This window comes from Mustela erminea, chromosome 3 (genome assembly GCF_009829155.1).
Source record: "Mustela erminea isolate mMusErm1 chromosome 3, mMusErm1.Pri, whole genome shotgun sequence".
Lineage (NCBI taxonomy): Eukaryota > Metazoa > Chordata > Mammalia > Carnivora > Mustelidae > Mustela > Mustela erminea.
In genome coordinates, this window is record NC_045616.1 from 47,801,762 (window position 1) to 48,090,119 (window position 288,358).

The 288,358-nt window shown below is 39.2% G+C and overlaps 1 protein-coding gene, 2 long non-coding RNA genes and 3 pseudogenes across 7 annotated transcripts; 3 read left to right on the plus strand and 3 right to left on the minus strand.

Annotated features, from left to right (window-relative positions):
- Nucleotides 1-16,946: 16,946 nt before the first annotated feature.
- Nucleotides 16,947-26,251, minus strand: NR2F1 (nuclear receptor subfamily 2 group F member 1). Of its 2 annotated transcripts, none has more exons than XM_032335755.1 (3): nucleotides 25,675-26,251; nucleotides 22,728-23,255; nucleotides 16,947-17,639 (listed from the first exon to the last, which is right to left on the minus strand). In XM_032335755.1, exons 1-3 carry the CDS (start codon nucleotides 26,135-26,137, stop codon nucleotides 17,359-17,361), a joined length of 1,272 nt encoding a protein of 423 aa, XP_032191646.1. In that variant the 5' UTR covers nucleotides 26,138-26,251; the 3' UTR covers nucleotides 16,947-17,358. The 2 variants fall into 2 exon arrangements, with proteins under 2 accessions (XP_032191646.1, XP_032191647.1); XM_032335756.1 differs by lacking the exon at nucleotides 25,675-26,251 and adding an exon at nucleotides 23,934-25,434.
- Nucleotides 26,252-40,179: 13,928 nt separating this feature from the next.
- Nucleotides 40,180-197,110, plus strand: LOC116586142. 4 transcript variants are annotated; one of them, XR_004283905.1, is made up of 7 exons: nucleotides 40,180-40,360; nucleotides 41,035-41,146; nucleotides 56,213-56,334; nucleotides 57,331-57,433; nucleotides 126,016-126,145; nucleotides 126,647-126,740; nucleotides 187,619-197,110. It is a non-coding gene; the product is annotated as an uncharacterized LOC116586142 (long non-coding RNA). The 4 variants fall into 4 exon arrangements; XR_004283906.1 differs by lacking the exon at nucleotides 187,619-197,110 and adding an exon at nucleotides 126,872-127,020; XR_004283903.1 differs by lacking the exon at nucleotides 126,647-126,740 and having other exon boundaries at nucleotides 40,185-40,360.
- LOC116586140 lies at nucleotides 65,681-66,402 on the plus strand (annotated as a pseudogene).
- On the minus strand, nucleotides 91,076-91,339 carry LOC116586141 (annotated as a pseudogene).
- A 36,259-nt stretch (nucleotides 197,111-233,369) lies between the features above and the next one.
- Nucleotides 233,370-261,394, plus strand: LOC116586146. Its single transcript, XR_004283911.1, has 3 exons — nucleotides 233,370-233,489; nucleotides 245,062-245,166; nucleotides 259,790-261,394. It is a non-coding gene; the product is annotated as an uncharacterized LOC116586146 (long non-coding RNA).
- Nucleotides 261,395-264,736: 3,342 nt separating this feature from the next.
- Nucleotides 264,737-270,153, minus strand: LOC116587192 (annotated as a pseudogene).
- Nucleotides 270,154-288,358: the final 18,205 nt, after the last annotated feature.

Sequence of the window (288,358 nt, forward strand, 5' to 3'; positions counted from 1 at the left end):
TACAAATATTTTATTAAATATTTCACAGGTTAACAATATAAGACTGTTTTTTCACACAGCGCTGCTTACACAAAGTTTTCCCCTCTTTTTTTAGTGTGCAAAATCACTGCTGGGTTCTGTCCAAAGATAATTTTCCCTCATAGTTTGGTCTTTCTTGCGCTCTCAAGAGTCGTTTTGCCCAGATATTAAGGTAAGTCTGTGTTACTAGAGAAACCCAGCCATGCTGTGAGCTATTTAAACTGCGGGTGCCACCCTCCTACGAAAACTGGGGAGAACTTGGGTTGACAAAGTTTAGCAGCTGAAGTGCGCAGGGTAGCGAAGGGGACCTGTTGAATAATCGCGACCTGGAGACTTGCGGATTCTGGATCTGAACCCTCAAGTGAAATATCTCCATAATGTTTGCATATCTTTGGCTGATATATTTTGGGGGAGTTCATTCCACAAACTGAACTCCCATCTTTGGATAAATGAAATATTTCATTCTCGCCTTCCTAAGGTTCAGGAGCAAGAAAAAGAGAATCTGGTGCAGGGAAGGACGAGGGGCTTTCCTTTGTTGGTGCAGGAAACTTGTGGAGATTTGGGGTGGGATATACAACACTGAACTCCTGGGTGTCTACCATTTGTTCCTTCAGTCTGGGTGTTGGGGAATGTCCCTCCTTCACTGGGTATTTCCCTTTTGACTTGGGGAATGGGATAGCTAAGATCTCTATCAGGTATTTATTACTTTTTAAAAAACATGTATTCTTGACAAAGTTTCAGAATGGCTTTTCTGGGTGATTCTAAGTAAATCAGAAACTCCCAAATTTGGCTGGATATTTCAGTACCACAATGCCAGAGAAAAATATGGAGAAAAGTAGTATAAGAAGTTCATCTCAACAATAAATAAATAAAAACTGCAATGATTAGGTCCCCCTAGAAGGAGCTTCTTCAACGATGTTTGTTTACCACCTGTATGTGTTCGATGACATTTTAAACTTTTACAGCACAGAGAGCATCCCCCTAGTTTTCTCCAAGCTTTTCTCTTAATTCCAGTCCTACTCTTCTGTAGGACTGCTGCTGTCCTGTCCATTTCTCCCCTTTCAAAATCTTTTAAAGTAAGTTTTCTTGTCTCCTATCCATTTGTCAATGTCAAATACACACTGCCTATTTAGTTAAAGAAAAGTGTGTATTTCATATGTTATAAAAGAACAGCCTTCTTTATTTGGTTTCTTGGAAATCAATAATCTCTTAAACACTTGCCAAGACCCCTTGGGGAAGGGAGAAATGTAAACAATAACTACCAAACTTCAACATGACAATATCGGTTAAAATCTGCAGGATGATCATTTGAATGCGGGGAGGTAGTAGGGAACGACTTCGGACTCCGCGATTACACAGGAAGGGAGCCGAGGTGCCTGATGGCTGTCTCCATCCTCTGCAACTTACCCAAGGAGCCAGATACTTTGAAAAGTCGGGAGTTAATTCTAAATTTCCTTACAAGACACCTTAGTAGCCAGAATGGTCTTCAAATAATTTAGCTGGGCAATGGCTGGATAACCACAGGGACAGTTAACCCCAGTAAAAGAAATACCAGGATTCAGTCTTTCCTGATATTATTGAAGGGTCTGATAACACTTCTTTATTTTGTCTCATGCTGTTAAAAAAAAAATAAAACAAAAAACAAAAAACACCTACTCCTCTGGCGAATGAAACTTCCAGGGAATTTGAAAATAAATCGTCAGTTTAATTTCTGCCTTTTAAAGTTAGTATGTATGCGAGGAAATAGAGCATTAAAACAACTGAGTTACACATTAGCTATCTAGCATTTTCACATTAGAAGGAAGAATACACCTCGTTTCCAACTTAGCCAACTTTTAAAACTATATGTGTTCCCGGAAAATAAAACCTGATTGGATTAAATTTCCAGGAGATTCTAAATTAAGCTCTCGAGAAGATAACAAAGTATATGAAATCTCTTGAGTAAACAGTTGGGAGGGATTTATGAGCATTTGAGGATCTGGTGATCCATTGGAAGCACAACTCACTCAAATTTGAATTTTCATGATCAACTTTCAACCCTGAGAAACAAGAGCCATTTGCTTAACTTAATCTGAAACATATGTTTGCAGCAGTAGCAGGTTTTTGGTGTGTGGCTGGGGCTGATCAAGTTGTAAATTTTCCGCTTTAGGTTTTCAGCGCCTGCTAGTTTCAGCCTAACACCTAGAGAGAGACTTTGCGGGGTTCTTCACCAAAGCAGCCAAGGTTTGATAAAAGGTTTCCAAACCACACAGCTCTGAGTGTTATTGATTTTCCCAAAGGTGGAACATTTCCATACAAGTTAGTTCTCTAAATCCTAACAGCAAGTAAGAAGTTAAACTCTCTTTTGTTAAAGTGTTTGCAAGATGTCTATATAGAGGATTGGGGTTTTTCTTTTCTTTTTTTTTTTTTTCCATTTGCCTTCCTCACCTGCATCCTTGTCTTTAAGGGACACACACTAGTGTGAGAGCGGTGCGTGCTGTGAAAGTGACATCTTCATTCGACAAAACAATATGCAATTCTTTGTGGCTCATCTTAATTTTTTCCCATCAGAAACTTAGAACTATTGATTTTTCTGTCTCTTTGTGCTTCAACACAAAGGAGTTTTGAAAAGTGTTTTGAATATCTGAGAAGATTCACTAGTGTTTGAAATAAATACACATTAGAATCCATAAATCACCCTTCCTGTGAAACAAGCTTTGGGTAGGCTTTTATTACCAATATTAAAACACATCTTCTGTGGGTATAAATTTCAGTATTTGGGTTTTAAACAAATTCTGATACTTTTAAAAATCAATTAATGGTATACCACAAAGGATAAATAAAAGTAATAAGTTCCCTAAGATCAGCTTAATTCATCTTGCAATGGCAATGCGGGTAGTAATGGTAAAGTGGGAGGTGGACTCTAGTGGTCAACCTCAAGGATTGTAAATATCCATCCAGACCTGCTGATTTATCTTCTTCCTGAAAACCTCAGTCAGATTACTGGAGGAAAAGTTACTCAAGTGCTTTCTGAAATGCATCACAAAGAGTAATTGAGCCATAAATATGCCCTAAATTCAGGTACAGAGTTTCACTGAATTTTATTATTACACAGATTAAGATGGGTAACTCCCACCTGAACGCTATTTAATCAAAAAGTGAACAAGGGTGTCAAAAAACAAGGGCAATAATAACATTGCTGGCACTGTGCTAATCAAATACCCACAACTAGTTGAGAACAACGGTGCTAAGACGCCGCTTTAATTCTGAAATGGAATGTCCTGAGACACCGAGCGCCATCTAGCAAGCAAAGTTAGAATCAAAGAGCGCCTGAGTCAAGCACAGAGCACAGAGACCAGGGAATTGGGAGGCAAAGAGGGATTTGGAGATGTACTTGCTGCGACTTAACCATGGGCCCAGTGTCACCTGAGCCCAGCTCTACCTGCTGTCTTTGACTCTTCGCCCCACCAGCCAGTTCAAACAAACTAACTACTGAGGTGAGACAGACCCTTTCTGCCTCAAGCTAAGGCTAAAGGACAGCTCCTCACAGGGTTGCTTATTGTCTTTAATTAGAACAAGCGGCCTTTCCGTTCCCACTCCCCCCGCCCCAAAACCAGCCCAGTGTCTAACTAATTCTGCACCTTCCTATCCAGATGGGGACAAAGAGCAGTGCCCGAAGGGCTCACCTTGGGCTGACACGACTCCCAGGGCTTCAACGCAGAGGAAAGCACATCGCTGGGAAAACCTAGCAGGATTTGAGAAGTCATTCTGAGTTTACAAGGCTTGCCCAGACGTCTCCTGACAGGCAATCTGAGCTATCTCTGAGTGGCATAAGACACAGATTTACTTAACATGCCACGGATGGACATGGGAGCTGAATGCTGCCTTCTAAATATAAATAGTATAACTTCAGTCTTCTCCAGGCAACCGGGTCTTTGATAGTTCCTTTGGCTGAAGAAAAGTCAAAGGTAGCTAGGATGCTGCCAAACATGCCTGTTAGTTTGTAGCTTGAGGGGAAAGACAGCACTTTTTCCATTTTTTAAGGGTTAAATGATGTTACCTAATTATATAAAAATTCTCTGTAACTGGGCTAACAAGATGAATCTTCTGAGATTGTGATATGAAGAAAGTAAAGAATAAGGAAGAATCTACTGGGTTCTGTATAGCAAGAACCCAATATTTTTCTTTTAAGTCAGTCGATCTGAATTCAAAAGATCAAGAGGGCTCATCTCAGTAATGCGTCTGCTTTCTAAAGTACTTCTGTTGAGCCTTTCCTGAATTTTACTCGAAGATTGGGAGTGGACGGACAGAAATCCAATGTACATATACACTAATCTTAAACTCTCCTAATTTCCTGCTATTGATGATTGCCTTTGTAATAACTCATTGATTCACACTGTTCTTAGAATATAGAGCAGGAGCTTAGGTTTCCTATTGTTCTGGCCCCTGCCCCAACCCCACACATACAATTTTTTCCCAGTGAAGTGTTTTCTAAAAAACAACCACCAACAACAACAACCAGCCACAAAAGAAAGAAAGATAGATAGAAAGAAATCTTAGAAAATGACTATGACAATATTCCAGTTGAGTTTTAAATGCTAGTCCACTCCCAGGTTTACTTCTCAATTAAAACAGGCATAATAGATATGAAATAACACATCTCTTTATTTTTCTACTATGCTATTTACTGTGCAAAACAGCCATATTGAGAATAAAGGAACCATTTGATAAGAATATGTTCAATGTGTTCATTAAAATATCTCCACAGGTATTTACAGGGGAAAAAAAAAAACAGACGAAAATCATAACCCCTCCTCCAACAAACCTAAGCCAATAAAGAAAGGATCTGGGAGCTTAATCCACAATTTCCAAAACATCTAAAACATTTCCACAAAAACTTCGATGCCTCCTGATGCCTGAAAACATATGTAAGGATCTCAGGATGGCAAGTGGATACAATTCACACTGCCTCTTCTTCCTCTATGAAGTTCAGAGAAGTTCCCAGGCCAGTCTTGCCTCAGCTCACAATAAAAATTTAACTTTTTTGGGGGGGGGGGTGTCTTGTTAAATAGCACATTTCTCCCATCAAGGTCTTCTTAAACACTGAACCTTCTCCTAGACAGGGTACCCAGCTGTTTAATTTAACATTGATTTATTGCTTTTAAAAGTAAATTTACACACATGCCAGCAGCGCTCCGTTTTGTTTCCCCAGACTCTGAGATTTATTTTCTACTTAGCGCTTGTCTGACAAAACAATGTCCTTTAACTTTATTACACATCGATGAGGAAATCTGTCTTATTTTTGCTTGGATTTATTGCTGTGTTGCTTGTGGGGACTTTTGTGATCCAGAAAGGCTGAGGTCCAAAAATAAATAGAAAATTAAACAGAGCTGATCACAAAATAATAGTCAAAACCTAGAATATGGCCCAGCATCTACCAACCTGCTGGGGGTTGCCGGGACCAGGGGGAAGAAGCTCCCTTAGTGAGTACGGTTACTCAGGAAGAAAACAAATCACTTAAATGGGCAGGTAGCATTTGAAAGTGAAGTAGCCAAATCTGAGTCCTGTAAAATATCCAAGTTCTTGGTTCAAATGTATTTGGAATTATAGGGCCGGGAGGTGCCTCTGCATGACTTCCCACCCATGGCCGCCTTACCTCCGTGAAGAACTCCCAATTACCACAAGTTCGTGATGACTGAGCCCAAGGGAATTAAGATGGACTTTGAAGCAGCTTTTACGGTACACTTCATCTACATTTGGGTTTTCTTTAGTTCTCATTAAAAGGGCCACTTTCTTCTTTTCATTGATATACTGTCTTTGTGTCCTTCATTTCACACTCTTTTAAAAAGTTCTCTCATCAGATCAAGTGCAAAAAGGAGGGATGACATAATAACCATCATAAGCATGATAACAACAACAAACAACTGGTACTGTGGGTTTAAAGCTTTTTAAAAAGAAAGTTTTCTCCTCTCTGAGGCATGGCCCTTCAACAATTAAAAAAAAAAAAAGCTAGGGTTGAGAATGGACATAATAAAAGTGTTTCTAAGGTTCAATTATAAATACAGGCAGGCTTCAAAAATTCGTGTGTGTGAGAGATGAGCTGTCCTCTCCCAACCTGATTTTTCACAGAGGCATCTAATAATCACCTTCGAGGTGTTCAAACAAGGACACTATCCCTTTTCTAGGGAGAAGTAAGGATGTGACAGGTTTTGTTACTGGGGCGAGGGAGAACTTTGCAAAGTATTGCCTTTCTTTCCCTCACAAATACACCATCTTTGACTGAAGACCTCTGCCTGAGAGCGTGACTCCTCTGCTGTCTCAGTCAGTCTGGGCAGTGAGTCCACAAAAACCTGTTAAAATGTTTCAGCCATTTTTCCCAACCCCAAAAGATGTTTAAAAGTTAACAGAACATTCTTTCTCCTGAAACGCATCAAGACCCGTTTGCACACTCACTTCCTACCTACAAAGAGAAAGAAAGGAAAGGAAAAGGAAGGAAAAGAGGGGGAAAAAAGAAAGATCTCCGTGTTAAAAAGGGGAGGAGTGGGAGTAACTGCGAAACCTTGAAAATTCTCCTATTCATATTAGGGTTTTTTTTTTCTTTCTTTCTTTCTTTTTTTTTTTTTTCCCCCTCTCCCTTTCCTTGTTTGCCCTTTGAAAAGGAGTCCTGTCACTCAGAAAGGAGCTGTTTCTTCAACCTCCTCCCCATCCACCCACCAGCCGGCCCCCCTCAGCCTCCCAGCCTGGCCCCGGCCCACCCCGCGGCCCTCCCCGCACACACAGTTCCTTCCAAGTGCTTTTCAAGTAAGAGCTGGAGATGAGAGGTGCGGCTTCTCCAACGCAGAGCCAGACAAGTACTTCTCTTCCCGGCAGAGCGCGGCCCGGGCGCAGCCAGCCCGAGGCGGCCGCTGCTTTTTATGTCAAGAAGCCACCAGGCACCCCGGGCTGGCCGCCCCTCCCCGCGGCGGGCCCGCAACGCGGCGCTCGAGCCGTCACGTGCCCGCGCCCCGCGCCCCACGGAGCCCTTTGTTAGCCCCGCGGGCCCACGCGCGGCCGCCGCGGCTGCAGGGTGCCGGCGCGCCGAGGCTCCGAGCTGACCGCGGGGCCGGCCCGGCTTTGCCTCGGCTCGCCGGGACAGCCCCGAAACACCTTGGGCGGACGCCCCGAGCGCTTGGCACATTGAGATTCCCAGCGCTTTGGGGGAAACGGATCCGGGCCACCCCCTATGTTTCAAACCAAAGGCACAAAGGGGGGCGAGAGGCCCAAGGAGGGCGCGCCTCCGCACAGGGGAGTAACCACTGGGCTGACTTCCCTCCTCCTTTCCATTACGCCTCACCAGTTTCTCGTCTTTTTTTCTCTTATCCTCTGCCACGCTCAGAGGCTCGGTGGGTGGGAGTGTGTGTGTGTGTGTGTGTGTGTGTGTGTGTGTGTAAATGTGTGTGTGCGTGTGTGCAGTTAGGTGGAAATTTCACAAGAATATGTTCTACACTTATAAACTTGCCAGGATGGGGGAGTATGCTCTCCAGTAAATGCACTGGTGGGAGAGTTTAAGCGACTTATTTGGGAGGAAATAGGGGGTCAGATTTGGTCTAAGTGGAACATCTGCAAAACATTCAAGCAGCTTATTCAACAAAGAATCTAGCCATTTATTGTAGAAATAATAAAAAGCCACTAATGATTATGGTTCCCACCCCTTCCCCCAAAAGGCCAAATCCTAATGAAATAATTCAAAGGTAGGCCTCATTTCCTAATAGTGGAATTAAACAACAACAAAAAAGAGCCCAACTAAACTTTCCAGCTCTGCTTTCTTAAGGGCCTGGGAACCTTGCTGAGAAATTAGGTAAATAAAAGGCGGGCTGGAATTTCTGTTGAGCTCAGGCTGCAGTGCCCCGACTTGCACATAGTTGTGCTTTGATACACAATTAAATTACAGTAAATTCCTCCTTAAATAATAAAATTTGGAAGACTCTTCAGGATTCGAAGATGTCTGGGGTTAAGTAGCTTTTAAACCGTCAGTTTTCAAATGGTTTGTGCAATGAATAGCTACCTTTAAATCCTAAAACCATTATAAATATGCTATACATCTGGGTGCCAGTTTATCTCTCCATATTTCTTTTTAAAATGAGGGAAGCATTCATAAAAAGCTACTTGGCACACTTTATTTTAGGAAAGCAGATGTTAATTTTTTCACGTATCATTTTATGACCAAGTACATGTGTAACGTTGGAAAGCATCCAGAACGCCTCTATTATTTGCTAAATGACTGTTAGTTGAGGCATATTATTCTCAGCCTAACCATGGTATAGGTTATATCAATAAAGTAAACATCTGTGATTTTTTTTTTTTTAACCAGGGGAAGGGGGTATAAAGAGTTACTATAAACGAGGGGGGAAAAAAGAGTTTGGGCAGGAAGAGCACACCTGCGTTGTAGCAAATAGGATATTTATATTGTTCGGTGCAAAAACAAAGTCCCTCAGTCGGGCACTCGGGGATATTTACATGGCGGGAGATAAAGTTGAAAGCCTTTCCTGGCGTGCCAAATGGGATTCTCCCTGTGGCCTTCTGCGTCGCAAGATAACAGGTACTGAGCGCTCCTGGCGGCGTCGGGCCTTTGCCCGCCGCACTCCCCTCCCCCGCAAGCCAGCCCCAGGCCCAGCCCGGGTTGAGCCAGGCGCTCAGGCTCTAGGAATTCCCAGGCACGGCGGAAATTTCAGCGGGGTTCCCAGCCTAGAAATATGCTCGGGAAGCGTCCTCATTTGCCCTGCGTCGCTCGAGGACGCCGGCGCCCAGGATGAGCCAGTGGCGTGATAATTAATGGAATACAATATTTATGGTCCGATGTATTGACTCTGAGGCAAGCGCGCCGTGTAGACAGTCCGTGGGGGTCTGACAAACAGGAGGTGAGTGAACAAACGTAATGACCAGAGTATTTATGTCTATCCGGTTTACTCACTTAAACCCGAGGTATGGAACATCATGATAAATATTAATATCCACCTAGACAGCTCCACCGTCCTCCTAAGCTCTCCCTTCCTGAATGCTGCCCTTTACAAAAAGGCCAGAGAGGAGGTTTTTAACATAAAATGCTGCAAATATGAAAAATAGGTCACCAATAAAATTGGTCTCAGCATGGAGCGTAATTGCAACAAAGTGCCGCCGAGTAAAACCGAGGAGTGAGCTGGCTGGGGCAGCACAGTCGCGAACCATCTGGTGTGTATTAAAAGTGGTGCTGTAAATATTGCTGAGAGCTAATGCATTATGGGCTTCTATAAGTGCACAGGGCCTGCAAGCTTTCCATATGTTAGAATATGTAGATCGGGCGAGCGTAGAGAAAGGTGTCCTATCAATTATAGGCTTCTAAAGCATGGTTTTGCCCCCTCTTTGTGGGATTTTGGTCCCAGAGTGTAGAATATTCATTCTCAATGTCTCCTTCCCACCCCCTCCCTTTCCCTCTTCTCTCCGCTCGCTCTTTCTCTTTTTCTCCAGCTCTTTCTCCCAGCTCGCTCTTTCCATCTCCTCCTCCTCCCTCCCTTCTCTCCAAGGGGATAGGACGGGCTTTGCTGACGTCACTTCACATCAGTAAAAGAGAGTAACTGTTTCAGAGAGAGGGAGGAAAAAAATTCATCTGTTTTCCATCAGTGCTAAAGTTTTGCCTTTTTAATAGAAAGGAGCTGCCCAGCCTGAGTACTCCTTCTGTTTTGAAGCTTTTGGGGTGGGGTGGGGGGGTCAAAGACATTGGGAGGTGCTCCTCATCCTGTGAGCTGAATCTTCCTATCAGTGGCTCTGATGCCAGAATCAGTTCAAATAGATGAAACTACTTAAAATAAGATGTAAAGATGATGTCTTCTAGAAGCTGCACATCCACACCTACTAGGCAACTTTTGCCAAGGAGGGTGGAGGGCTTCTGGTTCCAAGGCACTTCTGCTCTGAGTCCTGGAACTTCTTCCCTACTCTCCCGTTCCTCTCTTCATAATTCCACCCCCCACATACCGAAACCGCCACACGCAGCACAGCTAATAATTTTCCTGCTGTCACATTACTTTTCTGGGGAAATCAGAGTCCTCCTTTTCCTGACGATACCCCACATTTAAGAGTGTACTCTAATTACCCCCTCCTGTCCTCTGAGGTTCCCCCCCCCTCCCGTGTCCCTTGTGTACAGCTCCAGGTCTGTACGCAAATCCAGCACTCGGAAAGTGCTTCACATTGTCCCACAGAGATCATTTTCTGTCTCCCCAAACGGTCCTCACCTCTTTCATTCTCCCTGTTCCGAGTCATTCTCCCCTTCCCCTTCTTTCCTGCCCACCTCGCCCTCTGGTGCACACACCAGGACAAACCGCCAGCACTTCCAGTGTGGATAAACCTGCTGCGAGTGACAACCCAAGTTCAATCAGCAAATAAATAAAACTCTTACTTTTTTTTTTTGGCTGCCGGCTGCATTCCCCCTCTGGCCGTTGCCTCCTTTAGTTATAGGAGCTATATTTCTTCCCTGGGAGACATTCGAGGGGATTTTTAGTTGGAAACTCGTTTCTGCTGAGTTATTTTGGAGCCAGGACCAGTGAGTGAGTGGCCCATACCCACAGGCTTTGAGTGAAGTGCAGATTGAGACATATCGAGTTCCTCTAAAAGGATCATTTCATGTGGGAGGTTGGACACAAAGTTTGCACTCGTGACTGGCATTCCAGTGAGAGACATGCATATTTTAAAACAACAAAGCAAGCAAGAAAGAAGGCTTAGGGGAGGGGGGGGACTTGGAAAGAAGTTACTAAGTGACAAACATCTGTCAACATGGGATAATTTGTACACTCCGATGTAAAACTATCTGCCTCATTTGATGGAGTTCAAGGCGCAGGATCTAGGAGAGCAGTAGATAAGTATTTATCCCTATGAGAGGTACTTAACTAAGACACTTTTCCCAAAATAGGTGTAAGGTGATTAAAACTGTACGAATGAGGATAACCTTAAATGTTTCTTAGAATAGCGGAGGCCTCTAAAATTGCTCATTTCTGACAGTTCACACAAAATTAGACCCCATTTCATTTTGAAAGATGTACTTTACTTCAACAGCGGACTGATGAAGTAATAAACAGAACACTTATTATAGAAAATCAAATGAATTTTGTCATAACAAAAACAAAACCAAGCAGAAAAAAGAAGAGAAACAAAAATCTCAAACCACCCCTGGTTGCTATGTTCTAGAAATCTTTAAAAGTACCAGCTTTACATGTGTATGTGAGCCAAACACATAAACATCCACCTCTCTGCATGTCAACAAGGAGAAATGGCAAAATATTTTCAGAGAATTTTCTCTCTCATTTAAGCTTGGAGTTTCAACAAACATACTACACTTTAAGAGAAGAAAGCAAAAAAAAAAAAAAAAAAAACCAACTTCCTTCTTTAGGAGGGAAGTTTTTAAAAGCAGAGTGAAAGATCAGGCAAGATCCTGAAACGTCTCTTTATACCCTGAATCTCCATCAACCACATGGAAGTTCAGGCTCTAGCTTCCACCGAGAAATCTTTTTCTCCTCCAGATCTGAAGACAAAAGGAGAGGAGGCCTGGTGGTGAGCGGGATATCTCTGTTAGTTGTCAGCGCAGGTCCATGGGTTAGGAATGCTAATGAGCCTCTTGGCCAGCTGAAGACTTGGTTCTCTCTCGCACACCCTGACGCTCACACACACTCGGGCTCCTGCGTGCCGACTGACAAGCACACAGACAGAGCCTCGTGCTCGATCCTGTCTCTCTCCTTTTTCCTCTGAGCCCAGAGATCGATCGCTGACCCCACTGTTGGGCCAACGCTTTATTTATCTGGCTGCGCAATGATATTATCAGCCTTAAACGTTATATACAGCAAATGTCCTCCTAAATCAACACAATAGGATAGCTTGCAGAGCCCAGCCTGGTCTGTCTTAAAGAAATCCCTGGCTATCTCTCTTCTCCTTCTCCCTCTCCCCTTCCTCACAGACACCCCTTCTCCCTTCCACCTCCACGACTACCGATTTTTATACAATGGACTTGGGGATTTGATCCCTCGCTTTCAGCTTGGTTAGGAGGAGGCCTTAGCAGACTAGGAGATGGATAGACACCATTATCCACCCATCACTGTGATCTCCATCAGGGGTTCCCTTGTCAGCAGGATCCAACTGCCTAGACCCACTCTATTCACATGACCCGGATTTCTCAAAATTGGGGTAGAAGAGAAGGCGAGGGGTGGAGAATCGAGTGTGCAACCTTGCACCGTGTTAATTGTTTTCTTTCCTCTCAATTACATTCATAAACCTATTTTCTGCATTGCATGTTATTTCTTTGTGCTTCAAAATTGAAACCACGTGCAGCCTTCTTCCCTCCGCACACACAATAAATGCCCTGCCCCCCTCCCCCAACCCATCACACAACTATTTACATCTTGGTTACTCACTCCGCGCTCCGGCCCAGCCTGGGAGAAGAAATTGGCCCCATGGGATTAGGTGAGGCTTTGTAAAAGCATCTCTCAAATCCGTATCTCGGGACCCCATCTGGGAGAGAGGCTCCGGGACTCCCCTCCGGGGCCTCCTCCCACCCCTTCCTCGCACAGGTGGTTGCGGCTTACTCTGGGAGAGCTAGCAGGGAGGACATCCAGAGAGAAAGGCAGCTTCGCAGTGTCCCGCCGGGCCCACCCGCTGAGCACCCCTCGCCCTGGCCCTTTCCGCCCGCCCGCGGGGGGTCAGCGGTGGCCGCCAGCGCGCTTCAGCTGCCCCCTGGTCCCTGCTGCCCTGCGCCCCGCAGAAACCCCCCGCAGGGACCGGCCGCTCCCTGGGGAGCATTCTAGACCCAGGTCCTCCCAGGCAAAGAAGTCCCACCAAAAATAAATAAATAAACCCCCAAGGGGGGGAGGGGGAGCTGGAAAATGGATTCGCTGACAAGGAGAGATAATAAATGAGAGGCGCTTTCAGATAGATATCTCAGACGTGAAATTGCGCCCAGCTGGTTGTGTAAGCAAACAAATAGTTTCATGTTAGGAACTCTCAACTTGTGGCCTGATGAATAGAACACGACAGAGGTAAATGGGTCTTTAACTCATTTAGGAATACAACTCTTTGGCTTTCCAAGTGAAAGGCCCGGTGACGCGGCGGATCCCGAGCAGGCCCTCTGACAAGAGTTTTATTAGTTTCCACTTGTGTCTCCCTGCCTACCCTCCTCACTCTCCTTCATGGTTTTCCATTTGAAGAGACATTCAGGTGATTTGTTCTGGAGAATCCAGCAGTTTACGGGAGGGGATTCCCACACCACAGGAGATGTAAGGACTGCCTATAAGCTGGGGAGGAGGATTTTTTTTAAAAAATAAACTTTCTGCACCAAGCAGAGGAGCTCAGGTGGGCTTGGATGGAAGGAGGCTCCATATCCCTAGTGTCGCTGACCTCCAGGCTGGGCGATGGGGCCTCCGGAAGCTCACCCAGGCCCTTGGCGGCTGCCGGAGAGACCGCGAGCCTGAACCAGCGTCAGGGGGTAGAGTCCCGGAAACCCAAGGCTTTTCTGGGGGCCAGGAGGCACGCCCACCCCCAGCCCCCCTCCCCCCGGGCTTCCCCCAGGCCTGGTCGCAGTTTGGGGTGTGCTTGTGGAGGCAGAGGCCACATTTTAACTCCCTCAGGCCACTCTTTGTCCCCAGGCTGCGGATGAGGCACTGTCCTGCCCTAGAAATTCCCAGAGGAGAGTGCGTCCTAAGATGGCTTTTTTGATGTTTTCAGAAAAGCTTGTGGCTAAAGTAGTTTAAACTGACTTCAAAGTCCTCAAAGTTCTCAGTCGCCCAGCAAGTGTTTGGGTTAGAAAGGGGAGCTTTGACTTTCATATGTCTCAGGTAATTTTGAGAGGGAAGTCACCTTGTGTGGGCCGCTCTCCGACAGTTATGGTGTATTTCCTCCGGCCTTGGGGACCTGTCAGTTCTATCCCACCCAGTTAGCCCAATCCTGTTCTCCCAACTCCTTAGGGCTGCTATGCCTCTGCAGGCCAAGGCAGGGCTGCACACCCTAAGGTGACCGTGGAGCCCACATCTGGCGGCAGCCTCACACCCGAGTTCCACGGCTCCCCCTGGTGCTTGGCTCTAAAGCGGGCTCATTGCTCAGGGGCCCCTGGGCGGCCACCAGGCAGAGGAGGCTTCCACCTATTCCGTGTTGCCTTCTGTCCAGTGGCTTCCAGGGTCCGAGGGGAGGCAGGGCACTGAGCGGGGGCAGCCTGGCCACTACTGGGGCTGCCCTTCTGCGCAGCAAGGAGGCCTTGGGACAGCTCCGGCCCTTAGCTCCTGGGCCGAGGACACGGGTCGGGCCAGCCAGGGAGCCTTGAGAATGCTCAGGGAGCAGAGGGGGCTCTTCCGGGCTGATGGAAGGCTTAACCCGTGGCTTTCGTACTGCAGTCTGGGCTTGGAAAGCTGCTGATAGCGTGAGAGCAGATTTGTGGGTCCGACCTCGCGCTCTGAGAGGGAAGAGCCACCGAACTCAGGCAGCCTGTCTCACCCTGTGGGAGCACCCACAGAACCTCTGAGTTCTCTGGGGAGCCTCTGTCCCTCTGCTTGAGACCCACAGAGACCTCCGAAGACGAGTGAATGTAATGCTACCAAGGACACAGCACAGGAAAAACCCAGTGCCTGCAGCCCCCAGCCAGGTCCCCTGAGCATAGGAGCGAAGCCCCTTCTCCCTCTCTGTTCCGCTCAGTTCCAGGGCCTCCTGGTTCTCTCTTGGAGCCTGCAAGGGAGTCCGTGAAGCCATACAGAAGGAAGGCCTGCTCTTCTCCCTATGTTGTGCTGGTCGGCTCCGGGCTTAGGCCCAGGCTTAGAAAGGTCGCAGGGTTCCTCAGGCCATGGGCAATGCCCCCGGCCCAGTCCCGCAAGAGACAAGTAACCATGGTCACCTCCCTCCCGACCCAGGAACAAGTGCCTCATACATCCCAGGTCTTGGCTTCTGGAAGGGTCCCCACACTGGGCACCTTGTGCTTGGGCCTCCATATTGAAATTAATTGAAAAATACGTTTCCGACCTACAAAAATGTTTATCTATTTTCATCAGAGGGATCACACTGTAATGAATAGATTTACATCTCATTTCAAGAAAGACAGCAAAGATCAGTGAGCACTTGGAGGCAGCTCTTCTCCCCTCCCCCTCAGCGCCTGGCTGTAGCCTACCCCACCCCAAACCACACATTCCCTGAACCAGCATACCTAGAGGGCTCTCCAAGACTTTCTGGGAGGTGGTCGGGAGTGAAATATGAACTCTTCCCTTGCCCTTCGGGCCTTGGGCGCTCACTCTACAGGGAAGTCAGCCTAGGCCCAAAGACATTGCCCCTGGGTGTCGTGGAAAGGGTAAGGCCCAGGGTGGGATGGAACCCAGGTGAAGGCAGGAAGTCCCCTCAGTGCCCCACGCACCACGCACTGTACCCACCCTGCCTCCCCAAGGCTCAGGCCGGTGGCAGGTGGATCTGCGGGGGTTTCTCCACAGAGAGCGTGGCATTGCCCCCTCAGTGCACTGCACCTAGAATATTAAAACCTGAGGCGGCTTGGAGCTTGTTAATACGTTTTTAAAGGAGTGGGGGAACCTGGAGATTTCCGGACAGCAAATGAAAGCAAAACTTCGTCAATGACTTCTGAAAGTGAAGCTCTTGCCTCATCCAAGGCCTGTTTGGGGATGAGGGGTGGGAGAAGTGGTAAGAGGTGTTATTTCAAAAGATCTGGCTTTATTAATACATTAGGAAAAAAACTCCCTTGGTAGTATGTGTTCTCACACTGCTGACTAGAATTCTATAAAACATTCATGCTCCAAAAGCTGTAACAGAGAGCAGCCCCCTATGCACACCCAAAGCGAGGCCTCAGCGGCAGGTTTCTGCCCTGGAGGGGCCATGAGAACCCAAACACTGCTCCTGGAAAGAACCTGCTCTAGCCTTGCTCACCTACTCCCAAGTTCCGGGTCCACGCCCATAAGTGCCATGGGGGTGGGGTGGGGTTGGGGGGGTGGGCTCCCTTCACCCAGCTGAGCTCCAGAGCCCTCCAGGGAACCCTGTCACGGGGTCAGGAGGGAAGAGTAAAAACCCTAGCCAACTCTGCAATGGACCGTAAGGGGGAGTAAAAGTAGGTTTGACAGCGTTGAGGTCCTAACTCTCTCGCAGAGCAGGGGAGAGATCTAAGGTCCACTTACAGGCCAAGAGACTTCTGAGCAGCCCTCCCCTGCCCTTGACGCCCACATCAGCTCTCCACACCTCTCTGCAGCCTTGCCAGTCAGGCAAGTTCCCACCTGCAGTCAATGAAGCAGGTGGTCCCCAGACCCAGCCCCACTTGCAACCAAGCCTACCCCAGTCCCAGTTTATGTCCGTCCGTGCAGGGCACCAACCATCCACAAGCTCATAAGAGCTTCTGGGAACGCCCAAGATGCCCTGTCCTCTCCCTGCCCACCCCAGCCCACACAGAGCCTGACCCTCCGCATTTACAAAACCAAGGCAGTGGCTTGGTTTTAGGAAATAAACCTAAACCGCTTAATAATGGACCTTAAAAGTTTCCACCTTCACCTCCCCATTCTAATAATAATTGGAGTGGAAATTAATTGGCGGGTTCTCTTGCACTTAAGACATCTGTCAAGTAACCAGACACGTGGGTTTTGCTAAATTCTTTTATTTTTTGTTTAAATTTTCACTTCAATTTTAATTCTTGAAGAACAGCCTCGACAACATATATCGCACTCATTATAAGAAGCAAAGGGTTATATCAAAAATTATTAGTATAGAATCACAGGAAATCTGGTTTGGAACCAGAAAAAAATACAAAACAGATATAGATACATAGACACAGGACAATTTTTTTATAATTATTTGGAAAATGTTATTTTCCCCTAATTCTTGTTTCCTTTTTTTATGTGCATACGATGTTTAAATTTTACAAAAAAATGAAAATAAAGACTAGTATTTTACAAAATGAATAACAATGTTTGGGGCGTGTGTGTGTGTTTCTACATAGAATTCAGTCCACTTCCATGTGTTGTTTTCTGTACAGAATATATCCACATCCGTCCACAATAAATCCTGGAAGGTCCATTAGTCTCCTTCTGTTTTATTAAAATTTTCATGGTCCTCTCTTCCAATTTTTTTTTTCCTTTTCTCACCAGACACAAGGTCCTTTTTCTTTCCTTTCCAACATGTTCACAGATCTGATCCTAAAGAGAGTCTCTTTTTCTCCTGGTTTGCAGCTCGGGTTGCATTTCTGCAGGGTGGGCTGCTCCTGTCGGCCCGGCCCACCTCCCCCCTGCCTGGCTGCACCCTGCAACAGCCGCCTGATGTCCCCGCAGCTTTGGAGTCCATGGCCCCCGCCGGTCCAGTGAGTCTCTAGGGGGGCGGGGGCAGGTGGGGAGCGCCCAAGGTCTAGGAGCACTGGATGGACATGTAAGGCCAGTTGAAGCTGCTCCCAGACAGTAACATATCCCGGATGAGAGTTTCGATGGGGGTTTTACCTACCAAACGAACGAAGAAGAGCTGCTCGATGACCGAGGAGGACACGGTGCGCAGGGAGGGCAGTCGCAGTAGGAGTTTGCCGAAGCGGCTGGGCTGGTTAGGGTACTGGCTCCGCACGTACTCCTCCAGTGCGCACTGAGACTTCTCCTGCAGGCTCTCGATGTGGGCGGCGTCGGACAGGCCACAGGCATCTGCCCGTGCGGCCACAAGAAGGGCAGAAGAGGGGAGGGGACACACAGGTTAGTGAACAGCAAAGGCACAAACAAACCCTCAGAAATATTTTTAAGTTGATAAGAGGGAAGAAAGGAAATCGAAGGGAAAAGGGAAAAAAATCCTCTTCTCTATACCTCCCCATTCCTTCTTCACCATTCCCTCCTCTCTGCCCCCAACACCAATAAAAATAAATCACACCCCCACCAAGCCTAGGGGAGCAGGAGACGGAAGCACACACGGGCAGAGAGGCAGCAACCTCTCCAGTCCCTTTGTTTTTTCCTCTTTCACCTTTGGATTAAATAATGTACGATGTTGGAGCCATGTTTGCTGTGCGGAGCAACCTGTCCTCCGCCTGGAGGGGAGCATCGTTCCTCTGTGCTCATTAAAGGGAGGACTTTTGCCCCTTTTGCCCCTGATTTTGGGGTGTTCAGAAGCCCTGAAGAAATACGTGGCTTTGGGGCAGTTTTTACAGGCTTCTTGGAGTCCTCCCTCTCAAACCCAAATGACCCCAACCAAAATCTTCAAGGAGAACCTAGACTGTCTAGTGAATAAACACCTGGGAGGGGTAAGGAATCATGGGCTGGCAGTGCGTGGACTCAGATCGAGCCCATGCTTTAGCAATACGGGATTTGAGATCCGCTATCTATGCGACCAAGAACTCTGCAGAAAGCCTCGGTGAGGGTGTACACTTCTATCTGTGCTTTTGATCAAGTAATTGAAAATTGGTCACATCTCTGTAAGCTGTATAATAATCAGAAGGAATATGGCTCAGTTACCCCAGGCTGTGGAAAGGAGACATCTTCAACGATCAGACACAAAGCTGGGGTGGAGGCAGCTGCTGTTGCTGCTTCCAAACTGGGAGGTGGGGAGTTGAGTGGGGGAACTGGGGAGATAGGCTTCCTGTCAGAGGACCAAGGGGGAAAAAGGCACTTACACACAATGACAGCATCTTAAAACCTGTGTGTTTATCTCATATCAACCAAGGCTCTTCATGGTCTCCTAAAAATATTTCAAGACAGTAGTTTATACTATATAAACTAACTAAAGGCAAAGAAACGGAAGAGAAGGTGGAATCAGAAGAATGAAGTGAAAGCTTCCTCTCTTAGTTCAAACACCCATGTTATTTCTTATATTAATAATAAATATTTAAAATACAGAAAGATCACAGAGGAGCCCTTAGCCAGTCAGGAGGTTGACTAGAGATCAAAGGCAGAGTCGCTAATATATAGATCTGGGGAGAAATTCATGCATGGCGATGCCCCCGAAAGGACATTATATAATTGTGAGTGGGCAAGTGTGACCCCAAGAAGTCCTACCAAATGATTCAAAGTGAAACCCGTGTCTGCTGAGTTTCTGAGCTTTATGTCTTTGTATTTCAAGAACTGGGATTTACAAAGCACTCTAACACATTCATCTACAAGGCAATGGCCTTGAGCAAAAATACAAATAAAACTAGTGCTAATTCAAGGACTTCTAAGGGGGGGGGTCTCCTTTGACCCTGGATCCAGAATGCGTTCCTCTCAGATGTCTAATTACTCCCGCCAGCCACCCGGGTGCATCCACACTGGCCTGACCTGGGAAGCCAGTGAGATTTTATGGCTAGCAGGGCGAGGCAGGGGCACTTTAGGGCTCCACTACTCAGGGGAGGGGAAGCTGAGGTCTGCCCTTGGCCTTACTTGCTAACCTGGCCCTGCTGACTGGCCACCACGCACACTCATATTTACATATATCTTGCTTTACATGCATTATCTGCCCATTATGGCACAGGATCCCTTTCAGCCTCAGACAATGTAGTATGAAAAGGACCCACTGATACCCCAGCAGATTTTTTTTAAAGACCCATATGGCATCCCCTCAGGTCTGTAAAATATTTATCTGATATGCACAATTAGGGCCCCCGGAGTGCAACGACACTAGCCTTCTCCCAGCTAGGCCAGTCCAAGGGAGAGAAGCCGGGGAAGGGCTTGCCTGGGCCCTGGGCTGGCTGCTTGGATTTCTTTCCTCCTTTGAAGGCAGAATGCCTGCAGCGGGGGCCTGGCTGCCAGGTGCCAGCCGGACAGCTCTGTGGCCTCCCTCCAGCAGGAGTCCCACTTCAGGTCTGGATTCCCACTCTAGATATCCATCCCCACTCTGGATATTCCTGCAACAGGAGTCCCCCAACTATGGACAGAGAGTATGAGCTCTCAAGTCGATTGGGTGACTGTGGCAGCAAAGCGAGGTGAGCAGGGGGTGTAATGAAGTACATATTTACATTCCATGAGATATACCCGAGATCAGAAAAGGAGGAAGAATATACAGAATTCATGCCCCACTTTTTATGTGGTAGTGTCAATGCAGGAACCTTCAATATTTCTTCTATAGTATATGGAAAAGAAATTATGTAAATAAATAACCATTACTGCTCAGGCCCTCCCGGCTTAGCCTTTGTAGTGCAGAGAATGTATTTCATGGTGTGCATTCAAAAGAGTTTAGTGTTCAGGAAATATAGATGTAATCAGCTGCCATAACTAGAAATCAAAGTTATTATTGTGCTGAAAATGGATTTATTGTATTTATGTTAACTAGATGGCTCCTTTCAGAGGAGGTCCCATTTATTTGAGGGAATATTTAGGTGTATGAATTAATGAATTTTTTAAAAAAGTAAGTTCAGGTCATGACCTAGTCCTTGGATGCTTTCCAGAATATTAAGGATTAAGCATACCATCCGGAGGCCAAATGTGAAAACCACCGCAGGGAACCCCCGTGCCAGCTTCAAATACTTAGCCGGAGCAAACCTCGTTGGACAATATGTCTAAAACTGTCTTTTCCATCATTCAAAGTTTGCTTAAAAGTTGGATGACTTTGAGAAGGCTTCCCATGAATTCCCTTCTGGCTAGCAATCAAAACAAGTTTAGTCAAAAGTGGAAATGTGTTGTATGGAGAAGGGGGGTGAATTACTACTGACAGCTCCATTTCCATTTTCAGATATTCTGTTTGCAATTTTCTAACAAAATAATGTTATTGTTCACTTCTCAGCCTCCCCTGCACCTTGAAGATGTAGTTGGGAAACTTCTCCGGGAAAACTTTTTTAAAAAGGAACACTTTTCACGGGGATGTTTTAGGATGGAAAGTTGAAAGAAAGGCATGAATAATTCCACCATCTTCCCTGCGGCCAGCACAGCCCATGCCTCTCTCTGGGAAAGGGCAGGAGATCAGAAAAGTCAAGGGAGTTCAAAGAACCTAAGTAGGGGACACGGGAAAGGGAGGAAAGACCTTTCCTGAGAAGACCTCTGTCCAGCTCCAAGTCACATTTCTGCTTCAAGACACCTCACTGGATGAGATTTTAAAACCCCAGCTTCCCCGACACTGGCTTGCTTCCTGATTAATTTGGCTAAAGAGCCGGGTAGTCGAGAGCCAGCCAGGCCCCAGGCCTGCCAGAGCGAAAGCAGCCCGGTCGCTGCTTCCCAGGCTCTTTGTCACTTTTGAAAAACACGTTTCCATCAAGAAGACTTATTAAGATAAAATGCATTCAAACACTGAGGAGGCTATTCAATAAATCTTCCATTTGTTTTAAGGTTTGCACTTTATCCTCTTGCAAAGAATAACTCCCTCTCCCACGAGCAGACCTGCATTTGCACTGAAAGTAAAAGGGGGGCAGTCCAAGTCCACGGCTCTGGCCACCCTGCATACAAATGAGATGCTCTTGTCTAAATAAATTATCTGCTGTTCAGATCGATATTAATACTACATTTGCTACATTACAATATTGTGCAAATTTAAGAGTCATTTTAATACAATGTAAATACGATTCTTCACGCATGAAAGCCAGGAAATATTGATAGATTATACCATTGCTTACTGTTCAACAAGGCCTTGGGAAAAGGGTTTTGCCATCTCTGCTCGGGAATGGTTTTAATTTGGCCTTTGGAGGTCCTGGCTCTAGGATAGATTTATTAGGATGGTTTATTTGTTCTCTGAATGGAGGAATTAAAAACAATAGTGCCAATAATGGGACTAAAACTGCAGCTAACCCTACTCACAGTGGGCAAGGCCCCGGGACCCAATCTGAGCAGCTCTGTTCCCCCACCAGCCTCCTTTCTGGCTTTGTTTATATTTCCCCCCATTACCTGCTGTCCCGGGTGTTTATATGTTTCCCTCTTGCAGGTTACAATAATAAAAAGCGGGCACTGTTCTCAGAGGCTCTGACTAGAGCCTTCAAAGGCAACGTTAATGCACTTTCCTGGAAGTTAATTTGAACCATCTATCATAAGAGAAATTGTTAACATGCATGTTACCACCACCTACATTTAATTTGATATTTTTAAGGCACTCTGTTAAATTTCCAATGTTCGTGTGTTTTGCGTGGATAGGAAATTTATCTCTGGGGCGGGAATCCTCCCATACTTGCGGGTTCTACAGTATTCCTTTTGTTTTTTATCTTTCTTGTTTAGATTGAATCCGTTTTTTACGACCCTCAATAACCTCAGCAACTGCAAACATGAATGGTTTCCGATAAGGGAAAATCAGGCAGCAATAAAGCGGGATTATTTATGATTTATTTGCGCGTATTCTTCTCTTTCCACCTCTGTGTGTGTCTCTCTGTGTCGGGAAACACATCCAGGGAGCGTGCCACACAGAGGAGAAAGCCACATTCCCACGTTCTCTTCTTTCCCTCTCCTCCCCCAGAAACACTAAACGCTGGCGCACACCACACGCACACACATGCACACCGCACACACGCGCAGCCAGACCGTCCCCACGCCCCCCCCAACCCCTGCACACACACAAGACGCGCACCCGCCGCAGCCGCCGCCGCCGCCGCCCCGCGTGGGGGTCCGGGCCCCCAGGCCGGGCCGCCCGCCGCCCGCCTCCCAGCCGCCTCGGCTCCCGCACCGCCGCGCTCCCAAGATGGCAGCGGCGCCTCGGGCCGTGTCCGGGCGCTGGGGCCGCAAGTCCCCGCCAGACCGCAGGTCGGGCTCGGGCCGGCGGGGCCCGCGCGGCGACGCGGCGTAGGAGGCCGGGCCGGGCGGAGCGCGGCCTGCAGGCGTCCCCGGCGCGGCCTGCCCTCCCGGCGACCACAGCCTCACCTGACGTGAACAGCACGATGGCTTTGAGGCAGCTGTACTCGGCCGAGTCGACGTGCAGCGCCTTGAGCTTCTCCACCTGCTCCTGGAAGATGCGGATGTGGTCCATGAAGGCCACGACGCGGTCGGCGGACATGGGCGAGGCGTGCAGGCCGGCGGCGGCCAGCAGCGGCGCCACGTGCAGCGGCATGGAGCACTGGGCCGCGTTGAGCACGAACAGCTCGCTCCAGGTGAGGCGCAGCAGGGACACTTGGTCGGTGATCTGCAGATCCGGGAAGAAGGGGATGTTTCGGGCCCACTCGACGGCGCTGAAGAGCAGGCGCGCGGCCAGCTCGCAGATGTTCTCGATGCCCATGATGTTGTTGGGCTGCATGCATTGGCTGCCGTAGCGCGACGTGGGGTAGGGTTCCGCGCGCAGCAGCAGCGAGATGTAGCCGGACAGGTAGCAGTGGCCGTTGAGGGGGTCCCCGTTGGTGAGTGCGTACTGGCCTGGATTGGGTTGGGTTGGAGGCATTCTTCCTCGCTGAACCGCTGACAAAAAGAAAGAGAGAAAAGAGGCAATGTGCATCCAGGGGGCTTGCGAACATCGGCGCGCCGCAGCGCACCCGACACAATGCGGAGCCTCTTCCTACAGCCACACGCGCCCGGCGCATCTTCTCTCGCGCTCGCTCTCACTCACAGCCCACACCGGGAGGAAATCAGGGGTGAGGGCCTCCAGCTCCGCGGCTCAATATGCCCAGCCATCGCCTGCGCCCCTGGCCACCCTAGCCCTGCCAGAACTAGGCCTGATCTCAGGGCCCCCAGCCCGGCATGGCCAAGAAAGTGCCACCCAACCCCTCCACCACCAAGGTGTAACACACCGGTTAATGAAATCCCACTCACCCCTCCAGAAGGAAACAAATCAGAGTAAAACAGAAACAAACAAAAAAGAACAGGCGAAATCAGAGGAAGGTTGTGGTTCTAGGCAAACGCCTAGCGCCTCTTCATTTGCGAGCAAGCAGTGTTTTGCTCAAAATGTTTCCATATTCTCTCAAAATGCTATAGAATTATCCTTAAAATAGATACAAGTTACATAACCATTTACAACTTTTGAATAGAAAACAAGTATCCTGCACCCCTCCCCTGCCCCCTCCTCCCCTTCGCCCCACACAAAGTTCACTGTTAAAAGCAACAGAAAATTGAAAAATTTCAAGAAAAAGTAGAACTTACAGTAGCCAAACATTATTGAAAAAGTGGGAAATATAATTAATGTCTGTCCTGTGAGGTGCCACTGCAACCTGCAGCCAGCTTTTACCCAGTGAATGCACGAGCTTGCAACTGCAAAAACACTGGATTCATTAACCATCTGAATGCAAAACGTAAGCATGCTTTGAGTTCTTAAAGCTGACCAAAGTTTTTTTTTTTTTTTAATGTGTATGTTTTACTTCAACAGTGCCAGCGTTTTAAATTGCCATGTAAACAAAGACAACTTTAGGAAAAGTTAGGGCTACTGAACTCTCCCCCCAACAAATTAATATAGATATGTCCATGTACACATAGCTGTCTTATTTCAGGTTGTGCACTATTTTCTTAAATTTGCTTTGATTCTAATTTTAATGCAAGTCCCAATGCAATTTAAGCTCTTGAAACATAACAGCTAGAATACTTTTTTTTCTAATTATAGTTTTGAACTTGGCAGTTATTTTTCAATTAAATGAGAGCACAATTCAGTTTTTTTTTTTTTTTCAGATGCCTACAAAAATCTCCCTGGAGCTAGAAATGAAGTCGTCATATTTGCCTGCTCCTTGAGATCTGAAGGAATTCAATTTCTTTTCTTGTGGCATATAAAATATAATTTTAAAGTCAATTACAAGAAGGAGTAATCTGCATTCTGCAAAATTGACTGGTTCGCTAATTTGACTATAAGACATCTTTAATGATTGTCAGGAGATAAACTTTAACTATAAACGGCTAAATATATTTATAAGAAAAGTGCTGCATCTCTTGCCACATGAACATGAAGCATATCTAAATACAACATCAAAAGTTGTGTTAAAAGAAACCAAACCCATACAACACAGGGATTAAATGAAGTGGAAGCTCATGCCAGCTGCAGTCTATGCATTATAGCCAAATCAGAAGGATCGGTAAATGCCGTTGTAAATTGTAATTTGTATGCAGTATTTAAGCAGAGGGTGGAGTTTGATGAAGAAATAAAACGAGTATCATGCTTTTAAAAAAATGACACAACTATGAAAGGACGGTTCAGTCACAAACTTTCCTTTCAAAGTAGAGGGGTGAAAACAAGGCCACAGCTCTGGAGGAGGCGGCCCCAGCTCGGTGAAGAGGAGAGGGAACCAGTGAACAGGCCAGAAGCCCCCCTTCCCCCCTAATTAGACCTACAAGTGCAATAAATCTCACTCCTCTTTTTCCAAGCTAAGCTTCCAAAAGGATGATGCAGCAATGAATCTATGGTTCAGGGTACTCCAGTCCCCAGCCCTCCCCAATTTTAAATAAAGGGTATGAAGAGGTGGAGGGGAAAGTGGAATGAAAAACACAGAAGAGTTTTCTGGGGGAAATCAGCACCCCTCCCCAAGTTCATGCCAGCACAGCCCCCAAGCATCCTCACGCACACGCGGGAAAGAGACACACACCGAGCACATCCAAGACAGAGGAAGTAAGGGATTTTAAGCCACAGCTCACGATCCCAGGGACACAATCCTGAGCAGGCAGCAGGAGGGGTGGAGGAGCCAGGGAGAGGAGCGCAGGCCGGGAGGGGGAGGCAGCGGCAGCGAGCTTGGTTGGGGGGGGGTGACGCCGGGGGAGGAAGGCAGCGGGGACAGGGGAAGCTGGGACGGGGCCGGGACCGCAGGAGCTCCAGCCCCATACAGCAGCCACCCCCGCGAGAGAAAGAAAGAGGGTCGGGGAGGCGGGCGAAGCTCAGGGAAAGAAGCAGAGAAGAAATATTCACCTTCCCGCCTCATGCCCACTTTGAGGCACTTCTTGAGGCGGCAGTATTGGCACTGGTTGCGGTGGTGCTGGTCGATGGGACAGTTCCTGTTGGCACGGCATGTGTAAGTTAAGTTCCTGCGGACGCTCCTCTTGAAGAAACTTTTGCAGCCCTCGCAGGTGAATTGGCCGTAGTGCTTGCCGCTCGACTTGTCCCCGCACACCACGCACTCGATGTGCTGCTGGCTCTGGCCCGAGCCGGGCGGGCCCTGGCCCTTGTCCCCTGCCGTGCCGGGGGTGGCGGGCGCTCCGGGCTGGCCCGGGGTCTGCGGCGTGTGCGGCGCACCCGAGCCCGCCTGCTGCTGCTGCTCGCCGCCGCCGCCGCCGCCGCCGCGGGCCGCTTGCGCTGCGGGGTTGGGGCCGCCGGGGTTGCCCCCGGCCACGTCGTCCTGCGGATCTCGCCAGCTGCTAACTACCATTGCCATATCTTTGGGCCCGGGGAGCGCTGGGGGGAGCCGAGCTGCTCGCCGAGGGCCGCGGGGCGCGCGAGCGCGCTGGGAGGGGAAGGGGAAGGGGAAGGGGGGAGGGGGAGGGGGCGGGGGGCCCGCCGGGCGCCCCGGGGTCGCGGGAGCCGAGCCCGAGCCGGGCACCGGCCGCTGCCTCCGCCGCCGCCGCCGCTGCCGCCGCTACTGCCTCGGCCGCCCCGCTGCTGCTGCGCGCCCGCCCGCCCTGCTGGCGTTTTGTTGTGGTTCCTGCTGTTTTCTTTCTCTCTTTTTGCAGCCCCCCCAGGCTCTCTGGCTCCCCCCCCAACACCCCTGCTCCCCTCGCCCGCTCCCCCCGCTCTCCGATCCTGGGGGGGCCACGCTCTCCTTCCCCCCCCTCCCCACCCCCCCCCACCGAGCAAGCTCCCTTCTCTCGCTTTTTTCTTCTTCCCCAAGTTGCAAAATCAGAAATGGCACAGGCGGCAGCCGGGAGCGGCGCGGGGCGCAGCGCCGGGGGCGGCGGGCATGGGCCACGGCGCGCGCACACACTCGCCCTCCGCCTCGCCCGCACCCCCGCGCACACACACACTCTCACACACACTCGCTCACCCGCGCCGGGCGCCCGCCCGCCCGCCGGCCGCTCCGGCTACACGCTGCGCGCCGGCTGAGCCGACATAGAGGAAGCCGGCGAGGGCGGCGGCGGCGGCGGCGGAGGCGGAGGAGGCGGAGGAGGAGGAGGAGGAGGAGGAGGAGGAGGAGGAGGTCGCGGCTGCAGGCGCCGCTGGAGTCGCCGCCTCAGCTGCAGCGGCGAGCGCCGCTGGAGGAGCCGGGGCCCGGGCGGGAGTCCGAGCTGGAGTCGGGGCCGCAGCCGGAGCGCGAGCCCGGGTCGGGGCCGCCCGCGCCGCCGCCGCTGTCCCGGCGGGAGCCCTCGCTGGGCTCGGGATTGAGGGGAGCGCGGTGAGCCGAGCAGGGCGCGGGGCGAGGCTGCCGGCGGTGATCAGGGCGCGTTGGTGTCGGGGGGCCAGGTCCAGGGCTGGACGCAGCCAGCCATTCAGGAAGGCAGCGCTGGAGAGAGGGAGGCAGCCGGCGAGGAGGATCACACACTTTGCTCTTTTTGTTGTGCCGGTGGCGCCGGGCTCTCGCTGCCTTCTTCTTTCGGGAGGTGACGGAGAGGGAGAAAAATACGAGATAATTCACGCCGGCGACGAAATCACAGCGAAATCGAAAAAATAAAAATCAGAAGAAAAAGAATTGCAATAAAAAAAAAAAGCGAGAGACATCCAAAGTAGGTCGAATAAATAATCCTCTTCTTTTCCTCTTTCTTGCTCCTTCTTCTGCTTCTTCTGCTATAACACACAGAGCTAGTTAAAAAAACCCTGGAGATCGCCCAAAAATGTTCTTTTTTTAGTATTTTAAATAAGTGCTCTTCAGCCGGGAACCAACACCCTCCCTCCAAAAAAAATCATATATGTATAAAATAACGATAAGAAGAATACGAAGGGGGTGCCTCCTCCTCCTCCTCCTTTTTTTTTTTTTTTTTTTTAAGTTTAGCCCTCTCTCTTCTGCAGGAATGGAGCAAAAGACAAGGAGGAGGGAGAAAAAGAGAAAGAAGAGGAATACAAGGGAAACAACTAATAGAATATGTAAGAAAAGAAAAGGGAGAGAGGAGAGAAGGGAAGAGAAGAGAGAGAAAGAGATTGAGAGAGACTGAGAGAGAGAGGCGGAGGAGAAGAGAGAGACAGAGAAGAGAGAGAGAGGAGAGAGAGAGAGAGAGAGAGACCCCAAAATTGAATGCGTTTAAACGGGAGGACTCGCAGAGCAATGTTTCCGAAAGGGGGATCTGCGCGAATGTCTGTATATAGTGAACTTTGACACTACTATTGAAACTGACACGTTTCTATGGAGATCGCTGCCTTATATGGAGCTCGTGTCAAGGAGCCAAGAGAAGGGCTGCTGGCAACTGATAATCAAAGGCGACTGACTGGTCAGAGCCCTGAATCGGGGGGGAGAGAAAATGGGAGTCTAAGGTTAGCCAAGCCTCCAGCACGCCATTGGTTGGAGAGCCCCTCCCCCCTCCTCTTTTTCTTTCTTTCTTTTTTTTTCCCCCTCCCTCTTAGCTACCTACTGACGGGGATGGTGAGGGGAGGAGGAGGGAAAGTGAGGGAGGGGGGTGTGCTTCTGACAAGCGCAATTTACATTGAGATCGCCCTGCGCTGCTATTTACTCTGAGACCTGATTAGTATGGGTCGTCTATGGTCACACACACACACACACACACACACGCACCCGAACACTAGAGGGGGAAGGGATGGCGAGGGGGAGAATGCCTAGTAATGGGTGAAAGAGAATTAGAAGGAAATTATTTTGATTTCTTCTGAAAAGTTTTTAAAATTAGGTTTTATGAGCGTGAGGAGAGTGTCGTTGAAAATGTTAGAAAAAATTTTAATGAGAAATAAACTCTTACGATTTTAATGATTCACGAAATATGCTGGGTTGGAATTGTTTTCTTCGTTCACATATAAGCATAATCCAAGTGTGGATTCTGCTCTTTTTATATCCTTTAAGAAACAAGGTAAGGACTCCCCGTTTTGGCCCAAAGTATACATTGCTTTTAAAGGTTTAATTATGACAAAACACACTCCTGAAATATGCAGCTATTGCCACAAAATCAATCTGAATCAACGGCTCCTATTCATCCCATGATGATTTTAAAAATAAACTTTACAATCAATCCGATTTTTCCTTCTTTCTTTTTTCCTCTTTGGTATTCGCAGGCTGTTCCAAACTTCAAACAACGCTTAAATAATTACTGATAAAACAGTAGTAAGTCCTCATATGGGGGGGAACAGTTAGTGCGGTCAAGTCGGAGTCCCAGGAAAAGAGGAAAGGGGCGAGCGACTGACAAGGGAAAATGGGAGATGGGGAGAGGTGGAGAGGGGGGAGTGGGGAGAGGAGGGTGGGGGGAGCGGCAGGGGAGAGGGAGGAGAGCGGGAGAGAGGGAGAGAGGGAGAGAGGGAGGGAGGGAGGCAGAGGGAAAGAGACGGAGAGACAGAAAGAAGAAGAGGGAGAGACTGAGAGAGGGAGAGACGGGGAGAAAGAGGGAGATGGGGAGGGAGGGAGAGAGGAAGGGAGGTTAGGGGAGAGAGAGAGAGAATGAGAGCAAGCAAGAGACCCCCATTCCCGAAGGCGATTGGTCGTGGGAGGAGGGGCGGGCAGGAGGAGCGGTCCTGCCGCGGGGCCTGCAGGAATCGCTGGCTCCGGCTGCCACCTAGCGGACGGGAGCCGCGCCCGGGAGGCGCACAGCCGGGTCTCTCCTCCCCTCCCCGCAGGCAGCCTGCGCCTTTTCTCCAAACGGAGACAGCACTTTGAAAATTCTTTCAATGGATTTTTTTCCTTGAAAGATCGTACTGGGGAAAATGATACTTCTATTAGTTACATATTCTCCAATAGCACACTCGCACCCCCCTCGTTTTGAGATCGCTCCCTAGGCAGGCTCAGGCGGGCGCGGAGCTGTGCGGAGTGACAAAGCTGCCGCGGCAGCCGCTGGGGGTGGGAGCCCCGCTCGCCCGCCCGCCCCTCGACTCGGGAGAGCGTAAAAGTTTGTCTCAGCTCCAGCATCCCGATCCTCAACACGCCCTCAGGTAAAGGTGGGTGTAAATGGCCACGCTGTATTGACAGAGGTAGGGTCTGTTTTTTAATACTCGTTCTCACTTTAAATTTCACCAGGGAGGGGTTTGGGAAGCGCTGCGTGTTTGGGGTGCGTTTTGCGCTTCCCCGGTCTCTCCAGCCTACAAGTCGGGAGTCAGCGACCGCTTAGTGACTAGCGACGATTTTAAAGAGCAGAATAAAGAGCCTTTTCCGTGTCTGCCCCACAGCCCCTCCAGCTCAAATAATGGAGAGACAGTCAATGCACTCTGCAAGCGGCGGCCCATTGTACGCAGCTGACGGAGAGGAGGCGACTGGGGCAGGCAGGGGCTCCTTGCCCTCGGCCCCCTCCCCAAATAAACGCTCTCACGTCTCCTGGTCAATTAAAATGGGGGAAATGAACACGATTAAAAGACCAAAAAAAAAAAAAAGGGGGGGGGAGAAAGAAAGAAAGAGAAGAAAAGATTTAAAAGAGAAAGGAAAAAGAGAACAAGCTTTCTATATATAAATTCTAAATTTTACTCCCCATATAGTACAGAGGCAGGCAGTCGAGGGCAGAGGAAGCAGGCAGAGAGAGGGAGACAAGGAGAAGGAAAGAGAACGTGGAGAGAGACGGAGCGAGTGGAAGAGGAGGCGAAAGCGAGCGCCAGGGAACCGGAGGCCCGCCGGACGCCGGGTCTGCGGGCCCAGCCACCCTCGGACCCTGGACCGTGAGTCGTGGGCACCAGAAGCGAGACTTGGCTAAGTCCTTCCCCACCAGGCAAGTAACGCAATGATTATCGTTTCTTTTGAACTCGGGGCTGGCAGCGCGGACAGGTAGGGAGGTTGGCTCTCTTGGCCTCTGCAGGCCAGGGTCGGAGTCCAGGCAACCAGGGCGGGATGAGGAGAACTTTCCGCGGGGCCTGCACAGGAGCTACCCTCACCCGGCCTCTGTCCCGCCACGGCGCGGAGGCAGGGACCGCGGCCACCGCGCCCTCCTAGAGCTGAGGATCGTGTCAGCCAAGCGTCAGTCCAAATTCAAAACAGGTCTCCCCACCCCCATCCTCTACCCTCTACCCCCGCACCCCCCCTCCAACCAGTGGGCGACGGATGCCGGGCCTCCAGCCCTGTGGCAGAGGAGGGGCGGGCGTTTAACACGCGCGCAGCGGTCCCGCTGGTGCAGAGCCCGAACCGCAGTGGAACCGGATGCTGAGCCTGGCTGGGCTGGCCCTGTTGCCCGCGCCTAGCCTGGCTCGGGCCAGAGCCTTACGAGCTCGGCTCCTGCCGCCCACCTGCGGGCGCCGTGTGTAACGGGATCCCCTAATGTAACGCGATCGATGGCTGCCTCTTTGATGTGGGCGATAATGTCAGCGGATTAAAAGGGACACCAAGCCGCTCTCCCCAGTGGAGAACCCGGGGCGGCGGCGGCGACAGAGCATCAGATCTCCCGCCCCGCAGCCCCGGCATACTTCTCGCGCCGCTGCACGGGGGCTGGGGCAGGGAGGGGTCACCTCCCTGGGGTGGGGACGGGGGGGGTGTGTGTGTGAAAGGAAGAGCCTCAATTAAAACCTACAAGAGCGCTTTCCTCTGAGCTGGGCAGGGGCGCGCGTTTGCGTCAGAGGGCGCGCAGGGCTGGCGCAGGGGGCGGGGGTAATCGACGCCGGGGGCCGCGCCCCGGGGCTAGAAGGTCTAGAGAGTCAGCCAGCCGCGCAAGGCTGGCCTCGGTCCGGCCACGCAGGCAGGAGGGAAGGCAGGGTGCGCGGATGAGCCGAGACTTCCCGGGAAGGGCGGAACCTATTCGCCCTCACTGTGGGCTCTTTCCGCTAGCCCCCACCCTGAGCTTCCAAATTTGAGAGACCCTGGGGGTGGGGACAGTTGGGGCCCTCGAGGCTTCAGGCGAAGCCACCCGCTCCTCCAGAAGGAAGGGAAGAAGGGATGCTGCACCGGCCCTAGTCTAGAAGATGGGGGCTGTTGGCGGTGGCGCCCACAGCAGTGGAAACTCTCGGCTTTTCGGAGCAGGGGACAGATAGCCCCTCCGCCCGTCCTGTGTGCTACATTTCTGTCTCAAGAGGGGGCAGGCAGGAAGAAACTGAGTTTTTTCGAGGAGAAGTGCTGTCCTCCTCTGGGACTCCTCTAGCGCAAGCGGAGCTCAGGTCGCTGTTCTTCTTACGGACCTTGTGTTCCCTACCGCGTTTGCACACTCTGTGGATGTGCCTCCACTTGGGCTTACAGCCTCGGCCCTAGCAAAATGGCTTCCATGGAGCGACGGGGGCGGGGGGGTCAGCTCAGGTCCATGGGCAGTTCTGCTTTCTCTCTGTGAGGCTGTCCTTTGTTACTGGTTCAACTTGGCACACTGATCCTGGGGCCTTATGCACCCCACACTCAACCAGGACATAAGATATCTGTTGTTGGGGTAGAACAGAAAAATGATCGCATTTTGTGGGAACATGTAGGTCCCCCAACTGATAGTCCACCCAAGTGTCTGGGCACACTTAGCTTCAGGAGAAGAAAACACAGTTGCAGGATCCACCGTTATTTCACTCCTCTTCTCCAGATCTCTTTCCCTCCTTTCTCACCTCAGCCCTTCACCTTGGTTGCTAGGTCTAATATGTGCACGTGGCATTCGAACCTAGGCCCACTGTGGCCCTTGCCTCAATACCCTACTTGAGACTGCCATTCCAGTGGCCATATATACTGGGTCCTCTCCAAGGTCTCTTTCTCCTGGTGAGGCCCATCCAGGTATGGGAAAAGGCTCACCAGGTTCTAGGCTCCCCAGCTTCCTTTCGGAAGGCTACCTGTGACAGTCTGGTTCCCACAAGACTATTCAGTGCACACACTCTCCAGTGTCCTTCCCCTAAGAGATGAGAAGTTACCCCTCGGCGTGGGAAGGAGGATTTGGGCTGTAAGCTTACAATTTCCTTTGTGGTTTGCTAGCATTGTGGCTCAGCCTTAATTACTTTTTAAGAGAGCTTCCACACAACACTTGATCTCTCCTAGCTGGATAGCCAGTAAACAGTTATGACCTGGGGGAGAAGGAGAGAAGCAGAGTTTGGTGGCTGCATATACTTCATTGACTTGCATTCCTGGCCCCAGAATCTGGATCCAAGCAGACTTTCTAGGCGATTAACATCCTCCTACCCTAAATCTTTCTTTCCAGGTAGGCCGAATCATTCTTCATTAATCCTATGACCTTTTTGATATTGGTATTTTACTCTTCCAGAACTCACCAGACCATTCATTTTGGCTTTTTGGTAAATCTCACTAAACAAAGGTGGCCTTGTGAGAACATTTTCTACACCTAGTACAAGGGTGATGAGACCCTACAAATGACCAGAAATATGTAGAAAGTTATCTCCTATACCTTTCCCCTACCCCTTAAATTGTTACAAGTGATATTTTCCTGTTTAGAGAGACAAGAGCACAGAAATAACCCTGTTTTATCACACCCATCTGGAGAGATGAACATGCCAGCACTCACTGAGAGAAAGGTCAGTTCTTCGGCTCTTACTGCAGACCTTTCCCAAAGAGCTTGTTTTAAAGGTGCCGAATCAATTAGTCTCCCTTGGCATGAGATTAAGCCCAGGAAGAACACAGTTGAAGAAGATATATTTAAAATGGTCTTTAGAATGGTACTTTGAAGAAGAGGGTGGAGAGAGGCACAGGAATGCCTGCCCAATGTTTCATGATTATTAAGAAGTCAAAATGAAAACCCAAACAAACAAACAAAGGCCCCTGCCTGTGTCAGAAATCCCTCCTCACAAGACTGAACTCAGTCTGTATTGTGGCTGCCCAGTTGTAAAAAGTTCTGCCTTTGTTAAAATGAAAACAAGGATGGAAAGGCCAAATCGGGAGCTGGGCTTCTGCTGGACTGCCTGCTTTTAGCCTGTCCATGAGTTGAACCGTGGATCAGGAGGCTTGGATATTCACTATCCTTCTAGTAGGCATTTTTTCTTTGTCACCTTTGGGTCAAAACACCCAGAGATAAGTGCTTTACCTTAGAAAACGGTTTAGTTTCCATCACAAACCAGCCATTTAAAGTACGTGTTTTGGAAGGAGAGATAAGGGAAGCAGTTTCCCCTTTCCGCTTGGGCCTCTAGTTGGAGGGCCGGGACTCGCCACGGGAGGATGGCAGGAGAGCAATTGCTGACCTTTGGATGCAAATCCAAGCCTTTTATCGGAGGAAAAGTGACAATCATCCCTAGCACACTAGAGAAGCCAAGGCCAAATATTTACTTTTTGTAAAAATCAAGCCTTAGCTATCTAAATGCATTTATGCAAAAGAAGGAAAGAACTGGAGACTTTCATGCTGCAGAGTGTATTTCTTTATTTTAAATGCTGGGCTGGAATGAAGAATAACTGCGCGGTTCTTTTTCCTGGGGGAAAATGGGTTGTGTTTGGATGAAAAGTTGGAATTTTGAAATGACTTAGAAGCTTGTTAAAGTTCCCTGACAATACAATCTGCTAAACCATATAATAATTTCTCTTAATAGTTACCTGTCAGGGCACCTATTTCTTATACTGCAGGATTAGCCCTTCAGAGTAGATCTGAGTTGTAACTGATTCAAGTCAGAATAAACATATTAATGTTTAATTCCTTAATGTCACTTTCTGAATGGCCTATAAAATAAACTAGTGAAAAAGTGTTGACTCACAAAGCCAGCAGATCTGTTGATAACTATGGTCATATTACAATAGTATTTACCTATTAGAAGTTTGGTCTAGATAATAAAGCTAACATTAACTTCTAAATTTTCAGTGGAAAGATATGTTTATTACAGTGTCCTCCATCAGTGAGGGAGGGTTAGGTAAAGTTTAAATGAAAAAGTATGAGCGAGGTACACACCACTGATACAAACCACATGGGGCAGTAAATAATAATGCCCTCTGTTATGCTATGTATATTTTATTTACCTGTTTCAGAGGTGAATAATAAACCCAGCCCAACTATGGGAGGAGTTAATAAAGCATTCGGAAAGCATGATCTAACAAACTTGAGGATAGTTCTGTTTTATTGTTAACCCTTTGCAGGAAATCTTCTGAAGCTGAAAAGAAAAAGGAAAGGGCTTTTGTGTTAGTTGATCCTTGGCTATTCTAGGGCTCAGGTTGGTGTGAAAGGGACGAGGAGGTCACTTGAAATCTCCTTTTATCTGCTCTTATTTTCTCTATGGATCAGCAACTTTGAATAGACACCATCTAATCGCTCTTAATGGAAAGAAGCTATAGGACCAGTGAAATGCCTTTACTCCAGAAGTGAATCTATGTGTGTGGATAGTAAGCTGAGGTTACATAGGACGACATTTCTGCACACTTGTGCTTAAAGATTTTTCAGAGTGCATGGATATATACATAAAAGTTTCTTTGACACTCTGGGGGAAAGGTTTGGGTGGTTATTTTGCCTTCACACACCCACACCCACACCCACATGAGGATTCTCTACCAAGTCCTGGTGATTTTTTCAGCTGACTCTTCCTTCAGCTTTTTCTTGCCCCCGCACTCTGAGATGTCATATTGAAGTCCCCCCAAAGAAAGCAAATAATTGAGAGCTCGATGGACAGCTTTTTAGTGAAAATATCTTATTTCCTTTCTGTTTTTAACTGGAAGTCACACTAATGGGAGGATTTCTTTTCAGAGGGTAGAGACTGTATGACAGGTGAGAGGAGATGGGGTAAAGCAAGACCATTGTTTTCAATTTCTCCCCAGAATTTTTTCTTTTCAGTCTTTCTTGGAATTAAATTGGTTAAAACACAATAAATAAGTGGAAAACAAGAGCCTGACATTAGGCAATTTAAAAGTTTTTCTTGCTATAGATACATACCTCCAAACCTTTGAAACTGAACAACTGATTGCAATTTGCTTTGAAATTAGAATTATTTTAGTTAAGTTTTTTATGCTAACTAAAATACCACTTAATTTGTCTTCCTTAAGGATTACAGTTGCTTTAAAAAGGAGAAACCAGTCCACAGCTGAAGTATAAATGACTACCCAGAAAAGGACATTTGATTTCTAAGACTGAAAACACTGGACTTTACCTCCTAAGAAGCTCTCTGCACTCCCTGCCTCCCCCTATGTTCTTTCCAGTAAAATTCGCATTTCTCCCAGAGCCTGGGTCACTTTGCTGTAAATTCCTGTAAAGGAATACATGGTTACCAGGGCTACAAGTTCCCATCTCAACCTGCCAGTCTCCCTGCCCCCTGTTACACACTGCAGAGACCCTTCGCTGTCAGATCTGGGACCTTGAACCCCTCCTCTCTACCCTAGTCTATAGGAGATCGAAGTTCCAAAGTTTGAGGTTGGGAGGGAGAGGATTAATCCTCTTTAACTCCTCTCCTTTACCGTCCTCAGTTCTGAACCCCAACAGATCCGTTTCCTGGTGTTTCCTGGTGAATAGGAGGGTAGGAGCCGCCCTGTCTAATAAAGATTAAATTAAGTAGAAGAATCCCAGCCGCTGGATATTTGGAAGCTCCGGTGGGGCGTCAAACTGACGTTTAACACATTTTTTCCACTCACTGTGCACAAGTATTGGATTCATTGGGCTTAACTTTAGAAAGGAAAGAAGAAAAAGGATAAGGAAGGAAAAGAAAAGAAAAAAGAAAGAAAGGAAAAAGTCAAGGAGAAAGCCCAGTATCAAGGGTGAAGTGACTTCATGTTCAGAGATGCTGAAGGCAAGAGCAGGGCTTCCTGACTTTTCTAGTCTTTTCTTTCTCTGAATTACTCCAAGAACTGGAAGCTCCCTCTCCTCATTGGGGGCGCTGAATTTTGCTGTTTTGGTGGGTTTGAGTCCATATTTATCTATTGAGGACAGTTTGGTAGCTCAGGGTCAGGACTGGGTGTGCGGGAGGAAAGGTGAGCTCAGGATCTAGTTGCCTCTTCTATGCTTACTTTTAACCAAGGTTTTGGTAACACACACTGAGCACTTTTTACTACCCAGTAGGAGAAACAATGGCTTTTCTGTCTGCCTTGTTCAGCCAACTGGACACTGACCTTGAAGCTGAAGCAGCCAGGCACTTCCTCCTCTGGGAATTATTCTGGCCCCAAAATACTGGCCTCTCACTCCCACCTGCTTCTCTAGTTCCAGGGTGCAGTCTGGAGGGGCAAAAGGCAAGTCCCTTCGTGCCAGTGCCTCGTTCCTGCAAATACAACACTGAATAAATTAACCTCAAACCAGCTAGTTGGGGTGTAGTAGTTTAGCAGGACTAATTGCAGACAATGGAGCTGAAATGACTTTTCCAATTAGCTGCTGGTTGGAGTTTAGTTGGAGGAACTGTCAGCTCCAACGATGGGTAATTGCTTTATTGCTCACAAAACTATCATCTATTTAGAACATATGTGCTAATTACTCTGGATGGGCGTCGAAAAAGAGACCATAAATCTAATAGCACTTAAAAAAGTCTATGGTGCTTGTAAGCAACCCCAGCCCAGGTTGGGGTGATGGATGGCTGTCTTTCAGAAAGGCGAGGGTTTGGACTGGCGGCACCAACGGGATGCTCTGGTCAAATCGCGTGCCTGAGAGCCAGGGACCAGCGCAGCTGTGCCGACGTTATAAATCACTGTCGTCAGAACTAGTCCCCTCTTTCTCCGCGCACTTTTTTTTTTTTTTCATTTTCGCAAAAGATTACTTTAGAAATCTTTTAATGGGATTATGCTCGGAAATTAATCTCCTTTAGCCTTGGCTAAATTTATTGTGGTCACTGTCGGGAGGAAAGCTCTGCAACTGCAGTGAGGGCCACGTCCCCTATTCCCTCCTAACTTCAGCCCTCGGGGCCTCCCAGCTGCGCGCGACAGCCTTGCCCCAAGTCCTGGGGAGTGATTGGGGCTGAGAAAGAGTGGAAAAACACGTCTGTGCGGAAGCCCGCGGCGGTCCCTAGTGAACCCCTTTGTCCTAAATGCGACGTTTCTATACCGGGTTTCCTATTTCCATATCTAGCATCCCTATACAACACTGCGCCTTCCTCCACAAGGGGGTCTGCTACAAGGAGGAAGGAGGCTACAGTGGCGGGAAGAGGAGGTGAGGTTTGCCGGAGGACGGCTGCCAGCCAAACTCATTATTTTGTCCTCTTGTCTTCCACGCCCCTCTTCCGGCGGGGGAGCTCCGGCTTTGCTAACATTCTCCACTTTACTTCTCTGCGCAAAAACGCAAGGCTCGTATTTCGGCGCTTTCCCTGGCACAACTCTGGACACACTTCCCCCTGACGTGCACAACGCTTGAGGTCCGAGAGCTAGGGCCCTCCCGGTTCTTCCAGGCTCCACGCAGTAGCGCAACGTAGGGTGGGGATCCCGCTTCCAGTCCCGCAGCTGCGAGTGCTTAGCGTGGTCCAGCGCCGCTCGGGCAGCTGCTGAACCTGCGGGGCTGGCCCCGCCGGCCCTTTATCTCTGCGGGCGATGACAACATCTGCCTGAAATGGTATACCTACTTCTGCAGCTCAATTTAGTTCTCAAAAGCAGCCCTCGGAGGTGTGGTTAATTGATGGGGATAAAGGCGTAATGTCCTGACAGGGAGACGCCAGTGATCCTTTAACATACTTTTAAAAGAACCACCACCACCCCAAACATCGGCGAGTCATTGCTAGGTGGGAGTTTAAGGCGTGGATCTGGATGCAGGAAAAGCGGCGCTTGTGCTGTTTGTATTTAGAGGCTTCAGTAAGGGGTGGGCCCTGGCTTTCAGGGTGGGGCACCTGGGAGCCACTAGGGCGCGGAGCTCCGGCTGTCAAGGGGTTGTCGCGTGGCCCCAAAGAGCGGGGCGTGACAAGGAGCCGGGAGAGCCCAGGATGACAAATGACCGGACCGAAAGGCGGGTGTGGGAGAGGAGCGCCTCGGCCGCTACTCCCTGGGCTCTGTCACTGTATCAGCCCTTCCTCTGCGCCGGACTGGGTCCCCATAGGGCAAGCAGTTTGTTTTGCCCTCTCTAGAGTTACTCCTCGTTCAGCATGAGCGAAGTGGTCGAGTGGCCGAGTTCGGGGGTTACTCGTGGTTCCGCTGTCAGAACCACCTGAGAGGGACCCCAGGACCAAGAGAAAAAGACAAATGCCGCTGTGTGTGTGTGTGTGTGTGTGTGTGTGTGTGGCTCCAAACCGCAGAGCCAAAGCACGTGGCCATATTTTTGCCGGGTTTGCCCAGAGCCCTGGGGTCGGGCGTCCCGGGATTTAGCCGCGCTGGGTCCCGCCGCCGGGTCGGAGCAGTTCTTGCTTAGCACCTTTACCAGACTTCTGCCCACCACTCTCTTCCCAGCACCTTGCTTTTCTCTTTGCTCAGTTCTAGTTTAATCTCCAGAGGGTCAAAGGATTGTATTACACAGAGCCAGCCAACTTAGGTTCCCTCTAGGCGCTAGAATGAATAAATAAATAAATAAATAAATAAATAAAAAATAAAAAAATCAGATCGCCATTTCCATTTGCGAGGGGGAACGCCCTTCAGGTGCGGGCGGCTGTGCCCCTAGCAGATTTTGCGAGTATCTTGTTTTACTCTTTGGAGAAGGATAACCTTGATGATGCAGGTTTGAGCTCCCTCTGGAATCGGAAGGAGAAACAACTCCAATTATTGTCCAGATTTCATTATATTGAGAGATCGCAGGTGTTTCGGCGACTGCTATTGTCTGCCTTCCTCCCTGAGCCCACATACGAGGGATGAAAGAGTCCCAGGAAAGTTAATTTCCCCAAACCCTCTTGCGGAGAAGGCGTACGTTGTCACCGGCGAAGCTCTGGGGTCAAAGATGTGAAGAAATGTAATTAAGAGTCCCAACTCCCAGAGTGTGCCTGTCTCGTTATGGTTCTGTGCTTCCACCGTGACTGTCCACCCTCATCCGGTGTAGTTCTGCCCTCTGTGAGGTCTAGGAAGCGAAGGCTCACTGTCGCTTGGCTGTGGACCCCCCAACCCTCGCCCTTCCGTCTTCCCGAGCAGGGGAGGACTCCAAGGCCGTGGTGTCCAAGATCCTTGGGCGCCTCAGAGCCAGAGACAGGGTCCCGGGTGCAGGTTCACGCCCCGGCCGGCCACCCTCGCTCAGGAGCTCCCTGCCCAGGATCAGGCGGCAAGTCCCTGAGGCTTTCCTGAAGGCCTGCTGCCTCTGGACTGCCAGGGTCGTGAATTGCCTGTGGCGGCCTCTTGGCGGCCTCTTGTCGGCCCAAGCCCTAGGATCAGCGTGGGCCCTGAGCGGTGTGGGCCCTGAGGGCGGCCAGGAGGCTTACGGCCCAAGGCCGCGCCATGCACGTCTCAGTCAAGGGCCCTTACTCCCGTGTGTCTCCTCACATTTTCTCACCCCACAAGGGCTCTCCCTTGCGAACGAATCCTGCCCTCTGCGAACCTGGCTCCCTAGTGGGGCCCCGGGGCCCCTCCCATTGCCTCCCTCGAAGCCCGGGATCCCTGGCCCTGACTACCGGCCCGGCCGGAGCAGTTCCCGGAAGCGAGGCCCACATCCGGGCACGAAGCCTCGCTCGCAGGATTGGCTTCCGGCCGTTCGACGCAAGCGTGTCGCTCCGCGCCGCGAGGGTCCCGGTTCGTGGGATCTGCGCGCCAGGACCTCGCGGTAGGGCAGGGGTCGCGCTCTCGCCCGTGCTGAAGGGCCTTACCCCCGGAGCTGGCCCGAGTGACAAAGTCCTGGGCCTGCGCGGGGTAAGATTTGAGAAAGGAAACCAGGCTCGACCGGCGAGGCGCACGCAGGCTTCGGAACCCCAGGCCCACGCCCTCGGTCGGCGCTGGCAGTTCGTATCCCGGGGTCGGCGCAGCCCACTTCTTGGGATGGGCCAGAGGGAGTGTGAGCCGGCGTTGGGCCCAACTTTGTGAAGTTCAGAGACTCACCGTCGAAAGAGACCGCCTTGGCAGTCGTCCCCATTACGCCTTTTTTTTTTTGCCCTTCCCTGCCTCGAGCGCCCTGAGCCTTTGCCGTGTTCCGGAGCTCCGCGGCTGTCTGACAGCCGGCCCTGCCTTGGGCACCTAGTCCTCTTCAGGTGTTGGGCTGAGAGGGGTAAGGAGCGATGCTCGGGGCGCGGCCAGGACACCTCAAACCCGGTTTTCTAGTTTAAGGAGGAGCTCGGCCTTAAAAAGCTGAAAAGTCAATGGGAGTTAACTTTGTGGCCTTTGGTATTTTTGAAAACAGCTACTACAAGGCGGGAACTGTACGGAAAAAGCGTTGTGTAGTTCATTTTAAAAAAACAAAACAAAACAAAACACAACAACTTTGGGGAACCGTATCTGGAGAGCTTTCCTAGGGATTGTTTTATAATCTCGCACATTAGAGAGTTGGTATGTATCTTGCCATCAGTACGCTGAATAGTATGTTCCTTCAGACAGGGATTGAGAAACGGAAATACCACCACCGTCCAGCCAAACCTGTGAGGACTGATTGCAGGGGAACTGGTGCTCCAGATGTTGCACTAGAGGCGCTGCGAGTGTGAGCAGGTAATGTGGAGAAGAGTGACATTGTTAACAGAAAGTATCTAATTAACAGTGACTTCATTTGATTGGAAGGATGAAAAAGCCTTTTTAAATCAATCCAGATTCACTGGCCTAAGCTCAGCCAATTTATGAATATGGAGCCTGACTGGGCTCTGCTTTCTTTCAAAGATGTCATCTTAGGGGTAATAGCATAGGTGAAGTCATTTGGTTACACTGTGGAAACTTTTATAGTGCCTTCCTTGGGAATTTAATTCAGTGCTTCTTCATTTTATTAGGAACAGACTGACTCCATCAACTCTGTTCTCCCTGTTTAGAGGCAGGACTGCTTGAAGCAATTAGGTTCACCAATTAGCATAGTTTTACTGACCCCAGCAGCAGCACCACTCCTTAGATTATCCATTTCTTCAAAGTCAGGGAAAAGCTGGAGGACAACATGCTTCCCAGGTGTCTACGTTGGGAAAATAAGCCCACAAGCAGGGTAGCACAGCGGTGCAAAAAGCTTTCTAATAGTCCCCAAGTGTTTCAGCAACTTTGGTGGATTTTTCTCCTCTTTTCTGATTCTGGATCTTGTAATACCTCCTTACTTTCACATAGCCTTTAAAGCCTGTCTCCTTTGGTTGTATTTTGGCAGAGCTGCTTTTGAGAAAGTGAGTTTTCTCCCTTCTTTTATGTACACCTGCCTTCTAATGATGCTGTAGACAGTGTTAGGGTCCAGAGAGAAAAATCACTGAAGGCTCCTTTAAGGTCTGTTAGGTGACAAGGTAAGGGCTCAGGTCTTCGGGTGTGTGTGTGTATATGTGTGTGTGCATGCATGTGTATGTTCTTGCATGTGTACATGCCTCAGAACCTATGAGGAGAGGCCAGAGGGTGAAAACTGGGAGATAAATCATCACTTTCCCTAATTTTGAAGGTGTACCTGCAAGGCTTTGCTGCAGTCTCTTCACAGTAACGACAATCAGTTGGCGGCCAACATCTTTAGTAAAAGCAAATGTCTGGAGCTCCAAGCAGACTGGGAAAGAAGGGGCTTTGCTCTTGCCACTGCCATATGTAGTGCAGGGATTACATTTACATAGCTATTGTCTCTCTTTCCCCTAAAATATATATTCCTTTGTAAGATTTTACTAGATTGAATTGCTGACAGTTCATCAGTAGCAGCAACAATGTAATATCCTAACCTTATTAAATCAATAAATACTAGATCCATGTATTGAATTAAAAATGTATCAGCATGGCCAAGAATTGCAATCATATGGCCTTGGACTGCAGAATCGAAGATGCCACTCAAAAACTGACGAGGTAGCATTTATTTAACCTTTTTCTATTTTGCATCTGTGATTAGGTATTCTGGGTTCTAACATTTCAGGGACCATTGTGACAGGTTTTTTGGTTTTGTTTTGTATATTTCTTGGAAATTCTTTTCTTTCACATCTCACATTTAACCACAAAAATGATACATGTTTAACAATAGTAAAATATTGTGGCTTTATCGTTCTTGTCCTTAGTTTTCATCTAGGGAATATAATTCCACTCAGAATGCATTACTCTAGTAAGACATACTCAGGTGTGTAAGTTTCTACATAGGCATGAGTGAATTTAGATGTTCTTTTGTATGTGTAAATAAATATACTCTGTGTGAATGTATTGCTGTACATTGATATAAGTTTATTTTTTGAAAAGAAACCACTTTTGATTTTATCTTTCAGCATTGTCGATGATATTAAAAGCTAAAGAACTTTATTATTTCAAAACAAGTTATTTATAGTCTGATTTGCTGTTGGTGCTTCTGTGGCTGGAGATGAAATTAAAATTTGCAAGTCTTTAAACTTAACAGAATACTTAGAAAGTTACATATATTGTGAATGGTTCCATGTTATGTGTGAAAAAAATACTTCACATGCGGTTTACCAGGAATTGGTCAATTAAGTTGTAGATTAGTGGCTGAATTTTAGAGTTAGTCCCTACTGAAAACAAGGAATGTGTTTAACACCTGGAATTTTAATGGAAAAAGTAATATTACTCTAGCCAGGTATTTGTTTATACTGATTAATGATGCTAATTATTTAAAAACATTCATCCCCTTTTGATGTCAGCTAGCATATTTGTGGTACTGAATTCTGAAGATAAAGTCATTGGGCCTTGGGTTCACTATGCTGTGAAAGAAAAAAATCTTTATTTGACAAAATAGGCAATCAACTGAAATCTATCCTCTTTAAATAAACTGATTCCTCAGTATTTTCCCAGTGTTGGTGTAAGTTGTTGTCTGTGATGTCCCCCAGGGCTCTTTCCTCTGCTCTCTGATTTGGTATATAAAAGCAGCTCTGAATGATGGATTACTGTGTCATTGCAGCCTGCAAAGGATTAATTTGTTTCATTGATTTCTCTTTAGGCAGATTGCCAGAATTTGCTGCTTCCCACCTTTCCTCAAGACTTCTAGAAGTAATAGACAGTTAGCCTAAGACAAATCAGCTTTTTTTTGTAAAAATAGAATCATGAAACCAGGAATCCTAATAAGAACTTTGGCAAACTTTTTATTGGCATATTGGGAAGAGCAATTAATAGGCTACTTTATCTGGTTTAGAAATAGTTTTAATTGAAAAATTTCTTTGACTTGGTGACTTAAAACACTTCATATTAATAGTTCCTAAGTAAGTATTTATAATATTTTTACCACAAAAATTTTCTCAAATTTGTAAGTATCTTATTTAACTCAGAAAAAAATGTGTTTATGAGATTGACGGACACTTTTCTTTGTATGCCAGATTTTAGGATCAAATAATATGGCAATATAACTTTAAATCAATTTATTAGTAAATATGTATAGGATTATTTGATGCAAAGATTTTTAGAAACCTTGGAGAAGGACATAGAGTATTAGAGCACAGAAAGAGAATTGTTTAACTGTTTGATAAAAATATAGCTTTGTGATTAAAAGACTGGTGTCTGCTCATAATAACTTAAAAAAGTTAAAAATGACATTTTGTACATATTTCTGCTTTTTCCTCCAAGCATTTACATGTTTTGCTTATACATATATAGATAGATACCACTTTGTATCCTGCTTTTTTCAGTTGACATTATACAGTGAAAAATTTCCTGTATAATTAAAATTATTATTGAAGTCATTTATTTTGACTAAGGTTTTAACATGTATATTTTAGTTACTCATTGTTCTACCATTGGAGAGTTAGATTTCTAATTTTCCATTATTGTAAATAAAGTTATGATGAATGACATTTTAAATAAATCTTACTCGTCCCTCTGATTATTTCCTTATAATATATTATTACAAAAGAATTTACTTGGGAGGGTATAGACTTTTTTTAAGGTTCTTGATGCTGATTGCCAGATTGTTTTCCGCAAAGGTTCTTCCAGTTTATACTGGTACTGTTTAAAAAATTTCTGTGTAGAGGCAGCAGCATTCTAATTTATGTTACACGAGCAAAGAAAACAGAACAACACTCTTTCCTTGTCTTCTGAAAGCAGTGGCAGCATTTTGCATGTACTTAGTCTCTCAGAAGTATTTTCTCATCTGCAGATGTGAAATAGGCTGGTTATACAATCTATTTGTTTCCCTTCTGTAGTGCTGAAAATTATATTGATTTAATGATCTCAAGTTATACTTTTTATGCAATTAGTTGTGTAGTAAAAACTAATATTGTCATGTGCTAATGTCTTTTTTCCTCTATTGTGCTATGATAGTAGTCCATGCAATATCAGCAAGTTTATGCTTTTCCTGTGCTTTGCTGAAGAGAAAAAGGAACATCTGTTTCCATTATATATCTGCATCATAATGATAACAATTAAATAGCTTTTATGGTAGTATACAGTAAATATATTTTGCTGAATGACCTATACTTTCTTGTTGGAAAATTTCGGAGATTTCAGAGACACTTAGTTTTTACAGGTAGGTTCTGTGTAGAGGTTTACAAAGGCCTCTGGTTACTTTAGGTAAATCACTGCAGTCTCAGTATAAACAAACAAAGAACCCTGAGGATTATACTCTAGGCTATCAGATGTGACTCTTGAAAGTAGTTTTCTTAGGCAGATGTTTAGAGTACAAATTATTAGGAACCTCAGTATTCTTAAGTGGCTTAATCATGCTGCTAATAATAGTTTTGTTTTTTGTGCTGTTTGTGTACTTTTAATGTTTTACCAAGCTGGAAATTGGAAATAGTTGTGTGTGTGTGTGTATGCTAACACCTATATAAACATTTACAGCCTAGCACTCTTTTTTTTCCCATATATTGGGGGATCACAGTGATATTTACCTTTTAAGCTCATCAGGAGGATGTTTGAAACCCATGCACTATTTCCATTGACCTTTAATGTTCCCAAGAAATGTTTTCATTTATTTCATTCAGTTTTTGGTTAAAGATGTTTTAGTGGTTACTTAAAAAAATGATCAGAAAGTATTTCAGACAAAATGTGCTATATAAAGAAAAACAAACAGTTTTGTACTCAGGACTCAGTTTGAGAAATAAAATGTTACCAGTGCAACTGAACCTCTTCCTGATCATATTCCCTTAGGACGACAACCTCTTCTTTCTCTTCTTCTTCTTCTTTTTCTGTTTTTAAGATTTTACTTATTTATTTGACAGAGAGATAAAGCCGCAGAGGGCAAGTGAGGTGGGGGGATGGCAGAGGCAGAGGGAGAAGCAGGCTCTCCACTAAGCAGGGAGTCCATTGTGGGGCTTGACATGTAGCTCTATCCCAGCAGTCCTCCCAGGATCATGACCTGAGCGGAAGACAGATGCTTGACTGACCCAGCCACATAGGCACCCACCCTTAAGGCTTTTTGAAAAGATAATCAGCATCCTAAATTTGGTGATTATCTTTTTTGCCTTTTATGTATTTTCTCTAACATGTCAAAAAGCTTGACATAGTGATTTGTCCTTTCAGATAAATTTTTAAGTGTTGGACCTGAAGACTGTTGGAAACTTTTTTTTATCTAATCACCTGTCGGTGGTTATGTTTCTCTGCTTTACTGTCCTCATCTGTGAAGTTGTGTATAGATCCACATGTTCTTTGATGTCCTTTAGCCGTAATTAAAGTTTTTTGATAACCTCTTATTTTCCATATGAAATAAAATAGAACAAAAAGAAGACAAAGACTCAGAGAAGTTTAAGTAACTTACCCAAGACCATATAGTAAATCCAGAGCTAAGGATAAAGCTCAGTTCTCCTGACTTTGGTTCAAAGCACTCTTTTCTTCAGTCCACATTGTCATCTTTGAGTACTGGCTGAGTGACCACTGTGGTAGCTTGTAATTAAAGACCATCTACAGGCTTGTATAACTTTGTGATTGTGTATGCCAGAGAGACTTTTCTCTTAGAATATTTTTTTTCTGTAGGGAAAAACACTGTAGGCTTATCAGCCTGAAAGCTACTTATAGAATGAGAAGACTGTATGTGTCCTGCAGAGCCTGTAATTTTCTTCTTTATTTTCTGCACTTTCCTGGAAAAAATGGCAGTTTGGTACAATGACGCTTTCTATAGGTTTCTTACCATGTGATCAGTTTTCTGATCTCTCATGGTAACTGGAACAGGACAATAGGGATGGACACAAATTTGAGGGTCTCTTTACATGTACGTGTATCTATTCAATATATTTTGGCAGTCAAGATTTTGACAAAAAAAATTTTTTTGTAACTTATACTATGGTCAAATCACATGTGACTTTCTATTTGAGAATGAGTTTGTTTCTTGTTTCTATTTAGCAACCAACTTACCAGAGCACTGAAATGAGAATAGCACAAATAGAATAATGTGGAAACATGTTTTTAAAATCTCTTTGGAGAAAAACCCTATTCTAAAAACGGCAACCTAGAATTACATGCATGTAGGTTCTCTTTCAGGTTTTTACTCTAACAAATTTAATTCATTCTTAGTTGAGATGAGTAAGCTTGAGTCATAATATTCACACAGTGCCATGCCTCTCCTATGAAAAAATATCAATATAACTAGAGATGGAGTTAATGTATCCTATTGTAAAACTATCTTTTCCCAAGTTTGTTGCCTCAAAACCAAAAATTTTGTTTAATAAATTATTTGCTTCCTTCTATAAATATATACTAGGAAACTTGTGGTAGTAGTAATCATTCTTTTAAGGAAAGATGAAGCTACTAATAGTAGCTTTGTCAGTGCTATAAATATTCTCAAGATAGTTGTGTTTTAACAAGCAACCCAGGTAACACATTTTTCTCTATTTTAGGTCAATTATCTTACGTATTCAGCAGCTTCTGGTAGGAAATTTTCCCTAGCATATTAGCGTGGGGAGGAGAGACCCAGTGTAATCAGATACCAACATTCAGTACACCTTTTATTTAACATTGCTTTATTTGCTAATACTCACTAGATATGATTTCTTTAATTTCTATAACATTTCTGTCTGGAGACAAAGCTGTGTGTGTTTGTGTCTGTGTGTTTGTCTGCCTGCCTGCCTATGTGTAAATATTTCAAAGGTATTTCTTGTCTAGTTGAAAGTTCTGGTGAACATCTGTAATGTGTAATATGAGGAATTTTAAATTTCCCCTTATTGCTTTAGCAAGTAGATGAAACTCAATAGGAAAGGTGTGGGTAGGGGAAATTAGCCCCTGACTAACTTATTTTCTCTATGTCTGTAATATGAATTTGGACTGTATTGGTGAGAATATGGAATCTTAACCACCAAACCAGCAATGTTAAAAGCAGAGAGACCTCAATGAGAGACAACAATATATAGCCTATATATATTATTTTACTCTCTTAGTTATATATTATCTCTTTTAAGAAAGGTGATGTGTTATTTACAGCAACATCTGAATATGGTTAAAAAAGTGTGTGTGTGTGTTTGTTTGTGTAGTGTATTTTTTTTGCCATATATATTACCAGGATTATAGGTGCTTAAATGTCTGCATTGTTTCTACTCAGTCCCTAATGACTTCACTTCAGACCAAGTGGAGATTATTTCAAAACTAGTGTTGGCTATGTATTTTCTGTTGACACAGCCAATACATAATTTCATGATGTATTTTTCAGTGGGTAAAAGGGTAGAATTTTCTTCTACTGATGTTAGATTTACATGTTGTAAAACTTTGTTCATGGCCTGTTTTGAAATCCCAGCTGTTTAGGATTTTCTTATTATTTGATTCTTATGAGAATTTTGTTACTGTTGTACTTATTGTTCTTGAGGTATAGATAGTTAACATCTATTTATTGAGTTCTTGTCATGCTTACTGCATATGAGGTAGGTAAAACGATAGTCATTGGCCTTCAGGGGAATAATTATTTATATGGTCTTTTGCCCATAATTTAACAGATTATATTTTCCTAATATAATATATTTGTGATTTTTAAAATACTCCTACAAGAAGACTTTAAGAGGAAAAGAAAATATATTTAGTTTTCCATTGCTGTTATTTACCTTTTGAAAAAATTCTTAGAATTGTAATTTGGGATTGGGGTGCCTGGGTGGCTTAGCCAGTTAAGTGTCTGCCTTTGGCTCAGGTCATGATCCTAGGGCTCTGGGATAGAGCCCCATGTCAGGTTCCCTGCTCAGTGGGGAATCTGCTTCTCCCTCTGCCATTCCCTTTGGCTGTGCTTTCTCACTCTTGCTCTCTCAAATAAATAAATAAAATCTTTTAAAAAATTTTAACTTAGGGTCACCAAAATAATATTAATGTAGTATCTTGAATAAATTGGATGTGGCATTTACTAACTTTAAATCAGTTTTTTTTTTTTAAAGATTTTGTTTATTTGAGAGAGAGGGAGTGAGAGAGCATGAGCTTTGGGGGCTGGGGGGGGGGGGGAGAAGTGGGAGAGGGAAAAGCAGACTCCCTTTTGAGCAGGGAGCCTGATGTGGGGCTCCGTCCCAGGATCCTGGAATCATGAGCCAAAGGTAGACGCCTAACGGATCAAGCCACCCAGGTGCCCCTAAATAGTTTGGTTTTTTAAAAGTATAAGATATAAGAATTTTTCCTAGTACTCAATCTTGTTTAAGTATGCCAATCTAATTATCTCTCTCTAAATAAAAAATTAATTGCCTGTTTCTGAAAAGCAGCCTTTGTGCTGCCTTTTTTTTTTTTTTTAAAGATTTTATTTATTTATTAGAATGAGAGATAGAGAGATAGAGAGAGAGAGAGAACATGAGAAGCGGGAGAGTCAGAGGGAGACACAGACTCCCTGCTGAGCAGGGAGCCTCAGGCTGGGATTCCATCCAGGGACTACAGGATTATGACCTGAGCCTTAACCAACTCAGCCACCCACCCAGGTGCCCCTTTGTGCTGCTTTTTAGCAAGAAGCACGTTCATTTTTTAAAAATTTAACTAACAAAGTACATTTAACTTAAAGTTAGGAATTAAACTAAGTGTGAAGACCAACATGTTTTCAAAAATATTTAGAAAAATAGCTGTGTTTGGTCTTGACTCCCCTTTAGCCTTGATGGTAAGATCATTGAATTTTAGCACTGAACCTTTTTTTTTGAACCTTTTTTATAGCATTACACATGAGCATGTTTTTATAGCTCACCAAAGCTTATTAAAAGATGCTGAGAATAATTACTATTTGCCTGTCAAACAAGGAGAAGCGGGTTGTTGATATATTTGCTAACACATTTGACCAAGGTAGATAGCTGTTTTTGAAAAAGGATGAACAAAAATACCCCTCTTCTCCATATAATATTTGTAGTTTTTTTGGACTTAGTTATGTAGCTTCTTTTATCTCACTATATATAGATGCAGATGTAAGTTTCAGTTTATTATTATTGCAATAAAAGTCAAAGTATAATTTATATTTGTGTAGAGTATTCACATGAGGTAACAAGGTCCTTTTGAATTTTGGAGATTGATTGGGTTTTGCATTATTTATACATTATACATTTCTCAAAACAAATACACAAATTCCAAAATTTATTCAGTTATTTTTATTTAGTTACATTTTTGAGATGTGTATTTTATAAGATTTATATTTTAAAAAAGACAAAAACATCAGTAATACCTGGTAGAAGATTACATTGTATTATGCTATACTATTAGATTCAGTCTCATGTCAGTCTAAGTTGTAAAGGTAGTTGTTTTGGACTGGCTGGAACTTAGTGATCTGAAAGAATAAGGGAGTGATATTATAGAGCTTTGAAAGCAACATACCAACTGATATTTGTGACAGAAACAAAAGTCACCAAGATCATATTTATATTATTTATATTTATATTTATATTATTAGTATATTAAGCATATACTAATATGTTTAAATGTGTTTTGGATTTTTAAAATTTTTAAATGATTTTATTTATTTTTTTGCCAGAGAGAGAGAGAGAGAGAGCAAGCGCACAAGCAGGGGGAGTGGAAGGGAGAGGGAGAAACAGGCTGTCCACTGAGCAGGGAGCCGGATGCAGGGCTCAGTCCCGGGACCCAGGGATCATGACCTGAGCTGAAGGCAGATGCTAGGCCAATTGAGCCACCTAGACATCCTGTGTTCTGAATTTTAACAAATAGTTTTAAAATTCTGAAAATCCTGTATTTTAAGGAACTAGTCAAAGACTATATTTTTATATATAGTGTATATGATGGAGAGTTTTGTTCTTACATAAGCTTGCCTAATAGTTATCCTACCCTAGAGAATTGTAAAAAATCCTTAATTTATGAGTTTTACTTTTTATATAGATGATAAAACCTTCTTATTGTATGCTTGGCATATTATATATAGTATTTAATCAGTTTATGTAAGATGTAAAATTCTCATTTTACTGGTGAATTTGAGGCTCAAATGTGGTTAAGTAACTTGCACAGTCAAGTCACATAGAAGATGAGTAACACAGCAAGGATTTGAAGTGAAGTATGTGTCACTTCAGAGCCCATGACTGATCTATGCTGATTTCACTGCTTCTTATCAAGTAACTGATTATATTACCTTTTGATTATAAGGGTCAGATTGTATTCTGACAGGCACATAAAAAAGCGCAGAGCAACTCTTTTACAAAACAAAGGAAATCTATATACATTTCATGGTATTTTTATGTCTCAGTAGCTATAGAATAATATTCTCTCCGTTTGATTATATGCTGTTTTATGTTGAAACTCTGTCCTTAGAATTTTTTGACACTAGGATGGCTTAGGTATAAATACCACCCTTGCAGGCAGATTGAAAAAGGAATAGCAAGAAAGTTTATTATTTCTTTTTTGTAGTCTTTCTTCGGAATGTTTTTGTCTTTAGTGACTTCCAGGGGAAAAAAAATCATGGTTTCCCTTAGTAGGTGTATTATTTTGCTAGGGCTGCTGTACCAAAGTACCACAAAAGGGGTAGTGTAAGCAACAGACATTTATTGTTGTTTAGTTCTGGAGTCTTGAAGTCCAATATCAGGGTGTCATCAGCATTGGTTCCTTCCAGTGGCTGTGAGGAAGATACTCTGTTTCATGCCTCTCTCCTAGCTTGTGGTTTATTGGAATCTTTGGTGTACCTTGTCTTGTAGCAGCATCATCCTGATCCCTGCCTTCATCTTCATGAGGTGACCTCCGTGTGTGTGTTTCTGTCTCCATGTCCAGATTTTCCTTTATAAACACACCAGTCATACTGGATTAGAGCCTACCCTTATGACCTCATCTTAGTTTGAACATCTGCAATGACTGTCTTTCCAAATAAGGTCACATTCAGAGGTACTGAAAGTTAGGACTTCAGTATATTTTTGAAGGGACATAATTCAACTCATTAATGGTAGGCAAATTTTTTCTGAGATGATAGATTTGAAAGCTCTCTAGTAGTGGTTATATACATAAATTTGCAATTGGTCAGTTCATTGGTGTAATTATATGCATGGATACCCATAAATGAGTCATGTCTGAATATTTGTTTTGGAATAGGACTGATTTTGCTCTAATATTCTTGTAAAAAAGCCACATGAAGAACAGACTGGAGAACGATTTAGAAAGGCTTTCAATAAATGATGTGATTGAGTGTCACAGTGTATGGGGCAGATAATGAGCTTTTGATAATTCATTTACAAAATTAGTATAGCTTGTGGTATGAAGTTGGAATTTAGATAGACATTCAGAACAAGAGGGTGTTACAGAAACAGAGAGGATACGGGTTTAGGTTCTAATGTAGGAGAAAGTATTTTATGTATAATGGGCCATGGTGGTGAAGGGAGGCTTTGAGTCACTTATGTGGTGAAGGAATCTCTGGCTTTTTAGGGTTAATGCCGGGTCTAGCTTTTAAGTTTCAAAGAATCGCTCTAGGATTTATTTATTTATTTATTTTAAAGATTTTATTTATTTATTTGACAGAAAGGGAGAGAGAGATCACAAGTAGGCAGAGAAGCAGGCAGAGGGAGAGGGGGAAGCAGGCTCCCTGCTGAGCAGAGAGCCCGATGCGGGGCTCGATCCCAGGACCCTGAGACCATGACCTGAGCCGAAGGCAGAGGCTTAACCCACTGAGCCACCTAGGTGCCCCTCGGATTTATTTTTAATTTTGCCATGTAGAAAATTTGAAATATATGATGAACAAGAAGAAAAACGTGACTTGTATCCCCATTACCCAGAACTACTTGCTATTAATATTTTGACATCTTGATAGAATTCTTATGAATTTTCTGCCATGATTTTTGATTGAGATTGTACTAGATAACAGTTTTCTAAAATAAATCAGCACCTGGAGTCTCTAAATATCTATCTGAATTTGAGACCCATTGGGTAATAGACCTAATGACCATTGATGATGAATCGGGTCACCATAATTCCATAAACCATTAGGTCAAGACAGTTTTGTCTCATGTGATTTGGTCCTGTGCCTCAGTCTTGTCCTTCCTCCTGTCTTTCACAATACTGCCAGGATCTTTTTAAGGATTACATCACTCTCCTGGCTTACCTCCTTCAATCAGACATAGGTCCAGCTATTTAGCATTAGAGGCATCTTTGTGACCTTCTCATGCCTCTTTCTTCTCAATTGCTACTCTCCAAAAAGCTTCCTGAAGTTCCAGAATATTGTGTATTCTTTTGAACCTCTATAATTTTTACTTCCCTCCATTGAGAATATCCTTTTTCTTTTTGTCTATCTATCCAGCAGCTGCTAATTTCCTTAATATTTTACGTGACATTTCTTCTCTAAAGCCTTTGTTCTAAGCCAGTTTTCCCTTTCTTTGATTACCTGTAGCACTTTTTGGAGAACTTGCTATAAACTGATTATAGGGTATCCTAGTGACTGATTTCTGTCTTTATCTTTCTTCCTCCTCTTTCTCTGTTTGCCTCTCTGACTACTTGTGATCTCTCTGTCTCTGTCAAGTAGATAAATAAAATCTTAAAAAAAAAAAGTTTGTACTTAAATTATAGTTGTTAACCTAGAGTGTAATATTACTGTCAGGAGTAGAATTTAGTGATTCATTACTTACCTATAACACCCAGCGCTCATCACAAGTGCCCTCCTTAATACCCATCACCCATTTAACTTATCCTCCCTCCCCCACCTTCCCTCCAGAAACGCTCAATTTATTCCCTGTGGTTGAGAGTCTTACGATTTACCTCTCTTTTTCCCTTATCTTTTTCTTCTTTTATCTTCATCTGTTCTATTTCTTAAGTTCCACACGAGTAAAATCATACTGTATTTGTCTTTCTCTGACTTATTTTACTTAGCATAACACATTCTAGCTCCATCCACATTGTTGCAAATGTAAGATTTCATTCTTTTTAATGGCTGGTAATACTCCATTGTATGCATATGCCACAACTTTTTATCCATTTATTAGTCAGTGGACAGTTGGACTCTATCCCTAATTTAGCTATTGTTGATAATGCTGCTGTAAACATTGGGGTAGATTTGCCCCTTCAAATCAGTATTTTTGTATTCTTTGGGTAAATACATAGTAATGCAATTGCTGGGTCATACGATAGTTATATTTTTAACTTTGAGGAACCTCTACTGTTTTCCGGAGTGGGTGCACCAGTTTCTATTCCCACCGACCATGTAAGATGGTTTCCCTTTCTGCGTCCTCGTGAATGTCTGTTGTTTCCTATGTTTTTCATTTTAGCCATTCAGACATGTGTGAGGTGGTATCTCATCATAGTTTTTTTTTTAAAAAAAAGATTTTATTTATTTATTTGACAGAGAGAGAGATCACAAGTAGGCAGAGAGGCAGGCGGAGAGAGAGAGAGGGAGAAGCAGGCTCCCTGCTGAGCAGAGAGCCCGATGCAGGGCTCGATCCCAGGACCCTGGGATCATGACCTGAGCCGAAGGCAGAGGCTTTAACCCACTGAGCCACCCAGGTGCCCCCTCATCATAGTTTTGATTTGTATTTCTCTGATGATGAGTGATGTTGAATGTCTGTTCAATGTATCTGTTAGTCATCTGTATGTCTTCTTTGGAGAAATGTCTGTTCATGTCTTCTGCCCATTTCTTAACTGGATTATTTTTTCTTTGAGTATTGAGTTTGATAAGTTCTTTTTTTTTCTTTTAGGATATTATTTACTTATTTGACAGAGAGAGAGAGAGAGGTGTGGCAGGCAGAGTGAGAGGCATACTGCTCCCTGAGCAGGGAACCTGATGCGGGGCTTGATCCCAGGACCCTGAGATCATGACCTGAGCAGAAGGCAGATGCTTAACCAACTGAGCCACCTTTTGGTTACTAAGCCTTTATCAGATACGTCATTTGCAAATATCTTCTCCCATTCTACAGGTTGCCTTTTGGTTCTGTTGATTGTTTCCTTCACTGTGCAGAAGTTTTTTTTTTTTTTTTATCTTAATGAAGTCCTAATTCACTTTTGCTTTTGTTTCCCTTGCCTCAGGAGATGTATCTCCTAAGAAGTTGCTAGACCCAATGTCAAAGAGGTTGCTACCTGTGTTTCTATAGGATTTTGATGGTTTCCTGTCTCATATTTAGGTCTTTAATCCATATATGGTATAAGAAAGTGGTCCAGTTTCATTCTTCTGCATGTTGCTGTCTAACCATTTGTTGAAGAGACTGTCTTTTTCCCATTGGATATTCTTTCCAGCTTTGTTGAAGATTAGTTGATTGTAGAGTTGAGGGTCCATTTCTGGGTTCTTTGTTCTGTTCCATTGATCAATCTATCTGCTTTTGTGCTAGTACCAAAGTGTCTTGATTACTGCAGCTTTGTGATATAACTTGAATTGTGATGCCTCCAACTTTGCTTTTCTCTTTCAAGATTTCTTTGGGTATCTGGTGTTTTTTTTGGTTCCTTACAAATTTTAGGAATGTTTGTTCAAGCTCAGTGAAAAATGACGGTGGTGTTTTGATAGGGATTGCATTAAATGTGTAGATTGCTTTGGATAATATGGACATTTTAGCAATATTTATTCTTCCAATCCCTGACCATAGAATATCTTTCTATTTCTTTGTGTCACCTTCAATTACTTTTTAAAAAAATTTTTTTATAAAGATTTTATTTATTTTGACAGACAGAGATCACAAGTAGGCAGAGAGGCAGGCGGGGTGGGGGGAGCAGACTCCCCGCTGAGCAGAGAGCCCGATGTGGGGCTCGATCCCAGGACCCCGAGATCATGACCTGAGCCAAAGGCTTTAACTACAGAGCTTTGACCCACCCAGCCACGCAGGCACCCTGCCTTCAATTACTTTAATCAATGTTTTGTAATTTTCAGAGTACACCACCTTTATCTTTCTTAATAGATTGAGTTACTTAAGGGCAAGGATCATGTGCTATTTATGCTAGTATCTGTAGCACTTAGCATGGTACCTAGATAGATGTTTGAGGAAAATGTTTGCTAAATAAATAGTCTTATCTTTTCATCTATGACTGTTTTGCCAATAATAGTAAATATAGCTATAATAAGGGATAGTTTTTGGAGTGACAGGTAAGGGAGTAAGTTGACTAGTTCATATCAACTTATCAGTTACTAAGTATTTGCAATTTGTAAGTTATTCTGCTGGGCATTGTGGAAATGGGAAACTAAAATGAAGAGGAACTTCACGAGTTTGCAGCCTAGGAGAGGACTTCCAATTTTGGTGAGTTGGTAGGGAATTATGGTAAGAAATAGAGTGAAAAGTTGTTAAGGGGAATAACCCATTGAAACAGAATTGTGACTGGAAACATTTGTATAGTGCCTTTAAATTAACAAAGTTTATTTGTTTACAGGTGACAGTCGGCTTCCATTATGAGTTGTAGCAGATGTTCTCAACATTTCTTTTGAAACTTCCTTATATTTCCTTGAATGAGGAGCCCCAGAGCCTCATCCCTGTGGTAGCTACCATGCTTTGGTATGATGCTGTGCCTTTCTACTTCATCATTCCTGTTTTAGCAGAGGTCTAGGTTAGAATTTAACTGTTTCTTATTGCAAACGATTATGTAGAAATGGAAGTGGAATGTGTTTCAATTATACTGATATGGTGATTTCTTTGAGATTATTGATGATGCCTTGTTATTCTTATACCTGTTCACAGAACCCCCAAATAGTTAGTGCCTTACTCATCATAGATACTTAATTGTGATTTTGTTTGAATTGTATCTAGTTATAAATAGTTCCTTGCTGATTTTTAATAGATATTAATCCAATTTTTATTCCCTTAAATGATAAAGAAGCACATAGCATCAACTTTACTTCTACTTAAAAACTGTGTCTTCACGTAATGTTTAACCAGCTTCTCAACACTTATGGAGGAGATTCAGCTGGCAATTGATAAAATTCTACATCAGGAATATTTAACTACAAACCTCTGTCTGTATTAACATGAATAAACACTGTAGCTAGTAATTATTTTTCTCCATAAAAAATGGAAGTATTTTTCAGAATTCTGGAAAATGTCAAAGTAATTTTGGCTGTAGTCATACTGCGTATAATGTTATTGAGAATGTTGCTAACATTAACAAAAAATATTCCGTAATTTCCTCAGTTATTGCTACTTGTGATGAGGGATGTAAAGTTGGCATGCTTTCGTGTTCTGAGCATTTTCATTATACACTTTTGATTTTACCTTTGTTTTAGGTAAGATAGCTGAGAACATTTTTACTTAGGGATAGAGGTCAGGCTCTATTTGTATTTTTTTTAGGTCAGTGATATATAGAATATAGTGAATGTATTAGAGTAAATACATTCACAGTTTTGTATGTAAGTATTATAGCATTTATATGTTTCTTTGACCTTATTTTTAGTTGACTAAAACATAGTGATTTGGGACCAAGGCGTAGGTTTCATTTATACATTAACAATTTTATTTTATTATTTTCTGTGACCACTGGTATCACTCATCTTGCAGATGTAAGCTGCTGTTCACCAGGGAGGTTTGACAAGAGAATTGGCCACGTGAGCAAGTTCATCTCCATTGTGGAAAAACAACTTGAATCTCATCTCTTTCGAAGGTGAGTTAGTGTCATCTTCACACAGGAAGGATCATGCTAGAGTTCCTTGACGTTTTCAGGGTTATCAAACAATGGTTTGGTTTGAACTTTGTTTTATGGGATGTTGAACCATCAGGCTTTATTACTTGATTGTAAAGATTCACATAGAAATCAACCTGACAATGAAAAGGGATGGAAGTAATAATTTGATGTTTATGAATATACCTGAAAGTAGTTTGGGTACCCTTTCTTCCTCCCTCCCTTGTTCCCTTCCTTTCTTTTAAATGTTTATTTATGGGGCACCTGGGTAGCTCAGTAGTTAAGTGTCTGCCTTCAGCTCAGGTCATGACTCCAAGGTCCTGGGATCTAGTCTTGCATCAGGCTCCCTGCTCCGTGGGTGGCCTGCTTCTCCCTCTCCCACTCCCCCTGCTTGTGTTTCTTCTTTTGCTGGCTCTCTGACAAATAAAAAAATCTTTTAAAAAATAGTTTTTAAAAAATTTTAGGTGATTTTACTGCCTCTTTCTTACAGTATGGGGCTTGAACTCATGATCCTGAGATCGAAAGTCACATGCTCTTCCAAGTGAGCCAGCCATGCACCCCAATTGGGGGATTCTTTCTCATCTCTGTTCTTATTTACATATAATACATTGCTAGCGGGCACCTGGGTGGCTCAGTGGGTTAAGCCTCTGCCTTCAGCTCAAGTCATGATCTCAGGGTCCTGGGTTCTAGCCCCACATTGGGCTCTCTGCTCAGCAGGGAGCCTGCTTCCCCTCTCTCTGCCTGCCTCTCGGTCTACTTGTGATCTCTCTGTCAAATAGATAAGTAAATTAAAAAAAATAATACATTGCTAGCAAGTTACAATTCGTGACTTTTATTTGAATATTGATTACAGCAAAATCACTTATGAAATACATTTATTTTAAAATATATTATGAATTTCAGGAAATTCAAAGACCAAATAATGTATCTAAAAACAGAAAGTATCTTTACATTGATTCTGCAGTTATATAAAATTTCCTGAACTAAACTACAGGTTGCTATTAGATACCCTACTACTTCTTGTAATAATATTAAACATGTGTAGCCATCCACTATATTTCTGGGACAGCAAACCTGTGGCAAGCATTGCTGTTTAGTATATAATAATAATAATAATAATAATAAAAATAATAAATAATATTAATATATAAGTTTGCTAGAGGCTGAGACCCTTGTTCTGGGGGATTATTTACGTATGCTTATAAAACAGGTAGGCTAAAATGCTGGTATTAGCTCTCTAACAGATGTGTAACAAAGTGTGAAATATTACTTTGATCATCATTGAGGAAAGCCAGATCCATAAATTGTGTAGACATTATGGATTTTTGTTGTTGTTGTTACAAACAGAAACCACTGAAGGACTTTAGGATGCAGATTGTGTTGTCTTTAGCATACATGCAAGGTCTTTTGTTAGTTGGCCATTGCATATTGCTTGGGTCTGCTTGAGACTCCCCCCTCCTACTCCTGTGCTCTCATGCTCTCTCTCTCTCTCTCTCTAAAATAAATAAATAAATATTACCCCCTCCCCCACCAAAAAACCCCTGAATAGCTTGTAGTTACACTACCATGATTAGGTATTCAGCACTTTTGCCTGCATTAATATTTTCCTTCTTACCATTATGATTTTTTTTTTCTTGTTCCTATTTAGTACCAACTTTTCATTCAACATTCAGGTTCATTACTGTTTGAAGGCTTTCCTAACTACTGACCTCTATCATTGAATTTTATCTTCTTTGAGCTTTTCTAGTATGTACTTCTATTCTAGAAGCTTATATCTTATATTTATATACCTTTATATTTGTACTTATGTACTTATATGCCTCTTTCTTACTAGACTGAGGTTTCTTTTCTTTTCTTTTTTAGGATTTTATTTATTTGTTTGACAGAGAGAGAGACAGTGAGAGAGGGACACAAGCAGGGGGAGTGGGAGAGGGAGAAGCAGGCTTCCCCCTGAGCAGTGAGCCCGATGTGGGGCCTGCTCCTAGAATTCTGGATTCATGACCTGAGCGGAAGGCAGATGCCTGGGAGCCACCCAGGCATCCCTAGGCTGTAGATTTCTTAATGGCAAGTACAAAGGCTATGTGTCTAATTCATTTTTATGTCCTTAGTTTCTAGCACAATACCTGGTACATATAGATGCTTATACGCATTTGTTAAAGGAATGAATAAACAAATGGTTAAATTATAAAGGAAAGAAGAGATTATCCTCACAGTTGGTGTGATAATGGTAATAAAGTGCATTCCAAGGTGGAGTGCTACTACACTTATCAGGGAATATTCAGTGTTAAAAACAGTATCTTTTCTGAGGTCTCATGGTGATCACACTAGCTTCTTAGAGTCAGTTTTGTGTACATCTGGAGTTTGGTTATCTTGAACAACTAACCATTCATTATTGAAAATTTACCCACAAAATTCCAATAGTTGAATTTCTTAATGAATTATATCTATCTATTTTTAAAGATTTTATGGATTTATTTGAGAGAGAGAGAGAGAGAGAGAGCATGAATGGGGAGAGTTCAGAGGGAGAAGCAACTTCTTGCCCAGTAGGGAGCCTGATGTGGGACTTGATCCCAGAACTCCAGGATCATGAACTGAGCTGAAGGCAGTTGCTTATCCAACTGAGCCACCCAGGCTCCCCCATGAATAATATATTTTAATAATTAGTATTTTAGGTCTTGACTTAAGGATTCTGTCACTTCCTTTAAGAAGATCCACATATGTTTTGCTATTATAATCAGTCTAAAGTTTGAAAAGGACCCTTCTACTTGAAAATGATGAAAAATATGTCAAGGAATGACCCTACTTGTGTGCCTGGGTGGCTCAGTTGGTTAAGCAGCTGCCTTCAGCTCAGATTATGATCCCAGGGTCCTGGCATCGAGCCCCGCATTGGGCTCCTTGCATGGCGGGAGGCCTGCTTCTCCCTCTCCTTCTGCCTGCCGCTCTGCCTACTTGTAGTCTATCTCTCTGTCAAATAAATGAATAAAATGTTTTAAAAAAATGAGTTCCATTTGTTTTGCAACTGTAACTCTTATGTTATGGAATCCTGATTTTAAAAGATTATAATGGCCAGTATTATCAGAATGCCAAATTCTAACATAGGTTAGTAATTTTGCATTTAGGAAAACACTAATGGGTATGCCTGGGTGGCTCAGTCTGTTAAGCATCTGCCTTTGGGTTGGGTCATGATCCCAGGGTCCAGGGATCATGTCCTGCGTTGGGCTCCTTGGTCATCGGGGAGCTGGCTTCTCCCTCTGCCTACTCTGCCTGCCACTACCCCTGCCTGTACTCGCTGTCTGACAAATAAATAAAATCTTAAAAAAAAAAGATGAAGTATCATATTAGTCCTTTAGTAATATGCCAAACTTTAAGTTGGTTTATATTTGTTTATTTATAATTTAATATGATTAGTTAGAGGTCGAATGTTCTTTGGTCATCAGCTTACATTAGTTTTAACTAAGGAAATACTGTACTATGAAGATATTAAATGGAAGCTTAAGGCTTCAGTTATTAACTATATTCTGTTAAGTGAGTTTCTTTGTTTTAGACTATATAAAACAACTTAAGGAAATATACTGAATTAAAATTTGCTATGCTGAAATAGCATATTCACTAAATAATTGAAATAAAATGAGGGGAATTCCAAGGGGTTTGAACAAAATGAAAATTTCTTTGCTCAAGCTCTAAACAGTAAGACTTTCAATTTTGTGGGAAGACATTTAATACTCTGGTCATTCAACTTGTATATCCTTTAGCCTATTTAATAGTCAAAAACTTGTAAGTAAATATGTGTGCTGCTGAGAAGCAGTGATCAAAAATGGCAATAAAAGTCACGTAATGAAATAAGAATACTAAAAAAATCCAGGGATTTTACTGTAGCTCATTATTCACTACCTTTCTGGCAGTCTTCATGATTACAAATCACTTGATTGACTAACTAGACATTCTCAAAGTGAATTATGAATCAGGTTCATTTTTTCTGTTTGATAGTTGGCACATGCTGTAACTCTTAACGCTTTGTGATATATCAAATTCTTATAACAGTTATAAGAGATCTAATCAGTTCTTTATTTTGGGAAAACTATATTGCCTTTTCAAAAAATGAAATGCAGTTGCTAACATTTTAACAACACAATGTAGTAGATTACCCTACTTTTGTATCTCAAGGTATAACTCACAGTGATGACATTATTTTTCAGATTAAGATAAATCTGTAGACTGATTTTCCATCTGACAGAAAACTCCCATTGATATCAGTTCTATAGGCTTCTTGAGCAGTTGCCTGTGCCTAGGTTACAAAAACAGTTGCATATTTTCCCCTTAATATTTAAAAATGTATGATGAAGGAATTATACACTTTTAACATTTTTCTTTGAAGGAAATGCAGTTTTTCCTAAATACCTAATTTGTAATGAGGCTATGATGTTGCATACTTTAAAATGTGGAACATTTTTTAAAAAAGATTTTATTCATTTATTTATTTGTCAAAGAGAGAGAGAGAGAGAGAGAGCGAGCGAGCGCACGCAAGAGCACAAGCAGGCAGAGGCAGAGAAGCAGACTCCCTGCTGAGCAAGGAGTCCAATGCAGGACTTCATCCCAGGACCCTGGAATCATGACCTGAGCCAAAGGCAGATGCTTAACGCACTGAGCCACCCAGGTGTCCCTAAAATGTGGAACATTTTAATGGTTAGTAATAGAAAGGGTCTCTTTTTGAGTTGGGAAAATGGTCCATAGTGAACTGAATCTTGATCTTTCCATTCGTTAAACTTAATCAGGGAGGTAAATTCTGCTTTCAAATGCATTCTCTTCTCTTTTGACTTCATAAAAATTCTTTATGCATTACTTCACTGGCATTTGAGTGGCAGAAAATTCCTGTAGTACAACTGCATTTATTCCAATTCTATCCACTCAAGCAACTGAAAATAAAGTGTGTTCTTTAATGTGATATATTCAAAATTTGAGAATCTTGCACAAAATTCAGTCATTTCCTTAGCAAAAGTGAGGTTCCTTCACTGAAAATTGTTAGGCATGGGAATATAGAGCCCCATTTGTTTAACAGTGTTGTTATGAGGTCCTCTTACCAATAAAAAAATTATATATGTAATTTTTTTACATAGGTAAAAAATAATTCTTTGTTGTGAAGGCAAAGTCATCAAAGTTAGTGGAAGCTTTGCATATGTAACAGTCACAGAATTCTACTGCCATACTTTCTCCCTATGTCAGCTTTCCAGTACCTTTAACTTACATTCTTTGTTTTCTTTTATGAATAAAATTTGTTTATATTATAACTAAAAATTGTTTTGTGGCTATTCAGTTGTAAAAATAGTTTTATTGTCCTTCCATTGTCTTTAAAAATATTTTACAAAATTTTTTTGAATGATACCCATCTACTATATTAATTTATATGAAAAATGTAGAATAGCAATATGTAATCACACATAATTCTAGAAACACAATTATAAGCTTCTATTTTAATGTTTTCTCTTTAAAATTGTCTAAAGTTTTTGAATTTATGATTTGGCTACCTTGAAATTTAATTTTTAATTCCCAAACCATTAATTATGTGCTTAGTAGTTAAAATTGCTATTAAACATCTTTTATGGGATTAAAATTTTATTTCTGATTAGGCAGTGAATTATATATATAATCAATTATTACATCCATTTAAAAATTATGACCAAAAGATTAATCCTCCATAGATGTTTTTAGCAATATTAACCATGCTGGTAGAATTGGAATTAAGGAATAAGAAATGAAGAGACAGAGGATCTATTTATTAATTACAGAAAAATCTTTAAGTCTTTTATAACTTCAGTAGATTTTGTGAAATGAACATAAACTAAACTGGGGTCATAAAATGCTGCCATTTTCCAGGCCAGCTCTATGCTTTTTACTTCTTTGACATAGCTATACATTTGGAATCTAGCAGCATTATTTCTTCACACGGATTGAGGTGGCAATGTATGATAAAATGGGCTTTCGTTGCTGTGACTGGGCAATAGGACTTGGGAATAGAAGATGAGGGTAGAAAGGAGGAGACAAAAAATAGGTTTTCAGAAATGTACTGAATTTAAAATAATTTTTTATGTTTAAATAGAAGAAATTGCTAGGTTGTCTCCATTTTGTGATGTACAACCTGATTGCGTCCCTTAATTGCTTCCTTTGAACAATTTAACTTTAGGACAGTCATTGTGAGAGGGAATGGGAATGTCTGGAGGTTATGGAAAAACTGAAGGAAAATATTCAAGAAGGAATTTCTGGTATATGTCTTTCTCAGTAAGTGCATAAAAGGGCTAAGATGTCCAGTATAAATAAAATCAGCCAAAAGCTTGTGTTCCACGATTTATATTTTAACCCTTGATATTTATTCTCCCTCCCTTACCCCACAAAATATACATGACAATAAAATGAGCACTTTTGTAGCATGGTTCATGTGTCTCAGGTTATATAAATATATTGCATTTCTCAATGTCAACATTACATTGTTGAATCTATGCTAGTTTCTGTGTTAAAAATGACATTTTCTGTTTTGGTGATATAAAGTGAGTTTTTAAATAGGATTGGAGGGGCACCTGGCTGGCTCAGTTGATAGAGCCTGCAACTCTTGATCTCAGTACTGTGATTTTGAGACCCATGTTGGGTGTAGATATTATTTAAAAATAAAATCTTTAAAGATAAAGAAATAACTACTATTGGGTATTTTTGGTGAAATCCTTCATTTGCCTGGATTAGATAAGCTATTTCTCTTAGGCATATGCTAAAGGGTGGAACTATAGATTTCTAGGTATGTAGTACACAATTATCATATCTTAGTTTTTATTGCATGAATGCAATTATAATATCTTAGTTTTCACTACTAGTGTGGTATAAGTACAGTTCTATATGATTTCAGTTGTCTGTGTTATTGATGTTATGGATAATCTTTAAAGAATTCTGTTTTAGAGTCTTTTTAATTGAATTTAATGATACATAGTTTTGATTCTGAGAAATCTTTATATTCTTATACACAAGGCTCAAAGGACATGAATGTTAAATGTGTTAGATGTTGGTTGGGATCTTAATCTAGGAGTGAAATCAAAGAAAAGGAATTTGTTTTAGTTAAAATTAAAGGTTGAAAGCAATAGTATCACTTGGTGTGTTCTACATTTTATGTGTTTTTAGTACTTTAAAGACTCAAAAAACATCATTCACTTTTGTTGGCATATCAGTCAGGGTTCACCAGATAAACAGAACCAATAAGATACATGTCCCATATACATATACACAGGTATATTCATGATTTAAGAAAGTGGTCACCCACTTGTGACTGGCAAGTCTAAATTCTGCAGGGCAGGCTGGAAACCTAGGAGGTAATGCTGTAGGCTGGAGGCCAAATATCTTCTTGTCCATGACCATCTGGTTTTGCTCTTAAAGCCTTCAACTTAAGAGATGAGCCCCACCAATATTTTTGAGGATAATGTCTGTTCTTTAAAGTCAACTGATGGTAGATGGTAGCAACTTCTACAGAATACTTTCATAACTACACATGGATTAGTGTTTCATTAAATGACTGGGTACCATATAAAGTATAACCAAGTTGACATATAAAATTAAACATCACAATTGGCCTTTTAAAAAAATATTTATGTCATAAGTCACAAAAATGCCTGGGGTCACACTATCAAACTATTACCACAGAACACATTAGACAACAACCCTGAAGTGAAAAATTTTAAATTCCAGAGATAGTAGCTGATAGCCATTTGCTTATTAAGAATTATTTATTGAGTGTTCTTTAAGAGCTAGTATTGGAAAAGAACAATATGGACTCTGCTTTCACAAATACTGATTATTGTCAATACTTAAGAAAGAGAAAAAAGGGGCACCTGGGTGGCTCAGTGGGTTAAAGCCTCTGCCTTCGGCTCAGGTCATGATCCCAGGGTCCTGGGATTGAGCCCCACATCGGGCTCTCTGCTCAGCGGGGAGCTTGCTTCCTCCTCTCTCTGACTGCCTCTCTGCCTACTTGTAATCTCTGTCTGTCAAATAAATAAATAAAATCTTTAAAAAAATAAATGGTTGTTAACCCAAAGACAAACCCATTTATTAAAAGCCCATTTTACTGGCTTGCCTTATGTAAACTTTTTTTTTAAACATAATCTTTCTATTTCAAGGTCTAAAATTGTCAACTTTCTCTTTAATTAAATGATTTATATTACTTTGAAACTGTTTTTTAGAGATTTACAAGATCAGTTTTGGAAATTTTTCTTAATTTTAGTTCATTGGTACTGTGGAATTGTCTATTTTTAAGGCACCGTGTCCTGCTGGGCTACCAGGGTTGGTGAAGGATCTCAAGATGGCTGGGCGAAAACTTGCTTTAAAGGCCATTGATTGGGTAGCTTTTGGGGAGATCATACCCCACAACCTAAAGGTCCTTGTTAACTCCCTGAAATCCCATAATGAGACCTTTACCTCCATGTTGGCTGCTGTACCTGAGAATCTACCTGCTACTGACTGGACTTACTGCAAAGCCAGTTTGGTAAAGGCTGCCTTGGTAGATGACTTTGAGAAAAAGGTTTAATGCCTGGAAGGTTCCTGTGCCAGAGGACAAATAGACTGTTCAGGTGGATGCTGAACAAAAAGAAGATGTGAAAAGTTGTGTTGAGTTTTTGTCTCTCTCAAAGGCTAGGACTGAGGTATATGAAAAAAGAGCTGGAGAAGACGAAGAACATAGTTCCATTTGATCATCTAGTTCCATTTGATCAGATGATTGTTGAGGACCTGAATGAAGTCTTCCCAGAAACCAAATTAGACAAGAAGAAATATCCCTATTGGCCTCACAAGCCAATTCAAAATTTATAAACTTGAGTTGGTGAGAAAGCTGTGGCCTTGTATTACAGACACTGGACATTAAAAATAATTATATGGTAATTAAAAAAAAGCACCATGTCCTTTGATCTAGAAGTAGAAACTCTAGTCTGTATCAGTTTTGACTGACCTTATGCTTATTGATTATGTGCCATAGTAATAATAAAAATTCTTTTAAAGTTAACTAATTCAGTCATAGTTGTGTTTTAGAGATCAGGAAACCGATGTGCAGAGAGGTTAAGTGACTTGCCCATGGTATTACAAGCAATAAGTGATGGAACAGGATTCAAACTTTATTCAGACGCTTTTTGAATCTGTAGCCTGTAGTGTTTTCCGACCTTACTCAGCTTGTCTTTGTATGAAACTTAGTAAGGTTACTGGATCTTTTGGGATAACCTGTGTAATTATGTATTCCTTAATATATAAGGGTCCATGTTAGTTTTCATTGTAATTTAGGGCTTATTTAATAAAGTTTTTTGTCTTCCATAGTGTGTATAACTTTTGCCAAATGATTAAAATATGTCATTTCCCCTTTTGTCTTGGTTGCCCATAAATTCGCGGTTAATATTAATACTCACTTGTAGTAGTTTTCTCATTTGTGGTTTCTCATGTAATTATGTCCTGTGTTTCTTCATTTAGTTGCTAAGCTCTTCCCTTAGTTTTAAATTAACCTGCCTTATAACAATATTTTAAATTATAAATCACCACAGTCTTTTAAAGATTCTAGATAGACAAAAATGAATGTAAAATATTTATTATTTTATAATCTGATTGCTTTGTTTTGTTCACTGATGTGTCCAAGTTCCTAAAACAGCAGATAACACAGAGTAAATATTAGTGAATGAGTGGATTGAATTAATCTCTTTCTCTTAGACATCTAGCTGATTCCAAGTAGAATAAATTTATTCATACTTAATGTATTTACAGATGTGGTAGACTTTGCTGTTTTACTTTACATCTTCTATTTGACGTGTTTTTCCATTTTACTGTCCTTTCTTTCTTTGGATTGATATCATGATTAATTTTATGTGTCTGCTTCACTGGGCTGAAAGGGTACCCAGCTACCTGGTCAAAAACTCTTTGGTCAGACATCCGAAGTGTGTCCATAAGGGTGTTTCTGGATGTGAGATTACCGTTTGAATCGGTAGACTGAGTAAAGCAGATTGCTCTCCCAATATGGGTGAGCCTCATCTAATCTGTTGAAGATCTGCATAGAACTGAAACATTTAACTTTTCCTAGGTCTCATTCCAGTTGGCTTTTAGACAAGAAATAGACTTGGCTCTCCTGGTTCTCACGTCTTTGGGTTTGGATTGGAACTACTCCATCAGTTCTCTCTTGAGTCTCCAGTTAACTGACTGCAGCTCTTGGGACTTTCAGCCTCCATAATTTCATGAATCAACATATACATCCATCCTATTGGTTTTAGTTCTGTTTCTCTGGATATCCCCAAGTAATACGATTGATAATTTAACAGTTTTCCATTTTCCCCCTAATTTAAAAGTTCTACAGTCTGTTTCTGTTCATTTAATGGTTCTAGAAATAATAATAAACATAATGATCATAGCCTAAAGTTAATCACTACATTTAACCTCCTTTTGAATAGTATTTTAACCCCATTTCTTTTGGATAGTATTTTAACGCCATTTCTTCTGCTCCTGACACATTGTTATTGTGCTTTGTATAGTTTTAACCTCTGAGATTTTACTGTTACTATTTTTTATATTTTATATTTATATACAAATACATATTTGGCACTGTATTTGCTGTTGTTTCTTGCATGTTGAATCTTGTATCTGGAATACATTCCTGCTCCTACTAGTATTTTTTGAACATTTCTTCTGGAGACTTTCTGCTGATGACCCACTCTGTTTTATTGTTTTAAGGAAGTTGTTTTGTTAATTCTTTAACCACATTTTGCTGGGTATAAAATTCAGGATTAGGAATAATTTTTGTCATTATATTTAAGGTCTCATTCTGCTGTTTTCTGGGTTTCACTGTTTTAGTGATGTTATTTATTGATCTGACCCTCATATGTACACACATGAATATATGTATTTATGTATATATTAGCTTTGGGGCATATTTTGTATATCATGTAATTCACCCATTTCAATTATATAATTCAGTGATTTTTTTTTTTTAAGTAAATTTAGCAGTTTTGTGTAGCCATCACCATTGATTAATTTTAGAACATTTCTATCACTCTGATAAGAAACCTCATGTCAGGGGCACCTGGGGGGCTCAGTGGGTTAAGGCCTCTGCCTTCGGCTCAGGTCATGATCCCAGGGTCCTGTGATTGAACCCTGAATCGGGCTCTCTGCTCAGCAGTGAGCCTGCTTCCTCCCTCTTTCTCTGCCTACTTGTGATCTCTGTCTGTCAAATAAATAAATAAAATCTTAAAAAAAAAAGAAACCATGTCCATTAACTGTTAATCCCCATCCCCCCTTATCCCAGATAGCACTAATCTGTTTTTTTTTCTTTAGATTTTCCTATTCTGGAAATTTCATATAAATCAAGTCATAGAATACGTGATTTTACTACTAGTAGGAATATAAAATGATGCAAAAACTTTGGATAACAATCTAGAAGTCTCTTGTAAAAAGTAAAAAACAAATTTGTTAGGTGACTGGTAGTTCTATTCTTAGGTATCTACACAAAAGAGATAAAACATATGCAAAGATTTACACATGATTTCTTTTAGCAGCATTATTCATATTCATAGTCAAAACCTGAAAAAATCTAAATGTTCAACAGCTGATGAATGGAGAGACAAAATGTGGTATATCCATATAGTAGAATACTACTCATCAATAGAAAGAAGAAATTACTAATACATGCTTTAACATACATGAACCTCAAAAATATTATGCTAAATGAAAGAATGCCGTCTTTGGCTCAGGTCATGATCCCAGGGTCCTGGGACTGAGCCCCATGTTGGACTCCCTGCTCAGCAGGGAGCCTGCTTCTTCTTCTCCCTCTGCCTGCTGCTCTGTCTGCTTGTGCTTTTCCTCTGTCAAGTAAATAAATAAAATCTCAGAAAAAAACAAAAGTTTTAGCTCTAACATTTAGCTCTGATCTATTTTTAAAAATATTTATTCGTTCGAGAGAGAGATGGAGACAGAGCACAAGCAGGGGGAGAGGCAGAAGGAGAGGGAGAAGCAGACTCCTGCTGAGCTGGGAACTCGACATGGGGCTCTATTCCAGGATGTGGAGATCATGACAAGCTGAAGGCAGACACCCAGTCATCTGAGCCATCCAGGTGCTCTGTGCTCTGATCTATTTTCTGTTGATTTATATATATATATAGTATGAGATAAAGGTCTGACTTCATCTTTTGACTTATGGATAACTAGTTTTCCTAGTACCATTCATTAAAAAGACTGTCCCTTCCCTCTGAATTTCCTTTACACCTTTGTTGAAAATCATTTCACCATAAGTATAATTTATTTCTGTACTCACTTCTATTCTAGTGATTTCCAGGTCTGTCTGTTGCTAGTACTATATAGTATTGATAGCAACTAAAGTAGTTTTATATTAAATTTTGAAATTAGAAAGTATAAGTTGTCCAGCTTTGCTTTTCTTTGTCAAAATTATTTTGGTATTCTCTGTGAATTTTTTTTTTAAGGTTTTATTGATTACTTGTCAGAGAGAGAGAGAGAGAGAGAGCACACAAGCAGAGGGAACAGCAGGCAGAGGGAGAAGCAGGGTCCTTGCTGAGCAAGGGATCTGATGCGGGACTCGATCCTGGGACCCTGGATCATGACCTGAGCCGAAGGCAGACGTTAACCGAGTGAGCCACCTGGTGTCCCTCTCTATGAATTCAATACAAATTTTGCAATTTTATATAATTTGCAATTCTATATAAATTTTAGGATTATTTTGCCAATTTCTTCCAAAAGGCTGCTGAAGTTTTGGTAGGGATTGTGTTGAATATATGAATCGACCTGGGGAGTATTGCTGTTGTAACACTCTCGAACTTTCTATTTCACAAACTTGACATGTGACCTTCTTTTGACAGTAACCTTCATTTTTCTTCCTTCCACTGTGGTTGCTTTTATGGTCTTGCTCTTTCCTTTTAGATCTAAGTAATTTCATGTGATGTCTTTAAGTGTGGATTTCTTTTTATTTATACTGTTTGGGAAGTTTTGGCTTCTTGATTATGTGAATTGGTGTCTTTGATCAGTTCCGGACATTTTGTTGATCTCTTCAAGTACTGTTTTTATAAATCTGAAATAGTGTCAATTCAAAGATGCACCATTTATGCACCACCAAAGGAGAAAAAATGTTACTAATACCTTAATAGTAGTATTAAGTGGGAACACCTGGGTGGCTCAGTTGTTTCAGCATCTGACTCTTGGTTTTGGGGGTGGTAAGATGGAGTCCCATGTCAGGTTTTGTGCTCAGCAGGGAGTGTGTTTGAGATCCTCTCCCTCTGCCCCTCCCCCTGATCTCTCGCTCTCTTGCTTGCATGCTCTCTCTCTTGCTCTCTCTCTCTCTCTTTTTAAGGATTTTACTTTTTTATTTGATAGAGAGCGAGCACACAAGCAAAGGAAGTGACAAGGGAGAGAGAGAAGCAGGCTCCCTGCTGAGCAAGGAGCCTGATGCGGGGCTCAAACCTGAGCCACCCATGCACCCCTTTCTCTCTCTTAAATAAATAAATCTTAAAAAAATATTATATGATGTATGAATTGGTCATACTGACCCTCATTGCTTAGAAATTTGTCACTTTCCCAAAGGACTGGCAAACATTTTTTCATTTGCATTACTTTGTGCCTAGTTTTTTTTTTTTTTTTAACTGTATCTTTGTTAGAAAGCATAGCAGTTTCATATATTTGTATCTTACTTCCTGTAAGTAATTAGTTACTGCTTTTTCAAGATGTTCAGGTCAGTTCTGACTTCTGTAACAGAATCCCATAAACTGGGTGACTTAAATGACCAACATTTATTTCACAGTTCTGAAGTCTGGGAAGACCTAGATGAAGGTGCTGACAGACTCAGTGTCTGGTGAGGATTTTGTTGCTGATTTGCAGATGGTTACCTTCTTGTTATATTCTCACATGGTGGGGAGAGAGATCATCTCTCTCATGTCTTTTCTTGAAAGGGCACTAATCCCATTCTTCAGTTTCACTCCCAAGACCTAATTACCTCCCAAAGGCTCTACCTCTAAATACCTTCAATCTGGGATAAGGACTTAAACATATGAACGTTGAAGGGACACAAGTATTTTTTTTTTTTTAAAGATTTTATTTATTTATTTGACAGAGAGAGATCACAGGTAGGAAGAGAGGCAGGCAGAGAGAGAGAGGAGGAAGCAGGCTCCCTGCTGAGCAGAGAGCCCGATGTGGGACTCGATCCCAGGACCCTGAGATCATGACCTGAGCCGAAGGCAGCAGCTTAACCCACTGAGCCACCCAGGCGCCCCGGGACACAAGTATTTAGCCCGTAGTACAAGAATATAATGATTACTCATTTATGGCCAATATTTGAGTTACAAATATTTGCTTCACTAAGGTCAGGTTGTATGTCTGTGTATACACATTAGCTTCTAAATAGTTTTCCTGAAGTATATTATATATTGCAATAATTTTTAAAAAATGTTTATTTATTTATTTGACAGACAGAGATCACAAGTAGGCAGAGAGGCAGCCAGGGGGGTTGGGGTGGGGAAGCAGGTTCCCTGCTGAGCAGAAAACCTGATGCAGTGCTTGATCCCAGGGCCCTGAGATCACAACCTGAACAGAAGGCAGAGGCTTTAACCCACTGAGCTCGGGTCATAATCCCAAGGTCCTGGGACTGAGTCCTGTATCACGCTCGTTGTTCAGTGAGGAGCCTCTTCATCCCTCTGCCCGCAGCTCCTCCTGCTTGTGTGCTCTGTGTCTCTCTGCCAAATAAATAAAATCTTACAAAAATCCACTTGTCTGTTGAACGGCATCTTGGCTCTTTCCACAGTTTGGTGATTGTGGGCATTGCTTTTATGAACATTGAGGCACATATGGCCCTTCTTTTCACTACATCTGTATCTTTGGGTAAATATACCCAGTAGTGCAATTGCAGGGTCATAGGGTAACTCTATTTTCAATTTCTTAAGGAATCTCCATACTGTTTTCCAAAGTGGCTATACCAACTTGCATTCCCACCAATAGTGTAAGAGGGTTCCCCTTTCTCCACATCTTCACCAACACTTGTTGTTTACTGTCTTGTTAATTTTGGCCGTTCTAACTGGTGTCAGGTGATATCTCAATGTGGTTTTGATTTGAATCTCCCTGATGGCTAATAACGATGAACATTTTTTCATGTGTCTGTTAGCCATTTGTATGTCTTCTTTGGAGAAGGTCTGTTCATGTCTTCTGCCCATTTTTTGACATGATTATCTGTTTTTTGAGTGTTGTGTTTAAGGAGTTCTTTATAGATATTGGACATTAGCCCTTTGTCTGTAGTGTCATTTGTGAATATCTTCTCCCATTCCGTGGGTTGCCTCTTTGTTTTGTTGACTATTTCCTTTGCTGTGCAGAAGCTTTTGATCTTGATGAAGTCCCAAAGATTCATTTTTGCTTTTGTTTCTTTGCCTTTGGAGACATGTCTTGAAAGAAGTTGCTGTGGCCGATGTCGAAGAGGTTACTGCCTATATTCTCCTCTAGGATTTTGATAGATTCCTGCCTCATGTTGAGGTCTTTTATCCATTTCGAGTAATATTTGTGTATGGTGTAAAAGAATGGTTGAGTTTCATGCTTCTACACATAGATGTCCAATTTTCACAGCACCATGTATTGAAGAGACTGTCTTTTTTCCACTGGATATTTTTTCTTTCTTTGTTGAAGATTATTTGACCATAGAGTTGCAGGTCCATATCTGGACTCTACTCTGTTCTACTGGTCTATTTGTCTGTTTTTGTGCCAGTACCATGCTGTTTGGTGATCACAGCTTTGTAGTAAAGCTTGAAATCAGGCAACGTGATGCCCCCAGTTTTGTTTTTTTCAAGATTTCCTTAGCAATTCGGGGTCTTTTCTGGTTCCATACAAATTTTAGGATTGTTTGTTCCAGCACTTTGAAAAATGTTGGTGGAATTTTGATCGGGATGGCATTGAAAGTATAGATTGCTCTGGGCAGTATAGACATTTTAACAATGTTTATAATGGAATATTATGCCTCCATCAGAAAGGATGAATACCCAGTTTTTGCATCAACATGGAGAGTACTGGAAGAGATTATGCTGAGTGAAATAAGTCAAGCAGAGAGAGTCAACTATCTTATGGTTTCACTTACTTGTGGAGCATAAGGAATAACATGGAGGACATTAGGAGAAGGAAAAGAAAAGTGAACTGGGGGAAATCAGAGGGGGAGATGAAGCATGAGAGACTGTGGACTCTGAGAAACAAACTGGGGGTTTTGGAGGGGGTGTTGCAGGGATGGGTGAGCCTAGTGGTGGGTATTAAGGAGGGCACATATTGCATGGAGCACTGGGTGTGGTACAAAAACAATGAATCTTGGAACACTAATAAAATAAAATAAAATAAAACCCTCTACTTTCTTAGCATAGCAGATCTCATGTATACAATAGAGTATTATTTTTTATATTTATTTCAGTTCAATTAGCCAACATATAGTACATCATTAGTTTTTGATGTAGTGTTCAGTGATTCATTAGTTGCATATAATACCCAGTACTCAACACATCACATGCACTCCTTAATACCCATTACCCTGTAACCCCATGCCCCCACCCGTCTCCCATTCTGCAGCCCTCAGTTTGTTTCCCAGAGTCAGGAGAGTCTGTCATGGTTTGTCTCCCTCTCTGATTCCTTCCCATTCAGTTTTCCCTCCCTTCCCCTATGATCCTCTGTGCTAATTCTTGTGTTCCACGTATGAGTGAAACCATATGTTAATTTTATTTCTCTGATTGACTTATTTCATTTAGCATAATCCCCTCCAGTTCCATCCATGTCAATGTAAATGGTAGGTATTCATCCTTCCTGATGGCTGAGTAATATTCCATTGAATATATGAACCATATCTTTATCTATAAATTAATCTGCTGAAGGACATCTTGGCTCCTTCCACAGTTTGGCTATTGTGGAAACACAATACAGTATCATTAACTATAATGGTGTACATTAGATTTTCAGAATTTATTAATCTTATAACTGAAAGTTCATACCCTGTGATCAACATCTCCTTATTTCCCCACCCTCACCCTTGGCAACCATAGTTCTACTCTCTAGTCTATGAGTTGGACATTTTAGAGTCCATGTAAAAATGAGATTATATAGTGTTTTCTTTGTCTGACTTATTTTACTTAGCACAGTGTCCTCTAGGTTTATCCATATTTGCAAATGACAGAAGTTCCTTTTTGATGGCTAGATAATATTCCAATGGTATACACATAGCACACTTTAAAAAAAAAAAGATTTTATTTTTTATTTGACAGACAGAGATTACAAGTAGGCAGAGAGGCAGGTAGAGAGAGAGGAAGGGAAGCATGCTTCCTGCTGAGCAGAGAGCCTGATGCAGGGCTTGATCCCAGGACCTTGAGATCATGACCTGAGCCAAAGGCAGCGGCTTAACCCACTGAGCCACCTAGGTGCCTCTGTAGCACACTTTTTTTTTTTTAAGGATTTTATTTATTTATTTGACAGACAGAGATCACAAGTAGGCAGAGAGGCAGGCAGAGAGGGAAGAGGAAGCAGGCTCCCTGCTGAGCAGAGAGCCCGATGCGGGGCTCGATCTCAGGACCCTGAGATCATGACCTGAGCTGAAGGCAACGGCTTAACTCACTGAGCCACCCAGGTGCCCACGTAGCACACTTTTTAATCCATTTATATTTGATGGACTCTTGGATTGTTTCCATATCTTGGCTTTTGTAATTATGCTGTAGTGAAGATGGGGGTGCAGATATCTCTTTGAGATAATGATTTTATTTCCTTTGGGTATATACCCAGATGTAGGATTGCTGGATTGATGGCAGTTTATGTGTGTGTGTGTGTGTGTGTGTTTAAGTAAACCCTACCCCTAATACCAAGAGTTATGTGCTTTACCATCGAAGATAGTCCAGCACCCCACTTGTGGTAGTTCTGTTTTTGATTCTTGAGGAACCTCCATACTTTTCCCATAATACCTCTATCAATTTCTATTTCAATATATATTCTCTTTTCTACATACCCTTGCCAAAACTTGTCATCTTTTTGATAATAACCATCCTGACAGGTATGAGATGCTATTTCCTTATGATTTTGATTTGCTTTTCCCAGTTAGTGATAATGAGTATTTTTATATACTTGTTGGCCATTTCAAAGAATGTGTATTTAAACCCTTTGCTTATGTTTTTAAAATATTTTATTTATTCATTAGAGAGAGAGAGTATGAACAGGGGAGAAAGGCAGAGACAGAGGAGAAAGCAGACTCCCCACCAAGCGGGAAGCCTGATGTGGGACTCAGTCCCAGGACCCTGGGATCATGACCTGAGTCGAAGGCAAATGCCTAACCATCTAAGCTACCTAGATGCCCCCCACCTTTGCCCATTTTTAAACCAGGTTATTTGTTTTTACGCTGTGTGTTATTTACTTATTTTTTTGATACTAATCTCATCAGATACATCATTTGCAAATATTGAATTTTAACACTCATTTTCCTTTTGAAATTCCATTTGATTTTTTCCCTAATCTGCTTTTTCACTTCTTGTCATTTCCTTGACCTGTGGATATTCTTAGGCATGCCATCCATTTACTATTAAATGTAGTAAGCGTACTTTTATAATCTGTATCTGATAATTCTAATATTTAAAGTCTTAATGGTCTCTTGCTGTTGTTTTTCATTTATGTAGGCTTTTGTCCCCTGTTGCTTTGTTTCCTTGTATTCTTGGTTCTTTCTCATTGCCTTTGCAAAATTATTTGGAGAGTCTTGGTGGCTTAGAGTAAAGCTGCCTTTCTATAGAGAGGACGTGCATTTACTTTTACCAAAGAATCTAGGACCATTTCAAGAAAAATCACAGCTTGAGTTGTTCTCGTCATCATTCAAGGTAAGGAGAACCTGGTCAGGAAATCCCCATAAAGTTCAGCCTATGGCCAAAGATTTTCAGTAACGGTAGAGTAGGGGTTTTATGGTTTCAGGCCTTACATTAAATCTTTAATCCATTTCAACCTAATTTTTGTGGGTGATGTAAGATAGTAGTCTAGTTTTATATTTTTGCATGTGGCTGTCCAGTTTTCCTAGCACCATTTACTGAGGGGCCTAGCTTTTCTCCTTTCTATATTCTTGGTTCCTTTGTTACAGATTAATTGACCATGTGTGTGTGGGTTTATTTCTGGATTCTTTATTCTGTTCTGTTCATCTGTGAGTCTTTTTCTTTCTTTTTTTTTTTTAAGATTTTATTTATTTGTCAGATAGAGAGAGAGCACAAGCAGGGGGAGTGACGGGCAGAGGGAGAAGCAGGCTTCATGCTGAGCAAGGAGCCAATGTGGGACTCCATCCCAGAGCCCTGGGATCATGACCAGAGCCAAAGGCAGATGCTTAACCAATTGAGCCACCCAAGTGTCCCTATGTGTCTGTTTTTGTGCTGTAATCATACTGATCTGATTTCTATAATATTGTAATATAATTTGGAATCAGGGATTGTGATGCCTATAGCTCTTTTCTTTCTCACAATTGCTTGGTTATTTGGGATCTTTTATGGTTTTATACAAATTTTAGGATTGTTTGTGGATTGATTATTTACCATTGGGATTTTTATAGGAATAGCATTGAATCTGTTGATTGTTTTGGGGCAATATGGACATTTTAACAGTATTAACTCTTTCAGTCCATAATGATGAATATCTTTCCATTTATTTGTGTCTTCTTTTATTCCTTTCATCAGTGTTTTAAAGTTTTCCGTGTAGAGGGCTTTCACTTCCTTGGTTAAATTTATTCTTTTTAATGCAATTGTAAAGTGATTGTTTTCTTAATTTCTTTTTCTGAGAGTTCGTTATTAGTACCTGCAACAGATATTTGTATATTGATTTTTATATCCCGTAGCTTTACTGAATTTGCTGATTAGTTCCAACAATTTTTTGGTGGAGTCTTTAGGGTTTTCCTGTGTTTAAAATCATGTTTTCTCGGGGCCTGGGTGGCTCAGTTGGTTAAGCATCTGCCTTCAGCTTGGGTCGTGAACCCTGGGTCCTGAGCTTGAGCCCTGCATTGGGCTCCCTTCTTGGAGTGAACCTACTTTTCTGCTTTTTCCTCTCCCTCTGCCTGCTGCTTCCCCTGCTATGCTCTGTCTCTCTCTGTGTCATGTAAAGAAATAAAATCTTAAAAAAAAAATAAAATCTTGTTTTCTATGAATAGTGACAGTTTTACTTCTTCCTTTTCAATTTGGATGCTTCTTATTTGTTTTACTTGCCTCATTGCTGTGGCTAGGTTTTCCAATATTATCTTGACTAAAAGTGGGGAGAGTGGGTATTCTTGTCTTGTTCTTGATCTCAGGATAAAGTATATAATGTCAGCTGTGGACTTTAAGTGTATGACCTTTATTATGTTGAAGTACATTTACTCTATACTCACTTTGTTGAGAATTTTTTATTAATCATAAAAGGATGTTGAATTTGTTAAATTTTTTTTCTGCACCTCTTGAGTTGATCATGTGATTTTTAACTTTCAATTTGTTAATGTGGTGTATCGTGCTGATTGATTTGCAGATGTTGATATATCCTTGCCTCCCTGGAATAAATTCTAGTTGATCGTGGTGTATTATTCTTTTAATGTATTTTTCAACTTGGTTTGTTAATATTTCATTCAAAATTTTTGCATCTGTCTTGATCAGGATATTAGCCTGCAATTTTTTTGTGGTGTCCTTGTGAGGTTTTGTTACCAGGGTAATGCTAGCCTTGTGAAATGAGTTTGGAAATGTTCCCTCCTCTTTAGTTTTTTGGAAGAGTTTGAAAAGTGTAGGTATTAAATCTTTAAGTGTTTCCTAGAATTCACCAGTGAAGCTCTCTGGTCCTGGACTTTTTTTTTTGGGAAGTTATGATTATTCAGTATGCTTAGTAGTAGTGATTGGTCTATTTACATTTTTATTTCTAAATCATTAAATCTTGGAAGATTGTGTTTCTTGAAATTTATGCATTTCAGTTGTACAGTTTGTTGGCATGTAACTATTTATAGTAGGTTTCTTATGATCTTTTGTATTTCTGTGGTATCATTGTAATTTCTTTCATGTCTGATTTTATTTATTTGAGCCATTTCTCTTTTTTTCTTGGTGAATCTGCTAAAGATTTGTCATTTTCTTTATCATTTTGTAGAAACAACTCAATTTCACAGATCTCTTCTATTGTCTTTTCAGTCTCTATTGCTTTTATTTCATTTCTGATGCTCGCTATTTGTTTTCTTCCAACTTTGGGCATCATTCGTCTTTTTTCTAGTTCCTTTAGGTATAAAGTTAGATTGTTTGTATGAGATCATGTGATCTAGCCTGGAGAATATTTATGTGCATTTGAGAAGAATGTGTATTCTGCTGTTTTTAGATGGCATATAATATATATATCAAGTCCCTCTGATCTGATGTGTTGATGTTTCCTTACGAATTTTCTGTTTCAGTGAGCAATCTATTGATGTAAGTGAGGTATTAAAGTCCCTTGCTATTATTGTATTGCTGTCATTATGTCCCTTTGGGTGTGTTAAATTTTGCTTTATATATTTAGGTACTCCTTTTATAGGTGCATAGTTACAAACCTTATATCCTCTTGTGTGATTAACCCCTTTATCATTATATAATGCTCTTCTTTTTCCTTTTATATAGTCTTTGTTTTAAAGACTAGTTTATCTGATATAACTACTCCAGCTTTTTTTTTTTTTTTTGGATTTCTGTTTGTGTGGAACTTTTTTCATCCCTTCACTTTCACTCTGTGTGTGTCCTTATATTGGAAGTGAGTCTATTGTAGGCAGTGTACAGTTTGGTCTTTTTTTATTCGTTCAACCACTCTGTGTCTTTTAAAATTTTATTTATTTATTTATTTAATATTTAAGGTAACGTATACTGTATTATTTGCCCTCGGGTACAGGTCTGTGAATCATCAGGCTTACACATTTCACAGCATTCACCATAGCACATACCCTCCCCAATGCCCATAACCCAGCCACTCTATCCCTACCCTCCCACCCCCAGCAACCCTCAGTTTGTTTTGTGAGATTAAGGATCTCTTATGGTTTGCCTTTTCCCAATCCCATCTTGTTTCATTTTTTCCTTCCTTACCCCCCATGAAACCTCGCCCTGTCTCTCAAATTCCTCATATCAGAGAGATCATATGATAATTGTCTTTCCTGATTAACTTATTTCGCTAAGCACAATACCCTCTAGTTCCCTCCACGTCATTGCAAATGGCAAGATTTCATTTCTTTTGATGGCTGAATAGTATTCCATTATGTATACATACCACATATTCTTTATCCATTCCTCTGTTGATGGACATCTAGGTTATTTCCATAGTTTGGCCATTGTGAATATTGGGGTGCATGTGCCCCTTTGGATCACTACATTTGTATCTTTAGGGTAAATATCAGTAGTGCAATTGCTGGGTCATAATGTAGCTCTATTTTCAGCTTTTTGAGGAACCTCCATGCTGTTTTCCAGAGTGGCTGCATTCCATCAACAATGTAGAAGGGTTCCCTTTCTCCACCTCTAGGCAATGGTTCTATGATGCTGTGGCTGAGGTGGAAGAAGTTGCTGCCAATATTGAGGATTTTGATGGATTCCTGTATCACTTTGAGGTCTTTGATCCATTTTGAGTCTCCTTTTGTGTATGGTGTAAGAAAATGATCCAGTTTCATTCTTCTGCATGTGGCTGTCCAATCTTCCCAACACCATTTGTTGAAGAGACTGTCTTTTTTCCATTGGACATTCTTTCCTGCTTTGTAGAATATTACTTGACCATAGAGTTGAGGGTCTATTTCTGGACTCTCTATTCTGTTCCATTAATCTGTGTGTCTGTTTTTGTGCCAGTACCATGCTGTCTTGATGATTACAACTTTGAAATAGAGCTTGACATCTGGAATTGTGATGCCACCAACTTTGGCTTTCCTCTGGCTATTCAGGGTCTTTTCGGTTCCATATTAATTTTAGGATTATTTTTCCCATTTCTTTGAAAAAATTGATGGTATTTTAAGGGATTGCATTAAATATGTAGATTGTTTTAGGTAGCATAGATATTTTCTCAATATTTGTTCTTCCAATCCATGAGCATGAAATGTTTTTCCATTTCTTTGTGTCTTCTTCTATTTCTTTCATGAGTACTTTATAGTTTTATGAGTACAGATTCTTTGCTTCTTTGGTTAGGTTTATTTCTAGGTATCGTATGGTTTTGGGTGCAGTTGTAAATGGGATCAACTCCTTAATGTCTCTTTCTTCTGTCTGGCTGGGGGTGTATAGAAATGCAACTGATATCTATGCATTGATTTTATATCCTGACACTTTATTGAATTCCTGTACGAGTTTTAGTGGTTCTGGTGCGGAGTCTTTGCAGTTTTCCACATAAAGTATCATTTCCTCTGCAAAGAGTGAGAGTTTGACTTCTTTTTTGCTGATTTGGATGCCTTTAATTTCTTTTTGTGGTTTGATTGCTGAGGCTAGCACTGCTAGTACTATGTTGAATAGCATAGTGGACATCCCTGCCATGTTCCTGACCTTAGGGGTAAAGGTATCAATTTTTCCCCATTAAGAATGATATTCGCTGTGGGTTTTTAATAGGTGGCTTTGATGGTATTGAGGTATGTATCCTCTATCCCTACACTTTGAAAAATTTTGATCAAGAAAGGATGTTGTACTTTGTCAAATGCTTTTACAGCATCTATTGAGAATATCATATGGTTCTTGTTCTTTCTTTTATTAATGTGTTGTATAACATTGATTGATTTGTGGATGTTGAACCAACCTTGCAGCCCAGGAATTAATCCCACTTGGTCGTGGTGAAAAATCTTTTTAATGTACTGTTGGGTCCTATTGGCTAGTATTTTGGTGCGAATTTTCACATCCATGTTCATCAAGAATATTGGTCTGTAATTCTCCTTTATGATGGGGTCTTATCTGGTTTTGGAATTAAGGTAATGCTGGCCTCATAAAATGAGTTTGAAAGTTTTCCTTCCATTTCTACTTTTTGGAACACTTTCAGGAAAATAGGTATTAATTATTCTTTAAATGTTTGGAAAAATTCCCTTGGGAAGCTGTCTGGCCTTGGGCTCTTGTTTGTTGGCAGGTTTTTGATGACTGCTTCAATCTCCTTACTGGTTATGGGTCTGATCAGGTGTTCAGTTTTGGTAGTTAATATGTCTCTAGGAATGCATCCGTTTCTTCCAGATTGTCAAACTTGCTGGCATATAGTTGCTCATAATAATATGTTCTTATAATTGTTTGTATTTCTTTTGTGTTTGTGATCTCTTGTCTTCCATGATTTTATTAATTTGGGCTCTTTCTCTTTTCTTTTTGAAATGTCTGGCCAGGGGTTTATCAATCTTATTAATTCTTTCAAAGAACCAGCTCCTAGTTTCTTTGATTTGTTCTACTGTTCTTTTGGTTTCTATTTCATTGATTTCTGCTCTGATCTGTATGATTTCTCTTTTCCTATTGGGCTTAGGCTTTCTTTGCTATTCTTTCTCTAACTCTTTTAGGTATAGAATTAAGTTGTGTACTTGGGACCTTTCTTGTTACTTGAGAAAGGCTTGTACTGCTATATATTTTCCTCTCAGGACTGCCTTTGTTGTGTCCCACAGATTTTGAATTGTTGTATTTTCATTATCATTTGTTTCCATGATTTTTTTCAATTCTTCTTTAATTTCCCGGTTGACCCATTCATTCTTTAGAAGGATGCTGTTTAGTCTTCATGTATTTGGGTTCTTTCCAAATTTCCTCTTGTGATTGAGTTCTAGCTTCAGAGCATGGTGGTCTGAAAATAAGCAGGGAATGATCCCAATCTTTTGATACCGGTTGAGACCTGACTTAGGACCCAGGATGTGATCTATTCTGGAGAATGTTCCATGTGCACTAGAGAAGAATGTGTATTCTGTTGCTTTGGGATGGAATGTTCTGAATATATCTGTGACAAAGACCCCAGAAAAATATACTCTAATGAAATTAGAAGAGACCTGAAACTGGGGGGAGAAGAAAGTGGGAAAAAAAATTATACATATAATTTTTTTTTTTTTTTAGACTGGTGAATAGAACAGAGCCACCCACTTGATTTTGGTTATATTCTGGTCTCTTAGAAGAAAATACCTCCCAAAATTCTAAGGAAAGAAAAACTATATATATATAAAAACTATATATATATACACAAAAATAAGGGTAAACATGATAAAAGAATGGAATATGACTGTAAAGATGAAAAGTAAAAAAGGTTCTGAAAAAGGAATTGATAAGATAAGTTGTTTGGGAAAAGAGAAAAAAAGAGGAGAGAATGTGACCAGGCTGAAGACTAGAACAAAGCCATGTGCTAGATTTAGGGTATATTTTGATCTTTTAGAAGAAATTGTATCCCAAATTTTTAAAGAGAAAAACCCTACGTGTATACCAAAAATAAGGTTAAATAAAATGAAGCTATACAATATGACTATAACCATGAAAATTTAAAAGATTTTTTTAAAAAGGTATTGATAAGAAAATAGTTAAAAAATGTTAAAATAGGAAAGATGAAAAGTTAAAAAAACAGAATAAGAAAAAAATGAAACTAAAAAAATTTAACTTTGAAAGACTAAAGGATCATGGGGAAAAAGCCATGAATTTTATATGTTGCTGTTTGTATCTCGAGTTCTGCAGTTCTTACTATCAGTGAACTGGTCTTGGCTAGATGTTCTTGCTGTTCTTTGGGGGAGGGGCCTCTTGTGGTGATTCTCAAATGTCTTTGCCTGAGGTGGAATTGCACTGCTATTTCCAGGGGCCAGGCTAAGTAATCCACTTGGGTTTGCTCTTGATATCTTTTGTTCCCTGAACACTTTTGGTACCACTTAGGAGGATAGAAATGAGGATGGCAGCCTTCAAATCTCTGGCCTGGAGGAACTGAGCACTCAGGGCCCCACTTCTCAGTGAGCCCTCAGAGAAAAGCAGTCAGTCCCTCCCATCTCCCTGGTCTTGGACCGCACTGAGCTCACCCAGCCTGTGACTGAACATTTTTATTTCTGCTACACAGCCCTATTTGGGGTTTCCAAACCCAGCAGATTCTGCCACCTGCTCCTGCGCTGCTCCTCCCAGAGTAGGAAGGAGGGTATCTCTCCGCATGTGCCACTTGTGGATTCCCTGCTCAGAGAGCAGTTGCCCAAGTGTGCCTTGGATAACAGTTTAAGGTAACCCTGAGATGAGAGCGCACTCTTCGACTCTGTCTCTGTGGTCGGCTTCCCTGCTCCAAAACCTGGGAGCTCTGCCATACTCAGATACCCCAGTCTTTCTGTGACACCGCAGGTCTTGAGACCACACTGTCCCTGTGATGGCTCCATCTCCCATAGCCTCTGGAGCAACATCCCTCAGTGGAGCAGACTTCTAAAAGTTCATATTTTGTGCTCCACTGCTTTCTTACTTGCTGGTAGCCAGACCTTCCCGCTCAGTCTGCCTTCCTGTTGCTTTGTATTCACTTCTCCACACATCTTATCTTCCGGAATGTGGTCAATTTTCTGTTCCTAGAATTGCTACTCTTTTCTTCTATCTCCTGTGAAGTATGTAGGTATTCAGAATGGTTGATAACTATCTAGCTAAACTCCTGGGACCTGATGATATTTCAGTCTCCTACTCCTCCACCATCTTGCTTCTTTCCCCCACTCTTTGTCTTTTGTCTTTTTTTTTTTTTTTTAAAGATTTTATTTATTTAATTGACAGACAGAGATCACAAGTATGCAGAGAGAAAGGGCGAAGCAGGCTCCCTGCTGAGCAGAGAGCCCAATGTGGGGCTCGATCCCAGGACCCCAGGACCATGACCCTAGCTGAAGGCAGAGGCTTTAACCCACTGAGCCAACCAACATCCCTATACTTTCATATTCTTAATACTGGGTTAATACCCTTTCTTGTAAGGCTGGTTTAGTAGTGATGATGTTTTTAGGTTTTTTTTAAAATCTTGAATATTCTTTATCTCTTTTTTCAATTCTGAATGAAAGCCTTGTTGGGTAATGTATTCTTTTTTTTTTTTTTTTTTTCCTTTTACCACTTTGAATATATCATGTCACTCCCTTCTGGCCTGCAAAATTTCTTTCAAAAATCTGCTGATAGTCTTATGAGGATTCCCTTATATGTGACAGTTGTTTTCTTTTGCTGCCTTTAAGATTCTCTGTCTTTAATTATTGACAGTTTAATTATGATGTCTTGCTGTGGATATTTTTGGTTCCTGTCATTTGGAATTTCTACACTTCCTTGATCTGAATGTTGGTTTCTTTCCCCTGGCTTTGGGAAATTTTCAGCCACTATTTCTTCAAATAAGTTTTCTGCTCTTTTCTCTCTCTCCTTTCTTTCTGGGACTCCTATAAAATGAATGTTATTTTATGCAATATTGTCCTATTGGTCCTTTAAACTACCTTTACTTTTAAAAAATTTTTTATCTTTCTGTGGCTGAGTTTCACTGCTTGTCTTCGAGCTCAGTGATCATTTCTGCTCTGATCTAGTTTACTGTTGTAAATTTTGGTTCAGTTATTATATTCTGCAGCTCTATGACTTATTTTTGGTATTTTCTTATATTTTGTATTTCTTTGTTGATGTTCTTACCATGTTCATCCAGTCTCCCTTTAGTTGAGCATCTTTGTGACTATTACTTTGAATTTTATCATATATATTATCTGTTTAATTAAGGTTTTTTTTTTCAAGGTTTTATCTTGTTCTTTCATTTGCTATATAATCCTGTCACCTCTGGGAAACACTCTGGATTCATTGCTGTGTATTAGGCAAAACATCTACCTCTTCTAGTCTGGAAGGATGGGCCTTGTGTTGGAGATAAACCTTACCTTTTAACCTTGCTATAGCTCTGGTTGTCTTTCAGACCTTTGTGATTATCTAAGCAACTTGATTTATACCTGATAGGTCAAGGTGTGCCAGGAAGCGTCAGTGTTCCAAAGGGAGGGATCTCAGTCAGCACCTATAGTCAGGCTGATTGGAAACCAGACCCTCAGGCAGCAGCTTTTTAAAGTATGCAAATATATAGTGTCATTTGTGGAATTTAAATCTTGCTGGCTTCCAGATAAAGTGATGTGGAGGGAACCTCTGGGTGGCAGTTGCAAAAACTGGGACTTCAGATGAATCTGTAAGCTCCTTTTTGGGAGGTACTTTAGAGCTGTATCAAGGCTGAAGGAGACTATGTGGATGGCATCCCCCTGCTTATGTTCCCTAAACTGCTCTGTAGCCTCCAAATTTGTGGCAAACCTGAAGTCTGCCCCTCAGGCTGAAGCTCCAGGAAAGGTAAATAGGCCTTTTTCACAGGAGGACTGGGGTGTGTGTCTGTGCAGTGCCCTGGGGGGGGCAGTAACCTGCCAATAACTGTCTCTGACCATTTCAGTTCCATGGAGCCCAGAGATGAAACCCATCCTGGCCACCAGAACCAGGTGATCATGGAGTGTCTCCTGTGTGTACTATATAGGCCAGTTGGCTTTAGCAAAGCATTGGGAGAACGTAGGGTCAGCATGTACCCCCTGGCTTTTGCAGGGCAGCAGGAAGCGCTGGATTGAGATGTGCTCACTGACTTTTGCAAGTTAGAATTACCGTTTTTGGGCTTGCAGCCCAAAACTTTGTCCTTCTAACTTGTAGCACCTTTGTCCCTGGATATCCTCAACAGGCCTCTCCTCCTCTGACAGATAATTTAAGATAGGCAAATGAATTTCCTTTACCTAGAGTCTAGATACTTTTCAAATTGCTGCTTTTGTATTGGTCCCCCTTGAGGAGTAAGTCTCTCCATAAGCTCTTTTAGAGCAGAATCTGTAGAGCAGTTCCCTACATCTCTTTGGGTCTCCTGGATGTGAACCCTGTTGGTTTACAAAAGCCAGACCTTATGGAAGCTTATCTCTCTTGTAGGTCTCAAGGTTGGGGTGCCTTATATGGAGAGTGATGATCCCCTAACTCCTTAGGGAGAAGCTCAGGATTTGTGAGATCTCTCCTGATTGTGGGTCACCAACTTGATTGGGGGGTGGCTTGGTGAGATAGTATCTTTACCTTTTAACCATCTTGATGTGGCCTTTTTACCATTTGTTGTGAAGGAGCTGTTAAACTGCTTTTCAGTTCTCTTTCAGAGGGAATTATTCCAAATGTAGCTATAAATCCATCTTGTACTTCCTTTGGAGAAAATTAATTTAATCAAGTGACTTCTTTTTATTTAAAAAAATTATTTATTTATTTAAAGAGAGAACGCACGAGCTGTAGCTGGTGCAGGGGCGAGGTGTGGGGGAGAGGGAGAGGATCTCAACCAGACTCGCTGAGCATGGAGCCCACTGTGAGTCTTGATCTCATGACCCTGAGATCATTACCTGAGCTGAAACCAAGAGTCAGACACTTAAGATAGAGGCACCCAGGTGCCCCTAATCAAGTAATTTTTTTAGGTAAATGCCTAATCTGAAGGTAAAGGCTGACTAGGACTGGAGTTTTGAAAACACATAAATAAATAAAAGATTGAGTGATTCTTGTTGTGTACTTACACATTTTGCAGTGTAATCGTTGAGAATAACTTATAATATTAAGGTTAAAAATTTATGCTTTTTCTTTCTTCTATGTAGGCATGATTTATACCACTTGTAGTTTATGATGATTGCTTTCACGTTTTGTATGTTACTACTTTGAAGTGTACAACATAAAAGTGAATTAAATAATTGATGATTTCTACGCAGCCCACCACTGATTTCAGCCAGTCAAAATGTTGCAGTTTGGCTTAATTAAGTAGTATGAGACCCATGGTTTCTGTGACAGCTCAATGTCAGTTGACCTGGATATGTCCTGCCAAACTGTTCCTGTGGAATAAATAGGCTGTTTGTAAACAGGATGACTAAGCATTCTCTCATTAGATTTTAAATTTACGAAGTACAAGGCACCTGGATAAAAGGTCAAATGTGAAAGGTTATATACACACACAGAGATGAAACCCATCCTGGCCACCAGAACCAGGTGATCATGGAGTGTCTCCTGTGTGTACTATATAGGCCAGTTGGCTTTAGCAAAGCATTGGGAGAACGTAGGGTCAGCATGTACCCCCTGGCTTTTTGCAGGGCAGCAGGAAGCACTGGATTGAGATGTGCTCACTGACTTTTGCAAGTTAGAATTACCGTTTTTGGGTTTGCTTTTCCCTTTCCCTCTGCTCTTCCCCTGATGGTGCATACACTCTTCCTCACATAAACAAACAAACAAACAAATAAATAAAGTATTAAAAAAATAAAATTTAAAATTCTCCAAATCAGACAGATCCTTTGATCTAAATTAAAAGTGTAGGTATTAGTTTGTTTTCATACCTTGGCTATTATGAGTAATGTTGTAAAGAACATGGGAGTTTAGATACTTTGAAATCCTGTTTTCATTTCCTTTGGCTGTGTACCCAGAAGTGTGATTGCTGAATCATGTGTAGTTCTACTTTTAATTTTTTGAGGAACCTTCATATTGTTCTCCATAGTGGCTGCACGAGCTTACTTTTCCACCAACAGTACACAGGGCTTTCCTTTCTCCTTGCCAATATTTTTGTTATCTCTTTTCTTTTTGATGGTAGCCACTTTAACAGGCTGTGGGGTGATATCTCTTTGTGGTTTGATTTGCATTATCTTGATGACTGGAGATATTGAGCATCTTTTCATGTACCTGCTGGTCATTTGCCTGACTCTGGAAAAAGGTCTCTTCAGTTCCTCTGCCAATTTTTAATCAGATAGTTTCTGTTTTTGTTTGCTATTGAGTTGTATGATCTTTTAATATATTTTTAATATTAATCCCTTATAAAATGTATGATTTGCAAATATTATTTCCCATTCTATGGGCTTCCTTTTCATTTTGTTGATGGTTTCCTTTATTGTGCAGAAGGTTTTTAGTTTGATGTAGTTCCACTTGTTGCTTTTCTTGCCTTTGATCTTGGTATCAAAACCAAAGAAATTATTACCAAGACTACTGTCAAGGAGTTTGCTCCCTATGTTATTTTCTAGAACTTCCATTGTTTCAAGTCTTACAATGAAGTCATTAATCTATTTTAAGTTGATTTTTGTGTATGGTGTAAGATGGGGGTCTAGTTTCATTCTTTGTAAGTGACTGTCCACTTTTACCAACACCATTTTTTGAAGAGACTTTCCTTTCCCATTGTATATTTTTGGTTTATTTCTTGTAAATTAGTTGACTATATGTGAGTGGGCTTATTTCTGTGTTCTCTATTTTGTTCCACTGATTCATATTTCTGTTTTTGTGTCAGAACCATACTGTTTTTTATTACTGTAGCTTTGTATTCAGGACTAGAGTTTGACATCAGGAAATGTGATGAGTCCAGCTTTGTTTGTTCTCAGGTTTGTTATGGCTATTCAGGGTTTTTTGTGGTTCTACACAAATTTTAGGATTTTTCATTCTATCTTTGAAAAATGGCTTTGGAATTTTGATAATGACTGAACTGGATCTGTTGATTGCTTTCATAAGTAGTATGGACATTTTAACAATCATAATTCTTCCAATCCATGAACACAGAGTATTTTTCCATTTATTTGTGTCTTCTTAGTTTTTATCAGTAGTGTCTTATGGCTTACAGGGTACAATTCTTTCACTTCCTTGGTTAAATTTATTCCTAGGTATTTTTTTTTTTTGATGCAGTTGTAAAAGTGACTATTTTTTTTTTATCTTTCCAATATAAAAATTTAATGCATAGAAACTCAACTGATTTTTGTAAATTGATTTTGTGTCCTGTGACTTTATGGAATTTATTGATTAATTCTAACAGATTTTTGGTAGAGTTTTTAGGGCTTTCTATATGTAATTTCATGTCATCTACAAATAGAAAGAGTTTTACTTCTTCCTTTCCAATATGAATGCTTTTGCCCCGACTTGATCTTGCCTAATTTCTTTGGCTAGAACTTCCAGTACAATGTGAATAAAAGTTGCAGGAGTGGGCATCCTTATCTTTTTCTTGACCTTAGAGGAAAAGATTTTAGTTTTTTACCATTGAACGTGATAGTATCTCTCTTGTCATATATGACCTTTATTATGTTGAGGTATGTTCTCTCTATATGCAGTTTGTGAAAATTTTTATCGTGAATGGATATTGAATTTTTCAGTGTTTTTTTTTTGCATATATTGAGGTGATCATATGATTTTTATCCTTCATTTTGTTAATGTTGTGTATCACACTGATTGATTTGCACACACTGAATCATTCTTGAATCTCTGGAATAAATTCTAGTTGATCATGGTGTATGATACTTTGAATGTATTGTTAAATTTGATTTACTAGTATTTTCTTGAGGATTTTTGCATTTGTGCTCATCAGAGATGTTGGCTATAATTTTATTTTCTCATAATGTCTTTGTCTAAGTTTTGGTGTCAGGGTAGTGATGGCCTCATAAAATGAATTTGTAAGTGGTAGAGTTTTTAGAAGTTTTCGACTAGGACAGTATTCTTTTTTTTTTTTTTTTTTGGTGGTAAAATTTACCAGTGAAGGTGTCTGCTTCTGGACATTTTTTGTTGTTGTTGTTGTTGTTTTTAAAAGATTTATTTATTTATTTGAGAGAGAGAGAGAGAGAAATCACAAGTAGGCAGAGAGGCAGGCAGAGAGAGAGAGAGGGGAGGAAGCCTGCTTCCTGCGGAGCAGAGAGCCCGATGCAGGCCTCGATCCCAGGACCCTGGGATCATGACCTGAGCCAAAGGCAGAGGCTTTAACCCACTGAGCCACCCAGGCCCCTTTTTGTTGTTGTTTTGATGACTGAATCAATCCATTTACTAGCAATTTGTTTGTTCAGATATTCTGTTTCTTTGTGATTCATTCTTGGTCAGCTGTGCATTTCTAGGAGTTTATTCATCTCTTCTAAGTTTTTTGTTTTTTTGGCATATAATTATATATAATAGTTTCTTAGGATCTTTTGTATTTGTGTGGTATGAGTTGCAGTGTCTCCTCTTTCATTCTGATTTTATTTGTTTGGAGCCCTCTTTTTTCTCGGTAAATCTAGCTAAAGGTCTGTCTGTTTTGTATATCTTTTCAAGAAATTAGCTCATGGTTTCACTGATCTTTTCTATTTTCTTTTTAGCCCCTCTTTCATCTATTTCCTCTCTGATCTTTGTTATTTCCTTTCTCCTACTAACTTTGGACTTAGTTTATTGTTCTTTTCTTGTTTCTTGAGTTGTAAAGTTAATTTGTATATTTGGTCTACTTCATGGTGTCATGTCCCTTAAGCTCTCTTACTCTTTTTCATTCTTTTCCCCTTTTTGTCCTCCAGCTGGATGAATGTGAATACGCCACCCTTAAGTTCACTGATTCTTTCTTCTACTCTATCTAGTTTGATGTTGAACCCCTGAATTGAATTTTTTGGCTTAGTTATTATATTTTTCAGCTTTGTGGTAATCTGTTTAAATACTGTCTTATTTTTATGCCCCAAGTTTTTACTTAAAATTACGTTAGTTAATATATATAGTGTAATAATGGTTTCAGGAGTAGAATTTAGTGATTCATTACTTACATATAACATCCACTGCTCACCACAAGTGTCCTCCTTTATGCCCATCACCTATTTTGCCCATCCCCCCACCCACCTCCCCTCCAGCAACCCTCAGTTTGTTCTCTATAGTTGAGAGTCTTTCATGGTTTGCCGCGCTCTCTCTCTCTCTCTCTTTTGGTTTTACTATTATTTATGACAAATATCCCACATCTGTGATCTCCTCCTGTCAGAAGTTCTTCAAAATGATGCCATCAGCCTTGGCCAGTTGGAGGATGGAGTCATCAGACTCAACCATCCTGCGAATGACCCCACAATAGTGTAGGTTTTGAACTGGCTGTTGAGCCTATCACCTTGTCATCCTTGGGCACATTCATCTGGATGGACATGTGGTCCTTGGTGCCAATGATGCTTTTGCTGGTGTAGCATTTCCACGGCATAGACAGGTCCATGAACTCACTGGCATCATTCTACATGTCAAGGGCGACCTACTGTCACTACTGTTAGTGCAAGCACAGAAAGTCTCTCTCTGTTTTTATCTTATTTTATTTTTCTTTTTTTCCCCCTGTTCATCTGTTTTTTCCTTAAATTCCACACATGAGTGGAATCATATGGTATTTGTCTTTCTCTGACTTATTTTGCCTAGCATAATACTGTCTAGTTCCATTCATGCTCTTGCAAATGGCAAGATTTCATTCTTTTTGATGGCTGAGTAATACTGCATTGTATATATATGCCACATCTTCTTTATCCATTCATCAGTTGAGGGACACTTGGACTCTTTCCATAGTTTGACTCTTGTTGATAATGCTGCTGTAAACATTGGGGTGCATGTACCCCTTCGAATCTGTATTGTTTGTATCCTTTGTATCCTTTGGGTAAATACCTAGTAGTGAATTGTTGGGTCAAGGGTTCCATTTTTAACTTTTTGAAGAAACTCCATACTCTTTTCTATAGTATCTGCACCAGTTTGCATTCCCACCAACAGTGCCGGATGTTTCCCCTTTCTCAGCATCCTCACCAACACCTGTTGTTTTTTGTGTTATTCATTTTAGCCATTCTGACTGGTGTGAGGTGGTATCTCATCATGGTTTTGATTTTTATTTCCCTGATGATGAGTGATGTTGAGCATCTTTTCATCTGTCTGTTGGCCATCTGGACCTTTGGAAAAATGTTCATGTCTTCTGCCCATTTCTCAACTGGATTGTTTGTTTTTTGGGTCTTGAGTTTGCTAAGTTATTTATAGATCTTGGATACTAACTCTTTATCAGATATGTCATTTGCAAATATCTTTTCCCATTCCATAGGCTGCCTTTTAGTTTTTTTTAGTTTTGGTGCAGTTGCAAATGGGATTGATTCCTTGATTTCTTTTTTGGCTGCTTCATTATTGGTGTATAGGAATGCAACAGGTTTGTATATGTTGCTTTTATATCCTATATGCTAAATTCATATATCAGTTCTAGTAGTTTTTTGGTGAAGTCTTTAAGGTTTTCTTCTTTCTTCTTTCTTTCTTTCTTTCTTTCTTTCTTTCTTTCTTTCTTTCTTTCAGGAGAGAGAGAATGGGAGAAGGGTAGAAGGGGAGGGGGAGAGAGAATCCCAAGCAGGCTTCACACCTAGCATGGATCCTGATGCAGGGTTCAGTCTCATGATCCTAAGATAATGACCTGGACCGAAATCCAGAGTTGGATGGTAAACTGACTGAGCCACCCAGGTGTCCCGTCTCTCAAGTTTTCCATATAAAGTATCATATCATCTGCCAAGAGTTAAAGTTTGACTTCTTCCTTGCCAATTTGGATGGCTTTTTTTTTTTTTCTTTTTGTTTTCTGACTGCTGAGGCTAGGACTTCCAGTACTATGTTGAACAAGAGTGGTGAGAGTGGACATCCCTGTTGTGTTCCTGACCTTGTGAATTATTTAACTGTGTGTCTTTTGTATATGGCCTACATATGAAGTATTGTAACATTCTATCCCTACTTTCTTGAAGGTTTTTATCAATAAAGGATTTCTGCATCTATTGGGAGGTTCATATGGTTCTTGCCCTTTCTTTTGTTAATGTGGTGTATTACGTTGATTGAATACTTTCTTATATTTTCTGTCTCTTTGTTGAAATTCTCATTTTGTTTAAGCATTATGCTTGGGAACTCAGTGAGGATCTTTATGACTGTTATTTTTAACTCTTTCTTGAGTAGATAACTCATCTCTGTTTTGTAATCCTCTTTTTTGTGAGGTTTTTTTTTGAACACATTATTTTCTTCAGTTTCCTTGGTTTTCTTTATTGGATTGCAACACTTAATAAAACAGCCCCCTCTCCCAGTCTTGACAGAGTGGTCTTGTGTAAGAAAGGAACCTTACTATTCACCTTGTCTCTCAAATCTTTCTGATTGTTTAATCTACCTTATTTGTTCTTTGTTGTTCCGAATAGTAGAGGGAGTGCCAAGACCTGTTTCCGTGTGGTATTGCTGTGTACTTTTCAGCTAGTTTTTGGATATCTTTCAGAGTAAATTGCCTTATGTATAGTTGGATATTAGTTGAGTCCATTGGAGTTGATGAGTTCAGGGTCCACCTATGTTGCCATTTTAGACCAGAAGCAAGTTTAATACAGAATTTAGAGTAAGGACGTCATCTATATGATACACAGCTGGTATCCTACCTTGCTTTTAGCTCTGTCCAGGCCATTTCTTCTGTAGCAAAGCTTTTTAGTTTTTTAATTATTATTTTTTGGTGTTCATCAGTGGACATACACACAATGGAATATTATTCAATCATGAGAAATAAGGAAATCCTTTGATTTGTGACAACATGGACCTTCAAGGCATTATGTTTTATGAAATAAACCTGACAAAGAAAGACACACAGTGCATGGTATCACTTACATGTAGAATTAAAAATTAAAAAAGAACAAACCCAAACTTTAAACTCCTAGAAACCAAGAGTAGCAGAGGCTTGGAGGTGGGGGAAATAGAAGTTGGTAAAAAGGCCCAAATTTTCAGCTATAAGATGTATAATGCCTAAGATCTAATGCAAAACAATGAGCATAATTGGTAACACTTAAGAAAAGGTAAAGATACTGGAATCTCGATTCCATTCTGTCAGTTATGTGTTCTTTGATTTAGTTTTGGCCGAACTATTTAATGATTTGTGTCACAGTTTTTAATTTGTGAAGTGAATGTAAGGCTAATGTAGGGACATGCTGAGCCAGTTTATGTAAAAGAACTTTGTAAACTTCAAAGCCCACTATAAAGCTTGCCTACTGGTTTTGCTAAGTATGAAAGTTGTGAATATTGGTACAAAATCAAGGAAAATAATTTTCCCCTCTTTCTACAAAATCACAATTTACTATATATATTTGATTTTATTTATTTGAGCGAGAGAGCACACAAGTGGAGGGGGCAGAGGGAGAGGGAGAAGCAGACTCCCCACTGAGCAAGGAACCTGATACAGGGCTTGATTCCAGAACCCTGGGATAATGACCTGAGCAGAAGGGAGACACTTAACCAACTAAACCACCCAGGTGCTCCTATTTTTTATATTTTATATTAACAGATCCACATAAATAAAAATGAAGGTAGAAGTTTTAACAAAGTATTTCTAAATTCAGAGCTAGGATTCCTGTATCCTCAAAATCTCTATAACATGAGTTAATTTCTTGTTGAAAATGAGTCATCATTTTATTAAATAATTCACCTGTGATCACTTTGGCCTTGACCTCCCAGGAAAAGAGAAGTAGACAGTTGTAGGTTCTTTGAAGTGAATAAATTATGAAGGGGGAAAAAGAGGATTTTTCTGGTACAGTCTCTGTTTTTCTGGTACAGTCCTGTCAGTTAAGATAATTGCCAAATTCACTTTTTTTTTATAATCTAAGTGTTACTGAATCAGTTGTGTTAATCTTTTTTTAAACTTCTCGATGTCTTCACCTTTCTTCTAGTATATATATATGTTGGCATTTGGTCCCTTTCAGCATCAGTGTAGTTACCAGTAACTTTTTTTTTTTTTTTTTAAAGATTTTGTTTCTTTATTTGACAGAGAGAGAGATCACAAGTAAGCAGAGAGGCAGGCAGAGAGAGAGGGGAAAGCAGGCTCCCCCCTGAGTAGAGAGCCCGATGTGGGGCTCGATCCCAGGACTCTGAGATCATGACCTGAGCCGAAGGCAGAGGCTTAACCCCCTGAGCCACCCAGGCGCCCCTAGTTACCAGTAACTTTGGTGAGCCTCCTACCTTTAATATAGGATTGCTTTAGGAAATTTTATTTCTTTCTTATTTCTCCAGCAATAATAACAGCACATTTATCAACTGTTATTTGCATTATGTGAGAAATAATTTTTAGCATTAATACTACAGGCTAGCCAGACTATGCTGAAGACCACGCAGTATATATACATATGCCCATACACATGAATACATACATATAATTTTCTTCTTCTTTATCATTCATATTCCATGTTGAATTGTACTACGCCAAAAATAAGAATTGTCCTTCATACTCTTCATTCTTTTAAAGAGATAGAATTAGTTATATCTTCACTATGTAAACTCATAAATAAAGGATAGAACATTGGAAATTCATACTGTTGGATTTTTCCTCTGGGGTATTTAGAGGATACAAATGTAAAAGATTTATAAGTGTTAACATCTCATCTGTTTATTGATGAAGTATTGTGACATTTCCAGATGCTTGATTTTGCAATTTATATTCTTATTTTGGTCAAAGAATTATAAAAGTCATAACTTTTTTCCCCCTTTGGACTGGGAAAATGTAGGAGCTTTTTTTTTTTTTTAAAGATTTTATTTATTTATTTGACAGAGATCACAAGTAGGCAGAGAGGCAGGCAGAGAGAGAGAGAGAGGGAAGCAGGCTCCCCGCTGAGCAGAGAGCCCAATGTGGGGCTCAGTCCCAGAACCCTGAGACCATGACCCGAGCCAAAGGCAGAGGCTTAACCCACTGAGCCACCCAGGTTCCCCTGTAGTAGCTTTATTTTACCACAAAAGTAGAGTACTGTATTAATCTGGTGTTTTGGTTATGACCACCATTTACATTTTGCTCATTTAAACAATTTCCTTTGTTTTTGATGGACTATGAGAACTTACTTGTACTCCTCAGAGTCTCCATAACATCTGGTGCAAATTCACTTAAGAATGGGCTGTGTTACCCTTGAAAATTTTCTTGAAGTTCATGGGTTAAGAATAAGTCCTAGATTAAACAGTTCCTAATTTAGATGAAGGTATTCTTTATTTAGTAGAATTAACCTGCATATCTTCTTGTTGGATGAAAAAGGAGAATATTAATACAATTAAATTATTTTTTGTTTGATCTTATTAAGATTTCACTTATTAGTCTACTTGTTAGGAACTTTCCTTTGGATAACTGAGCATGGTAAGTATGTGAAAATGAGACTATCAATTTGACAACTTTTTCAAGTGTATTTGGCATTCTTTTATTTAGAAAAAGGAAAATATGTACGTGTTCATTAACAAAAAAGTGGAGACTAACCAAAACAAATCTATATCCAGTCTTAAACTATGCAGAAGAAACAACTAACAACTAAAATTTTAAATAATCTGTATATTTGAGCTTGTGTAAACTGTTATAATAATATGTATATATATATGGTTAAGTTTTTAAATAAGGAGACCACATCTTTTCTATGTGTTTCACATGAATTTAATAGGATCTGTGTAGGACTATAAATAATAAATGTGAATTTGCCTCTTGAAAACCTTATGATTCTTAACCTTGAGGCTTTAGGTACAGTAATGCTCAATTTGTCGTTCTATAAATAAGAGTTTTTAAAACCTCATCTGGGAGAAATGTCAACTTGTACATAGTCATCACTCATGAGTAATATTCTAGAAATTGTTAGTTTAGACTTCTTAAATGTTATTTTAAAGATTATATTATTTGAAAGAGAGTGAGTGATTGAGAGAGCACAAGTGTGGGGGAGGGGTAGAGGGAGAGGGAGAAGAAAACTCCCTGCTGAGCAGGGACCCTGATGAGGGTCTTTATCCCAGGACCCTGGAATCATGACCTGAGCTGAAGACAGACGCTTAACTGACTAAGCCATTAGGCATCCTGACTTCTTAAATGTTTTTTAGTCTAATTTTTCAAATAGTATATTGTATTTAAAGTTGTCTGTTGAACAAACTATGTAGTAGCAGTTGTAGAATCCTTTTTTGTAAAAAAGATCACACATTTCTTGTAGTCAAGTTGGATATTTTCCTTTATGTCTGTCATTAAGAATTATTGGTCAATAGCAACAGAAATGGAGTTTTAAGTTGCATGTCTAAACAGAAAGCATTGTTTCAGAGGGTCTTCCTTTGAAAATTTTAATATACATTTATGTATACTTTCATATTCTTTTTTTTTTTAAGATTATTTATTTATTTATTTGTCAGAGAGGGAGAGGGAGAGAGAGCGAGCACAAGCAGACAGAATGGCAGGCAGAGGCAGAGGGAGAAGCAGGATCCCTGCAGAGCAAGGAGCCCAATGTGGGACTCGATCCCAGGGCGTTGGGATCATGACCTGAGCCGAAGGCAGCTGCTTAACCAACTGAGCCACCCAGGCGCCCCTACTTTCATATTCTTTTTAAAAAATTTTTTTATCTATTTCAGAGAGAGAGAGAGCACACAAGCATGAGTATGGGGAGGGCAGGAGGAAGAAACAGACTCCCCACTCAGTAGGGAGCCCAATGTGGGGCCTGATCCCAGGACTCAGGGATCATGACCTGAGCCAAAGGCAGATGCTTAACTGACTGAGCCATTCAGGTGCCCCTACTTTCATATTCTTTAGTGGGTAGACTAACAAGTAATTTATTACCAAAATATACAGTCTCAAAATAGAAATTAAGGGTCCTCTCAGCATCATAAAGTGTGGGCAGTTTTTTAAAAATAATTTTTTATTTTTTTATTGACATATAATATATTATTAGCCCCAGGGTACAGGTCTGTGAATCACCAGGTTTACACACTTCACAGCACTCACCATAGCACATATGTTCCCCAATGTCCATAACCCAGCCACCTTCTCCATACTCCCTCCCCCCAGCAACCATCAGTTTGTTTTGTGAGATTAAGAGTCTCTTATGGTTTGTCTCCCTCCTGATCCCATCTTGTTTCATTTATTCCTTTCCTACCTTTCAACCACCCCATGTTGCCTCTCAACTTCCTCATATCAGGGAGATCATATGATAAATGTCTTTCTCTGATTGGCTTATTTTGCTCAGCATAATACCCTCCGGTTCCATCTATGTTGTCACAAATGGCAAGATTTCATTTCTTTTGATGGCTGCATAGTATTCCATTGTATATATATATCACATCTTCTTGATCCATTCATCTGTTGATGGACATCTAGGTTCTTTCCATTGTTTGGCTATTGTGGACATCGCTGCTATAAACATTCAGGTGCACATGCCCCTTTGGATCATTACATTTGTATCTTTAGGGTAAATACCCAGTAGTGTGGTTGCTAGGTCATAGGGTAGCTCTATTTTCAGCTTTTTATTTTTTTTTAAAGATTTTTATTTATTTATTTGACAGATCACAAGTAGGCAGAGAGAGACAGAGAGAGAGAGAGGAGGAAGCAGGCTCCCAACTGAGCAGAGAGCCCGATGCAGGGCTTGATCCCAGGACCCTGGGATCATGACCTGAGCCAAAGGCAGAGGCTTTAACCCACTGAGCTACCCAGGCACCCCTATTTTCAGCTTTTTGAGGAGCCTCCATGCTGTTTTCCAGAGTGGTTGCACCAGCTTGCATTCAAGTGTGGGCAGTTTTTTGAGTATATCTTTATTTCCATACTTTTGACTGTTAGTGTAGATATATATCTTCAGGTTTTACATTTTAGTGACTTACATAGCGAACTCACATTATACATTCACCTCAAGATTTGGCCAAAGAAAAAAATTAAAATATTCTATTCAATCAATCTGTGCTGGGAGTGAATGTGAAATGTAAATCTTCTGTTCCTGTTGGTTTCAGCTCTTTTACATATGCTAGGCTGAGTGTGTGTGTGTGTATATCTATCTATGTATCTATCTATCTTTATATTATATATACACATGCACATATATGTATACAGGTATATTTAACATATATATGTATTCTAATACAATATGAATGCAAGCCAACTAATTCATCTGGTATTCAACTAAAGAAAAAATGATAATTGGCTGTGAGAGGAAGTATGTTGGTCTTCAATGTGTGTTGTGCAAAAGGATTTTGACTATATGCAGATTTTTCTTATGTGTTGACTTTAGATCTTTATCCCTGAGAAAAAGGTAATTTAACTAGTGTTTTTTGTTTGTTTGTTTGTTTAATTTATAGTTTTGAATAGCCTGGTAAACTGTTTTAACCTACTTTAACTCTACTTTAATAGATTCCTGCACCACTCTGTATCATGATTTCTCAGATATATCTTGTAGGAGACCTGAAGAAGCATAATATTGTGGGTTAAATTGTCAGCTTTGATGTTGATCCTCTTTAGGCACAGACCAGTGTATTTATTGCTAGTAGTACCCTATATTTTTGTGTGGATGTTTTGTTTTCTTTTTTATATAGTGTCCCAAATACTTACAACACACGATCATTTTAACTTTTCCTGTCATGTAATTGATACTAAATATTTGAAGAGTGTATGAAAAACCATGTTATAGATATAATGGTTCCCATTTTAATTATGAAGAAACTGAAGTACAGATGAAGGCAAATGTATTTTCTTGGTTGACAAATTCTAGGTTCATATTCCATTTCTGAGATTACATGATCTTTGGAAAATCCTTTTTAGTCTCTTTTTTCTCAGTTGTAAAATGGGGATTTAGGGTTTTTAGGAGGGTTGAATGAAATCATCTAGGTGAAAATGTTTTGAACTGTAAATTTTCATACAAATACAAAGCCAGTATTATAGTATTCTACTATATTATTAATTGTAAAGGCATTACTTTAGTAATATAATGGAAGAGAACAGCTCAGTGCTCTTCTGTTTCCACACAACCTCAGGTCTAGAGACATTAAGTCTATTTATTACTAGCTTGGCATCACATTACTAATATTTATCATAAATGCAGTTTTGCAGAACTCTTACTACCATGAGCTCAAACTTTAGAGGTCATTTTATGCTTGTAATATATTGTAGAAGTCCTTTGAATGAATGTTTCTTTTCTTTTTTTCTCCCAATTCAAATTTATTCAGGTATGTAAACTATAAAAACAGTTATATAATAGGTTACCCATATGGTTTCATTCTTCCTGCTTTAATCTGGTGTTTCCCAGAATATGGAATAGTCTTGGTTACCAGTTTATTTCATTCATCTCTTCTGAGAAAAAGAATATAAACTCATTTAGTTATGACATGTAAGTTTTATGGCATGAGTATATGAAATTATCTAATTATTGTTGCCCAGTAATATTCTAAATCTGTAAGAAAAATGCCCACTTCATATTTCTTAAGTTTGTTTCCCTTCCTGATGTGATTTTTGAGGATATTCTGGAGTTACTTACCTCTTTTTTTTTTTTTTGTCTTAAATATCTAATTCAGTGTACTTTGAAACAGTGGGGATTACAGTCTGAACCCTGCAGTAAACAAGTCAGCTAACAAAAATTAAACCACCACAGGAGAAAATGTGAAATGGAAGTATGTAATCAAATAAATGGGAAGAAGGTTTGAGAAGGATTGTAGAAGACTAACAGGAGATATTACTAGTGTGTTTCTTACTTGGTGGTTGTTTTCTTTCAGGAAAAATCTTATCAGCTGGAGAGTTGCTCTTTTCTTTGAAGTAAGCTCTGGTTTCTCTGAAATCAGATTTTGTATTCCCCAGGCTCCACTCTGCTATGCCAGCGCAAACATACATTAACAGCTGTACAACACTTTAAAGAGTTAGCAAGAAGGTATCAAGCAATTACTTATTCTGTCTTAGACCTTTAGAAGTTTTTAAAAAAATCCTAGAGTTAGAGGGAGAAGAAAAATAAGACAGTCTAAATAAACGTCATGGAAAAATATAAAATGATAATGTAAATTATTTGAAAAGATTGCATTCTATCAGTGAGAGATTCAGGAAAATACTTCTGTTGTTTTTATAAACAAATGACATGATGGTTTCTTTTTCTAGTTTGGTAGATAGATGCTATTCTAGCGATTCTTTTGTTAACTGGTACATTGTATAGTAAAATAATTCTGAATAAAATGGTGAGATCTCTTTGATGATGTGAAGGGCTCAGATTATTCTTTTCTAGTTTCCAAACTTCAGAGAGGTATACTGCTGGTTTAATATCTAGCATTTCAAGTATCTCTAACTTTTTATTACTGTTTGCAGTCCAGTGAAAGATTGGAGTCAGAACATCTGGGTTACAGTCCTGGCTTTTCTACTTAAAGTTTTCTACTTACTAGTTGTCTGTGACAACTCATTTAACTTCTTTTGCCTTTGGTGTCCTCATTTGTAAAATAGGGCTAATAATACTAGCCCATATAACTTATAAGCTTACTATCTAGCTTAAGTGAGAATTTATGTGAAAATGTCTTTAAGTTGTAAAGTGCTGTTAGGTATACCACTTAAAATACTTTCTTTAGAATGAGAAGAGGTATAAAGGAAAAAGGAAAAATTCAAGTTGTTATTATTTCTGTTTACTAACATTTATTTGAGAGATAATAATTATAATCTTTATTAGGTAGGGTGAGAATACTCCAGAAAGGCATACTACTTTGTCTATTGTCAATAGATGATTAGAGAGAAGTTTAATATAAGCTATAGGTTTTAGATCATGTATATTCTTATATTTGAAATTGATTTCAGCTCTAGAATCTTGTAGTCTTTTTGATTTTTTGTTTACCTCCACACCACGTTTGAGAATAATTTGAGTGTCTGTGTAGTTGTGTGCAGTGTATTTACATGTAATGCATATATATATATTGTGTCTGGTTCAACCAAAATACTGCAACAGGCATGTGAAGAGATAATTCCTTTGAAGGAGAAAACTTCACTTATTCATTAATTTTTGTGTTGTTTTTTGTGCCAGGTACAAGTTAATTGTCCTGGCTGCAATATTTGACTACATTAATTTTGAAAAGTTGGCTGTCACTTTGTTGATTGCATGATTATTGGTCTCTGTTCATATTATGAGCCAATTCAACAGATCCTCAAAATCTATACTGGATGTAGGTATTATTAATGATGCATTCCAGGGGCACCTGGGTGGCTCAGTGGGTTAAAGCCTCTGCCTTCAGCTCAGGTCATGATCCCAGGGTCCTGGGATTGAGCCCTGCATCGGGCTCTCTGTTTAGCAGGGAGGCTGCCTCCTCCACGCACCGCCCCCCCACCCCCAGCCTACTTGTGATCTCTGTCTGTCAAATAAATAAATAAATAAATAAAATCTTTTTTTAAAAAAAGGATGCATTCCATTTTCAGCTTATTACCTTAAATTTATACATTGAAGAGACAAAATTGGTATATAAAAGAGATAAAAATGGTGTATTTCTTAGATGTACAGCTGCAATTTGAGGAATGTCTTCTGGTGTTATGTTCACAGTCAGTCACCAAGTTTTGAGGCCCAATAGCAAACAGAAGAGATTTTCTAAAAGTGAAAGAAGCAATCAGTCTTTTGTTCTTACTATTGTTCATTCATTAACACATACTTATTGATCACTTGCACTAAGACAGTGTGGCAGATGCTGAGAATAAATTAGGAGTAAATTATAATCTAGGGGAGAACATGAACATTAATCAAATAATTTCAGAATTAAATTAAAACACTTATCCATACTAAGGAGAGGAATGTGGTTTTGTGAGAAAAGACAACAGTTGAGAGAAATAGAAAAAGTAATAAGTATATATTTGAATGATAAAAATAAATGGGAAATTACCCTATATAATCAATAACATTATGTTTATCTTATATATTACAGACTTCTAGTGGTGAGAGTTTTTATAAAATTATAGATGGAAGTAATTTTCCACTGGTAAGATATACTTAAACAATTTGAAGTAATAAGGAATTATATAAAATAGTTTATGAAAGTTATGTTAAATATAAAAACTGGACCATCAGAGTAAAACCTCATGGTTTTATTTTATATGCTTGCAATTGGTGGAGTAAATCTGTATACTAAATTATCTCTTTACATGTGTCACTTTCTGTGCATGCTGTTTCTTTGCCTTGAAATGTGGGAAAATACACTTCAGAAAGGTAGCCAAAAATTCTTTTCCTAAGATATTAATGTAGGCATTAAGAATTTATATTATTTTTTCATTGATGTTTTTACTCTTTGAAATTTAACCTTATAAAGGGAACTCACTAGTTTTACTTTAATTTTTCAGTTTTGCTTTGTTACATGAACTAATCATATTGCTGTTTGAATTCAGAACTTAAAAGAAATTTGAAAAACTAAAAATATTTTGTTTTATAAAATATTTCTTTTTGTTTTTTTTGATCACAGCTTAAATTTAAGCTTAAAATTCATTAAAGTTAATTACTTAGCATTTTTGATTGGTATTTATACTGTTATGTAATGTTAATTGATCTGTTTCCATGTTTAATTCAAGATATCAGGCGCAAGAAGCCCCAGCTAAAATATTTCCTGTGCTTAAATGAAATAAAAGAGATATTTTAGTAACATTTAAGTTCTTACTGATTAGTGAATGGCAGGTAATTTACACATAATTTTTATATGCTCTCATATGCTTTATATGCTCTCAGTGTTTCCTAAGTTTGCAGGGAAATTGGCCAGATTTTATGACACTATCTCTCACTTCATTACTCAAATAAATTTCATTTTTTAATGGGTACTGGGAGGTAAAAATTACTTGGTAGGTTGGAAACCGGAAGAAGAAAAATGTGTGTCTTTGAGTTTTATATTATAATTATGAGGATAGTGCCCTTATGTTCATTTTTCTCCTGTCTTGTTTGGCAGTTTTTAATTTAGATTTTTCAAAAAGTAACAAATTTTTGCATGTTTGCTATTTGGAATAGAATACTTAATATTAGATGTTACTAGAAATACCAAGTTGAAATACTTTTTCCTCTCTTCTCTTTCAATCCTTGGCCTTAAAAGAAGTGTTCCTTTAAGTAGCCCTGTATTTAACAACCAGCAATGTTATCCTGGCTTTGACTATATAATAGAATATGAAAGGAAGTTGAATGTTTCAAACTACATTGTAATTTTATATTCAAACACACGGTAATCTTATCTGTTAACTCCTGGTTTATGGTGGTCTCCATGACGGTTAACTATTATAATTAGGATTAATGAACCATAAAGTACTCCCCCCCACTTTGAGTAGTGGGTATTCTGTTCCCTAATTTTCAGTCGTACTCCAAGCTTGAATTTTCCCCTACGCTATTTTTAGGGTATGCATTTCTTGGTTGTAATCATTATCAACTTTACACGATGTGGCCAGATCATTCCCTTAATATTTAGTAAGAATACTGCCTGCCCCGCATCAAGGTTGGGAAGTTAATTTCAGGAGTATTTCAGGAGTATTTATGTTAAGCTCTGTACATATTTTATGAAAGGCAATAGAAATCAGAAGTGTCTTAATAATTTTGCCACAAAATGAATTAGAAAGTAAGAGATGATTATCAACATTTCCTGCCTTTTGTACAAATCCAAAATAACTTCAAAGTCTCACCATTTAATCATAGTCATGCTGCTTACTCAGAACAGATCATAAACAGTTAAACTTCTCTTCTTTGCTCTGGATGTTTCTGTAACACACTTTATGATGTAACTAAAAGTTGTGTGCATGAATAGCAAAGGAGACCCAATTCTTCCACATTCCTTGGGTACATGATGACGTGGGTAGATTATTGAACAAATTGAGATCTCAGGTTAATGTTACACATGTGAGTAGTTGTTTTTGCCTTTCTTAATAGGATCTTCAATATTTTTGTAAAATGAGGCATAAATATTCATTAGAACTATGTATAAATTTTACATTTTTATGAATTAAAAACATTTATGTGAGCAAAGATGCAGTTTGTATAGAGAATCACATTCTGTTGAGGATCTTGTGTTATCCACAAGAAAATTAAGAACCTATTAGAAGAGCTTCCAGCTTTCAAAAATGAGGTTCTTTGAGAGCCATGCATCACTGTCCAGCTGATCATATATTTAATCCTCTGTTTTTCCATCTATTTGGTGGACAATGAGACAGCAGTAAAGGAATTTGGATTTCAGGTGTGCAGGTTTGATACAAAGGAGTAATTATTCTAAACAACTTATTAAGTATGTATGTAAAAGGAGAAATGAAACTCAAAGAAAAGTTCCCATCTTAAAAAAATTGACAGTGAATGCCGAGATTTTCTGGGTCATCCTGTACAAATGAGAAATTTGGTGAAAGAATGCAGAAAGTTAATACAAACCGGTATTAGAAAGTTAATATGAACTGCCTCAACCCCTGGTCCAGTGATATCTTTGCTATTTTATTTAATATACTTTTAATACTTCTAATTAATCTATAAGATAAACACATGGTCATATCCATTTGGTATATTTAGAACCTAAATAAAATAACACATTTTTGAAATTTCATTTTGGACCTTTGAAAATTACTTGTAAAAATCAAGTTAGAAACTAGGCAAGTATGCTGTGTCACTGTTTTTGCTGTGTTGTGTGCTTTTCTCAATATTATATGTATATATTCATTGAGACTGTATGTATGAGAGTTGATCACCTGCGTTTAGATCTATAGGTATGACAAAGATTTAAATACGGTTTACTTTCAAAAAGTTATTTAAAATTTTAAATTAATAAATACTTCAAAGAAATGAAAATGAAACACTTAAAATAGGAAATATTAGAAAAAGTAAATTGGAAAATATTTCAAACATACTGAATAAACAGATTAGTCCATTTTAACAAACAGTATTTTGACATATTTGTTTTATATGTTTTAGTGTTTTAAAGAAATGAAAGATCCCAGAGACTGTCACATTCCATTCCCACCTACATCACTTCTCTAGGAGTAACCACTATCCTGAAGTTGGTGTGTATTCTTCCTCAAAGTTTTTATATTTCCATGCATGTATGTACCCATAAATCATATAGACCCGTTCTGCCAATATGGTAGCTACCAGCCACATTTGGTTCTTTAAATTTAAATCAATTAAAATAAAATACATTTAGTTTCTTGGAATACTAGCTGCATTACAACTGTTTAATATTCATGTGTGGCTTAGCCTACTGTATTGGATGGTGCAGATATAGAACATCTTCATCACTGTGGAAAAGTTCACATATAAAGCATTGTTTGCATGTTTTAAATTTCATACGAATGATACACTATTGATATTCATATTCTAGAGCACATTTTTTCACTTAGTATTGTGTTTTTCACATTTGTCTGTAGTGACACAGGGATTTATGGACATTTAGATCATTTCCAATTTTTAATTGTTGTGCTCGCTTCGGCAGCACATATACCAATTTTTAATTGTTAAAATCATGCTGAGGTGAGCACTTTTATGCACGTTTCTTTACACATATGTGTGAAAATTTTTTTAGGGTATGCATTTCTTGGTTGTAATCATTATCAACTTTACATGATATGGCCAAATCAGTCGCTAAAGTAGCTGTATCAGTTTATTCCTCAACCAGCAGTATGTAAGATTTCCTTTTCTTTACATACTTGGTGATACTTAGACCATAGACTATATATAATGTCAAATGTTATTTTGTTTTAATTTGCATTTACCTAACATTTAGTGAAGATGAGCAACCTTTCATATGTTTATTGGCCATTTAGGATTTCTTTTCTGTGAATTGCCTATTTCTGTTTCCTTTTTGTTATTGTTGTTTTTCTTTTTGATTTAGAAGTTCTTTATAAAAATTCATTTTTGTTTGTATGCATTATAAATTTGTCCCATTTTGTATCTTGTCTTTTTCCTTGTTTATGGTGTCTTGTTATATAGAAGTTTAAAAACTTACTGTGTAAAAAATTTTAGCCTTTTACGTTGATGCTTGTACTTTTTTGGTATCTTGTTTAAACAAGCTTTTCCTTAGTTGATCCCATATGGCTGATTTACTGTTTTTTCCCCTAAAAGTGTTATAATTTTGCTTTCTAGATTTAGGTTTTAAAATCACCTGGGATTTACTTTGTGAGCCAGTGATCTAAATTTTTTCCCATATGTGTAAGTAATTTTCTCAGGATCATTTTTTAAAATAATTTTTCCTTTTCCCAATGATTTGTATTAACAGCTTTTTTATTCATCAAATAGTCATACGTAGATGCATTTGTTTCTGGGTTCTCCATTCTGTGTGGTTGATTTGTTTATCTTTGTGTATCTTATGTCATCTGAATTATAAGTGCTTTATAATGTAATGAAGGCTGTTTAAGGTAAGTCTTGCCACCTTGTCCATGTTCTTGGAAGATTTCCTATTTTTAGTATCTTCTCTCACAAGTGAATTATAAGGTCCTGTTGTCAGGTACTGTTAAAAACCCTCATGGGGTTTTTGGAATTGAATTAATAGAGTTAATTTAGTACGAATAGACATTTTCATGAAACTTAGTATTCCTGTCTACCAACATAGTACATCTTCCCGTTCATTTGTGTTTGCATTTATGCCTCACAATAAAGTTTTATAATTTCCTTTATAGGGGTCTTAATCTGATTTTATTAGACATACTTTTAGGTACATTATGATTTTCTTTCTATTGCTAATGAGATCTTCTATTACATTTCTACTTGGTTATTATTTATACATAGGAATTCTATTAATTATTTTTATAGTGATCTTGTATCCAATAACCCTTTTTGAACTCTCTTACTAGTTTTGGCAATTTGTAGAATCTCTGGGATCTTTTATGTAATGTTATTTGAAAATAATGACTTTTTTTTTCAGTCCTTATGCTTTTAAAACTTTTTTTTTTTTTTTTTTGCTTTTAAAACTTTTAAAGTTGGTTAGCATTTCCTGTACCTAAGAAGGGTTGAATACAAGCAGTATGTAGTAACAAACATTTTCACCTTGTTTCTAACTTTTAAGTAAATGCTTTAAAAATTTTCCCATTAAATATCAGGTTAGGGGAATTTCCTTGTATTCTTAACTTGCTAAGAGATTCTTAATAAAAGGTGACAAATAGATGTTGAATTTTTTTCCTGCATCTTTTTAAAAGATAATATGAGTTTTCTTTTATATGTTGTGGCAAATTAAAATTAATTATTCATTGAGTTCTTGGGATAAGACTTACTTGATCATGTTGTAGTTTATATAGATATATTTATGTATTATGTGTGTATACATATATAGATATGTAAATTAGGTATATAGACATATAGACAAATTGGTTTTTTAAATTGATTAAATTTGGTATATATAAATATATATATATATGTTTTTTAAAGATTTTATTTATTTATTTGACAAACAGAGATCACAAGTAGGCAGAGAGGCAGGCAGAGAGAGAGAGGGGGAAGCAGGCTCCCCGCTAAACAGAGAGCCCAATGCGGGGCTCAATCCCAGGACCCTGAGATCATGACCTGAGCCGAAGGCAGAGGCTTAACTACTGAGCCACCCAGGCGCCCCTAAATTTGCTTATGTTTTGTGTAGTGTTTCTTTTATTGATGTTAGTAAATTTGAATGTCCTATTGTGTTTTCTGACACACTTTTTGTCATTTTGAGCATTAAGATTACACTGGCTTTATAAAATGGGTTGAAGAGCTTTCTCTATTGTTTCTATTCTTTGGAATATCTTATTTAAAATAAGGGTTATCTTTTTTTTCTTTTTTAAGATTTGGTAATACTTGTCTATAAACAACAGACTTGGCCTGATGCTTTCCTGTAGATAGATATTTGGCTGCTGATTTAATTTTTTGATGCTTATGAATATATTCAGGTTTTCAATATTCTTCTTGAGTCAGATTTCAGTTATTTATACAGAATGTCCCAAAAGTCTTAGTGCAGTTTTCAATTTGAATGACTTAAAGGGTATAAATGCCACAGACTTGTGTAATTATTTGGAAGTTTATTTAAATTTCTTTTTAAAAGTTTTATGGTTTTTGAATCATAAATTAAAAAATTTTTAGTTAGTGTTTTCCATCTTTAGTCCCAGGAACTGAAACAAAATACTGTAATTAAACATTTACTGTTAAACTTCTCTATAGATTTTTAGACCTTTTTTTTCTTGTGCAATTTATTGAACAGATCAGTTTATTAATCTCTAAATTTTCCCTTTGTGTTGGAGATTGTGAAGACCACCCCCAGGCTCATTGATTCACTAGGAGGACTCATAGGATTCAGCATATAGTTAAATAGTTAGTTATACTCTAGGCTGTGGTTTATTATAGCAAAAGGATACAAGGTAGTATCAAGAGAGGGGAAAGGAGAATAGGACAAAGTCTGGAGGAATCCAGGCATGAGTCTCTGAGTCTTTTCCTTGTGCAGTTATACAGTTTATACTTAATTCCCTCAGAAATGAGTTGTGACAACTATGTGAAATATTTAAAAGGAAAGCTCATTAGAGATTCAGTGCCCAGGGTTTTTTTGGAGGGTTGTGTAGGCATCTTTTGCCTGGCATGTACCAAAATTCTAGACTTGTAGAAGGAGAGCACATGTCAAGCCTAAACTACAGTGTCCGCTGTACAAACAGGGTAGGCACATTGAGCAGTCTTACCAGTTCTGGGATTGGTGGGAACTCTGGTGAAACACAAATTCCCGGACACCAGCCAAAGGCCAGTCTTGCAAACAGACTTTTCTAAGGATAGCAGTTTCTAAGGATAGCAGTCTTGCTATGTTAACTCCTTTTTGTACATCTACATTCAGGATTTTGTTAATTGTTTCTGAGGTGTCATTAAATGTGTTACTCTGTGTCATTTCCCTGTAAACCAGGTGTACTTAGATCTAGAGGCTTACGCAGGTTTGATTTATTTTGGCAAGAATATTTCATAGGTAATATTGTATACATTCTTTTGTATCACACCAGGAGGCATGTAACATGTGGTTGCTCTTTTTGTGTGTGTGATGTTAAGCTTGATCAGTAGTTTCAGGTATTGTCAGCCTGCGCTGTACATTAAGTTCCTCTCTGCTAATTTTAGTTCCTCTTTGCCTAATGGTTTTAGCATTTGTTGGTGATCACTGCCCAGATTCATCCTGCCATTCAGAGTTGTAAAATTTAACTTTGTTTTTTATATATAATTGCCCTCATCAACAGTTTAGTTTTTCTGAGGTATAGTTAATGAAGAAAAGACAGGAAAAAATGCATGATTTTTTTCCCCTTTTATTTACTAGTTTTCAGAAAATGAAGTTGGGGGCACCTGGGTGGCTCAGTTGGTTGCGCCACTGCTTTCGGCTCAGGTCCTAGAGTCCTGGGATTGAGTCCAATATCGGGCTTCGCCTGCTCTTTAGGGAGCCTGCTTCTTCCTCTGCTGCCTGCCACTCCCCCTGCTTGTGCACTCTCTCACTCTCTCTTTCAAATAAATAAATAAAATCTTAAAAAAAAAAGAATACTAAGTTGTTTCTCTGGCATCCTGCAAAAGCAATTATGAACATTGATTTTTTATTATTGCCATGAACATATGGATTTTTAACACATTTACTATTTTAACCCACTGGTATTATCTTTTTCCCAAGATTGTCCCATCTTTTCCCATCTCTTTAAGTTACCTACTGAGCTCTTTTGATACAATACTATCAGCTTTTGATAACTTTTTTGTTTTCTGGTACAGCAAGATATTTCAGGCTCATATTGTCTGTTTTCTACCTTAGAACTGGGATCAGTTTCTACTCTAGTTCCTTTTAGTGCAAAAATTATTTTTAGAGACCACAGTTTAGATGATGGGGTGCTGAGTGGTCTGGATTTGTTACCGTTTCTAGGCCCTTTTAGTGGAAATATGAACAGCTAGGACATACAACTTTTTTTTTTTTTTTTAAAGAAAATTGCTTCGTAGGTATAGCCTCATATTTCCATTTCAAATTTGGAAATACAAGGGTTTTTAACTTTTCTTCATTTTGTACTTATAGTTTTTTTCTTTTATGTTGAAAATGTTGGTTCCTGGTGGCCTTAATATAATTAATTGCTCTTGCTATATTATTATCAGTATACCAACACCAATGCCATTATCAATAATATGGTTACTGAAATAGTTTACAACTTCATTGTAGTTCTTTTGGTTTTTGTTGTATATCCCACTGATGATTTGTAATCAGATTACTCTGTTTCTAAGTCACTCAAAATAATTGTTTTTGGGGCACCTGGGTGGCTAAGTGGGTTAGAGCCTCTGCCTTCGGCTTAGGTCGTGATCCCAGTGTCCTGGGATCAAGCCCCGCATTGGGCTCTCTGCTTGGCGAGGAGCCTCCTTCCTCCTCCTCTCTCTCTCTCTGCCTGCCTCTCTGCCTACTTGTGGTTTCTGTCTGTCAGGTAAATAAAATCTTTAAAAAAATTGTTTTTATGTGTTTATCTTATTTAAAAAAATTAAAAAAAATTTACTTGACAAAGAGAAAGAGCACAAGTAGGCAGAGAGGCAGACAGAGAGAGAGGGGGAAGCAGGCTCCCTGCCGAGCAGAGATCCTGATGTGGGACTCCATCCCAGGACCCTGAGATCATAACCTGAGCTGAAGACAGAGGCCTAACCCACTGAGCCATCCAGGTGCCCCCTATGTGTTTATTAAAACCATTGACTTGATACATGGATTAGTTTGACTTGATACATGGATTAGTTTCTTTGATTTTACTTTCAAATTTGGGGGAGCACTTTTAAAATTCTTGGTTCAATTTTGTTTTATAATTAATCAGATATTTACAATTTCATATTAAAAATCTAGAAAATAAGATAAATCTGGAAAATGTGGCTTCTGTCCTTCCTTCTGCCCTCTTTTTTCTTTCCCACGATGAATAATTCAGTTAGCTTTTGATTGATATCTTTTTTTTTAATGGAGCTAAATGTATGTGTCTATGTTTTTGTTTCCTTTGTTAGATAAATACATGCATACTATTCACACTGTTCAGCACCCAGCTTTTTTCATTTAATATTTCCTGAATATCATACCATAATAGTATGTAAAATTCCTTATTAGGATCTGATTTTTATCTGCCATGGGATTACTGTACTATGTGTGTAATGTAAATTCAGACCTCAAACCCATCTTCAGGTTTTGTTCTTTCATGGGAAACTTTTTTCCTACATAGAGCTTTTGGCAGAGAGCCAGCTTCCTTGCTTCTCTTCTGGGGTTGTGAGCAGAGATTTTGTTTTTGTTTTTAATACTCTTTTTTATTGAGTAAGCAGTCTTTTGATTATCTGAACTTTTTACTTGGGTATCCCAGTTATTTCATTCTAACCCCTACTTGGGTGGGCCCTATACCATGTATTCTGTCACTACATATGGACCTTAAAACCTTAGCTACTGGCTCTTAAACTGTTTCTACTCTGTACTCCTCTAAGTTGTCATGCTCTCAGCTTTGACTCTTGTTAACTCTGGCTTTGAGTTCTGTTTTTGGAGCCTGGACATTTCTGAGCTATGTATTAATTTTTTTGGTTCTATTTTTTCCACCATTGGGGGTGTGTGTGTGTGTGTGTGTGTGTGTGTGTGTGTGTGTGTTTGGAGCAGGAGAAATTCACTTTGTCATGTTCCCAGAAGTAGATGGACAGCATTTATTTTCTGTCACTAATGTCTGTCATCCCTTTTTTGTAATTAACTGGCTGAAGGAATAACAAGCACAATTCACAAATATGAAATAAGTTTTTACAACGTATCTTATGACTAACATTATGGCATTTCCTACCAAACCGTCCCCCCTTTTTCTTGCCTGAAAAGATTATTGATCTTTATTATAGGTGCTTTTTAGTACATTCTCTTCCTTTTTATCTTTTCTCTTTTACTTGTTTTCCTCTTTCTTCATCTCCCTCTAAATTGAAGAAAAATCTTTGTTGAGAATCCAGGTCAACTAATCTTAGTGCTTTTTTCAAAAAGGCAATAAGTGAGGTCAGAAGCTTTTATGCAATATTATGGTGAATATAAATTATTTTTAGTAAAATAGAAAAAAATGACCTAAGTATAATTTGTGTTCAAGTGCAGATTCTTGATTCAGGGTATTTTTTAAGTCATTGAAGAGGCTTTATCCAATGACATTCATTCCTGTTTGATTTTATGTCTTTGTTTCACTTGTGCTCTAACTTGTGTCCTCCTTGTTGCTTTCTTTTTTTTTTTTTTTTTTAAAAGATTTATTTATTTATTTATTTGACAGAGAGAGATCACAAGTAGACGGAGAGGCAAGCAGAGAGAGAGAGAGAGGGAAGCAGGCTCCCTGCCGAGCAGAGAGCCCGATGCGGGGCTCGATCCCAGGACCCTGAGATCATGACCTGAGCTGAAGGCAGCGGCTTAACCCACTGAGCCACCCAGGCGCCCTCCTTGTTGCTTTCTTTTATATTCCTTTATTTGCAGTGCAGGTGTTTCATTAAAACTGTATCAGATATTGGAATGCCACAGAGAAACTTTTCTATTTCATACATTCACCTAGATATTTTGCTGTACATTTTTGCACATTAAAATATAGAGGCAATATTAATATGCAGTAAACAGCTTAGAAATGTACAAGTCATTCAGATCACTTAAAGAGGTTTGTAGCTTTCAGAGAAATTCTCCTTTGGAGATGACATATTTACTTAGAACTTCGATTAGATGTAGGAATTTTGCAAAAGTATTGGAAAATTGTTTCTACCATTTTTGAGTTTCTTGTGATAAAAATAATAGTAATCTCATTCCTACCTGTTTTTGTTAGCTTTTAACTCCTATTATGTATAATATTTTAACCAGAGTGAAAAATAATGCAAGAAAGACTTAAATCTTTCTTTAGACTACTTTAAGTGGCTCTAAGGAAAGTTAACTTTCAGGGTATCTTAAAAGATATTATCTTTATGGGTTTTTGTTGTTGTTGTTATAAGATTTATTTGTAAAGAAACTTTAAATCATAATACTTCTGCAATTCTTTTTAAAAAGAATGCTTAGAAAATCCAGTAGAAAAATGGCACATGGTATTTAAAAATCTGTGCATTGATCAGCAAATATAAAAGTGCAATGTTTTCTAACTGACCCTTGATTCAAATTATATGAAATCATGCAGTGTATACATTTGCTGACATGTTTAGTGAAAATATGAGGGATATGAGGGAGCTAATAAGAATCTTAACTTTTTTTTTTTTTTTGGTATTTCAGGCTTGGCATTTGTTTTCATTTTCTTCATATAATCATTATGTCATTTGTATCAAGGTTTTATCAACTTAGATTTATAAATATGTATTACATTAAATGTATTTGAGTATAGTATATACATTTGAATATGAATTCATATGTTGGGACAATAAAACACACACCAACTAATAAGTAAAAATGATTCAACAAGATAACAATCCAAAGTCTTGTAGTTGTCACTGTTCCACAGTGATGTGGAATGAAGAAAAAAATTTCCATTTTCCATCTAATTAAATTTACCAAAGCAGTATCTTTCAGTCACATGTTTAAAACAGGAGTATGTCTTTTCTCAGAACCTGTAAACCATGTAGTTGAAAGATTGACAGCTCTGTGAAGAGGACACAACCTTATATTTGGTTTCAGGCAGCCAGAGTTTTAATTACAGCTCTGGTGATGAGAATGGGGTTTCACACAGCAACCTAAACAGATAGCGTCATAACTCCATTGCTATCCATGTTGCTTCCTGCTTCAGCATTTTTCATATATGTCCTACACATTGGATTGATAGAAACTCAACCAAAAAACTTGGTTTTGAGTTACCTGGTATCTGTCAGTCTGTGATAATGACTACTATGAATCACTGAAACATGTGGAAGAATTTTATCTTTCCAAAAAAGTACTCTACTGAATATATTACAAAAATTTAGGAAAGAGCTACATTTTAGAAGTACACTGATTTGGACAGAATATTTCAGAGTCATTGGGTTTCTTCTCATGTAATTTTTTCTGTATGTAAGCTGCCTTACTAAAAATTGGCGCCATTTAATGAAGCTATGTGTATTCACAGTAAAGAGGAAGCTAACTAAAGCAAACACTTAGAAAGTGACCTATGTACATGCATACTGCATATCCTTTTTTTTCTGGCAAGGAAATGACTGTCTCTGTCATGCATCTAGGGATCTTGAATCCTTATAAAAAAGGGATCAAAATCAGGAGAAAAGTTGTTGTGCTTTGAGATATCTAAGATGAATACTCACTTAATACAAAAAGAAGAGTATCACAAAAATCACGGTATGTAACTTAAGAGTGGGAGCAATTATTTATATGACAAAGCCAGAAAGACATTTAAAAAACCCTTCTAGGGGTGCCTCGGTGGCTCAGTGCATTAAGCATCTGCCTTCAGCTCAGGTCATGATCCCCAGGTACTGGGCTCCCTGCTCAGTGTAGAGCCTGCTCCTCCTTCTCTCTTTGCCACTCCCCCTCCTTATGACTGCACTCTTTCTTTCTCTCAAATAAATAAAATCTTAAAAAAAAACCCCAAAACCTTATATTTCCATTTTCAACTCATGAACAAATGAATGTAGCAAATATGTTTATTTTTATTTTATTTAAAGATTTTATTTAGGGGGAGGGGAGAAGGGCAGAGGCCAAGAGAAGAGCAGACTCCCCACTGATCAGAGAGCCTGTTGCTGGGGCTTGATTCTAGGACGCTGGGATCATGACCTAAGCTGAAGGCAAAGGTTTAACCCACTGAGCCACCTGGGTGCTCCAACATGTTTCTTTTAAATATAATGCATATATTAAGAGGATGCTGTACTATTTTTATATAGTCAAGGTAGAGAGACATAGTAGAGAAAGAAGGGAAAGCAGCAGAAGTGCTTGAATAAGAGCAATTTTGACAACAATGGGGCTTTTTCCTATAAAGACCCAAGACATTCCATGTTCCCATTTCTGCTTTTCTGGTTGAATAGACTTTTTGCAAAAATATATTTTCCTGGACTCTAAAATTTATAGGGTGGGCTTAGCTAGCATTGACAACACAGCAATTTCTTATTTTCACAGACAAGCCTGCTTGATCAAAGCAAGACATAAACAGAATGCCTTGCTAATTTTTTATATAAATACAAAATGAAATGTGAGTTTTGTGTTTATTTCATATTACTGTCTATAAATGAATAAAGGAATTCAAAGTTTCTTTTTGTGTGTTTCACTTTGATTTTATTAACTTTTAGGATACCTAATAATGATATTTAGAAAAGAGATACTTAATCTTGGAGAAATAATTCATTTTTTTCAGCATGAGGATATTGAATTTTTTTATAGTCAGATCATAGTCATGTTGTTAGCAATAATACAGTTTATCTTCTATAACAATTTTGAGAAATGTATGCTGTATTTGGTTTATAGTGCCTCAAAACATTTTTTTAACATTTTAATTTAACTTTTAGTTAAATTTAACTTTTAGTTAAATTTTGTCTTTCTCTAACTGACTTATTTCACATATCATAATTCTCTAGCTTCATCCATGTCATTGCAAATGGCAAGATTTCATTCTTTATTATGGCTGAGTAATATTCCTGTGTGTGTTTGTGTGTGTGTGTGTGTGTGTGTGTATACACCATATCTTTTTTATCCATTCATCGATTGATGGACAATGGACTGTTTCCATAATTTGGCTATGTAGATAATGCTGTTATAAACATCAGGGTGCATGTATCCCTTTGAATTAGTATGTTTGTATCCTTTGGGTAAATACCTAGTAGTATTGCTGGATCATAGGGTAGTTCTGTTTTTAATTTTCTGGGGAACCTTCATACTGTTTTCCAGAGTGGCTGCACTGGTCTGCATTCTCACCAACAGTGCAAGAGGGTTCCCCTTTCTCCTCATCTTTGCCAACACATGTTTGTTTCTTGTGTTGTTGATTTTAGCCATTCTGACAGGTGTGAGGTGATATATTATTGTACTTTTTTTACTTGGTTTTAAAGTTGTAAAATAGGGGCGCCTGGGTGGTTCAGTTGTTAAGCATCTGCCTTTAGCTCAGGTCATGATCCCAGGGTCCTGGAACTGAGCCCAACATTGGGCTCTCTGCTCAAGTGGGAAACCTGCTTCTCCCTCTGCCTGCCACTCCTCCTGTTTGTGTTCCTTCTCTCATTGTGTGTCTCTCACTGTCAAATAAATAAATAAAATCTTAAAAAAAAAAGTTGTAAAATTCAGAAAATTTGTTTGAGAGGAGCATTTCTAAAGTAATTTATAACTAGTTGAGTAAGTAGTGTTTTGAAATAAATTTATTTTCTCTTAAAAATTACATGTCCAGTAATAGCCATATTTATATATACAATTATACCTTATTATAAAATTTTACATGGTACAAATATTTATATATTAAAGATTAAAAACCTTAGGAATATATTTTCCCCCTAAATAGAATGAAAAGGTAAGCATTAAGATTCTTAACATCTCTTACCTTACGTGGTCTTGATCAGGCCTAAGTTCTGTCCCTTGGTGAAAAGTCTGTAAACGTTTACATTTCATTACAGAAGCTGTATACTTTAAAGGATTACATCTTAGAATTTTGGAGAGGTCCTCATTCTGTTTGCATTTTCCTTATGTACTTGACTTTATTTTTTCACTTTAAAATAACTGTAGTTTAATGCTAGGTTTGGATGTATAATTGTGTTTTTCCTTTTCTTAATAAGAAAAGACAAAAACGAAGCATTAGAGAAGAGATTAAAATAGAAGAAACTTAAGTACTGAGAAAAGCCTCCTATATGAAACCCCGTGGTGACTGTAGATTAAATCCATGTAAATACAATATCACTACTTAAAAAATGCATGGTGTTTTAAAGTATCAAAGAAAACCATACTGAAACTTATAAGCAGTTATTTAAGAAGACCATACAATATGTGACCTTTTGTGTCTGGTTTCTTTCACTTAGTGTAATGTTTTTGAGATTCATCCAAGTTGTAGAATGTGTCAGTTCTTTATTCCTTTTTATGGCTAAATATACATACACACAATGCATAACATACTCCAGTTTGTTTATGCATTTATGCGCTGATTGGCATGTGGACTCTTTTTATCTTTTTACTGTTGTGAATAATGCTACTATAAACAATCATGTACAAGTTTCTGTTTTCATGTTTTTTAGGTATATACTTAGAAGCAGAATTTCTAAGCCATGTGACTATTGTGTGTTTAATTTTTTGAGGAATAGCCAAATTGTTTTCCATAGCAGTTGAACCATTTTGCATTCCCACCAGTAACATACAAGGGGTCCTATTTCTCTACATCCTTGCCAACACTTGTCATTTTTATTAATTTATTCTTTGATTAAAGCTATCTTCTTAAGTGGATGTGAAATGTTTTTTCATCATGTATTTCTTCAATGACTAGAGATATTGAAAATCTTTTCATGTGCTTATTGGCTATTTTTATATCTTCTTTGGAGAAACTGTGAGGTCCCTTGTCCACTTTTTATTTGGGTTTGTTTGTCTATGTGTTGAATTATAAGGGTTCTTTATATATTTTCATTACTAATCCTTTATCAGATATATGATTTGCAGAATTTTTCTCCATTCTTTAGGTTTTCCCTTGGCATTCTTGATAGTGTTCTTTAATGAACAAAAAAGATTATAATTTTTATGAAGTCCCATTTGTCTTTCACTTTTACTGCTCATGTTTTGGTGTGAAATCTGTGAATCAGTTGCCAAATTTGAGGTTGTGAAGATTACCTCTGGTTTTTTTTTCTTATAATTTTAAAGTTTAAGCTTTTACATTTAGGCCATTTATTTGAGTTAATATTTGTATAAGAAGTGAGGTACGGATCCAACTTCATTATTTGTGTGTGGTTATTTATTTACCATTTGTTAGAAAGTGTTCTTTCCCTATTGAATGGTCTTGTCAAAAATCAATGGGTTATGGATGATTGAGTTTACTTCTAGCTCTCAATTCTGTTCTGTTTGTCTCTATTTCTGTCCTTAGGTCAATACTGCACTGTTTTTGTTAGGGTAGGTTTGTGGTACATTTTGAAATTGGGAAATGTGAGTTTTTCAGCTACATCTTACTTTCTGAATATTGTTTTGGCTACTCAGAGTACCTTGTAGCTCCATATAAATTTGAGGAATTTATTTCTCTTTCTGGATTATTGTTATCTTAACCATATTCAGTTTTCTAGTTCGTGAACATGGGATGTATTTCCATTTATTTAGGGCAGCTTTAATTCCTTTCAGCAATGCTTTATAGTTTTCGATGTAAGTATTTCACTTTGTTGGCTAAATTTATTCCCCAGTATTTTATTCTTTTGAATGCTATAGGAGATGAAATTGTTTTCTTAATTTCCAGGTAGAAACACAACGAACTGTGTTATCTTGTACCCTGCAACTTTACTGAATTCATCTATTAGCTCTAGTAGGTTTTTTTGTGTGTGGATGTGTGTGTGTAGATTCTGTGGGATTTTGTGTATATAGAATCATATCATTTACAAGCAGAAATTAGATACATCTTATTTTTTTTCCTTGACTAATTGCTCTGGCTAGAATATCCAATACAATGTTGAATAGCAGTGGTGAAAGCTTGAATTTTTGTTGTGTTCTTGATCTTTGGGGGAAAGCTTTCATTCTTTCACTAGTTAAGTATAATATTAACTATGGTTTTTTTTTTAAATAAATTCCCTTTACTGTGTTGAGTAAATTCCCCTTTATCCTAGTTTTTGGGAAGTTTTTATCATGAGAATCGTTAAAAATTTGTCAGATGCTTTTTTGGGCCTGTATTGAGGTGATCATGTAGTTTTTTTTTTTTTTTTTTAAATTCTGTTAGTGTGGTATGCATTTCATTGATTTCCATATATTGAACTGCCATTGCATTCCTGATTTATATCCTGCTTGGTGATGGTGTATACGCTTTATTTTTTAAATTTTTAAAATTTATGTAGGCTGCAGGCCCAGCATGGAGCCCAGCATGGGGCTTGAACTCGTGACCCTGTGCTCAAGACCTGAGGTGAGACCAAGAGTTGGATGCTTAACTGACTGAGCCACCCACGTGCTCTGATGGTGTATAATCTTAAAAATGTGCTCTTGGGGGACGCCTGGGTGGCTTAGTTGTTAAGTGTCTGCTTTTGGCTCAGGTCATGATCTCAGGGTCCTGGGATAGAGCCCGGCATTGAGCTCCCTGCTCAGCAGGAAGCCTGCTTCTCCCTTTTCCACTCCCCCCTCTTGTATTCCCTCTCTCACTGTCTCTGTCTCTTTCATATAAATAAATAAATTCTTTAAAGAAAAATGTGCTCTTGGAACTTGTGTGGTAGTATTTTGTTGAGGAATTTTGTATATATTCTTAAGAGATATTGGTCTATAGTTTTCTTATGGTATCTTTGTCTGGGTTTGGTATCAGGTTAATGCAGACCTTATGAAATGTGTTAGAAAGAGGTCCCTCTCTGTTTTTTTGGAAGAGTTTAAGAAAGACTGTTGTTGGGGCGCCTGGGTGGCTCAGTGGGTTAAGCCGCTGCCTTCAGCTCACGTCATGATCTCAGGGTCCTGGGATCGAGTCCCACATCAGGCTCTCTGCTCAGCAGAGGGCCTGCTTCCCTTCCTCTCTCTCTGCCTGCCTCTCTGCCTACTTGTGATCTCTCTCTGTCAAATAAATAAATAAAATCTTAAAAAAAAAAAAAAAGAAAGAAAGACTGTTGTTGGGGCACCTGGGAGGCTCAGTCAGTTAGGTGTCTGTCTTTGGCTCAGGTCATGATCTCTGGGTCCTGGGATGGAGCCCTACTTCGGTCTCCTGCAGGAAAAAAAAGAAGAAGAAGAAGTAGAAGAAGAAGAAGAAGGAATGTTGTTAATTCTTCTTTTAGGGATTGATAGAATTCACTACTAAAACCATATGGTCCTGACTTCTCTTTTGTTAGGCTATTTTTATTAATTGACTCAGTCTATTGTTACTGGTCTGTTAAGATTTTTTACTTTTTGAGTTAGTCTTGGAATTTCCTAGGTATTCATACATTTCATCTAGATTGTCCAATTTCTTGGTATAAAATTGTTCATAGTATTTTCTTATAGTCCTTTTAATTTCTATAAAGTTGAACTACAGTTCCTCAAATGTATATGAAATTGCAGGAGACTTCCAGTAGCCAAAACAATATTGAAAAAATAAATGTATGTCCCTGCCTTCATCTCTTATTTCAGTTATTTGCAGTTTTTTTCTTAGTTTAGCTGAAGGTTTCTCATTTTTGTTTTTGAAAACTGACCTTTGGTTTTATTGATTCCTTCTATTGCTTTTCTCTTCTCTATTTTGTTTCTCTTGAATATAATCTTTATTATTTCTTTCCCTCTCTCAGCTTTGGGTTTTGTTTGTTCTTTTTCTAGTTCCTTAAGGTGTGAAATTGGGTTGTTGACATGATGTATTTTTTAAATGGAGGTGTTTACAACTAAATTTTCCACAGAACACTTCTTTTGCTGCCCCCCTATAGGTTTTGGTATGTCGTGTTTTTTTATTTTTTATTTTTATTTTTAAAAGATTTTTATTTATTTATTGACACAGAGAGAGGGGGAGAGAGATAGGGGGAGAGATGGAGAGAGAGGGAGAAAACAAGCATAGGCAGGGGGAATGGCAGGCAGGGGAGAAGCAGGCTCCTCTCTCAGCAAGAAGCCTGATGTGGGGCTCAGTCCCAGGATCCTGACCTGAGCTGAAGGCAGTGGCTTAACCAACTGAGCCACCCAGTGCTCCAGTATGTTGCGTTTTCATTTTCATTTATCTCAAAGTATTGTTTTGTGTCTCCTAGTGATTCTTATTTGATCTACTGGTTGCTTAAAAGTATGTTGTTTGATGTCCAGGTGTTTGAGTTTTCCAGTTTTTCTTCTGCTATTGATTTCTAGCTTCATTCCATTTTGGTCAGAGAAGATACTTTGAATGACTTTGATTATTTTTTAAATTTTAAAATTGTTTTATTATGTGACATATGGTTTATTCTAGAAAGTGTTCCAATGCATTTGAGAAGAATAGATATTCTGCCATTGGTGGATAGAGTGTTTTATACATGTCTTTTAGGTCTAGTTGGGTTTATAGTATTATTCAAGTCCTTTATTTCCTTACTAATTTTCTCTCTATGTATTCTATCCATTTTTGAAGTGGACTGTTGAAGTTTCCAACTATTACTACATACTGTATTTCTCCTTTCAATTATGTCACTGTGTTTGCCTCATATATTTTGAGACTTTGTTGATTCATGTGTATCTGTTTATAATTAAAAAAATTTATTAAAGTATAATTAACAGTATTATATTAGTTTCAGGTGTACAGTATAATGATTCAACAATTCTATACATTACTCAGTGTTCATCATGATAAATATACTCTTTTTTTTTTAAGATTTTATTTATTTGACAGACAGAGATCACAAGTAGGCAGAGAGGCAGCAGAGAGAGAGGAAGGGAAGCAGGCTCCCTGCTGAGCAGAGAGCCCGATGTGGGGCTTGATCCCAGGACCCTGGGATCATGACCTGAGTTGAAGGCAGAGGCTTTAACCTACTGAGCCACTCAGGTGCCCCAATAAATGTACACTTAATACCCTTTATCCCTCCAGTTCCACCAACCACCTTCCCCCTGGCAACCACAGTTTATGCTCTATATTTAAGAGTCTTTTTTCATCTCTTTTTTTCTTTGTTTTGTTATTGAAATTCCACATATGGGTGAAGTTATATAGTATTTGTTTTTGTCTGTCTGAGTTATTTCACTTAGCATTGTATCCCCTAAGTCCATCCATATTGTTGCAAATGGCAAAAAAAACCAAACCAAAACAAACAAACAAAAAAAAACTCATTCTTTTTCATGGCCAAATAATATTCCATTGTATGTATACACCACATCTTCTTTATCCATTCAACTATCTCTGCATACTTGGGTTGCTTCACTATCTTGTCTATTGTAAACAATACTGTAGTAAACATAGGGGTGCACATATCTTTTTGAATTAATGGTTTTGTATTCTTTGGGTAAATATCAAGTAGTGGAATTACTGGATCATATGGTAATTTTATTTTTATTTTGTTGAGAAACCTCTATACTGTTTTCCATAGTTGCTGCACCAGTTTGCATTCCCATGAACAGTGCATCAGGATTTCTTTTTCTCCATATCCTCACCACAGATATTTATAATTGTTATACCTTTGTGATGAGTTGACCCTTTGTCACTATAAAATGTCTTTCTCTGTCTCTTGCAACAGTTTTTGATGTAAAATCCATTTTTCTCATATTAATATTGTGAACGGGGCTCCCTTTTTGTTACTATTGGCATGTAATACCTTTTTCTTTCTTTTCAGTTTCAACCTGTGTTTATGAGTCTCTTATATACAGTTTATAGTTGTGTCGTATTTTTAAAAAATTCATTCTACTAATAGTTGTCTATTATTTTTTCAATTTTTTATTTAACTTCTAGTTAGTTAATATACGTGCAGTGTTGGTTTCAGGAGTAGAATTCAGTTATTCATCACTTATATACAACACCCAGTTGTATAAGGGCTCATCATATCAAGTGTCCTCCTTAATACCCATCACACATCTAGCCCTTCCCCCCACCTCCCTCTTTTACCTATTTGTTTTCTATTTCTAATACTCTCTTACAGTTTGTCTCCTCTCTTCCCCCCACCATATGTTCATCTGTTATTGTTTCTTAAATTCCACGTATGAGTGAAATCATATGGTATTTGTCTTTCTCTGACTTATTTCACTTAGCATAACATATTCTCGTTCTATCCATGTTGTTTTGAATGGCAAGGTCTCACTCTTTTTGATGGTTGAATAATATTCCATCATGTATATATATCACACTTTTATCCATTCACCAGTTGATGGACATTTGGGCTCTTTACATAGTTTGGCTATTGTTGATAATGCTGAATAGCTGTCTTTTAATTGATGAGTTTAACCCTTAACTTTTTTTTTTTTAAAGATTTTATTTATTTATTTGAGAGAGAAACAGTGAGAGAGAACATGAGCGAGGAGAAGGTCAGAGGGAGAAGCAGACTCCCCATGGAGCTGGGAGCCCGATGTGGGACTCGATCCCGGGACTCCAGGATCATGACCTGAGCTGAAGGCAGTCGTCCAACCAACTGAGCAACCCAGGCGCCCAACCCTTAACTTTTATAGTCATTATTTGTTATAAAGGACTTATTTCTGCCATTGTGCTATTTTTCTATGTGTCATGTCTTTTTTTGTTCCTCACAGTCCTCAAGTGCTGCCTTCTTTTGTGTTTGATGGATTTTTTCTAGTATACCATTTAGAGTCCCTCTTCATTAAAATTTTTTTATTTGAGTATAGCTGATACACAGTGTTACATTGGTTCAAGTATATTTATTTCTTTTTATGTATGGTTTTAGTTATTTTTTTTAGTGGCTACTAGGAATTACAGTTAACATCATAAAAATTTATAAAAATTTTATTTGAATTGATACCTGCTAGCTTCAGTTGAATGCATTAACTCTATTCCTTTCTAGCTTTATCCTCTCCTTTATGTTGTTATTGTCACAAATTACATCTTTATGCATTGTGTGCCCATTAACATAGATTTATAATTATTATTTAGTACAAGTCTTTTAAATGATATAGGAAATAAAAAGAGTTGTATATAAAAAAAGCAGTAATACTATGTTTTATATTACCTAGGTAGTTACCTTTATCAGTGATCTTTATTTCTTTGTATGGCTTTAACTTGCTGTCTATTATCCTTTAATTTCAGCCTGAAGTACTTCCATTAGCATTACTTATAGAGAACATCTTCTACTAGTGAATTCCTTTAGCTTTTGTTTATCTGGGAATGTTGTAATTTCTTTTTCATTTTTGAAGCATTGTTTTGCTGAATACAGAATTCCTGGTTGACATTTTTTTCCCCTTTCAATTCTTTAAATATATGTCTTCTTGTCATTTGGCCTTCATCTTTTCTGATAAGAAAAAGGCCATTAATTTTTCTTGAGAATGCCTTGTATATGATGAATTGCTTATCTCTTGTTGCTTCAAGATTCTTTGTCCTTCCACAAGTTGATAATAATGTGGTGTGGATTTCTTTGTCTCCTTAGAGTTTGTTGAGATTCTTGGATGTGTATAGTCATATCTTTTATCAAACTTGGGAAGCTTTTGGACAATATTTCTTCAAAAAATTTTTTTCTGCTCCTTTTTCCTTCTCTTTTCCTGGGACTCCCATAATGTATATATTGATATGTTGATGGTGTCCCATAGGTCTCTTAGGCCCTGTTCATTTTGCTTTGTTTTTATTTTTCTCCCCAGACTAGGCAATTATAATTGCTCTGTTTTCAGATGTGATGATTCTTTCTTTTGCTTGCTTATATTTGCTGTTGAGTGCCTCTCATGAAATTTTTGTTTTAACTTTTGTACTTTTTAGCTCCATAATTTCTACTTTGATCTTTTTAATAATTTCTCTTTGTTGATATTCCTTATTTGTTTATACCATACTTTTCCTAATTTACTTTGGTTCATTGTCCATGGCTTTCTTCAGCTCATTGAGCATATTTAAAGTAGCAAATTCAAGTATTTGCATACTAAGTTCAGTGTTGGGCTTTTTTAGGATGATATCTGTCAATTTCTTTTTTTTCCTATGAATGAGTAATATTTTTCCATTTGTGTGCTTTATAATTTTCTTGTTGATATTTGGACATTTTGAATATTGTAGTGTAATTCTAGAAATAAAATTCTTCCTTATGCACCAAAGATTGCTATTGTTACTTGATGAAGGCTGCAGTCCTTCGTTCATTTGTTTATTGATTTTTCCACATTGTTTTTGCAGATTGTATTTCTTGTCATGTGTGGTCACAGAAGTCTGTATTCTGTTACCTCTGTGGTCAGCCACTGACCTGATATTTCCTTAAATACCTCGATACAGGGAGGGGAAAAAAATTTGAATTTGGTTATTATGTCTCTGTGACTTCCTTCAGTGATGCAAGCAAAGCAACCTGATAGGTTGACTCAATGACCAGGGCTCTGTGTTGGCCTCCAGTGAACTGCCATGTAGATCAAAACACAGACTTTTAGTTTTTAGAGAAGAAGGTCTTTAGTGTCTGCCCTGATGCCAGAAAGCTGCATCAGGAATTTTGGCTGTTGTCCCCCTGGTTACTTTTGGCAGGGCTTATGGATTGTAGCTGCTATGTGTAATGCCGAAATTTACTAAAACTTAGTTTTTTCTTCATTAGGTACTCCCCTGGATGCTACAAGTGTTAACTAGACTCCAGAGTTATGAAATAGTTGTTTCTAACAAGTTTTTGTTTTTGTTTTTACCAGCTTGTAGTTGTTTTGGTGGAGGGACTGATTCTAGAGCTTCGTACTCAGTCATCGTCCATGATACCACTCCCTGCTGTGTTCATTTTAAAAATGTTCCTGTTTGGACAAAAAGTTTTATGGTCACCTATCGGTAAGTAAATGACAAGAGCAAGAAAAAGAGATGAAAAGAAGTTCTTATGGCAAGTATAAGCCATGAGGCTCATCAGTAAATATTTATTGACTGCTCAAAGAAGATAAGTTGTCAGATGATTGCTCCAGGTTTTTCTTAGTTTTAGTTCTATATAGTTTTTGCCTATTAGGAAGTTTTTATACAAGTCTAGCATGGGTACAGTGAATGCCTTTGTTAGGATTGACCAATAACCTTGATTTTTATCACGAGTTTGGATACCGAGTATTATATCATGTAAATTAAGAGGTGGAATCTTTGGAACAGCTGTATCTCTTGTTCCTGACATGGGTGCCATATTGTCTGTCTTTTTACTTGATCCTCTTCTCAAATCTGTAGGTGGATTGTGAGCAATTGCTTTATGGCTGTGTGCAGTCTCTAGGCTGTATGTTATATAGGCCTACTATAGACAATGCTCTTTAATTGGGCAGAAAAGTTGCCACACTGGCTTCCCTCCAATTTCAGAAAGCTGAGAACATGATGTTACTGCAGCAGTTTGTCAATGCCAGCTAAAGGAGCAATATCCTGGGATTGAAAATCAAACTAGGGGCTCCAAATGGTGAGAAAGACCACTGCATTTTGATTATTGAGTTTGAACATATTTATAATCATATGGAGGTGCTTTTTTGAACATGGATTGATATGTATTTACTCATTCTGGAAATTTACTAGACTTCACCTGATTTTTAGAGTCCCCATTAAAGTTTTTGGTAACTACTTGGAAAAGAAGAATAGAGTACCTTTGGAAAAAATGGTTTCCATGAGAGATCTTACATCGTCTGGCTGGCTGACTGTCTCTCTATCATGCATATGTTCAGAATGCTATAAGTGATAGCAAATTTAATGTTTTTTTTTTTTTTAAGATTTTATTTACTTGACAGAGACAGAGAGATCACAAGTAGTCAGAGAGGCAGCAGAGAAAGGGGGGGAAGCAGGCTCCCCGCTGAGCAGAGAGCCCGATGTGGGGCTCGATCCCAGGACCCTGAGATCATGACCTGAGCCGAAGGCAGAGGCCTAAACCACTGAGCCACCCAGGCGCCCCAAATTTAATATTTTTAAAATAGTGAATAAAAGTGGAAAAGTGAAAATGACTTGTTTACCTTTTTTTGTTTTGTATTTTAACATGCATAAATTAATGTTAGTGAACTTAAGTAAAATAATTTCCTATTTCTCTTAAGTAGCCACATTTTGTAGTTGAATTTTAAACTGTACAAAGGGAGTTGTGATGGAACTACCATTAGAATATCAGCTGTATCTTAATAAAGGACTGCATATAGTATCTTGATAGTATTAAAACTTCTTTAAAATATTTTTAATTATAATTAAAATGTCTGAGTTTTAGTCATCTACAAAACAAAATAGTTTTAATCTTTTCCGTAGTTTTCCATGTGATTTCAGTGCTGTGCATATTAGTATTGGTACTTGAGTTTTATATTACTTTTGCTAGCATTAAAATTGTTAATACCGTAGCTTTGTAATGCATATTTGAATATTTTAATTATGTTTCTATAAACAGCTTTGCTAATGTTATATTTTCCGTGAATATGATGGGCCTTCTGTTAGTGCTGGCATTTAAACAATTTTGCTTTCTATTTTCCTGTTACATATACAATGCAAAATATTCCCACCTGAGATTTCCCCAAAATTTCACTTGGAAAACAGAACAAATTTGAAGGATATTTTCTGTATGTTGCTCAAATCAAGCTTTGCTTTGAATCAAGCCAAATGATGAAAACATAGTCCAGCCTTCTTTCTAGCAAAATGCAATTACCTCTAAGGCCTATAGTAAAAAGACCAACTAATTGAGAACACTTGTCTTTGTTTTCAGTTAGCAAAAATTCTTAATAACAATGTCCATTTTCTAAATTCAAAAAGGTGTTTTTTTTTTAAAATAAATTAAAAGTTGGGAGCTCTAAAAATTAAAGCATATGCAGGTTACTCTCTTTCTCAAGGGGACGTATACTACTGCTGTGCTCGTGTGAAGTAATAATGAGATACCATAAGCAAACAGTAGATGATTCATGTCAGATGGTTCTTCAATAATGTTAGGGGGGAAAAAGCAGCTGATGTATGGGATATTGAAGGCAGATTAAGTTGTTAATGTATATTAGTATATTCTTAATTTCCTTTTAATTGAAAAAGACATATTGACTTTAATTAGAACCATTTCACAGGAACTGTCAATTAGCACATGTCAAACTAGTTAATTCAGAACAGAATTCTTTTAATTAGGGTCTGCTTTCCTTTAACTATGGGGCCAATGAAATCAGCCTTTCCTTATCTAGATTTTAAATGTCTCTAAGACATATAATACAAATGTAGACTCTTATCTATTATTAGAAGCCCATATGGATAACATTAAAATGATGATGCTGGCATTGTTCATGCAGCACAAATCAGAGTCCCTTTATGACTGTTAGAAAAAAAATGACTTTGAACAAAGACTGTTTTAAATACCAGATTTATCCTACTTTAAAGAGACTACAAAATTTATGACATGCATGTTCACATTTAAAGTATTATTTAATACGTCTGCTCAAATAAATGGGCCTATTCAAACGTTTTGTGTGTTCTATCAGCCGAAGACACATAAAACATTGTCAAGCCATACAGCAACATTTTTTCCTTAAATGAACTGTAATCAAAAAGGGAAAACAGACTGAATGATTTTTTTTTGCATGACATAAAAATAGCATTGTTAACTTTCATTGCATCCAAAGATTTAATATGACTAGTTGATACGGTGACTAAACCACTAGTGGTGAGCTAATATGATCTTAGTAATCAGGCAGTGTAAAATCTGAAACTTGGCTTTTTCTTAATGTACTGTTGTGGAATTGGAACATATTAAGTTACATTTGGCATGAGGATGAGCATGTACAGTGAGCTTGGTGGAGCCAGGCTGTATGGTGTTAACCTACAAAATCGGTATACTCAATATTCAAAGATTTTTTAAAAAAAGATTTATGTATTTATTTTAGAGAGAGAGAGAGAGCAGGTGTGGGGCAGGGGCAGAGGGAGAGAATCCTCAAGCAGAGGATGGAGCCCAACACAGGGCTTGACTCACCACCCATGAGATTGTGACTTGAGCCAAAACCAAGGGTTGATGCTTAACCCACTGAGCCACCTAAGCTCCCCAAAAGAAGATTTTAAGTGGTGTATAAAGGAAAATTAATGTGAAATGTAGCTTACTTTATCATGTGAGATTTAACCACTATTTTTCTGAGAGTAAGCAAGGATTACAGGAATTAATAAAGCAGAGTATTTAATAAGCTAATGTTTGGATTCCAAAGAGAATTATCTAGTATGTACACTCATATTTGTTCATTTGTGGTAGGTGCATTTAACTTAATGATAACCATATCTAAAATGTGCTATAGTATAACTATCAGTAGGTGCATTTGTGGCAGTGAATTAAATGGAGAACTGTAGTAATCTGCTTTTGGTTAACAGGCCAGACAACAAGAGCAGTAAACCAAAAGGTGAAAAAAATGCAGCCAAAAAACCCCTTTTCTTCCAGAGTTGATGTCTTTCTTCTGAACGGTTCTTAGAGGTACCTCAGCTCTCTGCTTACTGTGTGTTTGAGAGACACAGCTTACATTTAGCAATTCCATATTTTGTTTCAATCTGTAGCTTTTAACTTTTTTTGGTGCCATATAGTCACTTGAGTCTGTGATTAAAGATAAATGGGCAGAGGCATACATGCACTCAATGTTCAGGGTGGGAAATTTTTTAAAAAAAGATTTTATTTGTTAATTTGACGGAGAAACAGTGACAGAGGGAACACAAGCAGGGGGAGTGGGAGAGGGAGAAGCAGGTGACCCACTGAGCTGGGAGCCCCATGCAGGTCTCAAGGACCCTGGGATCCTGACCTGAGCCGAAGGCAGATGCCTAATGACCAAGCCACCCAGGTGCTCCCAGGGTGGGAAATCTTAATAAAAAATAATTTGGTATAGCCTGTGAAGGATGAAACCTCAGTTGTACTTGACTACTTGTAGTGTCACAGGCACTGTGCTTGGTCTGGGAATGTAACAATGAGTAAGATGAGCTACCTTAACATCTGAGTAACTGTGACAAGTTATTTAAACATTTTCAGAAATTACTATGTGGCTTTTTTTTTTTTTTTTTAAACTTACTTTCTGAACCGGTTAAAAATTGGCCTATATTTACAAATCTTACACAAGTTTTAAATGTGACAAGATTGACAATTTTACATAAAAATTGCCTGGAAAATAAGTTATTAAAACAGTAGATGAGACTAATTTTATAAGTTTAATTCAACAGATTTTATTAATTATTTCCATCTTAATTATAATTTTATCTTGGTTAATAATCTAGGTGATATTAAATAATACTACAATATTGGTCCATATTTTTCTATTTATTCACTTAAATTATATAATTTATTATTATTTATGAAGAAGACATAAGGCATACTGATAAAATTTTTATGAGTTGGTCTTATTTAAACTTTAAACTGTACAAATAATCTTGGGTGTGCTGGTAATTAATTTCTTGATTATCCATGAGTCACTTATCCATTCTGTGCCAGAGTTTAAATTTGAACACACTTTTGAGAAATATCAACACATCCAGAATCTGTTATTTCACTAGATACTCTTAATTCTTTGTATCTTCAGAGGGGTAATCTTTGGGGTATGTGAGCATGCACACATTTAATCTTATTTAAGGGTCTACTGTAGTGTTTGCTGCTGAATATATATGTATAAAGTATACATACTTGGTGTGCTTTAGTCCCACTGTGCTCCTTGATTGTCTATAGCAGTTTAAATTGCTTTGTCTATTTCAGCATATGTGAAGTTGACCTTCGGTGCATTCATCAATGACAAAAATTTTGACTTTGGAAATTTACAGGTGACATGAGCCTTAACTTGGTTTAATGATCTAAATGGTATAGATGGTGTAGATTTTATATATTGGTAAAAATAGGCAAAAATTATTCAGAGCATATGTTTGTGAACCAAAAAAATACCAATTTAACTCTGACTTTGTTAGCAGCATTTTAACAGATTATTTAAATTACTAGGAGCTATTATTTCAAATAGTCTTATGCAAATAGGAAAATTATAGAAATCGCTGGAATGCTTTATGTAAAGGAAAGTAGTTTACAGATTAAAATTTTTAATTGTTGGATTTTGGGGCACCTGGGTGGCTCAGTGGGTTAAAGCCTCTGCTTTCGGCTCACGTCATGATCTCAGGGTCCTGGGATTAAGCCCCACATCGGGTTCTCTGGTCAGCAGGGAGCCTGCTTCCCCCCTCTCTCTCTGCCTGCCTCTCTGCCTACTTGTGATCTCTGTGTGTCAAATAAATAAATAAAATATTTAAAAAGAATTTTTAATTGTTGGATTTTAAGAGTTAAATGGAAATTTTCTTAATTATTTCATCAACTTATAGATCCTTAATCAATATGGCATTGACTAAATGCACCACCCTGATGTGGTATTTCTTTCTCCATATGATAGTAACTATTCCCACCCCTACAACCTCTGGCATACACACATCTTTTCTATCTAATGATCAATAGTTGTTTAACATATTAATTATATATTATATTATAATTTAGTAAATTAAATTTTTTATATCTTGAGTGAAAGCATATTCATGTATCTTTTGCAAATTGACAGGGAAATATTTACATATATATATATATATAGAGAGAGAGAGAGAGAGAGAGAGTGTCACCTATTCTCCATTTGGTTCAGTACCGCCAAATATTTATTAAACACCTCTTGTTTTCAGAAACAATTAATATTAGGCATTATCTTGTTGAATGTTAGTTAAAATGTTTATTTGCCTTTCACTTGACTATGTAGAATTTGGTAAAAACTAGTAATTTTCAATAAACTACAAGTTGCCTTTTTCAAAATTATTTAGTGTTTCATAGCTGAAATATTTTCAAGACTTATGCAGGATGAACAATCCCACCATTATAGTTACTTCCTTTCACTGATATTATTAGGGGTTCTGGCATATGGAAAAGCTGGGTTCAAATTCCAGTATCAGCATTTATTACCTTAGTAAACTTAGATAAATAGCCTAACTTCTGAGGTTCAGTTACCTCCTCTAATAAACAGGGATAATAATACCTACTTTGTAAGGTTGTGTGGATTAAATGGAGTCTATAAGGGGTTTAGTGTCTTGTTTCTTACATACTCAATAAATACTGGATCCTATCCCTTTCTCAGTTTTGTTGTACTATTTGCCTGTACTGAGAAATGCAGTGTTTTATTGTACTAATTGCCTCTACTAAAAGAAATTTGTTAAATAAATTTACCCCTAGATGGAAAAACAAATTGTTAACATGAATGCTCTACTATTTTGATAGTTAATAGGTATTAACAGGGGAAGGGTTATCTCTGTCCTTGGTGCTTCTAGTGAAGCCAACTAATGATGACAGTCATCTAGTTAGGACAAGGAGTCCTTTCTTCACCATTTATGTGAAATATTTTATGACTATCAATGAAATCCCTTTTAACAAAAACAATTTGTTTATAATAGTTCAATATAGAATATTCAGATATTCTTTTTTTTCTTCAGTAAGCTGTGTGCCCAATGTGGGACTTGAAGTCATGACCCCAAGATCAAGAGTTGCATGCTGTACTGACTGAGCCAGCTTGCCACTCCCAAATATTCCTGAATAGCAATATTAGCTTCTAAAAAGGTAAAAAAATAAATAAAATAGCCCATAATTGTACCAGCTAGAGGAAATCACTGTAAATATTTTGGTGCACTTTCTGTGTATGTGCTGAGAATTTTATTAGGTCATTACATTTTATTCATAATTATGATTTAAATGGCTGCACAGTATTCATTTTTTAAACTAAGTTCTTTTTGAAGTTTGCATTTTTTCCTGCCCCAATAAGTAAATTTAATATGTACATCAATCTCTCTCTCTCTCTCTCTCTCTATATATATATATATATATATATGAACTTTATATGCATTTCTTATTTTTTCTTTAGGACAATTCTTAGGAGTAGAATTATTGGTCAAAGAAAATTAACACTAATATTTGATATATATTAACCCAAGTTGTTTTCTAGAGAAGTGTCAATTTATACTCCCACTACCCCCAAATATGACTTTCTGACAAAAGAATGAATTGCTTTTTGAATATACAGTTTGGCTAGATGTAATGTCAGTTGATTAATGTATAGTTTTTGGTTAATTGATTATTGCCTAATTAATTCAGTTTGGCATTAATTTAGGAAGAGGCCGGATAACATTTTAATGACCCATGTGATCTCACCAGAAATTTACTGAAGATAGCATTTAATTTAAAGTAATATTTAAAGTAACATTTGGTGTAAGTGGTAGCTGGTATGCCAATTTGACTTAGTCATATTTTGATTTTTATGTGTTATGAAGTCTCTTTGGGGCTAATTTCTGTAGCAATCTTTGGAGGAAAATGAGATTTTTCTAATGTGCAATTAAAGTATTTGCATTATTGGCGATATATAGAGAGAAACTTAAGGATAAAAGTCAGCTCATTTTGTTTTGTAGTAAAATCAGAAATAGGAGAAATATGCTAACATGATAATATCTAATGAGGGAAATGTTCCATGCAGATGTCTGTTTTTCTATTAATCCCTGAAATGACTCTCTGCTTTTATTTATATGGGTAATATCAGACACAAGCATGTTACTAAGACTATATAGCTACTTACAAGAAAAGATAAGCACAATATGAGTTTAAAATTTTACTAAATTCTGCTTTAAAGGTGATTTAAATCTTAGATAATGTAGGATTTGAGATTTCAACAAAGATATAGTGTCTGTATATGCTACTTCTGAGAGTTACTTAGGTATTTTTCTCTAGTTTAGCTGCATTTACCACGCTTGTTTAACATAGGGAAGTGAGAATGGGTCCTGTATGATGGATCTTCTATGGAAACAGAGAAATATAATTTTACTTAGTTATTTTTTAAGCCTCTATCTAGGCATACTGCAACCAATATTATTATTTTTTGAATAGTATACAGATAAAGTCATAAGATCTCAAGCTAACAAAAAGGGCATGTGGAAGGAAAGAGAAATTAGTTTTTGTTTTCTCTGTTGTCAGTAGGAATTTTCATGTTTTCTTTGTACATTGGACACCTTTTTGTGTTCATTGTACTACACTGATAGCATTGTTGCATTTCATTAACACCAACTTAGTGAAAATGAAAGAAAGAATATTTTTCTGCTCTTACTATTCTAGATTTCTGTTCTGTAAATACTTAACCTTTTATAGTTATGAGTTATTTCAGAATAGAAATGCTTTTAGGACATGTATTTTGTTTTAAGCTAGATTAGGCTGCTAAATAAAGTAACTTTGGACCTTTCCTGTCACAGTTGGTAAATATGTTGTGGTAATACAGACAAATACAGTTGTTATATTCTGCACTTGTCATTTTCTCTATTGAACACATGTCAGTGAAGGCACAGCTTTTGTAAGGACTAGGGAGAGACATATACAGAAATGATCACCCTTTTGTAATAGCATTCAGTATTGGAACTCACAAAAGCAAGTAATAAAGTCACACTGCTAGCTACACATATTTTATACTTACTCTGTCAGATTTGATAATATTTTAGACTTGAATGTGCAATGAGAGAGAGAGGGAGTGTGGGTTTGGGGATTTAGATGACATAGGGAAAGATGTAGAGGAGAATAATGCTCTAGGTATTTGATTTTTAATTTGTAGAATTAACTTTTTTTCCTCTTAAGCCTTGAACTTATGGTTTTAATTGAAGTTAATTTAAGCATAGTTACCAAAATAGTGAAATAAATAATTTATGACTTGATATCTTATTTGTTATTAAATATATTGATTAGCTATAAGTAGGACATCATGTAGTTTATAAATCTTAATGCTTTGTCATTTGTGAATATACTAATATTAAAAAAAATAAACCCATTCTCCCTGCTTGGATTTTTCTTTGCTCTGGAGGATTAATGGGCAAAACATGAACTTCATTATGAATTTCTCCTAAAATCTTGATTTACAGTTTACTTTCTCAAGACTCAGTTTGAATTACAGGGATCATGTTCTAGCTGTAACCTCTTATGGGAGGTTTTCAAATGAGTAAGTTGACTTTCTGGGATAAGAAATTTTGGGAGGTATTTGAAATTAATAGATGCTATTATGTTGGCTGCTGCTAAAGTGTTAGAGTTTATTCTTCAAAAAGTCCAGTTGAATGCCAGTGTCATTTGGTGAGGTGTGGGAATATACAATCATTTATAAGCCTGATGGTACTGTTTTGTCAGTTTTCTCTTCTCTTCTCTTTTCTTCTTTTCTTTCTTTTCTCCTCTTCCTTCTCCCCCTCCACATCCTCCCCACTCCCTCCTCCCTGTCCTCCTCCTCCCCTCCTCCTCCTTTATTTATTTTTATTATAGTTTTATTTATTTTAATAAAATTTTAATGAATAAAATTATTTAACAAAAATTTAATAAAATTAAAATTAATAAATTTTAAAATAAATAAACAAAATTTATAATATTAATTTATAATATAAATAAAAATTATTTTATTATAGTTTATTATGTGAAAAATATGAAGAATAAGCTATATTACTATAGTTTATTCTTCAAAAAGTTCAGTTGAATGCCAGTGTCATTTAGTGAGGTGTGGGAGTCATTTATAAGCCTGATGGTACTCTTTTGTCAGTTTTCTCTTCTCTTTTCCCTTCCCTTCTCTGCTCTTCTTTTCTTTCTTTTCTCCCCCTCCTCCTTCTCTCCTCCCTCCTTCTCTTCCTCCTTCTTCTTCTTCTTCCTCTTCAACATTAATAGGCACCAAGATCAACTTAAAAAAGGTAATTTCAGGCTTAGGATTTTAGCAAATGTCATGAGTTTTTTGATGGAGTGTAAGGATAAAAGTCAAAGATGTTGATTGTTTTTTGTAAAACATGGTGCCTATAGTTAACAATATGATAGTTGAACTTTAAAATATGTTAAGAGGATAGATCTCATGTTAAGTGTTCTTAGAACAAAAACAAAGACACAAGAGAAATACTAGGAAAGTTTTGGAGATAATACATACGTTTATAGTAACTTGACAGTGGCGATGGTAAGGGTGCATGTGTATGTCCAAACCCATCACAATGCATACATTAAATATGTGCAATTTTAATATATCAATTATACCTCAATAAAGATAAGTAATGCATGTTGATTGTATTTTAGAGATATATTCTGGAGAAGGTAGAGAAGAAAATTAAACAGATGAAGTCATAAAGCATTCAGTTCTTGATGTAAGAGTTTGTTAAAGCGAATGGCTTTATGATTCTGTTTTAGTCTGTTGCCTTCATGATGGGTGTGAGACTGCTGATAATGATGTTGGTGTTCTTGGCATTTAAAGGAATATCAAATATATTCTTAATAGTTTCTCATTACAGAACATTTATTCTGCTGAGGCTGATTCATAGGAGGAGAAACTCAGAGTGTAATCTACAAGTGAAAAACACTTTATGACAGAGGAAGCAAAAGAGGAGGAGGTAAAGAGAGTAGACACTGAGAGTAAACTTTAGAGAAAGGAAGATGAGGGAGAATAGGTGGGATTAAAAAAAGAGGTTTTTTTCCTTTCTGTTTAGGCCTCGACCAACTGCAGCCTGGCTTCCTTTTGCATCCATCCTGCCAGTCATCCTCAAACTACTGAAAAACTAATTCTGGTGCTAATCCAGTTCCTCCAGCCTTTAACCTTTTCTAGCCACAGGTATTCTAGGTTCATATGGCTACCATAACTATTACTGTTCTTTGTATTCCTCATTCCATTGTCATTATTTGAAACCTTTTTTGAATATTCAAATATTCCCACGTAGTTAACTAAACAGATTCACTTCCATGATAATTCATTGTTATGCCAGTCATTGTTTATGCCAGGCACATTCTAGGCTCTAGATGTGTAACAGTTAATGAGATGAAGTCTCAGTTCTTATCAAGCTTACATTAAAACAGGTAAGTATATATTTGATTTGCTGTGGGGAGAACAAAAAAGCAAGTAAAGGGGATAGAGAGTAATGGACTATACTACTTCAGAAAGCGTTGTTAGAGAAGTTTTCTCTCTGGAGGTGATATTTAAGCAGAAGTCTGCATGATGTGAGGGAACAAGTTATATGAGTTTTACAGCAGTACGCACCTGGCAGCAGGATGAGACAAGTGCATAGTCGTAGGTTTGAGGTCTTCAAAGGTCAGCAAGGAGCACAGTGGATGAATGGGGAGGGGTAGGAAATGAGGTTAAAGAGTTAGGCAGAGGCAAATAATGAAAAGGCTGATAGACCAAAGAAAAGTTTGTGGATTTTAAGAGTGATGGCAAATCATCACTTGTCTGAATTGCTAGGATTAATTTGCAACAGGATAGATCTCAGTATTAATCATGTTTAATCAGACAATGTGTGCTTAAATTTCTAAGAATATATTGAAGGGATAATTAAAAGCCTTGTCTTTTATTTTAAAACACATACTTTCTAATTATTTTCTGGAAATTAAAGGACTGTGTGTGTGGTCATTTTAGAAAAATTAGAAATGCAATTTTTAAAAATGATTTTATTTATTTGACAGAGAGAGATCACAAGTAGGCAGAGAGGCAGGCAGAGAGAGAGGGGGAAGCAGGCTCCTTGCTGAGCAGAGAGCCCAATGCAGGGCTTGATCCCAGGACCGTGAGACCATGACCTGAGCCAAGGCAGAGGCTTAACCCACTGAGCCACACAGGTGCCCCAGAAATGCAATTTTAAAAAACCCAAACACTCACACACTGTGACAACCTCTCTGCTTCCACCTTGTTAATGTCTCAGATAAACACGTTCCCTAATGTTAAAAATGGTTTCTGGTGGTACTATTATTGTATTTATTTAAATAGTTCCAGAATGAGTAAGTTTTGCTCATTTTGTTTAGTGTTACCAATCATATACACTTGCCCTAAGATAATTTATTACTTGCAAAATGAATTTGGGAAAGTTAATAAATGTGTTTGATAATTCAGTCAGTCTGTCTAGTGAAATTGTTAATAGAGGTCATCTGAAGAGTTTAGTTCTCTAGTCTTTTGAGTAATAGTGATTTGAAGTCTTATGCTCTGATAGTCTAACTTTAGGGCATATTACCAAATACAGTATTTGGTGTAATTTATCCAAAGAAAGAAAATAAAATGCTTCCCCCTTCCCTTGATAACCTCCCTGCTTACAACAGATGGTAGACGTACATCTGTCTACAATGTCAGATATTCAAGGGATATACTTTTTGTATTTTTTTGAAACTCAAGTTTCTATTTTGAACTTCTGTTCTGCCTAGGTGACTGAAATTTTAATCTTAACTAGAGGTCTCTTACTTTTTCCATTTTTTTTTTTACCTCTGTTAATTCTTGGATGGGAGTGGTGGGCCAAACTAGACATCTTCATCTTTTCACAGTGGTGGCATTTGTAGAAATGCCCATCCTTTCATTTTATTTCTGAAGTTATGGGTCATCATAATAGGTTGCTGCTCTTTCCTCATTCTCATCCACAAGGTAATAGCTGGTAAAGCAACTCTTCTTAGAATTTCCATGCAATTGATAACATTGTAATCTTTCTGTGGTCCCCAAACTCCACTAACATATGGAGAATTCTGTGAGACTGCCCCCTGTCTAAGCTTTGCTGGGCTGGAGTGGGGCCCGGGAAATTCTGAGGATAATATCTTGTTTGCCTTTTACAGTATCCCTTTCAGTTCTGTGGGATCTTCCTACCTTCCTGAGTCCATACCTAGGAAGCAGGCCACAAATTGCCTCTGTTCTCTTGTAAGAACAGTTGTCTAAAGCCATTCCTTTGATTCTTTTCCCCATTCAGGGAATCTTCATCAAGTTTAGAGTGAGGAAGTCTTGTTTTTCTTTGTTTTGTTTTTAGAGTGCTTTGAATTTCTTTTCTGTGCCAAATACTGCAAAAACATAGGCTGACTTTGACCCAGAGGAGTGCATATTACTTGGGAAGTATTTCAAAAATTGGGAAAATTCACATAGAAATCTGAATTTCCAGATTTTTGGGTGTGGGTAGAAAGAATGATCTGGCAACACTGGATCCACATTTCTATATGCTAAAAATCAGTTGGAGCTATATAGTGGCTCCTTAACAGGCTTGCTCATTCCAATCCCCACATTCCCTTTTTTGTTTGGGAAGCATATGTTCTGAGTCCTTCCTATTTTTCTCAAAGTCAAGGATTTTGAAATTTATAGGTTAGGAAAAAGACTCCTTTTTTCTCCTTTCCGCTGCCACTGCTTTTCCTGAGGCAAGGTGAGCCTAGCTACTGCTCAAGTGGAGGAAAAAATTAACTAGTATTTAAAAACTGTTAAACCCCACTACAAGGTATTATCAGAATTTTATTTTACTTATTGAAAAATGTCAAGTTGATTTTTAAAATTGAGCTTTATTGAGGTATAAATTATATAAAGTTCACCAATTTTAAAGATGTAATCCAAACTGTTTTCCAAAGGGATTGTATCATTTTACATTCCCACTAGCGATGTATGAAAGTTCACCTGCTCTACAGTCTTTTTATTATTTAATGTTATTAGTGTTTTAATTTTAGCCACATATAGTGGGTATGTTGTATCTAGTTACATGTCATTGTGGTTTTAATTTGCATTTTCCTTATGATTAAGGATGTTGAGCTTCTTTTCATGTGCTTATATTCCATTTGTAGTATTTTTTTGAGAAGTGTCTGTTTAAATCTTTGGTCTATTTTAGGGAATTGAGTTCTTAACCTTACTTTTGAATTATAAGAACTCTTAACTATTATGGATTAAAATCCTTTATCAGATTAATCTTTTGCAAATATTTTCTCCCATTTTTTTAACAGTCTTTTGAAAAGTAAAATTTACTTCTTTAATTTTTACTTCTGATAAAAGCCAGTTTGCTGATTCTCTTTTTTTATAGTTCATGTCTTTTGTGTCCTATCATAAGAATTTGACTGAGGGTCACAAAGATTTTCTCATATATTTTCTTCAAGAAATTTTATAATTTTTGCTCTTATATTTATGTCTGCAGTCCACTTTGGGTTAATTTTTATATAAAGTGTGAGGTGTAAGGATAGAGTTTCATTTTTTTACACGTGAATATGTAGTTGTTCCAGCACTCTTTGTTAAAGAGACCACTCCTTCCTCATTGTGTTAATTTGATGCATTTGTTGAAAATTGGCAGATCATAGATATATATTAATTTATATTCTGTACTATTGATCTATATGTCTTTCTTTTAGTATCAGACCATCTTTGTTATGATAGCTTAAATGTAAGTCTTGAAATAAGATAGTCTAAGTCCTCTGACTTTGTGGGCTTTTTCCCCCCTTTTTTCAAGATTCTTTTTGTATTTTCATATAAATTGCAATCAAAAAATTTTTTAAAAAGTAATCAGCAACAACAACAACAAAGAAAAAAAACAAATAATCTCTATCCCCTCAACCCACAACCCCAAAGATCAAGAGTCGCACGTTCTACTGACTGAGTCAGCCAGGTGTCTCTTTCATATAAATTTTTAAAATAAGCATGCCAATTATTATAAAAAGCCTTACCTAGGGTTTGAGTAGAATTGTATAAAATCTATAGATTTGTTTGGGGAGAATTGGATCGTCTCCATAAACATGGTATACCTCTTCAGATGTGCAGATCTTTAATCTTGATCAGCAGTGTTTTATAGTTTTCATTGTACAGATCTTGCACCCATTTTTTAAAACTTACTCCCAATTACTTCCAGTTTTTTAATTGATTTTTTTAAAAGATTTTATTTGAGAGAGAGAGGGAGAGTCAGTGAGAAAGAGGGAGTGCGTATGCCCATATGGGGGGTGGCAGAGAGAGGGGGAGAAGCAGACTCCCCTCTGAGCAGGGACTACCCTCCCCCCAAGCCCAGGACTGTGGGTTTATGACCTGAGCCCAAGGCCAATGCTTAGCCTTAACCTACTGAGCCACTCAAGCACCTGTTTTGCTGCTATTGTTAAATGGTACTGCTTTTTGAATTTCAGTTTCCAGTTGTTTGAGGTATGTAGAAATAAAGTTGATTTTACATATTGACTTTGAATCCCAGTCTTTTTTTCATATGTATGACTTTAGTAGTAGGTTTTCTTTTTTTTCTGGGTTTTTTTTTTTTTTTTTTTTTTTTTTTTTTGGTGTGTTATCAGGTTGAGGAAGTTCCTTTTTTTTTTTTTTTTTTTTTTGAGGAAGTTCCTTTTTATTTCTGGTTTCCTGAGAATTTATTGTAAATGGGTGTTGTATTTTGTCAAATTTTTTTTCCATCTTTTGAGATGATCACATGTATATTGTCAGTATAGTGAGTTATGTTTTTTCAAAAGTTAAATTTTACGTTTCTGAAACAGATACTTTTTCTGTATTTTTTGAGATTCTGTTTTTTCATCTCTGTGTGTTTTTTTTCAGTTAATATGATTGATGAATTACATTGACTGATTTTGAATGTTAAACCAACGTTGCTTTTGTGGGATAAATTCCATTTGATCATTAGGTATTATCCTTTTTTATATTGTGGGATTCACTTTGCTAAAATTCTGTTAAGGAGTTTTGCATTTCTTATTCATGATGAATACTGGGTTTTGGTTTCCTTGCAATATCATTGCTTGGATTCTTAGAATGAGTTGGGAAGTATTTCCTTTGCTTTCATTTTCTGGAAGAGTTTGTGGAGAGTTAATAACATTTCTACCTTAAATGTTTGATAGAACTCCTCACTGAGGCCATATGGACCCAGGATATTCTTTGCAGCAAGTTTTTTTTTAGAAAAAAATTTTTTTTAAAGATTGTATTTATTTATTTGAGAGAGAATGAGTGAGTGAGAGAGAGCATGAGAGAGGAGAAGGTCAGAGGGAGAAGCAGACTCCCTAAGGAGCTGGGAGCCGGATGCAGGACTCAATCCTGGAAGTTAGGGATCATGACCTGAGCCCAAAGGCAGTTGCTCAACCAACTGAACCACCCAGGCATCCCACTTTGTGGCAAGTTTTTAAAAGGTGTAGGAGTACTAAGTTTTGATAATTTGTATCTTCCATGGAATCTGTTCATTTCATCTGAGTTCTCAAACTTACTGACATAGAGTAATCTATGATTTTTTTCTTAGTATTGTTTTAAAGTCTGTAATATCTATGGTGATTTACCCTTTTCTATTTCTGTTATTGGTAATTTGTATCTTCTCTTTTTTCCTTGACTAGTCTAGCTAGTTTTATCATTTTTATCAATCTTTTGAAGACCTAGCTTTTTATTTTATTGGGTTTTCTTTATCATTAGAACTCCTTCTGTTTTATGGCTTTCTACTCTTTATTGTTTTTTTCCTTCTGCTCTTTTTTTTATTTAATTTGCTCTTTATTTTTCTTTCTCTTAAAGTGGAAGGTATTCCAAATATATTATTGTATTTGATTTATAGTTTTGATTCTGTTGCAGGCAGAGAACTTAACTTTGCATATTAATTCTTTTAAATTTATTGAAACCTTTTTTTGGTCCAGTTTATGGGATGTTTTGGTGAGTATTTCATATGTACTTCAAAAGAATGTATTTTTGAGGGGCATTGAAATCTCTAGCTATAATTGCAAAGTTGTCTAATTTTTTCAAGTTTATTAATTTTGCTTCATGTTTTTAAATGCTGTTATTAGGTGCATACACCTTTAATATTGTTTTGTGTTCTTGCAGTAATCCTTCATCATCACAAAATGTTTATTTTTATCCTTGGTCATAAGCCTTGATCTGAAGTCTGCTGATCTGATATCAATACAGACTTGTCAGCTTTCTTTTGAATAGTGTTTATATGGTATATCTATTCCACTTTTTACTTTTGAACTCTATGTGTCTTTATATTTCAAGTAGATTTTCAATTTTTTTCCTTCCTTAATTTAAACCCAGTCTGGCAACCTCTAATTTAATTATTGATATGGTTGTAAATATATCATCTTTCTATTTTTTTCTGTTTGTCTCATCCTCTCTTTCATTGATTTATTAGTTACCTACCTTTTTGGTTTAAAGTTCTAGTGATTACTGTGAGCTTAAAATATATTTCTTTAAGTCGTCAGAATTCACCTGTAAATAATATTATACCATTTCACATTTATGGTTAGAACTTCACAACAATGCTATTGTCATATATTTAGCTTACTATTATTTTATAAATCCTATAATACATGTAATTGCTTTGATTTAAATAATCAATTATTTTGAAGGAGATTAAAAAATATGAAAAAGTGTCAATTATTTTTACTTACGTATTTACATTTCTGATACTTCCCATTCCTTTTTGTAAAATTACATTTCCCTCTGATATCACTTCTTTAGGATGAAGGGCTTACTTTAGCATTTCTTATACTGCCAGTTTTCTAGCATTGATTATTTACCTGTCTATCAAGGGTCTTTATTTTGCCCTTATTTTTTTTGAAGATATTTCTTCTGGGTACAGAATTCATTTTTGGGTTTGTTTTTATTTTCAGTATTTTAAAGTTGGCAATCCATTGTCTTGTGGTTTGCCTAGTTTTTGATGAGAAGTTCTTCATCATTCTTATCTTTATTCTTCTGCACAAAATGTCTTTTCTCTCTCTTTCTCTGGCTGCTTTTCAGACTTCCTCTTTATTTCTTGTTTCTGACATCTTGATTATGTTGTGGTTTGTAATGATCACTTGGGTTTTTGTTTGTTTGTTTGCTTTTTAGGTTTATTCTGCTCAGGATTTCTTGAGTTTTATCTGTGGATTTGTATTTTTCACCAAATTTAGAAAATTTGTGGTGATTATTTAAAAATATTTTTCATTTTCCTCTGGGATTAAATTACACATATATTAGTCTGCTTATTTTCCTATAGGTAACTGAATCTCCATTCATTTTCTTGAGGTCTTTTTCTGTTTGTGCTTCACTTAGGATAGTTTTGCTGTCTTCAATTTTCCTGGAGTTTTTTTGTTGTTTTGTTTTTGTTTTTTGGTGATATTTATTCAGTGATCTATTACTGATCTATCCTACCCAGCATACTTTCATTTCAGACTTTATAACTTTCATTTCTAGAATTTGAGTTTTTAAAAAAGTATCTTATATCTTTCTTCTATATGTTCATGTTTTCCACTACATTCTTGAACATAATGAATATATGATAGTTGTTTTAATCTACCTTTCTCCATCACTATTATTCTGTTGATTTTTTTTTCCCTCTAGGTTTCTGTGGATTGCTTTTTATCTGGTTATGGGCCATATTTTCCTACTTCTTTAATCTTATTGATCAGATGCCAGACATAATGTATTTTATGTTCCTGGTTGCTGGATTTTGTTATATTCTTTAAAGAATGTTGGATTTTGTGCTGGCATGCAGTTAAATTACTCAGGATCAGTTTCATACTTCTGTGGTTCACTTTTCAACTTAATTACAGTTTCCAGAGAAGCCTTTAGTCTAGTTGTTAGTCTCACTAACTTAAATTTGCTAAGTTACTCTCAGTGCAAAAGCTATTGATACTTCATGTGTTAAGTTGTCTCTCCACACTGGCCTTTATGAGCTATTCTTAGCTTAATGTGACTGTGGGAATTATTTGATGTGTTATTTTTGGTGTTTCTTTTCTTTGCCTTGGGGAATTTGACTTTATGCATATGCAGATAAGTATTCAGCCAAAGATTCGAGGAGATCCTCTGTACATCTTCAGAGCTCTCCTTCTTTCTTTTTTTTTTTAATTTTAAAAAAATAATATATAATGTATTATTTGCTCCAGGGGTATATAGGTCTGTGAATCATCAGGCTTGCACACTTCACAGCACTGAACATAGTATATACCCTCCCCAAAGTCCATAACCCAACCACCTTCTCCATACCGCCCCCTCCCTGGCAACCCTTAGTTTGTTTTGTGAGAATAAGAGTCTCTTATGGTTTGTCTCCCTCCTGATCCCATCTTGTTTCATTTTTTCCTTCCCTACCCCCCAAACCTCCCACTTTGCCTCTCAAATTCCTCATATCAGGGAGATCATATTTTAATTGTCTTTCTCTGATTGACTTATTTTGCTCAGCATACCCTCTAGTTCCATCCATGTTGTTGCAAATGGCAAGATTTCATTTCTTTTGATGATTGCATGGTATTCCATTGTGTGTGTGTGTGTGTGTGTGTGGGTGTGTGTGTGTTTGTGTGTGTACGTATGTGTATATCACATCTTCTTTATCCATTCATCTGTTGATGGACATCTAGGTTCTTTCCATAGTTTGGCTATTGTGGACATTGCTGCTATAAACCTTTGGGTGCACGTGCCCCTTCGGATCACTACATTTGTAACTTTATGGTAAATACCCAGGAGTGCAATTGCTGGGTCATAGGGTAGTTCTATTTTCAACTTTTTGAGGAACCTCCATGCTGTTTTCCAGAGTGACTGCACCAGCTTGCCTTCCCACCCACAGTGTAGGAGGGTTCCCCTTTCTCCGTATTCTCGCCAGCATCTGTTGTTACCTGACTTTTTAATTTTAGCCTTTCTGACTGGTGTGAGGTGGTATCTCATTGTGGTTTTGATTTGTATTTCCCTGATGCTAATGATGTGGAGCACTTTTTCATGTCTGCTGGCCATCTGGATGTCTTCTTTGTAGAAATGTCTGTTTATGTCCTCTGCTTATTTCTTGATTGGGTTATTTGTTCTTTGGGGTTTGAGTTTGATAAGTTCTTTATAGATTTTGGATCTTAGCCCTTTATGTGATATGTTGTTTGCAAATATCTTCTCCCAGAGCTCTCTTTCCTTTTAGCTGCCTCCTGCCCCACAGATTCTAGCTGGGTCAGATTACCCAGATGCCTTTCTATCTCTTAAACTAACTACTGAAGGCCGTGTTTGTATTCCCTCTCTCTGCTTTTATACCTGGAACATGCTTCCAGGCAGTGAGGGCAACTCGAGGGCTCAACAAGTTTGTTTTCCTTCTTTCAGTGATTGTGGCTCTATGCTGTGTGTTACCCACTTTCTGAAAACTTGTTTTATATATTTTATTTAGTTTTCTTCTAATTTATGATTAAAGGGTAATTTCGATAGCAGTAAATTCTTCATGGGTGGAAGTGAAAGTCCTTGTCAAATTGTTCTAGGAGTTTTGATAATGTTCTTCAAAAGTAACTATGTTATCATTTTTTATACTTTTTATAAAAGTATCTATGAATTTTAATAAAGTTTTAATGTATTCCGTACTGTAATATAGTTAATTGCTTGAAAACAGTATATTTTTAAATAAGAACAGTTTTTAGTTATCTTTATAATTGAGCATAAGACATGGTATGGATTATATAAAACATTAGGTAATTTTAAATTAATTTCCAGGAATCTTTGGAATGCATTATATGATTTTTTTTGAAATTCAGAACCAATCTTTATTTTTCATTTTTTTATATATACATATACATATATATAATTATGGTATGTTACCGTACAGTACGTCATTGGTTTTTGATGTAGTGTTCCAAGATTTATTATTTATATATAATACCCAGTGCTCCATGCCATCAGTAAAATTACCTTTCAATTGTGTAAATACATGTTAGTAAAGTCCCTTCAGAAACTTCAGCCATAAGTAGAGGACTCACTGCCCTCAAGTGTGCTTAATCATGTTAAAATTATATATTGATTAAGTTAATATTTAAATTACTTTGTATTGGCTGAGCACACCACATAGGTAGGTAAAAGGGAAGTATGATTCTGAAGTGTGTTCAATGGTAAGGAGAAGCCAATTTAGAAGTAAAATTTGTTGTAGTCAGAATCAAGAAATGATTATATTTCATACTTTTAATTCACCAAGAATACTGTGCTGTCAGTTTTCTTCAGAAACCTTCTAAAAAACTTTTGTAAATTAAATTTACATAGTCTTCTTAATATGGTTGCCAGGTTGTCAACATTATGTTAATCAACTCAGATTTGTTCCTGTTTTGTTAAAATGGAATAATTGGTGATTTTGTCTTAACTAGGAATTTTCTTTTTCTTGTTTGTATTTGTATCTTTTTATATTTTAAGTTTTTATTTTAAGTTACTATTTTAATTACAGGTACTTAATAAATAGTTTTATATTAGTTTCAGGTGTATATAACATAGTGATTCTATACTTTCAGACATCATCCTGTGCTTATCTTCTGTATGGCTGAGAAATATTCCATTGTGTATATGTGTGTACACACACTGTATCTTCTTTATCCATTCATCAATTGGTAGACAGTTGGGCTTCTTTCATATTGTAAATAATGCTTCTATAAATATAAGGGTGCATGTGTCCCTTTGAGTTAGTATTCTTGCATCTTTGGGTAGATACCCAGTAGTGCCATTGCTGGATCATAAGGTAGTTATGTTTTTAACTTTTTGGGGAACTTCCATACAATTTCCCACAATGGCTACCCCAGTTTGCATTCCTACCAACAGTGTATGGGTTTTCCTCTTTGTCCACATCCTTGCTAACACCTGTTGTTTCTTACGTTGTTGAGTTTAGCCATTCTGAGAAGTAGGAGGTGATATCTCATTGTGGTTTTGATGTACATTTATTTCCCTGATAAGAGATGGTAAACATCTTTTCTTGTGTGTTTGGCTAACTAGGAGTATTTTTTTTAAATAACTGGACTATCATCTTCTGAAAATATTTGGTAGATTATTACAGTCACTAGTGACAGATACAGGTAGAAGATCATAAATGCAGTCACTTCCTTAGTGTTAGAAACCACAAGAATCAGCTTTACAAATTGTTTTACAAAACATAGTATTCTACAGTATGTTAAGAGGTTTGTTAAAAGAGTTCCATTGTTAAGTAAGTTTGGGAAACATTGCTTCCTAGATTTCTCTCTAGGTTCTGGGAAATCTTACAGTCAAACCCGTTTGATTTTGTTTGATTCAACATTTCCCACAGTTATTTGACTACCGTTCCTAATCACTTTCTATCCATGAACACCTCTTTACACCTCTTGAGATACTACATCTCTTGAGAACACAATTTTGGAAATGCTGCCATGAGGGTGGTGCTGTATCTTGTTCAGTTACATTGTAGCTGTATCTGGACCTGTGGAGTTATAACAAATGTTAAAGAAAATTGGTTGACAGTTTGGAAATATTTTGCTAGCTGAAGGCTTTGAGCCAAGTTAGTAATTTTGAAGTACAGGTTTTCTGAGCAACTTTCTCTCTTCAAAATAAGAATGTTTCAAATTTATAAAACCAAACCTCATAAGGCATCTTAGAGAAAAACCACCTTTTATAAACTTTTGATGAACAAAGTATAAATGATAAACACATAAAATAAATTGCTTTTGAAGTATACCTAGAGCATATAAATTTTGAGAAATGGATTAAGATAAACTTTGACCAAATGTGTTTTGGGTTTTGCTAAATTCAGACATTAAAAAGTTTAGGATATGTATTTTCCTTACAAAAAGTCATCCATTCCTAAATTAAAATTCCAGAAGAGAGTTATGTAAAATGAACATTTGTATTTAGAATGTGCTTCACAGATCTTTTAAAAAAATTTTTTAAAAAGATTTATTCATTTATTTTAGAGAGAGGCAGGGAACGGACACAAGGAGAGAGAGAGAGAAACTCAAGCAGACTCCCCAATGAGCATGGAGCCTGATATGTGCCTTGATCTCATGACCCTGAGATCATGACCTGACCTGAAACCAAGAGTCAGATACTCAACTAACTGAGCCACCCAGGTGCCCCAGCTTCACAGATCTTGGTATGCTGCAAAGCAAGTTTTTTGAGATTACTAGTCTACTCACAACACTTTTGATGGTCTATCAAAATTATCTGCTGAAATTTCAGCTTGGACCACTAATCTCCAAAAAATATAGACATGATATTTTGTCTTTTATTTATTTTTGTTGATGAACAGGGAAGGGTCTTGAAAAAGTTGTTTCCTTTAGGTGCCTCCCACTCCAGCAATTTCATATTTGGTCTTAGTATACTCCAATAGGTAAACTCCGATAGGTATTTCTTTGTTTCTTTGTTTCTTTATTTCTTTGTTTATGCACAACAATAACCAGTAATGCCAGCAGGCCTCTGGAAGCAGAATTTCTTAGATTGTGTTTACTTTGCTGGATTCAAAGCAATAGAGCAGAAAATACCTAATTCTCTAGAAACACTTGCTCTTGTTTTTTGCTAAGTGTAAGATTTATAATAAAATTATCATAATGTGATGAGATTTATAATAAATTGTAATTGATTAGTTTCAATAATCATAGTACCTTGCTATTATCTCTCAAGTAAAGGTGAAGAAATGTTAGGCTTAATAAACACATTAGGAAGGGCGCCTGGGTGGCTCACTGGGTTAAAGCCTCTGCCTTTGGCTCGGTCATGATCCCGGGGTCCTGGGATCAAGCCCCACTTCGGGCTCTCTGGTCAGCAGGGAGCTTGCTTCCCGTCCCCTCTCTCTCTCTGCCTGCCTCTCTGCCTACTTGTGATCTCTGTCTGTCAAGTAAATAAATAAAATCTTTAAAAAAAAAAAACCACATTAGGAGGTGACCATTAAGAAAATATAGTTAATGAATGGTTTGGTGTTACTATTTTATAAGGTTAGAACACATTTCCTACTGATTTATTATAGTAACAAAGGAGAAAAGTAAGGTAATCTACATTGTGGCTGTATCCAGGTCTTAACAATTATACCAAATATATGGAGGGTTAGTTGAAAGGAAGAGAATATTTTGGTAAATATAGACTCTTCAGATTTAATAAGAGCTTTTGGCATGGCCTACTTTATTATGCTTACACGAAATGAGGGTGATCTAGCTTTACGATAATCCATTATTTTCAAGAAGCCCTGGGTAAATTTTACTATGTTATGAATATACTTGTTTACATATTATAGTTTCAGGAGGTACTAATTCTTATGTTGAATCCTAGTTTTCTAGTATATGGAATTGTTCACTTATATATTTTGTATAAGTAGTTTTTAAAATCCTAATTTTTTTATTCATCTTTGTAGCAGCAATAAAAAAGTTTTTACAGAATATATTTGTGTATATGAGAGTCCTTTCTATACTTTTCTACTTGATAGAACTGTTTGTTGTCAGCTGCCTGCCTGCTGTGTTGGCTAATATTATGTGTCAACTTGACTGGGTCACAAGGTACCCAGATATGTGGTCAAACATTATTCTGGATGTGTCTGTGAAGGTTTCTTTGGATGAGATTAACATTTGAATTGTTAGACTGGGTAAAGAAGATTACTGTGTTGGTTTTTTTTTTTTTTTTAAAGAATAACAAAATTGATAAACTGTTAGCCAGACTCATCAAAAAAAAAAAAAAAAAAGGGAGGACTCAAACTAGACTCATCAAAAAAAGACGAGAGGACTCAACTGAAGAATAACAAAATTGATAAACTGTTAGCCAGACTCAACAAAAAAAAGAAGAGAGGACTCAGAAATGAAGGAGGATGAATAACAACTGACACCACAGATAAATAAAAAGGATTACAAGAGAATGTTAAGAAAAATTATATGCCAACAAATTGGACAACGTAGAAGAAATGGATGAATTCCTAGAAACATTACCTTCCAAAACTGAATCAGGAAAAAAGATAGTTTTATCATTCCATTGCTAATAATCACTGATTATTAGCAATGGAATTGAATCAGTAATCAAAAAACTCCCAGCAAACAAATTCCAAGATTAGATAGCTACATAGGTGAATTTATTCAAGCATTTAAAGGAGATAGTTTAGTAGTTTGTCCTTCTCAAACTATTACCAACAGTTAAAGATGAAGCAAAGCTTCCAAATTTCTTCTGTGAGGCCCTTGTTACCCTAAATAAAGACACTACAAATAAAGACACTACAAAAACACAAAACAAAACTCAGGCTAATACCAATGAACATAGATGCAAAAATCAGAATATGAGCAAACCAAATGCAACAATCCATTAAAAAAATATGCATCACAATCATATGGGATTTTTTCCAGAAGTAAAGTCATATTCAATATTCACAAGTCAATGTGATATATTACATCAATAAGAAAAAGGATAGAAACCATATAATCATATCAGTAGAAGCAGAAAAAACACTTGATAAAGTACAACATCAGTTAATGATTAAAAACTCTCAACAAAGTAAGTTTGGAAGGAATGTATATCAACATAATAAAGACCATATATGAAAAACTCACAACTAACATTATAGTCAGTGGTGAAAAACAAAGAGCTTTTCCTCTAAGGTGAGGAACAAGACAAAGATGTCTACACACACCACTTTTATTCAACATAGTACTAGAAGTCCTAGCCATAGCAATCAGACAAGAAAAAAGTAATAAAAGGCATGAAGATTGGTAAGGAAGAAGTAAAACTGTCACTATTTGTAGATGACATTATACTATTGTAGAAAACCTTAAAGACACCACCAAAAATCTCCTAGAAATGTTAAATGAGTTCAGTCAAGCAGTAGAATACAAATTAGTAGCTGTAAATCTTTTGCACTTCTATAAACTCAAAATGAATTAACAGAAGGAGAAATTAGGAAAACAATCCCAGTTACATTTGCAGCAAAAATATTAAAATATCTAGGAATAAATTTAACCAAGGAGGTGAAACATCTGTACTCTAAAAACTAAAATATCAATGAAAGAAATTGAAGATGGCACAAATAAATGGAAAGATATTCCATTCTCAGGGTTTGGAAGAACCAATATTGTGACAATGTCCATGCTACCAAAAGCAATCTATAGAGCTAATGCAATCCTTATAAAAAATCAACATTTTTCACAGAACTAGAACAAATTATTCTAAAATTTGAATGGAACCACAAAAGACCCTGAATAGCCAAGGCAATCTTGAGAAAGAGGAACAAAGTCAGAGGGACCACAGTTCCAGATTTCAAGATAGTATATAGACAGCTATAGTAACTGAAACAATATGGTGGTGCACCTGGGTGGCTCCATCCATTAAGCATCTGCCTTTGGCTCTGGTTATGATCTTGGGGTCCTGGGGTCAAGCACTGTGTCAGGGTCCATACTCAGTGGGATTCTGCTTCTCCCCACTGCCTTTGTGCGCACGTGCTCTCTCTCTCAAATAAATATATGAAATACTAAAAAAAATCCCAGTATGGTACTGGCATGAAAATAGACACCTAAATCAATGGAACAGAATAGAGAGTCCAGAAACAAACCCAAGATTGTATAGTCAATCTATGACAAAGTAAGCAAGAATATGCAGTGGGAATCAAATAGTCTCTTCGACAAATGGTGTTGAAAAAACTGGACAGCTACACACAAAAGAGTGAAAGTGGACCACTGACTTATACCATACACACACACACACAAAAAACCCTCAAAATGAATTAAATACTTAAATATAAGACCTGATACTGTAAAATCTTAGAAGACAGCACAGGCAGTATTTTCTCTGACATTGGCTGTAGCAAGGTTTTTCTAGTTATGTTTCCTGAGGCAACTATCACATGATCTCCCTGATATGAGGAAGTGGTGATGCAACATGGGGGCTTAAGTGGGTAGGAGAAGAATCAATGAAACAAGATGGGATTTGAGGGAGTCAAACCATAAGTGACTCTTAATCTTACAAAACAAACTGAGGGTTGCTGGGGGGAGGGGCGTTGGGAGAAGGAGGGGTGGGGTTATGGACATTGGGGAGGGTATGTGCTTTGGTGAGTGCTGTGAAGTGTGTAAACCTGGAGATTCACAGACCTGTACCCCTGGGGATAAAAATACATGTATATAAAAAAATAAAAAAATTAAAAAAAAAAAAAGCAAAAATAAACTGTTCAGACTACATCAAAATAATAAGCTTCTGAAGAACAAAGGAAACAATCAACAAAACTAAAAAGAGAACATACTGAATGGGAGAAGATATTTTTAAATGTCATATTCAAAAAAGGGTTAGTATCCAAAATATTTAAAGAACTTATACAACTCAACACCCAAAGAAACCAATTAATCCAATTAAAAATGGTCAGAAGGTGCCTGGGTATATCAGTCAGTTAAGCAACTGACTCTTGATTTGGCTCAGGTCATGATCTCAGGTTCGTGGGATTGAGACTTGAGCTGGGCTTTGCACTCTCAGTGGGGAGTCTGAGACCCTCTCTCTCTCCTCTACCTTCTCTCCCTACTCATGTGCACTCTCTCTCTCAAATAAATAAATGGTTAAAAAAAAATGAGCAGAACACATAAACAAATGTTTCTCCAAAGAAGACATACAGATGGCCAACAGACGTGTGAAAAGACATTCAACATCACTAATCATCATTGCATCATTGACTAACACAAGTCAAAAATGAGATATCACCTCACACCTATCAGAAAGGCTAAAATCAGAGGCGACTGGGTGGCTCAGTTGGTTAAACATCTATCTTTGGCTCAGTTCATGATGCCAGAGTCCTGGGATCTAGCCCTGCATTGGGCTCCCTGCTCAACAGGGAGCTTGCTTCTCCCTGTCCTTCTGTTGCTCCCTTTACTTGCATTCTCTCTCTCTCTCTCTCTCTCTCTCTCTCCCCCCGCCTCTCTCTCTCTTTCTCTCTCTCTCTCTCTCTCTCTCTGTTAAATAAATAAATAAATACAACTGATCTTAAAACAAAAGGCTAAAATCAGAAACACAAGAAAGAACAAGTGTTGGTAAGGTTGTGGAAAAAAAGGAACCCTCATGTACTGTCGGTGGGAATGCAAACTGGAACAAATATTGCAGAAAACAATACAGAGGTTCCTCAAAAAACTGAAAATAATATTACCATATGATCCAGTAATCCCACTAATTGGTGTTTACACAAAGAATATAAAAGCACTAATTTGAAAAGATATATGCACCTCTATGTTCATGGCAGCATTATTTACAATAACCAATATGCAGCAGCAACTCAAGTGTTCATTGACAGATATGAATGTATAAAGGTGTGTGTACATATGTATATACATATATATATATGTATATATAACGATGGAATATTAGCCATAAAGTTAAATTTAGCCATTTGTAGCAACATGAATGGATTTGGAGGATATAATGCTAAATAAAATAAGTCAGAGAGAGACAAAACCAAATGAATTCCTTCATGTGGAATTTAGGAAACAAAAGCCATGAATAAACAAAGGAAAAAAAAGAGAGAAAACAGACTCCTAAGTATAGGGAACAAATATGGTTGTCAGAGGGTAGGTGGGTGGAGGTATGGGTGAAATAGAGAAAGGGGATTAAGAGTACACGTCTCTTGATGAGCACTGAGTAATGTATAGAATTATTGAATCACTATATTGTACTCCTGAAATTAGTATAATACTGTATGGTAATTAGACTTGAATAAGAAAAAGATTGCTCTCCCCAATTTAGGTGGGCCTCATCTAATCAGCTGAAGGTGTGAGTAGAACAAAAAAGTTTGTAAGAAGGATTTCTTCTGCTTGAATACTTAAGCTGGCACATAGATCTTTTGGGTCTCAAACCTGCTGGCTTTCAGACTAGCCTTTCTGGTTCTTAGGCCTTTGGACTTGGATTGTAACTACACTATTGGCTCTCCTGGGTCCAGATCTTGGGACCTTTCAGCTTCTATAATCACATGAGTCAATTCATTATTTTAAGTGTTTTTTTTTTTTTTTTTAAATTTCTCATTTAGTGGTTCTGTTTTTTGGAGAAACTGGACTAAAGTATCTGCTTTCCTGTCTATTTGATTAAGCCTAGAATAGAGCTATGCAAGTAGTATATTTATGCCATCAGGTTGTTATTAGAGTTGAGTTTTGTGAGAGCTGGAGGAAGGTGTAGTAGGAGAAGGAGAGAGAACCTTAAGCAGGCTCCACTGCCAGCATGGAGCCTGACATGGGGCTTAATCTCATGACCTTGAGATCATGACCTGAATCAAAATCAAGAGTTGGGTGTTTAACCACCTGAGCCACCCAAGCGCATATTATTTTGTGTAACCATCCCTATCATTACTTTTAGTCATATGCCATCACTATTGAGGATAGATGAAGAGAAACGGTCATGAGATTAGTCGTTTTCTTTGTGAAACTGAATATACTGCATTTAATAACAGTTTTAGGTATACTGAAAACCATTAAAATACTCTTAAATTTTTTTTCAACTTATGAAAACAATTTTGGTCTGTCTTGTCAGGTGATCTTGGAACTCTATGAACAGAAAGCCAAGGAGGATTATTTGGTTTATTAATGTTCTAAAAGGAGGTGGTGTTTTATCTTAGAGGTTGTAGTGAAATCTCTGTAGTAGGTGGGGGTCAGCAAACTTTTTCTGTAAAGGGCCAGATAGTAAATATTTTAGGTTTTACGGGATATATGGTCTCTGTTTTAACTCTGTCATTAATCTTTCTGGTATTTAACTCTGTCATTATAGCACAGAAGTAGTCATAGGCAACATATAAGCATAGGATTGTGGCTGTGTTCCAATAAAACTTTATTTATAAAAACAGATGGTGAGCAGATTTGTCCTGCAGGTTTTAGTTTGCTAACCCCTGTTATAAAGAACCTTACAAAAATTACCAGTACTATTTATTGAGCACTAATAGCATAGTGGGTAATATTAATGGCATACTGCATTGTTATTTAATCTTCACAACAAAGAGGAAGCTGAGGCTCAGAAAATTTTTAAATTTCTACTCCAAGATCACATAGCAAGTCGCTTAGTCATTACTGGAACACATATTTATCTCTAAATGTGATGCTATTCTTAATACAAAGGAAAAAACTTTGTGAATTTAAGAATTTTGCTTTTTATACTCTACAAGAACCAGGTTGGTTAAAATATAAAGTTCAGCAGCAGTGATCTTACTGGAAATCATTTTATAGCTGATGGTTCAGATATTGGCCAAGAAAACACTGAAAATTTAAATTGGTATAACCAGTTTCCATGTTCCCTGTTTCTCTCTCAGCTATTCATACTGTTGGGATCATAGGCATTCTTGAAATCTGCCATGGTGTACCAATTGCCTTAAAGGTCTCTCCTTTTTTACTTTGTTGGAGGCCACATTGGTTGTTCTGGACAAGGTCTTAGAAGAAAGCTTAACAGCATTCTAAATTTCTCTTCTTAAACTTCAAAACCAGAGGCCAGAAATACCTCAACTCTTTGGAGAGGATAGGGCGCAAGGATGAGGATATTTGATCCTAAAAAGTTGATGAAGAAATTGTCCATTTTGAGCTGTCATCTTACCTTTATTGCCTTAGTGCTTCTAAGATTTGTAAGAGACTATACTAAAAATGCATTTTCTCTTTTCTCATCAAAACTTCTGAAAGCCCTGAAAATGTAAGCCTAAGAGTGGGAGGGCAGTTGAAATTATGCAAAATATCAATGATATGGCATGTCAGTGTATATGAGTATGTGGTAGGAGATAAGAAAAGCTCTACAATCTAAATTCTTCTCCTCCTTTTTTTTTTTTTTTAACAACTACAGTTCTCTTTCTGATTTTTAAAAGCCTAATCCAATTATTTATTTATTTATGCTAAACAAATTATTTACTACTTATATGTGCCAGGCATGAGGCCACCATTGAGGATACAATAATGAGTCTGAAACACCATCTTCAAGGAGAGTACCATCTAGTTGGAGAGATAAATAAGTATATAGATAATTTAAGTACTGTGTATTAAATGCTAAAACATGAGTAGGCACACAGGGAAGACATCTAATCCTACTTTGGGAGTTAAAGAATGCTGCTTGGAAGAGATAAAATCTAAACTAAGTCATAAAGAAGAGGAGTTAAGCCAGGCAAAAAGCCAGGATGAAGCTCATCTGAATTTCCCCCAGCCCAATCAACATAATTTACCTGAATCAAGTGTGAACATCAGGCATTTCAAAAAGGAGGCCTCTTTATTGAGTGCCATGAATCAAAAAGAAAAGATAAATGTGAAACCAATTACCCATCCAAAGCTTAGTCACGGGAAGCCAATATTTGCTTATAGCCTGAACATCCTCTTCATCAGAATAAATGTTCCTGGCAACCAATAAATACTAAAAATAATTATAAGACATAACAAAGGTGAGGAAATTTGTATATAAGCCAGAAAGATCATTGTTTCAAAACTTCCATAGTTTATTAGAAATTATAAGGGATAGCTATGGCATAGAGAGCACATAAAGAATGAAAATAAACTTCATTAAAAGTTTAATAATGGATATATCAAAATGAAGAGCAGTAATGCTTATACAAATGATTTTATGTATAGAACCTGTGGCTTTTGGGCAATTTGGAAAATAATAAAATGAAAAATGACTTTTTATGAAGAAGGGTAATATAATAGGAGTAAAAAGCACAAAATTATTATAAAAATGATCCTTTCTTAGAGATTAGGAAAAATTAAAAAAAGACATTAAATGGAATATGGTCTGTAATTTTAATCTTTGTGGGCATGGTATGAAAGTAGGTACAACTAAAGAAGGAAAGCATGTTGACAAAATGAACTATGTACATAGTGTATAAACAGGGTGCTTCCTAAAGTTGTCACAGAAAAGGAGTGAAACATCAGCCATGGTTGGAGTAAAGGAGGAGAAGAGATAATTTAATGACAACTTATATAGTTATAACTCTCTAAGATATTATAAGAAGAGCAGCCAAATCTAGTGCTCAAGAACAGGAGGTGGTTGGCTGAAACTCAGGAAGAAGTGTTAATCTAATTGGGGTAGACTTGGATAGCTGCACCAGGTACCCTGTGTCCCAGGTATTACCTGTTGCTGTCTACAGAATTCAGACATGGAGGGGCCAATGGTCTGCTGGCCTTTAGGACATTCTGTATGTTAATAATCATTGTCATCCTTTGACAATATGCAACAAATATAGAAATGTTGGTATTTCCATAGAATTAATGACCACATCTGTCTCTTGATTTGTGTTTTCATTTAAATCATCAGGTCTAGTGATGATTTCTCAGCCACATATTTTATTAAAAGGATTGGCTGTCAAGAAATGAGCAGAAGGCTTGAACAGACATTTCTCCAAAGAAGACCTACATATGGTTAACAGATACATGAAAAAATGCTCAATATCACTTGGCATCAGGGAAATACAAGTCAAACCACAATGAAATACCACTTCATACCTGTCAGAAAGGCTAACATGAACAACTCGAAAAAACAGGTGTTGGCAAGGATGCAGAGAAAGGGGAATCCATTTGCACTGTTGGTAGGAATTCGAATTGGTTGGTACAGCCACTCTGGAAAACAGTATGGAGGGTCCTCAAAAAGTTAAAAATAGAACTACCCTACAATTCAGCAACTGCACTAGTAGGTATTTATCCGAAGGACACAAAAATCGTGATTTGAAGGCACACATGCACTCCAATGTTTATAGCAGCAGTGTCCACAATAACTAAAATGCGTAAAAAGCCCAGATATCCATCAGCAGGTGAATGGATAAAGAAGAGGTGGTATGCATATACAATGGAATATTACCCAGTCATCAAAAAGAATGAAATCCTGTCATGTGCAATGACATGGTTGGAACTAGAGGGTATTATGCTAAGTGAAATAAGCCAGAGAAAGACAAATACCATATGATTCCACTCATTTGTGGAATTTAAGAAATGTAACAGATGAACATAGGGGAAGGAAAGGAAAAATAAGATAAAAACAGGGAGGCAAACCATAAGAGACACTTAACTATAGGAAACAAACTGAGGATTGATAGAGGGGAAGTGGATGGGGGGATGGGGTAATTGGGTGATGGACATTCAGGAGGGTACTTGATATAATGAGCACTGGGTGTTATATGCAACTGATGAATCAATAAATTCTATCCCTGAAACTAATGATACACTATATGTTAACTAAATTGAACTTAAATGAAAAATTTAAAAAAAAAAGGTTGTATCTGATGTTTTTGATTCTTGTAATGGACTGGATTTTAAACACTGGACACAGTTCTTCCCAGTGAAAAGCACAGGTATTCTAACAAGTAATAATAACAAATCAGATGTATTTTTATTTTGTAAAATAGTATGCATACATATAGTACCCATGCAAAGACCCAGAATATAAAGCTGATTTAACAACAACCAAATTTTAGTAGAATTTACTTGATCATTATATCTTCCTTTTTGGCTGAAATATGGTATCTTAAAGATCAAATTACTCATTCTGGGAACAAAGACTTTTGAAAGCTGTCAGCTAACTGACAGTTATGAGCATTTATTTCAGATTTATAAAACATATTAATCAAACTTGTTCACAACATGTTGGTCCAAAGAGGTTTATTTTATTTTTGAGAGATACTTTGAATAACTGAAGAGCACTGGTAACATGAATACAAAGCTGCATTTTTTTTTTTTTTACTTCAAAATGAATAAATACTTTTCTCAGCCTTAAAGAATGAAGCATACTGCAGGAATCTGTTTATTACAAGACTATTTGCAAAAGACCTGTGCGCCATTCATTGAACCTTGAAAAACACTTGAAAATATGGGTTGCATTTGCAAACTTCAGTGTATGACATGGAAAGCTGGCAAGCTGCCTGGCTTCTACTTAAAGGATTGTCATTCTGGGAAAAATAAATTTCTCTAACTAGACAAAAGTCAATGTTTTCATGTTTTACTGCAATCAAACTGATAGAGCTGACAATTTAATGTCTCAACACTTAAAATATCTGTGGATAATCAGTTACCTCAATCAATCATAAACACAAATCCTTCTATTTTCGAAGCTTGTGTGTCTGTGCCTGAGATGTAAAACAGTTTGGAGAGCCCCTTCCCCCACAACACCTCATCATCTATCCCCCACCATTTTCCCAATATTCCTGATTTGTCTTTAGCTATGCAGATATTTATACACAGTATGCATCTGGAAATAACTTTTAACAACTCAAGTGTGATCAAATTTAGAAACTTTTCTTTCACTGTCCTGTTTTATTTAATTTTTATGTGTAGTTTATAGACTGTATGCCTGTCAGAAAAATGTGGAAGTGTGCTGGCATTCGGCTGAAGACATCATCATTATGAGTGGAAAAAAAAAATGCTCAAGGCTTTTTCAAAGCGGTGCTGAAACATACATTTCCTTTCTCTGACTCCAGGGGATGCTGGTAGCTACCCCCGAACAGACCTGTGTTCTGGGGTCAAATGGTGGTGTGCTGGCCCCTCAGGAAATCCTGGCAAGCACACTGAATGGCTCACGTCTGGAAACTAATCATAATGATGATGGTGATAAAGCAGGGGAGGCACTGACAACAACTTAAAAAGTTGCCCGAGGAACTGGATTCCAGGTTGCTCTACATTTGGCAGAGCTGACAGGTTCAGTTCACTAAGCTTTGGTATTGATAATGACGGGAAACTTCAGACAGTTTTAGAAATCTGTTTCTATTAAGGTATGCCATGGTGTTTCTGCAACTCAAGAACAAGTTTACTGGGACATACCATTTTTCTTTCAACATGGTAAGCATTGATGGGAGCAGTTTTACATTTCTAACAGATAATTACTCTGAACACTCAATAAGCCAAATTCCTTGTTTGAAGTATTCTTTTATATATTCTTTGTGTATGGTTTATATGTAGGTATTTGTATATATAGACATATACATTCACCACCACTGCTTCCTTTTTGTTTCTTTGATTATTTGGGGGCTTTGCAATCAAACTAAGCAGAATCTTAGGACCCTTGGGGCAGCATCTTTTAGTTCCCCGTCAGGCTACGTTGCAAAACAATCCATCTTGCTCTTGCTCTCACTTGGCGGAAGTGCCACGACACGAATTGTGCAGTGCTTTGCTCTTGCCATGAAGCCTGGGTGACAAAAGTTTTTACAAGAAGCTGACTGTATTTGGGGTTATGAATATGCAATGACTCTCATTAGTATTGAAGCGCCAGAGCAGGGGCTGACATCCCCCGCCACTTTGAGCTGCTGCAGAATCAGCTAATGAATTGTCTTGCTCTTTCACGCGCACAGTCTGCTGTTGTGGCTCCTGAGTTCCAAGGGGAGTTGCCCAGTTTGTGAAGACCATTGACTACAGAAATTAATTGTCAAGAACTACTCTTGATTTTGTGAAATAATGTTTAGACAGTGCTTAGATTGTCAAAACAGAACAGTGCTGAACTTTGCATTAGGTAATATCATGAATAGGAAAATTTAGAAAGAGACACAAAAATGTATATATGTTCTTCTATTCACCACTGTGTATAGATAAGCTTCCATCTGGATCACCATACAGTAAGTGTATCGATGTATAGGTGAGATCAAAGCCATAGAAAGCTGACTTTCTTTTGGTTTGTCTATTATCCTTCTAAATAGAACAAACAGATGATAGAAAATTTCCAAAATGAATAGGTTTGAAACACAAAGCTATTCCATCAACTCTTTACCATATTCTTTTTCGTTTTTATTCCTTGTTCTCTGCCAAACATTTTGCAGCTCATACACATACCATCTTTCATGAATATGTTACTGATAAGGATATGTTTCTAGCCACTGATTAAGATATCTGAGCTGATTTGTAGTGTGTAAGAAGATGCAAAAGTGCGCAGAAACCATTTAGAGCAGTCCCTTTTCAGTAGCATAAATTAAATGTGTTTTTCCACACCCCTCCTCCCTTGAAATTTCCTCTCAACTAACAGAGAACTTCTGTGGGTTGCTGCAGATTGTAAAGGATGGATTGAATTGAGTTGGATAGTATATGCTAAAAGGTAAGGGATATGTTGTAAGCTGTGCAAATAAGGCAGCGAAAAAAGAGTAAGTCTTTACATTAGGTGCTTGCTCTACAGTCACTTATCTGAGATGTAAAAGCATCCCTTGCAAGGAAGCAGACACATTATTTTTGTAGAGCTTTAGAGGGTAGTGTTATTGTAATATTTGTTTGACCCATTGCTGGAAACAAAAAACCAAAACCCAAGAACATATGAACCTAAGAGTACCAAGTATGAGTATAGATTAACATGAATGCAGTCTGACAAAAGTGGCCCAACTATCATATGTCAAACACTTGTTACCTTTTCTGGCCTTAATAACTGCACATGACTAAGAACAAATCAGTGATAAAATCTCAAGAAAGATGAAACCAGTCTGAGCCTTTGCAAAGACCATCAGTCATTCTACAGACCTGTGATATTATTCAAGTAATCCTTGGTTTCCTATTTAATGGATGTAATACAGTTTCTACTCCTACATCAAAATTACCAAGGGACATTTTTAAAAAAAATTGGACATATCTTAGAACCAATGAGATCTGATCACATAACAATGAATTGAATTATTCATTTGCATTCTAAATGTGCATTCTTATACTTCACTATCAGCATAGGTCTTAAAACTCAGTAGTTTTTTTTTTTTTTTAATATTTTATTTATTTATTTGACAGAGAGCGAGCGAGAGAGGGAACACAAGCACAGGGAGTGGGAGAGGGAGAAGCAGGCTTCCCGAAGAGCATGGAGCCCAATGCGGGGGTGAGCCGCAAGGCAGACACTTAACAACTGAGCCACCCAAGCACCCCAAAACTTAGTGTTCTAAAGTACCTGTATGTAAGGACCTTTATAATTACAAGAATTTCCTTATTTCTCTGTGCCATTTTCTTAGGTGTTCAAACATTTTAAATCAAAAGGCAGAAGGTCTACCTGGGTACATTAAAATAATCAAATTCCATATTCAACTCATATAGAATACACGAAGATATTAAAATGTTAAAGTGGAAACAGATTAGTTGAAATAATTATATCCAAGCATAGAGTATTCAGATTTAATGGAAATATTAACCAATATCTGTTACTATGAATATGAGAATCATAAGTGAAAATATTTTAGTTTTAATTGCAACTATGGTAGTTTTGATTTGGCTCTGTAATTAGCATCTGCATTCTAGACTTTGTGACTGCTGTGAAAACATTATTTATGGAAGGTTTATCCAAATATAATTTGGTGCTTGTTGTTTTTATCAAATGTTGAAGTCTAATGAAATAAAATGCAAAAACTTGTGCTTCTGAGAGCAGTGCTGACAATCATTTATCATACCTTCTTTTCTATACACAACCACAATACAGTCAGAACAGCAGGCAAGGCAATATGTTAGGTTGTTTCTGTTCATGTTATGTTAAGCTATCCTGCTACATACCTGCAATAGAATTTGGGCACTTACAAGAGAACAGTAAATATACGTATGAATTTTGGCTATCATTTGATTCCTCTTTCTACATTCTGCAGCATACTCACCATAATTAACATTCTGATACAGTTTTATGAATTGGACCAAGAGTTGGAGTTATTCTACAGGAGACCAAGCACAAGGAAATTAGAGACGCATGCTTGCTCCAGTTTGTTGCCTCCCACCCCCGCCTCGTATCTTCCACCCTCCCTCACATAGATTCACCTTGCAGTGGGGAAGGAAAGGAGAATTAGAGAGCTGTTCAACCTTTGATGAGCTTACCTAAAATATTGCCAGCAGAAGCTATTTAAATTTGAACATACATGTAATTTTCAACATTATATGTAGGTTGTGTGCTTTATGGTTTAGTATTATTTTCATTTTGATTTCCAGGTGGATGGGGGTACCATAATTTTTCAGTCTTTAAGGTCTCTAGAGGTCTTGATCTGAACTTGAGTGACAATGAATTTACCATCACCAAATGCTTACACATTTTCTTGTCAGTCATAAATTAACATTTGTTGTGTATAAGCAGGGTGCTGGGAGTGGGGAGAAGTGGATTAGGAAAATACAGAAAGTAGAATCCCAGGTATCAGGAGGTTTACCGTGTAGCTAGTTTGAAAGATTGCAGGAGAAATGATGGGAGATTCATTTACAGGGCTAGGTGTCAACAAATGTAGATTGTTTTAGTGACTAGTTCTAAGTATGTGTTTCAGAGCTGCCACTGAGATATGAGAATATGCTCAGGAGGGGTAGGTGTAGAGACATCTTTTTTTTTTATTTATTTTTATTTTTTTTATTTTTTTATTTTTTTAATTTCCAGCATAACAGTATTCATTATTTTTGCACAACACCCCGTGCTCCATGCAATCCGTGCCCTCTATAATACCCACCACCTGGTACCCCAACCTCCCACCCCCCGTCCCTTCAAAACCCTCAGATTGTTTTTCAGAGTCCATAGTCTCTCATGGTTCACCTCCCCTTCCAATTTCCCCCAACTCCCTTCTCCACTCTAAGTCCCCATGTCCTCCATGCTATTTGTTATGCTCCACAAATAAGTGAAACCATATGATAATTGACTCTCTCTGCTTGACTTATTTCACTCAGCATAATCTCTTCCAGTCCCGTCCATGTTGCTACAAAAGTTGGGTATTCATCCTTTCTGATGGAGGCATAATACTCTATCCCCAGGGGTACAGGTCTGTGAATCACCAGGTTTACACACTTCACAGCACTCACCAAAGCACATACCCTCCCCAATGTCCATAATCCCACCCCCTTCTCCCAAACCCCCTCCCGGTGTAGAGACATCTTAAAGGAGTAAAGTTCTTGTGTGGATTTTGGAAGTTGAAAGATATTATTAAAATGTATGAAATTTGGCTTTACTTTGAAATAACTTCAGTGTAACTAAAACTCACTTCATATTGGTTTCAGTGGTAACATTTCCTTTGAAAGTGATACAATTTAAAGCTTGGAATTATGTGTTTGTCATGCACTTTATTTTTCTCACAAAAAATTATATCCTTAGGGACGGGGGCGCCTGGGTGGCTCAGTGGGTTAAAGCCTCTGCCTTCGGCTCAGGTCATGATCTCAGGGTCCTGGGATCGAGCCTCACATTGGGGCTCTCTGCTCAGCAAGGAGCCTGCTTCCTCTTCTCTCTCTCTCTCTGCCTGCTCTCTGCCTACTTGTGATCTCTGTCTGTCAAAATAAATAAATAAACCTTAAAAAAATATATATCCTTAGGGAGAAAAAAAAAACTTGTTAACTATAACTACCTATTTATTTATTTATTATTGTGTTGTGTTAGTCACCGTACAGTACATCATTAGTTTTTGATGTAGTGTTCCGTGATTCATTGTTAGCATATAACACCCAGTGCTTCATGCAATCCTTGCCATCCTTAAAACCCATCATCAGGCTGACCCATCCCCCTAGCCCCCACCCTTCCAAAACTCTCCTTTTTAAACTACTTTTAAATGTAATAACTAGAAGAGTGAGGGAATATTAATTAAAAGATTACTATAACGTCATTTTGAACGACCCCTTTTCTTCCTTAGCTTTTCCCCCCAGTAATCTTACTTAAATAGATATGTAAATGTTGATTGCATATTCCTGTTTCACAAGAGATATTCATTATAAACCTTGGGGAGTGGGAAACAGTCCTTGATTGGATCCTTGTAAAGTGATCTAACTGTCTAATACTAGCCACAGTTCTTGCTCTCAGTAACACTGTGGAATTATTGACTATCCCTTACTTGTACACTCCTCTTCCCTCAATCCCACTCTCCTCAGATGTTAATGAAGGAAGTTTGAGGTTCCCCCTCCCAGGTGATTTGCTTTGCTTAGAGGAGACCCTGGGGTTTGATGTGTGTTAGGTATGTGGTAGGCAGTCTGCTAGGTGCTTTACATAATTTTTTGCAACACAGATAACTGGATGTAAAAGAGTGGTGCAGAGAAATGTAATAAATTAATTATCAGGATCACACAAGTGGCCAGGTTTTGAGTCCTAGTGTTTCAAACTCCACAAAGCCTATGTTGTTTGCACTACAGCAAAACATTTTAAGACCTAGAATACTCTATGCTGAAAGTTCAGGCTTTTGTGCCAGTTGCACAAGAAAAATTCTTCTGGCTGGAAGCATTGCCCTTCAAATTAGATGAGATGGATCTAATTAATCCTACTAACTCATAAGATAGTTGCACCTTAAATTGTTTAAATGTAGGCTTATTTGAAGGAGATTTTAATTTTTGTTTTGAATTTATTCAATTAAATTCAATTTAATGAGCACTTACTGAATGCGTGTTCTTTGCCAGTCACTGTGCTAGTGGTACAAAGACTGTCTATATAGGGAGACATTTTAACATCATAACACAATTCACTGGATGCTATAATAGAGGCATATGCTAGGGATCATGGGAGCATAGGAGGGAATAATTAATTTGAGGAAAGATGTTAGTAAATGCTGTATTTGGGGAGAACCTTGAAGGACAAGAAATAAAAATTTGCCAGAAAGACAAAAGGAGGTTGATAGTTCATTTCAGGTAATGGGAACAGCATGAGCATATGTGTGAATATGCCTGCATGTCTGGGATATCGAAAGAGGGGTAGATAGTAACAATGGTCAATGACTTCTTACCTTTTCTGCATCCAGCTCCTGGCAATGTGGTATTGAAGGTTCTTCCATGAAGAACTGGAGTCTGTTTCCCCATCACTGCATTTGCTTGACCATGTGACTTATTTTGGCTGAGGGACATTAGCAAATATGCAGCCAATAAAGACCTGAAAAGTGCTTATGCACTAGGGATTCTGTGCTTGGAAGCCTGAGTCTACACTGTGATTGAGCCCAGGTTATCTTGCTGGAGGATAAAGTGGCCACCTGCAGGAAATGGAGGTTCTGGCTGACATCTCCTAACCACTAGAGATGTGAGTGAGATCATCTTGGACCATGTAGCTGATCCATCATTTGACAATAGACACATGGGAGAATCCACAGGGAATCTGTTGTCAGCCCAGATGGAATGACCCAGCTTAAATGCATAATTATGAACTAAAAATGTTATTTTAGCCACTAGGTTTCGAGTGTTTTGCTGTGCAACAAAGCTGATATACAGAGAGTCTGAATAGCGCAGGGCATGTGGGAAGAGGCAGTGGCTGAAGATGAAGGATGTGTGGCATTTGCAACATCATGTTGAGTAGTTTAGATCTATTTTGTAGGACCAGACCTCCCAAACTTCATTGATGAATATACCACTTTTATCTCTTTAAAAATATTTGCATGCTCCCTGAACTAGATTTTTATTTAAATTGTCTGATTTTTATACCAAAATTTATCTTAAAAGCAAACCTAATATTTAGATCCCAGTTTGATGTGTTACTTCTCCTTTTCTAAAACTTAAAATTTATAAATATTTAAAACATTGTGTGCTATCAAAAATAATCTTGTATATTGTGAGTGCTGCATTCAGATTATCTACTTTAGTAAGTATGAATCAGGAGCATGTGGAAAATAATTTGAAGTAGAGAAGCTGCAGTTGGGAGGAATGAGAAGGCTACTGCAGAAGGCCAAGTAGGGTATGGCATGTGGTAGACAGACTTAAGATGTGTTCTGGAAGAGAAAGGACGTGGTGACAGATTTGATGTATGTGGGGTGGGAATAGGGAGTGTGAAGTATCCACTGAATGGGTACTATTAAGAACGGGAAGAGAAAAAAAGATAATAGGATGTTGTGCTGAGTTTGAGTTAGTAGATCATTTGAAAACAAATCCAAGTATTTGTATATGTGGGTGTGAACTTAAAATGTTATTTTTGAAATCATCAGCATATAGTTGATAAGTAGTTGAAGTCACAGAAGTAGGTAAGATCAAGAGGATGTATTTAGGAAGTGTTTAGTACAGAGATCTTCAGCTTTTCTTTTCATCCCCAAACTCTTAAGACATGTGATTTATTCCAGCTAGAAATAGCGAGTATGTTCATATAGGTGAAGATTCTCAAATGGGGGTAGAAAGCATCATAAAATTTGAAAAAATGAAAAATGTCTTCCAGGTGATTTTTTTTTCAATTGTATTAGTTAGTCACCATACAGTATGCCATTATTTTCTGATGTAGTATTCCATGATTCGTTGTCCTCCATACAATCCTGTCACCAGGCTGACCCATCCCCCCACCCCCCATCCCCTCCAAACCCTTGGTTTGTTTCTCGGAGTTCATAATCTCTCATGGTTCATCTCCCCCTCTGATTCCCCCACCCCTTCATTTTCCCCTTCCTTCTCCTAATGTCCTCCATGCTATTCTCTATGTTCCCCAAATAGGTGAAACCATATAATAATTTCTCTGCTTGACTTATTTCACTTGGGATAATCTCTTCCAGTCCCATCCATGTTGATGCAAAAGTTGGGTATTCATCCTTTCTGATGGCCCAATAATATTCAATTGCATATGGACCACATCTTCTTTATCCATTCTTCTCTTGAAGGGTATCTTGGCTCTTTCCACATTTTGGCTGTTGTGGATATTGCTGCTATGAACATTGGGGTGCATATGGCCCTTCTTTTCACTACATCTGTATCTTTGGGGTAAGTACCCAGTAGTGCAATTGCCGGGTCATATGGTAGTTCTATTTTTAATTTTTTGAGGATCCTCCACACTGTTTTCCAAAGTGGCTGTACCAATTTGCATTCCCACCTATGGTGTAAGAAGGTTCCTCTCCAACATTTGTTGTTTCTTGTCTTGTCAATTTTTACCATTCTAACTGGTATCTCAGTGTGGTTTTAATTTGAATCTTCCTGATGGCTAATCATGATGAATATTTTTTCATGTGTCTGCTAGCCATTTGTGTATCTTCATTGGAGAAGTGTGTGTTCATGTCTTCTGTCCATTTCTTGACTTGATTATCTGTTTTTTGGGTGTTGAGTTTGAAAAGTTCTTTATAGATCTTGGATATCAGTCCATGCTCTGTAGTGTCATTTGTGAATATCTTCTCCCATTCTGTGGGTTGCCTCTTTGATTTGCTGACTATTTCCTTTGTTGTGCAGAAGATTTTCATCTTGATGAAGTCCCAAAAGTTTGTTTTCGCTTTTATTTCTCTTGCCTTTGGAGACATATCTTGAAAGAAGTTGCTGTGGCTGTTGTCGAAGAGGTTCTCCTCTAGGATTTTGATGGATTCCTATCTAGTCTTTTATCCATTTTGAATTTATCTTTGTATATGGTATAAGAGAATGGTTGAGTTTCATTCTTCTATATATAGCTGTCCAATTTTCCCAGCAGCATTTATTGAACAGTCTCTTCAATAAATGCTGCTGGGACAAGGCTGTCCTGCCTTGTTGAATATTATTTGAATTGAGGGTCCATATATGGGCTCTATCCTATTCCATTGTTGTGTCTGTTTTTGTGCCAGTGCCAGTACCATGCTGTCTTGGTGATCACAGTTTTATAATGTAGCTTGAAGTCAGGCAACATGATGCCCCCCAGCTTTTTTTTTTTTTTTTCCTTCAACATTTTCATGGCAATTCAGGGTCTTTTCTGGTTCCATACAAATTTTAGGATTGTTTGTTCCTGCAGTTTGAAAAATGCCATTGGTATTTTGATCAAGATGGTGATGAAAGTGTAGATTGCTCTGGGCAGCATAGACATTTTAACAATGTTTATTCTTCCAATCCATGAGCATGGAATGTTTTTTCCATCTTTTTGTGTCTTCTTCAATTTCTTTCATTAGTGTTCTGTAGTTCCTAGAGTATAGATCTTTTACCTCCTTGAAAGGTTAGGTTTATTCGAAGGTATCTTATGGTGTTTGGTGCTATTGTAAATGAAATTGATTCTCTAATTTCTCTTTCTACAGTTACATTGTTTGTGTAGAAGAAAGCAACTGATTTCTTTGCATTGATTTTGCATCCTGCCATATTGCTGAATTGCTGTATGAGTTCTAGTAATTTGGGGGTGGAGTTTTTGGGTTTTCTACATAAAGTATGTCATCTGCGAAGAGAGAGGGTTTGAATTCTTCTTTGCCAATTTGAACACATTTTATTTTTATTTTTTGTGTGTGTGTCTGATGGCTGTTTCTAGGATTTCTAGTACTATGTTGAACAATATTTGTGAGAGTGGGCATTTTTGTCATGTTCCTGATCTTAAGGGAAAGGCTCTCAGCTTTTTCCCATTGAGACTGATATTCACTGTGAGTTTTTCATAGATGGATTTTATGAAATTGAGGAATGTCCCATTATCCCTATACTATGAAGAGTTTTAATCAGGACAGGATGCTGTATTTTGTCAAAGGCTTTTTTCTGTATCAGTTGAGAGGACCATGTGGTTCTTCTTTCTCCTCTTATTAATGTGTTCTATCACACTGACTGATTTGGGAGTGTTGAACCACCTTACGTCTCAGGGATAAATCCCACCTGGTTGTGATGGATAATCTTTTTAATGTTTTAATGTACTGTTGAATCCTATTAGCTAGAATCTTGTTGAGAATCTTGGCATCCATATTCATCAGGGATATTGGTCTGAAATTCTCCTTTTTGAAGGGGTCTTTGCCTAGATTTGGGATTAGGGTAATGCTGGCCTCATAGAAAGAGTCTGGAAGTTTTCCTTCTGTTTCTTTTCTTTTCTTTCTTTCTTTCTTTCTTTTTTTTTTTTTGAAACTGCTTCAGGAGAATAGGTATTATTTCTTCTTTGAATGTTTGGTAGAATTCCCCCAAGGAATCCATCAGGTCCTGGACTCTTGTTTTTTGGGAGGATTTTGGTCACTGCTTTAATCTTGTTACTGGTTATTGGTCTATTCAGGTTGTTAGTTTCTTCCTGTTTCAGTCTCGGTAATTTTTAGTTTCCAGGAATGCATCCATTTCTTCTAGGTTGCTTAACTTATTGGCATATAATTGTTAATAATAATTTCTGATGATTGTTTCTATTTCTTTGGTGTTAGTCATGACCTCTCCCCTTTCATTCATAATTTTATTTTATTTTATTTTTAATTTTTAATTTTTTATAAACATATATTTTTATCCCCAGGGGTACAGGTCTGTGAATCACCAGGTTTACACACTTCACAGCACTCACCAAAGCACATACCCTCCCCAATGTCCATAATCCCACCCCCTTCTCCCAAAACCCCTCCCCCCAGCAACCCTCAGTTTGTTTTGTGAGATTAAGAGTCACTTATGGTTTGTCATTCATAATTTTATTAATTTGGGTCCTTTCTCATTCTTTTGGATAAGTTTGACCAGTGGTTTATCAATATTATTAATTCTTTCAAAGAACCAGCTTTTAGTTTCATTGATGTGTTCTGGTGTATATTTCCCAGGTGATTTTCATATACTACCTTTTTTACCCCTTGTTGATTTAAAGTGACATGAGGACAAGGCTGAGGAAGAGGAATTAGTAAAAAGGGATAATGGTCTGAGAGATCTGCCTCTTTAAGAGGGAGAGAACTCTTACAGAAGTGAAGGAACTTTAAGATGAAGGGGTGAGCCATGATACTAAATTCTTCAGAGAAATCCAATATAATGAGGATTATTCTTTAATCAAAACTGATTCATCAAAGTGTAGTATTGGCATATAATAGGAGCACAGTAAATGTTTGGGTGAATGATTTATGTAGAAGATTTTTATGTTCAAAACATTCCATGATCCTTGAACATTCAAGTCAGAGAGAATTTGTAATTGCAATGTTTTGGCATTTAAAATCAATGTAGATTTAAGAATACTTTGTTTCTCTGTCTATGGTCATTTTCTGAGAAGAGTTCTCACTTGGGCACCATAGTTGTGATGGTAGGGCAAAGCAATGTTTGAGCTTGTTTCCTTCTTTCCTTTTCTTTTTTCTTTCTTCTTTCTTTCTTTCTTTTTTTTTTTTTTTAAGATTTATTTATTTATTTGACAGAGAGAGATTACAAGTAGGCAGAGAGGCAGGCAGAGAGAGAGAGGAGGAAGCAGGCTCCCTGCTGAGCAGAGAGCCCGATGCGGGACTTGATCCCAGGACCCTGAGATCATGACCTGAGCCGAAGGCAGCGGCTTAACCCACTGAGCCACCCAGGCGCCCCCTTTCTTTCTTTCTTTCTTTCTTTCTTTCTTTCTTTCTTTCTTTCTTTCTTCCTTTCTTCCTTTCATTTTATTTGAGAGAGAGAGTGCAAGTAGGGGGAGGGGCAAAGAGAGAGGGAGAAGCAGGCTTCCCAGTGAGCATGGAGCCTGTTGTGGGGCTTGATCCCAGGACCCTGGGATGATGACCTGAGCTGAAGGCAGATGCTTAACCCACTGAGCCACCCAGACACTCAAGCTTGTTTTCAAGAGATGAGAGTCAACATCCTTGTTATGACCACTTGACATTTGGGCCTCCTCACCTTTGCCACCCATGGTTTCCATTATGATGATTTGGGGTGATGGAATGAATATCTGTGATTAGCAGAACTGGAATGTCATTAGCCTATCTTGTTTTTATTTTATTACTATCTCAGTAATTTTTACAGTCATATCATCTTTTAAAATGATTGTTAGTATTTTTTAAATGACATACAGGCTTTCCCTGCATCTCAGGAAAGGCCCTAGATGGGGGCAGCAGTTTCCTCAGACCATGATTCAGTGCCTGTGCATCCTGCTTAGAGCATGCTCGGCGGCACACACTGGTTTGACATCTGGCAGTCACGATTCCTGTGAGATTGGCTTCCCTGCAAACGTGCCCTGAAAGCATCCCTGCTGTGCCCCTTCTGTCCAAGTGTAAACACATCCAGGAAATGAACAAATAAAGACCCAACTTTTCTGGAAGGAATCAGGATCCCCTTACCCAGCTGGAATCCTGGGGTTTGGTGTCCAGCTTCAAGAAATTTGACTAGCCATTTGGGTAGAGGCTGTTGTCTTGTGGTACCTTTGTCCCTTTCTGCTTCTAAACCCCCATGTGCTGTCCACAGCCTCTGTTCTAAGTCTTCCACCTGAGGAAGTTTGCTTCAGGATCTTTAAAATATGAAATAGAGGTCATCTTTCATTGTGGATTCATTAGTGCAGCTGGATTTAGTTATTTACAGTTGTAAATTTGGCATTGCATTTGCCTGGATAGGGGACTCATTTCAAACTAATTGAAGCAGTCTAAAGCTAAACCTAAAAATAATTAAATATTCATTTCCAGTTCTTTTCCTATGAAGATAAAAATATTAAAATGATCAAAATATGCATATAACAAGGAAGTTAAAATATCAGGATAAAAGAGGGAATCCTTTTTTTCACTTTTCCCTTACTGTCTTCCCAGTTCCATTTTTGCTCCAGCCTAATGGAATGCATTTTAAGTAAAAATACATGCACACTTTGTTTTTATTATCTGCCTGCCACCACCAACATCAGCTTAGCCCCTTTCAGATCCACTTCCAGGAAGCACAGACTTGAAAACTCTTCCCCGTAGTTTCGTCTGGACTGGCTGCCATTCTGCAGCATTCACTGGATCCAGTTGCTGGAGTAGAGGAAGCCGAGAGGTGAGCAAGTGAGCAGTAGTGAACACTTTGCTGAGTGAGTCCATTGGCCCTGTGTGAAAGGATGTAGGTGAGCCAGAAACTAATGGGAAAATAGGGGTCTTCACTAATTTTGATATGGGGACATCTTCTTTTGCATGTCAGGGTATTTGAATATTTGGCCAACAGCTGGCTGGGCTCTGGGAGAGTGCCTCTTGATTCGCCTTGTCAGATGTTCAAAGATAAAACGAGGCAGCCAGCACGCCAGCACATAGCTCATAGCCTTGCCGTCAGTTTTGAATTTAGATTTGAATTGTGATATCAATGTCATGGTAGCACATGCTTTGAGAAAGTACTTATAGAGAATAATTGAAAGATTCAGTGTGAAGCTTCTGCAAGCCATAATTTAAAGTCCCAGAAGCTTCCATATTACTTTCACCATTAAAATTTAAGGTGACAGAAGCCCAATTATGTATGGTTATTTTCTTAAATAAAATCGTATTTCTACCCCAAGTGAAAGATTCATTGCTGCCCACTAATCTCTGTCAGGAGAACCAATCTCAGTTGCATCTAGTGTCAGTAAGGAAAATGGTTCATGTTATCCCGGGGACAGTGAAGCGACACTGCAGAAGCAGAACTGGAAGCCCTCTGTGGAGGAGCTGGACTTGAGGAGGCTGATTTGCATCTGGTGACAGTTTCCTCACTTAACCCAGTGCAGTATGACTTTAATAGCAGTAGAGAAGCCCAAGGAGGGAGCTGTAGCACACACTTGGCAGAACCTGAATGACCTCAAAAACTGTTGACAAGGGGGCAGCTGGTTGTAAAGCCAAATCACATAGAGGAATGGAGACTTGGAACATAGCTTTAAACCCTGATTTAAAAAAAAAAATAACTTTGGGGCCTATTGAAAGATACACAGCCTTTCTTTCTTTTATTAGCTCACAGAAATCAGTTTACCAGAAACCTGTTAACCAGCAGAATCTGTTTGCCAGAATTTCTATGGCCACTGACACCATGGCATGCAAACGGATCAGTGGGAATATAGAAACATTTCCAGTGCAGGGATTTTAGTTTCTTTCAGTCAAAAGCATGGAGCCAGACTTTTAGACTATGAATCCTTCCACTGATTTCGTCTTCTTTTGGTTTGATTTTACTTTATGCTGCACTGTGATTTGGGAAATAGGTTGTAATGGTAGCCAGAATTGCGATGAAAAATTTCACAGGGTCAGTCAAGCTTAAACCCACTGTTCTTTATGAAAAACTTTATTCCTTAGGGTTCCCAGGGACAAGGGAACATGTGAATCAACTAATATTATGATGCACACTGTTGAATGATAAAGAGAGTATCTATCTAACTATATTTATATATTGCTTAGATAGCAATGTCTTATAACCAATAAATCAATTTCTCAGAAGTTTCACAGTATGATAAAACATTTACAAGTGGCTCTTGGTTCTGCTAAGTTTTGTCAGGACTTTAACACAACCAGGCCCTGTGGCACCTTGCAAGTTTAATTTTTGTTGCTTGGCGTTAGCCCTAGATTCTTTTTATCCTTTTACAAAACCGGTACCATGCTGTGCAGTCAACTTCCCTTCCTTCATCTCTGCCTCAAATCACTGTGGTTTTTCCTGTTCCTTTCCTTTTATTCATGTCTCAGTAAGAATTCACTTCACTTGTGTCCATGATTCTGTCACTGTGCTTAGACTCTTGCTATAAATGATTTTGCCTCTTCTGCTTTATATATTTGACATTTTGTTGGCCTCTTCCTCAAAAAGAAGAAAGAAAAATCCTTCCCTGTATTCCCTACTCTATTTTCTTTCTCTTTTCCTGATTTCTTTCTTGCCTTTGCTTCCTTACCATTCACTCTTTAACCTGTTGTAGTCTAGATTTAGCCACCATAGATACTACTTTGTCAAAGACTGGACTCTTCACTCTGCCCGAGAGAGAGAGAGAGGCTTACCTAATTGGTAAATTTGGAGTGAGGAAGTGGTCCAACTTGCCAACTGCCACCCTCCTTCTGTTCGGAGAAGGGCCTCCCTACCAGGAGCCTTCATTCCACCTGAGGCTGGGAGCCCACCCCAGCCCAGCTCTGTGGAGATGGACAAATTCTGTAGTGAAGACAGCTAGGCTTGTTTGGCTTTAACCCCCTCTATTCTGGTCTCAGTCAGTAATAGTGGGTATATTCTAGTTTCTCATCTGTTTATTTTTGTATTACATCTTAATTTGTTTACAACCCAGGAGAAGAAGAGAGTTTTGATTTGGGGGAATTGCTTAGAAACCTAAATAAATAAAAAATAGTGTGTACAAATAGAAAGTTCATCTTCTTTCCCAATCTCATTTGACAGAGGCTTGGTCTCTCTTTCTGTTTCCGTACCTTTGAGGACAGGAAAAAAGTTGCTGTCTGTAAGCAATTGATCTTTGACTCCCAGCTTCTACAACTATGAGAAATACATGTCTGTTGTTCCAGTCACCCAATCTATAACATTTTGTTATAACAGCCCAAGCTGATGAATTCTTCCCATTTTTTCTATGCATATGCAAATGTATGTATTAAGTATATGATAGAAATACTTTTACTTGAGTATCATGTAACAGAAGTATGCATAGCTATATATTTATGCCTATATCTCTCTAAAACAGATAGTTTCATTTTATATAGTCTCCCTCTATATACCTTTATTTGTATACATACACCGTTGTATTTTTTCCAAAAATAGTAACAGATTACACATTTTGCTCTATACCTTCCTTTTTCCACTAACACATTTTTATGTAAGTGGAAACCTGTATTATTATTTTTAATGTCTGCACAGTGTTCTGTAGTTTAAGTGGTCTATAATAAACCATTCCTCAGCTGCTGGCCATTTAGGTCCTTTCACACTTTTGAGATTATACACAGTCTTGTAGTGAACATGGTACTCTTTTTATTTTTGTGAACTTGTGCTAGTATTTCTGTAGAAAAGAGTCCTAGAACTGGAATTTCTGGCTATCTCATAAGATTTAATTGGTTAGTAGTGATCAGAGACTCAGGATGGGAAGGATTCTGAGAGAGCTCAGAGTTTATCCTACACTCCCAGGAAGGATGTTGTTTTCTTGCTTTGACTTTGAAAAGTTTTAGAGAATGAGACTCCATATTCTCTTCATTAATGCCTTCCAGTGACTTGAAATTGAAATAGACTGTAAAAGAAATAGTCATAGTTATAATGCTCTGGCCAAGAGAATTGAAAGTGAAAGTGAAAGACTGAATCCTAAGGTAATACTTTGGTGAGCTTGTTTTGCAAACCAACCAAGCAATATAAGATAGAGGATTATCAGAGTTATGGCATTCACAGATATTTGGATTAATTTCCATTCATGTGGTAGGAAGTTTATACTTTCATATACTTCATGTAGTGTAGCAATGGGAGATTAGTTCACTCTAGGTGTCCAAGAATGCAAACCTACCCTTCAAGATGGCTCTCAGCACACTGACCCCCGTTAGCCTTGACTGTCACCAGGAAGCATGTGACCTATTGAGTCTAACTAAACTACAAATGATCTTAAATCGGATTCCACCACCCACCTCAGTGCATCAGGCCCGGAAGAATAAGTGGTCTGTCTTTCACCGGGATTATTTTGCTTCCATCCCAAGGCTATTTCGTTTGCCTTGGGAGAGGCTTGTAACAGTTTATTTACAAGCTGACCTAAAGAAAAGAAAAGAAAAAACAAAACAAAATATGATGCAACCAGAAAGTGCTATGGGTTACTGCCTGCTTCAAGTAGCTTCCTCCAAAGCAGGTAGGACTTATCTGGAATCTTTGCAACACTGTGATGATCTAGGTGGGAAAATTCCATGTATTAAGGACTTGGCTCTCAGAGCAGACATGTGCTTGACTGTCACAACTTGTACACTTTTCCTATTCATGGTGCACACGGCAGCAGGTCATTAGAAACAAGTGCAGTGTGAGTAGCAAAGATGACCGTATTAAACTTCCAGGAATTTTCACTGAATGTGCACATTTATACAACACTGCAGAAAGGACTAGGGCAGCCTGGCTATGTTAGATCATTTCCCTGCTCACCAAAGAGATTTGAAATGGACTTTTAATTATTATTGCCGATTTGCTATGGCTATATTCCTTAATATGAACATCTGATTAGGATTAATTTTCCTTAATTGATGAATAGGGCACTTAAAATTGAAGAGTTGAATTTGTTGTTACATATCAGCATATGTATGTACTGTATTGTTGTGCTGGCATATGTACTATGACTTTTTGCTGAAGTACAAATTACAGACACTTCTTATCTGTTTTACTTGTAAGGTCACTGTTCTTCCTTCCTTCACCTTTGTGTGGCTTTTTACCTCTGTTAATGGAGATAGAAGAGAGCTAAGTGACTATTAAACTCTTTTCTATATACCGTAAAATCCATTAACGTGGACCTCACAAAATCTGGAGTTTATGATAATGAGAGCAGAGCTGGGTTAAAGTTTATTTTTGCATTGTCTCTGAATTAAAGCTTTGCTGAGATAATAAATAGTATTAAATACAATTAAAGAGGGATGGCACTATTGTTTTTTAAAGCGAAATTTTCAAGCATGCTAGAGAAAGGCCTTGCAAGTGTGGTGATGAGGTCGTGTGGGAAAAGGCATAGTGCAAGGACGGTGCCACTTTCTATCTATGTGACCTTGAGCAAATTACTAGGCTTTTCTGGGTATCTTTTCCCTCACGTGTAAAATGGAGGTGGTTTACCTAATTTATGGGGCTGCTATGAGGGTTAGATTGAATGTACAGAAAGTGTCTCGTGTGAAGTACGTATTTCATAAATGGCAGGTAATAACTATCGACCTAATATAATTGGTGAGCTAATTTCAAACACTTCTCATTTTTTCACTAAAGCAGCATTCTTCCACAATTTAGAGTTTTGTTAACCTAATCTGAAATAGCGCTCTATTATTGTTATTATTGATGGAAGGAAACACCCAGCGTTCTGATGTAGCGGTAAGGAACATGAGCTTAGGAGTCGCGACAAACTCAGGTTTGAACTTATTTCTGTAACTCATTAGCTACATGTACTTAGGCAAATTACTTAATATCTCTCAGGTTTTATTTTCTAATTTGTAAAAATGGAATGATAATACCTGCTCCAGGACTTTTATGAGGACTCAATGAGATAATGCATGTAAAGTGTTCAGCCTCCCGATTTTCATATAGTCAACTCTCAAAACATTAGCTGTTGCTGTTATCATGATCTTTTGGACAACAATCCATACTTTAAACTTTTTATTAATTCAGACTTGTCTTCTTCAATTCACCTAACAAACTTCACTCTTGATATAATCTCCATTCTAGATGAGGATTTTAAATACAGAAGTAAAAAAATTACAGAGAAGCGAAATGGTGATATATAGATAGGGTGAAAGAGGAAAAGAATAATATTTTATAAGTGGAAGCCCAAGCTCTAATCTTGATTATTTCCCTTCTTATGTGTGGAGTTGGTGGTATAAAAAAATGAATCCTGTTATGCTTGAAAATAAATTAAAAAAAAATTTTTAAAAAGAATAAATTAAAAAAAAAAGTGGAAGCCCAAGGTCTTAAGTTAGACTTAAATCACTGAATAGTCAATTTTGTGCATAATCTTTGTGTCCTTTATGAGAAGTCTTTGTATCAGTCAGAAAGAAATAGAACTCTCTCCCTCTCTCTCTTCATATATATATACATATATATATATATATATATACACACACACATATATATGTGTATACACACACATACACACACACCTATATATTTAAAATTAAAAAAAATATATGGTAGAAAATGTGGATTGATCACTAGCTCTCAGAACTCATTGGAGAGAGTAGCAGTTAAGTCCATGTTAAGTTTTATTTTCATCTTGCTTTCTGCTATATGTTTCATAGGCTGTATGGATGAGAAATGTAAGCACTATAATGTCCTGCATAGAGACTGTAATCTCCCCTCCCTTTAATGACAAGCTTACACAGTTCGTCAGAATCCATCACCTTAACAGATCAGACCAAATTACTTTGATGACTGGCAAATGGGTGGCACTTGTGGTGAAGTGAAAGCAGCCAGGTGTGTGTGTTTATTAAGTGCTCTTCAATAGAAAAAATGTATTTTACTGAAAACTCTCTCATCCATGCTATTTTTGCAGAAGCAAGGAGTACCCGTCTTCCTTTGGGAAAACATAAAAATGATTTTTTTTGAGATTCTGAAATACTGCCATTCAAATTCACAACATTAAACCTGTTATAAAAATCAGAGTTTTTTCCCCGCCCCCCATCATATGCATGTGCAGTGGAACCTTGTAATAAAAACTAGAGAGGGCAGAACCATTAATGTTGGGGCTATGTGCCTTTGACTTTCCGGGGATGCCCAATTTAAGCAGATATATATGTATATATATATATTTGCATTATCTGATTTTAATTTTTAAATGTTTAAAAAAACATATAATGTATTTTTATCCTGGGGGTACAGGTCTGTGAATTGCCAGGTTTACACATTTCACAGCACTCATCATAGCACATACCCTCCCCAATGTCCATATCCCACCACCCTCTCCTGTCCCCCCTCCCCCCAGCAACCCTCAGTCTGTTTTTTGAGATTGAGTCTTTTATGGTTTGTCTCCCTCCCGATCCCATCTTCTTTCATTTTTTCTTTTCCTACCCTCCAAACCCCCCACATTGCATCTCCACTTCCTCATATCAGGGAGATCATATGATAGTTGTCTTTCTCCAATTGACTTGTTTCTCTAAGCATAATACCCTCTAGTTCCACCCACATCATCGCAAATGGCAAGATTTCATTTCTTTTGATGGCTGCATAGTATTTCATTGTATATATATACCACATCTTCTTTATCCATTCATCTGTTGATGGACATCTAGGTTCTTTCTGTAGTTTGGCTATTGTGGACATTACTGCTATAAACATTAGGGTGCATGTGCCCCTTCGGAACACCAGGTTTGTATCTTTAGTATATATACCCAGTAGTGCAATCGCTGGGTCATAGGGTATCTCTAGTTTCAGTCTTTTGAGGAACCTCCATACTGTTTTCCAGAGTGGTTGCACCAGCTTGCATTCCCACCAGCAGTGTAGGAGGGTTCCCCTTTCTCTGCATCCTCGCCAACATCTGTCATTTCTTGACTTGTTAATTTTAGCCATTCTGACTGGTGTGAGGTGGTATCTCATTGTAGTTTTGATTTGTATTTCCCTGATGCCAAGTGATGTGGAGCATTTTTCATGTGTCTGTTGGCCATCTGGATGTCTTCTTTTCAGAAATGTCTGTTCATTTCCTCTGCCCATTTCTTGATTGGATTATTTGTTCTTTGGATGTTGAGTTTGCTAAGCTCTTTATAGATTTTCGATACTACTCCTTTATCTGATATGTCGTTTGCAAATATCTTCTCCCATTCTGTCAGTTGTCTTTTGGTTTTGTTAACTGTTTCCTTTGCTGTGCAAAAGCTTTTTGATCTTGATGAAATCCCAATAGTTCATTTTTGCCCTTGCTTCTGTTGCCTTTGGTGATGTTCCTAGGAAGAAGTTGCTGCAGTTGAGGTCAAAGAGGTTGCTGCCTGTGTTCTCCTCAAGGATTTGATGGATTCCTTTCTCACATTGAGGTCCTTCATCCATTTTGAGTCTATTTTCGTGTGTGGTGTAAGGAAATAGTCCAATTTCATTTTTCTGCATGTGGCTGTCCAATTTTCCCAGCACCATTTGTTGAAGAGGCTGTTTTTCTTCCATTGGACATTCCTTCCTAAGCAGATAATTTTTAAAAGTAAAATCAGGGGCACTTGGGTGGCTCAGTGGGTTAAGCCTCTGCTTTTGGCTCAGGTCATGATTTCAGGGTCTTGGGATCCAGCCCCGCATGGGGCTCTGTTCTCGGCAGGGAGCCTGCCTCTCTGCCTACTTGTGCTCTCTCTCTCTCTCCCTCTGTTAAATAATTTTAAAAAATTTTAGAAAAAAAAAAGTAAAATCAGTTTATTAAGTTGACAACCAGTGGTTTAACATGTAAGTATTTTCATATAAATAAATCTTCACGTAAGAAAAACCTTTTGCCAGACCATGATTTCCAAGATTTGGGTCAGAAAATGTGATCACTCTAATACGCACCATGTAGATTAGTTGCATTATTCAGATCTTTATTGAAAGTACCTAATGGTTTAGTTGTTAAGTTATAGCATTTTGTGTCTACATTTGGCATATCAACAGGAACAGCAATAATAATATTTATTGAATTCTTACCATGTGCAAACACTGAGCTAGAAGCTGGGGATATAATGGGAAGCAAAAAAAAAAAAAAAAAAAAAAGACTATCTCATGTTGCTAATAACTTATGAAGTAGGTATAGACAGAAAGAAATTCATAGAGCTTAAATAATTTGTCCAAGTTTTGATAGGAAATAAGGGGCAGAGCTAGAATTACAGTGCTGTATTTGCTAGAGCAGCCTAGCTTACGTTTTCATTAAGACATTACAAAATACTGTGGCTCAAACAAGCTAGAAGGAGCTCCTTAACATCCTGGAGATGCCATTATCAACCCTGGACTACTGATGCTTATACTGTTAAGTAAGGGAAAAATAAACTTTGGTCTTTTATTCTGCTATCATTCATATGTCCAAAGATATACAATCATTCTTGTCTTTTTTTTTAAGATTTCATTTACTTATTTGAGATCGAGAGAGAGCATGCATGCACAAGCTGGAGTGGGTGGGAGGGGCAGAGGAAAAGGCAGACTTCCCACTGAGTGGGGAGCCTGACAAGGGCTTGACCCCAAGACCCTGGGATCATGACCTAAGCCAAAGGCTGAGCCACCCAGTTGCCCTCATAATCATTCTTTGTAAAGGCATTTCCTAGATGTTTGCACTTCAAACTTCTACATACATCCTACCAGCTATACCTATCTGCCAGGAAGTTCTCAAAGTATATTTTTGTGGCCTTGAACTTCTCAAAATCCAGGGGTTCTATTAATAAAGGAAAAAGGGGAGAATGGGGCATTAAGGGACAGCTAGCAATCTCTGCATCACATGCTAATTAAGAACATGGTTTCAAAATGGGTTTGACCGCAGATTTAGACAAGTGATGAATGATGTCATGACTTTGGGATATGCCTACATCCATTATACATTTTTTTCCAAGTAGGATATCAAGGTTATATATGTATACACACACATGAATATAGTATGTGTATGATTACATTATTTAAATATAATGTGTGAGATATCATGAATATTACATGATTCTTCAGTGGACTCTGGTCATCTACAAATGCTAATTCAAAATTTCATAATGCAAGAGGTCTGCTGGCTTTAATCTTTGGCAGAAAGCCTTGCAAAATCCTTGGGATTTGTCTAGCGTACATCCTCACTCAAAAAGATCTCAAACTCAAGAGATCTATTTTGTAAGAGATGCTTTCATAAAAATATGGATTTATAGAAATAAAATTACTCTAAAGTTAGTGGAGCATGTATTCAATACATAAATCGTAAACAATCTTGACCCTGAACTTCAGAGTTTCCTAGAATTCTTGGTCAATTCTTTTTTTAAAAAAATTTTTAATTTTTAAAAACTTATTCTTTTCAGGTAGGCTCTAGGTGGACTCATGCTCATGACCCTGAGATCACGCATGCTCTACTGAGTGAGCCAGTCAGGTGTTCCTTCTTAATCTATACTGATTAAGTTTAGATATTTACTATAGAAAAAGTAATTAACACGTATGGAGAATATTTATTGAGAATCTACTTAGTGGTTATGTTGAGATGGACCCACTCTCAGAAGATCCTTTGGTATCTTCTGGGGCTGCAGGAGGAGATAAGCACAGGAAAGACCTAAAGTACATATACATATACTCTTTTTAAAATTTTATTAACATATAATGTATTATTGCGTCAGGGGTACAGGTCTGTGAATCATTAGTCTTACACAATTCACAGTGCTCACCATAGCACAGACTCTCCCCAATGTCCATCACCCTGCCACCATTTCCCTCCCCCAGCCCCCAGCAACCCTCAGTTTGTTTCCTGAGATTAAGAGTCTCTTACGGTTTGTCTCCCTTCCCGGCCCCATCTTGTTTCATTTTTTTCCCTCCCTGATCCCCATGACCCCCCCACCCTGCCTTTCAAATTCCTCATATCAGAGAGATCATATGATAATTGTCTTCCTCTGATTGACTAATTTTGCTTAGCGTAATACCCTCTAGTTCCATCCATGTCATTGCAAATGGCAAGATCTCCTTTTTGATGGCTGCATAGTATTCCATGGTATGTATATGTGTGAGTGTGTGTGTGTATGTGTGTGTATACCACATCTTCTTCATCCATCCATATATTGATGGACATTTAGGTTCTTTACATAGTTTGGCTACTGGGGACATTATTCCTATAAACATTCACGTGCACATACCCCTTGGGATCACTACATTTGTATCCTTAGGGTAAATGCCCAGTAGCACGATTGCTGGGTTGTAGGGTAGCTCTATTTTCAACATTTTGAGGAACCTCCTTACTGTTTTCTAGAGTGGCTGCACCAGCTTGCATTCCCACCAAGAGTGTAGGAGGGTTCCCCTTTCTCTGCATCCTTGCCAACATCTGTCATTTCCTGACTTGTTAATTTTAGCCATTCTGACTGGTGTGAGATGGTATCTCATTGTGGTTTTGATTTGTATTTCCATGATTCCGAGTGATGTTGAGCACTTTTTCATGTGTCTGTTGGCCATTTGGATATCTTCTTCACAGAAATGTCTGTTTATGTCTTCTGCCCATTTATTGATTGGATTATTTGTTCTTTGGGTGTTGAGTTTGATAAGTTCTATATAGATTTTGGATACTAGTCCTTTATCTGATATGTCGTCATTTGCAAATATCTTCTCCTATTCTGTTGGTTATCTTTTGGTTTTGTTGACTGTTTCCTTTACTGTGCAAAAGCTTTTGATCTTAATGAAGTCCCAATAGTTCATTTTTGCCTTAGCTTCCCTTGCCTTTGGTGATGTTTCTAGGAAGAAGTTACTGCAGCTGAGGTAGAAGAGGTCAAGTACATATATATATACTTTTGTTACCTAGGTGCTGCCCAACCCCAAGCTCCAATCCCAAACCTAATGCAGTCTCTGATGAACTCAGCTGTCCACATGGAGCTGCTTTGGAAATACTGTGTCTTGAACTCAGATGGATGTACTTCATCCTTTTTCCTGGGTCCAGCTTTCTAGATCCTACTTTACCAGTGGCTGATCGAGGCAGGAGAAAAAGAAAGAAAGATAAAAGGTGAAGTCAGAGCTGGTCTAATTAGTTCCCCCTAAGCCTTATCTTGGGGAAAGGTTATTGGGAAGCATCTCCTAAGTGCAAGGCAGTTATAGACCTGTTTTGCCTCACTGGCCACATGGAGGTAGAGAGGAGCAATCTAGAGAGAGTGAGAATCCCAAGAGATGAACTCCAAAGAGGTCACAGCCTACAGAAGTCAAAACTAACATTTCTTCTCCATACACCCAAAGCTCCAGCCCCTATTAAGAGGTTTCATTGATTCCAGTAACTTGATTCAGTCTTCTTTGCTCTTTCTTCATTGGCATAGGTTTGGGGAGTAGAGTAAGGGTGGGGAGAAGCAGAAGTGGAACTTTGTTTTAGAAGGCACTATAACAAATATAGGACATGGCCTTTATCCCAGTTCTCAAATAACTTATTGTCTGGGGAGCTAATGTATAGGAAACATTTAGTGAAAGCAAATGAAATACTTGAACTATGTGTTATTGATTACTCCAGAAGAATCCAGGTAAGGGATAAGTGAATGCGGATTTGTTTCTTGGGGAAGTCTTTCTAGATCATGTCACAAGTGAGGTGCCAAAGGATTAAAGGAACTAATTAAGAAGACAGAAAAGAGGAGATGAATAAAGATTCATAATGAGCTTAGAGGTCAGTGAACCTATGTGCCTGAAGCAGAGATTTCATTTTAGAGACTAGGGAATGAACTGGAAGAGGAAAGTGGGGTACTTCAAAAATCAGGCAGGGGTTAAATTGTAGGCAGTTAGGTAAGTTTTTTGTTTTTTGTTTTTAACCAAGTTAATGTTAACCTCTTTAAGTTTTTATGGAATGAAGAGAGGATAAATTAATAAGTTACTGATTAATTGAATGAATGAATAAATACATTGTATTATAAAGACATTGTAGATATTATAAAAACTAGCCTCTTAAGTAGAATTTGTCTAGTTTGGGAATATGGGGTTCCTATGCAGGATCTCAGCAACACAGTTTGCCAGAGAACAAGAGAAGTCAAGACTAGGTGTATCATGGACTGGGAGCCTGGCTGCACTAGAGTTCGGCGACAGTCTAGTCCTCAGTGAACAAGAGGAAGTGTTGGATCTGAGGAGATCCAATTTATCTGGAGATTTGGTTACCAAAATGTAGATAGCAGGTGAGATTGAGTCGAGAATGGTGGTGTCATGGAAGTTGGGCAATCTAATCATAGCGGGATTCCAGCTGACAGCTGGAGTTCTGGAAGAGAATCTGGGAAAGTGTAGTGTCAGGGCCCTAGTCAAATAGATCGAAGTTCAGGGCAAGGCGCAAGGTCTTGAAGGAAAAAAAGAAAGCGTGTCAGGGCAAAGTCCAGTTGCTGGAGTTTGGGCCAACCTGTGTGGAGTTATTAGGGAAATGGAGGAATGATGATGAAGCTGTCCAGAGTAAACTCAGTTTGTAGAGGAGAAAGGAAGACCATTCCTGCTATCTGGTGTGCTGAGGTTGCTTCTCTTTTGCCTGCATGATGAAGAGGCACTGAAGGTCACAGGTGTGCTGAGCCTCTTTAGATCCTTCAGGGGCCCTCAGATGGATCTCGAAATGAATGGCTGAAGTGGAGGCCTTGTGGGGTTGCGTCACTCGGAAGGAGTGGGGACTACAGCACAGGAGATGTAGGCATAGCTAGGAGCCTGTCATATTCCAGGTTGAGGAGAACAGTGCTTGTCAAAGAGATGGGGAGGGTTTAGTAGAAATTCAGAATAAAAAGGGGCTGCACAAAACATTTCAAATCAGGAAGAGGTTTCAGTGACAAGTTTGATATAATGGATAGAGAAGGAAGAACCTAAAATGATTCTAGGTTGATTTTAAATGCTTGCATAGTACAACAAAAATGTTCATGAGCTGAAGGTTTTTGTTTTTTTTTAAGCCAAAACCAATTGTATTTGACATAGGATAAAAACAAAAGTTTATTTACAGCAGTGTTTTGCTCAAATAACTCGGGGATGACTGTGCTCGCTTCTTCTTATCTCACAACCAAACCAAGCAGAGGCTGCCCCATCCTCAGCCTCCCCATCCAGCACAAGGAGGGAATGCCAACCAGAATCCAGCTGCATGGCTCCCTCACCACCTCAGCTGCTCACTGCACCATGGGAAGGAAAATCCCACCCCAGTTCAGTATACTTCCAGGGTCCCTTGCTATGAGTATCTTCCGACACTCCATACCAGACCTGGACTCACAGACATGGGTGGAGTGGAAGAGATTCAAGATTCAAGATGAGTTGAAGCTGCTTTGTTCTTTCTTGCTGAGTGGGCCTCAGGAGGGTGAGGATCCCTGATCCCCTCGGACACAAGGGGTCAGTGGGGTGGCAAAAGGAAAAGCCTAGGAAACTTGCCCACTCACTGAGAGCGAAGTTCCCTCTCCTTAAATAACCAGTCCTCATTCCTACAGCAATAGATAAGCCAAGTGACTGAGAAATTGGATAGAGCTGAAGGACATTTCAAACACGTATCACTTTTGGCCTGTTTTTTAAAAACCCAAATAAATAAAGTAAATTGGTAAATAAGTGTGTTAAGGCCAAGCTTACTTGTGTGTTTGTTGGCTTTCAGTCTCAAATGCCATGGGTCTGCAGTGAGACATTTCAGAGAGAAAGAGCCCTTGAGCATGTGAATGAATAATGTTTCTTGCAAAGATGCTTTTCTTGCCTGTTCAAAGACAGTGTTATTAGTGTACATGTGCATGAGTATCACTGAAAGCCTCAGGTGGGCCTACCTGTATGTATCTGTCTGTGTTGCTCTCTCTCACGGGGGGCCTTGGTTGCTGAAGGTGACGTTTGAAGTGTTTGTGCGTACCTCTCTTATTGACCTGGTTAGTTCAGAGCCTTTGCTGACTGAGGAGTGCTCCTGCCTGGCCAGATTGCTTCACTAAAGGGTGCTGTCTGCCGCTGTTGGTTCCCAGCCAGCCACTTGGCTGCTCCATGATGAGATAGAGGCATGGACTTGATGGGATAGAGGCAAGAACTTCAGGAGGGCTTTTATACCTGTTTTATGGAGGCGAGGAAAGAAAATACAGATTCCTTCCCTGGATAGGGAAACTTCATTTTCAAAATGTACAGCTACATGGTGTTTCTCATTTTATTGGGCTTGGGTCTGCACCTGGGGTAGCAATGGATTCCAAAGTCATTATTGAAGGTAAGGAAAGAAAACTCGAAGCAGAACTTTTACCATAAAAGATCCTGGTTGTATTTTTGAAAGGTTGAGCTAAATAAAATTTCAGTGATCAGCAGAAGACCAACTGTTGAACTTCTGAAAAGTTGTTCTTAGAAAGGCTTGGATTAATAATTTGTTTCCATTTTGTTCGCAGATGTACTGTCTGTAGGACAGGGGTAGCCTGAATGCCTGCTTCACTGAATACCTGCTTCACAGCTCCTTTCACATTTTCTTGTTGGAAAGACAACCGTTGGAGAATCATCTTGTTACCGTCGCAAAAATGCAAACAAATCAAGACATTAAGAATGCCACAGTGGCCAGCAGTTAATGATGCCAGTGTTACACAAGCTTCAGCAAAGTTTTCAAGACAGTGTGCCTCACTAGCCAGAAATCAGGGAAGATTGAACCTATCCTTTTTGTCTCAGCTGTTCCTTAAATCAATGCATCCCCTCCAAATTAATGTGAATTGAAACACGCATTGCCTTTTTAACTTAATTGAGTACTTACTGTGGGTGAATCACTGCACAAAATAGGGGAGGGAAAATGAGGGAGACAAGTAAGATGTGTTTCCTGCTTTCAATGGATTTACAATTACTTTCAGGGCACTTTTTTTTTTTTTCTTCTGCTCTTAATTAAATGTGTTTCTAAGATAGAAAACAAATGAATGGAAAAGTGTATTCTGCAAGTATTTTAAATCCCTTTAATAAAAAATGAAACAAAACAATCTAATGTGGGCAAGTGAAGGACATCTTAATTCCATTTTTGTGGACTTTTGATAGGTAGGGTTTATTTTATTGATTCTATAAATATTTGGTAGACTTTAGAGATATTAACATATTAGAGTTGGAATTAATTGGATTAATTTTTTTCTTCCTAGGTGTAGATTGTCTATTGAAAAGATACATTGTGTTTGTACATTTCTTGAAGAGTGGATAGGTGAATTACATCTGTTGCCTCTGTAGGCCTCTACCTTCTGTGCCCTAGGAGCCTGACATCCTGTGTGAGTTATTAGCATGTGGAAGGGGAACATTTGGATCAAACTATTGTTCACGGACCCAAGACAGGGCAGGGATAGGAGCAAAACAGACCCAGGCAATGACTCTGTCAGAAAATTTGGCTATTTCAGTATTCATGTGTTGTCCTCTATGTTCCAAAATTACTGTACGTTTTTTTCAAAAACTTATTTCTGATCTGGGAATAAGTCATGATTTTTAGTGTTAAAACACTAATAGGACTGTAGATACTAGACATTTTATATGGTGTTTGTAACACATTTTATTATGTATGAATCAACAATAGAAACGTCTTTGTCTGGAGTAGTGTCCATTTGAATGGAAAATGTGCCAGCTTTTTTTTTTTTTACACATCATCAACAGACTTCTTAATTAAGCTGCCAATAATACTCCTAATAGCACTGTGCATCATTTGAGAAATGAATTGTGAAGTGCTGTTTCCCCCTTATTGAATAAACAATGTTACTCCATATAAAATGGATTTAAACTGTTTTTGAATAGGAGATTATATTGCTCCCTAAAGAATTTGATGAGAATTCTTATACCTTCCCTTTTTACTTAATTTTCAAAAATTAAATATTTTGCTCCCCAGTAAGGAATTGTTCTAATTTGACCAGTGACTAATGATATGATCCATCCTTAATAGGATGAATCTCCCTGCCCCCAAAATCCTGATGGTGATACTGGATGTTTGTTAATCTGAGTTATGAAACTATATTGTACTAAACTGTAGACCTTTATTTCCTATTCTGTGAAATTTTTTGTAGGGAACATCTCTATGTTCCTGGAAACTAGCACAGTGGCTGGCGCATAGTAGGTATGTGTTGAGTAAACATTTGGTGATCCAAAAAATGTGTAAGGTAGCTTTTTCTGGGCTTCTTAAGACAGAGGGGTCTTGCTAATAGAGTAGCACTTTCATTGGTTTCCAGTCAATCTAGTTAGAATAAGTCCAATTTAACCAGTTTCTTCATATTTTAGTCCACTGGGCTTCTTAATGGGTGTCTTCGATTCATAAGTTTGGCCCTGTGATTTGTACTAACATCCACTCTGCTTTCCCTGGCCCTTGGCCAACTCGATCAGGGTAGGCAAACTTTGGAGGGGCTGTTCTGCTTCTCCTCTGGCTTGTCTACCGCTAGAAGAGTAATCACTCCATTCACGGGGTATTCACGACATGCCAGGCGCGGAGCTAAGTGTTTTACACATATTCTCTCACTTAATTATCTCATTTAAACCTTACAGCAACCATTTGAAGTAGGTATTATCTACTGCAGAGATATGTATGTATCTTGCTTAAGTCATGGGGATCTAAATCCAGATCTCTTAGATTCTAAAGCCTGAACTATTAACCTCTCCCCTCCACTGCATCCCAGGAGAAATTCCCAGTGCCTGGTGGTGTGGGGGCAGATCAAATCTGGATGTAGTCCAGATTCATTTCATTTAGTATTCCCAAACAACAAACTGTCTAACAGATAAAACCCAGCAAATCACAGTTGTTTTGAGAATGGGGAAGGGCAGAGCAATTGGGAGAAAGCAAAGTTGGAGACAAACCAATTTGAGTCAAACCTTTAGCCTTTATCTCATAATGCCTTTTTTTTTTTTTAAACTTTCTTTTTTTAACATGGCCTGACACCATGTGATAAATCAAAGCCTGACGTAATTGACCCAGAATTGATCCCCAAATGTCTTTTGGGGGAACATGCTTTAACTCTAGTTGTTGATTCTGAGGAATAATTGCCACCCTAGAAAGGTAATTACATATGCCATTGTTTATACACATAATAGGCTCAGAATGCATATTCTGCACAGAGGGAAAGAGAATCCTGCTTCTACATTAGGGGTGTGTGTTATGTATTGTGTCAGAATGCCACAAATAGCATTTGAACTGTTCCCTCTTACTGCTTATTTCCCTAACATGTGTGTGTGCATATGTGTGCGTGTGTAAGGGTGAGGTTGGGAGTAAGGAAGGAGGTGGGCCATGGACAGCTGTTTGTTGAGCTGAGCGACAGTGATTTGCTTTTCCTTAATTTTTTAGCTTACCAAAACATCTTCTGGATCTGATTCATTTAACTTGGGCTGGTAAAATGACTTTTTTTTTTTCCTGCTTGGCATATGCTTATTAATGAGTTCTCATATTTCTTTCCATCAAGCACTATTTACCTTGTGGAAATATAAAGTGAGAATCTTTCTCCGCAACATCCTCCTAAATGCCCTGGTTTTGACCACCCCTTTAAGTACACCAAATAGTCAGCTAAAATGGTAGCTAGTGCCTTTCCTCTCACTGTGCTTTCTGGTAAAACATAAATGGGATTTAAACCACAAATGACCAATTAAAGCACTTCATGCCTTTTTCCTTTAGCCATAAGACAGTAGTTAACTTGAGTAAATATAACAAATAGGCTATTTTGTGGTAGTCTAACCTAGCAACATATATATATATATATATTTTCTTTTTTTAAATCCAAGCTTTAAAAAAACATAATGTCATGAATTTTTGTAGTACTGCCCAATGAAAGGAATACATATGTATTCCAGTATGGAACTGAGCCTTGTTTGAGGCCAGAGCAATTCATCCTGGGCTATTCTCGGCTGCAGTGTCCAGCAAATTGCATGACCTGCTTGTTAGACTTGACAAGACTGTTTTACCTAACAAAGGCCTCTGCAGCTCTGAGCAGCAGTGGAATGTCAGAATGAGCACATTTCACACACAGATGTGCAGCCATAATAGCCTCTAAGAAGATGCATGTGGCAGGGAGCTAAGGGTGGGGGTTGGGTGCTTGGAGTGGGTGGTGTGTGAGAGTGTAGTTCGGGGGCCAGCGGGAGAAGGAGACCAACAGTTAGCAGTAGGGATGTGGCCCCACTGACCACATTTAATCAGCCCTCTGTAAACAATTCAACATTTTCATTGTTCTCTAAAAACTAATAAAGAGAAACAAGCACTTTTCATTCATCTTGAAGTAATTTTCTGTCAGGTTGGAGCCCCTTGCGGCCTCCAGCTTGGGCAATGCTGGCTGTGTGATACAACAACTATTGCAATTTATTTTACAAACTCTGGTCATTCACATGTCAGTTAGTGTTCACCAAGCCGGCGTCTGAAATTGTGCAGTTAACGAGTTTTACAACATTTCTATCAAGAGAAACTGTTTAGCATAACTGACTCTTAAGGAGTTATTATACCTCTAAAAATCCATTTTAAGGGGCATTATTTAAATAAAATAGAAAAACGGTTCACTGCCTTTTAAAGGGGCTACAAAAAAAGTCCATCAGCTCCAGTGCAGTAATCCTCAGCTTAAAGCACTCTTGAGAGTACTTCTGGGAATTGTCAGCATAATGAAATGTTTTGTGAAATGTCCAGATAGATTCCTCTACTCAACAATTTTACTGCACCATATTTATTTTCCTTCCAGTTTTTAAAGAAGTGAATTACTTTTTGAGAGGATGACTCTATGTTGTGTAGATTAACTGAGCACATTATTACCCAGGTTGTAGCAGAAGCGATGGTTCTGTTTGTAGTATTATCCATATGCATCTGCAGCCAGGGGCAAAGAAGAGAAAGGCAGCTTTCCCCCCTTAATGCCTTAGCTCCAAAAGGGTTAAATCGCCGTGAGGCCTACGGATTTTGTAGTTTCCTCGTGCCATGTTTCCTCAGACCTCTAAACAACATGGGTACAAAATGGCCCCTGTCAATACTTCCTTTAAACCTTAAAAAAATGGACTCTGTTTTCTTACCCTAAATTACAAACGCAGGGAGAGCCATACACTTGCACAGTGGCACATGCATTCTGATGCGTATCATTTGAACCTGGCCCATTTCTATAGGAGATGCCATTGGACATTTTACTTAAAGAATAGTAGATTCCTCACATTAACTGAGATGGCCAATGACCCCCAAACCGATTAAGGGCGAGAGTCCATAATAGAGCACTATATAGCATAGCAAAAAGTTCATTTAGCATATTATATTACCAAACGGGAGTAGAAGCTACCACTTGTAATGTTAATGGCTTAATGGTTCTTTCTACGGTGAGCAAGGCCAGGAGAAAAATTATGTTCTACTGTAACAAGAGATACTCCATATCCCTAAGAGGTGTATCTGTAACAGGACATATTTCCATTTTGCAACAAATGATCCCCTAATTTCATAGACTGATGTTTGTGCACGTGACTTCAATTTTCTGAGGGAGACAGGCAGGTGTTCTTGTGCCTGTTAGCCGTATCTGCCCATAAGAAGCACAGTAACATCCATGAGCCAAATACAATTTGACATAATTCATACCTTTATTACCTCCTACAGAATGATATTATTTCATGCTGGCACATTAATGTTTCCAGTACGATACTGTCATTCCTGGAAATTTTACCTTTTGAAGTTCAAATATTGAAGAATGAGTTTTAAAATTCTCTAACTGCCTTAGATTTGGGGAAAATGCGACTTATTCCAAGGTCAGCTTTCTTACTCTTTTTTGATATTTCATGGCCCTGTAGATAATGTTCAGATAATGGGAAAGATCATATCTGAAAACTCTTACCTCTTCTTGACCAAAGAGCTCATTCTTCTCCTATTCCTATTTTTTGCAAGTAATATTTCATCAACTTCTTTTGTCATACTTAGTTCACTGTTATGTATTCCTCTAGTGATGCAAATTCAGGAGAAGTTGACCCAAAATGTTTAAATGATGGCAGCTTGAATCTGTTCTGTGTAGTACTTAGAGCTGTCCTGATACTCCAGCATTCAAAATTAGTTAGGGCAGATGGAGTACAGAAGTTTCCTTTTGCAGCCATAACAAATTACCACAACTTTAGTGGCTTGAAATAATGCAAGTTTATTGGCATACAGTTCTGTAGTTCAGAGATCTCACTGGGCTAAAATCACTTGTTGACAGAGCTGCATTCCTTCTGGAGGTTCTAGGGGAGTATCCTTTCCCTTACCTTTTCTAGCTTCCAGAGACTGCCTGCTTTCCTTGACTCATGGCCTCTTCCTCCATCTTCAAAACTGGGAGTGGCAAGTCAAATCCTTCTCACATGGCGTCAGCCTGCCTCTTTTCCATTGTCACCTTTCTCTTTCATGGACTGTAGCTGGAAAATATTCTGTACCTTTGAGGAATCATGTGATTAGATTGGGCCCACCCAGATAATCCAGGATAATCTCTCCACCTCACCGTCTCTATTCTAAAACATATCTTCAAAATCCTTTTGGCATGCAAGATATAATATTGACAGGGTCTGGAGAATGGGACTTGGACATCTTTGGTAGGGGGTGGGGGTTGATGGCATTAATCTGCCTATCCCATGGAGTCTCTGAGAGTTCTTTCCCATGCCAATATTTGGAGAGTTAATTGCAGTTCCTAGGAGTCTCCAAACTTTTAAAATCATGCATGAAAATAGTTTCAAAATTTTGATTAGGTACCCCAGTGTATGTACATTTCCTTCTAAACCATCCCACATTATCTATATTAATAGTATATATATTAGTAGTAAAGCTTCATTTCTTTTTAGTATATAAATAAATAAAAGCAGACCTTCTAATGATTTCTTTGCACCTCAGTGCACCATCTTGTCTGCCCCCCCACAGGGCTGTGTGCCCCTAATTTTGGAGGAGGAGGAGAAAGGATAAAGTTTGGGTTAATTTGTGTCAATGAGGCTCTTTATTCTTTCAGAAATGTAAGTCTTCAAAGTAAGGAAGGGACTGCAGAGACTTTTTGGTAGTCTCTATTAATTTTTGACAGTGAGGAGTTGCGGAGTATAATAACAGTGTACAATGTAATGTACCCAAAGCTTTCCTGAAAGTTGAGACCTGTGAATTATAGAATTATTAGACATGGGCCATTTTGTAAAAGACTAGAAAGAGATTGTTCACCAGAAGCTCTAGGGTAAGACCATATCTTGTGAAATAGCTACTCATGTCAGTGTGATTGAAAATCCCAAGAAGCCAATTGCTCCACGAACATTTTAAACACTAGTGGCAAGGTCCATGTGAAACTGAGCTGAGAGGAAGGGTGATTCTGCTAAGTTCATTTGAAATCCTAGTTTTCGACTTTGAAAACATCTATATCCTATCAGCCACTCTTGATCTCCGTGCCATATGGGCCTATAACAACATAGGAAAACCAGAAATTGTGACACAGGCTGACTCTGTTAAATCCCCTTATGTTAAAATATGAGATGTTTTTAGAGCAGTCACCCTCAAAAAAATGGGATCTTGCTAAGATATGCTGACACACCTCTGAAATCAAAAAGAGCTTCTGCTGGCAAATGAAAGTAGGTTGCTGCAAAAACGTACATCAATTAGGAAACAAGTCAGTGAGTGTTTGCCAACTGCCATAAGTGTCCCAGAAGCAGTCTGGGCAGTAGATTTTTGTTTAATTTTTTTCCAGGCACTCACTTCTATTTTCTTTCTGAAAGGTGGGCAGGTAGTCGTCTTAAATCCTTCACTGATAGTTCCTATCAGTGACATCTCAAAATGTAACTGATAACATGTCAATGATTACTGTACAAAGAAGTTAAACATTAGAGTGAAATTTCCCCATTGAAACCCAATACAGGGATTAGCAACAATAGGGAATCTGTTTTATTTGCATTTAATTTGTACCTTCACACTATTATCTCCCATGTTTTAGTTTCAGGAAATGTGGTCTCAGGCTATTATAACCGCATTTCATGCTGCTGTTGCACTGTTATTTGATCTCTATGGTTGGAAATGACTTACTGAAAAAATAAAGCTAGCATACTTTATTTTAATTATACCAGTGCAGCGTCTAAATAAAAAACGTACTTTATATTTAATGTGGAGCACAGATTAACAGTTTTATGGGACATAAAATCTATCTATATCATTTTCTATTTACACATCAGTTATATATCTTTCTCTCGGCAAAACAAATGCCTATGGTGTGAAAACAAGGAAGGAGAGCATTGAAGTTACAATCACATGGGCAGTAAATAACATCTTAATTGGTCTGGAATGCCGGAGTTTGATTTTTTTTCCGCCTGGCTTTTATTTATTGATCTCTATAGCTTATTTATCTTTCCAGTGATTTGTACAAGTCTATCTCCTTTCCTCAATAAGCCAATGTATGGTGGTTTTATATTGCACATCCCATCTGGGGAAATGGTCTAGTGAGAGAAGTGCCGTTGCTCCTGGAAAAGCCATTATTTAAAAGCTTTCGTAGAGGTAAGGGTGACGTCTTAGTTTTTATGCTCTGTCTTCTGGAAAAGAGAAGGAAAGACGAAGTGTGGCTATTATGAAGTTGCCACCCAATGTATGTTTCAACAGTTCTCTTCTCTCCCTTGTCTGGCAGCAGGAGGAAAACAAAGAAGGACTTAGTGTACACTGGGAGATGTCTTTTAAATGTTCCTGTGCACGATTTAGCTCCTGGTGAGGGTAGCAGACAGGAATGGATTATGTATATCTCATACATAATCTGTACACCTTGGGTTTTCCTCTGTACGCCTCTCTGCAGTTCCAGCCCTTCTATCTTTCTAAACAGCTCTTTAGGATAAACGACACTTCAAATGACACATTATGCCCCACAGTGGGGTTGAGAACTGGCAAATGTAACCATTCTTGGGAAAGCTAGTTGGCAAAAAGTCCAACACTTTTCCTAGTAGATCGCTGTCCACAGTTGAAGCAGAGCCTGGAAAATTAGTCATTTTTCCTCCTCCTAAATCAGTGATCCCCTTGTTCATCAAACCAGCACTTCCAGTATTTGTCATGATTCTGTTGGGTTGCCTTGATCTCACAGAATATTAGCAAAGTGCTCTGAAAGATCTCCTCTGTTGATAGCTGAGGGAAAAACAAGTTTACAGATGGCAGTGCTATACTTACACTATGCAAGTGATGCTTTGCAAAGTGATTCTGTAAACATATTCCAAAGAAGAGGCTCTGCTCTCCCATCACCACCCTAATATAACCTTAAATGCTTTAAAATGAGCTAATGAAAATTTGGGGCAGGTCTTTTAGAGAATGCATTTGCATTTGACATAATTAGTGGTAGGCAGATCTCACCACATCCAGAGGGAATCTCAAGACAACTGCTTGGTCGACTATTAGTGCTTAATTTCTGAATGTCAAACCCTGCACATCTTAATTTCTAGAGAATAAGCTCAATTGAACTTGCTCCCCAGTTATGCAAAAACTGCTCAGATAAAACCAAGTGGACACCAATGTAATGAATGTGGTTATTAAATTGTTTCAATTGAAAGAACCCTATTCTTACACCATCATAATGGGAACAATTTATCCCCACTGATCGGGCTGTCTCTCTCTTTCTCTCTCTTGCTCTCTCTTTTTCTGAGCTCTCTTTGATCTTGAAGCATATTGCAGTGGTGTGTCCTATTGAAAAGCGAAACTGGGGCAATTTTAATGCTTTTGTACCTTACCAGTGCTCTATTTTTTCACTGTTTAAAAATAGCTGTTAATTATAAGTGCAGTTTAAATGTCTCAAGTGACCCAGAAATGCAGGTTGGAATGAGACAGATTGTGTGTCTCATATAAAACAGATGTACTCTCACAGAGCATTCTGAATTCAGCCTTCCCTCTGTATCCTTCTCTTGGGTTATTTCAATCAGGTATTGAGCTGGTCTAGCACCGTGCTATAAAATCCCACACATTTGAAGTGGAAAAAAAAAAAAAAAAAGGCAAAGCTCTCTCTCTCTCTTTACCCCATAAGGAGCCTCTTTTGTATATCAGTCCCTACTATGTGGGTGAATATGGTGCTTTTGCTGTTAGTTATTGGGACAAGGGCCACTTTCCTGGCCTGGAAGACCATATGATTTTCTAGAGCCCCACTTTGTCTGCCTCTTGGGTCAGAGGTGTGTGTCTTAAAAAGAACACTGCTGTAGCGATAAACATATTCCTTGAGGTCCTTCTTCAGTCTGATTCAGTAGTGCCTGAGGACAAATTAATCCGCTAGTTTTCAAAAACCCTTGATTCTTCACTGATTTCAGAAAGTTGTGTTTTTAGCTTCTTGCTAACACTTTGAGGCTGGAGATGGTTACACTGCTGGTGATGTTTCAGGGACGAAGGCTTTAACAAGCAATGTGCTAACTTGGTAAAATCATACTATTCATTTATTCTGTTACAGTCTGAACAAATCTGGTACTTACCTAATTAAATGTGCTTGTATTCAGCAGGTTTGAAGATGTTCCTACTTAGTGAGGTTACAAGAAGTGATTTCAAAAGGTGAATTTAAATAAAGTACATTCTAGTTTGATGATCTTTTCCAAGTTTCTTAAAAACTTTGGTACACATCCCGAAGACACATGAATCTGAACATTTGGACAGTGAGGGAATTCAAGACTCATCTCCTCCTCCACTTGGATTGAAACCCATATCTTATCTTTCTTGCTGTCAGGATGGAAACATGTCTCAGATGGAGGAGGGCAATTTATATGCACATTGGCCACCTAGCTGCTTCTAGCTAGAAATGCCCGATAGAAGAGTTCTTCATTGCTATAGCAATCATACTGAACATAGTCGTGGTGTGGGCTTAGGGACTGGTTCTTTAGTTCTCTCTGGAAAAGTTATAGACATTTTAGTCAGGTTCTAAAGGAAGGCCCTAGTTTGAACATTTTTTTATAGCTAATTTTCCAAATCAGTAATTCTAATTTAATTGATTGATTTGATTCTAATATAATCATTTTATTTCTAATCACTCTAATTTGTTCACTAAGATTTATTGCATTTGGTGTTTATTGTCTTGTAAACGATAGCCTAAAACACTTGAGTTATGGTCTCAAGCCAAGTTTGTGATTTATTTTCAGGAAAGGGGAAAGGTATGGCCTTAGGTAACTTTAAGAGAATCTATGTCACACAGAGTTGGTGCTGAAAGCGAATTCAGAAAAAAAGCATTCTTTAAATCCGTATCTTATAAAAAATTACACTTAATGAGATACAGTTATATATTACTATTTGAAGAGGAACGGCAACATATTTATAGACAATGCAAATCATACTTTTTTTGGGTTAGTTTCAGAGGTAGACTTTAGTGATTTATCAATTTCATATAACACTCAGTGTTCATTACATCAACAGCAATTTCTAAATGGAGTAGATCTGAAAGTGGAACTGGGAGGAAACGCAGTTCTTTGTGTGTAGTCTTCTGACTCCCACTCATCTTCAGGGACATGGGCTGTGGGCTGGGACCCTTACTTACCAAGAGATAGAGTCCTCACAGCCTGTACTGAACTGGTCACCTTGGGTGGGCAAATCTTTCCCTGTTTCAGACTCAGTATATATTCCTTTGTTCTGCTTAGCACGTGTGTCTTATGGCTGTACTTTTTCCCTGAGGGGACAGGGTCCTTCATTCTATGGCACAAGACGGGTGTGTGCAGGCTAATGGCCCTGTGGCTGTCAGGAGTAACCATGGCCATGAGGGAGCGATGAAGGTGAACTTGCTCTGTCTCTTCTTCATGTGACTAAAATGTTGCTCCATCTCGTGCCTGACTGCATTGTGTTTTCCTTGGCAACTCAAATACTAAGACACAGTGGGCTGCAGTGGGCTGGCCTCACCTTTGGTGAGAGGCAACAGATGCCACTTCTCAATAAGAACAAATTACAAGGTATATGGGTTTGGAAATGCCTTCAGTCCTTTGTTTCAAATCAGGGTATTGGTAGAAATGGAAAAGACTGGTGTCTGTCTGTGGACATTGATAGCTGTTGATTGTGGATGTTGAATGAGCTTCAGGACCATGAAATCCAGATCTGGATAAAAGTCTGGATTCATGGTAGGTGGTTAAACTTTGGGTAAACTCTGGTTCTGAGAGATCAGCAGGCTGGAATGGGAATGTCCTAGTTCTGAAAGCCAGGTATTAGGACTATCTGTGGAAGTGCCAAAAGGAAGCAGTGAGCTGGAAGCCAGGAGACAAGGGGAGCCTCCAATTCCAGATGTCCAAATGAGGAAGTAGTCCAAAACTAGGCAATTGCCAGCAACCAGTCACCTGGGGAGTTAAGGAGGAATGGCCAAGGAGCAAGAGCACAGATATGAGAGCTTGGAAACAAAAAGGACTATGATAGATGAGGCAGCTTTCTGACTTCAGGTACCAGAGGAAGGGGGGACCTCAGTCAGATACACAGGTGGAGCAAACATAGGAAGGAATCGGATTCTGGCTTTGCTGAAGTGAGAGCTAACTTCTGGTAGACAGATGTTGAAGATTGGTATGTCTCAGGAGTGTGCAGGAACTACTTACTAGCTTTATTCTCTGAGTCCTGAGCTCTATCTCCCTGACAGTTCTTGACTTCCAACTCCCTCAGAAGATTTCCAGTAATAAATAACCTGGTTCAAGCCTGATTTCAGATAGGACATCTCATATAAAGGCAGGAAAGCACTATACCAAAATATTTACAAAGGGTATGGGTGATTATGGGTGTTCTTAATTTTCTTTTTCTTAATTTGTATGTATTCTGTACAATGAGTTAGTCTTCTTTTAAATTTTGGTGTTTCCCCCAATTTTATTGAGATATAATCAACATATAACATTGTATAAGTTTAAGGTGTACAAAAATGATTTAATTTAATGTATTTAATTTAATTTAAATTTAATTTAATGATTTAATTTAATGTATATTGTGAAATGGTTACCATTTCCAACTAGTTAACATCCATCACTTCACATAGTAGCAGAAATTCTTTCCTGTGATAAGAACCTTTAGCAACTTCCGAACATATAGTTTAAGATGTTGAGATATAATTGACATCTAAATTGTATAAGTTTAAGGTGTACAACATAACAATTTAATTTATGTGTATATTGTGAAATGGTTTCCATTACCAACAAGTTCAGTTAATATCCTTCAGTTCATATAGTAATAGAAATTTTTTCTTGTGATGAGAACTTCTAGCAACTTTCAGACATATAATACATTATTGTTAACTGTGTCACCATGCAATACATTATATCTGCAGAATTTATTTATATTATAACTTGAAGTTTGTACCTTTTGATCATCTACACTCAAATCCCTCACCCTTCATTCCCTACCCCTGGCAACCTCCAGTCTGTTCTTGGTTTCCAAGAGTTTGGTCTTCTTTTTTGGATTCCATAAATAAGTAAGATCATACAGTATTTGTCTTTGACTTAATTCACTTGGAATAATTCCCTCAAGGTCCATCCAATGGTTAAAAATGGCAAGATTTTCTTCTTTTTTTTTTTTTAAATGGCTGAATGATATTTCTTCATATATATATGAAATATATATATCATATGATATTTCATATGATATTTCATATAACATATGAAATATCACCATATATATTACACATTTTCTTTCTGACATATATCTATATATATCTATATATATTACACATTTTCTTTATCTATCTCTTGATACACACTTAGGTTGTTTCCATGTCTTAGTTACTGTAAGTAAAGCTGCAATGAATGTTAGGATACAGATATTTCTTTGGGATAGTGACTTCATTTCCTTTGAATACATACCCAGAAGTGGAATTGCTGAATCTTATGGTAGTTCTACTTTTAATTTTTTGAGGAATCTCCACACTGTTTTTCATAGTGGCTGCATCAATTTATGTTCCCCCCAACAGTATACAAGGGTTTCCTTTTCTCCACCTCCTTGCTAATACTCATTATCTCTTATCTTTTTGATGAAAGTCATTCTCAGAGGTGTGAGGTGATATCTCATTGTGGTTTTAATTTGCATTTTCCTAATGCTTAGTGAGTGACGAGCATCTTTTCATGTACATGCTGGCATCTGCATATCTTCTTTGGAAAAATGTTGTAATCCTCTGCTCATTTTTAAATTGGGTCATTTGTTTTGTTTTTGCTATTCAGTTGTATGAGTTCCTTAATTATTTTAGATACAAGCCCCTTATCAGATGTGTGGTTTGCGTGTACCTTCTTCAATTCTCTAGGTTGCCAGTTCATTTTGTTGATTTCTTTTTTTTTTTTTTTTTTTTTTTTTGCATTGCAGAAGCTATTTAGTTTGATATAGTCTGACTTACTTATTTTTGATTCTGTTGCTTGTGTTGTAGGTGTCCTATCCAAAAAAATTATTGCCAAGACCAACATCGAGAAGATTTTTTTCCTGTTTTCTTTTAGGAGTTTTATGGTTTGGGTCTTGTATTTAAGTTTTTAATCCATTTTGAGTTCTTTGTGAATGGTATAAGATAGGAGTCTAGTTTCATTGTTTTTCATGGGAATTTTCCCAGCACCATCACTGAAGACACTCTTTTCTCCATTGAATATTCTTGGCTCTCTTGTCCAATATTACTTGACCATACATCTATGGATTTATTTCTGGGTTCTTGATTCTGTCCCATCTATCTGTATCTGTTCCCAGGGTCCTGAAATCAAGGCCTGCATTGGGCTTCCTGCTCAGTGGGAAGACTGCTTCTCCCTCTCCAACTCCCCCTGCTTGTGTTTCCTCTCTTGCTCTCTCATTTTTTCTCTCTCTGTCAGATGAATGAAAATCTTTTAAAAAAGTTATCTCCCCTTTGCTTTCAAGAGAAAGCATTACAAGGCCTCTACAAGGAGGCCGGGCTTACCTTTAAAAAAATTTTTTTTAATGCCAGTACCATACTGTTCTGATTACTATAGCTTTGTAGTATAGTTTGAAATCGGGACACGTGATGCCTCTAGCTTTGTTCTTTCTCAGTATTACTTTGGCTACTCAAGGTCTTTTGTGGTTCCATGCAAATTTTAGGATTTTTTTTTTCCTGTCAGTTAAATTCTCAGATGACATAGTATAAAGAATTAGAATTTTGGCATCACCAAAGCTCTGAAAACAAAAAGCTCTCTTTTTTTCTGGAAAATCCATTTGGTCCAAAACTTGCCCTGAGTTTGAACAGTTTTATGTATGATACTTATTTATCTCACTTAATGTGAATATTCATGTATTTCAGTGTCAGTGTCAAAGTATCAATGTGTTTGATTTTAGGGTACTTCTCCATTCCCTTAATATAAAATGCATTATATGCATCACACCAACCTTAACATCTGAAGAGTTCTGAGTTTAGAATGTATTTAAGCTCCAAGGATTTCAGACAAGGAAGCTCAGAACAGTTTTGCAATTTTTCCTTTTTGTTCTCCTCTCAGAGGTATAAAAGAGGTGAGAGAAAAGTAGAGGTGAAGAGAATTAGCACAAGGGCAAGACTGGGGAGTAGTTTGGGGGAATTGGTAGAGAGAAAGGCTGCCTTTATGAGTAACTTTAGGGAATGTTAAGAAGATTTTTAAGGAAGTAGGTCTGTTGCATATTATGCAATGCAATTCTCCTATGCTACTAACTCCAGACCTACAGTAAAAGCTACCATTATTTTTTAGTGCTTTTTATACTTAGATTTTTATTTTGGATGCATCACTGAGCTGAGAGTAAGTTCAAAGCATCCAGCACATTTCTTGTTCCATGAACATTCATAAGAAATTGCATATCTGTTACTGGTTTATACTAAAATGTGAAAACTTCATTATGTTCCTATTCTGAGAGTTCTTTTCTTTTCAGAGCGTAAGAATATGGATAGGTTCTTACCAGAATATTAAAGAAACTATTTAGGTAGCTGTAAGATTAATCAAATTAATATCAGACATCGAATAGCAGGTTGAAGATACTTTGGGCTGGTATTCAAATATTCACCACCAGATAGTTATATTGGGTAGGTACTACGCCAGGAACTTTCACATATGTCAAACTCTAACTCCTAAAGGAAACTGCTGCTATTTACTTCTCCATTGTATTTAATCAAATGTTAGAATACTTTACCCATATGATATTATCTCGTAGCATGGAGTAGAGTGATTTTTTTTTTTTTTTGTCTATACAATGGTTAATTTCCTATTTGTAAACTATTACGATGATCGAATTTGTCATTTTTCTCATGGACATTTGGCAATATGTAAGCATAGGCTTAATCAGGTTTGATAAGAAATTGTCACTTAAATTTTTCTCCCTGGTTAAAACAGTTAGATTCTGCTTTGTAATGCTTTATGTGTTTCTACTACTTTATGGTGTGTTAAACAGGAATTGTAGGACCCTGATCCCTTCGGTGGGCATTTCCTGCCTTACCCCTGAGCAGAGCATATTGCCTGTGGGTGAGGGTAAGAAGGAAAGAATCCATGCTAGGAGAATTAGGTTCTCTACCACCACCAATGAGAGACCACACCATGTGAGCGGAGGAGCTAAAATGAAAAAGATCCGAGTTTCTGAAGCTGGTGGTGTCTTGATAATTGCAGAGAACTGTTTTAAATTACTTTTAGTTGGTGTATTAGAAAATGCAAAAATTTGATATACTGGTGGCAGGCACACTATGGTTAATTTATATAATGTGACAAGAAAACTAGCATTTGGAAACAAATTGGTAATTATTGAAGTAATTTTTGCATCTCTTTTCACTCTGTCTTGGGGAATTAGCTTTTGGGTATTGCCTAGGTAACAATATTTCAATTTCATTCAAAATGATCACTATTATGATAGTAAAGATCAAATTTCATTAAATCTAGACACATAGTACTTTTCATTTTAAAAACCCAAACTCAGTTCTTTTTCTTAAAGGAATATACAATATCATTGAGTACTAAAAATCAGAATGCTAATAACAAATTGTTTTCCATAAGCTTGATAGATAACTTAAAAAATTATAGTAAGTACCTGCTCTGTGCCAGGTACTATGCAAGGGGAGTTTAAATATCTATCTATCTATCTATCTATCTTTCTATCTATCTATCTTAATTCTCATAATAGCCCTGAGAGATGGAAATTATTAAACTCATTTTGCAGATGTGAAAATTGAGGCTTAGAGACATAAGGAACGTGCTCAAGATCACCTGGATAGTCAGCCCAGATTCAAGTCTTGAACGTGCGTATCTGTCAAAGGCCTTTGGAACCTTCCAGGATTCCATACTGCCTCCTCATTTCATGTAAACAAATGATGGTAGCTCACAAGAGGCATGAATGTGTTGAGTGTGGGGGGGATGCCTAAGTCCAGATAGTGACAGGAGATGATGTCCTATAAAATGTTCCAGATACCTTGCAAAGGTTGCATGTGCTGTCGCTAAGATTTAATTATTTCAGAGTTTACATATTTCTCTTAATACTTTAATTAGGCTTCTTTTAAGACCACAGGTATTCAGTGAAAGTGAGCCAGATTGTAACTTTGAGATTTAGTCAGTGAGAATATTTATCTTATGTAAAAACCAGCAGTATTTGAAGATGAGGATGAGAGCAATGAATCTTCAAGCAGAAGTGAGCGGAGACACGTCGCTCCCCTTCACTGTCACCTCCAATATTGTAATGGAGGCAGGGGACCATGTGGTTTGAAAACAAAGCATCACTTTGTTCCACTGCTTTGACTCAATAAGAATAACAATATTCATTTTGTTCTGAATCTTAAAGAACCTTAAAAGAAGGCATGAGATTTTGATACAGATAAAAGAGGACATGAATTTTAAAAGTGTGAAAGACAACCTTGCTAGAGAGAACTTCTCATTCTTTTTAGATTGTTTGCCTTCTGATTTACTAGAGCTTAGAGGCACAGATATTAGACGTGGTTCTAGTATGGGTCACTGAGAAAAACGGGGTGTCTCACTTATCACAGTAAGACTTTTATAAGATAAAATATAATTTAAAATTTTGTACATAAATTGGTAACCTGTAACCAAAGGATCCATTTTGAAACCTCTAAGGACGAATCATGTACCTTCTGACAAAAGTAAAATATTATGTGAACTGTCTTTAATCAGCCTATTTGGACCTTCCTGTGAACACTCAGGTCATTTTCGTGGCTTTTGGTCCATTGGTATTTTCATGGCTTTTGGTCAGTTTAGTAATAGTTCAGTAAAGTTCAGGCATTCGGTGTTTTCAAACAATCCTTGACTTCTTCCTGCACAAGGTGGTTTTATAATAGATGTCAAAATTTTGCGCAGCAATCTGGTCTTTTCTGCTGTCTTGTATTAAGTCTGGATGTATACTCACCTTCCTTTTCTCTTGCGGAAGTGAGCACCTTTTATAAAGTGGAGACACCTTACAAATATCTCCATTCTTGTGCTACCATTCCTAACACCAATCTGTTTTCTTCACCATGGGTTACCACATGGCTTCTTCTAAATGGATCATGCCTTCTCATTCTCCATTTGAGAAGTAAAATAAAATATGCGAGAGCCTTGTGATTAAGGAGGGGGCAAAGGAAAGAACTGAGATTTGCTGAGTACTTCTGATGTACTGCTCGATGGCTGGGCCTTCCATATATAATCTTATATGATCTAGTTAGATACTAGAAACATTACATCCACTGTATTTATATGATAATGGTATTGATTTAGTTCCAGGCTCTTTGAAGCCACCTTCTGAAGAAAATTTGTGTGACTTAGTTTGTGTGTAATTAAGAGAGAGAGAATGTGTTTGTTCTAGTTGTGCATGTACACGTTGGCAGATCATGGTTGGTTAGTGCAATGGACAGTGAGGGTCAGAGTGTCTTCAGAAGTGCTTTGTTTCTGGGTGTTGATACAGTGAGGGCCATGTAGATGGCACACGAAATCCAAAGGAAGCCTCGATCAGATTCAGCTTGGTAGGCACTGCCTGGTGACTGATGACAATTGAACAGACAGGGAACAAATTTGATACTGTTACCACCTGGTTAACTGGATGTTGTCTTAATATTCCTTGGTGCCTTTCCCAATAGTGATTACAGTTTCCCTTTAAGTCCATTTGTCAGAGCAAACCAACAAAGTTAACCCAACTCTGGGGTCCCAGTCTGACTTGTCATGACGTATGGGTATCAAAAGGTAGAGTAGTATTGTAGAGTGGTTCAGGGTGCTGACTCGGGAGGGAAGCTGCCTGGGTAGGAATCCTGGTCCTACCACACATTGCCTTTGTAACCTTGGGTAAGTCATTTAACAGGAAACATTTAGTTCTTTTCAGCTGTAAAATGAGTACAATAATAGCATCTACAGTTGTATGACTGAAACTAATACATGTTTTATGTGGCAGTTATACTTCAACAAAAAAATATTTTATAAAAGCAAAAAAAAAAAAAAGGTAGCACCTACCAATGCATTTAAAATACAAAACCCCATATCTGTTGTGTTGTTAGTGCTTAACTGGCATTGATGTAATAGTAATGATAATAATAATAGTAATCAAAGCAACATCAAATTATTATTATTAGAACAAGAGCCTCAATGAGAATAAATCAACTCCATGATTTCAAGGAAGCAAGTTCTATTAAGATTGTGTCCTCTTAACTTCCCATATAATGATAATTTATGCATTTAATAATCTTAATTGTCAGGAAACTTTTCCATATTTTTAACCTAAATCCTCAATGCTATAGATAGGTTCTCATTCGTTTTGAACTACCTGTGGAGATTGTTTTCCTTAGAGTCTTCATTTTCTATAAAATTTTCTCCATCCTTCCCAGAAGGCCCAGATTTCATTAGAGTTTTGGAGGACACAGAATGTAAGTTTAACCCTTGCAATAGCCTCATTGTAGTCTATTTTGTCACTTCAAATAAATTCTTTAGAAGAAATCTGTGCTCTTTCCCTTCATTTTTCATGGTCATTTTATAATGGAATGAGCCATATGGATTTAAGTATATCACAGAATCATTCTTTGGCAAGGGCAGTTTGCCTGAAAGACAAAGTTAAATCTATTTAATGGAGTATTTTGGAAAAGAGACAAAGAAAAGTCATGTTGGGCCAAGATTTTGTTTTGGGCACATTTGGGGGACAAAGTTATTTTATAGGAACTGGTTTTATTTTTCTTATTCTTTCCTTAATGTGGTTGCATAATTCATGTTCATGTTAAGTGTTATTAAAATAAATGTAACTATTTTAAATTTGATATGCACATAAATTCTTTTCTTTCAGTGGATGCATATATGGTTGGAAAATTTCACTGTGGGGCAATTCATATCAGTAGAGACAGATCTTATAAGATGTCTTCTTATTTCAGTCACAAATCAGAAGGGCTTCGTGCTCCACCGCAAGGAAGACATGCACATGCATTATAAATTCTCTCATATTCTAGAAATTACAACCAGGAACTCCAGGTAGCTTTGAAAACTCTTTCAAATGATCAAATACTATCGACCAGAACTTTTCAAGCTTTAGTGTGTGGAGGAATTAGCCAGCGGATCTTGTTGGAATGTAGATTCTGATGCAGTAGGTCTGAGAGGGAGCCCGAGTTTCTGCCTTTTTAATAAGTCTCAGGTGATACTGATACTTTTGGTCCTGGACCCACTTTGAGTAACAAGACTGTGGACTTCCTATCCTCTTTGTGACTCCTACCCATCTCAGATACACGGTTTTCTGTATCCAAAAAGTGGGGAGTAACTGAAATCAGTCAAAAGGGATGAGGAAATAAGTGATCACATAGCTAAATGTGAGTCTCAGAATAAACACTTGGGTCACTATAATTCATGATATCTTTGGACAGCAAGTGGGTTCGAGTCAGCTCTTCTGCATTGTGGTTCCTTTCTTTTGTGGTTCATTATTCACTATTATTATTACTTTTTTTTTTGCCTTCGCCATTTCTGTGTCTTTTTGTTTCTTTGACAAAAAATGAAAGACACTGAAAAAGCTGGTGATCCAAGGGGGTTCTGAGCTCAGAGAAAGAGAAAGTTGTGGTCTGCCTAGGGAAATAGTATATACCAGTCTGAAATTTGGTGGGATCATGACAATGTTACAAGCAAACATTACCTTCTATTTTTATTATTATCTTTTAAAAAAGATTTTATTTATTTATTTGACAGACAGAGATCACAAGTAGGCAGAGAGGCAGGCAGAGAGAGAGGGGAGGAAGCAGGCTCCCTGCTGAGCAGAGAGCCCAATGCGGGGCTCAATCCCAGGACCCTGGGATCATGACCTGAGCTGATGGCAGAGGCTTTAACCCACTGAGCCACCCAGGTGCCCCCTTCTATTATTATTATAATAGGCAAAAGAGTGCCTAAAATAATGGGAAGTATATGGGGTTTCTAATATAGAATTTGGTTGCTGAATTCCAGATTGGTGTAAGAATGGTCATTTGCACTAGGGAACAATTCTGAATGAGGGGCTGAGGTCTGCATTAAAAGGGGTAGTATTAATCCTGTCAGGAAAAAAGCATGTTGGTATGGTATCTCACTTCTCACCAGCAGGGTTGGGGAGCTGTTGTAGTTTTAAAAGCTAGTTAAAACTGGCCTACACTGTCCTTCATATTAAACAAAGTAACCAAGGTGGGAATTATTAAATATCAGAGCTAGTTACCAAAGGCAGTAACTTTGGAAAATGTGAAAAAACTGCTGCATAACTCTCTTTAAAAACAAAACAAAACAAAACAAAACTGCTTGGTTCAAATTTGTCTCGAGTTTGGAAAAAAGATATACCCCTTTAAAAGTCTTACGGGAACAGGAGTAAATTTTACAGCTTCAAAGGCTCTGGGATGAAGGATTAAAAAAAATATTGTCCAGAGCTCCTCTTGCTGTGTGAAAGAGAAGCTGCTCCTGTTTTTTCACAGTGTAGCGGGCTGCTTACAGGGGATTGGTGGAAGATCGCCTCACAGTGTTCTTTGGCCAACTGAAAGGGAACTGCTGGGAGTCAAGTTATGTGAAAGAAATAAAGAAGTGTGTCGGTGCCAAGGAGGCACAGAGGGATATCTGTCTAGGAAGCTAAGACAAGACTCAAGGACTCTCAATCCCGCCTTCTCTTCATGTGAGAATATGGGCTAAAACTGCTGTGCCAAGTCCTCAGACCAAGATGGTTGACCAAGTTGTCACTAGCCACGAATCTCTAGACAAGTGGTGTCTTCTGTTGTTGTTATTATTTTTGTTTGTTTTAATGTGGAGGAAAAAGCCAAGTGTTTTTGGGAAGAAAGCACAATATTAGGTTAAGAACTTTTTGTATTGCTGTCTCGGCCTGCGATAGCAAAAATATCATAGACTGCCTGCTTTCAATAACAAACATTTATTTCTCACAGTTCTGGAGGCTGGGAAGTCCAAGATTGGCAGATTTGGTGTCTGATGAGAGCTGGTTTCTTGGTCGATAGACAGCCGTTTTCTTGCTGTGTGCTCGCATGGCAGAAGGCGCGAAAAGCTCTCTGGGACACTATCCTGCTCAAGACTAAATTCCTATGGAACAGAGAGTCTGAGTGTTTTTAGCTAAAGAAGGAGGGAGATGTTTTCTTCACAAAAGGCTTCATGCCTTTGGGGAGCAGTTGTTCCCGAAGGCAAAATTGAGGTGCTACCATCGGAAGGGGGAGAGAGGTCAAGCTGGTAGAGAAACAAAGTTGGAAATAATAGGCAGGAGCTGAGAGGATGGTTCTTCCCAGACCAGGAGAGATTCGAGTGTGTGATTTAGTTGTTGGGCTTATCCCTTCTTAGTGCCTCTTTATTGGTGTTATCCCTGTGTTCAGCTTTAACAGGTGTTACTTTTCTCAATGGGTGTAATTGCTGAGGAGATGCTGATCATTTATTTATTTTCTTGATTTTGTTTTGTATCCAAATGCGTGGCACTTGTAAGGAAAACTAAAGAAAGCTGTCATTACTATGTTTAATGCTTCAATAAATTATATCCTAGTCGATCACTTCAAAACTATTTATTTCTCCTTCCCTCAATCTTTGTGTACACATACACATGTACACACACACACACACACACACACACACACACACACACACACAGTTCTGGGAAGCCATTCCAGATACAAAGTGGAAAAGATGGAAGGCAGTGACAGTTAGGAGTGTTTCTCAGGGCCACAGACATATTAATCATCAAAGTAAAAGAGGGAAAAATGTGAATTTTGTGATTCTTGACTCTTTACTCTCAATCTGTTAGTTCATAGGAATTAATGGCATGGATTAGCTAATAGGATTTAGCATTATTGGCTCTGCTAGCAGGCTTCTAAGTGTTTGACTCTGTTGATGATAAAGAAAATGCTTTTTACTGAAATTCATACAATTTATTCCTCCATGCCAGACCATAGGATGCATGCAATGTGTAATTGCAGAACGCCTCTTAAAAAACAGCAAATCTCCTTTTTAAATTTTGTGTAAAGAAAATTTTAAGTAAAGTTTAGTTCTTTAGTTTAAAACAGAATTGTAGGACAACTGTTTTTTGCAAACCTGTGGTAATCACAACAGTGGCACATAAATGGCATAATTCTAAGGGAATCTGGGGGGGATATGTAGCCTCAATAATTTGAGTTTTCATCATCCACAGGTGGCCATCTCCCTTAGTAACAAGGGCTAACATTTACTGAACAGCTGCTATCTGCCAGGCACTAGGCTAAATGCTTTTTTATGACAAAGTTTAATTGCCACAAAAATCTCGAGGTCTATACTATTATTATCTCAGTGTTACAGATGATGAAACCGAGGCTCAAAGAAATAAAGTAGTATATATGGGGGAAAGCCTGGATTTAGTCTCAGGGAGCAGTCAGACCTTTGCTTAAGTTCATAACCATCACACCATGCTGTGTTTCTTTTTCTTTGGCTATAGAATAAAATTTAAGAATACATTAGCTCATTCCCCCCCCTCCCCCCATTTCTTTTTATCCCGTGGCCCTTCTCCCAACTCTGGCTGCATTCTTGAAGCATCTGCTCCTTGAGAGGGTGTCATTGTAGTAGAACCCCTCAGGCTAGACATGGTGGTCTACCCACTCTTGTAACGTTTGCTGGTAGGGGAGGGTCTATGTATGTATAAAAGGGAAGGTAATCAGGCCAAAGCTAAAGGGATGTTTGTTTGTGAGTCTTGAGAAGAGAATTCTTGGATTGAGTCCCAGTACAGAGTTGGGAGCTTTGGAAGAATAACCAGATTGGTTTGGAAAACCACGAAGAAGCCTGTGTCCTCTTTCAGGAAGGGTTCAGAAAGGGAACAAGACTCTGTTTTGTTTTGATTTTCATTAATAGGGAGAAAACAGAGCATCTTACGAGTAGGATGTCTGAATTTGAGACCCCTGAAGAGACCCTGAGCATCCTAGCCTAGCTTGTAGATCCACAGAATGTTTTTCTAGATTACAGAAAGCTGCTAGATGTCCAGAAAGAACCAGGGCACCTAAAGATCTATGTAGTTAAGATAGGGAGGGGAAGGCATTGTGGCTCTATGAGAGTGAGGTTCTGGCAAGAAGATGGTAGCTCATCGTATGTTGGTATGGAGAAAAGCTGATGACTGGAGACCAGAAATTCATTTACTCTAATATCCCACCACATTCTGGCATTATGGCAGCCTCTTGAATTCAGGCACAAGCTCCAGAGAAGTACTTTATTTTATTCTAATTTTATTTTAGATTTTTAATTTATTTATTTGACAGAGAGGGCGAGAGAGAGAGAGAGAGAGAGAGAGAGAGAGGAGAAGCAGAGGGTGTGGGAGAGAGAGAAGCAGGCTTTCCGCTGAGCAGGGAGCCTGATGCAGGACTCGATTCCAGGATCTTGGGATCATGATCTGAGCCAAACGCAGTTGCTCAATTGACTGAGCCACCCAGGTGCCCTCTAGACAGACACTTTAAAGGGAATTCTGTATTGCCCGATATTAAATTTTGCCACTAGGTGAAACAGGGTTTAAATAGAAATTAAGTTTTATAAAAAGGGGTTAAGGGTGTAGGAGAAGAATAAATGAAATAAGATGGGATTGGGAGGGAGACAAACCATAAGCGACTCTTAATTTCATAAAACAAACTGAGGGTTTCTGGGGGGAGGGGGGTTGGGAGAGGGAATGTGCTATGGGGAGTGCTGTGAAGTGTGTAAACCTGGCGATTCACAGACCTGTACCCCTGGGGATAAAAATAGATTATATGTTTATAAAAAATAAAAAAAATTTAAAAAGTACAATATTTCTATCTCTTAGGAATTAAGTTTTATAAAAAGTACAATATTTCTATCTCTTATATAACTGTGTTTTTTTTTAATTTTTAAAAAAGATTTTATTTATTTATTTGACAGAGATCACAAGTAGGCAGAGAGGCAGGCAGAGAGAGAGTAAGGGAAGCAGGCTCCCCGTCGAGCATGAGCCTGATGTGGGGTTCGATCCCAGGACCCTAGGATCAGGACCTGAGCCGAAGGCAGAGGCTTTAACCCACTGAGCCACCCAGGCACCCCTATAACTGTGTTTTGTCTGAGATTTATTTCCTCTACATTCTGAAGAGAACAATAAGCCCTTTGCTTAAAAGTTTAATAAAATCCATTAAAACACAAGGAAAATACCCAATGACTAAATTTAAGCCAATTCAAATCAATGGGCAAACCAATTCTCCCAATACAGGTAGTCCTCACTGTGCATGGTTCAGATATGCATGCATTTCAGTTGTCACAGTATAGTTTAAAGTACCACTTGTCTCTTGACAAAATAGTTGAGATTTCAGTTACCCACAGTGTATTAACCTCGGGTGCTAGTCTAATGTACAAATGTCACTGCTACTCATTCAGTTCCCAAATCATGATGTTAAAAGCAGATGGACATCATGATCAGTAATCAATCACATCAATTTTTTCAGTGCGTGCATTGATTATTCAGTTTGTGCACAGACAGCAAAGTGCATAGTGGTGTTGTGTCTTTGTCTTCTAAGTGATGAACCCATGTGACATTTTACATGTATATATCACTGAAACAGGGAACTGGTCAACAAAGATGAAAGTGCAGCAAAGAAACAAACAAACAAAAAAGAATCTGGAAGTGAAACTGGAAAGTGGTTATGAAGAAAAAAATGAAGGTGTCCCAGAGGAAGTGACACTGACAAAAAACCCCAAACCCCCAAACCAAAAACTCACATTAAAGTACTCTTGAAGATACTACATGATGGTTAAGTCACAAAGAACAAAATATTAAAAGCTGACCCTATCTTAGGAAAGTGTATGCAATTCAATAAGGCAGAAAAGATAAATGCTCCTTATCTTTTTACACCACAAGAAGAGAGTTTCTATAAAAATAAAAACTTAAATGTCAATGAAATGGTTTAAATTAGACTATGTAAAACAGTATTTTTTCTATTGTTTTCATTTCTCTCCATTTAAAATGTATAGTAAGAGATGATTTTTTGTTTTGACAAATTTTTAGAGGTCATAGAGCAATCATGACTTCCCCATTGGTTATTAAAATGACTTGCATGGTTTCCATTTACACGGTCACTTCTGTGGTTCCCCATTGTTGTGCAATGTGAGCAACTACTTGTATACAGAAAGGGGCAAATGTGGCTTTACCGGATATGTAAAATCAGCCTCAAAATATCATCATCTCAAAAAACTTCACACCTGTAAGTTCTCTCTCAAGGTCAAGAGTTGCCCTGAAATTGGTATTCTCATCCTGTAGACAGAGAAAGAGAAAAATGTTCTGTAAAACAAGATCTGAGGCCTTGGGAGTCCTAGGAGCTGAGTTAGTAAATGCTTCGTCTCCAACAAGCATTAAGTGTTCACATATCCCTCTGTGTTTTTAAATAGTCATGTGTGGTACAATGGTTGCCATTGCTCATCTTTGGTATTGTTCACACATCATCTCGTAAGTGGACTGATGGTCATTTGTGTGGGATGTTCACAAATCCAGTCATTGCACTCAGTCATTACTACTCATTCTCCCTGTCATGTTTTATGTGGGAATATGCCTGGTGGGACATGAAACAATCAGACACTTATATTAACAGAGAGGATAACAGATGTGCTCTTCTTTTATTGTCTCTGGGGTTCTTTTAGATCATCTGAAATGACCACATGAAGTTTAAAAATATTTTATTAAAAATGTTTAATGCAAGAAAAAATTGTGTTTTCCACACATAATGTATATCAAGACAACCTTCAAGTGCTCTTAGACAAAAGAAAGTTTAAAGCTTTTAAATAATGGGCTTTATAGGCACAAAATTATTTTTGCCTTAAAACCCTCTAAATATACTTTTATGTGTAACTATCCATGTCTATAAGGAAAGGAAGAAAAAAAAGGAAAATTGGGGAAATGGATATTTGTTAGGTAGCTTATAAATCCTGGTCTTTTGTAAGACTAGCAAGTTTATTCTATCATTTCATGAAAGACATAAAATTGTGTGTGTGTGTGTGTGTGTGTGTGTGTGTGTGTGTGTGTTTTCTTGGAACAATTGAAAGTATGCCAGATTATTAACCATTTCCCACCTTTTCCTCTTCATTCTACCCCATGGCACATGTGTTAGGTATTATAGTTCTTGAGTATGGAAAATTCTCTTTTATATTTCTGGGGCCTTTTCACTCAAGAAATTCCAGGCACATTCCCAATATTCTAGTCATCAGTCTATACAATTCTCTATTAAATTGGTGCCAACTTTTCATTTTAAATGGGAAAAATTGGGACTATTTTTATTTCTACCCTAGCACAATGATGTAGGAGATTTGTAAGGGAGTTGCTGACTCTAATGCCTTTAAGGAAATGATTTATCTTTTTTCGGCTTTTGGAAGAAATCACACCACACCAGTGTTGACTGGTAAAGTTCAAAGTGGCAGTCCAAGTGCTGGCACTAATTAAATCCATTTGCACATGTGTAAGGAATGAGGGCTGTGACCCGAGATACTCTCTAACTTCTGAAGCAAGACATTACTGAATCTTAAGATCTGGAGCAGGTAGACATTTTAGAGGCAACCCATAATTTTATGAGATGATGAAACTGAGGCTGAAGGAATTAACTCTGGCACAAGATTATAAATTGATGAGTTATTAGTATATCGGTCTTCTTTTTCTGCATATGATAGAGTAACTTGTATTTGAATTAACCTCGTACTGTAAATTATTGTAAAACTGAACAAAATCTATGAAGATATAGTTTCTTTAGGCATTGGAAATAGGCAGTACAAGGCTACGATCCTTGGAAGAAAAGATAAAAGGTAAGTTTAATGTTTAACCCAACTTTCTGGTTGGTGGCACCTTTCAGATTCTGCTTCAGGGAGGTGAAGTCCAAGCAGAGAGTATGAGTCTTGCTCTAGGAGGGCAAAGATCAGAGTTCATGTCTGCTAAGGTGGCTGGAATATGCAGGCCAGGGTCCCAGAGAGGAGGATGCTAGAAGGGTTAAGCCCCAGAAGTCAGTAGGTATATTCTGCTTAGGTTCTTTGCCGAGTTTGATTATACGTGTATAGGGTAAGAATCTGTAAGGTCTGGCAAAGTGAGGCTAGTGGGTCAGAAAACTGAATGGAGCTCATAGTTCATGCAGTGCTGGAAGATACTAAAGTTCCTGCCCAGCCAAAGTCTCAGGACATTCAGCTGAATGTCAGTTGAAACCTCCAAAAGGTTTCAGTTGAATTCAGTTGAAAGCTCCAAAGGCCATGCTTTAGGGATTAGGACCATAGCCCAGAGTAAGGGCTGCATCCTCAGTTGGAGAATACATTGACAAAGCCTAAAACCAAGTCTGACTGGATTGAGAGAATCTGCCAGTAAATTATATAACTGCCACAATTATACTCCACATACTTTAAAAGGAGACAAACTCCTTAAAATGTATTATTCAAATTATCCAACAAGTAAAACTATTAAATGTGTGAAGAAGCAATAAACTATAATCCACAATAGCCATCAACAGAAACGAACCCTAAAATAGTCAAGATGTTGGAATTAGTAACAAAGATTTTATAAAAGCTATCAGAAATGTGTTCAAGGATTTAAAGGACAAAGTGGTCAAATGAATGGATAGAAAAGGAATCTCACATGAAACGAAAATATGAGAAAGAACCAAATGAAATTTTAGCACTGAAAAATAAAATACATGAAATAAAAACTTCACTAAGTGGGTGGAACAGTATATTGGACAATGTAGAAGAGTCAGTAAATTTCAAGGAACATCGGTGGAAATTGCTTCAGCTTAAGAATGTAGAGAAGAAAAGATGGGCAGGGATGTGATCTGTGGGAAAATAGCTAATAGAATAAGACACACTGAACTAAGAGAATGACTTAAGAGAATGGGGCAGAAAAGCCATTTGAAGAATTAATGGTCCCCAATTTCTCAACTAGGTGAAAACCATCTATTTATAGACCAAACTCAAGCATGGTAAATACAAACCCCACCAAAAAAATCTACACTTAGATGTATAATAAACTTGCTGGAAACCAGTGATAAAGAGAAAATCTTGAAGAAAGAGAGAGAGAGATGGGGGGGGAGGGAGGAAGGAAGGAAGGAAGGACGGACGTGCATTACATGATGGGGAATAATGGTGAAAATGATGAGTGATTTCTCATCAGGAAGAATGGAGGTCAGAAGATAATGAAATACCTTTAAAGTTCAGAAAACAAAGTAATCTGTCAGCACTGGATTCAATATGTAGCAAAAATATCCTTTAAAAATTGTACTGAAATAATAAGTCATTTTTAGATGAATGGAATTTGAGAGACTTCATTTTCAACAGATTCACACTAGAAAAAATGCAAAAAGAATGGAAGAAAACTTCCTCAGTGTGATGAACAGCACCTTCAAAAGAAAAAAAAAAAGAAAAAGAAAAAGAAACCCTGCAGCTAACTTCAACATTAAATGATGAGAAATTGAACAGGTCTACCCTGCGATGAGGATCAAGGCACGAATGTCCACTCTTGGGGCCCCTGGGTGGCTCAGTGGGTTAAGCTGCTGCCTTTAGCTCAGGTCATGATCCAAGGGTCCTAGGATCAAGTCCCGCATCGGGCTCTCTGCTCAGTAGGGAGCCTGCTTCTCCCCCTCTCCCTCTCTCTCTGCCTGCCTCTCTGCCTACTTGTGATCTCTGTCTATCAAAAAAAAAAGAATATCCACTCTTTCAGATGTCCACTTTCACAAGTTCCATTTAACATTATATTGGAGGTCTTAACTCCTACAGTAAAACAAAAAAGAGCAAGAAAATAAAATGAAAATGAAATAAAAGGTAATGAAAGACATAAATATTGAAAAGAAAAAAGTCAAATTGTTTTTGTCTGCAGATGTTATTGTAGCATCTGTATTTGTATAGGTGATCTTTAGAAAATAACAGAAAAACTACTAGAACTAATAAGTGGAGTTGTAAAGTCATAGGATACAAGGCCAATAGATAAAATGGTTTCTATTTCTATATTATAGGAACAAAACTTCTGAAAATTAAAATTGAAGGAAACATTTAACATCAAAATTCATAAAAAGCCATAAATTTAGCGAAAGATGTTCTAGATGTCTACACCAAAAACTTCAAAACAATGGTGACAGTAATTAAAGGAAACCTAAGTAAAGGAGAATTATACATTGTTCATGGAAGGGAGACTCAGTATTGAGACATGAAATGTTACTTTGGCCCAAATTGATGTGTATATAGGGTCAACACAATTCCAATCACAGTTACAATAGATTTTTTGAGAAAGCAGTCAATTCAATCATTTGTATGGAAGTAAAAAGAGCCTCGAAGAGCCAGAAGAATTTTTGAAAACGAACAAAATTAAAGGAATTAAACTACCTAATTTCAACACTTACTATAAAACTACAGTTATCAAGATAATATATTACTGGCATAAGAAAAATATTTCAACAGACTAAGGTCTAGAAATAGATATGCATATATATGGTCAATTTATTTTTGACTTAGATGCCACTGCAGTTCAGTGAGGAAATGAAAAATACTTGCAACAAATGGTTCTGGAAAAAGTGGATAAGTATATGGAGAATCTTGACCTTTTGTCATACTACATACAAATAATTGGAGATGGTGTATAAACTTAAAGATAGAAGTATAAAATTTCTAGAAGAAAACTTAGAATATCACTGTGACCTTGGGACCATCGAAGACTTCTTACAGAGAATGCAAAAAGCATGAACAACAAAAAATTTTAAATGAATAAAATAGACTTCATCAAAATTAAAAACTTCTGATGATCAGAAAACACCATTAAGAATAGAAAAGGAATGCAACAGACTGAAATAAATTATTAAAAAAAATACAGCCAAATGATGTAACCAAGATGATGTAAAGGACTTTTTCATATCAATAAAAAAAGATAAGCAATTCTATAAATAGGGGCAAAAGACTAACTAGATCAGGTCCTTCAAAAAGAAGACAGGCAATTGGCCAATAAGCTCATGAAATTGGGATTAGAATCATTTCTTATCAAGGAAATGCAAATTAAAACCACAATAAGGTAGCCTTTCAGAATGACTAGAATGGCTTTCCTAAACAAACAAACAAACAAACGAACGAACGAACAAACAAATAAAACAACCAAAAACTAACCACACCAAATATTGGTGAAGATATGTAGAATTTAGATCTCTTAGATCTCCCCTGCATTACTGGTGGGAGTAGAAAATGCTGTGAATGGCAGAAGCTATCTGGTACTTTCTTATGAAGGGAAATGTACATAAATAAGTCCTATAGCTGTGTAACTAAATTCCAGTGTTTTTGATTAAGAGAAATGAAAACATTTGCCCACAAAAGAATTCTACAAGAATGTTCATAGCAGCTTTATTCAGCATAGCCTCATATTGGAAATTATCTTTGGGGCACCTAGGTGGCTCAATTGGTTGAGCTTCTGACTCTTGGTTTGGGCTTAGGTCATGATCTCAGTGTCCTTGGATCAAGCCCCAAGTAGGGCTCTGTGCTTAGCCAGACTCTGCTTGAGATTCTCTCCCTCTCTCTCTCTCTCTGCCCTTCCCCCTATGTGTGTGCTGTCTCTCTTAAACAAATAAATAGAGACTTAAAAAAATTGGAAATGACCCAATGTCCATCAACAAAGGAATGAATAAACAGACTGTGGCAAATTCATACAAGGGAATATGACTTTGCAATAAACCTGATGAACTAAGAATAGTAAACACTATGAATGAATCTCAGTATGTTGAGGAAAAGAAGCAAGACTCAAATGAGTTCATACTGTATGATTCCATCTGTGTGAAAGTCAAGCAAAGGTACAACTAATCTATGGTGAGATTTTGAAATCAGAACAGTCATTGTCTTAGAGTTTGGGGGGGTTGATTAGTAAGATGTGGGAGAAACTTTATGGGAAGGTGGACATTTTCTTTATCTGTACTTAAAGGTCATTGGTGATGTGAATGCTTACATTTACTTATGGAACGACACACTTAAGGTCTGTGGATTTTGTTGTATGTAATTTTACTTTAAAAATAATTAAAAATTTCATTGAATCAATGATTTCAGATTTCCTATAAATAACAATTATTGAGATAATAGATTTTAAGATTATTAATTTTTTGGTTACTTACTCATGTCTGCTTTTATCTTGTTATGCAGTTTCCCTGTCCCATTTACTCTTTGTGGTTTTGTTTGAACAGTGAATGGGGTTTTTCCTTGGAGAATATTTTCACCCAAAATGGGGCTCAGGTATCAAATTATAAATTGGAAATAGAGATAAAATAATCTAATTTTAGGAACCCCAAAATTGGTATTTATTTGAAAAATATAAATATGTAAAATATGTGAAAATATGTGGAAAAAAAAGCTGTTTGTAGAATACGTGGGGGGGGGGGCAAAGCTGTTTTAACTAAATAAACCTTACAACCCACAGGCACTGGGTAGCAGGTAAGATAAAGTCATGAAAATTGTCATCAAAAAATCGTTACAAGCTCAGCGCACTTTTTTTAAAGCAAGCATTCCTTTCTTACCCTGCCCCGAATCTTCTGACCTATTAAACTCAGCAATCTTATCTACGGGTCCAGAGACTTTTTCTGTCAGTAATAATTCTGTGCAAGGTTCTATTTTGTTGTATGCGGAAAGGGATCCAAAGAAGATGGGGTAGTTCTGTAAGAAACACAAAGCAGACTCACTTTCTGTGGGTCCAAAGAACAGAATGGGTGGTGTGGCCAGTTGTAAAATCTCTACCATTGCTTGGCTCAAGCTAGGGAAGAAGGCTGGGTGAACGAAGTCAACCACGGAATGATGTTTTCCCTACCAAGTATCAGCTGGTGCCCGGAAGACTCTGCACGATCAGGCCTCTTCTCTCTTCACTTATTCAGCTCCGGCCAAGTTGGCCTGCGATTCCACGACAGGCCAGGCACGCTCTTCTCTCAGCACCTTTATCTCAATTTCTCTTCCTCCAGATAAACCACAGAGCTCGCTCTCTCACCTGTTGCAAGTTTTGCTCAAATGTCTTCTTCTCAATAGGGCTTCCCAGACCCCCACAGCTGAAAATGAACATTTCTCCTTATCTGACATCCCTAACCCACCTTTTCTCTTTCCTATTATTCCATAGCATTATTATCTGATATTTTATATTATTTGCTTATTTTTTTAGTTTATTGTTTTTCTTCTCATACCAGAATGCAAATTTCACAATGGTAAGCACTGCTTTAGTGTCCAGAACAGTGCCTGGAACAAAGTCAGTGGTCAGTATTTATCAAACGATAGAGCGAATAAATACAGAGGTGAGAGAGCCTGTAAGTTTCCAGCTCTCAACCCAGACTTTCCAGGTTTGAAAGCTGGCTCTGCTAGTTCCTGGCTGTGTGACCTTGAGCAAGTCACTGAACCTCTCTGTTCCTACGTAAAATGAATAACTACTTCAGAGAAGTGTTTTGCAGATGAAATGAGTTAATACTGTAATACTATAAGAGAATTTAAAACTAGAACTTTAGGGGCGCCTGGGTGGCTCAGTGGGTTAAGCCGCTGCCTTCGGCTCAGGTCATGATCTCAGGGTCCTGGGATCGAGTCCCACATCGGGCTCTCTGCTTGGCAGTGAGCCTGCTTCCTCCTCTCTCTCTCTGCCTGCCTGCCTCTGCCTACTTGTGATCTCTCTGTGTCAAATAAATAAATAAAATCTTTAAAAAAATAAAAAAAATAAAACTAGAACTTTAAGCCTCAAAGAATTTATAATTGAATTTTTATATGGTTCCTTTTCCCCAGAAAGCTCTTTCACACTTCAGCCCTTTTCACATGTTGAATTTCAGTTTATTCTTTAAAAGCCGGCTCAAATGAGATCTCCTTGGTGAAGCTACCCCATCCTCTGTAGATGAAGTAAGATCTCTTTGCTCTGAAGGCAAAGCATGCATTTATTCATTTGTTTGTTCTGCAAACATGTATTGAACAAGCATGTAATCATGGGTCAGATTAGGTCCTAGGGGTATTGAGAAGGCTAAGACTTGAGCCTTGACAATGAGGAGTATGTATTTTCTTAGCAAATGCAGACATACACAGAAATAAGGGCAAAAATGTGTCATGAGTTCACTATTAGGTGGACTGCTAATGTGTTTATATCTCTGTCCCATCTTCTGAATTGTGAGCTCCTGTGTACAGAATCTCCACATTTCAGTTATTCTTTGTATCACAAAGCCCTCTACCATGTTTATCTGGCACATGGTATGTACTTAAACATGTTCTTTGAAATGACTGACATGACGGAACCTGGGAATGCATAAGAGAAACTATAAAAAGCAATAATGATGCTAAGGCTGATGATACTAATAGCTAATACTTACCGAGCACTTATTAATGGGGTCAGTTGTCATGATAAGTACTTCACATATTTTATTTTAGTTTCATTTATGTAACAACAAAAATAGCAAGATATTATGATCTCTTTTCTATGGATAAGGAAACAGGCTCAGAGAAGCTAAGCAACTTGTCCAGGTATAGAGTCATGATTGTAACTCAGGACTGTTTGTTTTCAAAGACTACATTTTAAAAAGATTTCCTTTGTTTATTTTAGAGAGGTGGGGGTTGTGTAGGGGCAGAGGGAGAGGCAGAGAATTTCGAGCAGACTCCTCACTGAGGGTGGAGCCCAATATGGTGCTTGATCCTGCAACCCAGGAGATCATGACCTGAGCTGAAATCAAGAGTTGGACCCTTAACCAAATGAGCTACCAGGCGCCTTCCAAAGACCATTTTTGCCCATACATGAGTAAGATGCTGGCTGGTAACATTGTAGAAACTTTTTTGTGGTCAGCTGCTTGTATCTGAGTGTTTGGTTTTCCTTCTCCCGCTACTTTTCTTTCTTCAAACTCTACAGATGAAATTATGGAGATCAAAGTTGTGGACCAATGGGGCTCCAGGGAGTCCTGTTTCAATTAGCAAGGTTGAAGCCAGTGTGGTCAGCCTTCTGGATTCTGATATACCTCCCTTCTCCTTTTTCTTTTTCTTTTTCCAGTGTAGTTTAAAATGTGCTGATAGAGAATTGGACTGCTGACGGTAGCACCAACCTACCCATCAAAAAAGAAGGAGGCAGTGGGGAACAGTTAGGAAGAACATAAAGATATTCCTTTCCATTTTTTAAAAGCCTTTACTGGCAGAGAGAGCTAGAAAGATAGGAGATGGTGCAAGGGGGCTTTGCATTTCATGACTTTAAAGGTACTTAGTGTGGGGCAAAAAGTTATTTTTCTTCTTTGGCTTCTCTAAATAAGGAGAGACAGATCATCTTAGAAACAAAGACGATTCTATTTCAGTATCCAATGCAATGTACAGCTTAGAAATTGTTAGATATTCTGCTATGTTTCGTTGACTACCTAGTCAGAACTTTTCAAGGGACCCAAAACATGTAATTTCCATGGTCACAATTAGGTAGAATCCCCAATTTTTCCTGTCAAATGAAGTGGTCTGAATGGCAACCCGAGACCGTTTTAGCAGACATACCTTCAGAACACTTAGATTCAAGATTCGAGTGTACTTTTATTAGTTTGGCAGTCTGCTGGAGGAGTATATATACACAGAACAAAATACACAGATTCAAGGATTTTTTTTTGGAACAAAAATCAACCAGGACTGTTAAAGTAATAAGGAACAAAAATGGTAGCATAACATGTTAAACAACTTGAAGAACGGGTTTAGTTTGAGGCGAATGTATGATAACTTACTTCTTCAGCCCCAACAGGGACAAAAGAGATCAATGGTTTTAAGGCATCTTCTAAAAGTCAGCTTAAAATTATGTTCATATTGTGATTTTCTCTAAGAAAATCCATATAGATCAATTTTAGATGAATTATTGTAAAAGGACTAATGTGATAACATTAAAGGAAATGGCAAAGACGCTCAGGGTAAAATTAGATAATGTCTGATATAGTGACTTGCAGAATGTCAGGACTGCTAGTAAGTTAGAACTGATATTCTTGTATTGGTGATCTGCTTTTTTAATAGCAAATTTTAAGAAATTAATTTCCTTCAATGTTCCCAATTCCACACAAAACAATTGATGTAGGGTCTATGTTCAGAGACTGTTGCACTTATATTGGCAGAGACAATAGTGTTTTTGTTCTTAAAAATGGGATGTAAAAGTTGAATTACATAAGCTTATATTAAATCCAGTTTGTTACACTGTTTGTGTAGTTAAAACTCTGATTTTGACTCTGATTTTGCGATTCCTATGACCGTTTCTCCCAGAACTCGGTCGATAATATTACCATATTGCTTTCCATTTAGCTTATCATTCTAAGAGCAGGACTATTTTAATCATTAATTATTATTGCTAGAATGCAAGCAGCATGATAACTGGAAAGGAAACACAGTATGGCTTTAGTCCCAGAACAGAATAAGCCTTCAGTAATGTCCGCTGAATGAGTGAATGATAATTTGATAGTGCATGTTAATATCTGGTAATCATAATTATTATACTAATTAGCATTTATTGAGTACTTACCATATCTTAGATACAACATTTTTTTGCTTTTTATACATTATTTAATTCTCATAAGAACAGAAGATTAGAGAGTTTTAAGTACCTTGTCCAAGTTCAGGCAGCCAGCGAGTGATAAACTCAAACCCAGCTAGCTCTTTCTCTGGGTCTTGTGGAAGGTGCTCTTTTCCCCTTGTTTTGCAGTATTTCCCCACCCTTTTTTGTTCATCCTCACATAAGGAGTGAGCTCTGCAGACTGGACATTGTTAGTGGAGAGAGAGAGAGAGAGGATTGTTCTGGGCCCTGCTCTCTGGTCCCTTGTGTGGAGTCTGGTCTCCTCCTTTAGCTCCAGGGCTGTGAGGTGGATTTTAATGGACACTGAGTCATCTTTGAAACAAGCACTCACTAGTGCCCCCTGATCTACAAACATTCCCTCTTCTTCCTTCCTCTCCTTCAGATTTATTTGTGTCCTGAGCACAGGCCTTACAAAGCCATGTGATCATTTCTGAATCCTCATCAGTATGTTGCTAAGATTGGAGAAAGATGCTGAGCTCTAGCCGCTTGGCAAATACCATTTCAAATTGGAAGTCTCTTTGACTTTGCATTTTTAATTGTATTGAAGCATTGTAGTGGAAGGACTTAGAAAGTGTTTATCACTTGATCCAGTAATGGCCTTATTTACTAAACTGCATTTAAAAAATTAGATTGGGGCGCCTGGGTGGCTCAGTGGGTTAAGCCGCTGCCTTTGGCTCAGGTCATGATCTCAGGGTCCTGGGATCGAGTCCCGCATTGGGCTCTCTGCTCAGCAGGGAGCCTGCTTCTTCCTCTCTGTCTCTGCCTGCCTCTCTGCCTACTTGTGATGTCTCTCTGTCAAAAAAAAAAAAAAAAATAGATTAAAATTCACCGCATCTTCTATTCTGTCTCTGCCCTTTGCCCTTTGTACCAAACCAGACCAATCCAGCCCATCCAAAAGGCCAGGTTTGGATTTTGAATCTAGAATTCTTTGAACCAAGGGAAATTACTGATTTGTTCACTTTCAGTGTGTCTGTTTTCGAGTACTGGATTCCAATGCCATTATTTTGGAAGTGTGTTCTCACTCGTGTTTCCTTACTTGGTTGTCAGAGCACTGGATATCAAATGTGGAGGACACTGCTTAGGGTTACAAGGACCCAGGACACTGTTGCGGCATCTCGTCTTTGTGTTTCAGGACCTGAGAAAAATTTTCCCGAGACGGTGTCCTCTAAATCTTAAATTATCATACTAGTGATACCTACATATGCAGAACAAACATCAAAATGTGCTATGAATTTCACTTCAATACACTATCAAGTAATGAATAGTAAAGTTTTTAGTCTGTTTAATGTCATCATTACACATATTAACACTCCGTTCCCCATGAAGGGATCGATCAGTATGACTCTCCTCCACTCAACTTTTTTCACCTTAAAATGGAAAACATTTTAGGTAGAGCTCTTGTTTCATAGGTTTTTCCTCCAGCTTGGACACAGCTGTTAACCTTACTTCTGGACTGACCTATAGAGAATGAGAAGCAAGTGGAGAATAAACTTACTGTGTAGATTCCAAAGACTGTCTCAGCTCAGAAGGTATTGCTGACTCAGCACTCCCTCCCTTCACCTCTTTGCCTTCTCACTCACTGCAAAAAAAGAAGTCTAGATTCTTCTGCCTCAAACAAACTTTTTGAAAATGACATGAAAACCAGAGCCTGTTACCAGAGGGAGCAAGACCCGGCAGTCCGGTTCCCACCATCGTGGCTGGCCGGGGACTGGGGGCCAGTGACGGATGGACATGATTGACAGGGCCAGGCCCAACTTGGTGTGAAGGCCAAGGGCTCCAGGCCGATGAAACACCTCTGGAAGTCTGCCCAGTGGAAACACAGAGTGGCATGGGTTTCATGCCAAAGATTTTCGGGAATGGGTCCAAAAACATCTTCTGCAAGAGGAAATGAAAGAGGAAATAACTTGTTATTCCAAAGGGGTGAGAGGGCTGGGGTGAGAGTTGAAAGAAGGGTTGAAAAGAAAGAAAGAGAAGTGAGCTGTGAAGGTGAGGATATGCCGAAGAGGGGAAGTGAGCCGTTGGAGCTGGAAATTTTAATAAGCTCACAAAGATAAGGAGGAAGTAGGGACTGTTTGGAAGGTAAACACACCATCATGGAAAGGGCAGCCTTGCCAAGAATAACAACTGCGAGATAATTAAAGGAAAAGGCTAACATAAATGTGAGGAAAAAGAGAAAACGCTGAACAGGTCTTCAGTATAAGAACATTCCAACTCAGCATTTCGTAACCGACAGCATAAACAGGAAAAGGAAAGAAACGCACTCTCCAGCAGGCGCACAGATGTCCTGCCCTCTGCTGTCCGTGTTATCTCTCCGTGTTTTGTTGACTCAGGTAGAGTGGGATACACTGGGTGGGGTGAGAATTACAACCTCCCTTGTTTATCTCTCTGGATCCAGTGTGTTTGGGGTATTTGTCAGAAGCCACGATCCCAGGAGCTTCATTAGCTTCCGAAAATCTATTATTTTGCAGTGTTACTATCTGTGATTTAGGAGGCGCTGCAACCGAGTCCTACACCTCCTGTACACACAGATTTTCAAGATTTTCATGAGCTCTTTTCACACTAGCTAGCGGGGTACCCTAAAAATGATTTTAAAGGATGATCAAGCTTATTAAGTGGTGTACTAACCCACACACAACATCCCATGGCTTGGTATTCGACCCACTTCTGTGCTGTACATGGTTCAGGTCCCACTCGAATTTGTGTTCTCTTTTAGCTCTTGAGCATTCTGCAACTTTCTTTCTAGAAATGAATTAAATTGTTCAGAGGACTGGATATACAAAGAGGGAGTTACAGAGATCATAGACAAATAAAAATAATACCTACCTCTTAAAGATCCAAATTAGATCAAAGGTCCTAATTTGGTCAAATGAAAGCGATGTTGGGGGACTTCTGCCTCAATTATTACAAATATATTTATACATAACTTCATTTATTTTATTTTATTTTTTTTAAGATTTTAATTATTTAATTGAGATAGAGAGAGCGCAAGTGGGAGGGGCAGAGGGAGAGGGAGAAGCAGACGCCCCTCGTGGAGCAGGGAGCCTGTTGCAGAGCTGGATCCTGAGACTGGGATCATGACCTGAGCCCAAGGCAGACACTTAACTGACTGAGCCACCCAGGTGCCCCTGTAGCTTTATTTATTGAAAAGATGCAATTATTACCCAAAATAATATTTATGTATAACTTCATTTATTGAAAAGAATATTAAAAAATGACCAGCAAATAAATATTTTTCTTTGTCACAAATCTAATTTCACCTTAATGCTTCCCTTTAACTAAATTTTCCCAGGAGTTGCTTTATGTATGTATGTATGTATGTATGTACGTATGTAGAGTGGGCACACAATGTTATATTAGTTTCAGGTGCACAACATAGAAACTCGACAAGTTTATATACATTATGCTATGCTCACCCCAAGTGTAGCTACTATAAACTGTCACTATTTGTGGGTGACATGCTAACATACATAGAAAATCCTGAAGACTCCATCAAAAAACTAGCAATAAATAAATAAATAAATAAATAAATAAATAAATAAACTAGCAGCAATAAATGAGTTCAGTACAGTTGCAGGATACAAAACTAATACCCAGAAATTGCAGTGTGCCTATGCACTAATAATGAAGTAGTAGAAGGACAAGTTAAGGAAACAATTCCATTTAAAGTTGCACCAAAAATTAAGATACCCTAGGAGTAAACTTAACCAAAGTCTGTTTTATATGTATCTAGATTTATAATACCTGGTCAGGCTGCTCCAAAAATGTGTATCAGAATGTAAGACCTTAGGAATACTATGTGACTAAACATACCAACCCTTGCTTTATTTCCTCTCCTTGGGGTAAGTTTTTGTTAAGTTTAATTTCATTTGGTGTTTTTAAAATGTTTTTACGAAGTTTTCTTTTTTTAATAATACATAACATCTTTTCATAGCAATTCAGAGCATCTTAAAATCTTGACATATTTCTCTTCTTTTGCCAGGAGCAGTTGATGAGAAATAAAATAAAATAGAAACCTCAACTTTGGCTCTTTTACCACCATAAAAACCTGATAATTTGGCACTATTATCTGTATATTAATTAAGATATGAAATTTAAATTTAAAGAACCAAGAAAGATGACATCTGAACTGGCAATCTCTTTAAATGGCAGGAGATCTGTTTGGTTATCAGAAAAGCAGGTGCCCTGGAGCTATTGTCCAGGCCAGGCTTTGTCCCAGACTACCTGTGAGACAAAAGGGACAAGCGAAATGAGAAAAGAGAAAAAGAAGGGCTGCCTTCTAGCGAGGCTGGGGAGATGCACAGAAGGAAAACAAGAGAGCAGGTTACACAAGGACCCTAAGATCTGAAGCAGAGTTGAGTTGGAATCCAGTTAAAGCAAATGCAAGAAAAGCCAGTTGTTGTTCTGTGTGTCAGAGTCCAGAGAGGATAGCCTAGCTTTTCATGAAGACTCTCAGTGGGATTGTTCCTGGATTTTGGAATAGAGAATGTGGCTCTCAACCACCAGGCAAGACCAATCATCCTAGAACTTGATTCATTTAACAACTGGTACGCCCAGGAAAAGGCTGTTTATGCTCTAATTTTTATTTGTTTGTCTGTTTTTTTTAGAAGAACATTTGTTTTAGGGTTATTCTTACTACATTTGAGCGGCATGTATATATTTGATTTCTATTTTTGATATATATAACTTGAACTGTGATTTCAAAGAATTAAAAACCCCCTTTCAACACACTTCAGAAATACAAGCTAGTCCTCAATTCTTTACGGTGCTGGAATGGGGTGGGGCTGGAACAACCGAAATATGGAATACCTGGGAAGTTCAGATGTATGAAGAGCCTGGAAATGGAACTCCTAAATTGGGATCACAACTCTTACTAGGAGAATGGGGAGTAGAGGCTAACACAAAGTGACACATAGACAAACAGTACAACCCATAAAGCACCGATGGAAAACTGAAGTTTGAATCGAATTTCTTGACTACTCCCTTCCTTGTATCTTCATTTTAGAAAAGGCTGTGGGACACCTGGGTGGCTCAGTTGGTTGTGTTTGCCTTCAGTTCAGGTCATGATCTGGGGGTCCTGGGGTTGAGCCCCAAGTGGGACTCCACAGACAGTCTGTTTCCTCCCTCTGCCTCTGCCCCTCCCCCTGTTCCTGCGCAAGCTCATTCTCAAGTAAATGGAAACAATCTAAAAAAAGAAAAAAGAAAAAAAAAGTGTTGCTTTAAAGCTCACTCAGGGCAGGTGACTCATTTACCGTTGTGTTTCATTCCCAATGTCAACATCTAGCTTATTTATTTATTTGTTTTTCGTACACAGTAGAGGCTCAATTTGTTTGATATATCAAGTTGAGGATAAGACCTAGACATTCCTTATGAATCAAATCTCCTTAATAAATCTTCGTGGTAAATTTCCAGCTAGAAAGAATTGTGTGAGTAGTATTACAATGAAATTCCGGGGTGCCTGGGTGGCTCAGTGGGTTAAAGCCTCTGCCTTTGGCTCAGGTCATGATCCCAGGGTCCTGGGATCAAGCCTCACATTGGGCTCTCTGCTCAGTAAGGAGCCTGCTTCCCCCTCTCTCTCTGCCTGCTTCTCTGCCTACTTGTGATCTCTGTCTGTCAAATAAATAAATAAAATCTTAAAAAAAAATAAAATGGAATTTCATTAGAAGTCTCTGGGTTGCTGAATGAAGATACATTAAAGAGCCAAGTTTTATCTTCCTTCTAAGTGGGAGCAGGAACACACAGAGATAAGGCATTCACCCAGGCACATGAACCACACCTTAGGACAACTCAGAAAATGTCATTTCCTTACCACTCTAGTGGAAGGTGAACTGTAGAAAACAGAGATCTCCAGACTTTTGTGTTCTGGTCCTATCTTAAAGGCACCCAGAGACCCTCCTGGAAGAAGTACATTTATTGTAAGTTCTCTTAGGACCACCTGACAAGAAGTAAATGCTTTTTTTTTTCCTTTAGGGAGCAGGTTTTTATCGGTGTCCTGATTTTACTGTTCATCAAAATGTCACAAGAAAACAACTACTCATAAAGCCATCTCTTCCTTTTGCTTCAGAATATGATTGGCTGCCAGGATGCATGAGGGGAAGTTTGTGGGGATGGCAATTATCAACTAACAGCATTTTAAATACATCCTTATGTTATGGGTTGAGTTTGGAAACTACTTCCTTACACTGTAGGTTTTATTAGTACTTAAAAATAAACTTGAGGGGTGCCTGGGTGACTCAGTGGGTTATGCCTCTGCCTTCGGCTCAGGTCATGATCCCAGGATGCTGGGATCAAGTCCCGCATCGGGCTCCCTGCTCAGCAGGGAGCCTGCTTCCCCTTCCTCTCTCTGCCTGCTGCTCTGTCTACATGTGATCTCTCTCTCTCTCTGTGTCCAATAAATAAATAAAATCTTTAAAAAAAATAAACTTGAATTTCCCTGCTTCTTGGGTAAATAAAAAGTGAAATCTTACTTTAGTCTGATTACCTTTATATTGTAGGTAAAATTTGAATCGCTTATTTTAACTTAACTTAATATAATTTTATATTTAATATATATTTTTATATTTACATATTAATATAATATAACAATTATAATATTTTAATTAATTAATTTATTTTAATTTCTTTGGGTTACAACATAACACCGTTCTCCCTAGCACATATGAATCTTCTCTTTGGTTCTTGTGTAGAGGAGAATGGGTGGTTGTCCCACAGAGACTGAGAGGCTGCTGTGGTGGGTCTGAGGCTGAACGATTGGTAGGTCCTCTCAGAGGACCCATCTTCATGGTCTAGAAATAAAAGACGATCCGTAACTTCACTGATGCCTTCTTCTCTTGAAAGCAGAAGGCCTGATAACTTGCCTTCTAAGTATCGGCAAGAAGAAAACAGTTGTAGGAGTTTCCTGTTGTTGCTGTAGCAAATACCACAAACTTGGTGACTTAAAACAATCCAAATTTATTTTCTTACCGTTCTGGAGCTCAGAAGGCCAAAATTAGTTTTATTGTGTTAAAGTCAAGATGTCAGCAGGGCCATACTCTCTGGGAGAATCTACTTCCTTGCCTTTTCCAACTCTTGGGGTTGCATTCCTTAGCTCATGGGCCCTCCTGCCATCTTCAAGGGCACTGACTAGCATCTTTTTTCTTGACTCAGCTTTCCCCTGCTTCTGTTACACGGTCTTCCTCTCTTCTGTGATCAGATCTCTACTGCCTTCTTCTTCTAAGAACACTTGTGATTATGTTTTGGACCCACCTGAATAATCCAGGCTACTATTCCTATCTTGAGATCCTTAATTCAATGGCATCTCCAAAGTCTCTTTTTGCCATATAAAATAACATTCCCAAGTACCAGGTATTAGGATGTGAATATGTGGCATACCCCTATTAAGTCTTCCACAACAATTGTTGAGCTTTTTCTAAAAATAGAAATACCTGAGTCATGTATGGAGAGGGGGATCCAACTATGTTTTTGCTTCTGCAAAAATTTATGATATAGAGACAATTATTTCAAGAGGAGAAGTAGGGAATTCCTGAATCACAAAGACATGGTTGTTTCTCCTATAGGAGTTTAGGAAATAAAGGTGCTTTTATAGTTATAAGTGAATTGCCGGGAAAACTAAGATCGACCTTTGAGGCACGCCAACATCTCTGTTTCACGTATGAGGAGTCTGAGGCACGGTGACGTTATATAACTTGCCTATAATCACACGAAAAGTAAGCGGTGAAATTTGGGTTTATTGATTTATTTAAAAAATATTTTATTTATTTATTTGACCGAGATCACAAGTAGGCAGAGAGGCAGGCAGAGAGAGAGGGAGAAGCGGGCTCCCCACTGAGCAGAGAGCCCCATGCAGGGCTCGATCCCAGGACCCTGGGATCATGACCTGAGCCGAAGGCAGAGGCTTTAACCCACTGAGCCACCCACGTGCCCCTGAAATTTGGGTTTAAACTCAGAGCCTGTGTTTGACCTGCTAGACCAGAGTGAAGAGTAGAGGGTGAGCTGAGGGCCAAGGTGACAAATGATGCTAAGGAGAGATGGATATAAGTAAAGGTGGAAACGGTGTTGGCTTCTCAAGTCAGAGTCACAATTTCCGAGAGTTAGAAGGCAACCAGACCTTCTAGATTTCCTGAGGTGATACCTTGCAATCTGGTATGCTGGGCACCTAGGATCCAACCTACGCTGGTTTTTTGTTATTATTATTACAAATAGCGGTCTGCCTAAAGAAGAGCTGTGGAACACAAGGCTCGTGTCTGCTAAAGGAGAAGTCAGGTGAGGGCCTGACACCCCATCCATTCTCACCTGCTCCAGATCTTCTTTCCTCGGTTCCTTTCTTCTCGCATCATCGTCCGTCCTTCTGCTCTGGTCCTGTCTGGTCAGCCTGCCAGCCTTATTTAAGTCTGCCTCTTTCATTTTATTTTCTTTTGATCCAACCTTCCATCATGCTGTTACTCAGTTTTCTTCCTTCGGGTTACCACTACATTTCTTGGAGGAGTAATTCAGTCTTGCCAAATCGACTTCATGCCCGCTCCTTTCTCCTCCCCCTACAGTTAGGGTTCCCCTCCCCCAGCTCCTCCAGAACTGCGCTCACAGGTCGCCATGGTCTTTCTGGTGGCCAAGTCTACTGGCCCGTTTTTCAGTTCTTCTCAGTGACCTCTCTGCAGTGTGCGAGACCACTGATGGCTCTCTACTTTTTGGAATCCTCATTTTTGTGTTCTCTCCCTGAGTCTTTTCTTCAGTCCTTCCCCAGTTTTTCTATGTTAGAACACTGATGATTATATCTCTGGTCCTCACCTCTTATTTCTGCATACCTTCTTCATCTCTCATCCACTCCTGCTGTCTCAGCCAGCAGGACCGTGGGGAAGACCTCCCTGTCCAAACTTGCAGCCTGGACTCTTCCTTCTAACAGCTTCCCTGAGATCTCCCTCTGGATGTGACCTGCAAAACTGCACACTTACCATCTCAAAGCTGAACTGGGTGTCTTCTTTTCTAAATTTCTTCCATAGCTTCTGTTATTTGGACACCATCTATCTAATATAGCAAACCAAGAACTGTGGAGTTACCTCCTCTCTCTTTATTTTTTACATCTAATGGTCATTCAATTCTCTGTCTTTGGCATCCTTTTTACCACCTCCTTGATGGAGGCCTTTAATCTTGACTACTCAGTTATAATAGTCTTAACTTGTCTCTCTCTCGCCAGTCGTCTTCGAAGTCTGTGCTGCTCCAAAGTGCTCTGTAATCAGTCACTGTTGAGAATGTCTTTTGTCCTTCACGAAGTCCTTCTAAGTCTTCTAGGCCCAGCTAGAATGTTGGATCCTTCTCTGTGGAGGAGGAAGGGACTGCCCTTCATTATGGCCATGTGGTGCTCAGTTCCTGCTCCGGGTCTGAACCCCCAGTGGAGTGTAGCTCTTCAAGGGCCTTGTCTTGTGTCCCCAGAGCCTGGCACAGGACCTGGTTCCCGGGAAGCGCTCATGAAGGTCTGTTGGACAAATCATGGAAGCCGTGACCAGAAGATGGAGGGATGAACCAAGGAAGCTACAGCAAGATGATTTTCAGAATGGGTGAGAGACACTTTCTTGTGTCATATTTTCTTTCTTTTCCACAGTTTGCACTTTTGGGCTCATTGACCCAGACTGTTCCTTTCAGTACAGTAAGGAGGGAAACTTTGGGAGAATAATGTAAAATAATTAAGTGAGGAGTCCCTAATTAATAATTTCATCTCCTGGCATTGGGTTAACCTTTCACCCACTGGTTCCCAGATAAAACTTTCAGAAAGCCTCATTCATATTTTGTATATAGGAGCAAACATTTTTCCTTCGTCTTTCAGTAATTCACAGGCTTGGGCTGCATTTATATCTTTCATAGGTTATGCAATTATAGGAAGGAAACTTCCAAAGCATTTCTGAGTACCGACTCTGGTCCCCTATTAGAAACCCCATGTATGTTATGAGAAAAAGGAGGCAGCTGTCAAGAAGAAAGGAAACTCACATTTACTGAGCCCCAAATACTTGGCAAGCACTCTGCTAAGTGCTTTTACAAACATCTCACATCTTGCAAAAACTTTGCCTGGAAGGCAAGACAAGACGGAGATGTGCACCGAGGGCCTCTGCCTTCTAGTCAATATTTTGTAAATATTTAGTCACATTTTTATGAAGACCAGGCTGGGCACTGCCTGTGGGAAGAGCTGAGAAGGAAGATGTTGTACAAGCTCAGCATCCTCCTTATTGTTCGTGGCAATTCAGATCTCCTTCAAAAAAGCAGAGCAAAACCCGCCATCACTGGCCCCTTTCCTCCTTTGAAGGCGCTTTATGCCCCGTTATTATAACTTGCCGACCTCTCTTGTGATCTCACCCCTCCTTCCCACCCCAAATGAAACTGTCTGAGTTAGAACACAGATGAAACTAGGGCCACAGAGATGGCAAATAGCAAGTTTGCCACATACAAGTCAAGCAGGTAAGCAGTCCCGGGCTGGTAAGGTACCCCCACAGTGTTAGGGGTTCAGACTCCCTGGAGCTTGTTGTTGTGCCATCGCTACAGCAGCATATCCATATTCATGGTCCGGGATGGCTTCCTACCATAGCCATGTTCCATCCAATGGGAAGGAGAAAAGTATGGGCATGATTTGGAAGCTCTGCTTAGACCTCATTGGCCAAAATCTAGTCATACTTTAAGAGGCTGCAGCCTTCCCAGCTTGGCCACAAGAAAGAAAGGGACAATGGGTATTAGATATCAACCAGATCTCTACTGCCTTCTTCTAAGAACACTTGTGATTATGTTTGTAGGTTTGTCAAATAATGCACTTTGACTATATGTGGTAGTCTTCGTGGAAGGAATTCTGTATCCATGTTTCCCCCTCTGGCCATATTTTCAGTGTTGCAAATGTCAGGGAGGTCCAGTATTTTTTATAGAGGGCAACCTTTGGTCACTGCCCTGATAGCCCACTGCTCTGGCAGACTCGCTGTGGGGTGGTGTGTACCCACCTCAAAGATAAGGTCAGAGAGCCTTAGGGAGTTTGCTTTTCTCTGGGTTTCCCCCCAGTTCTCCCTTATCTTCAAAACTTAGCAAGACAGATCTTAGCCACTGAAGAGAAGGTTCCAGGTCTGAGCATAGAGAGCCCCTCTAATCACACACGAGTAGGGCATGTCTATGCAAGGACTAGTTCTTGCAGGAGAACTTCCGGGAAGTGAATAGAAATTAGGACACTCTTTCTGTTGTCACGGGTTAATCTTAAAAAATGTTTAAAAATTCTTTTCTGTCAGCATTCAGTCTCAATTCTCTTTCCGCCTTTTCTCCATATCGATGCCTACAAAAAAGTTCCCTGTTGGGAGGCTCTCAAGTCATTGTGCGGTGAAGTGATTGAAGAAACAGCTGTGTAGCCCCAGCAGGTGTCCGTTCCTGGGGGCCCCGCACCCTGCCCGGCAGCATCAAGAGCAGACTTAGTATGGCCAAGCATTTTCAAAGGCAAGGGCAACAGCGTTTGCTCATTTTTTCCTCTCTTTGTCCTAATCTTTGCTTCTTTCTTCCCCCTCTTCATCTTCTCCTGGAGGCCTTTCTTCAGCTTGCATTTTCGGAACCATCTGAAACAGCTGTCTTCTGTGCTGGCTCTGTTCTAAGTGCTTTCTTTACCTTGCTTCCCATTCCGTCCTCACCTGGAAGAGAAGACCTGTGAATGCTCCCATTCTCTAGGACAGGGCATTGAGGCACAGAGATGTGAAGAAACTGGTCCAAGACTGCACAGTTGGCTATGTCTATCTGAGCTGCCGTCACTTGCCTCTGGCTGTACCCGCAGCGGAACTGGGATTCAAGCCCACGGCTTGGACTGCAGCCCTCCCGCTCTTCTGGTCCACCATGCTTCCTGTGAAACATGGTCCTTACAATAAGATGGCCACTGAATGGGGGGTGGAGCTCCTGTCTGTGACCTCTGCCTCTCGTAGAAGCTCCTCTGTGCGCCCCACCCAGGTGGAAAACACTGATTTAATCTCAGCGGAGCCTAAAGGCAGCTGTGGCACATATGCTGCAACAGAAGGCACTAGAAAAGCATTACCTATATTTCATATCCTTGTTCAAGGCTCCACTCTCCTATTCACCTGCCGGCATAAGGAGAGTGCTTTTCTTTTGCACAAGGATAATCTGAAATGCTACTTTTGCATCAGAAAACTAAGAGGTTCATATATCCTGCCTGGATGGGAATGTTTTTCAGCCTCAGAGCCTATAAAAATATTGTGGCATGAACGGTTCAGCTGAAACAACAGAGTGCTGGGAAAATGAGTCTGCAAAATGTACTTGAAATATTAGTCATCAACATGGTATAAAACACCATTTCTCCCACAGAGGGAGGCCTGTGCCTGGGAGCTAAGTGCACTTTTGCCTGCAGGACCAGGTGGGGATTGTAGGTTTATGCTTTGCAAACTCTTTAATTACCCAGACCCATCTACTATTATGAAGATTAAAGATTAGGGAATACATCTCATTCCTCTGAGCTTCCTGATATTTCTTCAACAGTGATAGAAAACAGAAGTCTCTTTGTACTATAAAGACATGAGAATATATATATATATAAATAAAATTGTATGTAAATATTATATAAAATTTATACATACATATTTTATATTATATAGAAATTTACAATAAAAGGTATATTTATATAATAAATTATATTATACATAAACGTATAATATTTTATATTATACGTTTATGTATAATATAGGGACACCTGGGTGCCTCAGTCCTTTAAGCCTCTGCCTTTGGCTCAGGTCATGATCCCAGGGTTCTGGGATCCAGCTCTGTGTCGGGCTCCTTGCTCAGCAAGAAGCCTGCTTCTCCCTTTGCCTGCTCCTCCTGCTTGTGCTTGGTCTCTCTCTCTCTCTGTCTCTGTCTCTCTCTCTCCTGTGTCAACTAAATAGATAAAATCTTAAAATACACATTGTAACATACAATGTGTAACTTATATTGTACATATAATTACATATTTCTATAAATTTGTATACATCTTCTAAATAATAAGTACCTACAGTGTATTCTATACATACATATATAAGCCAGTGGGGCAAAGGTTTGTTTTTAAATTAACCTAAACAATAAGTTCTGCAATGAATCTTCCTTTCAATAAAAACTTAAGACCAAAAAAACAAAAAACACAAAAAAACTTAAGACCAAAAATATAAGTAAAAGGATAAATACAAAAAGGTATTAAACTTTGCTGAGGACATTAGTTTGGTGTCTTGTGCAGACGTGGACTGGGGTGGGATGTGGTTTTCATTGAAAATGATGATTAAAAATCTTTTTCCCCCCCCTTAAAACTCCCTGGAGGTTTTCTGCAGAATTTTAGCGCAAGTTGCCCAAGATTTTTATTATTAAGAGACTTCTTCTCCTATTCTGCGTAGGCAATAGCTTCACGTTCCACCTCTGCATTTCGGGCGGGCGGCTTTAGGTTTTCTCCAGCATTTGGATCCGGGGCGAACTCTCCTCCCGCGCCTTCCAGGGCAGTGACTGTGTGAGTGTCTGGCTGGACTAGGCGCCTCTCTGCCAGCCAGCGCCCCCCGGCCCTGCACCCCCAGCAGCTTCCGGCCCATGGCTGGGGAGGGGGGCTAAGTCCCCCAAGGACCACAGCACAAACTGACGACGTGTGACGTGTGATCATCGTGGATTCAGAGAGCTTGAGCGAGCTGACCTGCGCTGGATCTTTTTTTTTTTTTTTTTAAAGATTTTATTTATTTATTTGACAGATAGAGACCAGAAGTGGGCAGAGAGGCAGGCAGGGAGAGAGAGAGGGGGAAGCAGGCTCCTGCGAGCAGAGAGCCCGATGTGGGGCTCGATCCCTGGACCCCGAGATCATGACCTGAGCTGAAGGCAGAGGCTTTAACCCACTGAGCCACCCAGGTGCCCCGCGCTGGATCTTTAAATGCATTCTAAACACAGGCTGGATGCTCTGTTTTAATTAGCAGCCTCCTTGATCCTTGAACTTCCCCACGTGTTCTGCGGTGGTGGCTACACACCTCATTTAAGGAAAGGACTCCTTTGAAAGAGTCACTTGTCCACACAGCACATTTCCTGGAGGCCGGCAGGCTGGCCACCACTCAAGGCGCCCGTATTTGCGGACTGTGGGTAATAGATTTCTGTGTTTGTTTTATGAAGATTTTCATTCTCAGACTTTGAAGAACTGTGGCAACCCTTACATGAAGGCAGCTCAGAGTGAGACGTGAACTCAGGTGCAGCAGGCTAGCCCAGGGTGCCCACAGGCGGTTTTCTCCCTCCCTGGCTTGGTGGTCACTGAAATCCCGAGAGAACTGCTTGGCTTGGCTGAGCTAGAAGCCATCCCACAGGCTCTCAGAGATCTCCTGGCAATGTGTGTGGCATTATTTCAGGAGTACTGGCGGGGGTTGGAGGGGTGGTGGGGTCGGGGTGCGAGGCTTGCTAGAATTCCAGGGGGATATTTCCACAGAGGTCCCAGAGGTGCTGAGGCCAAGGTTATATCCAACAGCCAGAAACTTCTCCAGATTCTGATCTAAGACCTTATGGCGAGAAGGTGCTACGGGGGCATCTCAAGGCAAGCCTGGTTTTGTGGAATGGGCACTGGATTGGGTGGGAGTCCTCAGGAACCAGGAGTCTGGTGCTCGCTTGGCCTCTGCCTCGGTGCCTGGCCTTGGCTGTGTCATTCTCTGGGTAGCTGTAAACGGCGGCAGATAGATGAAAGTTTCTTAGAGTAGCCAGTCTGGAGAAGTGGTAACAGGGCCCCCGGGCGAGGCCAATTTGCCCAAATCCAGCAGCTCGCTGGCAGAAACCCCATTAGCAATGCTGTCCCCACACCCTGGAGAGCACCGGGAGGGACTTGCATGAGCACGGCAGGCAAGAGAGACCTCATGGAGTGTGACAAATGAAAAATTTTAAAACGACATTTACTTTTACAAGTCAGACATTTAAGTGGGTCCTTTTTATGGAGCATTTTCAATTTTTATATCACCTAAGAGACTTTTGCATTTCTTACAATCCTTCTGCACATTAAAAATGAATTATAGTCTCATCCATTTTTAGTAAAGAATTTTGAGGAATTTGTAAAACAGACAAAAGTCCGCATGTGCCCCGAGACAGTCCAATAATCTGAATGAGTTTCCCCTCATGATTGATGGACTCGTACTAGTGACTGAGGAAAAGAAATTAAACGTCAAGATTTTAGTCTGAACCTAGTGTTTGGTATCATTTGTAAATATTTTTACTGTGTCTCCTGCAGTTTAATGTGTTTCTTAATGTTTCTTCGGGGAGAGTCATGTGGACAGAAATCAGCAAACTGTGGGGCCAGTGTTCTGAGCCGGGAGCGCCCATGCACCCGTGTGATGTGTCCTAGGGCTGTGGCCACCAGTGTCTTAATGCCAGGCTCAGAGCTAACTGGTTTGCAGGTATGCACTCATTTAATTCTCACAACAGCACTGCAAGAAAGTACTGGTTTGTCTTCTGCATTTTAGAAGGATGCTCTGAAAGGTCAAGGGAAGTGCCAAGGTGTTATGAACGCAGGCATTCTGGCCCAGCGTCCTTGCTGGGTACCACGGTGCTGTCTTGCTGCCTGGGGGCACCCAGGCTGGCCTGGGCCTTCCCCTCTGGTTTTTATTACACCACGTTAGGACTGCTATCTCAGCAGGCTCTGAAATGACCCTATTTAAGTGTAAGTTTCTTGAGAAGAGGATCCAGGTTTGGTTTTACGTCTAACGGGTGCTAATTTTCGACTCGCTGGATGATTGGGTTGAAGCGAATGGTCTGCATTTTGCACTCCAGAGAAGAACTGGAGGCCAGCTTTCTCCCAGAGTATGTAGCACTAATGTGGGCTGTGCCATGCTCCCGTGCCCATTTGGAGAGTTCCAGAATCTGGTGAGCATGCAGCTAACCTGGACAATAGCAATGGGCTGGGTAAGGAGAACAAGTCTCCGTTCTGGATTTATGTTATTGGGGTATTGTTGCCTGTGCCTTCTGCAACCAGTGCTTGACCCAGTGGTGGAGCCTTCCCCGGCCCCGCTGGATGCCTTTCATGGGCATGTGCAGGTTAGAGAGCTGCAGGGAGATGGGAACCAGGCCTCCGAGGAGACTGGGAAGCACCCACACAGGGGAAGGTACAGGGCATGCTTTCCCCAGCAAGAGAAGCTTTCACCTGCATTGGTAATGTTGTAATTCACGCAGTCTTTTATGAATGAGGAAGTTAATTTGTGGATATTTTGGTTCAGAAAATTCCTTCTCCTGGTTTTCCATGGCATACGTGAAATTTAGGACACAGTGCCCTGATCACAGTTATTTTAGGAAGTTAAAAAGAGAATACTATAAATACTGTACTCTACCAGTTCTCTAGAATGGGGGCAGGAATTCGATTCTCTCATTCACGGCTATTTTCCCAGCACTTAGAACAGCACCAGACATTGTTCAGGGGCTGGGAAATACTTGTCGAGTGACTGTGAATGAATGAAACGTGGAGGTTACTGAAAAACCCTGCAGGCTCCTGGCAGAGCTCCTCGCCTTCCCTAGCGAGGCCTTATTTTAGTGATGTTTCAACCTCCAAACAATATGATCTTCTATAAAACTTGAGAATATAAATAAAAAATGTCTTTGATAAACAAGTCCCAGGATGTACCCTTCCCTTATTTCATCGCTCGTTGATGACTCTGAAGGTGTTGTGGGACCAGCCGACAGTCCGAAAGTCAGGACTCTGGGCGATGGCTGCCGAAATCCAATTTCTCTCTGTCTTCTATTTTGCTTGCCCGATACTGTAGCCAGAAACCGTCGGTTCACACAAAAGTCGTTTGCCTCGCAACCCCAGGACATTCCTCAATGGAAGCGATTCAGAAGCTTGTGAGGACCAGCAGAAAATGTTTCAAAGTGGAATGAATCATTTACCGTACAAAATCTATTTGCTCCTGGGCCTCATCGTCGGCTTGTCAGATCGGAAGGGCCGCAAAGTTTATACAAAGGCTAAGGATATCCATGAGATGGATAAGTGATGGGCATTCATTTGTTGCTGAGCCCACTTGTCAGTTTGTCTGAAGGGAGGGTGCCACGTGGGTTTGCCCGATCTTTGTTGTGGCTAGTATCCTGGGAGAGCTGCTCAAACCCAAACGCTCTCCCATGCTTGCAGAACCGTGGAGCTCCGACGAACATCGAGCGTGGGAGGGAAGAATGTATTTAGGTAGGAAAAAAGCCTCATTAATGAGTGGGACCTGGTCTGAATTAGGTTTTCACTCACTTAACCATTGGTTTGTTTCCAAATATCTGTTGAGCGTGTACTGTAAATAAAGGGCTACTCTCATGAAGAGGTTAACATCTAGCTGCTGTAGATATAAAAATCTCTATCAAGGAAAATGAGAAAGGCAAGAGTAGAATGATGTAGCTCACGTCACTTGGAGGGAGTACAAGGACAATATGGGTATGACGTGGAGGGGGTTAGTGAAGGTTTTTTTAGTTGCCAGGTCCTTGGATTACTTTAAAATATTAAAACAGTTAGGAATATGCTTGGTGTTCATCACCAAGCACCCCTCACCCACTCCCCCAACATTATAGAGATTAGCTGTTTTTCAGAACAGATTTAATTTTATAAACTCCCAGAAGTCAAAAGCGACATCAAAGAAGAACATTCCTTGACTGAGATCTTTTGGGTTGGCCCTGACGGTATACCCTCTAGTAAGGAGTGACTTTTGCCCTCAGTAAGGAGTGACCCAACTTACTGTGGGTCAAACATAAATTAGGTCACTTGGAAATTTACACACATCATGAATGGTTCAAGTTATGGGGCACACTTTATTTTACCCAATAATTGCAGGTCTATCTGAATTTTAATCAGCTGCCAAGTAAATATTTAAAGTTGGATAGTTGTTGCCAAGGAGGTTCATAATCCCTGAATGGTAATGTTGCCTTTATCTCTACCTCCCAAGTCTGGAGAACACGAAAGTACTTGGGAAAGAAGAAAGAAGAAACGCATTTCAAGACAGAATACATTGTTGGTTTGTAGACTGAGGACTGTGGACCACAACCCATTTCATTTGAGGATGCTGTGATTTTGACACAGGAAAGAAAACGCTGTGGTCTCCTTTAGGTTTGCCCATCTGCGTTTCCTTCCCAGGCGACGGCGGTTATCATCCTGGCTCTGAGGATCACGACGTCCAGGAGACAGAAGAGAATTAACAATCACTTAATTATTAATCCCCCGTAATTGGAACCGAAGACTATAGAACGAAAAGGATGAGAAGCCAGCAGGGCGGCGGAAAGGGAAGGAAGGAGAGCTGTGAGAACTGCTTTGGCGTTAACCCTTTAATTTTTTTTTAAACATTTTATTTATTTATTTGAAATAGAGAGAGAGAAATCACAAGTAGGCAGAGAGGCAGGCAGAGAGAGGGAGAAGCAGACTCCCCGCTGAGCAGAGAGCCCAATGCGGGCCTCGATCCCAGGACCCTGAGATCATGACCTGAGCCGAAGGCAGAGGCTTTAACCCACTGAGCCACCCAGGCACCCTAGCGTTAACCCTTTAATTAAGGCACTCCTTGGACCTCAGCCTTGACTGTCTCTCCGTGGGGCTCTCCTGGTACTTCTGCAGGGAGAAGGAGAGACGGAGAGGTCACACTTGGTCAGGGGAGGGGGCTGTGGTTTGCTGGGCTAGCTGGAGGCCCAGTTCACACGGGAGGTACAAGGTCAAGTCAGGTCAACGGGAACCAGCCTAGGCAAGCAGCAGCGACTCTGTGGCTTTCGGCGCTTTTCAATTTGGAAGAACCGAGAAGAGCAGCTTCTCTCTGAATCATTGCTTTCCCAGGCTTATGAATTTCAGAACCTCTTGTACTTTCTCCATTGCTTTCCAAACACGGACTTGTTTCAGGCTTCCCTGCACACAGATTGCAGTGATGTGGGCAAACAATTTTGACAAGATGTGCAGCTTTGAGGAAAAGCTCTTTCAGCTTACAAGGACATGCACCGTTGTTGGTCTCTTTGCGGTGGTGGTAGGAGCTCTGGTGCTCGGCACCTGGCCGGCACCCGCAGGCCTGGAGGCCCGCCCCCGCGGTGGGGCCTGGGAGGGCAGTGGGCTGCCTCCGGTGTTCCGGGCGAGGCTGTGTGTCGCATGTGTGACCACCAGACCGTCATTTTCTCTGGGCTCTAGGGGGAAAGAAAGCAAATCTCATCCAAGGTTTTGGACTCCCACCTTCCACGTTTGAGTTCCCAGATCATTTACCGAACGCCGTTTGTACGCAGAGTGCCGTAGAAGGATGAAGAGCAAACTTGAAGATCGTCACTCTGTCTTTCAGGAGCTACCTCCTAAACTGGAACTGAAAGTTCGTGAACGCTGACGTAAAGGCTGGTGAAACAGCAGAGAAAGGGCAAAGAGACTCCAGGAAAAGGGGAATGGAGAGGATATTTTCTAGCTCTTCCTGCTGGGATTTTCAAAGGGACGGGGGCTCTGCAGCAAGCTTCCCTTGTTTTCTCTTTATAAGGTTTTCTGCCACGTATTAATTTTCTTCAGCCTCCTTTGGTTGATTTTGTTCTGGGTTGGTTTCCTCTTGCGCAAGGATGTGGGTCTAATCATGAACTGGAGGCTGGCCTGCTTCTGGCCTTCACAGACTAGCTCCTCCCACCGGGGCGGGCGAGGGGGGTGCCCGGCGGCAAAGGAAACCAAATGTCTTTAAGGACAGCTAAGCAAAAAGTAAAATGACCAGATTTGAATTAAGCTGTTTAAAAATAAGAGAACACGACTATCTATCGTTTGCTTTTAAAATTCAGGGCTCTGCGTTATACATGTAGCCGGCACTTTACTGAATACCTAGGACAAATGATAAAGGTCAACACTGTGTTTTGGCCAGGGAGAGGAAAGACAAGGTTGAGGGAATGTTTATATAGGGAAAAGAAGAACTTAGAAAAGAGGCAGAGCGAATGTGAATATTTTCCCAAATCCTGAAAAACAAGGTGTGCATGGCCAGGCAGGATGTGGAGCCCTGGGCTGCCCCATTGATGCGGAAAGAGCCATGCTTTGTGAGCCAGGGTTCAGCTCTAGGAGCCCTGGGTGATCATGAGCTGGTGGCTTTGCTACTTTCTGCCTTGGGTGTTCATTTGGTTAAAAATTAGCAATAAAAATAACATAGAGAAAGAATTGAGCACAAAGCAGGCCCTAAATAGATGTTAGGACCCGCCTAGCTAGACTGCATTTCCTGCCTCCCTTGCAGCTAGGTGTGTCTGCGCGATTGCGTCTGGCAGGGGAGGGGAAATGATTTGTGCCGTCACCGCCTGGCTTGCTGACAAATAGATCCACGCTGACTTTGCCCTGGTTGTTATTCCTCTGGGATGGGAACAGATCTGAAGGTAATCCCTGCTTTGAGCCGGCAGAGGAGGACAGTGGTCGTGCAGCAGAGTCAGGGTGGGAGGAATCCGGGCCAATGCATGGGCAGAGCCATCCTGGCAGCTGAGACTGGGTGGACCATAATGCCGGAGAGATCAAAAGTTCCACCTCGCTGTTGGAAAGGAGCTGTCGTAGTGCCTGACCTTTACCATAACTGATACGGATTTTGGTGGGATAGTCACCGGGTTCTCGGCAGATTCTGCAAACAGGCATTGAGGCTCTCCTGAACTGTACCTGTGAGACACAAGCTCTGGGGAGACCCAAGTATTGCGTCTTCCTGAAGATCCCCTGCCTGGCCCAAGTGTTCATGATGCCTAGCTCCTCCACCCCCAAACCCTCTCACTCCTTGTCGGGTGAGTCAGGGCCAGCTCACAGTGCTGGGGCACTCATGGGGGCAGCTCCATGGCAAAGGTGTGAATGGGAGAACCCGGCCTCATTATTGGGGGTTCAAGAGTGGCCCTTTTCAGGGGTGCATGTCTCTGTGGGATTAATGCTTAACGGGAGAGCCAGAGTTGGGTGTCCCTTGAGACTTAGACAGCTTTCAAGGGACCATGGCAGCTCTTGCGGTCCAAATCATGCAGTATGATTGTTGACTGTAGGCAGGATAGTGGCTCCCCCCAAATGTTTGGATCTTAATTCAAAGAACCTGTGAATATGTTAAGGTTATAAGGCATAGGGAGTCAGAGCTACAGATGAAATTAATGTTGGTAACCACCTGACCTTGGGGTGGAGAGAGAAGCCTGTGCTCTCCAGGTGAACCCCGTGTAATCACTTGCATCTCTCAGGGGGAAGAAGATCTGGGACTGGAGGACTCAGAGAGGTCGAAGCACACAAAGAACTGCTTCTTGTGGGCTTTAAAGATGGAGGAAGGGAGCCGTGAGCCAAGGAAGGTAAGGGGCCTCTAGGAGCTTGCTCTTGGCTGAATGTGTCCTCTCAAAATTCATATGTGACATCGTAATGGCTACCGTGGGTGTAGTTAGGAGGTGGGCCTTTGGGGAGGTGATCTGGTCACAAGGGTGGAGCCCTCCTAAATGAGATTAGCATTCTTAGAATAGCGACCCACAGAGTTCCCTCAGCCCTTCTGCCAGGTGAGGATTTGACGGGGAGTCTGTGACCCAAAGAGAACCCTCACCCGGCCATGCTGATCCTCTCATGTTGGACTTCCAGCCTCCAGAACTGTGAGAAATACATTTCTGTGGTTTATCATCTCTCCTGTCTGTGGTATTTTGTTAGAGCAGCCTGAGCAGACTAAGATAGAGCTGGAAGAGGCAAGGAAATAGATTCTCCCTACAGCTTCCAGAAGGAACACAGCTCTGCTGACACCTTAATTTTAGCCCAGTGAGTCTCATTTTGGACTTCTGACTCCCAGAGCTATGAGATAATAAATCTGTGTTGTTTTAAGCCACTACATTGGTGGTAATTTGTGGCAGTTGTCACAGAAGACAAATTCACTGCCCTAATAATTAACAGAGCTGATTATCAATATTTGGAGACTTAATTCTCAGGCTCAGAGATAGATAATTTTCCAACGGCCAATTTGGGGAAGAGTTCAGAGCAAAACCTCACAAATTGACAGGTAGAGACCTGAAGCGGTAACCTTAAAGTTCTGTTCACTTTATGGCAAAGAAAGCTGTTTTCCTGACTACCACCTTTTTTACTTAGGCTTTCTGTCTAGTATTTCTCTGTTTGAAAGGGAATCTTAAGCCTTTCCTAGAGAGGTGTGACCTTTATGTATACCCATTTATGAAAGTGTGGTGGGTTAAGAATCACTGAAATGTGACAGAAAACAAAAATCAGCATGGTTTAGGACTATTGCAGCAAAGGTTAAAATACCAAATAAAGTTAAAATCGGTCAATTATTACAATAATATGTAAACCAAAGAGATTTTCTCATGGTAGCTGAACCTTCAAACACAACCATTTAAGCATATTAATGTCCTTTAAAATTATACATGGTAAAGTATGCAAAACTATAAAGCTGCCATTTTGAATATTCAACTTAAATGTCTGAATTATGGGGTAGGGGCCATTCCTAATTTAGGAGTGCATATTGTAATTATTTAAATGCAATGCCTGGTAATCTTAAATGCTAACATAGACGTTGGACTCAAAGGACAGCTTCCATTAGCCAAGGCTGTTATTCCGTTTTTAAACCTTAGACTTTGAGAGAAGCAGGAGAAATGGAACAGTAGTACTTGGTTTCCTAAGTTCCAGACCTTCTAGTAACTAGAGAATAACTAATACTGTTTAAGGAAGCAAATGAGAGAAGTAAAAAGAGCTGATTCGTAGTATCTTGGAAGTGAAGTTCAGAGTTTCAGTCAGAGATGTGTGTTCAAGGAAAATGCTAGTAAAAAGCTAACACTGTCTCCCCAACATGTGCAGCAGCTTAATACAGAAAGCTATTTTTATTGTATAAAGGGAAACATAATTGTTTTGAGCATTTTCTTAGAGACTCTGTAACTAAAGAAAAATAGAGTACAATGTACTGTGTTTAGTGACACAGACACATCTTTGGGTCTGCCTGGGTTTGGAGTCTCTCCATCTCTACACACATGTCAGGGACACAATGGAGTGAGAGATGACAAGTGTAAACTTTGAAAATCAGGAATTTAGGGAATTAAGAAAGACAATAGCTAATGTCAAAAGGTGCCGAGGAAACTGCCTATGACTTTTCAAAACATATTGCTTTTTAGAGAACCAGAGAGTGAAAGCAAGAAAACCAGAAATCCTCCCATATCAACCCTGTAATTGTTTCATTTAAAAGCCCATCTTCAAAACTTTCACAGTTTTCTCATGCTCTTTGTAATATTTGTTCAGTTAAATCTCTTTGTTCATCTCGGGTAATGTGTGCATTTCCAGGTCACTGAGGCAACGATGCTCTGAAGCCTGAAAAGTTAAATCTACTTCCGATGCTCATTTGATCTTTGTTACTATAGCTAATCAGTAGTTTACGGAGGGATCTAAAGTGCCAGTGCCACCATCATGGGGTCGTTTTAATTTTCCTTGGCAAATTCGACTGCATTTTTCCGTTATGTCTGGAGCTGCCGGTGCTATTGTATTGAACATTCTAGTTTTTGAGGAAGAACTTGTGCAGTGGGAGACCCTCGGTTACCTCCTCCAATGGTGTTTTTCTTCTGCATTCTCTGTATAAAGAGCGAATAAAGAGAAACCTTCCCCAGAGTCAGAAGAGGTAGACAGAATAGTTTAAATTTTATTTTATTTATTTTTCAAAAAAGATTTTATTTATTTATGAGAGAGAGAGAGTGAGCGAGGGAGCAAGTGAGCTAGAGAAGGAGCAGGAAGAGGGGCAGAGAGAGAGGGTTAAGCAGATGCCCCGCTGAGCAGGGAGCCTGACGTGGGGTTCGATCCCGTGACTCCAGGATCACAACCTGAGTGGAAGGCAGATGCTTAACTCAGGCACCCCTAAATGTTAAGGAATATCTTTGCAAATTTGGGTCCTCAGGCTCATTTGGACTTCATTATTTTCACATCAGTAAATATAATTTTATTTTTAATGATGACTGAAATTTGGCAGTAGTTTGTTTTTCAGACTTTTCCCCCCACGCAGCACATTTTCCAGGTAGTGCTTCTGACTATCGTAATCATTGACATTCTCTACAGTTGACTATCTTCCAAAAGTTTAATCATTTTTCTCTTTATTCTTGAAGTCTTTAATCCACTTGGAACTCATTTTTGTGTATTGTGTGATATAGAGGTTCAGCTTCATTTTTTTCCACATATGGGCAAGCAGTTGTCTGACACTTATTGAAACGTTTCCTCTCTGATCTAGAGTGCTACTACTTCACAACTCAAGTTTATATATGTAAGTGTGTATCTGCCTGTCGATTCTATATGCCATTCCTGTATTTTTCTTTCTTACAGTCTGGTTCCACACTGCCTTCATTAATATAACTTTATAATATTTTTTGGTATCAGATAGGGCGCTTAACTCATTCTGTTTTTGTTATTGAACATAATTAAAAAAAAGTTTTACTGGAAAGGGAAAAAAAAGTTTTTATTTATTTCAGAGAGAGGGCAAACATGTGATTGGGGGGAAGGGCACGGGAGAGGGAGAGAGAATGTCAAGCAGACTCCCTGTTGAGTGCAAAGCCTGTGGCCATTTCATGTCATGCCCCCCAAGATCGCCACCTGAGCTGAAACCATGAATCAGCTCTTCAACCAACGGAGCCACCCAGGAGCCCTGACCCATCCAATTTGTTGTCAGGAGACAGACTCAGTTATTTTTAACCCTTGATCTTCCATGCAGGGTTTAGCACTGGCTTATTGAGTTTCAAAAACCTTTGGGAATTTGGTAAGAATTGCCTTTAGTCCACATATGAATTTGAGGAGAATGGCATCTTTATAGGATTCAGTCATTATATGCATGGACACGGCACATCTGTCAACTTTGTTAGATCTTCTTTTCTGTTTCCCGATCAAGTTTTGTAATTTTCTTCATAAGAATATTACAAACCTTAATTTATCATTAAGTCTGGGTTTTTTCTCTCTCTATATATATGTATAATTGTATTATCTAAGAATCATGAGAGTTTTCTTTTCTCCTTTCAAGTACTTTTATTTATTTTTTTCCCCAAGCATTAAGTAGAACTTGTCACAGTGGGATGCTTACTCTTTCTCTTACTTACTCTTCTTCTCCTGGTTTCTCTCAAGATTTTTTCTTTGTCCTTGGTTTCGTGTAATTTGAATTTAGCATCCCTAGATGGTTTGCTGTTGTTGCTGTTCTTGATATTTAAGAAAACCTTGCTCAGTGTTTTTAAGATTCTTGGGTCTGTGGTTTAGTATCTGCCTGTCATGAATATGGAAAGTGCTGGGCCATTACCAGTTCAACTATTGCTTCTTCCTTCTCTTACTTCTTCTGATATTACAATCTTTCATTTGTTATACATTTTGAAGTTGTCACACTGTGCTCGCATGTTCTGTTCTGTTTCATTCTGTTTTCTCTGTGCATCTCAGTTTGAGAAGTTTCCACTGGCCTATTTTCCCCGACTTTGCTGCTGCTTTTCTCAACTGTGTCACGTCTACTGATGAGCTTATCAAGATAATTCATCATTTCTTTTACTGTGTTTGTAATTTATAGCATTTCCTTTTTATTCTTCCTTAAGGTTTCCACCTCTTCACTTAACATTACCCATCTGAATTTGCGTATTGTCTACTCTTTCCGCTAGAGCGCTTGACATATTAATCGCACTTATTTTAAATTCCCTGTTTGATAATTCCATTAGCTCTGCCATATCCAAGTCTGGTTCTGATGACTGCTTTCTCTCTTCAGATAGCTGCTTTTCTCCCCCTGCCTTTTGGCATCCTTGTAATGTTTTGTGATTGTAAGTAGAATATATTGTATCTAATTTAATAGTAACTAATTTAATAGGCCTTTACTGTGTGGATTTGTACTACTCTTGCTAAGAGCTGGGGTGTGTTTAATGTTTGTTGTAATTATGGTTCTGGAGGTTTCACATTACTCCAGCATCCTTGTTTTTGTCTATGCTCTTGGCTTTGGAGCTTCCCTAAGTACCTCTCCTCACAGAGAGCCTGTGTCTTGCCGCTCTTATGGCTAAAATCCACTGTTATTATACTGAAGCCTGGTTGATGTGGTGGGGGGGTGGGGAAGGGAAACATACTATAATGTTTTTTTAGGTAATCTCTCCACTCAACATGGGGCTCGAACTCGTGACCCTGAGATCAAGAGTCACATGCTATACTGACTAAACCAGCCTCAGTAAGCTTTATGTAATCTTCCGACGCACTCTGAGTCTTTTAGTGGGCCTGTGTTCAGGGGCTATGGTCTTCATACTTATTTCTCTCTGTCCTCCAGTGGTTTGCTTTTTATTTTCCCTGCTCCCTATCCCCTTCCCCAGCTGTTGTATTTTAAGTCTATTTCCTTGAAGCCCTGTCCCTGTTCACTATAGTTTTATGATTTTTTTCCCCCCTTGAGTGAGACAAGAAGGCTGGAGGGGGGCTGGAATGGGAAGGACTTCCGTTCCCGTATTTAGGATAAGGTTTCAAAACTGTGCTAAGGCAAAGAACTTTGCCTTGGCGAGTGGCCCTATTTAATGGAGAGGTCTCTGAATATATTTTGTAAGGATTACTCTTCCCCTCCGCTTGCCAGAACCACAGGGAGATTTTTGTCCAATTCTCAAATCCTCAAGTAAGACCTGTTGGAATTCCTGCAGAGGAAGCCCATTAAAATCCAGGGGGACCAAAGACTGCCCCCAGAAGAAACTCCCCTCGGAGTTTCTCACATGTTAGTCCACGCTTCTCTTTCGGCAGTTGTCAAAATTACCATTTTATTGTTGCTATTGGCTTGTGGTTTTAGCAACTTCTGCTCTAGTGAAGCCAGTCTGGGCTGCCATCTCTTTCTGATGGGCCTCCCTGTAGGGTTTGGGTGGCATTTTGTCTTGCAAACTCTTATCTGAGAGATCCAAGGAAAGTTTTCGATTTTCAGTTTGTCCACCTTTTTCTTCTTGTAATGAAGCAAAAACTTCTAAAGCTCCTTACCTTTTGAAGCTGAAACCATGTGTCAACTCTGTGTCCTTGACAGATGGGAGTATATTTTGTTTGGAGCGGTTAATTAAGTTTACTGATATTTTATTTGGGATTTTTGAATCTATGTGTATGAGTGAGATCGGCTTGTAAATTTCCTTTCTCTTACTGTCTTTGTTTGCTTATGGTGTCAGGGTTTTATAAAATCACATAAAATGGATTGTCCCCTCTGGGCTGCTTTTTCTCTTCTCTTGAATTGTTTGTGTAAGGTTGGAATTAGTCCCTGAAAATTGTGTAGAATTTATCTGAGCCCATTGTTATCTTTGTGGGAAAAATTTAAAATCTATGTCAATATCCTTTATGGTTATGGGACTACTTGGCTTGTTAATCCTTTTTGAGTATGTTTAGTTAAATTACCGTTTTCTGGAAATTTGTTCATGTAGTCTAAGTCATCGAATTTATGGGCATAAAATTATTCATTACATTTTCCTATTGATGTGTCTACTGTTTTCTCTTCTGGTGTCTTGTCCCTGTAGGAGGATTGTAATCGGGCTGGAGGTAATTTTCTTTAGGAAACTTCTCTGGTAATTCGATATGTGATTAGGTCACAGCTGAGTTTTAGAAAAATGAATAAAAATGAGTTTTTACTTCCTGCCACTCTCTGATCAGGGTCATCTGTTACCAACTCTAAGAGCTGTATTCGCCTCCAAATGTTTTCTGTCATTCTGTGGGATATGTTGGGCCTTAGCCTAGACTATGTGTGGGCCTATAGATTGAAAATGTCTTTAATAATTGGATCTTTTTGATATCTTAACATTTGATGAAGATCTCTGCAACCAATTTGGCTACATTCTGTATGAGGCGGTCCAATTCAGAGGCTGCATTTAGACACAGCCTGTGAATCCAAAGTAACATGAGCAAAGTTCTAGTCACGCCATAGTTTGTGGCTGCCAAAATGTGGACACGGAAGCAGTTATTTTAAAACTTGATAAGCAACACAGCATTTTGGAGGACTGTGGAATAAAATGAATACTTCTAGTTGCCCAACTGGAAAAGCATTTGCATGATTATTTACATCCTTATCATTGAATGCCCTTTATCTGATCATAGGATGTATGTTTTGGGTAAGAGTTCTCTTTAAAAGCATAATTTATATTTTAAGTAAGGTAATTTCTTCAAGCAAGATTTATGTTCTAGGGATTTTTCTATGTTTAGTATTTTATTCTGGCGGGATTTAGTAATCTTTTTGTTAAAAAATGAGGATATTTTAATTTTTATCCCCTTTAAAATATAATTTATACACAAATACAGACTATCTATCTATCTATCTACATATATTTAGATACATAGATGCCTTAATATAATATTCCTGTATTATATTTTTTGAGGGGGGGGTATAATTTATACACAAGTTAAATTGGGAAGTTGGAAACTTCTTCAGTGTTCATGTAATGTTTAATTTAAATTATTTCCAACCACAGCCTAAGTCTCATGCTGCTATGGACAATCTGTGTTTCTTGGTATATGTTCCAACATTTTATTTAACAAAATAGAAATAGAAGAACAAATATAAAGGCACCAAATGTGAAGTATAGCTAGAAGGCTTTGACAGACATAACAGCAAAGCTACTTCATCTTTACAGCATTTGATTCAGCGACATTGTAACTCTGAAGATTTCATCTTTGAGCATTTAATTCTGTAATTTAAAGAACAACTCGATGCGACATAAAAAGGAGAAATGTCCAGTTCAATCTGCACGCACACAAATCGAGAAGTATGAAGTGACATCCGCTCCAGCAAATTCAGTCTTGATCTGATTCTGATTATCTCAGAAGAACCTCTTCTTGACGCTCCAAACAACTTCCTCATTTTCTTGAACTCGAGAATATTAAGTTTAAGTCAGCTTGGAAAAAATAATTATTAATGATTAAAAAATATATGCTATATTGGTAAAATATGGTATCTTGAGATCTTCAAGACCCACATTTATAAGCACAGCGAACCACATGAAAAGCTAAAATTGCCCTCAAATTAGCAGATAAAACAGAAACCTTAAACATTAGAAAATAAAAAGAACCTGTCAGATAATAAAAAAAGCCTGACCAAGGCAAATAGTTTATTTTATACTCTCTTCACATAGATTCCTTAGAAAACAAAAGATAAGTGCTAATGGTTTATGAGGAGGTTCAATCTCAGGGAAGCAGGCGTGAAAGCAAGAAAGAAAAGCACGTCCAGTGTGGTGCATTGTGGAACTGCAATGAAGGATGCCTAGGGTGGTTAGGTCATGCGGAATGTCTCCAGAGAGACTGGAGGCAAGAGTTGATTGCAGATATATGGTCATTCCTCTGACAGCTCTTTCCCATCTCCCCTTATCTTACTGGTCTAAACCAAAGGAATTAACTCCTGTGAACTTCGAGGACTGCTGCGAAGGCTGGGGTTCCTCCTCGTCCACTGGTGATATGTATGGAGCATCCATTGGCTTTTTCTACCACTGGAAGATCTTTTCTTTGTTAAGGAAGCTCCCCGCAGAAAGCAAGAGAAGTAGTAGAGGCCAGGGTTGGAGGATGGTGGCTAGAGAGAGAAGGCAGCATTTGGGATGGTGCTTAAATAAGTTTTATTATTAGTACACCTGTGAAAGAGTATGTGTGTTTGCGTAAGTGACAAATTTATGGCTATCCATGGGTATATCTGACTCAGTTGATAAGTAAATGAAAAGTGGAGGGCAGATTGTTACTGTAGAAGAGCATGTTACAGAGCCTACAGGAAGAATCCAGATCATGTCAAACTTAAGATGCCTTTAGATGCTTCATTGGGAGCAAAGGAGATTTTAGTAGAAGGCCAAAGTTTCTGGATGGCACTGTGTTGGCATAAACCTAGAAGGAGCGTAGCAGGCAGATGTTCATATCGAGGTGAGGTCCTTGAGCAAAGCTGGCCAGGAGGCTGACCTGTGGCAGTAGCCTGAGAGTAACCAAAGGAGAATGCAAACAGGTATGGGAACCATCCCAGCTCTCTCCCCATGGGCTCAGTGACAGCTGAATAGGCATATTCCAACCTAGTCTGTTTTCCACTCATTTCTGATGATTGGTTTCTTAACTAGGCATATAAGGTGAAGAAACCTTATCTGTAGGAATTTAAATCTTCTCAGCCTTAAAGAAATGGAAGAACTTTGGCAGGTGCATGAATCAACAAAACAAAGTCTCCATCAAGACCAACACACAGAGGTGCCAGAGTCTAGGAAAATCAGGAAGAGTAAATGATCAGTGTGGTATGATTTAAAAGACTGACTGACCGAATCGAGAGATTCTCATTTCTCATCTACCCGATTTCTGTCATGTAGCCCAGGGATGTTATTTGGAATTACTGTTGTAAATGAAAGGACCCTTTGTATTCAGCACCTTATTCATTTTAGGATGATTTTGGAAAATTTGTCATATTTTACATCTGGGTATCTGCTTTTCACTTTAAGAGGGTATGACCAATCAGGTGGATGGTGAGACTAAGTTTAGTCATAGTATGAGCAACGTAGCCTTCTTACATTCCATTTTTGAATGACCTCTTAAGGGTTTTTTTCTGTATTTAGGATGTGTTAGATGATTTCTAGACCAACCATCACTATCATCTAAAAATGCTTCCTATTTGTTCATCTCTAACATGTTGAGAATCTACTTCATCCTGCTCAATTAGAGATCTGCTTATAGAAGATATTTAGAATATAATGTTCCTGTGCTCACTGGTAAATTGAACGCAGCCTATCAAATAATTAAAAAATGTACATGAGACCCGTTTAAAAAGAGTCAATATTAAAATATTTGGGTGCAAATTTTTAGGGGTTATTTATTTATATTGTTGCCAAAATACTTTCTAAAGTCAAGAAAAAGATTTTTGTGGTTGAATATGGAGACCTTATCATCAGTTGTCTCCTTAACTGCCAGATGGAGAATTTAGAAGCAACCCTTGGGTCATGTGAATGAAGCACCATTTTGCAGAGGAAACATTTCAAGCATCCTGACATTACCAAATTACTGACATTTCCATTTTGGACTTCAGAGAATACTTTTGGATTATGAGGCAATTATTTGTGGAAATAACAGGAGTTCATAGGAAGCATGGTGAAACTGAAAAGTGCTCCCCAGTCCCTTTGCTCATGCAAACTTGTTCTGAGTAGATTTTCCCTTTCCCTTGAATGAAATATGGGTCATGTCCATAAATTGCCCATTTCCTCCCAGAAAATCAAAAGCTTTTTAGCCCCATTATTAATAAAAACAATTCTTTTAAAGTTCCATATAATAGCAAACTTTGTACTTTATAGCAAATTAAGACTTCTCCCCTTCACCACCTTGGACCTATTCTGGTTGAGGGTCTGCTGTGGCAGGCAGGTGTAGAGAACAACTCTTTTATCTTCTGTTTCCTCGGTCTGTACCCACCCCATTTGGCTGTCTTGCTCCTCCATGGTTATGAGGGGGATGGAAGAGAGGAATATTCAGGAAATCCCTTGGTCTGATAATGGGGTTCTCTGGTCTTAGTGGTTGTTTAAAGCTGATTTTTTTTTTTTCTCAAAGGGGCACTTTTATGGGTCTCTTTGAAATTCATCCCATTGGCCACACCTGAGTAAACTTCCTGTGACATAGGCATTGAGTCTTCTGTCTTCCAGCTGGCTATTTTTAATTTTTCCCTTTGCCTCAGGTCATATAAGTCCGTCATCTTCATCCCTGGGAGAGTCATATCACCTTTTCAAGCAGTCCTTTTGGCAATACTTAATGTGGTTTAGCCTGTTCTCTCATCATGACCAACATCTGATTTGTGCAAAGTGCATATACATTCTTGCCTTTACTCCTATGTTATCCCAATTTCCTTTCAATAAAGCTTGCTTTCTTGGCTGCCATCAGTCACTTCAGCCAATTTCTCCCTTGTAGGCTTTTTTTTTTTCTTTTTCCCTGAGTGATTCCATGATCAGTTTATTGGGTCGCTAGAGGAGAATGGCAATCTCCTCCTACCTGACTTGAGGTGAGAGGAAAGCAGCTTCTTTCTTTCCCCTACTAAGGTAGTGGGAAGAAAATGCCAGAGCATCCAACACCTTTCTCTGAAGATATTTTCTTTAATGGTCTCTCAAATCTCAAACTTTTTCTATCTTCAGTGGGTGGACTAAGGGTCACAAAATTGGCTTTAGCCAATGACCTCTCCTTTTGCATGTCAAAATGCATCCTGCTTACTTGCATAAGTAAGCAGTAATTCATAAGTAATTACTTGCATAAGTAATTCAACACTTCATTCAGGAAACGGGAAATTGGGGCTATCTGTGATCAATGTTCTCTGATCTATACCAGAAACTAAAATAGAAATGCTCCATTTTTAACATACTGGTACATCAAGTAGACCCAACCTAAGAAATTTGTAATCACGTTCATATTTTCTGCTTGTTACATGAGGATTTAGGAAAAATTGTGTTAAGAAATGTTTAAACACATTAACAGAACAAGAAACCAAATAGGTGCCCTAAAACTATATTTGTGTGTCTTACTCTGTCAACAATTCAGTTTACATATTTTAAAAGAATACTCAATAAAGAATGACTAAATAAAAGACTGGTTTTTAAAATCAGTTACATTTATTTTTGCATTAGCAAATATCTCTAGAACTCCAGTATGGACCAGACACAATGCAAGGGATAGAAAGAAATAGAAGCGAGAGAGGGCTTATCACTGTGGCCTGGGGTTAGGCAGGGATGCAGAGGTAGGAAGAGAGAAACTTGTGAATATCTAGACAGAGAAAAACTGTAGAGTTCAATATGACTCTGGAAAACAGAAGAAAGGTTTGGCTTAGAGTTATATAGCCAGAGTAACCAAATGATGATCTTTGAGAGGAAAAGCTAAAAGCAACAAAATAAAATGTTTCCTTGCCTTTTCTTAGAATGACCTACATAGGCAGGACCTAAGTGGAAAGCAGGTTGGAACTGATAGTGTGTTTTCCTTGGAAATAGCTAAGGGTAGATTCTTAAGCCACTCGCAGCATAAAAATGACTCCATATAACTTTTTCTATGGAATTTTTAGAATAAGAAAACTCACTTGAGTTCTAATTTAGAATTCCAAAAACTCTCTCCCTTGGCCCTGGCTGCAAAAGTGGGGCTGGTTATTGTTCATAAAAAGCTCACATTCCTGAGGAGTTGGGTCAATTAGATATACCTTGGAACTAGTAACTGGTTATACCTCAACATTTGTATGAGAGAAGGTGTCTTTCTGGGTCAGTTTGCCCTTAGTTTTTAGTTGAGGGAAATGTTGCCACTGCTTGGAGAGAGAACAGCCAAGGCTGGTGGAACTGTGGTGGCTTATGTACATGGTGTACCTGGGTACTGTCTACATTAGAAGTTTATTGCTCTTTTGTCTCCCTAAACCCTTGGAGAATTTTTGAAATGGATTCCCCCCTGCTGACAAATGAACATATACAGGTTTTGTGTAAAGTTTCATAGGGCTTCTAGACCTCCTGAAGCCCTTCTATGGACCTCCTTTTTCATACTACAAAAACAAAGCATTCAGTATGTTCTCATGAAAGAAATCTTATATAACTATGTCCAAGGGAAAAGTATACTAGAATTGCAAAGGATAAGATTAAAAAAAAAAATAGATATATGACTGACAGATAAAGCATGGAAAAATTAGAGTGGCTTCCAGAAAAAGGTATAGAGAGAAGAGATAGATCCATACAAGGTCAGTGTATCAATTTAAAAAAGATGCTGTAGAGAGAAATTGATCTACTTAAAGATGGAGAATATACAATGAATGGAATAACTCCCTTAAAAAAATTGTGTCTCTAACAAGAAAAGTAAAGAACCAGAATTTAGTCACCTAGGAAGTACAGGAGACCTTACAAGAATAGCCATTCCCCATGGGTGAAAAAGGAAATAATTTTTAAAAACTTTAAGAAGGCCAAATCAATAGGTCTGAATAATGGATTATTAAGGAAATGGCCATTATTCTTACAGAATCACAAATGATTATTTTTGAAAATGAATTATTGAGGCCAGATAACCGAGATGTATGCAAAATAATGATATATTTTTAAATAAATATGTACATACCAAAAAAAAGTCCATACCATTTTTATGTTCTCCAAGGGCCTAATTTTTCATTTATTAGTGCTTCCTCCTAAGAAACCCTTTGAGATAGAATTGTCATTGATACTGAAAATAGCTAAACCCTGGCAGTGTGTTACTGTGTAATTCTTCCTTTATACTGTGTAGCCCTAATGAATATGCAATGTGTTAGGTGGCATTGAAAAGAGGCTCTTGAACGGGTCACTGTCTAGCTATGGATTTAAGTACCTCAGATATAGTCAGAAGCAACACTAAAATGTGATCACCTTGGATGAGAAACATAAACAAATGTACCTAGCATCTCTTGAAGATTATTTCACTTTACCAAAATACAGATATTTAGGGTCGCCTGGGTGGCTGAGTTGGTTTAAGTGTCTGCCTTCCACTCAGGTCATGATCCCAGGGTCCTGGGATCGAGTCCCACATCGGGCTCCTTGCTCAGCTGGGAACCTGCTTCTCCCTCTCTGCCCCTCCCCCTACTCGTGCTTTGTCTCTCAAATAAATAAATAAAATATTAAAAAAAAAAAAGAAATACAGGTATTTGTTAAAAGTTAAGTGTAACATTGAAATCTTGGAGTAATTCTGGAAGAGATCATTTGACAGGCACTTCTACTCGAAGTAATTCATCCCATTGGTGTGGATAGTTTCAGGATCTGGCATTTTAGGGAAATATTTCCACACTAAACACTTTACATTAAACACATTTCCACACTAAACAGTCACCTGGAGGGGTAGTGGTAGTAGTTTTTATTAAGCCCTATTCTTTGGTGTATCTAGAAGGTACAGTCTGTGGGGCAGAGATAGTACAGAGAAAGACAACAACAGGACTGATACTAAATGGGGATAAACGTGGTAATAAATCTGATATGGATTAATACTTTACCTATGATGCAGACAAAATGAACAAATATGTTTCTGGTCTGATGTGAACAAAAAGATCTAGTCATACTTCTGAAAATTCCTAAGTACCAGAATTTGGTGTTTAAAGCAACATATCTTAGGATTTGTCAAACAAGATGAGATAGAGTATGAATATTTATCTCTAGTGCCAACTGTCCAAATTGAAACTAGAAACATCTGTCAAATGGTTTTCATTCTACTTTTTAATGCTATTTTTTCCCCTGTTTTATTTTTTTCCAAACATAGTGTGACAGAATGTCAATAGGAAAATCCTTGCTATAATACCAAGAACCCTGGACTTCTCGAAGTGGCTCTAGGTCTTGGAATAAACTATTTTTGGATTCAGATACTATGATTGGGGAGTTCCGGGCAGTAATCTTTCTCCAAACATCCTCAACTATCTCCATAAATTTTTATGGTTGTTATATTTATCAAGCTGACCTTGAAATAAATGTATTTACTAAGAAAATTATTACACCTGAGTACTTGGTAAATTGAAGTATTTTTAAAATTTAATCTTAGGCACAGCTATCAAAAGGAAATAATGACTCTCAATACCTAGAAAAAAGATGTTTGATAATCAATTTATATTTAATATAAAATGCTTACCACTCCAGACAGCAATTGAACATACTATTTTTTTTTTTAAAATCTTGACATGTTAAGTAAACTTTGTTGAATTTAAAAACAGGCAGTGGTATGATTAGACTGTTCCAAGTTTTTCTTGAACTGAAGCAATCCTTACCCAATTATCACTGAAATTAATCTAAATGATATTGAAAGAACCATTCAGTTTAAGTTGAAATGCTACTTGTCAAATGTAAAAAGTGAAGAAAATCTAGTATATCCTAGTTGGCAAATACGCTTTTTTTTTTTTAAACCTTTGCTTTATGGAAGTAGAACAAACCTGCACAAAATTCCAGAAAAAGCAAAAAGCAAAATGTAATTCTTCGAGGGAACATGAGAACTGGATTGCTCACTGCATGATGGACATCTCCACTCTTTTCTCTCTTGTGTTCCCAGGCAGTGATTGTCCTAATGAAGGCTTAAAAGTATGGTAGCTGTGGAGTCTTAAAGTTGTACAGAGAGTCAACATATTAATAGAAGATTCTGCAAGTCAGTGTTGGACCCACTGATGTGAAGTGGCAACTCGAGCTTCAGGCTACCTTGTGGCTGATTCTGATCCTTCAGGAATGAAAATGGTGGCTTCTAAACCCTCTTGCAGTTAAGCATCTACATAGTTTCCTGCATATATGAATCAAATCTGTTCTGAAGGCCCCTCAAAGCAAAGAATGTTCTTTCCTTTATTACTATGAGTACTTTTTTTCTTCTTTAAGAAGAAGAGAAAGATTACTGAGAAAGATTATAAAAAATTGAAAATTATTTTCAGGGAGTTATTTTTGTACTTCAGGAGTAACAGGAGGTGGTTAATTCTGAACATTTATCTGAAACTTTACACCAGCATTGCCCTGGGCGAGTTTGCGAATCTTCTTTTCTGACATTGGGTCTGGCTGAGGAACTTCTGTTTGCCGGATCATGTGTGTGGTAACCGGTCCTTTGGGTCACCCTGGCAACTGCAGTCCCCTCGGTCCAGGCTACACTCATGTTTTGCCAATGAAAGGGACAAAATGGAGGACCTCAACCTGATGCTGAGAAGGAAGAAAGAAAATGGGAGAGAAATTTGAAATCGATTGAGCTGATTGTACCCCTCTCCAAAAGGACTTCTGTTAGAACACGGATGATCTTATTGGAAATGGAGTAGTTGTTCCCTATTCCAGAAATAGAGTAATAGAATGTCGTGCTGTGGTGGTTTTGTGATGAGAGGTAAAATTGAGAAATGCAGGTGTGAAATGTTCAGAGTAAACAGGATATCCAGCTTCGGAATCCTAATTATCCTTATTTATCCCAGTGAAGGAACTGTTGTCCAGGAGTAGCACGAGTGATTTCACCCAGGAAAGTATTGTGAAAAATGCCTTAAAAAAGAATTCTCAATTTTGCATGCCCCCATGATATCTGTCCTCTTGCCTGATATGCATCTGTTTTCTTTCTCTTTTTTACTTGGTCAGTGAAGCAATAATTACCTGAAGGACAGCATTTTGAAGTTTAAGTGGAAAATCTGAAAACATATACATAAATTAAATAATTTTCTTTTTCTTGATAATAGGGACAAAGGCGACATACATTTCAGTGCTGAGAGAGCATAGTTCTACCTTCCACTTTCATGTTTTGCCTTGTTAATACAAAATAGCACCCCTTGGAGGACCTATTCCTAATTCAGAGTTCATTAATCACTGAGCACGAGCCATTCTTTCAGTCTAAGGATGAAAGACAGCGGGTATTCCTGATTTTACACAGAGAAGGCCATCTTTTGTAGATTCTAAAAGATCCCTTGCACCCAAAAGGACAAAAAGAAGAAGAAGAAACTCTGGAAGTCCGTGGGTCTCGTCAAACAGCAGTCTAAAAATTTATGTCAGCATTAGAGGTTCAGACATATGCCCTCAGAATTAGAGCTGCTGGTCAAATGTTTATTTACAAAGAGAACAACCTAAAATATTTGTATATGCCTGATGTAGGCTCTGGTCTTTGCATTAGCAGAAGGGCCAGCAGTATTCTGTCATCAGGGTATTTGAAAACACTTGGGATCAGTTGTGATGTTGAGTCATGTTTCAACATTACTGATATGGCCAGTAATGTCAATGATAACACACTGAGTTTGAAAAGGCTGTATTTCAGTGACTTTTGTTCTGGTTGAAATGCCAGAAAGTGGTACCTTCTGCCACGCCCACCGGCCCCCACCTCCCCCGTCCCACATGAAACTGATTGAAGCTTTGTTGGTGAAGGTGTGTGTGTGTGTGTTTATGTATGTGGGGACTGGAATCCAGTGCCCACCCAGTCACATCTTCCTGTTTCCCCCTAGTCCCCTGCCTTGCAGTCTTGGTTAGTGGTGAGAAATGATAAAGGAAAACTAGGACAAAGAAGGATTTGGAAAGATAAGGGGAAAGGGGCAGAAGAGGAAATAACAGGGGAGACGTGGGGAGGGGAATTCAGACTGATGATACCTCCACAACCTCCTTCTTAACCACCCACCACCCCAGAAAATACTAGTCAGATTGGAAGAGTCAGGGAAATGACAACACAAAACCAAATACATAAATAAATAAATAAAATTGAAAAAAACTCAGAAAGGTCACAGAATGCTGTGTGGCTTATGTGTCTTAGGAGTGACCTGAATTTTGGTTTCTGTTCAAGTCAGAAAAGCTCCTATAACCCACAATTCTTTACATAAAATTCCTTGGCAGTTGCCACTGCAAATCTTCTGGTCTTTTCCTGTCTCTGAGAAACAATACTATAAATGCAACTGCTGTCAATCAGGAAGTCTGCTCAAGGTTATGCCAGGTCAGATCTGGAAACCCAAGGATCAGTGAGTGAGGTGTTGATGGCAGGGTGGGTGGCAAATGCGAATGGAAAGAGCTTGAAATTTACAAGCTGCTGTCACAGGAAGATTAGGGCAAGACGGAGGCCTAAATTTGAAAGAGCCAAGTCAGAACGCAGGAAGATTAGGAAGTGGAGGACTAAGGGAAAAAAATGTGTCGTGGTTTTATTACAGAAAGCCTCACAAATTTAAGCACTTCGCTAGGAGGGATTGAAATGTACAGCAGACCACTTGTTCCTTCCAACATGACCAAATAATATTCCATCTTCCCACAGAGTGTCTCCTCTCTTGCGTGCACTCTGGCCCTTCCGTAGGCATCCTGTCATTTCTTGGGGTTACAGAGTGTCTGGATCGCCCCAACAGTTCCTCATTGGCTGTTTGGAATTAAATCTCCTGTTCATCACGACAAATGACATATTATTAAAAAGACTGGCAGTTATGTCACCCAAAATACATACCTTTGATGGGGACAAATGAACGAGGATGTAAACAGAAGAGAAAGGACAAGTGAGGCAGCGATGTCTTGCAACCTTCCCGCTCTTTCCTCTGTCCTCCCAAAACCCTTCCTGGCTCCCTCAGGACTGCTTGGAACGCCCAGCAAATCATCAGCACTGCTGAAAACCCTCTTCTCACAACCTGTTTCCAAGTCTTCAGCATATTTTGACAAATTAATGTCGGTACTGAATTCTCTTAACAAACTTTACCTGAGTAAGATGATTCTTACACTCTCTGATTTACAAAATACAAGCACTGACTCTCTTTTCAAATAGGGAAAGATATTTTTAGTAACTCAAAGATGAGGTATTTATCACCTCTCTTTCTTCTCCAGGAAACAGCCTTCAGGGTTATGCAATGGCAGTTGAGAATGGGTGTGTATAATTGATGTAGTTTGATACTTCTATTTTTAGTACAGAGTACACCTCAACAAAATGTCTTAATGTTCAGTAACTTCATGGCAGAATTGTCAACCAGATTGTTTCCTATCCAGCTACTACAGTACCTCTCTTTCAGAAAAGATTTGAAGGCATCAAAGATTCAATTTATATAACTAAACCTAATCAGTCTTCCTTTGGGACTGAAACAGGTAAAATAACATTGACAGGAGAATGGAAAAGTCTAAAATCTATATAAAATGTCATTGATAGCTTTTCTTTAGTCTCATATAGACAACCTTATGATCAATCTATTTGAAGTACACGATAGATCCTTTCTCTCCTGTTACTGAAATTAAATGGGACCATGAAAAGAGAAAGTCTAGAAAAACTGATGAATTTTTTAGGTTTACTGAACGAGAGTATCCGTGGCCACAATGGCTGCAGGGATCCCACTCTGAGGAAACAGAAGTAGCTCCTAAAGTCGAACATTCTCTTGAGTCGCCCCACAAATGTCATTCACATAGTAATAAAACATTTTAAGTCTGTGGAGTCCTGTGAATTCTGAGCATGAGGCTTTTTTTTTTTTTTCCTGGAACAGAAGGAAATTATAGCCTGTTGTGATGGTTCCTGCAAAACAGTCTCACAGATCTTTCTTCTGCGTTCTCTTCCCTCGGCTTCTGTGACTACATATTCTGTGACTTTTCCAGCTGCCTTTCTGGCAGTGGCTTCTCAGCATCATTTCTGAGTTCCCTGTCTCTCAGTGGCCCTGAGAAGGTGGTGCTAGCTGTTTTCGGCTTTAGGTCCTCCTCCCTTGTCAGTTCCTCTGGCTCTTGGGTGTGTTCACCCACAACTTGGGTTTCCATATGCGGACTGGGAATTCGCACATCAGTGTCCATAGTGCAGCCCTTGCTCCTGATGACTGGATGTGACCGTCTCCTGGACCATCCTGCCCAGTGCGCCCAGGGTCATGTAGAGTGGGTGTGCCACTCGCGGAACTCAGGAGCCCCGGGCCCTCCCCTTGCTGGGTCTGTGTTCCCTGTCTTCAGATGACACTAGCACTCATCCTGTGGCCGAGGGACAGAGCAGAGTCATCCCAATTCCGCCTTCCCTCTCCGTGCCTGCAGCCAATTAACTTCCAGTTTCTCTCCGTTCTCTCTGTCTCCCATCACACCATTCCACCTGCCCCCATCACCATCACTCCTTATTTAGGTGCTGTCAGCTTTCTTACGGACTCGTGCAAAATGTCCTAATGGATCTTCCTGCCTCAGGTCTTGATTCCCTCCAATCCATTTTTCAAACCCCCGTAGAGTGATTTTCTGAAATGTGAGTCTGGCCTTATCATTTCTCTGTTGAAACTCTTTAATGGCTCCCCAATGCCTTCAGGTTAAGTCCAGTTTCCTTAATGGCCCTTTGTGATCTGACCCCTGACTGTATCTCCAGTCCCCCCTCTCTCTTCCTCTTACTACGTTTGGGCTCTTTGCTGAGCCTTGTGGAATTTCTAATTTCAACTCCTCAAATGGAACATGCTTTCTTACCCCCTCTGGGTTTTGCTCATGTTGCTCCCTTTTCTTTTCTTCGGGAAAGCTCTTTTGTGTGGTTAGTTAAGAACGCGGCTCTGAAAGGAGACTGCCTGGATTGGAATCCTGGCTCCCTGTTTCCCAGTCATTTGCTCTCCTGGACCTTGATGGTGATGACGATGATGACAACAGTGATGTCGGTGACTGTATCTCCTTTTCAGGGTTTTTATGAAGATTAAATGAGTGGGAGCCAAAACCATACGTGGGTTCAAGTAAATTCCCAGTAAATGTTAGTGGTCTATTACTTCTCACCTGATCAGAAAATGTCTAAGAATGCTTGCCTGGGCTTCACAAAGATACACTTTGTGTTTCCACAGTACCCGCATACCCTTGTGGGGACCGCTGTCACACACGCTTTGGTCCCTGCTTCTCTCTTCACCTCTCTCCCCTGACTGGTTACAAATTTCTTGAGGTCAGAATTTTATTTTGGTCACCAAGGCTCTAAAACCATGTCTGGCTGGTAATAAGTGCTCAACAGGCAACTCGATTTCCATATAGAAAATCTTTGCTTTTTAAGAACCAAGATTTTAGGAAAAAAAGGAGAGTTGATGTCTGTGTTTTACATGTCCTATCATGGCAATGTATTTTAAGGAAGTACTTATATTTAACTGGGATGTCATGTTGAACTAAGGAGATTTATAGCTGGTTGGATTTCTCTCCTGTAAACAACAAAAACCAATAAGGAGACAATTATAAATCCCTTTCCCTAGGAAAATCAAAGTCTGCCTGAGGTTATTGCTGTGTCACTAGTGCCATCAAGGGTTTCCACTCCTCCAACGGTCTTAATAGACAAGAGAAACGGAAAGAGGAAAGATAATGCACTTTTTAAAATCTGAGTGTGCTATAATGACCCTGGGCTGAGTAAGGGGAAAGGAGTTGGTTAGGAGGGACCAGGAAAAACCTCTCTAAAATAAGTCAGATTCCTCTTCTTGTTCTCTCTGGCTTTTCTCGAGACCAGTGTGTGAGCTCTGTCATTCTATCAGTCTCCATTTCTGTTTCCATTTGTCTTCCTGTGCTTGCTGCTGCTACTCCTCCTGCTGACATCGGTCCTCTTGGTGAGTTTTAAAAGCTATTGGTTGGAAGGTGGTAGACGCAAGATCATTTCTACTATGGATCTACTCTAAACCTGTAAGAAAAAACTGTTCCTGAAAATGACATATTTAATTCCTTACTTTTTTTTTTTTTTTCCTCCTGTCTGGATCCAAGTCAGGGAGAACATGTATAGAAACCGGTAACACTAGTTTTGTATGGAATTGAACAAAGTTTTTTTTAATGGAAGAGAGAATACCAAGAGAAGTTTTTACCATGAGTGGAGGGGCAAAAAGAGGAGGCATTTTAGAGGTATAATTCATATTCCCTTTATCAATCACTTTTAATTTCTTTGGTTGCATGGGCTCTCATGATCAGAAGGGCCTCTGTTTTATGGAAGGGGAAATGTATCAAGTTTGGTTATTAGAAATAATGTAAGTGACTAGTAAATTTGGGGAAAGTGAACAGGTAAGCTGAGGCTTATAGAGAAACACAAAACAAAGACAAGACAACAAATACCGGTCATCTTGTGGCTGTGGCTGGACGCAAGCCAAGTGACCACGGAGAGAGTCAAGATCTTGGTGAAGCATTAACTGTACCTGCCTCACTTCTAGTTACAGATCTTCCTCAACTTACGGTGAGGTTATGGCCCAATAAACCTATCATCAATTGAAAATATTGTGTCAAAAATACATTTGATACACCTAACCTACTGTATATTAATCTACCAAATACATAGCTTAATCTGGCTTATCATAAATGTGCTCAGAACACTTCCATTAGCCTACAGTAGGGTAAAGTCATCAAAAATAATTTTACAAGAAATTACTGAATATTCCACATAATTTATTGAACACCGTACTGAAAGTGAAAAACAGAATGGCTGTGTGGGTACAGAATACTTTTAAGTATATCGGTTGCTAACCCTCGTGATCATGTGACATAACGGAAGGTGTGGCTCACTGCTATCAGGGAGGGAATTGTACTGCATATTGCTAGCCTGAGAAAATACCAAAATTCAAAGTACAGTTTCTACTGAATGAGTATTGCTTTTATACTGTAAAGTTGAAAATTCGTAAGTTGAGCCATAGTAAGTCAAGGACCATCTCTACTTTAGGGTGATTCCTCGTAACTGTTCTCTTTTTACTTTTTCATTTTTTAAAACTGTAAGTATGAAGAAAAGCAGAAAGGATAGTAAAATGACCATCTATATTTAAGAAGTTAGGGCCCTAGCAAGAAAAGGATGGCAGGCTCAAACAGGAGAATTTGAAGAGAGTTTGAGAAAGGACTGTTTATGAAGGTGTGGGCAGGGTTTGGGGACCCACCATGGGACAGTGTAGGCTTGGGGAGCTACTAATAATGGGGTTTGTTATCTTCACAGGCCTGGAGACATGAGAGTAAGTACTGTTTATTTAAACCTAGAGAGGCTGCCTGTGAGGAGTGGCGGTGGGTGGGGCAGGGTCCTACACGCTCCATCTTCTTTTTCCTCCAGCTCTCCTGCAGTTGTTTCTATTGGCCAAACCCAACAGGAAGTCAGAGGTCACAGGAGTCCACTAACGTGGTTCACAGATGTCAGCCTTCTAGAGAGTACAGTAGGGTGAAGGATATATGTGCAGGACAGAGAGAAGATATTCAGCACAGTACGGTAAGAGGAAGAACTCCTATCTAGGGGTGGAGAAACGTAGGGCCTAGCTAGTTTTTCAAGCTTTAGGTTGCAATCCATCAGTCAGTTGTAAAAACAGTTTATCAGAGGGTGACCAGCATTTAAAAAAAAAAAACAGAATGGAAAATATTAGGGTGAATCTGATGCAGCAAGGGTGTGTGATTGTGTGCACGCCCATGGGCCTAAGTTCACACTTAGGCTGGACGTATATTTCTTACTGTTGGTCGTAGTGAAGAGAATATTTAGCCTGATTCAGAAAGGGCAAAGAATTCGTGTAGGCACTCCTCCAAAGAAAATCTACAAATGGCCAATGAGCACATAAAAATATGCCCAGCATCATTAATTATTAGGGGACTGCAAATCTAGCACCCATTAGGATAGTTATTGTAAAAAAAAAAAACCCCACAAAAACCAAAAAACCAAAACCAAACAAATAGAAAAGAATGATTAGTAAGGATGTGGAAAAACTGGTGATGCGTTGGTGCTGCATTAGTGAGAATGTAAAATGGTGTTGCCCCTATGGAAAACTCCTAAAGAACTCCAACAGAATTTCCATATGATCCAGATAGTCCACTTCTGAGTATATATCCAAAGGAATTGAAAGCAGGACCTTGAAGAGATAGTTGGGCACCCATATACATAGCAGTGTTGCTCGCAACAGTCAAGAGTTTGAAAACAATCCAGGTGTCCACTGATTGATAAATGAGAAAATAATAAGTGGTATATACATAGAACAGATTATTATTCAGCCATAATAAAAAAAGAGGAAGAAATTCTGACAGAGGCTACAACATGGCTGAACCTGGTGGACATTTTGTTAAGAGAAATAATCCAGTTCTCAAAAGACAGATTCTGTATAATTCTACTTAAATGAGGTATATGGGATAGACAAATCCATAGAGACAGGATGTGGAATGGTGGATGCCAGGGACAGAGAAGAAGGGGGGATGGGGAGTTGTTGTAAAATGGGTATAGAGGGGCACCTGGGTGGCTCAGTGGGTTAAGCTTCTGCCTTCAACTCAGGTCTTGATCCCAGGGTCCTGGGATAGAGCCCCACATCGGGCTCTCTGCCCAGCAGGGAGGCTGCTTCCCCCTCTCTCTGCCTGCCTCTCTGCCTACTTGTGATCTCTGTCAAATAAATAATTAAAATCTTTAAAAAGATAAAATAAAATGGGCATAGAATTTTAGTCTTAAAAGATGAAAAGGGTTCTGGAGATGGATTGTGCAACAAGTGGGAATTGACTTAACACTACTGAGCTCTGCTCTCATGGTGTTACAGGCTGAATTAGGTCCTCCTTCCCCCAATTAATACGTTGAAGTCCTAACTCCCCAATATCTTCAGAATATGACTGTATTTGGAGATAGGGCTTTAAAGAGGTAATTAAGTTAAAACGAAACCCTTAGAGTAGCCTTAATCCAAACTGACTGGTATCCTTACCAGGAAATTTGGACACAGAAAGATTTCGGAAATGTGTGTACATGAACAGAGACCAAGTGAAGAAGAAAGTGACCAGAAAGTGTTCATCTGCAAGCCAACAGGAGAGGCCCCAGGAGAAATCATATTGGATACCTTGAACTTGGACTTCCCAACTTCCACAGCTGTGATAAAAATACATTTCTGGTGTTTAAGCCATCCAGTCTGTGGTATTTGTTATGGCAGTCCTAGAAAACTAATACAGATGGTAAATTTTATGTGATGTGTATTTTTATCACAATTTAAAAAAATGTGGAAAACAATGGTCTAGTTGGCTCTATCTTGGAGGAAATCTGGAGAGAAGTTTGTGAAGCAATAAATGATGAGATTGCCAAGAAAATAATTTGTATTCTGTGAAAGGAGATTTGACTGGGACTGTGTATTGAGATACATGTTTAGAACTGTAGACCTGTTCTCCAAATTTGAGGTCAGCATAGCTATAAACTAAATGTTGGTGGGTTTTCCTTGCCAGGTTCAATATAATCCTAGCTTGGAAGGAAGCTCTTGAGGAAGCAGTCTGGGTTCTTGAAACTTCCCCAGTAGTACAAGTATCAGACAATCATGAAATTATTAAGTTTATTAATAACTTTGCTGTGCTTAGCATAACGTTGGAAGGATATTGATCATATAAGTTAAATATTATTCCCAACTTTTTTTTTTATTACAAGTTTCCAGTGACACTTTATTTTTTCTTTTCAGCTTCCTGTCATGCAGTTTTCTTGGCCTTTTGGCCTGGATGTCATAGGGCCCGACATTGGCATGGGCCATGCAAAGATTGGCTACACTTTGAAGTTCTCCTCTTCTGTAATGACTCTGGCTTTCTTGTTCTTATAGACATTCCATCTGGGCATGACTAGTCTTCTTGTTCTTATAGACATTCCATCTGGGCATGACTATTCCTCTCAGCTGAGTAGCAAATTTGAATTCTTTAGCAGAGTTGCCTTGCTTCTTGGGGGCTGAGGGCTTCCCGGGGTAGAAGGCGAGCTTGGAGCAGTACTGTAGGCATGGCATGTTGGCTTGCAGGGACTCTGTGGACTTGTTCCACCTTTTTGGATCCACCAAGATCCCCATGGCCCGTGCCGCCATCTTGTGAATGCCAGCCACCTGTAACCCTAACAAGCTGAAGCCCTTGCCACACACTTCAGTGTGATCCCTCACTGTGGGGCCCCTCACAATGGGCCTGGTGGGTCCACTTGGCCGTGAGGCGTGCCTGGGTTTGCCAGACCCCATGTCTGTGGCTCTTCTGTGCCAGCTGGTTGAACCACATGGCTACGTGCAGCTGCCACTCCTCATGGAAGTGGGGCTTCAGGAACATGCTGTTTGGGCTGGGCACCATGGCTGTTGCCTACGGATCTCCTCCATGGGAGACCGGCCAGTGGAAAAGAACTGGTGCCACCAAGTATCCTGAGATGGTCTATTCCCATTTTACAGATATGGAAATTAAGGATCAAAGATGTTAAGTTGTTTACATACCTATACCTCATAACACGTAATTCACATGTAACTGTGTCTGAAGCAAGAAAAAAACACGCACAGTTTTAAATTTACCCGGTACATATCTGAGAGAGATATCTAAAAGGAAACAATCATGTGGTAAAGGCCTTTTAAATAATAGGAAGAAAATATGTTCTGTGCCACACATATTGGAAGTCTTTCTGTTCCTGCGGGAAGTGGGGAGATCCATAAAACCTTTTGAAACTTGCTTGTGGTTAGGCTTTGGGGTTTGTTCACAGCAATCTTTGAAATCAACTTTATTGAAGTATAATTGATATAGGAAAAACACATGCATTTTGTGTGTAGAGTTTGTTGACTTTTGACAACTATATACACCAATAATCCATTAACAAAATCAAGACAAAGAACTCCATCACTCCCCAAGTTCCCCAAAGCCCCTTGTCAGTTAGCCACCCTGCTGTGCACTCCTGTCTTCCCTTCCCCCTCCTCCTCCCTACTCTTCTACCCCTACCATCCCTGTTCCACGAAACTACTGACTTGTTTTCTATTACTGTAACTGAGATATCCCCCCACCTCTGGCACTTCATATAAATGAGATTTTACACTATCTAGTGTTTTGTTTATCTTTTTTGTCCTGGCTTCTTTCAGTCAGCAAAATGTTTTTGAGATTCCTTCATGATGTCTATGTATCAATACTTTATTCCTTTTTATTTTTTTAATTTCTGGGTAGTGTTTCATTGTATGAATATACCACGATTGGTTTATCCATTTATTTATGGAAGGCCATGTGAGTTTTTTCTCCCAGTTTTTGGCTATCATGAATAAAGCAGCTGTGAACACTCAAGTACAACTGTATGCATGGGCATATGCTTTCATCTTTCCTGGCCAGTTACCTAAGGGTAGTGTTGTTGAGTTGTAGGTGCATGTTTAACCTTGTGAGAAGCTGTCAGGCTCTTTTCCAAGGGGGTACCACATGGCATGCCCATCAGTAATGCGTAAGAGTTCCAGGTGCTCCACATTCTCACCAGCACCTGGCATTGCTGGTTTTATAAATGGTAGCCATTCTGGTGGGAATGTAGTAGTTCCTCACTGTGGTTTTAATTTGCATTTCTCTGATGACTAAAGATGTTGAAAACATTTTCACATGCTTATTGGCCATTTGTATGTCTTCTTTTGTGAAAGTGTCTATCCAGATTTTTTGTCCACTTTTTATTGGGTTATTTGTCTGATTGTTGAATTGAATGAATTATTTGTGTATTGGGGATCAGAGTATTTTGTCAGATATGTGCTTTGTAAATGTTTTTTTCTGACCCTTGGCTTGCCTTCCCATTTTCCCAGTGGTGTCTTCTGAAGAGTTTTATATATTTTTTTTTTTAAGATTTTATTTATTTATTTGACAGACAGAGATCACAAGTAGGCAGAGAGGCAGGCAGAGAGTGAGAGAGAGGAGGAGGCAGGCTCCCCGTGGAGCAGAGAGCCCGATGTGGGGCTCGATCCCAGGACCCTGGGATCATGACCTGAGCCGAAGGCAGCGGCTTTAACCCACTGAGCCACCCAGGCGCCCCTGAAGAGTTTTATATTTTGATGAAGTCTAGTTTATTAACTTTTTTCTTTTATGGTTATTGATTTTTGTGTTCATTGGAGAAATTATTGCCTGTCCCAAAGTCATGAACTTTCTATCTTAGAAGTTTTGAAACAAGTGTTTTATAATAGACATTTGCTCTGGAAAAGAGTTATATTAACTTAAAAATTAATAAATAGCAAAAGTAATAATCAGGTACAGCATCAGCTCATGGTCATGGGCTGAAGGTAGTGGCATGAGCAATTTTAGTATTGGAGACAGAAATGACCAAAATTAGCCTATTACCTTTGCAAAATGAAATTCCTAGCCAGTCATTGCCATGATGTGGGCCATTACTGGAGCTGAACTTGTGAGGGTTGCCCATGTGCATGGCGGAGAACAAAATGAGAACAGAGACAAACAAAAACTAGAATTGAGGCAGTTTGACACTGATCTGACCAAGGGTTCTGCTAATAGGAGAGTGACAAGGGATAGTTAAAAGCAGGTATATATTGTTCATAAGTTATACACACACACACACACACACACATATATGCATATATATGATAAATTGTATATACTTTATTTCAAAACATCACTTTTTTCCTAATGAAAATTCTTCAATAATTTATCCATGCAAGGCTTGATATAGAGACACCTGAATTGAGAATACCAACCAACATTCTAACACATCAGCAAAAGCCCTTTACAGAGGCACATGAGAGGATTTATTTGCTTCTAACATGGAACTTAGAATAGATACCTTTAAAGGCAGAGAGAAAATCATGGTATTTCTTTGCCACCTAGGGTTCCGATGAGGTGAATAAAAGAAGAACCACTTGTCCATTTGAGAGCTAAACTTGAACTGAACATTTCTTTACCTTCTGAAATGTTCAGTTAAGTGCTTTTACACTTCAATTTTCCAGCCTGGGCCAAGACCAGAAATGCCAAAATGATATGAGAAAGGCTGTTCTTACTGTTTTTCTGGCTGGGATTGGAAGAGAAAGTGCCAGCAATCTTGTAAGAAAGCCTGTTCTCGAAAGATCTGCAACCCAGTTTGCAGAATCAAGGGGTTTGGATAGTTCAGATGAGTCTGGCTGAGTGTCCTGGTGTGTTCATCCGAGTAACACCCTGCAGAAAGCATTTTGTCTTATCAAAGTCAACCACAGAATACTTTGTGTACTTCTTCAGACGTCTTAACCATCATGTGTGCCCATCCAGATAAACCGCTAAAGGCTAGCTGAACACTGCCAAATTGAAATCTTTGAGTATGATCCCTACAACTAGGATTCAGATTTCAACTCGAAATAATGAAAATAGTAATCACAGCGATAATTTTATAAAATGTTTACAGCATTGGCTCCAAAGTGCATCAGAGTCTTTAAACTACAGAAGGCATTAGAGATAACAGCCTAACCTCTCGTTTTATACTTTAGAAATTTAAGGTTCAGAAAGATGAGGTTATTTGCATAAATTCACGTAACGAGTTAGAGGCAGTGTCCAGCCTGGAAAATAGGAAACTTTCTTTCCTGTGATACATCATGAAGTAGGCTGAATGATTTATTCTTTATCATAGATGAGCCCCCAAAGAGAAAAACTACCTGTAAAGTTATTATGTGGTCCTAGTGTGGCAACTAAAAAGGAAATTCATTAGAGGTACTGGGATGGAAGATTATTACTTCAGTATTTAGGGCTGAAGTGCCAAACAGTATCTTCAGATCTCTTAAAACCCCTCATTGATATGCTGGCTTTAGGATATGTTAATTATTTGGCAACATTATATGCTGGAAGATGTTTTTTCTAAAAAATCTTTTTATTCTGAAAGCATCTTGCTAGGAGGGTCGTTAATGCCTTGAGAACCTGAGTTGCAAATTCTCATTCACACACATCTCTTCGAGATGCAGCCGTGAAAGCTGTCATTCCTGATGACCATCCTACCTGGACTGTGGGAAGAACAAGGCAGCCTGGCAGGGGATAGAGGGGTGTGGAAACAGATGCCATGGGTGGGTCCACAGAGAAGATCAGGGTCTCTAGCCGTGAGTGAAAACCGCAGCCCTAGTGGGAAGAAGGAACCCCCCAGCGGCAGACAGCTTTGCTTGTTTGTTGCCTGCCTCCACAAAACAACGCAAAGGCTGTTCCAGGGTTGTTTCTCTTCCTAAAAACAGCTGAAGCTTGCTCACTCCCAAAACTACAAAGTGTTGGGTATCTCCCAGATGTCAAAATTCTTATTCTTGGGGCACCTGGGTGGCTCAATGTGTTAAGCCTCTGCCTTTGGCTCAGGTCATGATCTCAGGGTCCTGGGATTGAGCCCTACATCAGGCTCTCTGCTCAGCGGGGAGCCTGCTTCCCCCTCTCTCTCTGCCTGCCTCTCTGCCTACTTGTGATCTCTGTCAGATAAATAAATAAAACCTTTAAAAAAATATTCTTATTCTTTCCTTATAGAACACACATTTCTTTTCTTACCTGATGTTTACAGCAACAGTTGTTTTATTATTATTATTACTATTAATATTATTAAATTTTTAACAGGCTCTGCTTTGCTGGTTGATTTGACTAAAGAAAGTATTTAGAAAATATACAGCATTTGTATATAATATTATTAACTCACTTTCCCCATTGGTAAAAATTGGGCTCGGTCTCTGTAATCTCTAGGTCCCTTCCATCTCTAACACATTAGGCTTCTCTGCGTGTGGACCCTCTGTCACACACCTTCTATTTCTCAACCAGGCAGCCAATCAACCACTCTGTCCCCCATATATTTGTATAAAACATATTATGGGAACCTGACAGGCATGAACATAAATACATTTCAACGTGACTACATCAAACCGCCTTAACAATAGCAAAAGTATTTCTATGTGCATAGCACATGCACTACAGAGTTTCTGTAATATGGAACACTTTGAAGTTATGGTAAAATTTGTGCTGAGACAGATGTGAAGAACTTTGGTGACCTCAACCCCATCAGCTCTGTATATTCTTTACTTCCAGGCAAAACACCCGCTGGAGTGATGGCGTGATATGAAGGAGCCTAAGCTGTTCACCAGAGCTGACAAGTTATTCTTAAAGCCTTTAAATAAATGTCGAATCCCTCATGACTGTGGATTTGGATAACGGAGGCACAATGACTTTTTCATTAACGGAAATTTATATTATTATTAATGGAGAGATCTATTATTTATAAGACGATAGTCAGACAGTAGATTTTGCTCATTTTATTTACTATCATTGGTTTTATTTAGCAGATGTCACAATGTAAGCAATTTCTATTAATGGGAATATCAAACAGTTGGAAACGGGGCTTTTAAGTGAAACACCTAGTTCAAAAATGATACGTGTACATCCTGTGTGGTAACAGACCTAATCCCAAATACATATTTTTTCATAAAATCTTACCTGGTTCTCTACTCTTTAAATACCTCGGATTTTTAAAAAACACACAAAATAATTGTTAAGCATTAGATCTTATCATGAAAGACAGTATATTTCAGAAGCGTATGTGCCCACTTATATGAGGAATTTAAAACAGTCAGACTCATAGAAGCATAGTTTGGTGGTTGCCAGAGGCTGGGGGAGGAGGAAATGGTGAGGTGTTGGTCAGAGGGACAAAATTTAGTTATGTGAGATGAGTAAGTCCTAGCGATCTACTGTACAGTACAGGGCATAGAGTTAAGAGTACTGTTCTGTATATGCAAAAATTTGCTAAGAGAGTAGATCTGATGTTAATTGTTCTTATCACACCTGCACACACACACACACACACACACACACACACACACACAAGAGGGCAGGAGGAAACTTCTGGAGGTGATGGATAAAGTAATGGCATAGGTTGTGGTGATGGCTTAACAGGTGTCCATTTATCTTCAAATCGATCATGGTGAATACATTAAGCATGGAAAGCTTTTTGTCTGGAAAGAAAGGAAGGGAGGGGTGGGAATAGAGGGAGGAGGGGAGGGAAGGAGAAAGAGAAACCCTGGGGACTAAAGAGGAGCTAACGCTCTGTGGGATCGACAAGGTAAAATCTCCCCAATAATCTCGAGTTTTGGCAAAGCAGGATTTGTGTGTTAGGGGCAGTAAGAGAGGTCATTAATCTGTGGAACCCAGATGGTTGCCACCAGCAGGTTTCCAGGCAAACGTGAAGCCTGCTTCTGATTAGCCGTCCTCTTGCCTCCCTACTTTACACCTTCTCTCTTTACACTTTCCCTGTCCCCCGCTGCTCTGGCTGCTGGGCTGTCTGCCCCTTGCTACTTTCATACTGTCCTTCCCTTTCTACAGCCCTTCTCTTCTCTCCAGTTGGAGATCCCCAGCCTTCAGCAGGGAGAGGTTATTCTCTAAGAGATTGCCAGATTAAATGATGCGTAATGAGATTCAAGATACTTGTATGCAGGGTACCCTGTATTTGCATTTTGAAAAAGCAGATTATTAACCCTAAACAAATACAAAATTGACATGAGAATGTTTATAAGTGGGAAAAGATTTTCTAGTGTTTTCCCCTACTCCAAGCTACTGTGAAGTCAATGGATTTCCAATAATTTTTTTTTAAAGATTTTTATTTATTTATTGGACAGAGAGATCACAAGTAGGCAGAGAGGCAGGCAGAGAGAGGAGAAGCAGGCTCCCCGCTGAGCAGAGAGCCCGATGCGGGGCTTGATCCCAGCACCCCGGAATCATGACCTGAGTCGAAAGCAGAGGCTCAACCCACTGAGCCACCCAGGTGCCCCAATTTTGTTTTTTTTTAAATTTGAGAGAGAGACAGAGACAGAGAGAGAGAGAGAGAGACGAGCAAGTGTAGGGACAGAGGGAGAAGCAGACTCTCGGCTGAGCAGGAAACCGAATGAAGGGCTCGATCCTGGCACTCCAGGATCATGACCTGAGCTGAAGGCAGATGCTTAACCTACTGAGCCACACAGGTGCCCCTCCAATAAATTTTTTAAAGTAGTGCTTAATAAAGAATTACTTTTCTTCTAAGACTTTACAGACTCTTCCTTGGTCCACAGACTTCTAGTGAAGGTAAAGAGTCGCACCTTCAGATGCCAGGAATTGACCAAATCAGATAAGTAAGACTGGAACACGCTCTTTTTTTTTTTTTTTTTTTTTTTTTTTTGATTGTAATTGTATTTTAATATTTATTTCATTTTATTTATTTATTTATTAAAGATTTTATTTATTTATTTGACAGACAGAGATCACAAGTAGGCAGAGAGGCAGGCAGAGAAAGAGAAGGGAAGCAGGCCCCCTTCCGAGCAGAGAGCCCGATGCGGGGCTCGATCCCAGGACCCTGAGATCATGACCTGAGCTGAAGGCAGAGGCTTTAACCCCCTGAGCCAACCAGGCGCCCCTTCATTTTAAAAACAGAAATAGATTTGCATAGTTTAAGAACTTAACAAGAGTGAAAAAGAGCACAAAGTTCTCTCCCTCAGTCCCATATCTGGTAGTTTCCACCCGATACCAAATAGAAAACCTCTGTTGCTAGCTTCTTGTGTAGACTTCCAGGTATTTAAAAAACGTTTATACGAGTGAGTGTTAACACCGGTTCCTTTTCCCGCTTAAGAAAAAGGAGCATACATACTATGCACACTTTGGTATTTCCCCCCTCACTTAATATGTCTTATATCTCTTTACATACTGGTACTATGGAACAGCCTTATTCTTTGAAAAAAAAATTATTTATTATGGTTGAAAGTATCAATATTTGGATGCACCGTGATTTACTTAAGCAGTTCTCTATTGACAAACTGTTAGATTGTTCCAATCTTCTGCTATTAAAAGAACTGCTGCAGTAAATAACCCTGCACATTCATGATTTTGCCCATGTGTGAATATATCTGTAGAATAAACTCCTAGAATTGGAACTGCTGAGTCAAAGAGTACATGCATTTGTAATTTCAATAAATATTGCCAAATTGCCTTCCAGAATGATTATACCTATTTACACTCCCACCAGCAATGAATCACTGCTCCCATTTCTCTGTATCTTGCCAACCCTAAGGGTTGTCAAATTTTTGGATTTTTACCAACCTGATAGTGAAATATGGTATCTTGATGTAGTTTTAATTTGCATTTCTTCTATGTGGGAGTGATTTGAGCATCGTTTCATATGTTCATGAGTCATTTGTATTTCCTTTTCTGTGAACTATTACTCATTTTTCTAATAGGTTTTTTTTTTCTTTTAATTCTATGGTGTCTTTGTAGATGAGAGTTTAGTTCCTTGTAAGTACACTCAACTGCAGATACCTTTTCCTGGTTTGTTGTTTGTCCTTTTACTTAAGAGTTGTTTAAAAGGCTGCATAATGTGGATAATTGCATTAGTACTTCATGTCATTTTGCCTGCACACACAACTTTGGATGAAGATAGACAGGTAGACAAATAAATAGACTGTGTGTGTATATGTAGATTTTTTTAAACGACCGTTTCTTTTTCTTGTTGTATAAATATGTGACACTCATGTATCAACCCCTCCTGTAGGCAAATGAGTACAAGCATGTTATCCAAAAGAGGTTCAAGGGGTTTAGTGAGTTGCCACTGGTGCTAGAAAAATGAGACATTGAAACTTTATTCCCAAAGTTCACAATTTGGTTATAAGGGTGGCACAATTGTACTTGCAAATAAAGAAATAAAATAGAGTGCTGCCTGGGTGGCTCATTTGGTTAAGTGTCTGACTCCTGGTTTTGGCTCAGGTCATGATCTCAGGGGTCGTGGGATCGAGCCTCAGCCTCTCTTGGGGCTCCATGCACAGCAGAGAGTCTGCCTGAGATTCTCTCTCTCCTTCTCACGCACTCGCACAAATAAAGAAATAAATTTCAAAAGAAATACGATAGAGTAAGAGACATACATATAAACAGGTAAATCATGAGGACGCTGCAGAAACAATGTATAATTAGTTGTGAGCACAGTGATTTGGCAGTAGGGCAGGTGGACTGAGTCACTGTATGTATACCGGCATTAGGTTAACGTTAAACCACTGCCTCAATCAGACTTCTGTGCAGAGAAGAGATTCTGTGCCGGGAGTTTTAAGCAGAAAGGAATTTAATGTGGGGGATTATGAGTTTACAAAACCACTGGGAGAGACTGGAGCCATGGAAGCAAGGAGCTGCTTTGACCTCAGGTTTCTGGTGGTCCCAGCACCACTGCAATTGTTAGGGAAGAGGGGACACCCAGGCTCCTGCTGTGTTTGCTCCCGCTGTCTCTCTCCCAAGACCCTGATAGACAGCGAGGAGAGTGTGGACCCTGGTCACTGCCAGCACCGGTGACTGTTAGAGCTTGTCTGTCAAGTGTAACTGTCACAGGAAAATAGCCTTGCCTATGTTTCAGATATGTCATAGCTACATCCTTTTTGGCCAAATCCAGAATGCACCTGGAACTGCAGCTGCAAGGGAGTCTGGGAAATGTAGTTTGAGACTTTCCAGCACTTGTAATTCAGGGATGGTGGTGATGGATGCCAATAATTAATATAGTTTCAGTCACTTTGGTATGTGTTAATCTGATTATCAAGTGTAAAGCAGATGACTACAGACTGGGAACATTAAATTGATATATTTTGTCTGGCTCTGGAAGAAGAAGGCTTCTAGAAAATAAAATTTTTTAAGGAGCTCACCTGGCAGGAAACCTGGTAGTCAGGAGCAGAAGGACTGAGGACATGGGGCTTTAAAGCATCGGCAGGACTGGGAGAATTGTCAAAGGAGTGGTTGGGAGGGTTGAAGAAAGATAAATTGGTTTTCATTGTTCTATAGGCATATCCAAAGATGATAGGAATAACAACAAAAAGAACAATATGATTTACTAGATAATATATGTGAAAACCTGTGGTAAGCCATCAGGTCCTGATGATAAGCAATACTGGAGTAAAGTGTTCTTCTCATATATATGCAACAAAACAGATTTTAAAAAGTTAGCAATTGGCCCAAGTTCACTTTACTGTGTATTACAACTTGAATTGAATCTTCCTTTCTTCCCCCTTTGCATTTTCCCTCCCTCCCTCTTATTCTCCATCTCTCTGTCTTTCCTGTAATTGACTGAGCATTTACTATCTGCTGGGATCTTCGCTTGGATGGTCAGACTAAATCCTTTCCCTCAAGGAGGCAGTTGCCTTGTATCTAGTCTACCTGATGTTTATTTGGCATTTTCTTCATTGTATATTTGCCTCTCAGAATTGTATTGGTAGCACTGGATTCTGTTAGGAAGCTAGCTGCTTTTATCCTACCTAGAGAACACACATACACAAACAAGACATAGGTCAGTTCCAACAACAGGACGGTAGAATCTAAACTCCAACCTTCAGAATTCAGTTGGCGGCAGTGAGCATGGCTTCCTCGAGGATGCGTGGGTCCTATGGATCTTGTATAGAATTGCCTACAAGGGTTGTAGGATTTGACTCCAGGGGGGAAAACATAAAATGGAAGGCTAAAAATGGCTACAAAATATCTCTAGGATATTAGAGTGAAGCTAACCACATAAAAGACACATGACATTTGCCTGTGAATAGATAGACTGAGCATTTTGGTTCTTATGCTGGTTTTTAGCTGCCAGTGATTCTTGTGGCAACCATCCAAGTTTTCAGGACACTATCACATTTTTAAGTTTTCCTAATGAATTATAATAACATTTCTGTAGTTTACATCAAATTGTGTTGAATGGCATTTTTAGCAAATTGTGTCACTTTGTGAATTTCCAAATTTTACAAAATTTCTGTGCCAAAAAATAATCAGTGAAAATGATTTTGTGTGAAACTTTTTGAAAGCCAAGTTTAGCTGATTTTGCTAAACAGCACAAGCAAACAATTTATTCAGTCTTTCTCCAAGTCCTTTTTCTGTGCCTTGTTCTTTGCTTCCAGGCCCCCCCTCCCTTCTCCCCCTTTCTAAGCTTCTTTCACTCTGTTTACTGGCCTTTGTTTCTACTCCTAGTTTGTCTTTCTCTAACATTATCTGCCCTCTCCACACCCCTCCATCTTGAGCTATACCAAGCCTTGGGCTATGGTTTTGGGTTGAGGGTCACGGAGGTCATGGATTTTCCACTGAAAGAAAGAAAGGAAAAAAAAGGGGGGGGGGGAGGAATGATCACTTTTGCTCTCTCTTCTGCCCTTGGTGCTGAGAAATTCAGTTGAGATCAGTATCCCAGCCAGCATTATTACTGTGGGATTGAGACAAACACAGTGCTTACCGCAAGAGAGGCCATAATCATGTTGCTGAGAATAAAAGAACATATTTCTATATGCCTGGACTCGTGTTTTGAGATCCTTGCATGTGGGTGGTTAGACGACCATGGTAGGTTTGGAGCATGTGCTTCTGAAATGCCCTGTTTCCTAAGGGAGAAACAGTGAAGAGGAGTGGAGACAGCATGCATTTTGCAATCAGGGTTCCTGGGACGGAATCTTGGCTCGTCAGCCACTTAATCTTCCTAGTGTCAGTATTCTTTGTTACCAAATAAAGAAACCAGCTACTGATAGAGCTCTAACAGTATTGCTAACAAAGCGGTTACCATTAATTGAATAATTCCTATATGCCAGACATTCTGTTAAATACTTATGTGCCCTGTTTCAAACTCTTTTACAACCCTAGGCAGGAGCCGTTTCCCCCATTTTATGGATGAGGAGACTGAGGTTAGAGGATTTAAATTACTTACCCTAGGCCGCTCAGCTATGAAGTGGAGTTGGATTTTGAACCCAGTTCCGTCCGATTCCAAGTCCCATTCTTGAAGCACTACCCTAGGTAGAAATGATGGTTAAATAATGCCACCCACCCAGAGTTTCAGACGTGGGGGGGGGGGTCATTCTTTTTTTTTTTTTTTTAAATCATTTTGTTTAAGACTAGAAATTCTGGGAGGCATAAAGTTAGCTCTACCTCCTACTCTGCTTCTTCAAGAATTTTCTCTCTTCTATGTGGGCATACCTCAGGCCAAAAGATGGCAACTAAGACCATGACCCAAATCCTGGGAGATACCAAGTCACCACCAGCCCTGTGTCTTTGACCATGTATACAGTTTGGTAAACCATCTAGAAAATACCTGACACACGAAAACTGAGGCACTGTCTGGTCTCAGATCAGAGACTGTAGGAGGGTGTTGTGCCCAGCTGGAATGGGAGGGGGAGATGGGGAAGGAGACCAGAAACATGTTGCTGCCAATAGGTCTTAGTGGTATTCCGAATGGAAGCCACAGAAGTTTACAGTGACTCTTGCACAAAAGCCACATAATTATAAGACAGAGCTCTATTCCAGCCTCCTGTGGCTTCCATGTGTGTTTCTGTGATCCTAGGTTGTGTCTCGCCCGTGTGTTAATTTCTACCTGCTGAATACAATTTGGTTTGTAGTAAGTGATGCTTTCACGAAGTTTCTCAGCAGCCCATTTCTGGGTGGGATTCTCTTCCAAACCACACGAAGCCAGAGAATCTGCACGAACGTCTGATTGGTATGTTCTGCTTTAGGAGGATAACGAGTCTGCCGCAAAAAAGATCAAGTCCCTAAGCTAACTACGGCAAATGCTTTAGGTATGTCTGTAAATTTGGGATTCCGTGAGTTTACTGACGCTTTTTCAGCGATGCCTAGATCACAGTGTGTCAAATCACATTGTTATTGTTGAGGTTTCAGGAGGTCTTTGATTATTTCATGACCTTTTCCCTAAATAGCTCCTATTACTTTGATACAAGAATTTTTGAAGTGCTTCGCAATCTTTCGCTATTCCCCGGGGCCCGGGTCAACATTCCTATCGTCTCTATTTCAAGATGAAACACAGAGAGTTTAAGTGATTTTCCCATGGGCTCCCAGCAAGTCAGCATCTATTCTGGACAGAAACTTCTTAAGCTTCTGGCTTTAGATGAGCTCACGGAGCCACATATCTCCCCCAGCAATTATTTATACACATTATGCGTCTGACCTGGATATGCTGGTGCTTATTTCCCATTTGCATAACGACAAACCCATCAGGCCTCCATGAAGGACTATTTCCTCAACTGAAGTAGCCGAGTTCTAATGTGGGTCTTGCTTTAAGGACTCAGGGAGGGTCGGGGAGGGGGATGACCCCCGCCAGCACACGCCAGCCCCGCAGTGTGCGTTTTGGGTAGAGCTTGGTCAGAATGAGGTCGAGCGGTGATCCGTCCCAGGTTCATGGGAGAGAGATGGGGGAGGGTTGCACATTTCCTACTTGGGCTTTTCTAAATGTGAAATTCGGTTTCATTGTGGAGGGCCGGAATCGCTTCCGGGCTGTTAGGCAGCTGGAGACCCGTCTTCACGAAATACTGTGGGTAATGAACTTAGGTTCAGGTACCACAATAAACATGGGGTGTGGGTGAGGGCAGAAAGTTTTTGCTTTATGTTTGCCTCTTGCATTCAGAGCGACAGATCATAAAGTGTTGTTTTAGAAAGTCTGCAGGGAGAATTTAATACCATAGTCTGGTAAGCTCTTTCTGTTTAAATGACTTGGGTTAATCGTTTCTTTGTTCCAAAACTATCTTGTTCAATTATAAGTTTATTCAATGAACTTTAGAAAATACAGATAACAGAGAGAAGAAAACAAAATCACCGAGTTCCACTTTACTCAGGGGTAACCTATATTAACATTTTAGTGTATTTTTATCTTCCTTAAAAATGGGCTTACTGTCTGTCTGTCTCTCTCTCTTTTAAACAAGGATTATATGTTCAAATTTGTGATAATCTACTACCTATTTTATACACACATACACATAGATTATACTAGGCATACTGCTTTATAAACCTGCCTTTGAAACTTCAGTTCAGTTTACTTTGAAAATCTTCTCTGGTCATTAAACAGTTTTCCCAGCATCATTCCTGATGGTTGGATAGCATTCATTATATAGATGTATCATTGTTTATTTAACTGATTCTTCATTGCTAGACATTTATGCTGTTTCCAAGTTTTCTCTGTTATAAACAGGCTGTGATGAAGACGTAAATCTTATTTATAATGGCAAAAGATCATATGTTTTATTTGTATCTTCCAGAAGACCTGAAACATAAGGTTGCTAAGCAATAGTGCTGTATGGATCTTTTTATGGGAAAACCCGACCTGGGAGAGCAGCTTTGAGGCTAGCCAGGGCTGAAGAGAAAATACGTCAAACAGCAAAGTGCTCATTCTTGTCCACTAGAAATGGAGAGAAGTCCAATGAGCTAAGAGCCGAATGTGGCTAAGCAAATCTACTCGTACAGAAGACTAGATAATGGTAGAATGGTTCTTAATTAAGATACTGAATGCAACAGTTAAAAAGGTAAGGAACTCGTTTGTCTAAACTTCAAGCTTGCCGAAGTAGTTGCCCGAGGACATATGCTTACTGGTCCAGTCACCCACGTAAGCCTTTCCAAGTCCTGTTTCTAAAGTAAAAACAAACAGCAAACAGAAAAACTCCAAACTCCCACATCAGAACAGTAATGACAAACGTCCAAATCCAAACCTACCTCTGGTTTATTTCATTTGGTTCTCCATTAGCTGGATCTGATTCTGCCTTTCTAAATTCAGCTGATATCACTAGGTGCTTTTGGAAAGACCAAGTTGCCTCATGCAATTTTTTTTTTCATGTAAAGGCCTCTTTTGCTAAAGAAATGAGCCTCCCCTTTTTGGATCTTTCATTATCAGCAAAAACAAGATTTTGTGGGAATTAAAAAGAGACCATTCACATTCTATCAGTTCTTACCTCAGCTACCCCCCAACAACACCCCAGCTTTTTTTTTTTTTCTTTTTGGACACATACATTTTCTATGACTTTCAAGCCTGCCCTGATGATAACTTGACTGGCAAGACGTGAAGATCTAGGCTGAAGAGCCATGGGATCTGAGCAAATTGCCGCGGTTCTACAGAGTGAAGAAATCAAAAACATGCGTTTTTGACTATTCAGACATTGATGGTCTGTGTCTTCTATACCAGGACTCCGTGTGGCCTAATGATGCCAAGCTTCTCCCTAGAGAGTTTGGAAGGCTCTGTGAGCAAGGTTCGAGAATAATATGTGCTGTTTCCCTTCTCCTTGGGGTAACTATTGTCTCCAGTTGGTCCTGTGCTCAGTGAGTCATTAATTAAACCCAGAATCTCTCTAAGTGACCTGTTGCAATGTGGAGGTTCATTCCCAACCTATTCTGCTTCACTGCGTCCTCTCTGGCCAGTGCGCCTTGTTTGTATTTTTTAAAAATTTCCCTCATTCTTCCTCACACCATGAGGATTCATTTTCGAGAGAGAGAGCAAAAGGCTAGGTTAAGAAAAACACAGCCACCTCCAGAGTGCAAAAACTGCAATAAACCCATCACCTCTAACGACAACGGCAGAGCATGAAAAGATAAAAAACAGCCTGCCAAGAATGTAGTAACCACCCATTCACTTTTAAATGCTCTCCACACTTCAATGCACAGACCTAATTACTTTTCTGCATTCCCAAATCCACTTTGCCCATACTGCAATCAGAAACCTGGCGTTAAAATATTTTAGACTTGGAGGATCAAGACTAATTATGGGCCTTAGCTGCACCTTTTGGTTTCTGCCCCCCCCCCCACCTCCTCCCCTTCTTCTCTTCTTTGGGTTACTTTAAAGCACGCTCCACTGGAAGAAAGGCTGCCCAGTCCCAGTCGGGGGTGAAGCCGAGAGAGAATAAAACAAAGAACGACTCAACTCAATTCAGTAAGCTTCAATGAGGCTGGTATATTTAATGTGAGCCCAGGGTTAGCCCACAGAATTGTGGCAGAATGCAATATTCTCGACAAAAAAAGATGTGTTTAAGGTCGACTAAGGCCCCATAAGGCTGTTGTTGGTGTTTAAGCAGTCCACCGAGGTATTTAGCACCGAGGGTTTCTAAACATTCCAGCTGAGAATTAAACTACAGCTTTTACAGTAGCCGCTGAAAGGTTTGGGGGGCTGGGAGCGTCCCTCCCCCTTGTATTGAAAGGTCAACAAACAGTAGGAAAGATCATGTCATAACAAAGATGAAGCCACCTATTATGGAGTCTAGTGACAGCTAATAGCACTATCAGAGGGACTAATCCAAGGTATTAAATAGTGTAATTGTTAAAATAATATCATGGTTATTAGAACACCCAAGCATGAGACGCTTTTCATTTTACATCACATGAAAATGTTGCAGGTGAGCTTGAGCCTTCGCGTGACAGGCACTTGTTATAAATATGTAAATATTAGAAAATTGCTTCAGTACTGCAATTTTTCTGCAGCCTACAGAATGCATTTTTAATACGCAGATGTTATGTTTTGTGGCATTTGCTAAACTACTTTTGGGTAATTTTGCCGAGTTACACTCTTAAAAAGCTTTCATTCACACAAAACAATTTGCTGTGCGAGTTGGTGCTAATGTTTTACTTCAATGAGGCATTTTTAGTTTCATGGATTTAATAAGACAAATACTACCGCGAAAAAAAAGCATCGTTTCTCAGAGATGAGTTTGTGAAATGGCTAAGGGAGGCTGAATGCTTAGAGAGGGAATTTTACGGAAACTGCAGCTCTCAGTCTGAACTCTGGAAAGTTTTATGAGCTTGGGATCTGGGCACAGGTATCTTTGGCTTGCACGGTTCTTATTCAGAATACTAGAAGGAAACGCGATCACCTTGAGGGGGGACAAATGTCACAAAAACAAAAGAACCCTTAACACGGAAAACACACGAAGCTACTGAAACGCCTCCCTCTTTCTTTTAGTTTCCAGTAGCCAAGAATCCAAACCACAGGTTGTACTGGGGAGAGGGTTTAAAACAATACGATGTTTCAGACGGTCAGAGTTTGCAGGGTGCTTAAAACACAATACAAAGGGCACGTACACTGGCTCACAACCACCAATTAACCCTCCTTGTTAGATAGGTAATTTATTCCACTCAGAGGCATCAAATATCAGAGAAATCATGGGCCAAAACAGTAATTATCTGCAGGGAATTCAAAGGCTTTGAAAGCCAATAATTCCAAAGAAATAAAAACAGAGTCCTTTTCACTGTATAGACCTCATCTTAAAACCTGTAATAAGAGCCAGGCCCTGGCTGTGAGCCTCTACACTTCAAGGAGAAAAAAAAAAAAAAAGAGGCTGAAGAAGGTAAAGGCAATATTCATGGGGCTTTTCTGCATAAAACTATCTGGGAGTGGAGGTCAGAGACCTGTCAGCCTGGGCACTGTCTGTAGCATACATGTCCCCATCCAGCATGAGAATGAAGGGCTGGGTTGGCCAAAAGTGGGACTGGAGAAAAAAATCTTAAATTACCGAGCTAAAGAAGATGACAAGAAACTCTATTTAAGAAGTCCAGCAGTTTAATTTGAATTTTTTAAAGCTCAAGTGACATAAAATAATCTTTCTTAGGATAAAAGGAAAAAATCACAGAATTTCTCAAATTTCATGGCAAACTTCTTGAGGAAAGCATGTATTCTTAACAAGCTCATCTGTGTTTTGTAATGTCTCGTCTTGGTCGTCTAGAACCAAAGGAGCTGGTCATTGAAGGTTTGACACTGAGGTTCTCCCTTCATTGTACCCTCACATATTTTCCATGATTTTTTTTTTCTGTATTAAAAAAAAAAAAAAAGAACCAAGTTCAAACCTGTAATAAATTACCTATGTTGTATCTATGTATCTCACACACGAGTGTACTAGCATTTGGTGTCTCTACCCTTTCACACACATGGCTTCTGAAGAGGCTGTAGGGGGCCTTGACTTTTACACAGTTACTACCAATTTCATAGAAATTCATGGGGGTAGCACCTACTTTTCACTTAGCAAGGTCAAGGCACAAATCCACATGCCTAATTTAAATGATTTCTTTTTTTTTTCATCATCATAAATCCGTACCAGATGTGAGGGAAAGAGGAACGCTGTTCCCTGTAGCTCAGTTGCTCAAATCTACCTCTGATGATTTTCCTGTGGACTTCAGAGAACAGATTTGCATTTTCTATAGCAAACTTTTCCAATGAAGTAGAATTCTCCAAGATTCTGTTTTTGTCCTGAGTTGGGTTAATGTTAGAATTGGACACTGCTGCGGTCTATGACAATCTAAGATACCGAATCTGGTCACTTTGCAGACTGAATAAGGTTCTTGGGTGATGTTTGAGGACTGTTGACAAGATGTATGTATAAGTAATCATGTAGCCCAGCTGTCATGCAACAGTGGCTTAGCGACATACCTCCTGGTATGTCATCCAAGGGAGTTGGACTAGATCTCTTTGCTGCCCTCCTCCAATGCTGAAGGTTTTGTGATACTATCGTTTGTCCGATTTAGAGCGAGACATTTTATTATTCTTAAAAGAGCACTTTACTTTCTGCCTTTAGGTATGCGAGAAAAATTTTAAATTACATTTATTTTGGTAATTAAAGATAAAATTGCCTGTATCTGAGCTGGCAGGAACATTGAAATTCTTACACAGCCAATGCTAAAGTGCCATTTTTAGCATTTCAAATTTCTTAGCACATTTAAATTCTCTCATGTGTTCCTTTTTCAGGGGTTTCAACAGGGAAATAGAGGCTACTCCTCTCAAAAAATGCAAAGCAAATGCATAGATAATCAGAAAGCCCTTTACATCCCACCTGCTGCCCAGAAGTCATATGTTTTGTAG

Coding starts and splice junctions, on each gene's coding strand:
- NR2F1 (XM_032335755.1), bottom strand. CDS start 26,137: ATGGCAATGGTAGTTAGCAGCTGGCGAGATCCGCAGGACGACGTGGCC. Junction 23,256..25,674: donor AGTGGGCATGAGGCGGGAAG/GTGAATATTTCT, acceptor TCTTTTTGTCAG/CGGTTCAGCGAGGAAGAATG. Junction 17,640..22,727: donor CATCGTGCTGTTCACGTCAG/GTGAGGCTGTGG, acceptor CCGCACGGGCAG/ATGCCTGTGGCCTGTCCGAC.